Source organism: Schistocerca cancellata, chromosome 12 (assembly GCF_023864275.1).
Source record: "Schistocerca cancellata isolate TAMUIC-IGC-003103 chromosome 12, iqSchCanc2.1, whole genome shotgun sequence".
NCBI classification, from domain to species: Eukaryota; Metazoa; Arthropoda; class Insecta; order Orthoptera; family Acrididae; genus Schistocerca; species Schistocerca cancellata.
In genome coordinates, this window is record NC_064637.1 from 129,832,882 (window position 1) to 130,121,239 (window position 288,358).

At 40.3% G+C, this 288,358-nt stretch overlaps 1 protein-coding gene across 1 annotated transcript; it reads right to left on the minus strand.

Annotated features, from left to right (window-relative positions):
- Positions 1–24,456: 24,456 nt before the first annotated feature.
- Positions 24,457–201,102, minus strand: LOC126109866 (pre-mRNA-processing factor 40 homolog B). Its single transcript, XM_049914932.1, has 17 exons — positions 200,964–201,102; positions 155,018–155,333; positions 130,603–130,666; positions 124,376–124,517; positions 119,091–119,239; positions 116,165–116,502; positions 107,502–107,632; positions 106,056–106,316; positions 97,308–97,536; positions 95,926–96,174; positions 89,329–89,441; positions 86,581–86,688; positions 81,783–81,977; positions 63,798–63,908; positions 54,934–55,107; positions 34,149–34,538; positions 24,457–25,508 (listed from the first exon to the last, which is right to left on the minus strand). The coding sequence occupies exons 1-16, from the start codon at positions 200,964–200,966 to the stop codon at positions 34,167–34,169; spliced, it is 2,955 nt and encodes a 984-aa protein (XP_049770889.1). The 5' UTR covers positions 200,967–201,102; the 3' UTR covers positions 24,457–25,508; positions 34,149–34,166.
- Between the last annotated feature and the right edge of the window lie 87,256 nt (positions 201,103–288,358).

A 288,358-nucleotide genomic window follows, 5' to 3' on the forward strand; every position in this document is an offset into this window, starting at 1 on the left:
GCCAAACGAATGGAAGTCGGAAGGAGCGAGATCCGGGCTGTAGGGTGGATGAGGAAGAACAGTCCAATGACGTTTTGTGAGCTCCTCTCAGGTGTGCAGACTTGCGAGAGATCTCGTGTTGTACAAGAGAAAGAGAAATTCGATTGCATTCCTGTGGTGACAAACATGTTGGAGTTGTTTCTTCAATTTCCTGAGGGTAGCACAATAAGAGTTCAGAGTTGATCGTTGTGCCACGGAGGAGGACATCAAATAGAATGACCCCTTCGGAGGTGCCACTGCACGAATTGCCATTCTGTTTTCAGTTCGAAGTGATGAACCCACCACATTCCATTGCCTGTGCCAGTGTTTGGCAAAAAATTATGGTGCTCAGCTTTGTAATGTACAAGCAATTCTGCTGTTTACAGTCTTCTGTTAGGCGGCAAGGAACCCAGTGGGCTCACACCTTTGAGGACCCAAATGTTGGATGGGTGTGTCCGCACTACCGACGGAGACGTCCAGTTGAGCAGCGAGGTGTTCGATTGTCATCTGTCGATCACTTCGGATGAGTGTCTGCTCATTTCGACATTGCAGGAGTCACGGCAGTGTGAGGCCGGCTGGCACACGGGAGATCGGACAGGTTTCCACGACCGTGTTGCGATGGTGGCACGTGCCTCACCCGACGACTCACTGTGCTTTTGTTCGCTGCCAGGTCTGCGTTGACATGCTGCGAGCGCTTTTGAATAACTACAGTGCTCTGGTTTTCCACCGAAAGAAAACTCGGTGACAGCTCTCTGCGTGAAATGCACCTCTGTTATAGACGCCATTTGGAAGGCTCCGAGTAGTGCCACCGTTTACTGGAACTTCGAGAAATGTAGGGGCTTCAGAAATATTTCACAATGTCTCACAACAAATTCCGTATTTTTTCAACGTAAATTGGCTGAGAAAAAAAGTGTATTACTTCTGAACACCTCTCATAGTACATACTTAGATGTAATAAATGCTAATCTAGTACAATGCATTACTCAGGTTTTTTCACGAGGTCTAGTTTAAAGGTTTCATGAGGCTGTGGAATACAGTAGCAGAGTATGAGCTGTCGAGCAGCAACGTAGTGCAGCTGGCTGAGGCAGTATGCTGGAAATCTACCTGGACTCACCCATTCACGTAATTTTCTCCCCCTAATCTTTCATCAAACACTTGTATCTCTTTTCTCCAGAAAGGAAAAATAACACATTGCACAACAACAAAAAAGTAAAACACCAGAAGTGGAAGAGGAAACAGAATGAAGCTTCACAGGTTGAGAGGGTATGTGGTGTTATTATACAGATGAAAATATCGAATCAAATTTACAAAGAATGTGGCGGTACGAGCTCATTTATCAGCGTGAATTTGCATACACTCTGGCCACTGTACCCTCTCCTGAAGCAATCTGGCCCACAAATACTATAACTGGTCCCCGATATCCCGGATACAGGCAATGTGGTGGAGTTGACGTCCGAGCTGGTCCCGCACGTGTTCTGTCGGGCACAGATCGGCGGAGCTAGCTGACCACGGAAGTAGGCAGGCAGCTCGTAAAGACACGTGACTTATAGGTGAGCATTGCCCTTTAGAAAAATGGCATCACAATACTATCCCATAGGAGAAGGCTGACCCAAATTCAAAGAGAAAAAAACTGGGACACTTATGTTTATTCTTTATACTTAATTTCATTACTACACTTATGCTTACATTTCTTGCCACTTACTGTGATATTTTGAAATTGGTAATAGGCCTATGAAAATGCAGCAGCTGAAATGCCCATAGCAAGAATGTATTTCTTCATCTTGTGAATTGTAATGCAACATGTAGATATAGTTTCTGCAATGTTTAGTCACTCACTAGGTACTTAGGAACAATTCATTAGTCTGAAAACTACGTAATATTGCTATCCAGTAATTAGATACAAATTATACATTTATTACTAATATTAAAGATTTAATTTGACTGCAGACTGTTAGGGTTGGTTGGTTTGGGTTATAAAGGGATCAAACTACAGTGTCATCAGTCCCTTACTGTCAGGGAAAGCGTGCATAGGTGACAAACACTATTCCATAAGCAATGCTAACACTCGGCACATCACTCACATTCTTCGCAAAATTAACTTATGTATGGTGGCAGGCCAGTTAGAAGAAATAGTTTAAGTGATGCACCTTTATATCTCCTTAGGTTTTAGTGTTACTTGTCTAAGGGCCATATAGTAGAAGATAAGCAAGTTAGAGGTGGGGGTAGGTAATGCCTACACTTTCTTTAGGCATAAGGTGAGTTAAACCAAATGCGATAGTCTTATACATATACAGGGTTATTACAAATGATTGAAGCGATTTCACAGCTCTACAATAACTTTATTATTTGAGATATTTTCACAAAGCTTTGCACACACATACAAAAACTCAAAAAGTTTTTTTAGGCATTCACAAATGTTCGATATGTGCCCCTTTAGTGATTCGGCAGACATCAAGCCGATAATTAAGTTCCTCCCACACTCGGCGCAGCATGTCCCCATCAATGAGTTCGAAAGCATTGTTGATGCGAGCTCGCAGTTCTGGCACATTTCTTGGTAGAGGAGGTTTAAACACTGAATCTTTCACATAACCCCACAGAAAGAAATCGCATGGGGTTAAGTCGGGAGAGCGTGGAGGCCATGACATGAATTGCTGATCATGATCTCCACCACGACCGATCCATCTGTTTTCCAATCTCCTGTTTAAGAAATGCCGAACATCATGATAGAAGTGCGGTGGAGCACCATCCTGTTGAAAGATGAAGTCGGCGCTGTCGGTCTCCAGTTGTGGCATGAGCCAGTTTTCCAGCATGTCCAGATACACGTGTCCTGGACTCGCATTCGGGAGGACGATGGTTCAATCCCGTCTCCGGCCATCCTGATTTAGGTTTTCCGTGATTTACCTAAATCGCTTCAGGCAAATGCCGGGATGGTTCCTTTGAAAGGGCACAGCCGATTTCCTTCCCCATCCTTCCCTCACCCGAGCTTGCGCTCCGTCTCTAATGACCTCGTTGTCGACGGGACGTTAAACACTAATATCATCCTCCTCCTCCTCCTCCTGTAACGTGTTTTTCGCAGAAGAAAAAGGGGCCGTAAACTTTAAACCGTTAACTTTTGGTGAATTGCGAATTTGCTGCACGAATGCGTGAGGATTCTCTACCGCCCAGATTTGCACATTGTGTCTGTTCACTTCACCATTAAGAAAAAATGTTGCTTCATCACTGAAAACAAGTTTCACACTGAACGCATCCTCTTCCATGAGCTGTTGCAACCGCGCCGAAAATTCAAAGCGTTTGACTTTATCATCAGGTGTCAGGGCTTGTAGCAATTGTAAATGGTAAGACTTCTGCTTTAGCCTTTTCCGTAAGATTTTCCAAACCGTCGGCTGTGGTACGTTTAGCTCCCTGCTTGCTTTATTCGTCGACTACCGCGGGCTACGCGTGAAACTTCCCCGCACGCGTTCAACCGTTTCTTCGCTCACTGCAGGCCGACCCGTTGATTTCCCCTTACAGAGGCATCCAGAAGCTTTAAATTGCGCATACCATCGCCAAATGGAGTTAGCAGTGGGTGGATCTTTGTTGAACTTCGTCTTGAAGTGTCATTGCACTGTTATGACTGACTGATGTGAGTGCATTTCAAGCACGACATACGCTTTCTCGGCTCCTGTCGCCATTTTGTCTCACTGCGCTCTCGAGCGCTCTGGCAGCAGAAACCTGACGTGCGGCTTCAGCCGAACAAAACTTTATGAGTTTTTCTACGTATCTGTAGTGTGTCGTGACCATATGTCAATGAATGGAGCTACAGTGAATTTATGAAATCGCTTCAATCATTTGTAATAGCCTGTATTTCTATAACATTCTATTTCTAGGAAACTTGTAATTCACAAATATTTAATTAAATGAGACATATTATTGCGCGCATTTTGTTTCTTGATTAAAAACTGGGACACTTATGTATCCCAAAAGATTTTCTCAGAACACCAGGAAATTTATGTGAAAACCTTCTATTGATGATTTTGAACCTAGAGTTTCCATTGTAATTGTAACTCTGTCATTTACGTACTTGCTGATGGTGTGTACATGTACAAAGTTACACTGACACCCAACCGTGTCTTCCGGGTGCTTTGCTTTCCTTCTCAGACAGTGTAGCAATGATAAATCATTATGGTTTATTTGTGGCTATGTATAACAAAGAATTGCGATGAAATAGTAATTTGCTCATTGTTACACTCATTAGTGTACATAAATACAGTGTATTTTATTCAAAGCAGTATGACTTTACCGTGAGATGTGCATATACAGTTTTCAGTATAATATTGATGAAATGGACATTTACTTACTGATACATTTTTGTATGTATCATAACTACAGTGTTTATTTTTTGAAGCAAGACTGCTTTAGCCTGTGCTCTCATACTGTATTCGACAGGCTCATATAAATTTGAACCTCAGTTTCTTGAAACTGTTTGAGAAGCCTTGAAACTGTTTGAGAAGCGCATTGTATGGAGCAACTTCTGTTAGTGTAAGTTGTCAGGTTTCAGACTTAATGGAAGGCTTTCTCTGCATTGATTTTATTTTGTGCGTATTGGTGTTTGATCTACATACCATGCACCCTGCATTATATTACATTGGTGGTGCATCTGCTATTGTGCAAGTATGCACAGAGTACATAGTAGATGATATCAGACCATAAAAACACAGTCTTTGTCGGTATAGAAAATAAAATTATGTATTTTTGTATAGTTCTCAACCCACTATTTAAAAATATGTTTTACAATCTAGAACTCCCTTTACTGAATACCCTGAGTAACTTTTCACATGAAATTGTTTGTGACTATTAAATGTTACAAGTAAGTCAAGTCAGTCTCTGTCATTCAGGATTTTGATGTGTACCAGTCACCCTAGTTGGAGGTGACTTTAACCTGCCAATTATAGACTGGGATGTCTATGGATTCATTGTGGGGGGTACAGACAGACAGTCATCGAAATACTTTTGAGCACGTTTCCTGAAAATTACCTTGAGCAGCTAGCTCGGCAGCCCACATTCAATGGGAATATCTTAGACCTAATAGCTACACTGTATTTATGTACACTAATGAGTGTAACAATGAGCAAATTACTGTTTCAACAATGTCAGTATACAAATGGGGATTAGCAATCATATTATAGCAACTATGATTGTGAAAATTAATAAATCAGTCAAGAAGGCTAAGAGAGTGTTTCTGCTAGACAGAGCAGATAACCAGTTATTAACATCTTTCTTAGACAGTGAAATGGCATCACTTGGTATCAGTAAGATGTAGAGGAATTATGGGCAAAGTTTATGCAGATTGTAAATCATCGTCTGGAGAGTTACAAGCCTAGTAAGTGGATAAAGGATGGAAAAAACCCACCATGGTTTAATAAGGAATTTGGTAAGGTGCTGAGGAAGCAGGGGCTTTTGCATTCCAGGCTCAAATGGGGACACACAAACGATGATGAGCGAAGCTTAGTGGCGATTTGTGCATGTGTGAAAAGATCTATATGCGAAGTATACAACTACCACCGTCACACCTTAGCAAAAGATATGGCAGAGAACACGAGAAAATTCTGGTCGTATGTAAAATCGTTTAGTGAGTCTAAGGCTACCATTCAGTCCCTTGTTGGCCAGTCTGGTGTGGTAGTTGAAGATAGCAAAACAAAAGCTGAAGTTTTAAATTTCATGTTTAAAAAATCGTTTACAAGAAGAACTGTACAAACATACCGTCGGAGGGACTCCCTTATGAACAACATAGAAATAAGCATTCTTGGCATAGAGAAGCAACGTAAAGATTTGGAAACAAATAAATCATGAGGTGCGGATGGAATCCTAGTTCAATTTGACAAAGAATACTCTATGACATTGGCTCCTTACCTGACTTGCATTTATCATGAATCCCTCACCCAGCACAAAGCTCTAAGTGACTGAAAGAAAGTGCAGATGACTCCATTATATAAGAATGGTAAAAGAACAGACCTGCAAAATTACAGACAAATATCCCTAACTTCTGTTGGAACACATTCTCAGTTCGAATATAACAAACTTTCGTAAGGATAACAACCTTATGTCAACAAATCATCACGATATTAGAAAGCATTGCTCTTATGAAACTTAGCTTTCCCTTTTCTCACATGATATACTGGGAACTGTGGAAGAAGGGCAGCACACAGATTCCACATTTCTAGATATCCAGAAAGCATTTGACACGGTGCCCAATTGCAGGCTGTTAACGAAGGTATGAGCGTACGGAATAAGTTCACAGATACGTGAGTGGCTCAAAGATTTCTTAAATAATAAAACCCAGTATGTTGTCCTTGATGGCGAGTGTTCATCAGAGACAAGGATATCGTCAGCAGTGCCCCAGAAAAGTGAGATAGGACCACTGTTGTTCTTTATATACATAAATTATTTGGCAGACAGGGTGGACAGCAGTCTGCAGTTGTTTACTGATGATGCCATGGTGTACGGTAAGGTGTCGAAGTTGAGTGACTGTCGGAAGATGTAAGACAAATTAGACAAAATTTCCAGTTGGTGTGATGAATGGCAGCTAGCCCTAAATGAGGAAAAATGTAAGTTAATGTGAATGAATTGGAAGAACAAGCCTGTAATGTTCAGATACAGTATTGCTAGTGTACAACTTGACACAGTCAAGTCATTTAAATAACTGGTTGTAATACTGCAAAGTGATACGAGGTGGAATGAGCATGTGAAAAGTGTGGTAGGGAAGGCAAATGGTTGAATTCGGTTTATTGGGAGCATTCCAGGAAAGAGTGGTTCACCTGTAATGGCGACTGCATATAGGACACTGGTGCGACCTATTCTTGAGTACAGCTCGAGTGTTTGGAATCCGTAGAAGGTCGGTTTGAAGGAAGACATTGAAGCAATTCAGAGGAGGGCTCCTAGACTTGTTACCAGTAGGTTCGAACAAAACTTAAGTGTTACAGAGATGCTTCGGGAACTCAAATTGGAATCCGTGGAGGGAAGACGGCGATCTCTTTGGGAAACACCATTGAGAAAATTTAGAGGACCAGTATTTGAAGCTGATTACTGAATGATTCTGCTCCCACCAACATACATCACAGGTAAGGACCGAGAAGATACGGTATGAGAAATTAGGGCTCATGCGGATGTGTACAGTCAGTCATTTTTCCCGCCCTCTGTTTGGGAGTGGAAACGACAAGTAGCGGTTCAGGGTACCATCCACCATCCACCATGCACCTTACGGTGGCTTGCGGAGTATCCGTGTAGATGTAGGTGGACAGTTAGTTGAACATAGAATGATATAGAAACCTTTAAATCCTAATTAGCGTGCATTAAAGTGTATAACACAGAAATTTACAGAAAAACTACTATTTTATTAATCTAGATCACTATATAAAGACAAGACGTTATTTAATGTTGTTTCCAAAAATCTCGAAATTTCTTGACCAATTTACTTCACATTTTTACATAATACTCTAATAAACATCCCAACAGGGATAGGTTATATATTGTTTTAAACAACAATGTACAGGTTTTTCTCTTATAACTGGAAGCGAGAAAGAAAATACTATCTCTGATTTACTGTGAAAATGTGTGCTTTCCTTTTCTTTCTTGCAGTAGTTGCTTCAACAACATTATTTCATATAGTTTCAGTCTGCAAATGGGTATCATTACAAAGTTTCAGACTATTCAAATTGTGTAGTATTGTTATAATCATATAAAGATAAGCTATAAATACAACCTTCCCATATATACAAGTTTTCTGTTAACCAGTGCGAGGAATAGGACAAAACAGCACATTGTTATGTATACAATTTTTGTCTAAAATTATATGTAAACAGTATAAAGGGTGGGGCAAATACAATTTGTCCAGACAAGTGGATATGATTGAATGTGAATGTATGCCCTGTAACCACATCCCGTGTATGCCCGCCGCATGATCCACATCAGTTCAGAGCATATTTGGGGCTGTGTCCCTGTGAGTGGAGCAATACAGAGGGGGTGATGGTACTCACAGTGGAGCAGCAGGTGTTCGTTATGGAAAGCTATGTGACGAAAGTCGTGGAAATGGTGTGGCCAGTTGTTTGCTGAGAAGTCTAATGCAGTCAAAGTGCCAACAAAGAGTGCATGCAATACTTCGTCCGAAAACAGCATCAGACAGGACCCATTTTTAACAAGTCAAAAAATATTCTGAAACACGCCCCCACAAGACAGTGTGGCTGTAGTTCACCAGAAAATGCTTCAGTGTCCTAACAAATCAACCTGACACCTGTCACAAGAGACCATCACATCACATCTATCGTGCAGACAAATTGTCCACCTGGACCTGCACTTGGATCCCTACCAAAGTCTGTTGTTCGTGCATTGAAATCAGATGCTCCTCAATGCCCCCAGTTTTGTGAGTGGCTGTTCACGGAGATAACAACAAACAGCTTGGACATGGATCTGTTCTTTATGTCTAATGAAGCCTGGTTTCACCTGAGTCTTTATGTCAACTCACAGTATAACATGTTCTGGAGAATCTGCTTAACTTCCACAAAACACCACTGCACCATCAGAAAGTTGGGATTTGGTGTGCAGTGCCTACATGCTGTGTTATTGGTCCTATCTTTTCTCATCAGATGCTGGCTTCGGCACATCACTTTGCCAACATTTTGAAATGATTTATGGCAGCATTAATGCAGAAGGAAAAGACCTACAGTTAGCTCCAGCAGCATGTAGCAACTGCCCATACAGCCAGCCGAACCTTGGAGCACATATACACAATCTTCATGCCTAACAGAGTTGTTAGCAGAGGTGAATCTGCTTGCAGCCCTAGCTGGCCACCCAGGTCACCTGATCTGTCGGTGTGCGACTACTTTGTGTGGGGAGCCCTCAAGTCTAAGGTGTATCACAACAATCCTCATAGTCTTCAAGAACGGCAGCAGAAAATTTTGGACAAGATTGCAGCAATTCCAGCAGTCCTGCTTCGATCTGCCTTCAGCAACTTGCTGACCAGGGCCCAAAAGTGTTGAGAGATGAATAGTCGCCAATTTTAATATGCGCTATAGTCAGGTTACTACTGTACTTCCTTTCCTTTGCTGTTTCTTTGTACCCTGGAACTCTGTTCTCCAGGCCACTTTTATTTGCCCCACCCTGTATATGGGAGAAATAATTTGGCTAACAGTTCAAATGACCAGCTATCATAGTTTAAATCTACTATGAGAAGAAAGTAAACTGCACATTTTCACAGCACAGCATTTTCTTTCTCTCTGTCGGTTTCAAAACAAAAACTATATATTATTGTTTATGAAAAAATATGTAGCTTACGTCTGTCTGAATGTTTTTTAGAATATCGTGTAAAAATTTGAAGTAAAACAGTGAACATCTTTTTGAGATATTTTTCACTCATTTCTGCATGATCTATTACAATTTTGAGTTCCATACCTTCAAATTGGATGAAGTCAAACAAGTACCCCAAATTTGCATCCTGGCACATTTACTCTATCCTGTGCAAGCTTCATCATCTCCAAGTAACTACTGCAGCCTACATCCTTTTGAATCTGCTTAGTGCATTCATCTCTTGGTCTCCCTCTACACTGCCCTCCAATACTAAAGTTGTGATCCCTTGATACCTCAGAACATGTCCCACCAACCGATCCCTTCTTGTTGTGCCATAAATTCATCTAATCTTCAGCATTTTTCTGTAACACCACATTCAAAAGCTTCTATTCTCTTCTTGTCTAAACTATTTATTGTCCATGTTTCACATCCATACATGGCTACACTCCATACATATACTTTGAGAAAAGACATCCTGACACTTAAATCTACACTTGATGTTAACACATTTATTTTCTTCAGAAACGCTTTTCTTGCCATTGCCAGTCTACATTTTATATCCTCCCTTCTTCGACCATCATCAGTTATTTTGCTCCCCAAATAGCAAACCTCATCTACTACTTTAAATGTCTAATTCCCTCAGCATCACCTGATTTAGTTAGTTTTGCTTTTGTTGATGTTCATCTTATATCCTCCTTTCAAGACACTGTCCATTCCGTTCAACTGCTCTTCCAGGTCCTTTGCTTTCTCTGACAGAATTACAATGTCATCGGCAAACCTCAAAGTTTTTATTTCCTCTCCCTGGATTTTAATTCCTACTCCAAATATTTCTTTTGTTTACTGCTTGCTTAATATACAGATTGAATAACAGCAGGGATAGGCTACAACCCTGTATCATTCCCTTTCCAAATACTGCTTCCTTTTCATGCCTCTTGATTCTTATAACTGTCATCTAGTTTCTGTACAAATTGTAAATAGCCTTTCACTCCCTGTATTTTACCTGTGCCACCTTCAAAATTTGAAAGAGAGTATTCCAGTCAATATTGTCAAAAACTTTGTCTAAGTCTACAAATGCTAGAAAGGTATGTTTGCCTTTCCATAATCTATCTTCTAAGATAATTTTTGGACTCGCATTCGGGAGGACGACGGTTCAATCCCATCTCCGACCATCCTGATTTAGGTTTTCCGTGATTTCCCTAAATTGCTTCAGGCAAATGCCGGGATGATTCCTTTGAAAGGGCACGGCCGATTTCCTTCCCCATCCTTCCCCCACCTGAGCTTGCGCTCCGTCTCTACTGACCTTGTTGTCGACGGGACATTAAACACTAATATCCTCCTCCTCTAAGATAATTTGTAGTGTCAGTATTGCCACAAGTGTTCCAACATTTCTACAGAATACAAACTGATCTTCTCCGAGGTTGGCTTCTACCAGTTTCTCCATTCATCTGTAAACAATTTATTAAACTGGCTAATGGAATGTTGTCTACTCACAGGGCCTTGTTTCAACTTAGGTCTTTCAGTGCTCCGTCAAACTCTTCATGCGTTATCATATCTCCCATTTCATCTTCATCCATGTCCTCTTCCATTTCCATAATATTGCCTTCAAGTACATCGCCCTTGTATAAACCCTCTATATACTCCTTCCACTTTTGTGCTTTCCCTTCTTTGCTTGGAACTGGTTTTCCATCTGAGCTCTTGATATTCATAAAATTGATTCTCTTTTCCCCAAAGGTCTCTTTAATTTTCCTGTAGGCAGTATCTATCTTACTCCTAGTGATATATGGCTCTACATCCTTACATTTGTCCTCTAGCCATTCCTGCTTAGCCAATTTGCATTTCCTGTCAATCTCATTTTTGAGATGTGTGCATTCCTTTTTGCCTGCTTCATTTACTGCATTTTTATATTTTCTCCTTTCATCAATTTAATTCAATATCTCTTCTGTTACCCAAAAACTTCTACTAGTCCTTGCCTTTTTACCTACTTGATCCTCTGCTGCCTTCACTATTTCATCTCTCAAAGCTATCCATTCTTCTTCTACTGTATTTCTTTCCACCATTCTGTCAATCGTTCCCTAATGCTCTGAAACTCTCTACAATCTCTGGTTCTTGAAATTTATCCAGGTCCCACCTCCTTAAATTCCCACCTTTTTACAGTTTCTTCAATTTTAATCTACAGTTCTGTGGTCAGAGTCCACATCTGCCCTGGAAATGTCTTACAATTTAAAACTTGGTTCCTAAATCTCTGTCTTACCATTATATAATCTACCTGAAATCTTCCATTGTCTCCAGGTCTCTTCCATATATACATCCTTCTTTCGTGATTCTTAAATTAAGTGTTAGCTGTGATTAAGTTATTCTCTGTGCAAAATTCTACCAGGTAGCGTCCTCTTTCATTCCATATTCACCTACTACATTTCCTTCCCTTCCTTTTCCAACTATTGAATTCCAGTCACCCATGACTATTAAATTTTCGTCTCCCTTCACTATCCGAATAATTTCTTTTATCTCATCATACATTTCTTCAATCTCTTGATCATCTGCAGAGCTAGTTGGCATATAAACTAGTACTACTGTGGTAGGTATGGGCTTCATGTCTATCTTGGCTGCAATAATGCATTCACTATGCTGTTTGTAGCAGCTTACCCGCACTCCTAATTTTTTTATTCATTATTAAACCTACTCTTGGATCACCCCTATCTGATTTTGTATTTATAACCCTATTATCACCTGACCAGAAGTCTTGTTCCTCCTGCCACTGAACTTCACTAATTCCCATTATATCTTTTAACATATCCATTTCCCTTTTTAAATTTTCTAACCTACCTACCCGATTAAGCAATCTGACATTCCACGATCTGATCCTTAGAAAGCCAGTTTTCTTACTCCTGATGATGACGTACTCCTGAGTAGTCCACGCCCAGAGACCCAAATGGGGGCTTATTTTACCTCTGGACTGTTTTACTCAAAAAGACACCATAATCATTTAACCATACAGTAAAGATGCATGCCCTCAGGATAAATTACGGCTGAACCATGGACCTTGCCATTGGTGGGGAGGCTTGCGTGCCTCAGCGATACAGATACCCGTACCGTAGTTGCAACCACATGTATATGGTGAGAGGCCGGATAAACAAGTGGTTCCTGAAGAGGGGCAGCTCATTTACAGCAGTTGCAGGGGCAACAGTCCGGACGATTGACTGATCTGGCCATGTAACATTAACCAAAACAGACTTGCTGTGTTGGTACTGCAAACAGCTGAAAGCAACGGGAAACTACAGCCGCAACACTGTATACGACTTTATTCCCCTTTATCTGTGATCACTTTTCCCCCTTTATCACATAAAACTTCAAGGCTAACAGGGCATGGTTGATGTATGAAACTTTCTCCTAATGTTTCATCCATAACTGCGGAAGACATCTTCAGAGAAAAAGTGCCAAACTGTGGCCACTTTACCTCTGAAGGTGTCTCCCACAGTCAGAGAGGAAACATTGGGAGAGATATTTACATACTGACCACAGCCTATTAGCCCGAAGTTTTAGGTGATGGCAGTACTGGCAGTGAAAGCTTTCATTCTATGATTTCCCTCTGTATGTTCCTTATTTAAAAAAAATAGAAAGTACTGTGTTTCAAATGCTGTTCTATTTTTGCAGCCAGTTACAAATTTGTTGATTGCAAACATTTCCACACATAGTTGTCAAGTTCGGTGTTGTTCTCCCATTTAAAACTGGATTTCTTTTCATAAATGGTGCTGCCTGGTATTACATTGGTAAATGGGGTTTTGTCTTTTTACTTTACTTATCATCTGCATTTCTTTTGTTACTGGAAGTTGCCCTTTTGCAGATGAGAAAAGCTGCTGGACTAGACTATTTTCTTCATCCTCAGTCAGCGTAGTGGAAGAACAGTATTACACAATTTGGGACTTCTGCTGCTTATTTTGTATTACGGTGTTACCCTGGGCACACCAACCTGTTTGGCTGCAGTAGCCATTGGGGTGTCTGCTTTGACAGCTTCTACAGCTTTTGTAATTTATTCAGGCTTGTAATCTCTCTTGGGGCCCTTACCTGGAACAAACTGCTGCAGATACTGACAGGAAGTTGTTCCAGTAAGACACTGTGTCTTAGATTGGTATTAGAATTAACCAAAATAAATTTCCATTAGAAGCATCCATAATGTGATTAATGTTTGTAACTAATATGTAAGGAACATGAAAAATGAAATGAATATAGATGTGAATTCTGTCTCAAAATGCAAAAACACAAAATTACCAAATAAATAATATTTTATAGCAAATTGTAACCATATGAACTATTTTAGCAGGGACAGTATGAAATAGCTTTATTGTCTGCATATAAATATTGAAAATGTAACATATTTTCAGGTACCAGTATTGCACATCATCTTTCAAAACCCAGTTTGGAAAGATAATGTGCCTAAGAATCTGTTTGTAAAACAAAAAGTGCATGGACGCAATGAAGTATCAGTGTGCACGATGCTGTAGTGCTGTGCCAATTGTGGGTGGTTGAGTTGTCTGTATAAGATGTATGTCCGTAATGCAGAATAGAACCCAGTTGCAGGACCTAATGTCTTACCACAAACACATACATTTGTCTGCTAGTTTAAGTTCAAAGGTCAGTTTAATGCACACTGTAATGTGGCAGTTTTAGGTCTAAGTGTTTTGAAATGTGGCTGTATCAAGTAGTGACAGAGATGGAAGCTGAACTACCTCACTTATGACGATGCCGACCTCAACAAGCCACTGTATGGTAGCAGTTACCGAATGCTTTGTACTGTGTATTGCTCACTAGGAAATTAGTGAAGAGACTAATTGTGGTCCATCACGGGTTTCGATTATGACCTTTGCAACATCAGTGGTCTCGAAGACCGTGTGTCATCTCAGCCTTGAAAAACAGAACATCAATGTAGGCTGGCAGTCTGACGAGAGGAAGGTGCAGCTCATTTCCCCACACCGCTCCCCACCCCTCTGCAATTTCTAATTTGTTTACACTTGTGGCCAACTGCCAGTGTGTACTGACCACACTCTGCAACTGTAGAGACCAGAAAACAAAATGTATTTTGACTCTGCCGCAAGTCTTCCTCTAATGTGCAAATAGAGTTAGCTTTGGTTCTACTTCTGTGCCGAATATCTTGTCGGTTCTATTTGTATTGCTATCAAGTATGGGGCAAACAGCTATTAACGCCTACAAAAGATCAAAATCAATATTCTCCAGAGTTTGTAATTATCAAATTGGGTGGGAAAAGTAAAATAATGGCAAGAAGCACCTTAGATCAGAGAGGCATTCTGTTCACTAGCAGGCAAATGCTACTGCTTCTCAACAATCATTTGTTGAAAGCTTAATGAAACAATGAAAAATCCGTGATGTAATGTAACAATATTATTAAAAGAATAGTTGCTACTCACCATACAGCAGAGATGCTGAGTTGCAGGTAAGCACAACAAAAAGACTGTCACAAAATAAGCTTTCGGCCACAAGGCCTTTGTCAGAAATAGTCACCCCCCTCTCCCCCCCACCTACACACACACCCTCTCTTCTCTCCTCCCTCTCTCCCCTCTCTCTTCTCTCTCTCTCTATCTCTCTTTCATGGCTGAAGCCAGAATAGCTGCCAGACTGAGGCCACGTGTGTGTGTGTGTGTGTGTGTGTGTGGTGTCTGTTTTTCACAAAGGCCTTGTGGCTGAAAGCTAACTTTGTGACAGCTTTCTGTTGTGCCCATCTGTGACTCAGCATCTCCGCTATGTGGTGAGTAGCAACTATTCTTTACATAATATTATCGAAAGCTTAAACAGAGCCAAAAGAAGAAAACGAGCAAAGACCATTTTAGGAAAAAACTGTTTAAGTTTTTGCAAAAGCAAACATTCCAGTCAAAAAGCTCCCCATTCACCTCTTTTTTAAACAATTTCAAAGCCCTAAGCCTCCATCTTCAGGCCTGTAGCATGACAACCTTTGAAATCTGTATTTCTAATCACACACACACACACACACACACACACACACAAAATTTAGATGCAAAATTTGTCAAAAATAGATGTGAATTTCATCAGAAAGAGATGCTAGATTTTCAGGTCCCTACCAATATGTTTTAAACTCAATGTAAAATTAAAACCATTATTCCAGGTGTTGACAGGAGGTGCCAAAATTTGGAACATCACAAAAAAATGATGTACCAGCCACATACACCTGTCCTTGGTCTTATTTTTAACAAGTTTCTTTACTTCCTACAGTATTGTGGATGAGTCTGGTATAATACTATTATTTTATTTAATTTGGAGATCTTACATATCATGTACAAAAGAAAAACCTTACTATAATGCTTGTGGTCACAAAAATAGTGAACATTGTTCTCAGAAGTCAACAATCACAAAATGGTTGTTCAGGATCTCCAAACCTACGGTGTTGTCATATAGTAAGACAAAAAATTTCCTGTATGCATTCCAAAGAGAATGATTTTACTACCTTTATTGTTCAACAAAAGTGAGATAGGTATGCAAGACTGGGGCACTGTCAAGGAATGGTGCCTCTACCTTAACGGCAGCAGACCATAAATGGAATTCTTTTAGATTATTGTAGGAAATAATTTAAAGAACTTTGCAAACACATCTTTCCCATGAAAGAAGCCCAGGAGGGGTCTGTGGGTTGCGCAACACGGCTACTGGCCGCCACCACCACATCCGTCATGCCCGACTCTCCGACACTTTTCTGCCAGTAGTCGGCTGCACACGCGCTTCCGCTTAGTTAAGAATAAACAACATTGCCATCTGATTAGCTTAAGCTTATCTTTACCTTTGTTTACAGTAGGTGCTCAAAATGATGCCCTTCTGTGATAAGAACAGCCTGACATCTCCTGAACACATTAGCAGACACCCAATGAATTTCAGCTGCTGAAGTTTGGGAAATGACTAGCCGAACCCTGTCTTCCAACTCTTAAGAGCTTGTGGGGATTGGTTGCATACACGTTGTCTTTAAACAGCCCTCAAAGATAAAAATCACAGAGCTAGAAAATGAGCAAGCCAGTTAACTATCCTATCATCAAAAACACTTCCTATTGCTGTCATAGAAGCATTGGCGATATGTGGCCTTGCATTGTCCTACATAACAGGACCATATACATCTTTTCATTATGTGTTAGCTCCCTTAAAAAAAAAAGGATTCAGTATATTGTTCACATACCTGTCATAACATATTGTTTTGTCGAAAAAGGTTGGTCCAGTAATTCGTCTTGCTCTAGTTGCACATCACACTTCCGTGTTCGTATCATGCAGACGTTGTTGCTGTAATTTATGAGGATTTTTGGAGATCCAGCATCGATTGTTCTGAAAATTTGTGTATCCTTACAAAAGCAGCCATGCTTAATCACAAGAAAAAAAAGCACCTCAGAATCAACTTGCCCATCATGCACAGACTGTAACAGCCAGTTGCAGTAAGGATGCCAAGCAAAAGTAAATGAGTTGCTCAATTGATGCACTACTATTATTTCGTATGGTTTCAATTTCAGTTTGTGCACAGCTCTGTGAACAGATGCTCTTGACACACCAGTCTGAAGTGCCAAACGACGTAGAGATTTTCTCGGACTTCTTTCCAAGACTTCCCCTATCTCGACTAATTTATTTTGGTTAAAGCACTAGGTTCTCTATTCCATCATTTGCGTAACACAGATACAGTGTCTTGAAATTTCTTCACTCATTTGCATATCTTTGAATCATTGGGAACATACACACTGGGAAATTTTCGTTTAAATTCAAGCAGGCATTCCACATACAATTCTGTTTTTGCACAGTGTCTGGGAACTACGCATAGCGACAACTGGCAGACACAGCAGCAACAGCCAGCAAATGTGCCACACGACCTGCGGATCCCTCCTGAGCATCTTTTGTGAGACAACCTGTACAGTAATTCATTCTGAAGAGATGTTACTACCGAATTTATTATACAATGGATTCCATAAGGTAAAGATTCATAAATTAGGTCTGGTAGTACCACCTAACAGACAGTCTGCAGTTTGCAGCGGAAACTATCTGTGGGAATATGCCACCAGTTACATATTCATTTTATCCCCTGGTAAATCCATGATTATTCTATAAATTGTTGCATTTTTTGATGTTACGAGAGTGGTGATATGAACAGAGTAGGTTGTTTGAAGCACCCCATGTTGAGTTGCATGGGTGTCTGTGAAGCTACCCTTTGGAGAAGACTAGGGATGTTCCTGTGATGGATGCATATCCTCAAGACGATTTCCTGGGAGCAGCAGGTTGCAGATAATAATAGTGGCAACCACTGTGCCATCGTGTTCGTTCCATGTACTGTACACCCTCATTAATTGAAGGCTCAAGCAAGTGACTAAGGAGTCTCGAATCCTTTGGGAGGAGGTCGACATACCTATTTTAGGATTTTGTTCATCTCAAGGGGACCGATGAATAGGAGTGTTAACGCAATGGCCACTGTGCATGCGGCAGACACTGATAGGTTCCAGAGGAGATAGTGTGACCGTTCTGCTCGGAAGTCAAGACAAAAGATGGAGCATCTTCATTTGATTTACGAGTTGTTTTAATCACACCTGACCACTGCATTTGCACGCTTGGCTCGGTCATTAGAACACCTGACTTGTACTAGGAGATAGCAGTATTTGAGTCCTCACTCCAATGTAAGCTATTGTTGGATTTCCTAATCCACACCAGGCATTTGGTGGGACAATTCTTAACACAAGTCTGTAGCAGATAACCCTCCTTGTTTGTGTTAGCTTTGTCAATGAAGTGTGGAACACCTTATGTCTTTCTCAACTCTGCAGTTTCTTTGGAGGGAAACGGACGCAGGAGGAGCTGGCCACTGTTCGCGAACAGCTGAGCGTGTTGATGGCCGCGGTCAGCCGTCTTCAGGCTGCTGCCTCGGAGTGTAGCGGCAGTGGGGAGTCTGGTGCGTCGCAAGGTACACCCCAGGTGTTACATGCTTCACCCACTGTCCCTGCTGTCGAGACATCATCGCGGGTACCGGGCGCGGTTGGGCCACCCTCTCCCCAAGGGGAGTGGCGGGTTCAGCGGCGTTCGCGGCGCACGAGGCGGAAGGTCAATGTGGAGGCTGGCCGTGTGGCATCGCCCGCTCTGCCTGTGAGGGGACATGTGGCTGCTCCTTCAGCAAGGTCCGAGCAGGCACACGGGGGGAGGGGTTTATTAGTTATTGGGAGCTCCAACGTTAGGCGGGTGATGGAGCCCCTTAGGGAAATAGCGAGAAGGTCGGGGAAGAAGGCCAGTGTTCACTCTGTCTGCTTGCCGGGGGGTCTCATCCGAGATGTGGAGGAGGCCCTACCGGCGGCGATAGAAAGCACTGGGTGCACCCGACTGCAAATTGTTGCTCATGTCGGCACCAATGACTCCTGCCGTCTGGGTTCAGAGGTCATCCTCAGTTCGTACAGGCGGTTGGCGGAATTGGTGAAGGCGGAAAGCCTCGCTCGCGGGGTGGAATCAGAGCTAACTATTTGTAGTATCGTTCCCAGAACCGATCGCGGTCCTCTGATTTGGAGCCGAGTGGAAGGCTTAAACCAGAGGCTCAGACGATTCTGCGGAGATCTGGGGTGCAAATTTCTCGACCTCCGCTATCGGGTGGAGAAATGTAGGGTCCCCCTGAATAGGTCAGGCGTGCACTACACGCCGGAAGCGGCTACAAGGGTAGCGGAGTACGTGTGGAGTGCACATGGGGGTTTTTTAGGTTAGAGAATCCCCTCCCTAGGCCCGACAAGACGCCTCCTGAGACGCGGCAAGATAGGAGTAGGCAAAATGCAACAGGGAATAACAATATTAATGTGCTAATAGTAAACTGCAGGAGCGTCTATAGAAAGGTCCCAGAACTGCTCTCATTAATAAACGATCACAACGCCCATATAGTACTAGGGACAGAAAGTTGGCTGAAACCAGACGTAAACAGTAACGAAATACTAAACTCAGATTGGAATGTATACCGCAGAGACAGGCTGAACAGGGAAGGGGGAGGCGTGTTTATAGCGATAAGAAGTGAAATGATTTGGGTGAAGGTCGCGGTTAAAGCAGGCTCAGACATGGTAATTGGATGTCTCTATAGGCCCCCTGGCTCAGCAGCTGTTGTGGCTGAGCACCTGAAGGATAATTTGGAAAATATTTCGAGTAGATTTCCCCACCATGTTATAGTTCTGGGTGGAGATTTTAATTTGCCGGATATAGACTGGGAGACTCAGACGTTCATAACGGGTGGCAGGGACAAAGAATCCAGTGAAATTTTTTTAAGTGCTTTATCTGAAAACTACCTTGAGCAGTTAAACAGAGAACCGACTCGTGGCGATAACATATTAGACCTTCTGGTGACAAACAGACCCGAAGTATTTGAAAAAGTTAACGCAGAACAGGGAATCAGCGATCATAAAGCGGTTACGGCATCGATGATTTCAGCCGTAAATAGGAATATTAAAAAGGGTAGGAAGATTTTTCTGTTTAGAAAAAGTGACAAAAAGCAGATTTCAGAGTACCTGTTGGCTCAACACAAAAGTTTTGTCTCAAGTACTGATAGTGTTGAGGATCAGTGGACAAAGTTCAAAACCATCGTACAATATGCGTTAGATGAGTATGTGCCAAGCAAGATCGTAAGAGATGGAAAAGAGCCACCGTGGTTCAACAACCGAGTTAGAAAACTGCTGCGGAAGCAAAGGGAACTTCACAGCAAACATAAACATAGCCAAAGCCTTGCGGACAAACAAAAATTACGCGAAGCGAAATGTAGTGTGAAGAGAGCTATGCGAGAGGCGTTCAATGAATTCGAAAGTAAAGTTCTATGTACTAACTTGGCAGAAAATCCTAAGAAATTTTGGTCTTATGTCAAAGCGGTAGGTGGATCAAAACAAAATGTCCAGACACTCTGTGACCAAAATGGTACTGAAACAGAGGATGACAGACTAAAGGCCGAAATACTAAATGTCTTTTTCCAAAGTTGTCTCACAGAGGAAGATTGCACTGTAGTTCCTTCTCTAGATTGTCGCACAGATGACAAAATGGTAGATATCGAAATAGACGACAGAGGGATAGAGAAACAATTAAAATCGCTCAAAAGAGGAAAGGCCTCTGGACCTGATGGGATACCAGTTCAATTTTACACAGAGTACGCGAAGGAACTTGCCCCCCTTCTTGCAGCGGTGTACCGTAGGTCTCTAGAAGAGCGTAGCGTTCCAAAGGATTGGAAAAGGGCACAGGTCATCCCCGTTTTCAAGAAGGGACGTCGAACAGATGTGCAGAACTATAGACCTATATCTCTAACGTCGATCAGTTGTAGAATTTTGGAACACGTATTGTGTTCGAGTATAATGACTTTTCTGGAGACTAGAAATCTACTCTGTAGGAATCAGCATGGGTTTCGAAAAAGACGGTCATGTGAAACCCAGCTCGCGCTATTCGTCCACGAGACTCAGAGGGCCATAGACACGGGTTCACAGGTAGATGCCGTGTTTCTTGACTTCCGCAAGGCGTTCGATACAGTTCCCCACAGTCGTTTATTGAACAAAGTAAGAGCATATGGACTATCAGACCAATTGTGTGATTGGATTGAGGAGTTCCTAGATAACAGGACGCAGCATGTTATTCTCAATGGAGAGAAGTCTTCCGAAGTAAGAGTAATTTCAGGTGTGCCGCAGGGGAGTGTCATAGGACCGTTGCTATTCACAATATACATAAATGACCTGGTGGATGACATCGGAAGTTCACTGAGGCTTTTTGCAGATGATGCTGTGGTGTATCGAGAGGTTGTAACAATGGAAAATTGTACTGAAATGCAGGAGGATCTGCAGCGAATTGACGCATGGTGCAGGGAATGGCAACTGAATCTCAATGTAGACAAGTGTAATGTGCTGCGAATACACAGAAAGATAGATCCTTTATCATTTAGCTACAAAATAGCAGGTCAGCAACTGGAAGCAGTTCATACCATAAGTTATCTGGGAGTACGCATTAGGAGTGATTTAAAATGGAATGATCATATAATGTTGATTGTCGGTAAAGCAGATGCCAGACTGAGGTTCATTGGAAGAATCCTAAGGAAATGCAATCTGAAAACAAAGGAAGTAGGTTACAGTACGCTTGTTCGCCCACTGCTTGAATACTGCTCAGCAGTGTGGGATCCGTACCAGATAGGGTTGATACAAGACATAGAGAAGATCCAACGGAGAGCAGCGCGCTTCGTTACAGGATCATTTAGTAATCGCGAAAGCGTTACGGAGATGATAGATAAACTCCAGTGGAAGACTCTGCAGGAGAGACGCTCAGTAGCTCGGTACGGGCTTTTGTCAAAGTTTCGAGAACATACCTTCACCGAAGAGTCAAGCAGTATATTGCTCCCTCGTACGTATATCTCGCGAAGAGACCATGAGGATAAAATCAGGGAGATTAGAGCCCACACAGAGGCATACCGACAATCCTTCTTTCCACGAACAATACGAGACTGGAATAGAAGGGAGAACCGATAGAGGTACTGAAGGTACCCTCCGCCACACACCGTCAGGTGGCTTGCGGAGTATGGATGTAGATGTAGATGTAGAGGGAGCTCTCTGTTTTAAGAATACATATCCTGAAAAGATGCTTTCTTATCTGTCATAAACCACCTGCAAAAAAGCAGTTGTTAGAAGTAAAACATACTCAGTTTGGAGCTGCATATATCTCTGGTAATATGATGATCACAGTCCAGGCAGCTTTCTCAGCCTCTGGATAGCATTATTTGCATACATATGCGAAACTGTGACACACAAACTTCCATTTGAAAGTGGCGCATAGGCGCACTTAAATACAAACAATTGCACTAGATTTTGAACTCTAGTACATGTAACCTACTAATAAAGATAGATGAACAGTGCAATTCTCTGTTTTTATAGTGGAATTTCCATTATAAAAACACAGTGCATTCATTTATACTCAACAACAAGAATTTTTTGAATTACTGTACATTTCACTGTGTTTTTGAGGCATAACAGAATAAAGCATTAAATACAGTAATATGAACTCCACCTGTCTCCACAAACATCCCACTGTGAGCTTTACATATCTATCAACTATGGAGGGATGACGTAACAAGAACCTATTGTAAGGAAGATAAAGTCACTGGAAATATAGCACTAGTCCTGATTGCACTGGGATAGGGAAGGAAATTAGCTCGTGTCATTTTCAGCAGAACGATTCCAGCATTTGCTTTAACACAATTACATCAAATACCAGGCTTTAGTAGCAGAGGAAAAAGAAGTCAAAGTGCAGGGCAGGGTAACAGTGAGTTGTTGCTCTACATCCAAAAACCACACTAGCTGATATGTATTAAAACTGATTTCACAGTCAGTAGGGTATATAAATACCGTGTTATTGGGTTAAGGAAATGAGGGGAGAGCCTAAATTTGTCTGGGTAGAAGGGAGCTTAAATAGCTGTCTCCCCCTCTCCACATGAGAGTACAGTGTCTCATCAGTGCACTATCATGTTCAATGAAAAATAGGATTCTGCTCTTTTTATCACTATGCAAATGTTACCCCCAAGAATAGCAGCTGCATAAAGAACATTCCAAGTCCAGGGAGGTGGAAAAGGGTAGCAAGGAAGCAACTGCAATTCAAATTTTAAAATACTCTGTATTTCTGGAGGTAATTGTGTTTTGTATGTACGAGGGTGGTTTGAAAAGTTCTCTAAACGGAATACTGAAACTTTTTTTAATTTTTCAATGTAGTCACCTTGTAGATTAATGCACTTGGTCACATGAATTCCAGTGGCTTGATCCCATCTTGAAAATGAGTTTCCTCCAGGCCTGCAAAATAGTTGTCAACTCTGGCTATCAATTCTTCATTTGAAGTGAATCTTCGTCCACCAAGAAAAATTTTCAGTTCTGGGAACAGGTGGAAGTCTGATGGAGCCATATCAGATGAATAAGGTAGGTGTGGCAAGAATTCATACCTTAGTTTGTATAATTTTGCCATGGCAACGGCACGTGTGCGGGCATGCATTGTCTTGATGGAAGATGACTTTCTTCCTTGCTAAACCTGGCCTTTTTTCGTGTATCTTATATTGCAGTTTGTCCAGGAGGTTAGCATAGTATTCTCCAGTAATTGTTTGCCCAGTGGGGAGACAATCTACAAACAAAATCCCCTCCCAGAACACTGATGCCATGACCTTTCCCGCCAAAGGAATTGTCTTTGCTTTCTTTGGTGGCAGAGAATCAGCATGTTTCCACTGCTTTGACTGTCTTTTTGTGGTCTGGGGTATACTAGCACACCTGAGTTTCATCTGTGGTCACAAACCGGCACAAAAAATCTTGTTGGTTTCTCTTAAAACGGGCCAAACATTGTTCTGATATGCCCATTCTCATGCGTTTTGGATCCAGCATCAAGAGTCAAGGTAAGCATCTTGCAGAAATTCTTTTCATTTCTAATTCTTCAGTTAAAATGTTATATACCCTTTCAGATGACATCTGGCAAGCATGAGCAATTTCATGCACTTTCAATCCGTTATCTTCCGTGAACATTTAGTGCACTTTTGCAGTGATTTCTAGTGTAGTGACACATCTTGGCTGACCACTGCATGGGCCTCTAAGCTCTCCCTACCATATGTAAATTCGTAAATTCATTTGTCCACTTGGAAACAGTTGAATATGAAGGAGCAGTCCCCCCCCCCCCCCCCTCCCCCCGCGGTGTATTCTGGAAATTGGCATGAACGTCTTTTGCTTTCATACCTTTCTTTACAAAGTACTTAATCACTGTTCAAATCTAGATTCCCCCCCCCCCCCCCCCCCCAAAATCTCTGCAAATCACTACGCGGGTACAACAACAGAGCTACATCACCGCCACAGCTCTCTTCCAAGAGCACTGACGTGGCACGTGTTTACAGGCAACAGTACACCGAATATCACATGAACAACTCGTTGCGCTAGTGCTGACCTCTCATGGTGATATCGAGAACTTTTCAAACCACCCTGGTATATACAGATGGATCACGATTCACCAAATACAGTTTCTGAGCAGCTAAAAGGCAGACAAAATGGAGGATAAAGTACTTAGCAACCACTCACTAATGTTTTTATTTAACATTGTAGTCTATAAGAATGAATGAATAAAATAGTCAAGTGCATCTCATCGTTTTCTTAGAAAAGTATTCATTTTATTTTACTGCTTCCGGTACATATTTTGACAGTATAAAAGTTACAGACGTCCACTGTGCTCGCTGAACATAATTACAAACATGTTCGAACAATACGCTACACCAAGTGTGGCATGATTAGAAACTGTAGAAGCACTTCAGTCAAGCAAACTAGATCACTACAATTCACTAACTGCACAAATGGTATTTATGAACTTGTTGGGCAAAAACCATTGAACATCAATTGCAGCATTACGTGATGAGCTTTTAACTCCTGTAGAAATGTCCAGTCACTGAATGTTTTCTTCTTGTGAGCCTGCTTGACGCTAACATAATTTAGATGTGAAACGGGAAACTTATTGAGTAAATGCATCAACACTGAAAACTGCGATATCCTTGTCCCAACACACATTAATTCTTAGATGGTAACAATTTCCAAAATGAGTTTTTAATTCTCATACAAAAACTAGACACAAGCAACACACACACTACCTGGTACTGCATTTTCATCTTATGGTGTGGGATGCTTCTCGTGTTTTAAATTTTAATTATATTCAACTCCAGTACCTTACATATATTAAGTCCTTTGTTGAACTTGCACAACTAGTAATTTTTCACTTCCCAATTTAAATAAACGTCTTCAAAATTAAAAAATTAAAATAAAAATGTAATTTTTGTCAAAGCCTAACTTCCTCCAGTTAGGACAACACACAATTATAACAATTTGTAAGCAATTGGTAGAACAAAGAGTAAATACTGATACTGAGAGTAAATATGCACTGAAATAATCAGTGTAGGTACAAGCTCATTATTCTGTATGCAGTCTCTTTACAATCAATGATTCTTCTGTCTAATAAAATGTCTGGCAGTAAGGGTATTGTGCAAACCATCATAGTTCTGTTCTCATGTAAAAGAGTTTCAGAGCATCTCTATTGGCACGTGTTCCTATTCCAGTGACTGTTTCACTTCAGGTGGCTGGAAAGTCCAACGGGTGTGGCTTTAGGCACGACTCGGATCAGAACTGTGGCCATTTCTGCAGTTGGTGATCCTGAAAGATGTAGAGAAAGCATTAAGATCATTTAAACTGAGCACAGAAGAGCTGCTTGTGTATGAGTAACGTAAACAGTTTTGTAACGAACGAGTTCACTTGTTATTACCTTTCTTTTATTTTATCAGTTTCTAAAACAATCTGAACATGGCTGACCAATCAACATGCAGTAGTGCAAAAGGCAAGAGAACAGAATAGGGAATGTGAGGAAAAGAAAAAGAAAGAAATGTTATGTAGAAGGAAGAGTCATTCACATTTTGTGGAACTAACTAGACAAAAAATGCACAAACATCAAATACTTCAAGCAACTTGTAACAAGAATGTGATGTAAACACAACTATTGCATTTAAATATTAGGAGTATAGACACTTTGCTGTATAGCTGATGCCTCGAGCAGTTCTGGCACAAATAAATGATTGAATTTGTAACTAGCTTTCAGAAACATTCCTCAGCTGAGTCGAACTTTGGCTAATAATGACACAGTGTTTTGAATCTCCATCCTCAATACAAATTCATAATACACATTGCCAAATGATTGTATCTGACTTATTATTAAAACACTATTTAGTATCCAACCAGAGAATACATTAAACTGAAATTGAGAAACAGCCTTACATTTTTTTATCTTTTATCAAATCTGCTCCTGAATATAGCATAGAATGCACTTCATCAAGTGGAATGTTGTTGTAATAAATATTATTGATTCAGGATTGATACAGGATTTGTTAATGGAACATAAGGACAAGGTACTAGATTAGTCAGTAAATATTTGTGCAGTTCGCAGTGATACTGCATTTTTGGGTGTACTGTAACTACGCAGCAACAATTAGGGAGGTGAGGAAGGCTGGCCTTAGTACCAGTTGATGCATTTTGTCATATCTCCTAAATAGCTTTCACATACGTGTATGTAGGTGGACAATTAAAGAAACAAGAGTTTAATGTGCAATCCAGAATGAGATTTTCACTCTGCAGTGGAGTGTGTGCTGATATGAAACTTCATGGCAGATTAAAACTATGTGCCAGACCAAGACTCTAACTCGGGTCCTTTGACTTTCGTGGGGAAGTGCCCTACTGACAGCTACCCGAGCATGACTCACGACATGTCCTCACAGCTTTACTTCCACCAGTACTTCATCTCCTACCTTCCAAACTTCACAGAAGCTCTCCTGTGAAGTTTGGAATGTAAGCAATCAGGTACTGGAAAAAGTAAGCCAGGACGTTTCAAAATGATCTTTTCTAAGTAAGTGGCCCTTTCATTCTATAACAGAACCACTTTTCCAATGTAAGTAAATGTAACACCCTGGTTGTACAATGTTCCAAATAATAATAAAAGAGAGACCAAGTGCACTTGCAAGAAAACACTACATGGTACTGACACAAGCTGTCAGGCATAGGGCAAAAGGAGGAACTACAAAAGAAATGGTTCAGTGATGTGTGCAACTCATTAAAGATATTTGTATTTGTATTGCTGAGGATAATCAAAATGAAAAACTTATACACTAAAAATTAAAGTTGATGGGAGTAGGAGACTACTGGACTAATAACTACATTGGGTCCCAGAGGAGATGAGTCATTGAGATCGCAGGTGGTGAGCCATATCACAGTCAGTTAATCTGTGACCAGCCACTTACATCGTTATCTGCCCAGAAAGTACTACACTACCTGGCACATAAGCAGCAGAAATTGCTACTCAGCAGTTCTCTCAGTGACAGTGGTTCGTACTGAGGATCGGACTGCTCAATGAATGTGAATCTATGCAGAGTGCCAGTGTTACAGGTGTGAACTGTCCTATACCCAGCAACCTATTCACTGTGACCTGCCTCTGGAATATTTGCAGTGCACTGTGACGGATTTACAAGGGCCCACTTGAATTCCTTCCCCATTTTTCCAGTTATGAGCTTGTGGCCACCTTGACATCAATACGACAATAAATCCCAATCTTCCTTTCTTCAACTGGGTCCCGTGCTATGTACTGCCGATTATTCCTATTATCACTTCTTTCTCTTATCTGCCTACATTTTCTTTGCAACTTCCACTATCAACTACTACTATTCTTTGTTACATTATTGAAGCAGTTCTTCTTGGTGTTTTCATACGTGATCCTAACACTTGACTGCCACATTTACCATAGATTCACTTCCTTTTTATTACACATCAGATGGCTTGCCTCCAACAAGTCACGAGTAATATAGATGCCAATTTCTGGCATTCCCAACTTCAGCAAACTCGAGAAAAAAGTTCAGACATTCCAAAAGCTTCAGATTTTCTTTTGGATATTTCTCGCATTCTGCCCACATTTATGTCTTGAGTAACTATTTTGTCTATTAATTTTGATATCAGAGATATTTACAGAAAATAAGAAAATAATCTTTACTATCAGACTTGGCCACACTCTTAAAGGTAACTTCTTGAGTATATACATGTAGACAGTGTTGTTTACTAACTGTTGAGCCTACTTGCTCCTCACATTTACTGGAGTACAACTACATGAATTACAGCACGATTACAATTCTTTATAACAAAGTACATTTTACAACAGACCGTACAGTGCTATGCTGACTCACACACAGTGTCATAAATACACATACCATGAAATATTTAGAAGTGAGATCCTACAAATAACACTCTTGATACTTACTGCATGTGACAGTACAGATAAATATTGCCATGCCTTTCCTTCTCTCTCAATTTCTGCTCTTTTCTTTCCCTCCAGTGCTCATTTGATATTTAAATTGTTTATACACACCAAGTTAAACCACTATTCACATTTACACCTTACAGTAAAAGTGGCACATTCTGAATTAACATATGGTCATCGGCAATCTGTGTAATGTAAATCACTTCCGATTTCTGTTTTTAAAAAATTCAGTTGTGAATAGCTGATTATCTGAAAGTAGTTATTCAGAGAAAGACTGTTTTCAACTCAGGTAGTGCTAAAAGCATTTTTCTCATTAACAAATAATTAGCAATTCGATGTCTTGATACTACTACATCTTCTTCTTCTCCTCCTCTCTTACATTAAAGGTATAAATAAGTTACATGGAACTAAGGCAAACAAGCTTATGGAAACAAATCAGTGACAGTAACATTTGTACGAGTGTCTTGCACATAATAACAATTTTGAGGCAATGTTTATAAGAACCAGGGTGCTCACCAACTATGAGGACCTTTAATTCATCAAAAGGTATGAGTCCTATAAGAACAGTTCTTGTGTGAATTGCTAGATTGTTTTGGCAGATGTGTGCAATATTTTGGCAACACATCTGAGTTGTTACTATCAGGCATGATGATAGATTGCTTTGAGGCAGAAGCACTCACTCTGTACATGAGGACCAAAGTTCCTCCTCCTCCTCCTCCTCCTCCTCCTCCTCCACACCCACCCCTGTCCTAAAGCTGACAGACATTGCACACTAAGCTCTCTTTTACCACAATTTTAACAATAATGGCCTCTTAATGGAATGATTTTCACTCTGCAGGTAGGAGTGCACAACAGACTCAAACTTAGAATCTTTGCCTTTAGCTGGCAACTGCTTTACTGTCTGAACCATCCGGATCCAACTCGAGGCCCACCCTCACAACTTTACTTCCCAGAAGTTCTCCTGCACATCTTCCGAGACTAGTACTCCTGGAAGGAAGAACACTGCGGAGAATTTTCTTAGATGCAGCCAAGGAAATTGTTTCTAAAAGGAATCTTTCACCCTGTGGCAGATTGTGTACTGGTTCAGGGCTCGAGTACCAAATCGGCACTAAGTTTTAATCAGCCAGAAAGTTTCATATCAGTGCGTACTCCACTGCCAAGTGGAAATTCATTTTGCAAACAATTCCATAGGCTATGGCTATGTCATTTCTCCACAATACCATTTCTTCCAGGAATTCTAGCCCAGCAAGGCATGCAGGAGAACTTCTGTGGAGTTTGGGAAAGCAGGAGAGGAGTACTCACAGAAATAAAGCTGCGAGGACAGATTGTAAGGCATGCCCCGATTCCTCAGATGGTAAGAAAACTGCCTGTGAAAAGGAGGATCCCGTGTTACAGTCCCAGCCTGGCACACAGTTTTAATCTGGCAGGAAACTCCATATATTTAATGACAGGAAATCTAATACTTTGAGCTGTGTCTATGTCCTGATATATGACAAGTTTACAATGCGTCCAGACAACAAAATGCTCTTTGGTGGCCCACTAGTGAGTCAAACACTTAAAACAAATGAGGAATTCCAGCTATTGTTCACTTGTCAAGTACGTAGGAAATTAGTGACAATTCAGGAGTATTACCTTTTCACAACAGATGTTTACTCGCAACCTAAGGTGGAAGAAATGTGGACGAATGTAAGCATACAGGAACAGCAGGCAGCATTCTCAGGTGGTGCATTTGTGGCACGTATGTGTTGTGCACAGGGGTATAGGGGTAGCTACAGAGAGATGGGTATGAATAAACAAGGGGCAAGAAAAGTATGAAGTTATTGGAAAGGGGAGTGATAAGAGCACAGGATAATTTTTAAGTGAAACCAAATTTTTAATCTGCCACATACAAAGTATAAAAATTTCTCCCACTCCCATGCAGATACATAACACTGTACAGATAGTCCTGAAAATTCATGACATGAATTTTTAATAGCTACAGAAATACCTGAAATATTTAAAAGGAATAGCATGAGGCATATTCAGCAGTGAAGTATTTGTGCATCAACTATGTATTGCATCCGTGACATGTTTTTCATTTTAAATCCTACAAGTATTAAAAATTCACATCACAAATTTTAATATCTATCTGAAGGGGGTTATGAATCTGCATGGGGCTAGGAGAAATTATTTTAGACTAAAAACTACAATTTAAAGCATGATACATAAAAATTAATTTTTATTTAAGTAATTATTTTCTGCTTTTTATAGTCTCATGTGTGTGAAATTTTTCTATCGATTTCAAACATTTTAATGAGATTAAAACACACATGTGTGGTAAATTTCAGGTTTATTACAGTTTCTCTCCACACGAGTCAACAAATATACTGCTTCCTTCTCCATATACCTCATGAAAAGACCATAAAGGTAAAAGTTAGATCAAAGCTCATACGGAGGTTTACCAGCAATTGTTCTTTCTGCTAACCACTCATAACTGGAGCAGGAAAAAGGGGAAATGGCAGTGGTACACAACACACCAGACAAGAAAGCAAGTTAATACTCCGTTGTCATCCAGTTCTGAGCTAGGTTTAAAATTTCAAGTCTCTAGCTCCCTGGGAAATTAGTTTAAAATCAGTTGCAAAATTTGTATCAAACAGACATACAGACAATAGAGTAACCTAATAAATATATGGTATAAATGAGCAGTACTAAAAGCACACAGAAGTGGGGTTCTGACTAGCAGAGGCCTTAGCAGCAGAAGTGGCCAGGTTGTTAGACAATGTTGGCCATTTGTTTCCAATGACTAGAGCCTTCCACAAAAGAGACTGTGCAATCTTAATAACTTAATTTCTCCGAAGGGTCAAAATATAATTTTCTCTCTGGAAACAAAATATCATCTGAATAAATCTTCTGTAATCATTAAAGCATTATGTACCTCTCCTTAGATGAGTAAAGCTGAACTCGAATTGTCCATATGGGAATACCCAGCTAATAAAAGTGCGGTGGACTATCGGTAAAAGAATGCCGTACTATGATGGAGAAGAAGAAAATTTAAAAGCGGAGGCTAGAAGTACACACCTGTACTTTAAGGCTACACCTTATCCCCACTGGTTTCTGCACAAAGTTTTTATAAATTATTGCAATACTCTCTGCGGTTTGAGTTATGAGTTTGTAAAACTGAGAATCTCCGTTATTTCTCCAACTACTGAAATTGCCAAAATATGGTTTTCCCTTGCTTACTATGTAGGCAAATTATCAAAAGAGAAATTTTACTGGAAACAACAGCAAGCACAGTGCCAGATAATTCTCTTGCTGAGTATTCTCAAATTTTATTACAAATGCAAATTATCTGAAAAGGAACCACAGTTGTGCAATAAAATATTTGTATGTGTCTCAATTTCTGACGAGCTCTAGAAGTATTTATTGTTTATAATGTTGGTGTTACAGCACGAATACAACATGATATCCAAGACAACAAAAAAAAAACATACAGGGAGAAATTAATATATGTAAGAGCAAGGTTGACTGGGAATATATGGAAAATCAAAAGTGGTAATACTAATGGACAAATTTAGAGTAAAATACGCTTCATACCAAGTTAGCACTCAAATTTGTGGCACTGACTGATACCAACTAACTAACTAGTTAAGTTAACAGAGGTTATTAAAGTGGTGGAATTGTCCTATCTAAGCAAGCAGATTACACAGAAATGTGCCAAAGTAAGGAAATAGATTGAGACAGACAAGAGAAGCTCTGCTCAATAAGAGGTTGGTACATATGTAACAGATTATGCAGGGGTTTATAATTTTAATAACAAAAAGTGAAATAGGTGAAAGCATATGATAACAGAAGCAAAATCATTCCAGTAAACATGGCTTCACAATCGAGCCATTTCACGAATTAGCTGCAAATGTATAGTTAAGAACCACTGACTTCTCTATGAGACATTAGTGTACTTAGGAAAAGGTTTTTGAAGTGTAAACTTTTTGATGAAGTCCATATAATTTGGGCTCAAATTTTACTCATTGTCTACTTTAACAACAAATACACTACTGTTTCAGCACACAACATGCTACAATCTACTGTACAATTGCAACTGTTCAAGGTGTTCCATATGTCAGCCTTGCATTTGGCAAGACAGTACAATCTGCTGCTCTAGTCTTCAATCGTGTTAACAGGAGAGCTGTAAATTTCACGATTTTGACTTCAAACAGAAAAGTTCAGATCTCAGAGGTTGAGGCAACAGGCCGTGCTCAACTTCCCCAGTTTTGGACCATTATCGGCATGTTATGTGCCAGTGACCCACCAATCATGTACCACATTCCTCAACTGTGTGCCACAGGTGAAATTTGTGCCCAATAAGATGGGGACTGAATCAAAAAGTGTACATTTCAAATACATTTGTGCTAACTGGGACAAAACTTCATAGTGAAGTCAGCAGCTGCTCATAACCACATACTCGTAGTCATCTTATAAAAAATTGTTTTCTTGCTTACTGGAATGTTTTTGCTCCTATTATGGTATACTTTCACCTGTATCAGGTTTTGCTACTGACCCTACAAACCAGTAGTTTCTGTGCTCGTACCCTGTCTAACATTGTAATGGTGGTTGGTTTATGCTGCTGGCTGGTAAAGGAATGCAATGTTACATTTACACTGCTCTAGTGCGGGAATTATCAGTCAAAAACAATTGAGATTTGCAGGAATTGTTAACAGTAGCTCTTTATTACGTTTAAAACACACACGATCACTTAGAATGAACTTTCAGAGTGGTACATTTTGAAGCTATCTTTGAAACAAAGTCCTGCACTGCAGTCTCTTTCTGCGAGTTTCCGATATTTCTATTATGGGACTGAGCCTGAAATTGTACGTGTATCTTCTTTTGCCTTTTCAATGACTTGACAAACAATAAACACACTGAGCACTGTGAAGTGTCTCTTAAATATTTCGTGTATCACTTGTCACAATGACAGTTTGTACAAGGGGTGTTCTGTAAGTAGTGCAACACATTTTTTTCTCAGCCAATTTCTGTTGAAAAATTGTGTAATTTGTTGTTAGACATCACGGAATAGTCATGTTTCAGCCCTTAATAGTTTCATGAACATTTGAGTGGCACCACTATACGTAGCCTTCAAAATGGCACCTATAATGGAGGTTCATTCCAAGCAGAGAACTGTGATTGGGTTTCTTTTGGGAAAACCAGAGCATACCAGATATTCATAGGCACTTGCAGAAAGTCTACAGAGAGTTGGCAGTGAAAAAATGCACAGTGATGTGTTGGACGAGTCATCTGTCGCCGTTGCAACAAGGTTGCACAAACCTGTCCACTCTACCAGGTGCCGTCTGGCTGCATACAGCTGTGACTTCTGCAATACTGGTACGTGCGGAAGCTCTCATTCGAGGTGATCAACATATCAAGAGTCAAACATCTCGCTGCACAACTGGATGTCTCTGTTCGTAGTGCTGACACTCCATCCACCAACTGGGATACTCCAAGGTGTGTACCCACTGGGTTCATCACCGCCTAACAGAATACTTCCATTTGTTTGGCCTAATAATGGATGCACTCTGTTGGATGCAGTTTGCACACAACGGTTACATTTTCAAAGCATTTAAGCGTTGGTTCTGATATCGACCAGTAAAGTGGTACCGTGCAGGCATACAGTCCCTCATATTGAATGGAGATTATATTGCAAAATACGGTTTCGTAGCCCCGAATAAAACCAAAATGCTTCTCTCCCACTTCCCGACAATTATCTCAACACTGCATCAGCACAGACATCCCTAAACTTATCTGGCAAAGTAATGTCGCTTGTCATCAATAGGAGGCAGAGGAACGTAGTCTTATTTGGGAAACTACAACTGGAGAGTTCACTAGTGAGCACCCTTGCATACATCGGCAGGGCAAGAGTGGGGTACGGTGTAGTAATTATGAAGGGTTGGAAATATTAGCACAGGATACAAAGAAATTGAGGAAAGAACCAAACGAACCATTGTCAAGGTTTTTTAACTGTCCACACTCACCCGGCCGCGCCCCCGTGGTCAGTTCTCCTGCTGCAGCTGCCTCAGCAGCACCAGCCGCCGCTGCTCCAGCTCGTCCTCACTCAGCTCCCCCTCCTCGTGGGGGGAGGCAGGTGGCGGCGGCTCCTCTCGCCGCGGCGCGCGCCCCTCCCCTGGCAACTCCTCCCCCTCCTCCCTGCCGCCGCTCCCGCTCTCGTCACCGTCCACCACTGCCCCCTCCTCCTCCGAAGACTCGGGTGGGTCCTCCGGCGGCGTGGTGGCACCCTTCTTCTCGGGGAAATGGTGGCGTCGTCGAGCTTCCTCGTCGGACACGTCATCTGGCCTGTGGTGGTGGTGATGGTGATGGTGGTGGTGGTGATGGTGGTGGTGGTTCTCGTCAGGTGACGCGGGTGGCTGAAAACCGGTACAGGTTGATCAAAATAATGAAGTGGAATGTATAACTGTGGTTAATGCACTGAGCATTAAAAATATTTACATTGGCTTTGTGAAGAATGAAATAAAATAAATTTCAAAATCGCTGTACTTCCTTCGCGCCAATATTGCCTACACAGCAGAGCGAACGGTTCATTCTGGAACCGATTGCATAGGCTGTAGTTGAACCTCAGCTATGTCCCTCCCTCCAGGAGTGTTTGTTCTGTAAGGTGTGCAGGACAGCTTTTGAGAGGTGCTGGTCACTAGTCAGGAGAGTGTGCAAGGCCGGCTCTGGGTTCCAAAACAGAGCACACACTCCACAACAGAGCAAAAAATTTGTACTAGGCAGTAATGTTTATTGAAATCAGACAGTCCATTATTTCGTTTTATTCGCATTGATTCAATAACAAGTCATTCTGAACTGTTTATTCAGAGAAGAACAGTCATATAGTAAAATGTACAAATCGGGAGGACATTCGTCATCATCATCATCATCATCATCATCATCTGCAGTATAAACTTTCGAAACCTCCTCCAGTTTTTACTTCAGCAGATAATGACACATCTCATCTGAATTTGTGAATTTTAGAATGTGACACAGCTGTTCTTAGCATAAATGCTTCCCATACTTGAAAATTACTCTAAAGAGGTTGTGTGAATAAACCAAGAACATAATTGGCAAATGGAGCAACCTATTCGAATGAACACGCACTCTGCAACTGTCTAAAAATTCTCCATCTTCAAGGAGTGACAACTAAACTACTCCTTTGCGAGTAAAAGGCTGGTAGTTGGCGATTTCAGCAGAATACCTATATTGTGTTTCACTTCTTTGTGAAAAGATGTTTCAGTCAGCAATTATGAAAGTCTAATGTGTTGTTCCTTAGATTCTTTAAGAGCATTTGTGGTGGCACACAGGGGTTAATGGAAAATCCTAGCATTTTATATGGTAAACTGCTTCACCTGTGCCCCCACATTGTTTGAAATATAATGGAACAGTATTTTGCATCTAGAAACTAAAATGAATGACAGAATTTCTCGCTCAGTACGAAAATATCTTCCGAGTAAAGAAAGTATTATCTACAGGAAACCATTACAGAAAAAAGGTAATTATGTTGTGGAGCATCAAAGATTTGAGGAACATACTTCACTTCCCATTTCTCTACAGTGTTTTTGACATTCAATTACAACCTTTTTTTTCTACTTGTTCTAAGAGGGCACAACTGCCTTGATAAATTTTAAGAAGAACAGGCTGAATTTTAAAATTGTGCCACAAGCAATCACTTCTAATTTCAAGGGTTGCTCATTCTCAAGTGCATCTGCACCATATGCAGATACAAGATGCTCACCAAAAAGAGATCACATGCCACGCGTAGCTGCGAGATGGTGCACTTTGTTTACTGTGTGGTGTACAGTTACATATAGCATGCAGTTTCTCTTTCATGAGGATGATGCACTCACATCTGTTGTAGGTGCACTCAAGAATGGGCAATGCTCAAAACAAGTAGTGCTTACTGAAGTATAATTTTAAAATATGGCCTGGTGAAACACTGTCTTTTTTTAACCTTATCATCATCTCATGTTACATAATCAAACTTAAAGGCAATAATAGTTGGGCTCCTTCCCCACAAGGGTTTCTAATCTGGACTTAATTTTACAAACTGAAAGTGAATTCTAGTTACATACCATCTGTTCTCGTAGACAAGTCAACCTCTGTACAGTCACTAAATTCCACTTTTTATATGCATGGTGTTCAATACTACACTAGAAACTGTACAACCAATGCTGCACTGTATTTCCTATATGGACATCCCACGCCTGCTGCTTCTTGCACTACCACCACAAAAGTGTTGATTATAAAGTTGGAGATAACCAAGTGGCTGAAGGACCGATGAATATGGAGGGATGATCACTGGAGAAAGAAACAAGAGATGACTTTTTTTTTTAATTTTTATGGTTACATCATTGAATGTCCATGCACTTGCTGACAGTTTTGTCTTTAGAGATTTTAGATAAGAAAAGGGTCGGGGGATAGGTGAGGTTGGGGAAGAGGGAGAAAAAAAATTAGAGCTCAATATCTTACTGGTGTTGAGATCAGGTTTAAATAGGGCACGGATAGAAAAGAAATAGGCTATGGGCTAGTTTAAAGAACAAATACTAATGTGGCTTTCAGGTAATTTAGACATGCCACCAAAAACTGAACTTAGGATGGCCGGGCAGGTATTCTATTCCTTCTCCAACCTATAAGAGTGGAGTATCTTAACAGCTGAGCTATCTTGTTGGGGAGTATTAGCGCAGTTTGGCAATGATGGGGGAAGAAATTCATCAGGGCCATAACATAAATCCTTTGCCTTAACCACTCCATCATTGATGTGAGGGAAGAAAGAATAAAAAGTGATATTAAACTTGGAAGCGAATACTGGGTTGTATGGATTGAAATTAAAGAAAATAATTAGTGTAAAAGACATATTCAAACGCTAATATCTCAAGCTATCACTATCAACTTCCTGTAGTGAAGGTGTTTTTGTGATGCTTCACACTCATTGTCATGTATAGAGCAGGGATTTTATTGATGAAGTAACCTCAAGAGTGTAAATTATTGAGGACATAGAACAGAAACACAGGCTGAGTAGGTGAAACAAAAAAAATACAACTAACATGGTAAAATGAAGCAGTTCACTGATAATATGAATGTGATTACAGTGCAGTTGACAGCAACAAGATGAGTAGCTAAAAGACATTTGCCTTGTTAGAGAGTGGTGAGATGAAAAGTTCAACAAACAAATGGCTATCTGACTAAAACTTTTGAAACTAAAAATCTCACAGGTTTTACATGCTTTGTTAGTGTCTCTGAAAAAAATAAATGAGCACACACGGAGTGTTGATTCACATCTACCTCACAGTATGTGACCCAGTCCCCCTATCGTCACCCACATTCACATGCAGTCCATTGTTAATGAAAATGGAATTAACTTTGCTGATTCTGTTATATTAACTTTTACAAATATTTTTGTTGTGTGTGTCCAGTTTTTTTTTCCCCATATTAAATATTTTGTCAAACTCAAGAACACACCATTTTCTGTAATTACCATTCTTTTGGTACAACTGCTGGCCCTTTTCTCTTATTTAAAGGATATTTAGTGACAAAGACATGGGACTCACTGTACTAAATGAACTCAACTATTTAGCTACTAGAAAGCAGAACTTCTGTTCTTAATTCCAGGCACAGTTTCACCATATCATAAAACACTAAATAAATATGTAAATAATGGGTGAAATTTAAAAATAAAATTAAGTACAAAATCAGTTTCCTAATTAGCTTCTTGTTAACATCACACATATACAGCTTATTTTGTAGTAAGTATTACGTTGATTAGATTTAAAAAGGGAACAGAAAATCCGCTTTATGTAGTCTTCTAACAGCTACACAATTTTTTTAGTACTCTATACTGCCCTCAAGCTCTTTTTATATACAGTATTCTAACTAACAGACCATTCCAGGATACAATCACAAAGCAACACTCCTGAACATTCTCTGTCACTATCCTTCTCTGCAGCCAATGCACACACACAGCGACTGACTAGAAACAGAAAAGAACCTCACTTTTCCTGGTTGGCTATGTTTGTCTCCAGTCAAGTTAACACTAGCTAAATTTCAGAATACTGCAGGAAATCACTACAACAACAGCTGCACGACTCGTTACAGATTTGTTTCTGCAGAACAACAGTGCTGCACAAATATAGAAACTACTACAATGGAGGGCTCTCTGGAAAAGACATGGTGCATCACATATTGTGTCTCAAAATTTGTTCGAAGACAAGGCAAGAAACATAGTACTTCTTACCACACACATTTTAGGTAATAGCTTTTGACAGTAAAACTGAATATTAAGGGTATATATAAAATTACACCAAATGATGTTCTTCTCATGCATTCCTTTCTATGGTACAAAAAGGAAGTAAAATGGTTCATTGGAGAAAAAAAAAATCTTCCAGGACTCTACATTTGCAAATAATAATGTTTGTTTCTCACATTATTGGCCATTATCAGCTATAGGGCCATTTTGAAGTAACTTGACTATATAAGATCATGAAGGCGAGTTATGCGACATCAAAACATCAGACAATTACCACTCTATCTAAACATCCACAACATCAAATTACGCAATATATTGCAGAATCCATAGGCATATTGTAAGCTTTAATACGATGAGAGATAAACGGTGTCCTTGTCCAAGCAGAGATTAGATTACATATTAGAAATACAGTAATAACATATTTCAGTCCAACACCAACCTCACCTTGGGAAATGATACTTTTAAATTAAGCAGAAAGGTTTCATTCAGGCACAGAACAGAAGCTGGTGCTGAATAATTCAGTTCTATAACCAATGGAGGAAGTCGCTTTACTTGAAGATATTGGACTCAATTTCAAAAAAATGTTACTGAACAAACAGCATGATATTATAGTTATTATTTTATCAAGGTTATTAATTTCTCATGCAAACTATCTACTATGTTTCATAGTAGCTAGTTTGCACATCTCACACTTACCATTAATATTTCTAAACTACATGTTAGGCCTTTCTCCTAGAAACCACTGTGGATCTTGGGAAACTGTAAAGCCCTTAGTAAACACTGTTAAGAGTTATTAGTTGCTCAGCCACAGACCTCTTCCTAACAGAGAAGTTGACTACCTCAGGACTTATTTATATTCATCTAAATGGTCAGTGTTCACAGGTCTTTGTGCATCCAAATTACAAAGTGAGACTTGAAGGAGCTTCAAGTGGGCACTTCCTGTCGCCCACTATCTGACAGTCCTACTAGAGCAACAGTGTAGCACAGTGTGACAAATCTTCCCTGTTGTCGAGAAACTTTTTACAGCTTTAGATCCTTCACTGAAACTGGTCACATTTGATGATAAATGCTTGCAAACTACTGATTTCTGGTAGTCCTTTCGGCCTTTTGTTCCTTAAACTTTGAATACTGTGCCTGCAGCTTATATGGTTTTTTCCCCTCTCCTTAATGATGCACATGTGGAGCAAAAAGCCTCGCTCTTTGTAAACTGCTAGAGATTCTCCAGTTCCAACTCTTAAATGTTAATGCGTCTCTTCCATGATATCACTCGCACAAAGTCGTATCGTGTAACTTTGTGCTGAAGTCCATGATTTAACTAGCTGGCTGGCATCCTACCAGCTATACTTACTGTTGTGATAAAGAGGCATACTCCATCCTTAATTCTACAGCACTCCAATACTTGTGTACATATCAAGTTGCTGTAATATTTCAGTGGGATCCAATATTCAAACTGCGCTCGCTCATCTTTCAGTGTTAATCCTTTCTATGATATTTGCAAGGTGCAAACATGTGGCAGATAAGTATTTTTGTTAATCGTGCAGTTTCAACAACGTGAGAAATTGATGAGCGCTAATATAAAAGTACAAACTGAGAAGATTTCCATCCTGCAACACTAGCTTTATGCAGTGGCACTTTTGGATAAATGCTCCTCAGTTTTATTGCTGCATCAGATATGTTTTTATTCTTTCCATGACTCCCTCCGCTGTCATCGTCAAGAGTTAACTGTCATTCAAATAGGCCATGTTGTACTTTCATATGTATTTGGCCGAATTATGTGGTGGTGCTGTCACAAAGTCACGGAACTTCCATAACCTCTGGCTTCGTAACTTGATCAACTACGTATGAAAATACTGTATAGTCTTTTAGTATGACTTAATTTCGGATGGCGACAGCAGAAGTAGTCATTGAAAGCTTAAGTATGCACACAAATCTGACACAGACACAGCTAGAAGACCAAGGAAAATTTATCCAAGAATTGCATTCAAATTGCAACATATAACTGGCTTCAGAATGTTGCATGGCAGTAATAATTTCTGCTATGTGCCCCTGCCTTTAGTTAAACATTGCTGTCTACTGGCAAAACAACATTGCTGTCTACTGGCAAAACAAAGGCAAATTCAGAAAAACTATGTTACACATGTTTGTCAAATCATTTTCTTTATAAGTCCACCTTTTCAGTACACAGTGTGAATGAACAATACAGCAAAAAATGCAACTATTCCTCCAATAAAGTGCATACCATAGGCTTATGAACCACATGTTATGCAGGCTTTTAACATGCTTTATTGTGTGCATTGTTATCACAATGAAATGTGTTTGTTTAATCAGAAGGGAATTTCTATTACCATTAACAAGGCTCAACAGTTTGTATTAGGGATTTAAAATTGCTAATTGTTTTTGATTGGGTAAAATGTGCCTAAAAGTAGTGTTAACTCTCAGTTAAATGATTTGAACGATATTATTTCCACTGGGACTGTATATTCAGTGAGAAAACAGTGCATTTATACAATTGTTGGCCAATTATTTCAGCTAAAGAGCCAATTTCAAGCAGACCTTCAAAAAGTAACAATGAACATACTGCCAGTATCTACAAAATGTGTAAAGCATCATACTCATTGGAAATTTAGAAGAAACTTACTTTGTACAAGATGAGAAAATGGAAAATCCAGCAAGGAATAATAACAATATTAAGAAAAGAGGCACAACAAAAAGACTTGTCAAACAAAGGTCTCAGCCAAACAGGCCTTCATCAGAAAAACACACACACACACACACACACACACACACACACACACACACACACACACACGAGAGAGAGAGACTGTTTTCATGTGTGTGTTAGTTGCTTTTGCGTGAGCATTTGTGTGTATGTCTATTCTGATGAAGGCCTATTTGACCGAAGGCTTTATTTGACGGTCTTCTTGTGTGCCTACCTGTGACTCAGCATCTCCGCTACATGGTAAGTAGCAACTATCCTTTTCATAATTTTGTACAAGATGAGCAAGACAAGCAATATCACAGCAAAACAGCAAGCAATACCATCTTAACAGAAAACAGGCAGGGATAAGTAAAGTTCAATTAAATTGTGGGTAGGATGCAAGGTGCATTCTAATACATACCTGTCTACATATCTAATGTCATAGACATTTTGAGCCCTATAACTCCGGACATCATTTTTGTAGCTCACCCAAATAGTAATGTGATGTCTTTTGTTAGTTAGGTCAATTATTTGAATACAATACACCAACTGCAGCCTCCAAAATATTAGTAACAAAACATGAAACTGTGAGATGATTACTGTTCCTGTATGATGAGACTGGTTCTAAACATATAACGGTCAGAAGTTAATGCTGAATTCAGGCCATTGTTATAAAATCAAGCCAGGGCAAGCATTTACTGTGTACTTTATTCTCCTCTGTTATATTGATGAAGAAACAAATTTACACAGTGCAGTTTTGGTTCTAGGACAGAACTTTTTAACATCTTTCATCTGCAAGGGAGCATGGATTATATGTGAAATTTGTGTATTGATGGTTACTTTTGTCACCAGTAACGCTGACAAAACAGTAAAATCTGCACTAGAAAACAGGATGTTTAACATATACTTCTCGTTATATTTCTGAAATGTCCCGTGTGGAATACAAATAATGGAAGATGTGCCGGTAATCACTCACCATACTGTTGAAGCACTGAGTGGTCAACAGGCATATAAATATGGCTGAAATCATCACTCTGCTTTCAGACAATGTCTTCACTTGGGCCAGCTTGACTATGTAGCCAGATAGGATAATGTAGCTGTGGGTGTTTGTTTCTTGGTTAGTCTAGTCTAGGTCTAGTGTCTGTCACAGAATATTGTGTACTGGTTTGTCTCGACAGTACTTATACTAGTCACATCACATCAGTGTTTTACCAAATTTAACTATCTGTCTAATAACAGGCACAATATCTCCTTCCCATCTGTGATGAGAAAAATCACTCATTAGAGAACTCAAAAAGATCGAGAACAAGCCTTTGCTGCAAATCCACTGAGATGTCACCAACAGTGAGGACCAGACTGTGCTGTAGGCATCGAAAAAACAAATGCCTTCTGCCTTTCATAATATGCATTCCCTTGCTACCACCATTCCAACTAGATTTGACAAGCATCGCAAAATCTGGTCTACCCAAACAGAATATGACCAAACTATGATAGATATAGGTGGGGAAAAACAGCTTCTTTCAAGTGTGACTGTGGAGCTTTTAGGCGAACCGTAAAACATATAGTTGAAGGTTGCCCATGACAGCCTTCACTGGTGACTGCGCCGAATTCTGCATGCTACTGAAAAGGCTGTAGAATGTTTCAGCAATTATATATTTTATGTATATTTATATCCATTATTTTTCCCTTTTATATGGGCCCTTATTGTAGATTATTTATATGTAGCTAATTCTGATTTACTTCCGAGGACAACATTGTTTGAAACGTTAAGTGACTCAATGTGCCTGCCGACCGCTCAGTCATCAACTTTATGGTGAGTGATTTCTTATACTACTTCCATTCTCTCTTATATAAATTCACCGTATAGCAAAAGTAATTTCAAAAGAATGAATCGTATCTATCAAGGAAATGAAATAATATCCACCACCTCCCCATCTACTACTGAACTCAAACTACAGCTTCTTACTACCAGTTCAGAATGGTCTTTTTGCACGTCAGTATGAACATAAATACTAACAATAATGACTGTAGCTCAAATAACACAAATGTCAAGTGTGTTTTACACTGTCAGGTGTGAGACAGACCTACAACTCTGTACACATCATACCCACTCTCGCTTTTTGTTTTTGTTTAGCACTACTTTGATGTCATACTAGGAAAACAATAACAGAGGTGAGAATACAGTATGAGGGAACCATTGTACCATGTCATGCTTCCAATGACAGTACATTTAAGAGACTGATTGCAAGCTCATACAGAACAAAGATGGGAGGTGTCAATTGGCTATGTCCATTTTAAAAGGAACCATCTGAACATTTTCGTTAAGCACTTTACCAGAAATCACAGGCTACCTGAATCTGGACCTGACTCCTTCCAAATCCAAGTCCAGTGCTGAATTACTACGCCACTTCACATGTTCCGAGAAAGTATATTTATATATGCTTACACAGAGAATGGAAAAATGGAACATTAAATTCAATTTTTCCTGTTCAAACTGTATGTGTACTTATGAATATGAAGTTGCGGGCACTTTGTCACATTATGACCTAGACACACATTTTTAGTCACACCTTAAAAGTCACCACTTTAGCAAAACTAGCAATGCCTCAAGAAATATCAGATATGAAAGAAACACTAGCAACAAAGTGTTAATGTCAAAGAAGTGCATCACAGATTTATTGCAAAATACCTCTGTCCAATTACACCAATTAAAAACTGCATCAAGACTGTAACATTTTGTAGTTTGCACAATGAAATTAAGCATGCTACAAACATTGAACAAATGTTAGTGAAAAGAGCAGCAGATAGCTATTACTACAATACCACTTTATTGGTAGTCTGCTAATTTTATTCACCCTTTATTACCACATGGGACAGTGCACTGATAACTCTGATTTGCAAGTATTCAATAGTGAACTGTAAAAAGTTAGAAGCAATGAGAGTTCCTAGTCGCACCTTGTTTGAACACGCTATGTCAGGTCTTATCAGCTGCATCTGCATTCTGCGATACTATTATAGTTTTAAGGTGAAAACTACAAATATCATTACCATGCAGTATGCATAATTCAAAATTAAGGCGCATTATCTAAATGAACCCATCCAACTTTACTTCATTGAATATGGAATATCAACTGCATAAAAATCATTCTAAGACGACTTTTTACAATGTCGGGAACAAACGGGATTGTATAATCTTCAATGCCAGGGGCAATACTACAGTGAAGAAAATGCCTTGTGACTAGAAGATGTAATTTGATATGGGTGGCTGCCTGTTTGATTGTTTCTCCATTTGTATCCAGCAGCTTCCACACTGAGTACCCAACAACTACTGTAAAATAAATATCTTTCACTGCTTACCATTTTGAAAGGTGAATTACTTTTAATGAGTATGTGCACATTTTAATAAGCAAATCGCATGTTACAACCTACTTGTGTTCTTTTTATGAAAGTACACAGAAATTGTGTGCGCACATTTTTGGAAAGGACGCCTAAGGCAACAAAACAATATATGTAATAAAGAGCAGTACAATTTCTCACTTGTGGTTGTTTGGGCCATGTGTCAGTTTCAAGAAGAATTACAAGTTGTAACATAGATCAGTATTTAATCTAATAATTTAGTGTGAATTATTCTCCTTTCAAGCTTTTTTATAATTTTTTGTAACACATCAGGTCTGAATAGAGAACTTTCTATTTTCTGATCTGTAAAAATGTTTTACTTGAGATGTACAGTTTCTTAAAAATGAAGTAATTTCATATTGCATTTATAAGTAGTCATCTGGAAAGCCTGAGATTTAATGTCACAAGTCCTCACAGCAGGTTACCGAGCGAGGTGGTGCAGTGGTTAGCACACTGGACTCACATTCGGGAGGACGATGGTTCAATCCCACATCCGGCCATCCTGATTTAGGTTTTCTGTGATTTCCCCAAATCGCTTCAGGCAAATGCTGGGATGGTTCCTTTGGAAGGGCACAGCTGACTTCCTTCCCCATCCTTCCCTAATCCGATGAGACCGATGACCTCGCAGTTTGGTCTCTTCCCCCAAATCAACCCAATTCACTGCAGTTGGTTGATTAAGTTTCAAGTAAACTGTACTTTTTCTTGTAGGTAATTCATATATTATCTCTTCATTGAGGTATAATACCTCTTTGTTGAGAACATTCCACACACTTTTTATTTTCTTTTTTATTCATTCTATAGAGAGAACTATACTGATGATTATCTCAACCCCCCCCCCCCCCCCTCCCTTGGCAATCTAATCATACCTTTTATACTGTATGTAGTGTAACAAGCTTTGCTGAATTCGGTCTAAAGGTTTTGCTTTAAACATGGTACACACAATGTCACCTACTCAAATTTCTTGCTGGAACCATCTACCTTATAATAAGATAAGGGGAAGAAAGGGGGAAGGGGTGGGGACGGGGACGTGTTTGAAAACCATGGTAATTGAGACTTCCCATTTGGTTTTCAGGCACACCAAGTGTCATTAATTTACATTTATGAGTAGTCTTGGATGTCTGAAGAACCAAAACTTCCATCTATCTTGTGAAACAGTTACAATAGAATTGTGACATAACTGTTTCCTGCAAAAACATTACTTTTAAATCTCTATTTCACAAAAACCTATTTGTACATCCATTAAAAACTTACTTCAATTATTTTAAATGTTAAGTAATGACTACATCAAACACAGATTTCTCTGTTGATAAAGGAGACTTTTCTTATTGCTTCACTAAAATTAAAGCAGTAGATTGTAGTTTTATCCCAATTCCCTTTTTGGTTTGCTTTCAGACGATCATACATGGATTCCCCAAAAATGTTTGGAGCGGTAATGTATTCAGAAGTGGCAGTTCAAAATTTTTCTGAAGAATGTGCACTTAAAGACAAGACAGAACTTGTGCCTCAAATGAAGTGTACCTAAAAAGTATACGCTCTATAAGCAATCTCTCTAAATACTGAATTATGGCAAAATGAACTACTTTCTTTCACTGCTGTTAACTGAACTGATGCATAAGAACACAAACTTCAGTGCACGAACATTTGAGAAGCATAAAAAGTAGTTAATGCCTTTGATCAAAAAACTTAGTCCAAAATGGTTCAATCTATTAAAATGTTGTACTAACCTGCATTGCAGTTACAGGGCAAAAACTGTCGCTTGTGATTATTATATCAATGCAAAAAAAAATTCTATGACATTATGTGGGAGTGAACAAAACTTTAACATCCACCAGCAAAGTGCAAATAAATGTGTGCAAGGCCAGCAATGTAAAATTTAAGTTACATACAGTTTAATACTGAAAGGAAACACAAAGAGCCTCACCCTAATTTTAGACACAACACAAGTAGAATGGAAACTGATAAACTATATGCAATCTATAAATCCCACATACTCCAATCAAATGAGATGTACAAAAAACGGTTGGATACACAAATATCTGGTTAGCATCTATTAATTCCATGTGCCTTCATTTCTGCAAATGCCATTGATGAAAATTTCAACTCAATATTTCAGCCAAACAAAATGAAATGTAACAGAAGAAGGAAGATTGTCAGTAGCACAAACCTTGAAATCTATCTCTACAGGTAATGGACATTTGCAAGCCCTAAACACCCTGAGTGTTTTTGCAGTGACCTACTGGTAAGTAATTCAGTAGTGCACACTGCTACCAAAACATTTGCTCTCATAAAATTATCAGAAAATAAAAACACAACATATGATTTCAATAAGAAATGTAAAGAGTTGGACAAACAAATGGAAAATAATTAAGATGTATACTATTTAGAAAGATTCAATACTAGTACTTGATTTCTGATTTTACAATTTAGATACTTTATTTCCAAAATGTAAACTTTACATAGACACGTGTATATATTTACAAAAGTTCATTCTGAGTAGGCACTAAAATATTTACAAAGGAAATTTTGTGTTTAACAGTATCACATAATACATTAATTATTTCTGGACACTACTTTATCTGTACAAGGTACCCCAAACACACGGACTGGCACTTTATTGAAACGTCTCCATTGTGTGCAAAAGACATGTTTCTACCAATTCATTCCCAGTAAGCAGCAGATGAACATATTCCTTAATGAAAAGGTTCTGAGTACTGACCAATCAAGACTTTTCAGTGATATCGGGTTTTTTCCTATAAAATTCACAATGTACATAAAAAAAAATTCATAGTCACTTCTCACCAAAGTAAACATTTAAGTTAAAAGGCATTATTTACAATAAAATTTCTAATACATATCAGAATAGTGCATTTTATTAACTACACAAAAATGCGACTTAGTTGAAATTGCACCGATATTTTCAATTCCTCCCGGCACATGTGCACTCACTCTCTCTCTCTCTCTCTCTCTCTCTCTCTCTCTCACACACACACACACACACAGTTTCTTTCATTTTTCCAACAAACATGGCTTTGTCAACTAACTGAGTTGTGTAGAGTTTATGCTGCAAATATATTCATGAGTTAAAAGTTGTAAAAATGTTGCACAGCAGAATAAATCTGATTTCTACAAAGTACAAAACAAATAGCATCTAGGAATGGTTTACACACAGCAAACAAAAAAATGTGACAAGCCATTTTGCAAATGTTTACATTTTGCATAAATCATAGAGTTAATACAGTGCAACATAATTCCATTCCCCTAGTATAGTTGATTCATGTTAGACAGGAATTATTTAGAGATTTACATGATTTACCAGGAAGGTTTATTTTCAGTTGCAGCTGTAGAATAATGGCTGACAATACAAGAGAAAAATAGTTTAGCTAAAATTGGTATGTCCAGTTCTCACGGCCCTGTTATCTACAGAAAACCTGTCTTTCCAAGTAGCACTAAAGCCATTACAATTTTGTCATGCCCACATGGAAGACAGTCTAATAATTTAGAATGGATGCCACACCTGTAGATCCAATTGTACAAGTCACACCAGCAAAGCTAATAACTGCAGTCAATCATTCCTCCCTTGGTGGAACTAATCTCTGATGAGACAATAATTATACTGAGAAACTAATATCACAGAAGAAATCTGTGCATTTGAATTAGAAGCACAAAGGAACTTGAAAGAAAACAAGGTGAACAATTTCAAACTAAAAGAGATGAAAACAATAAAATAATAAAATTTCCCTCGGCTTTGTTTATTTGTGTAAAAATATTATTTGTGATTGATTTCAAAGCTATCAGCTTTCATCAACGGGCACCTGTTCTCAATTAAATTTAGCATCACACTCCCACAAAGTGCCAGACAATTAAGCATACTTTCTTCACAATCAATCGTAAATAATACTTCTACATCAATAAACAAAGCTGAAGGGATAGTAACTAATTTTTACCTATCACTAGGAGCTGAAGGGATAGTAACTTATTTTTACCTATCACTAGGAGCTGAAGGGATAGTAACTAATTTTTACCTATCACGAGGAGCTAAGTTTTCTACATCCTCCACTGCCATGGGATGAAGAAAATCAAAGTAACAAAAGCGCTGAAGGACAAGAAATATAAGAAAAAATTTTTAATTTAGGACATTTCCAATTTAGAGCAGTATTACAAATAATTTGTTACAAAAACTGGCTGATTTAAAACCATATGTGCATATATGAAGCACGGTAGTTATTTCTCACAGTAGTGTATGTTGCTTATTTGCTAGTTCACGTCTTTGTAGTTCGGAGTGGGGAGTGGTGGGTAGGAAAGTGTGTTACACGAAACTATGAAACATACCTTCCAGTTAACTATGAACTTACCTAACCAAACAAACTTTTCAGCCCAGGATATCAAATGTATAATCGTGTGCTCTAGACATACTTACTAGCGGTAAATTGTGCACTGTTAACCAAATACAGTCAACCCAAAAAGTTATCACTGCAGCCTCTGTGTAGTACATCAACAAATGGTACACTGGTAGTTGTTCGCACAACTTTGAACCAAAAAAAGTTAATTAAATTTCAAACAAACCACGGACAAATATAGTTAGATACGAGGCACTTTTAGAAGAACTGAGGTTCAGGAGAGCTGTGGGGAAGAGTGTCACAGTAAAAATGAATTTTTTCTCGGAACTGTATTTTAAGAAATCTAAAATGCAAGAAATTTTTTAAATGCAAGACCTGTTTATTCATACTTGTCACAAAACAATGAAGACGCTATTGACAGGGACAATAGAAAGAAAATACAGAATGTGGGGGTATCAGGAAGTGTCAATACTGACTCAGACTGCTATCTGTTACTTATCAAAGTGCATTTCACTCCATTGTGCAGAAATTAAAACGGCTATACTCAAAAGTTCTGACACTCCACCCCATTCATAAGATAACACTGAGGATAAAAAGAGATTGATCTCATCTACGGAAGGCTACGATAGTTACTGTGAGAACAACATGCAACAAGGTGATTAAAGAGAGAAGGCAAGCACAGCTCAAATGGAAAGATACCATCATTATGGGCACCAAAATAGATTTACCAAGCTATCAAATTAGAGGTAACTCACTGTTCACTGTTCAGCCCAAACACGTACCCTCCCAGTGACCAAATGGGGAACAATCAGAGCCACACATCAGCACTAGCAAAATATTTAAATAAACTCCAACTCAAAGGAATCTACAGAGAAACTGCACTTTGAATCTGTAACGAACCCAGACAGTCTCCCACCGACTAAGAGGAGAGACGCACGATAGTTTCAAACTCTAATCCAACATAGCAGAAGAGAAGGGCAGAATTATTGCAGAGCTGTGGAAACAGGCAGGTGAGGGGTCAATCCAAGGAATTTTATAATAGAATTGGGCTAGTCGATAAGACATTGAACCTTGTGTAAGCTACATTTATCAATATGATCCGTAGGGTATAATTCAGAGAGCTATCAGCGAAATTCTAGATCAGAACTGACAATAGATGAAGAGACTGTCTATACCCAATTTTCTTTACATGCCTGCTGAAGAAAGTTATTCATGAATGAATGGAGAACCTACTGTGAAGAACAGACTAGATTGAGAATTGATTACAGAAAGTTAACACTCATCTGACAATTTGCAGATATCACACTTTTTAATGCCCAGTGTAGAGCAAAGTCTTCTTCAATGACTTAGCAGTTGAGATGAAGACTGCCAGCAACAAGCACCAGAGATGCACCTGGTGCCATCCAATCAATACAGAAGACTTAACACTTGCAAATACCTTAGAGAATGGACAATCCCAAAAATAATAATGATTTGGCCATGAACAATAGGTGCACTGAACTGGGGACAGCCTGCCACCTCTGTAAGAACATTTGCAGATACAAATCCTTTCCATAATGTCGTCGTGAGAATTTCGATACTGTTTAACTTAGAATGAATGAACACAGTAGGAAAATGACAACTTAGGAAACTACGATAGAAAGAGTCTGAGAAAAATCATAAGGTCTGTTAAAGAACATTGTGCATACAGAATCAGACACAAGGAACACTTGCACCATAGTAATAATTGCACATGGCTCAAAAACCAATTACAATCTTTCAACTGGACACCAATTCGATGTAATCCTACCAGAAATGGAGCTACATTGTGGAATCTGAATCACATGTTGCTCCTGGCAAAGCTTCACATTACTGTGAGATGAATGACCAGTATTCGACCCTGCAAACTTTCAGTTTTCAGGCACACACTTTGTCAACATAACTTGTGTCAATAGAAGGCTAATCTAAGTGGTCGTGCGGTCCACATAGACAACAGAAGACTTGTGCTAAGGATCTTCAGCACTGTTGAGGGAAAGCAACCATCACAAAATGAATGCGACTAGTTAAGAAAGGCCTCGAAATTGACCTAAATGACATTCACAATGGAGATCAGTATGCAACAGTTATCAGAAGGCCTCTCCAGTCACTGACATCAGTAAAAATGTTACTGTGAAAATAAATGCAGTTCATTTGGATATATAAAAAAAAATGTATAGCACCAGGACAAGAGAGAGTAGTGTGTTAAGAGGAAAGTTTGACAGAATTCTGAACTGTGTAGTCCAATGTAGATCTAAATGGAATGACACAAACATTGAACTTTTGTTCAATATTTCTTTCACACGAGTAATTATAATAAAATGTTGGATTCCTACACTAAGCATTTAAAATCCTGATAGTAACTAAAGGGCTTGAATTAAGAGTTCAGGAAACAAAATATAAAGTGTATCTTTAGAGGTTTCCATGGTGACTTCCGTGATAACATCTCTCACTACAGTTCTGAGGAATTCTGTAGCTTTTGACAGCTGCCACCACCACAAAGGAATGAAAATCAAGAACTCACATTTCTATGACGTCCTTACAGAGTGGCAAAAGAATATCGTGAGCTCCCTCCAAAGACGCCAAATGATCACATATATATGGAAGTCACCATAATAAGAATGAAACAACAATGCAATTCCCAATCAGGCCAATAACTAGAGTAGTGTTTATTGCTCTTTGGTACTACCCCTACACATACAACACTAGTAAGAGATGAAAGGGGGAAGGATATGGGACAAGAATTGTGGCACCCACTATATTGCACTGTAATCTCCATCTTCACATGTGTATTCTAGTTCTCTCATGGCAAGATAGTTAAATCAGAATTCTTTGAATGCTTGTATATTCACTAAAAGCTTACAGAATACCAATGAGAGCATTTTATTAGCAGTTCTCTGAATCCAGACACAAGATAAATGAATGTATTATAGTAAGTAAATAACTGAAATTGTCTTCACGTCAAAGGAAATAAGGTCATCACTAATTTCTACTCAAGGATAAAGGTAAAGCTGTCATCTTCCTAAAAGTTCATTTCCACACTGTTGGAGGCAGTATGCCATTGCCTTCCTCAGATATTGAACTGACTTATCCAGCCAGTTATAGCCCAACATAACTAAACCATTGTATGTCTAGGTATTTCTCACACCAACAAACATTGTCATCTTCCTAAAAGTTCATTTCCACACTGTTGGAGGCAGTATGCCATTGCCTTCCTCAGATATTGAACTGACTTATCCAGCCAGTTATAGCCCAACATAACTAAACCATTGTATGTCTAGGTATTTCTCACACCAACAAACATTGCAACAGGTGAAAGAGGCGATAAGTGACAAACAGAAATCTCAGCACTGACTGGGGATGAAACCTGAGACCTATGGATTTGCAGTCTGGTATTCTTCCACTGAGTCACTAACATGAAACTAAATAGATGTTTACACAACTGTAAAAATGTGTGTGGAGAAACACTTAACAAATTATGGCAGAAATTAATTTGTTGCTGTCAAATTGCTCTCTGTCTCAAAAACTTGTTGACATACATCATTTTTATTTATTCTTGGTTGGTTAAATAGTGAAAAGTTGTCAGTACTAGAAAAAATCTTACTTTGTGCACCCCCTGAGCAATCTGACCTAGTCAAACATTTTCACTCTGAACAAGACTCTGTCATGGAATATCAGTATTTCCTGAGAATAATCTTATTTCCTGTGGACTGAGAAATACATTAATACTTATTTGGATTAATACTTATTCATATGCATTGACAGACTTTTGTAAATAGTGAAAGTGAATATATTACTGATAACTAGTCTTTGTTATGTGTGTCTGTTGTGTTTTTTAAACTTATGAAAAAATGCTACCAACCTATGTACCTAGCAGCACAATGGTTTACACCAGCTGGACTGTTCTCGCATAGAAACAATGCGAAACAGCCACTGCTGATCAAAACTGGTGCGACCTATGTACTGAGTATTAATAAGTTTGCAAAGAACATTTTTGAAAAGGGAAATGGAGATCTTTGTTGGTGTTACTAGATTTTTTTCCTACTTCATAATTAGAAATACAACTCACTACACAAGACCAGAAGAGGAGGAGAGCACACTTTAATTACTAAGTAAGTAGTCATTGCGAAAAATAAAATAAAGGTCACACAGTACAACAGTTAACAATACAGGAAAGGGCACAGTTGAAGTTGAAAACAGGACAGAGCACAGAAGATGTTTTCCAGAAACTGTGTTCATTAACTTCTGTTCCTTCCAATACTTAACAAATGAGCACCCATATTATTTCAGCCTCAAAGATGGTTGTTTTTGTCATTACATATGGCAGGAATATAAAATTACAGAAAAATGCAATGGCTGGCCTGTACCAACTTGGGGTACCATTGATAAGATACAATATAACTGAATAAAATTGCCCCTCACTTTTGGAACCATTAGTTTCTGTCCCAATTTCAAAAACAGAAAAGGGCTTATCTCTTTATGTGTATGTGTATCAGCAGTACTGGAATTTTGCTACTGGTAAGCCATTCAGTCTCTCTGTAATTTGGCAGTTTCCTCAAGTGAATTTTTTTACACATAGCTCTTTGGGAACTAGAACGTGACTGATGTGATGGCAATACAGGCTTTTAGAATTAGATGGCAATACAGGCTTTTAGAATTATGCTTTTTTCTCATGTGATGTACTACTGGAAAGAAATTAAGATTCAAATACACAATGATGGTCTGAGACACAAGTTTCATCACAACACCAACATGTTTATACAAAGTGCAAGGCTGTGAGCATGTGAATCTATCCAACACAGGTTCTCGATTAGTAAATGTGCTTTTATGTGGAGAAGACACAAAGTTTTGATGACTTACTTTCTGCTTCAATTATATGGCAGAAATGTTTGTCCATCTGCAGTTAATACAAGGATCATTTTTAACTAAGTACATAAATGACTCCTTAGCTATTAGCTCCGTTGCAAGGTATAGCTGAATGGTTGATTTTGTAGTGTTCAATAACTGAGACCTAAGAGTTGTCTTTACAACAAACATTACTCCCCAAATACTTTGACAATTCATTGTAAGATACCATTAAAATCAAAACTGACAAATAATTCTCTTGGCAAGAGCACAGTAAAAGCAACGCAATATGGACTATGCGCATTTGTACTAATGTAGTACAGATAGTTTCTATTGACACTGTAACATACTTGACGCCATATATGACATTGTAGATAACCGCAATACATTTTACAATAAATACTTGGCACAAAAATGAACACTACATATTGTATCAAACATGCGACCATCACTACCACACAGAATTAGCTATTACCAATAAGAAATAAAATACAGCATCTGAGAAACTACAGCAGTGACAGAATTCAGCTGTAATTTATAATGATCACAGGAATGAACCATATAAAACACTGTCAAAATACAGCATCGTTTCAGGGAGACTAGTACCTGAGGGTGACAAAAGACTTCTGGCAACAGTGACAGGTGACTGCAATGAAATGGCAATAGGAAGTTAAGCTTTTATGGTGGAACAATAAATTCCTCTGATGAAACACAAAGCAAAACGTAATGAGGACAATAGGTAACACTCCAAAAGAAGGGACTATTTGACGTGCACTCTGAATATTGAAATACTGTAACTGACTGATCACCGTTATAAACTAGCAACTACAGGTTCTTTTTATACTACAGAACATAAACAGTGCTGAACTTTGTACAAACTCCATTTCTTCTCAGCTTCCAGACACATTCTACACGATGAGAAAATGCTGCTTTAGTCTCCAATTTTTATATTTCACTTGTTCAGATGCTAAGTACTACCAATACTTCACATATGTAATGAGAAATACAGAGAGTCAATTTGCTCTATCTGCCAACCGCCTGCCGAGGAGAACTGCGGGGCACCGCAGGAAGAGCACCACCCATAAAAGAACCCGGTACCTTACCCGAGAGAGCGACTAAAGCTAAAAGCCTCGATTCCCAAAGTCGCGGAAACACCCAGAGTGAGGACGGCCTGAACCGCCGCCCGTTAGTAACGTGCACACGAGTGGTGCCATAGCCTGAGCTCAACTCACAGAGGCGGACCGGACGCGCTTCTTTCGGCTCTTCTTGTGGTGCGCGCGGCGGGTCGAGGCGCCCGCAGTGTCGGAGCTGCTGCCCGACCGGCTGTGGCCGTGCCTCTGGCGCCGGCTGCCGCGACTTCGGCTGCTCGGGTGCTGGCCCTCCTCTGGGCCCGAATCACTTTGTTGCTGTGGATCAAATGTCATTTGTATTATCACATTCTGATACACCCCGATACAGTATCAAGCAACGAATTAAAATTTGGGAGAAATTGCAATTAATGCACCAAAATGTGCATTTAATTAAGACACAAAGAATTAAAGACATTAGCTGCCAGTGGGCATTGATTTATATGAATAGGTTAAGTTGAAAATTTGTGGCCGGATTGGGATTTGTACATAGGTCTCCTGCTTACTAGGTAGATGCGCTGACCACTGTGCCATCTGGACACATTAGTCACCACAACCCCACGGACTACCCTAGCCTTACGAGAATCGACAGGATGCCACAGCAATGAGGCTAACGAACAGGGGCACTACACCAGTAGTGTGCGGAGTAAGTTGAGAATCTGAGTCTGAAAGGTGGTGTGCTAGGGTAGACCGTACAGCTGTGGCGACCACTGTGTCTGGGTGACGTAGGGATCAGCACATCTGCCTAATAAGCAGGAGACCTGGGTTCGAATCCTAGTCCGGCCACAAATTTTCAACTTGCCCCATTGATATAAATCAATGTCCACTAGCAGCTAATGTCTGTAACTCCTTTGTGTTTTGATTCATAGTGGCCAGAGGACCAAAATGGTGTCTGTTCTTTCAGACATGTCAATAAGAACAGACACCACATATGTGCTCTTAATTTATTGTTAAGCTATACAATATCACTGGCTTACATGATACACAATCATTTTGTAATGTATCAAAGCTACTCTGATAGCATGTGGTAACAGTGGAGAACAAGTATCTGGAGAAGGCAGTGGTGAGGGTATAATACAGGAAAATAGAAAGAATGGCAAAGAAATACATGACTATACAAGGAAAGCTGACAGTTTTGTGAGAAGGGAGAGAGTATCATGGAAGAAAGGAGAAATGAAGATGTGAGAACGTGAAATGAAATTTTTGGGAAGTCAGTCAGGTTTAACAAAAATTTAAAAGATAGAAATGAAGATTTTAAGGAGATAAAACATGAGGAACCCCCTACAAGAGAAGTCTGAGGGGGAAAAGATTAAAGTGGTACGGACTTTGGAAGAGGATGGACAAGATGAGGATGCCTAGAAAGATGCATGAGAAGATGGAAACCAGGAAACCAAGAAAATGCCAAAGGACAATGTTCTATAAGGGCCTGGAAGATAGCACTCCGAAGAGAGGAGATATACTGGAGAAGATAGGAAGTCTTGTGTTCCAAGCAGACCCTTATTGTGAGGGATAACTACTCTAGACGATGACAATGACTCGTCTCTTCCGCAACTGATATTTGTAGTGTATCAAGTATCTTGACCGTACTTGCAAGCAATGAAACTGGCAGTTGGAAAGGTGCATAGGGAAAAAATCTCTTCCACCACTCTGTAGACTTTAAATGCACTACCTGACAAAGTGAAGTACTCTGACAACGCAGTCAAATATCAATGTAACTTCCTACACATACGCACCATCGCTGAGTATGTAAAGGATCAGAGCTGCAATTCTCTGTGACAGGTAGGATAGCCACCAGAGTGTGTTAGTGCTGTTTATGTTTAGTATTGTATCCAGGCCTGGTAGGTTATATAAAGGGCACGAATAGTATCGAATGTTAAGTAAGGACACAGGGATGCCACATACTCATGTGAGACAACATTATCATTATCAGCACCTGCCAGTCTGAAAGGAGCCTAATTGTGCTTGTCCACTTGGCTGGCTGGCAGAAATGTGCAATATGCAGGTTTGTGACGCATACAGATGTGGCCTGATGTCCGACTACACAGGAATGTGAGGGCGAGCATACTAGATGTCAAGCTTCCAGTCAACTACACGTGACCACCACAAGCAAGGATCACTGCACTGTGCACCAAGTTCATCGTAACGCTACCACACCTGCAGCTGCACCTGCCATCTAAGAAAAAGTAACGGATTCCCTGCAGAATTCTATGTCAACACACACCATTGCTTGGAGACTTACATCAGGTGGACTAGCTAATTACCGTCTCGTGTGTACACTGCCTTCATCACCACAACACAAACGGCTGTGTTTGGAGTGGTCCCGTGATCAGGAAGCGCAGAGTGCTGATGAAGTGCATCACACTGTGTTCGAAAAATTGTGGTTCTGCATCATCCCAGGTACCACCGTCAGTGAACAGGTAGGCGGCCTAGAGAGAGATATCCCATTCTTCTGATGTTTTTGAGTGGTATGGTATGAGAAGCCATCAGGTATGGCTTCAGGTCGTGGCCAGTGGTGATTGCAGGAACTTTAAGAGCACAACTGAAATAATATCACATACCCTCTCAACAAGTGATGTTTCATTTTGTTTCCTCCTCCCATTCTGGGGCTTAATGCTTTTTTTTTTTTTTTTTGTCAGGCATGTAATGTAAACTTCATAAGACCTGGGAGTTATCTATACCCGAGCCGCTGAAACATTGCACTTGACGTCTGCGTATGAAGTTGGCGGCGTAACAGAGTAACAAGTGAAGAACGACAGGCGCTAGGCGTTCAGCGTGGGGCGCCAGCCAATCACAGCGCAGTGAGCACTGCTGTTACTCACGTGCTGTGACGTCAAAGTTCCCACGTTGCCGGCTTTGTTTAGTGAATGTGTATACAACGTGAATTGTATGTTGTTTACCGCGTGTTTTCGTTGTACTGTGTGCTATATCGTTGTGACTTTTGTTACGTTGTGAGTGTACATACTTCGAAAATGCCACCGAAAACACTTCGTTCACCTAGTGACAATCCTTTGCGTCGAGGGGTGCCGCTAAATAGCCAGGCACTGGAGTTACTACGCAGAACTCGTGAGTTTTACGAGCAGGAGAAAAACTACATAAGCATTCATGGACAGCCATCAATTCCTGCCGATCAAGTGGTGGAACGTACGCCGAAAACTCTTGGAATTAGTGCAAAAACCGTAGTAAGGGAGTATTACTAGAAAACTTGGAAGATACTGAGATGACCCGTAATGATTCTGAGCTGTCTGGATCAAATAATACATTTTTAACAACCCCGGGAAAGAAGAAAAAGCAGCCTAGTCCTATCACAGATTTAGATTCTTTCCAGACTGATGCAATTCGTAGGCATGTTTATGCTTACTACAGCAGAAAAGAGTATCCGACTGTAGCTAAGTTATTAGTCTCTTTAAAAGAAAGTGAACTCTTCAGGGGTAGTAAACATCACCAAAAATTGTGCTAAAAAATACGGGTTTCCGTTACAAAACACTAGACGGATGCAAAGTACTGTTAGAGAGGGCACATATTGTTACCGCTCGTAGCATTTTCTCACACAAAATTGTGGGCAGAGACATTCATTCCATAATTTGGCTAGACAAAACGTGAGTTAATGCCGGTGAAGCTGTCAGTAAATGCTGCATGGATAACACACCCAGCAGTAGCGGCCATCAGCCAACGGAAAGAGGAGCTAGATTAATTGTGGTCCATGCAGGCTCCTCCAGTGTTTTTGTCCCTGATGCACTTTTAGTTTTTAGATCAATAAACACTGGTGATTATCATGAAGATATGGATCACACACGATTTGTTGAGTGGTTCAGGAACCTTTTAAAACAATTTCCTGTCCCTACAACAATTGTAATGGACAATGCTCCATATCATTCGGTGATACAGAACAAAGCCCCAACCACAAATGATCGGAAAGACGTTATGGTGCAGTGGTCACAGGCTCGAAATATGCAGCGGATGCGAGTATGACAAAGGTTCTGTTATATTCTCTTGTTAAAGAAAATAAGCCTACGACATCTACATATGTAGTAGACGAAATTGCCAAGGTGCAGGGTCATACTGTAATAAGGCTGCCACCATATCACTGCCACTTCAACCCTATTGAGTTAATATGGAGTGATGTAAAAATGTATGTAAGGAACAACAACAAGTCCTTTACAATAACAGAGGTGGAAAAGCTGTTGCGTGAAGCTCTTGTGACTGTGGATGCAGCCTCATGGAGAAAAAAGTAGAGCACGTCCAGAAGCTTATATGAGCAGCACAGACAATAGAAGGCATTATCAGTGGCCATGAACAATTATTGATTTGTCTTGCTGATGATGACGATGCAGACGGTTTTGGCGATGAATCAGACAACAGTGACGATGGCGAGCTGGATGGAATTGCGCCATTATCGCTGTAAATTGGTGAGTGAAAATTACTAATATTGGTTATTTATTGCAATCTCGGTTATTATTTATTTTGTAAACTACTTACATTATTGATTTTAAAGTACCAGTCATCAGATGCTTGTTTTTTGTATTTCTTTGCTCCGTTATCAAAAGGGTGCACATTGTTATGCTTTTACATGCATTATTATACGGTTGTTTACTTCCTGTCATTGTAGTACAACTAAAAACGAGTTTTTATATACACTGTAATTGCTCAATCACTTGCATTTACGAGACGGGACGGAAAACTGTATCGTCTGCCGTGTGTATAGAGGCTGCTGTTGCAACATCGCTATTACAGTATAGCCAATCTAACTAGACAAAAAGCGAACTGTCAAGTGCAATGTTTCGCCGGCGGGGGTATAGTGGACTTCCAACAAATATTCAAATACACAGACATTTCAAGTGCTAAACTTTGTAATTATTTTTACTTAACAATAAATGGTAGGAAAACATGAATTTTACATTAGGTTAGATTAGACAGACAATACTCTAGATAAGGAAATAGGCAAATTCTAGAGAAGGTAACATTCTGCTGCAGGGATTGTGGCAGTGAGCGAGGTTGCCTGGTCAAAGTAAATGAAAATAAAAGGAATATCAAAATGATGGATTTGAGTTAATACCTTTCTCTTTTGTTCTCTATCACCACTTACAAAGTGCAAGATCTAGATTTTTTCGTCTGTTACACTTTTCAGCCACACACAACTTCTGTATGTTTTGTAATGTCACCTACATACTGACCTTTACGTCACTGTTTCAGTCTTTTCTTCTCTCTTAGAAACCAGCTACTCCACTGCCTGGCTACATGTTCCACCCAGGTAAATTTCATTTTCATCACAGTGTTTACTTTGCTTTCACTTTCTTCTCTCTGCCAGACATCCATTTCATTTGTTATTTTATTAATGAACTTGGTAACTGAATATCATTCATTGCCTTATTTATATCTCTATCCAGATTACACTCTGCTCTTATAGCTTCTGCCCCACTGACTTTTATTGATGTTTCATTCTAAGTACTTCAAACTAACTTCACTGGTACGTATGTTCCCTGATGGATTTGTTCATTTTCCTGTCTCTCCCTGTAATTCTCAACACGCGTCTCTCCATTTCTCACTGAATAGTTGTGGTCGTCAGTCCAGAGACTGATTTGATGCAACTCTCCATGCTACTCTATCCTGTGCAAGCTTCTTTATTTCCAAGTAACTACTGCAGCCTACATCCTTCTGAATCTGCTTAGTGTATTCATCTCTCTGTCTCCCTCTACGATTTTTACCCTCCACGCTGCCATCCAATACTAAATTGGTGATCCCTTGATGCCTCAGAACATGTCCTACCAACTGATCCCTTCTTCTATACAAGTTGTGTCAATTTTATTCAGTACCACCTCATTGGTTGCATGATCTACCCATCTAACCTTCAACGTTCTTCTGTAGAATCACATTTCAAAAGCTTCTATTCTCTCCTTGTCTAAACTATTTATTGTCTACGTTTCACATCCATACATAGCAACACTCCATACAAATACTTTGAGAAATCACAGGTTTAGGTTGATTATGGGATTGAAAATTCACTCTCACAACAATTAATCAAAACTGATAATATACTTTCTGGCTTCCTGAAAGCACTCCACATTATTATTCTTCTATTTATTTCTTTAGACATCCATCCCTTGTAAAACTCATTAACTGTTTCTACTTCATTGTTAATGCATACTGTTTTCTGTTCAATGCATTGGTTTCACATTATTTTTGTCTTATGTAATTCCTTACCACGCCTACCTTCAAACATCTTGATTAATTTCTTCCTTTTAGTGTTCATTTGGGTTTGCAGCAAAGGCAAAAAGAACAAGGTGCTCAACAGAATGCTGATGATTCGGATATGTTCCATTAAAAATGATTTCTTCCTCCAACCCCCCCCCCCCCCCTCTCCCACCATTTGGAGAAACTTCCACTAAACAGCTCACAGTAACTTTGAAAATACAGAATCTCGTTGATTCCTATTTAAATTTTTAATTTCTCACTATCCTGAAGATGTCTATACAGGGATTGGACAAAAATACGGAAACACCACAAGCAATGCATGCTAGATCATGTAAGTCTACAGGTTGTGCTGTCATATTTGACCACAAACGGCATCTGTGCAAAGTCCTTAGTATGTTGCAAGTGGCAGCTGTGATCACAACAATGTTCTGTATAGTCATGAGCACACTGTGTCAGAGCTAAGTGAATTCGAATGTGGGACAATAGTTGGTGCTCATATAGTAGGTACTTCGTAACAAAGGCAGCCAAACTATTTGGTGTTTCAGTAGGTACCATATCAAAGATCTACAGTGCATAAAGAGAAAGTGGAAAAACCTCATTTGCTAAGTAACAACAAGGACAAAAATGTGTGTCGACTGATCATGATGGAAGGGCATTGAAGAAAACTGTGACAAAAATAAGAGGCCAACAGCTGCAAAAGACACTGCAAAACTGAATGACCAACTCACAAATCCTGTCAGCATCAAAACAACACGAAGGGAGATCCACACGCAGGGAATAGCAGGATGATGTGGTGTCAAAGCCATAAAGTCTACAGAGTAATGCAAGCAAGTCATTTCATTAGATGAGTCTTGTTGCACTCTTTTTTCAACTTCTATCCAAATGAAGCACGGTGGGGCTTTGGGGACGATTTGGGCAGCTATATTATGGTATTCCATTGGCCACATGATTACTCTGCAAGGCTGCATTAATGTGAAGGATTGTGAAAATTCTGACAGATCAGTTCCACCCAATGGTATAATGTTTGTTTCCTGGTGGTGATGCTGCACTGCAATATGGCAGGACCCTATTTACACAGATCACATCACCCAGGACTGGTTCTGTGAGCAGGAGGATGAACTGTCGCACCTCTCACTGACACTACAGTCTCTAGATCTCAATGTTATACAGCCTCTGAGGTCTACTTTGGAGAGAACGGTGTGTGGATGCTATCCACCTCCATCATCATTATCTGAACTTGCCATTATTTTGCAGGAAGAATGGCATAAGACTCCCTTGAAAACCATACAGGACCTGTATTTATCCATTCCGAAACAACTGGAAGTTGTTTTGAATACCAACAGGTTTTCTATACCATATTAGGCATGGTAATGTGTTGTGTTTTCAGTGTTTCTATATTTTTTCCAACTCCTGTACATGTTCTTGAGTATACTAACATGTTCAATAAAAGCTTTATTACCCACTGGTTGTTAGTATGCATTTCATTGCAATATATTCACAAGTTTCCCAAAATCTATGAATGCCTGACAAAACCATAACTCATACTCATACGGCTTCACCGTTCAAATGATGTTGCTTAAGAGTCTGGGGACATTACCAAATAGGACAAATAGCATGGGATGGAGCGGAGGGGAGGGGGGGGGGGGGGGGGAAGAAGAAGAAGAAGAATGCATTTGGTTGGTGCCACAGCATTAGAGAGATGCTCAACAAACTCTGTGGTAGGTGTTTCAAGAGAGAGATTGCACATCATGGCAAAGGTTGCTGTTGAAACTCTGAGAGCACATGTTCCCACAAGACTCAGACATCAAACTGCCTGTGATTAGAAAACCAGAGCTCACTAGGAGGTCCACCGACAATCAGTCTATCTTTGCACCATTTGCGAATGGAACAGGAAAGGAGGGAAAATAGTGATACCCAAGATACTCTCCACTACACACCATGACATGGATTCCAGAGTACAGATGTAGATAATTTTGTTCACTGCTTTCATGTGTTCCATTGTGCTGTATCCACTTTTAAACACAGCTTGTCCCTTGCTTTATTAAAATCCAAGAATTTCTCTATGTGATTAGTGATAATTGTAGTAAATGTCTCTTACACTAAAGAGAAGATGATAATTTTTAATGCATTATCTGCTCTTGTTAAAAGATCAGTTAAAGCATTGTTCCAGTTTTGGGAAACTACCTTCCTTTGCTGTCATTTCTTTCTTTATAATCTTTCTTCCATTGTGTCCACCTTTTGTCCTTCTTCTTCTTCTTCTTCTTCTTCTCCTCCTCCTCCGTGTCATCCTCCTCCTCCTCCTCCTCCTCCTATCAGACATCTGATTTACTTGTTATTTTATTAATTAAACTGGAAACTGAATACCATAGCTTGTACCCCATATACTTTTACTGGTAAAATTCACTCTAAGTACTTCAAATTAGTGTCACTGGTACATTATAACTGTGGCACCTAGCTTGAACATTCTACCTCTGTGAAACACACCAACATTGCAGGCATGCTTCTTTGAACAAGAAGACTATTTTTTTTTCAAAAAGTAACACATTAATGGTCTAAAAATCAGTCATACTGACATTTTATTTTCTATATCTATGGAAATGCAAGAATATAAGAATACAATCAGCAAACTGTCATATACTGGCAACTCCAGAAGGTAGCACTTGCCTTGGTTCAGTCCATAGTGACAAATCGAGCACACATGAGAAGTAACAAGCGAAAAGTAATCTGTGATAGGGTTACAAGATAAGACTAAAAGGCAGGTGCAACAATTTAACACTTACACTGTATGTTCGAGACCGTGAATGAGATCGTCTACGGTTCTTCTTTTTCTTAGACTTCTTTGACCTTGAGTGGTGATGGCTACAAGCTTCTTCATTTTCATGTTGATATTCCTGCAAAAAAAGCAAATAAATAAGATTGGATACAGTTACTCCAAGAAAATTACAATGCTGGGACCTCTCCTGTGGAACTACAACTTTGATTATGGAAAATCAAAGTACAGTAAAGTAACTTTTATTTAAAGTTTGATTTTAAAAAAAAATAAAAGGGTATGCTTCACACCACCAAATTATAAAAAAGACAGATTTTTAATTATACAACTACACATAAATTGAGGATCCCAACTGGGCTGCATGTGCTGAAGACAGAAATGTGTTAAGCAAATCAGGTCTCCTACAGTCCAATTAAAATGGCTCGATAGTTGATGTCTGTCACTTGTCACTACGGAGTTGTCACACCCGCTGCCGGCTACTGCTCAGTTATGGGCGACACAATGACATGGCGGGTCACTTCACAAATGCTGTTAATGTGTAACGTGGAGCAAATGCTGTTAATGTGTAACATGGAGCAACACTTAAAAGGCCGTCACCAATCAAGAAAACGGTGATCAACACTCTGCGGCAGAACTAAAATCATGACACTTTGTACACAGCGTTTAAGTCTAACCTCTATGAGCAAACTCAAGACAGAAAAATTTCATAATATGTTTGTTTGCATAGCCATTTTCCACAGCAAAGTTTCAGTTTCAGCAGTAAAAGGAAACTAATTTCTAACTGTCATTGGTTACCTGAAACTATCCTCACACTGGCTACATAGGATGCCACACTGCCAACTGATGAGTAGTCCTGCCTGCACTTCGTTGCAGATTATAGGCAACACAAGCAGATTTCAAATGAAGAAAGAATGATAGGAAGAAAAATAAGATCAAAAAAGTCAATATGACAACGAAAATGAAGTGAATTTAGAAAAATAAAAAATGTATCTGCATTTGACAAGATTCAAACCTTCGACATTGTACACATCACATTAGCTTTATACGCTACCCATCATACTACGTCATTACACTGCAAAATACTGTTTTATTTATGACTCTGGTGTTACAGTTGCAACAATTAATTGCAGCCTTCACGCAGTGACATGTAAAGTACATCTAATGTAAGCCAATCTTTGTGATTATAATGACTGTATAAAATGATGCTGAATCGCGTCCTGTGCGGAAGGATCCAGTAGTTTTTGATCAGTGCTACATCTACATATATACTCCACTAGCCACCGAGCGGTGTGTGGCAGAGCGCACTATTTGCGGCTTGGGGTACACCTGATGTTACGCTTGTTGCTTTCTCAGCAACTTCCTAATATGTTTGTTGAACTAAGGTGGATCCTTTCCCTCCCCTATATTTCTGCAAGGCACATATTTCTCTCGCATGTGGTGGACAATACCTTTAAATTCCAACCAAAGATGCTCAATATCTTTGTGTCCCGTGGTGAATGCTTGGAGCTGACTATGAGGATATTCATTAATGACACTTTTATTTCCTTTCCCAAACAAGGGAACTCTTCAATACCCCCCCCCCCCCCCACCTTCTTTTTTTTTTTTTTTTTTTTTTTTTGCAAATTCTGCTGACATAGAAGCCACAATGACATTATGGTTGCTAATACCTTCTTCTAGATTAACTTCCTCAAAAAGATCAAGTCTGTCTGTCACCAAGATATGTAACATGTTCTCATCTTGAGTTGGTTTTCTAACCAGTTGCTCAAGGTTGTATGTTGAGATTGCTCCTAGAATAACTTCACAGGAGTCTTTGCTTCTGCCCCCCTGTGATAAACATGTAATTTTCCCAGTCAATGGATGCCAGATTAAAGCCTCCACCTATAACTAATGGATAGTTTGGATATTTATTTCCTATGTACTCAAGACTTTCCCTGAAACATTCTGCAACATTTGTTGCCAATGCTGGTGGACCATAAAAACAACAGTCCGACCAAGTATTGATCTCAACTGCATTTAAACAGCTTTTAACTGCAATGAAGACACCACCTCCCATAGCATCAGTCCTATCCTTCCTAAATATTGTCCAATCCGAGTTCAAAATTTCACTGCTATTGATGTCTGTTTTCAACCAGCTTTCGGTACTTAATACAATATTGGCATTACTATTGTTTATTTCAAAGAGTAACTTGGGGATCTTGCTACAGACACTTCGACAATTTACTAACATGAGATTTAGCATATTTAAATCCTTTGGAATGACCTTTTTTATGTGACTAACAATTTTTACAGTTGGCACACTCACATCAGTGTCATGAACTAGTAATTTTTCAGGCCAATGGTTTGTTTCCTGTGAGGAGGAAACAAATCTAGAAAACCCCCACGTGCACGCCACAAGTACTGTGCTACCCATGTAGCTGCTTTCTGTGAGCAGTGCACCCCTGATCTATCGAAGGGCATCCTACAACCTTCCGCCCCATAGCGTAGCTCGAGGAATCTACAACCATCTTCGTCACACAGTCGACGTAGCCTCTGATTTAGATTCTCCACTTGACTCCAAACCATAGGACCCCAGTCCACTCTGGGTACGATGCTGCAAATCGTCAGCTTGGCTTCCATTCCTCGAGAGATGGAGGCCGTCTTCACCACTTTAGCCAGCCGTCGAAAGGATCCAAGGATTTCCTTGGAACGTAAATGTGTGTATTTTGTTAGCAGCACTGTGTGTGTGTGTGTGTGTGTGTGTGTGTGTGTGTGTGTGTGTGTGTGTGTGTGTGCATGGGTAGGCAACAGCGGACGGTTCGGGAGTGACGCTTGGCACTCTGACTGGAGGAACCAGTTACAAAGTGTGAAGAGTCAACTATCAAATAATTTTAATCTGACTATAGTCAGTATCCGCAATCTTGCAACTGCTACATCACTACTTAAGTGGCATCATCATGCTGAACAAATAAATGAAACAAGTAATTTTAGCAAAACTGCCTAGAATATAGTAAACAAAAAATATGAAAATAGAGAGTACCCAGGTAGCAGTAAAAGGAGAAAATGGAATGCTGACAGTACGTCAGACCTTCATACGAGGGTTGCCCATAAAGTAATGCACCGCATTTTTTACCTCAGCCAAAAACAATGCTACGAAAGCAAAACATGACATATGTTGTTATTTGAAATCTCCTCAGCGAGCGCACCAAGTTTCTGTCACTTCCGACAGATAGCATAGCTGCAGGACAGACTCAAAATGGCATCTGCAGATGATGTAAGTTACAACCAACGTGCCGTCATTGAATTTCTCACTGCAGAGAAAGAAACTGCGGGGAATATTCACAAATGCTTGTGCAAAGTCTATAGAGCATCTGCTGTCGACAGAAGTACAGTTAGTCACTGGGCACAGAGGTCATCAGAAGGCGGTTCGGTGGAGCTCTGCAATTTGCAGTGGTCAGGGAGACCATACACAGCTGTCACACCTGACATGTTGCTGTGGCAGGGTGTATACGTGGACAAGGAAAAAAAATTCCCGGATTTTTCCCGGATTTCCCGGTTAAAAATACACTTTCTCCCAGATGAAAACACACTTTTTCCGTGTTATTAAATGACAGTATATATTTCCCTCGGAACTGTAAAACTTATTAATCCTTTGAATGGTTATGTTTTTATACACGGGCATAGAATTTCCCAGCACTTTAGAAAACGAAACTTAGGGAAGAAAATTCCTTTTGGAAAGATTTGTGATGTGCAACAACATGTACGTTGCATATTTTCATACTACGAAAGTATAAATTCGAATTCCACTAAACACCGCATGTTAATTTCCGAACCATTGTAATCGAGATTGTGATGCGCTTTTGTAAGCCAGTCATAGCTCTTGTCACGTGATCCTGCCAGCCGATGACAGCAGATATTTAGAGCATAGGACATGTGATGTAGTCAGCTAATAGTAACATCACTGTTAAGTAGCACGGATACACAAACAGGAAAAATTAATGTTTTAAATTAATATACATAGCATTGCTACAAGAAAAGCAAAGCTTTCACATATAATGTTGATATTTTTTGCGCGAGTTACGCTTTAAGATATATTACACAAATGTGATATTTAGCCGAGTCCAGTGATTTGTCCTCAAAGTTATCCACAAATAAATTAGCTAGCGCAGAGGAAAGAAAGCTTCCCGTAGCACTACCATCAATTTGCTCATAATAACAACATGAATGTCAGATCTTCTGGGCTCGAAATACTTCTACTAAATGGCTCGTCATCAAACGCTCTGTGGTTTAAGAAATTCATCGTACATTCTCGCACATAGTTCAACTTGTGTGAAAGGAAATTTACTTTGAAAGTAACGCTTTTCAAACCACCATTCGCAACATTTTCCCGCAACCTGTTAGAAATAGGTTCGTTTCAGTAGTCATCGGAGAGTGCCAGATAACGCGCCACTGCGCTTTGGCAGCTGCTATGACGCAGGAAGCCCATATGTGTCTTACATGTAAAACATTACAAGATCTTACATTATGTCATAAAAGAAGAAATCAGAGGATACTCCAAGAGCATCAGAATTTCGTGAACCATACTATAATGGCACATTTAAAGTGCATACTTAAAGAGTACATTCGTATGTCCAGATTCCCAATGAAGTAGGCCTCGACCTGATATTAAGGTTTTCAGTGTGGGTTTCGGGATGTAAATTTTCTTGGGGTACCAGTACTGTATTAACTCATTTTTGATTCTTTATTATGGCATAATGCCATATGTGCTAGAAGTGCAGCGAGCAGTTGAAATTAGCCAATAGTGTGGAACTAAACACTTTGTTTCAAACACATTGACTGCATCAGCATAAAAGATTAATAAAACCCAAATTTCTTTAGCAAACCGACAAAAATAACTTAATTGTTCTACAAGGCGATTAATGCATGCCTGTCAGAAAAGTGGAAATAAAATAAAATCTGAAACTAATAATGTATATTAGCCTTCCATAATTATGTGAATGTATTTTAATTCACTTGATAGCTCCCGGCCACAGAAATCCATTTTGTTTTCATTTGAAGTGAGAGCAGTATGCGAAGAGGAAACAGCAAATTCACTAAATGTAAACACAGGTCACGTGGGACTACACACTTCCCCACTATAACTCAGACTGCTCTGCGCATGAGCCTTGGATCTACAATATTTCCGAACTGGGGCAATACTAAGATAGTGGCGCCCCCCCCGCAACCCGCTTCCCCTCCCGCCCCCCCTCCCTCGAGCGTTTGATATACGATGTCAAAAAATTTAAAAAATCGAATTTTCAAAAATATGTTCATTTTGTAGCGCACATCTTTCTGAAGAATCTGATACATAAAACAAATACGTTCTAGGAAATGTAATGCACGTTATTTGCTCTTAAGTGTGCCGGAGTGCAGTGCCACCCTCTTCACACAGCATTCTTCTATCGCACGTCACTGTATTTCGCTCCATGGAATTGAAACGTGTATATTTTGTACTGTATGCCATCAAACTATATTCAGGACAGTGGAAATTAAAATGTCCTGTGGTGCCTCTCCTGCTCCCAGTCGTCCAGTTTGACACCCTGCCCCTAGTTATTTTTTTTTTTCTTAAAAAAAAAAAAAACACCTCGCAATTAATACTGGATGGGATTATTTGTAATCGGGAGGACAAGAACTCAACAGAAAATTTACACTCTTTATTGCCTGTTAGGTAATAACTTTCTGTTTTGGGTGACGTAATATTAAATATAGGATACATAAAACCAGTAAAGACAAGAGACAAGCACTACACTACACATTTCTTCAATCCTTAGCTCCTAGCACTGTTTTCTCTCTAATCTTGCTACAGCTTTACATGGTGTGCTTTCCTTTCTGTGACAGAACCTATTACCTCAAAGTTCGTCAAACATTTTCCTACATGAAAAATCGAAATAACGTAGTCTGCTGTTAATACAAATAGTACCCAATACTGATTACGTCTATTTTGCCACTGTCTGCTAGATAAAACAAAATAGGCATTTCTAACACGGCAGAAATTGTAACACACACCAAATAAACGGGACTGTTTTGGCACAATGGTCATTTTTATAACACGACAGAATGTAATTCACGAAGACCAACATAAAATGCCTATTAGACATGCTACAAGGAAAAAGCTTTATGTTACAAAATAGTTTCACATTTGACTCATACGCTCCGGTTTCTCGAGCATGAGATCAAAAAGTAGCAGTACGAGATTTTAATATAAATTTGGAATCGTCATATTCTTCCCTAATTTGTGTGATGTCCCCATTTCTTCTTCTGCCTCATTCTAACAAGCAATCTTGTCATGACTAATTCTGGAACTATTCCTGCCTTTGTCAAAACTTATTCGCCGGTTAACTTCACTAACCCTGCCAGAAGCGCGGCTTTAGTTATCCCTGATTATTCTCCGGTTAGGCGTTTTTATGTTCGTACAAACAATTTTCTGCGCTACTTCCAGAACAGAACTTAAAGAGGCTGCTAGACGGGGACTGTACAACTGACTTGATTAGTGTAGCGATCTGGCCAAAAATTTTCTGACAAAATTTCATTTTCCTGGATACACCGAGAAGATAATACGTTATCTATCTTACCTGTTATTCCTGTTAGTCATTTATTTCCACTCTGGTAGCCTGAATCTATGGATTTCCCTAATAATTATAACAACGCTGATCATTCACAAATCCAAACAACAACATAATCAGACAGCGATCAGCGTTCACTCGTTCGGCTTTACTCCACTCAGCTTGTATAGCCCAGTCCCCTTATGCCTGCAGGAAAGTTTATTTCTAGATGCGACGAGGACTCCCCTGACAGAGACATCACGTACACTATGCACGCGTTCAAAACTTATGATTTTTTTTTTTTTCCCATGGGACCAAACTGCTGATGTCATCGGTCCCTAGGCTTACACACAAATTAATGAACCTTACACTAACTTACGCTAAAGACAACACACTCACCCATGCCCAAGGGAGGATTCGAACCTCCGACGGGGGAGCCACGCGTGACAAGTTGCCTCACACCGCACGGCTACCCCGCGCGGCTTATGATTCATCCAGAAATCAACTTACAGAGTGTGTTCAAAAACCAACAGGGATGCACATCAAAATCATATGGGTAATCGATAGACCAACTTGCGCTGGATGCTAGGTGCTTTGTGAAACAACGTTTTTCTCTTAAAGAATATGAATTTAGTGCCCCACCCCCTACCCCCACCCTCATAGATCAGGGCCCGCTGCACATGAATGAATCTGGCAGCTTGGGTGTGTCAGTAAAATTTTTTCCGGTTGCATCTAGCCGCATGCTGCGACTGCTCACACAGCCAACAGCCCTGTTTCTGTAGCCAGAAATGGGAGAAGGTACTACTCATATGCCACTCAACTGCGCGTGCGCATGAGCCCGCTCGTAACTGCTAAAACGAATCTAATGTAAACAGTTGTGACGTCACGCTCATCGGAGACAATTTGTTGTTATGAAGCACTGCATAGTCTTCCTAAAGCCTTTGACACATTTTGCTGTTGGCAAATGCTTATATGAGCACTGTGTTTTGTTGTTGTATATGGCACATTTCCCTTGCAATTTATGTTTTATTTTCGTTTTTTTTCCTCGTTCACGTTTTATTGTTGCAGTATTATTCTGCAGTAGCAGGATTCAGCAATATCCTTTATCAGAGTATCGATTCTTACCAGTAAAAATTACAAAAATTTAACTGAAAACTAAAACAATGAAAAATTCCCGGAATTCTAAAAAATTCCCGGGCTTTTCCCGGTTTTCTCCCGGATGAAAAAATTCCCAGGTTTGTCCCGGGTCGTATACATTCTTTGCGAGCTGATGTCATTCGCAAAGACAACACATTACGACTCAGCAGTTGGAGCTGCATCTGTGAATCTGCAAAGAAAGTGTGGATGCAATTATCCACTCTCTTGGAAATTCAAAAGAGTGTGCAAGATGGGTCCCGCGGTGTCTAATGGTGGATTACAAATCACCCAGAAAAAAGCATTTGTCTTGATTTGTTGCAACGTTTTGAAGCTGAGGGGGAGGCCTTCTTGTCCCAGATTGTGACAGGTGATGAAACCTGGGCCTGAAACAAAACCACAGTTGATGGAATGGTGGCATTCCCACTCCCCAGAGAAGAAAAAACTTGAAGCAACTACTTACGCCGATGAGGTAATGGTCTCCTTGTTTTGGGACTCTGAAGGTGTGATTCTCTTTGACAGGATGCCAAGAGGTGGTACCATTAATTCAGAAGCATGTGTCAGCACATTAACAAAATTCAAGACGCGTTCCTGTGACTTTGGCACCACAGAAACCCAGGAGATGTTTTATTGCAACACGATAACACTTGGCCCCACACAAGTCTGACGACTGCTGAACACATCCCAAAACAGGGGTAGACAGTGTTACCCCATCCACCCTACAGCCCTGACCTAGGCCCCTCAGACTTCCACTTGTTTGGGCCATTAAACGATGCCATTCATGGAAGACATTTTGAGGACAATGAGGAGATGATTCAACACACACAGCACTGGCTCCACCATCAGGACAAGGATTATTACTGACAGGGCATAAACGCCTTCGTTTCGCGTTGGAGAAAGGCCCTAGAACAGGATAGAGATTACGTGGAAAAATAGGGCATGTAGATAAAACACCATTCTTTCGTGTGTGTAATTCTCATTATGTTCAATAAAGAATTGTTGAAGAAAAAAATGTGGTGCATTACTTTTGGGGCAACCCTCGCAGAACATTTCAGTAATGCGTGTGTAGACAAGAAACTGATGAATGAGCACTACAATTAACAAACTCAGTTAAAATGAGTAATTCATTTGTGTTAAGGAGAGTAACAGAATGCAAGGCAATGAAAATAATCTCAAAACTCAAAAACATCTAGTTTCTGGAATGACACACCTACCTTACTTAAAGAATGCAGAAATGAATTAGTAAACCCACCAACACATTTACTAAAGAGTTCAACTGACCAGGGGAACTTTTCCGAAATTTTGACAGTTGCAGAGATAAGACTAGTGTATAGAAAGGGAGTGACCGTTGACATAAATATTAAGTTGGTGCTTAACTTCATAGCATTTTTGTTTTGCATGTTGGTATTCTGGTTGTTATGGGTTAATTTATTAATTGTCATTTCTTATTTGTAGTTCGTTGTTGCTATCTGAGTTTACATATTTTCATTTTGTCTCAGAGGTGTGACAGCAGCAGAGACAGCCAGAAACACTTGCGCTGTATATGGGGCTAATGCCACTGGACAGGACACGGCAAGGATCGCTTTGGCATTAGTGCCTCTCTGCGTTCAGGAAAATCTTCGGGTTTGATGAAGGTCATTGAAATCCACAATGATCCACATTAATGTACTCGAGAATTGGCAAATGTGACGAATTTTGACCATTCCACCATTGTGCGACATTTGCACGCAATGGGAAAGGTTCAAGAATAGGGATATGGGTACTGCATGCTCTAAAACAAAATCATAAAAGTCTGCAGGTGGCCGTATGTGCACGTTGCTTGATCATCATCAATTGACTCGTGATCAACACCGAGCATTCCTATCCAGTTCTGTTACTGGTGACGAGAAATGTTTTTACGCTAACATCAGGAAAGGAAAGGAATGGTTGAGACCAAACAAAGCAGCAACTTCTCTTACAAAATCTGTGCACATCCACTAAAGATAATGTTATGTATCTGGTGAAAGAGTGACGGTGTCATGTACTAGATGTCTTTCAGACACAATCCAAGAACAACAACCAGGAAAACTGCGTGAAGTGATGCTACTCCACGATAAGGTGTGCATTCTCCTTGAATGACAAAAACACTATACAGCAGTTGGGTTGGGAAGTCATTCTGCACCCACCTTTATCACATTATCTTGTGCTCTTGTTTTCATCTTTTCCACTCTCTTGTCAAACTACCTTCAAGGAACTTCCTTTCCGGATGAAAATTCACTCCAAACATGGCTCGATGAATTCTTTGCGTCAATACAACGTGATTTATGCAGCAGCAGAATCAAAAAATTACCCCAATGTTGGTACATTTTAGATAGTGAAGGAGAATATACTATTACTGACTAACGTCTCTGTTATGTATATTAGATGTGCTTACTAAACTTGTAGAAAAATGCTACAAAATTGTGCATCTACCCAATAATTACAGACCAATTTCATTTACTTAAACACTTGACAAGTTACTTTATAGAGTAATTCTACACCAAATGGAGTATTTCTTCTGTAAACCTTCCAAACAACTCATAATACTAGGCAAGCAACTTTCAAGTACATCGTCAGACCTATACGGGAACATACATAATGGACATACGAATAAAGGTTGCAGGTGCATGGTTGGCACCATATGGAAGTTTGGGTCTGGCCACGAGTTGTGCATGGATAGCCAAATGGTAAGGCGACTGCTTGCGATAAGCAGGAAATCCAGGTTTGAGTCCCGGTCCGTCACAAAGTTTCATTGTCGTCATTCCATTCTACAGCTGACGGTTGCCCTCATTTGCAATTGTGAATTCATTTAAAGTAATGCATAACAATGGCTCAGAAAAGGGCGATCCACACTACAACAGCAGTAGTTACATTTTTCCAGGAACTGCTAAACAGACTGGACAAAGGAAACAAAAGTCAGTGGGACTTCTCTATATTTGCCTAAGACATTAATTCTGTGAATCATAGAGGCTTTTATCCAAATTAGAAACTTAGTAGAACTACTTTTTTTTAAATTCATATTTCAAAATATATAAGACAATGTGCTAAACTACACTATAAGAATGAAGGCAAGAAGCTAACAGTGAACTCAACATGCTCTCACTCTCAACTGTGGAGCTCCATATGGAAGTATTCCTGGGCCATTTCTGTTTCTTTATCTGCATTAATGACATAACACAGCCACAAAACTAAGTGCTAGTTAACTATGCTGATGGTACATCATTTATTACCTCTGACTAAGTTTTTGTTAAATTACAATCAATCTGAAGGCCAGGGTGATACTGTGTGTGTAATGGAATGGTGGTTGGTTGCTGGTTAACAAGATCACTGCTGCCAGAGGAGGAGATGGCACAAAAGGATAGGTTATTGTCCATCTATAAAGGATCTGGTATGTTACTGGTATATTTCGACAACTTCTGCTTTCCACTGCATATGTGGCATCCAAGAGTGGTGAGACTGTATGGAAGAGACTTTAGACATGGAAAGAGTGACAGCTATACAAGTTGGAGTACTGTTGGAGGTTGGTGCACTTGATATGAAGAGATGTATTCATGGAGCCCTCTGAGAGGTGGAGGTCAACATATAGGCAGGTGTCTCGTTAAGTTGAGGAGGACCACATGAGCCAGATTTGAGAATAGGTGTTAAGATTATGGAGGAAAGAGTAAAGGTTGTCCTTGCTGTGAATCCACATCATGAAAATTCACCAGTGAATCTCAAGCAGAAGCAGACAGAGTTTTCGTGGTTGAGTGGAAAGGAAGGATTCCTGCAGATGGCCCATAAATTAGTAGGCACAGGAAGGTGCCATGGCAGTACCACAGATTTGTTTACAAATTTGAATGTGAAATGTGGGTATTGTATTAGGAGGGTATTGGGAAAGGTAGTGTTCCATGCCTATAAGGTCATGGGCATGGGCATGGGCACAGGAGATGGTGGTGTATAAGGATATTACATCCACAGTGACCAACAAAAAGTGTCTGGTGGTAATGGCATAGGAACTGTGGAAAGGTGGCAAAGGATCTCTACATCTACATCTACATCCATACTCCGCAAGCCGCCTGACAGTGTGTGGAGGAGGGTACCTTGAGTACCTCTATCGGTTCTCTCTTCTATTCCAGTCTCTTATTGTTCGTGGAAAGAAAGATTGTCAGTATGCCTCTGTGTGGGCTCTAATCTCTCTGATTTTATCTTCATGGTCTCTTCGCGATATATACTTCGGAGGGAGCAATATACTGCTTGACTCCTAGCTGAAGGTATGTTCTCGAAACCTCAACAATGTTCTCGAAACTTCAACAAAAGCCCGTACCGAGCTATTGAGCGTCTCTCTTGCAGAGACTTCCACTGGAGTTTATCTATCATCTCTGTAACGCTTTCGCGATCACTAAATGATCCTGTAAGAAGTGCGCTGCTCTCTGTCGGATTTTCTCTATCTCTTCTATCAACCCTATCTGGTACGGATATCACACCAGTGAGCAGTATTCAAGCAGTAGGCGAACAAGTGTACTATACCCTACTTCCTTTGTTTTCAGATTGCATTTCCTTAAGATTCTTCCCATGAATCTCAGTCTGGCATCTGCTTTACGAATGATTAATTTTATATGGTCATTCCATTTTAAATCACTCCTAATGCCTATTCTCAGATAATTTATGGAATTAACTGCTTCCAGTTGCTGAACTGCTATGTTGTAGCTAAATGATAAAGGATCTTTCTTTCTATGTATTCGCAGCACATTACACTTGTCTACAGTGAGATTCAATTGCCATTCACTGCACCATGCATCACTTCGCTGCAGATCCTCCTGCATTTCAGTACAAGTTTCCATTGTTACAACCTCTCGATATACCACAGCATCATCCGCAAAAAGCCTCAGTGAACTACCGATGTTACCCACAAGGACGTTTATATATATTGTGAATAGCAATGGTCCTACGACACTCCCCTGCAGCACACCTGTAATCACTCTTACTTCGGAAGACTTCTCTCCATTTAGAATGACATGCTGCGTTCTGTTATCTAGGAACTCTTCAATCCAATCCCACAATTGGTCTGATAGTCCATATGCTCTTACTTTGTTCATTAAACAACTGTGGGGAACTGTATCAAATGCCTTGCGGAAGTCAAGAAACACAGCATCTACCTGGGAACCCATGTCTACGGCCCTCTGAGTCTCGTGGACGAATAGCGCGAGCTGGGTTTCACACGATCGGCTTTTTCAAAACCCATGCTGATTCCTACAGGGTAGATTTCTAGTCTCCAAAAAAGTCATTATACTCGAACATGATACGTGTTCCAAAATTCTACAACTGATCAACATTAGAGATATAGGATGTGAGCAGTGTCTTGACTATAGGGTGGGAGGTTAATGACAATAGTTTGGTGGTTTGTTCAGTGGAAGAATTATACCCAGACACAATGGGACAACCAATAGGGAGACCTACGGGATTAGGTTTATGACATTTGGGGAGTAGGTAAAAGGAAACGGGGCTTTACTGGCATTGGGTGGGGGGTGGGGGGGGTGGTAGCGAGAGAGTGGGGGGGGGGGGGGGGGGGGGATGTGGGTTAAGCTGTCGGTGTCGGCACACGGACCGTGCATCCGAACGTTGAGCGTTGAGCGTGCCGAGTTTATGATGTCATGGTGTGGAATAGCACGTTCGGGAGTCTTTACGAACGTGCAGAGCAGTATCTGGCATGTCAGATATTCTGAGCGTGCGTCTGAGCGTTTACCAATGAGATGGCGCAATGGTACCTACGTCACACACACGCCGTCATCCTTTAGTACAGAGTTGTGAGGCGCCATATTGGCATTCATTTCAAGCCTATATGTATATATACCATTCCGAGCACCAGAAAATTGAGAATCACTGCAAAACCCGTTGTTAAGTGTGTGATTCGTTCCAATAAAATAATGAAAAACATCATATTCGTGGCAAAAGAATTATTGTAACTTGCTTATAATGACAATAGGCTATTTGAAGGCGGCAACACACTGAAGATCCACCCAAAACGCATTGTTCTTGGTACAATTTGTTATAAGTAAATGTCAGTTAGTAACATATCTACGATTAAGGATTTTAGCAAGTGGTAAGACACTATAATTTGCACCAAAAAGACGCGACATCAGTTCAGCGTAATGAATAGCATCACTGTCTTGTATAAAGTTTATTTGTTGGGGCGGTGGTTCGCGTCCTGACATAACCAATTTTTTTTTCTTCACAATCGCGTTTTTATTAGGATCTGATACTTTATTATTAGTTTAATATAAGTATAGACTATAATATTTGATGTTATGTAAATACAATTTCACCTTTTTTTGAGGGGTGACTTTGTTCGATTGGCTTGATCTACTGGACACCTTGTGCTACTTGTGTAAAGCTATTTTGCTCCTTTTTCTTTTACACTTCGTAATTCACGCATTGCAAAGATTCTGCTACTGGGTAGGAACAGAGATCGAGTGAGACTGACCTTGGGGTTGTACTAAAATGTGGGAATGATGAAATAATGTTTATTTTATGCGGAGTAGTATTCCAAATTTGTACCGCACTGTTTGTAATGGAACTATTATATGTCTCTGTCCTTACTGATTGGACGTGGTACTTTCCTTTTCGTGGACGATGGAGGAAATGTGCGTTTTAATAAAGCTAATGTGGGAATTTTACGCGCGCCCGTTGAGTAAACAGTGTGGTTTACGAACTAGAAACATCCCTCAACTGCCGCTGGAGTGCGTTACGATCGCGTATACCAAGTTGGGGCCCAAGTACCGTAGGGACAAGTCACATCATTCTTGAGCGTTCAGCAGTACGTTGAACTTGGCACGCTCAACGTTAATGTTTGACAGCACGGTCCGTGTGCCGATGGCTTTAGAGAGAGAGAAAGAGAGAGGGAGAGAGAGAGATATTTTCATGTGTCAGGTTTTGGGATGGATCTAAGGCCTTGAAGTGCTGCTGGAGGTCTTGTTGGACTTCTGGGATAGGAACACGGACATAAGGTTTGTATGCACAGTTGTCAGAAAGCTGGCGGAGCCCCTGGCCACACAGTCACTGTAGTTCATAACCAAATGGTTCAAATGGCTCTGAGCACTATGGGACTGAACGTTTGAGGACATCTGTCCCCTAGAACTTAGAACTACTTAAACCTAACTAACCTAAGGACATCACACACATCCATGCCCGAGGCAGGATTCGAACCTGCGACCGTAGCGGTCGCACGGTTCCAGACTGATGCACCTAGAACCGCTCAACCACAGCGGCTGGCAATTCATAACCACTGTGGTGGAGCTTTTGTCTGTAGAAGGCTAAGGATAAGGTCTAGATTAACTGTCAGATTACAGATAGCTGTGTGTTTGCGGCTCCCTCCATATCATTAACCTCTATTCCCAAAATTCGCTTCATCTGGTCCTTCTCAACTCAACGAGCCTACTTCATAGAAGTTGATCTCCACCTCTCAAATGGCTCCATACATACATCTTTTCATATCGAGCACACCAACCACCAAAGGTATTTCCACTTTGCCAGCTGTCACCCTTTCCATGTCAAAAAGCCACCTACTGACATCACATCTGCCACGGAAAATAGTTGTTGAAATATGCTGATAACATTACCAGAGCCTTTACTGACAAACAATAACCTGTAAGCTCACAAATAAATAGATTACCTGTGTCATCTCTCCTCTGACACCAGTACCCCTGTTAACCAGCCACTGATTAGCACTCTTCTTAATCACCCAGTATCACCATGGTTTTGAGAAGCTCAACCACATTCTTCACTGGAGCTTTAACCCCTTCTCATGGTGCCTTGAGACAAGGGATATCCTACCCAAAATCCTGCTCACATCAACAAAAGTAGTATTCCAATGCCTGCACAACCTACAGAATATCCTTGTTCATCCCAACTTCAATCCTGCTCCCAATCCTGCACCCCATGGGCCATTCCCTTGTGGTTGACCCAAGTGCAAGACATGTCCCATACACCCACCCACCCATCCCCGCATGAACAGCCACCGCCAAACTCTGGCAAACAACGAACATGACCATCCAGTACCTGAACATGCAGCCACTATGACACAAATGACTTTAACAGTTGCATCACTACACACACCATTTGGATACTTCATTCCATCACAAGTTTACCTGTACCACACAGGTGGGAACTGTCACTCTCACAATCACCTGGGCTAAACTTTTGCTAACCTGTTCTCATTGTCTCATCTTACCTTTACCCTTCTCTTCACATCACTCCTTCCCCATCCGTATCATGTATGCCTTCAGCCACCACTCTTCTGCCTCCCTCTCCTCCTTTTTCACACCCCTCTCCCTTATTGCCCCCCCCCCTTTCACCGCCAGCTTCTGACCCCCCCCCTCCCCAATCCATCCCTTGCATGCTCTACTCTTTCATCCTGCTGTTCATCCTCCGCATCATCTGGCGAAAGACCTGCCTCAAACTAACCTGCTACTTCTTCTTGCTTCAGGAGTCCTTTCCTGCCTCCTCCCCATCTCCATGAAACCCAGCCAACTACTTTCGATAATCAATATTCAACAATCAATATCGCTGCCACCACAAACACATACATTTGGGTGTCTGTGTGGTTGTATGGGAATAAGTGTACACGTACTAGAAAAGGAGCAAGAGCTCGAAGCGAAAGTTAACTTTTCTATTACATGTTTCTGTGTGTCATACAGGATTTACATATTTGTTTACGTATTTTTCCATCAATTTTCATTATTGTTATGTACAGCCGGTCTCAAGTGGTAAGTTCATTAGTTCATTAGTAATGAATCACAGCCTACTGCAGAAACACCTCATAAACTTAAATTTTCAGATGTCGTGATTGAGGAATGTCTTTAAAAAGAGTAGTTACAAAATTTCCTTATTTAAATGTTTGATAAATATAACAACTCCTCTTGTCCTTCAACAAATATACTATGGATTTATCGACTTGTGTTTGCATTTGGCACTGAAATTTAGGGAGAGGAACCAGTAGTCTACAAGGATAGGATTTTCGTGCTTCAGAAAAGATCTATTAAAATAATTGTTAATATAGGCAAACATCTGTCCCGTAGCGACTACTATGTCAAGTACAATGTACTGATAATTACTCTTTGTATTTCTAAGTTGAAACAGTTGTTACCCTTTCACTGCTGGTGGCATGTATACACCTCATGCTACACTGTTCCTAAGATATCGTGGGTGTGTATATGCATGTAACTTGGATTTTAAGTTTTCCTGCAGTGCTACGGATGTCTGAATGTGTCCAGAGCTGCCGATGTCTCACTACTGTGGGTGAGTTACTTCCATACCTTAGTGAATAAAAAACTGAGTATTTATCATAAAACATGTGTGCCTCAATGAATGCAAAGAAGAAGAAGAAGAAGAAGAAGAAGAAGAAGAAGGAGGAGGAGAAGAAGAAAGAGAGAGATATCATTTCGAAATCTTTAATTGTTTGTGAGATTTGACACTGTTCTGACTACACGATTCGCAATGCATGTGGACGTTAATGGGAGCATTGCGTGTGACTGTTCTTCACACACAAAACCCAATAACACGAGAACAAAATGAGATATCCTTCTGCCCTCAATTTTACATACAATTTTAATATCTTATCTACATTTCATTCACTGTAATGTATGAGCTAAAGTCAACCAGATGCAAAGTTTACGCAATGCAACTCCTTAAAAGGTCACACAATATCTATTTTAATTAATAAAGCGCAGTAGTAGGACTGATAACGAAAATAAATTCAGTTGAAGATACTAGACTGTAAGAGGTGCAAAAATCAGAATATCGAATGATATGCATTTCATATTAGCCGGAACTTTGTCTCTCAACACAGGCACCAGCATTTTGCAAGCAGTACAGCCATAACAAAAGCTGCCTCAGCACGGAATGCAAAGAACTGTCTGTAGCAGTGAAAGGGTTAATTCAAAGAAGTTTACACTCAAAGATTTCGGAACTTCATTATTGATAGCACCATTGCAGTATGTTAGTGGTGGTAACTGTTTATAGTACCAATGTACTGCTAGTTGTATATATTCATTATATTCATGGCATGATATCAGTTTTTTCACGTTACAAAAATGATTATGTCCAAGCCTGTAGAGTTATTGTAGGCACCCAAAGATTAATATGATGATGATGATGATGATTATTATTATTATTAATAGTCTTTACCACACCCCACACACACACACACACACACACACACACACACACACACACACAGTAGGAGAGGGAGGGAGGGAGGGAGACGGATGGAGGGGAGAGAGAGAGAGAGAGAGAGAGAGAATGTACCTCACCTTAAAGATGCGGACTCTTTCCGATTCCAAGCCAACTGCCTCAAATTCGGGCAAACCTTCCATTTTGGAGCGGATCTCATCCCATGGCAGTGTGTGGTCCACATTGCAGGTACTCAGCAAGTTTTTAAAGCTGGCTGCCAGCTTCTTAAGGCGGCGTGTCTCCTCCTTCAGCCGCTCCTTTTCCCGAGCCTCAGCCTGTAAAAAGGGAAGTTTGCTTATGTATAAATCTACCATTAGTTTCAGATGCCGGCCTATGTTCCCTAGCATTTATTCCGACATGTGAGATCTACTGTTTTCATGATCTGGCAAGTTTATTTTAATTTGGAAAGGTGAGGAATGCTCTTCCTGTTGTCACAATCATCAGTTTAAATAAGGAAAGGAAGTCTTAAATTGTCTCATCTGCCTGAAACATGTTAACTATGTTCTATGTTATCTTATTTTAATTGTATCATATTTTCTGAGGTAGAGGTTTGGAACAAGCCCACAATGACCACGGAAACCCACCTAAAAACCACAGTCTGACTTGCCAGTGTAACAAACTAATGATCGTTAAGTATCGTGTGAATCTGATCTGGGTATCAACCATCTCACGTCATTAAGAAATGTGTCCTCCAAAAAGATCCATATCATCTCAGTTTCTACATCAGCATGATCAATTTCTTAAAAAAAAAAATTATTATTCCTGTGCCTGATACAATTTCTGTGTTTACATCAGGCACAACTTTCAAAAGAGGAAAACTGTTTTTAGTTCTTGTGTTTATATGCTGAGGCCTGAAGCAGTTTTGTTAGACCAGTCAAATACTGATTCTCCCACCATTAGCTGTTTCATACAAATGGCCTTGAAGTCAGCTGTTCTGGTTTCTGATTTCAGCAGTACAATAACTCTTTCTCTTCAATTAATTATCGGAGGTAGACAACTTAATGCTCAGGCTAAGTCTCATTCATTGCACAGAAAGTCATTCCATACAGACAGAACAAAAAAAGGAGGTGGGGGGTACCTAACCTGGACAACACAAGCACATTTCACATTTCAAAAATGGTTGTGTGTTTACATAGGAGCAAAAATTGATTGTGGAGGGGGAAATCCAGCAGCTAGAACCTAATTTCCAGAATTGGTATTGCAGTGTTCACATTACCACCCAGACACAATATTGAGGAAGTGATTTACAAAATCTGGTTTTGGGAGAATCATGTAAATGTAGCGAATGAACTGTCCACATCTCATAATAGCAGGCCAACTGAAGCATGTAAATAGCCACAAATGGAAATCTAACAATATGAAGGCTACAATATTTAGGGACAGGAGCTGCAATCTGTATAATAAGAACTAGAATGGACAAGAGAAACCTTCTTGGTTATGCTTATTTGTGATTCAAAACGTGTAAATAACAGGTCTGCATTTATTATGCTAATGAGGATAAATGTATTTTTTGTCTATGGAAGCCTGTGGCAACTGTAGATGCAATGAGCTAGCTAGTAGTTAGTTAGATAGCTTCATGTTCCACGGATCATTTTGCAAGACAAATCATAATGATGTGGAACAAATCGTAGAAAGAATGACTTTGTTGACAGAGGCATAATCTCATCTCTGCTAGCACTGCCAAAGTAAAGACCTCGAAAGTATTATTTAAGGTCTGGAAGCAGACCGAAATCTGATGGGACCAAGTCAGGTCAGTACGGAAGGAAGATGCTCAATGAAAGGAAATCAAGTTCTTCGAGTTTTGCAAATGTTGCAGAACTCGTGCATGATTTGGCACTGTCATTCTGAAGGAGGTTGCTCCATGCATGGATAAACTCTTCAAATTCCTTTTTTGAGTGCCACATCACGTGGATAAGAGGCCGCCCAACTGCAGTTCAGTTCTTGCACAGCTGTTGCCCAGTTGTCGAGTAGCTCCACTTAGCAGCAGTTGAGGATTGTCATAGGGCAGATGCAACTTTCTCTACAAAAGTAATGTCAGAACTGGCCTCAAAACTTTTATTTATTTCTGTATCGAGAACAGTTGAAGTGTTCCACTTATACTGGCTTTGCCAGGTACTTGAACTTGGATTTTCACAAGGAAATTCTTACCAAAGTTGAGTATGATACAACATTTCTCTTAGAGATTGTGTTCTCTCACTTCTTTGATTTCTGCTTCATAACCTACACTCCCTCCTGACAGGGCAAGAGTACTTTTGGCAATGAGATTTTACTGAGTCACTTCAGCAGTATAATGAAAATGGGAAAATCTGGACCTTTTTTAATTAAAAAAGTGTGCAATTTGATCACAGAGAGGATAAAGACAAAGAGGGATGAATAGCATCTTTTCAGTTAGATACCTAAGGTCTACGCTACATATTAGCCATTATGGGACAGGCTACTCATTTGTTGCATTTGGCATGTTTACCAACAAAAGGAGTTTTAAGTTATGATTGACAGGGAATTAACAAAAGTAGGTTGAATCTTTTAGTCTCACATATTTTCAAGATGTCTGGTGTAAAGTGTCTTGCACTTTCACACAGTGTTTCACTGTCTTGGAACTGCCTTTGACAGTAAATAATTTTTCCTATTATAAAATAACATCTGAAATGGTTACTTCAGCTGCTACCAGAGGTTTTGATATCTTCCCAGTATGCACATATTAATGTCAGGTACGGGTGGGGCGGGGGGCACCCAAAAAAAGTCTTAATTATTTTTTAAAAATCTATATATTTTCAAATTGTTTGTGAAACAACTTTATCCTCTTCAAAATACTCTCTATTACAGCTAATTAATACATTTGTCCCACTGGTGCTTTGATTGTTCAAAACATTTTTTGTAGTTATCTTTAGAAATGGCTGACAGCTCTTCCCTCATTATTTTCTTGACTTCTTCAAAGGTGTCAAATTGGTGTCCTTTTGTGCCCCTTTCGACATGTGGAAATAAGAAATAGTTGCACGGAGCCAGATTAGATGAGTAAGATGCATGGGACAACAGAACCATGCCATTTTTAGCAAAAAAACTGTCTAACAGAGATGGCTGTGTGTGCAGGTGCATTGTCATATGGAAGAACCAGTCTCCTGTCTGCCACAAATCAGGCCTTTTTTGATTAGCACTGTAGCTCAATCTTGTTAAAACTTCTCAATAAAAGGTTTTGACTGACAGTCTGATCTGGGAGGAACAAGCCCTGAATGAACTATGCCCCTGGCATCAGAAAAGCAAATCAGTATTGTTTTGATGTTCGATTTGACTTGACAACATTATCTTAGAAGGGGTGGTGAGACATCTTCCACTGGCTTGTCTGCTGCTTTGTTTCTGGGTTGTAACCATAGCACCATGACCCATCACCAGTAATGACCATTGACAGAAAATTTGGATCAGTTTCAAACTGTTGTTCCAAAGCACAACTTGTTTCAAATTGATGTTCCTTTTGATTGTCAGTCAGAAACTGAGAAGGAACAAACTTTTTCACTGCCAAATCTATTAAAATTCACTGAACTGAGTTCCAAGATAAGCCACTAATCTCTCATAATAGATCAATTGTCTATCGAGGCTGTGTGAGCACAAGCTTTCAAACTTCTTCAATATTTTTGTCAATTCGGGCAGTTGACGGGATGTCCAGGGCGTGGTTTGTCAACAGTTGACATGTCGCCATTTTTAAATCAACGTTTTTCCCATAACGTCATTTTGTTAAGCTGTTTTCAACATTAAAACAGTTTCAGCAGCACTTTTACTTAAGAAGAAAACAAAATTTCACAGCTGCATGTTATCCACTTAAACTTGCCATCATAAAAAACTAGACAAGAACAAAACAGTACTAGCAAAAATGATCACTGTAGATGAACAGAACAAGCCAGGCTGACTACACAGGTTGCACTGAACTGGCAATGAGTTGCACTACACATGCCTAGTGACAGAATCCCCTCGTATCTACTGTCTGTCGAGAAGCTACTTGTGCTTCCCTTCAATAGCTGTAGCAGAATCATTTATTGACATTAAAACTTAAGTGAATTACTGGGAAAGAAAGTACCTCATATGGGTATAAAGAAATCTGTTCAATTATGACTATCTTCGTACGATATATCTGAGGCTTCAAGTCCTACTACAGGTCACGAGGTTCAGTCATATGGAGACATTCATTGCCTCAACTGAACTTTGAAAATATAAATAAATATAAGGTGTTTATATGAAGTACTCTTTTATAGTGCCCAGGACACTAACAGTATTTTTGTGCTTATATCTTGTACTCTACATTGAGAAACACACTACTACTGTGATGCCTGCAGTATATTATATACCACAATAACGGGGGTATGACAATCTTTAACATCTCAAAGCACGAACTGGGAACACTTCACAAACTGAGAATCTTTACAAATGATAACTCGCTGAAAGCACATGCAATTTGAAAATTTTCAAAAATCACCGCAAAACTTGCTGTTGGACAATTCCATTGCACAATGTAAAAACAATTCTGTTATGTGCACAATATTGACATTGGTTTTAAAGAGTGTAACTGTGCTAATTGACTTTCCTATACTATATGTGGATATGATTAAGCCAGTGTCATTATACAGATTCTCGATTATAAAACAGCCATATTTCATCCAGTGACATTTACATCTCTTCTTTGGCAAGGGTCTAACTTCACAAGTGGCACATGACAGTGAGAAGTAACCAGTTTTATCTCAATTAGTTTTGAAAGCTCTGATAATGTTTTCTGTCCACCTTCTCTCAACCTAATGAATAATCTGCCAGACAACAGCAGTATCTGCATCTGACTGTTTATGAGATGTGAAATATGTCACCTACAGCAAATAACTAGTGGATATAGTACTATACCTTTTCGAGGAATGCATTGAAGGTGAGTTTGACATTTCCTGCATCCAGATTGGCTGACCTCCGGTCTTCACAAACCACTGTTGCAAAGTCTTCAAATGATGTGTTCACCTGAAACAGACAGGTTTCATACACACCACCCTTCAGTTCGAACAATGTAAGATGAAATACTGCAGTTTAGGAAACACCTGTTGAAACTGGAATAGCAGGTAATTAAGTAAGTAAATAAATAAGTAAGTGTTAAGTGCTTTGTGCCAGGAAATTCTTTGTGAGCGAGACTTAACAAGAATAAGGAACAGGCATCAAATGATTATTCTAATGCCTTGAGTAAATAATAAGCACTCGCTGCATTGAGGAAATGTTGGCTATCACACAGGCACAAAGACAAGTATTTAAACATTCTAACTCAGCTTTTGTTGGTCAAATCCATGACATTGTCTTTCCTCACATCAATAAAGTTCTTTCATGGAAGAAATCCGAAATGATGGTGCCATGACAGCCCAAGACTTGTAGTGATGCAGATCTGCCAGGTGTCCCATACTGGAGTGAAGTTTATCATGGCAAATTCGAAGCCAGAGGTTTTGGCAATGATCTGTATCATAGTGACATATTTCCTGCAGTCAATTGTAATAATGACATAATGAAACACCATTACCATTGGCCATTATCTTGTGGTGTCCTATACTGAAATAACATGTTCTTAAACACACTTTCTGATGATTCAATTACAATTTGATGAACAAAATTAAGAAATATAAACTTACACGGAGGGATATTTTGTTTCAATTTTTAGTATTGCACACATGATGCAGCAGTTATTATACTAGTCTGCTCCATAAGTTCACACACCATTTATAATAAAAACTATATTACCCACGGCTGCGCTTGCGTATCAGTAATCAGTAGTACTGTCACAGCCACTCCATTACCCCAATGCAAGATGTGGTGGCACGTGCAGTACCACTGCCGAGCAATGCGCATGGAGGGTGTAGGCAGGAGCGCCCATCTAAGCATTCTGCTAGTGAAGTCACTAATGTAAACATTATGCAACAAATCTCTCTCTCTCTCTCTCTCTCTCTCTCTCTCTCTCTCTGTGTCCCCCCCCCCTCTCCCCCACCCCCAGCCCCCCAAAGTAGCCCATACTCTTCCTCAGGGTCCACACTACCTCCAAATTTCATCCAAATTGGTTCGGCAGTTTCGTTGTGACAACGTTCGTGTGTTACTTTCGCATTTAATAATATTAGTAGGAAATACGGATTGTATAAGCATTGTATTCATCATGTTGAATCATATTATGCAGAACATACCAATCAATATAAGGATTTTCATAAATATGACACAGTTCAAATATCAACAGTTTTTACAAAGAGTAAATGTATTTCTGTGTGTCTCATTATAGATAAAATTTTAAATCACTTTTTTTATCCAATTCTCATGAAATAAAGCCTATGTGTCATCCCAAGCTATGCTTGACTTACCCATGTAGTAGTTTTGGAGATTAGAGTGTTCAAATAAACAGACTGATATGACAGCTTTACAGTTTTATTATTAGTATAGATTAATGGTAATGCTTGCTGATTATCTGCAGCACCATTTTAAGCTGGCAGTGCTGAGCTAAGAGTTGTGTAATTTTTAGTTTTGTAAAGACTATCTTTCAGAAGGAAATTTTCTTCAGTAATGGTGTATGCCAAAATAGTCTACCTCCTTCATCGGGACTATCGTAAATACGCAATAACATGTCTTACAGAAGAGAGCACTTCTACAGAAATAGCCAATTTTCTTGAAATTCTATTTTTTCTTTTCCTTATCATAAACTGATTTCATACAATGTAAATGACACCAATAAATAAAAATCTCCTACATATTCCTGTTATTTAATAGCTTTCACATAAAGATAGTACCACTTGTCTGTCTTGGCCTTTTCTCAACTTTGTGTTTGTTATCACTGGGGGCAACAATAAGTGGTTGTTGTTTCATGGACAAAACATTTCCCATGGCAGACAAATAGAATATCCATTCTATAAATATGCTGTTGGATATGGCACAGTTCATCTACAATTTCTGATGCTGCATGGTGCACCTTCGCTATGTAAAACGTATTTGCTCTACAGTGGGAACACACGATTCTGCTTTTAGCTTTAAAAATAGCTGATATAAGCTAGCAATCTTTTGTACACAGAAATTCATAATCTCAAGTACTGCAAAAGTAATATACCCAGTGATTATACTTTTTAATGCAAAGTTTGCAAATTAAGTGTCGTGGTTACTTTATCTCAAAGCATCAACTATGTGGAGTAACCAGAAGACAAGTTCACTTTGAAATATCAATGTATGTGATGTAATTAGTTTTTTAGACATCGTTTCCTCAAAATCATTTGAGAAAGAATTAATTCCTCCGCAGACATAATGAATACATATACCGCCAGACGTAATTCTGTGATAGCAGTTTGGAAATCATGGCTACCAACAACGAGTACTAGAGTGATGGAGACAGATGGGAGGCCAAAGATGCCACAGACTACGTAAGGAGCCATCCCAGCATTTACCTGACTTAATTTACAAGGGCCAGATGGGAATTTGAACACTACCCTTCCCCAAAAGGAGGCCACAGTCATTTAGAACCACAATGAACTAAAAATGCAAAATTTGTATCTCAAACAACATTAATAAAATTAACTATGCGCATAACTAACAAATTTAAGAATTTAATAAACAATTCACTGACATCTGAAGACCATTACATTTACTTACCTGCACTTCAAAGCCTTTTTCCTTCAATATTTCCTTTATTATCTTCTTCTCATCATGGAACCTTGATTTGAGGTCCTCAACATAAAACTTGAAGAGATCAAGGGGTGTGGAACCTACAGAAAACATGTAACACTTTAGTGTATATACATATAAACAAAAAAGTGTGTGTGTTTGGGGGGGAGGGAGGGGGGCAATTTAAACTAAATTTAAGGAAAAAAAATCTTGTGGATTATTAATTTGCACTTGGTGCCATAACAAGAAATATTGTAGATATTCAAGTCTGATGTTAATATTAAAATTGATTTGCGCAAGACTGCAATCTATAGTTATACTTACACAATATAAACAAATTAAATATCTTGGGACAATCTTTTATAAAAATGAGGACCATGTCCCAATTTTTATAAACTTACTATGTGATGCAGTTAGGTCTTTGAAATCTTATAAAGTGTTGAAAAGGCTGACAACTTGTTCTAAATGTCAAGAAATGAAAACTGTGCACTTCACAAAGGAACAAAAGTAATATTCTACGATTACAACATCTGTGAGTCACAGATGAGGCAGTCCCTTCGTACAAATACTTGCATATAACAATGTAATAGTTCATATGGATATGAAATGAGATGATCACACATGCTCAGTTGTAGGTACAGCAAGTGGCTGACTTTCGTTCCTTAGCAGGGATACTGGGAAAATGCAATCAGTCTACAAGGGAGACCACCTAATTGTTCCAGTGTGAAAGATCCATACCAAATTGGATTAACAAGGGACAGTGAATGAAAAATAAAGAAGAGTGGCACAAGTGATCACAGGTTTGTTTGACTTATGAAGAAGCATCATGGATATATTGAAAAACCTGAATTGGCAGAAGTTTTTAAGGTAGATGCCAATTATGTTGAGAAAACTTACAAATTTTTGAGATCCAGTATTAAGCGAAGAATATAGAGATCTTCATTCTACTATGTATCACTCCTGCAGGAACCATGAAGACAAGATTAGACTACATCACACACGGGAATGTAAGCAATCATTCTTCTGACACTCTGTACGGGAGAAACTGCAACGTGTGGGGGAAAACACTAACATGTGGTACCATGCTAAGTACTGTCTGCCATGCACTTAACAGTGGTTTACAGAGCATGTATATAGATGTCAATAAAAGCATTCCAGTACACCACCCGATACTCCATAAAATGTCTTATAAAAGATCTTTGAGAAAGTTATTTTACTTATTATACTTCTGGAAGCACACCATTAATCAATCACACCAAGAAAACCTGAGATCACATTATTTTATTGCATAATACTGCCCTAATATAAGACTGGGTAATGCCAGATGATCAGCTAGTAAGGATACACTCTTCACTTACAAATGTACAAGACTGAGCTTCAGCAAATATGCTAGTTTCCATTTTTACATTAACAGAACTATCCGAGTTTAAGAAAATTTTGTTCAGAATATTACAGATGTAAATGTTAAACAGAACCAAATACTAGCTGTAAATCTTGAAATTCCTTTGGTCTCCTCAAAACTACACAGGCACTAGAATACACCTCTTAGACATGTTTCCCTTACATTCATAAGTCAACTTACGCTGATGATCCAAAACACTGGACCACTGCCCACTGTGAGATTGAATGGTGTCTGGTGGGGTTGCAGGCACGACACAGTAAGAGATGTCTGCAAGTGGAGCAGAGACAAATGGAGAATCATTCTAGCAACAAGTATGGGTAGCAAATGGGAAAACCCACTGACGTACGCAACTCTGAAAATGGGCAGATTGTTATGGTTCAGAGCCTCAGAATGAGGAACTTGGAAACAGCAAAGGTGGTCATCAGTTCACATTCTACTGTTGTGAACGTCTGTGGTAGTTGATGAAACTGTTAAAGAAGTCTGGGATATAAGGCACATCCATTTTGTAAAGACCGAGAGGCATCATCAGTCTAGGCAGATCTGGTGAAAGTACATTTCCGGCACAAGTTTAAGTGTTCTGGAGCACACCGTTCAGCGCACAATGCTCAAGATGAAGCTATGTAGACACAAAAACAACAACAATTACAGTCGCAGTGTCCGTGGTATCTCTGAGATGACTGTGGATCACCTAGTCAGATGACTCTTGTTCCTCGCTACACCAGGTTGATTGATGGTGTTGTCCACATGTGCTGTCATCCTGCAGAGCTGCTGCTACAAACATGCATTGCACCACAGATGAGATCTTACGATAGTGGGACAGTATTATGCTACGGGGGACATTTACTTGTTTCCACAGGACCTGTGGTAGTAATGTAAGGCACCATGACAGCTGTGGACCATGTGAACATAACTACGGATCATCTGCATCCCTTCATGCTTTAAGTCGTGCTCAATGGAAATACCGAGTGGATCTAATTAAGTGTAGCTACTCACGATGATCCATTACGATCTATAATTATCATATGGCAGTGAAACTTGGTATATACACTAATGTGTTAATGCAGAACCAATTTACACTGAAAAATGTCCAACTGTGGTCACCAGGTGGAAACCTAGTGCTGTACACTGTTCACATGATGGTATGACATCCACCACAGGGTCCAGCAAATACACTGAACTGCTGACTTTGGCGTGCTGTTGAAGTGGTGTTGTGCACAAAGAAGCCATTCCATTCCATTCACTTTACATGGCTCCATGGTGTGGATTCACAAGAGCCTTTATTCTCGGTCCGCAGTTCTTCGAAGAAAATCCATCCAGAAGGCTTGTCAAGTATACTGTGACGTCTGCACATTATCAAGACATCCTCGTACAGCATGTGATTCCTGCTTTGGAAGAATGAACTGTGTGGAAACCACTGTTTTCACACAAGATGGGCCAACACCTCATGTCACTCGTCCAGTCAATGGTCTGCTAAATGCAACCTTCCACGAAGGTGTTATCTCCAGAGGTTTTCCACATGCACGGTCTGCAAGACTACCGGATCTGAATCCGTGTGACTTTTGGCTCTGGGGTTATCTAAAGGAATGCGTTTACTAGGAACACTTTCGGTCCATACCTGATCTAAACACCAGTATACAGGAACGGCTTGCTCAGATTCCACTGGAACTGCTGCAAGCAACTGTTGATTACATCATTTTACACATGCAGTATCTTGTCAATCAATAATAAAATCTACATTATGCCTTTTTCACTTGCTTCACTTTTTCTGCCTGCAGCCTGTTCTTAACACATATGGAAACACTTCTGTACGTCTTTTTTGCATTCACAGAACCAGATTTGCACCTGGTGGTTATTATGCCTTTTTCACTTTTTCTGCCTGCAGCCTGTTCCTAACACATATGGAAACACTTCTGTAAGTTTTTTTTGCATTCACAGAACGAGATTTGCACCTGGTGGCCAAAATTGGAACTAATTTTTTTCCCAGCATAAATCAATTCTATTTTTTCACTGCCATACAATAATTACAGGCCACATTGGACCTCTGTGAGTAGTGCACTTTAATTATAACCACACAGCAGCATCTTCCAACAAGAGGAATCTCGATATCACAAGGCCAGAATCATGTTATAGTGGTTTAAACAGCACGATAGTGAACTCACATTGACGTCTTGGGCATCAAGTTTGCCTGATATGAACCTGATGATATATATGTGTGGTGCTATTGAGCACCAACTCTGCACCCAGAAACCACTGGCCCATAATTTAGAGTACTGCATGACCTGCACTTAGACATGCAATGCCACATACATCCAGAGATATGTCAAGAACTTGCTGACTGTAACACTAAGAATCGGTGCTGTATTGCATTCCAAAGATGGACTACTGCAGTATTAAGCAGCTGGTTATAATACTATGGCTAATCAGTGTAAGTTACACACACACACACACACACACACACACACACAAAGGACATAAGATTTTTTTCATAACTAATTCTGACGTGACACCATCAGGTTTGTTTCCACTCGTCTCAAAGCACAGGAGCTCAATTTATGAGAATATTTTGTATTCAACAGTTTGGCATTTCGTCAACCAAAGTTATACAAGTTTTAGTGTCATCCTCTTTGTTAGTTCCTACTTTTAAAAAAATTGAAAACAGATATTGCATTCCCATACATCAGGGCCACGTACTGGGACGATCAGCCTTGCTGAATGTTTCCCCCAGTACCACAGCACTCCGTCTCATCACTTGGAGGGGAGAGGGGGAAACTGCGAAAGTGATGCATTTAAAAGGCAATGCAGTCACACTGCTTACGACTTGGTTTCATATTTCGCATTGCTCAACAACATACATCACAAACAAGACACACTTTCAGTGTTATTCAATTATTTTTTGGCGCACTGAAGACATAATATAATTTTTATATGGTACAAACTGCCCGCATATGTACACACAGACAGTTTCAGATTTTCACACTGATGCTGCCATGAAATCGTGACTGATTTAGTTTCACAATTGGAAAAAGGCATTCATGCAAATATGTTGATTGAAATATTGTAACACTTTTACAATCTCATAATGAAGATGTGGAAATGCTATCTGAGGAAAGCAATGTAGACATTCTGCACAGTTTTAATGTAAAAGGATTTGTCTTTAAAATGGGAATTATCCTTCAGATTAATCAGTTACATCTCCACATGAAAAGGGGTGCTTCCAACTCAAACGGAAAATGGTCTCAAAAACAGATGTAAGACTGATGGTGTTCCCAAAATGTTTAGGAAACAATTCTTTCAAGACCGCAATGAATTCTTCAAGCTTCCCGTTTTCTTCAACAGCAGTGAGCTTGGGGGACTGCACTGTGTTTGTCCAAATGTGTTCCTGCTATAATGAGATTTTCTTTTAAAATGCATCCCCATCAAATAAGAAAGAAGTTTTTTCTCACCTTGCAATATTTTACTGTATGGAGTGTGCAGTCAAGTCCATTTAAAATGCTAGATCTGCAATCCATTCTGGATGTTCTAATTTTTGTTCCTGCACTCCTTTTTCCTTCATAAATTCAACAATAGTGAGTTTTAAATCGAAACATCATTCCATGCATGCCGTTTGACTTAACCAATGTACTCTCCACACACTCTGTTCATTCCATCAAAAAATGTTGCAACTGACAGTGAAATAAGTGAAATAATGCATGTAAATTCAGAAATGTTACTATTCACACCACCAATTTCTTCTCGGGCTGCATACCTATATTTAGCACAGAGTGCTTGTCGACATACTGAACGGTGGATCCTGTCTGCTGACTGTTGTAATTTTTCTCTCTTTTATTATCAATTAAATCTTTAAATTCTTTCTGCACGGTATTGCACTTGCAATGTCATTTCATAGCAAATTTGCAGCAACTGTCAATTATGTAACTGCATAATAGATCATGAGAATTCTCACACCTCTGTTTCTGTATTATGGAACCTGAAGCATATAATATGTCACAGCAGGGCATTATGTAGAGAATTAATAGACCGTATGCTGCTTGATTCTTTAAAATTTTTTTAGAAGCTTCTTTCAGCTTTATTGCCCTGAACAGCACATCTGCAAAGTATTGCATGTATTCATATTTTACATAATATAAAATTTATAGAGGTTTTTCTTTTTTTTACCTTGGATATTGTACTCACATCCTAATGGTTTAAATGGACATATGTCAACTTTTATTAAATCATTGCTGCTGTCCATAGTTGTAATATTTTTTCAGTAACATTTTAAAGTTGTCTGATGATTTGATATTGCATGTATATTATAACTCATTTTTATTATTTACACAGTTGTGGAAATTCAGGTTTGACAGTCAATTGTTTACTCAAAGATATATCTTTCTGTAGATTGTATATCTATGGAACTGTTGTTGGTGTGTTTTGGTTATCCGTTATCCCTATACAAAATTTCAATGAGTTATTTAAAAAACTGTGTGCATTTGAAATTGGTTTGTTCATTTGGTATAGCATGGGGATAAGCCTTAGTGTGTATGTATATTTCAAATTCCTGCAAAATATTTACAATTGGACTTTTCATATTTTGTGCTGGGTGTAGTGCATTTTCAGTGATGTCAACTTTGTGTTTTTCTTTCTGAGAACACACAAAAGAAACAAATAACAACCAATACAACTTCTTTACACACCTCAAAAATGACAAAAATGAAGCTGAAACGTTGAAAGCACATTGCAAACCCTGCAAAAAATCCCAAAAAGTCCAATCAAAAATATTTTGGAGGAATCTGAAATATAAACACACACAAGGGTTATCCTCACGATATACTAAATGGTCAAACCAATTCCAACCCCACACAGTTAAAAAAAAATAGTGAAATTTTATATAGGGATAATGGGTAACCAAAATGCCAGAGATTACAAACACATCAATATATTTGAGCAAAGACACATACATCCGTTTACGTCAGAATTTGACTACAACATTCAGTTTAAAAAATCTTTATAAATTATATATTATGTAAAATATAAATAAATGCAATTGTTTCCTGATGTACTGATGAAGACAGTAAGGCTGAAATAAGCTTATGGAAAAAATAGAATGTCAAGCATCATACTCGCTGCTAATTCTCTGCATAAAGACATTACGCACGGAAGGCGATACAATCACTCGTTGGAAAAGAGCTACACAATTTACTGACCAGGCTGGCCGAGCATGGCGGAGAAGCGCAGGTCGGCACTGATGGTGGGGTACAGCTCTACCCAGAGCGACATTGACGTCAGCTTGCCCTGCTCGTGCAGCTCGTCCAGCAGCGTCACAAACGCGTCACGGTTCTTCCGCTGCTGCCGCTTTGAGCGCTTCTTTTCCCGTTCCTTGTCTGCCTCCTCTTCCTTCTCCAGCTGCCGTATGTGCTCTTCGAATACAATCAAGGCATCTTCCTTGTCCATACCTGAAAAAAAGGCAGGATTGTTAGATAACGAAAATATGTTCTCTCTACAGTATTATCGTACTCTCAGCTTGTGTAATATCTGTGTGGATTGCATTAACATAAATGTTTCTCGGGCAAAATACTAAATCATATTGTAACATAACTGTCACTGACATTACAACCACAGTTGCAGTGGTCTTCCTCTGGATCTACTATGTAGTCATGGGTTGATCTGACTGTCTACTGTGCACAATGTTACATTCCATTCCTAAAAAAATTGCTGGTATCATTGGTATATTAGAACCAAAGGCATGGGGATCTCCTGTAATCTACTGCACCATTCAGTAGGAAATTTTGTGTATTTCGTTCATTACTCTGTACTGTAACAGCCATGTTTCTAATAAAACTGTGCACATGTTTAATTTCTAACACATGTTATTAAGGTCTGAGGCATAGGGTAAATTTTAAAGTCTTTTCATCTCAGACTGTTTAGTACTCTCACGGAACAATTTACAATAGGTGTGAATATTTACTGACGGTTACTGTCAGATAGTTCCTTGCAACTACTTCCTGTAAGTATCTGTAAATTATTCAAGAGCAGATGTTGGAAGTGTTAACACACATTGGGTGGGAGTGTCTGTGAGAGGTGAGAGATCATGTTCCAAAAGATTTTTCTGGCATTGTTCAGAGCATGAAGGAAGAAAGGCAGACTGCTTCTGACACTAACATTTCTAGCATATGCTACATTTATTCTCGAGGTATGAATTAAAAAAACAGCTTCAGTCTATCTAAGCTTTTCAAAATATTGTGTTACACTGATTTGTCTGTATTACTATCATCATCATCATCATCATCATCATCATCATCACTACTACTACTACTACTACTACTACTACTAATGAACATTGATTGGCGACTCCATGGAGTGCTGTGTGCACAACGACCATATATGTTAAATTAAAAGGAAGGTACAAATTAAACTCAGACACTGGAATCAAGTTATCAATAACTGGATACCAGTGTCGGGAGTTTAATTTCTACAGAACTGAAGATGATCACTATGTGATCGAAAATCGATTCTGCTATCAATAAAACATCAATATTACGGCCAACGCTGACCTTCCTTTTAATTTATGAACATGTAATGAACTGACCCAGCAGGTTGGCATCATCTGCAAACTCATGGTTGTCCAGAAGCATCTGCTGCGCCTCCTGCCACGTCGTGGAGTACTGGATGTTCATCATCGAGTCCAGTACCTCGGCCAGGCGCTTCATGTTCCGCTTCTTCATTATTTTCGCTTCTTCCTTCTCTTTCTTGGCCAAATTGAAGATAACATCTTCATAGATATCGCGACGGTCCGATTCGGAGACATTCTTCCACACCTAGAAACAAAAATGTTCTGTAATTTACTACAAAATCTATAGGGTTCCCGGAGTTTCAAACTAAACTGTATGCAATGTGCAGAGGCCACATAAAAAAATTAGAAATCCAAAAGACACTGGTGCCGCAGAGCTTCACGAATGGGCTAGAGAAACATCATACTAGTACTCAATACTTTTTGCCTTTAAATATGTCTGCTTGTGTCTGTATATGTGTGGATGGAAATGTGTGTGTGTGTGTGTGTGTGTGTGTGCGCGCGCGCGAGTGCATACCTGTCCTTTTTTCCCCCTAAGGTAAGTCTTTCCACTCCCGGCTTTGGAATGACTCCTTACCCTCTCCCTTAAAACCCACATCCTTTCGTCTTTCCCTCTCCTTCCCTCTTTTCTGACAAAGCAACCGTTGGTTGCGAAAGCTTGAAACTTTGTGTGTGTGTTTGTGTGTTTTTTCTATTGTGTCTATCTACCAGCGCTTTCCCGTTTGGTAAGTCATGGAATCTTCGTTTTTAATATATTTTTCCCATGTGGAATGTTTCTTTCTTGCTCTGTTCTTCAGGAATATTTTCTTTCCCTACAAAATCTAACTTTAACTATACTCACTTAAACAGAAGAGTGTTTGTAGTTGTCTCTGTGTCAGTGGAGCAGATTTTCAAGAGCTGAGACAACATTTGGTCAATGCTCTAGGTTCATTAGAACACTGTGTTTTTCTTCCAGACTGTCACGGCCCAACACAAGCAGATACCAGCCTATAGAGTCTGCACAGAATGCTGCGGCTGGTAGATATGCGCATGGCAGGTCACACATGTGGTGTGGTGTGCGGTAGTGGTGAGGGTCAGAGGCAGGCAGTGTGGGAGAAATGCGAAGTGGTGGAGGGAAAGTGTTGTTTTGAACTGAAGCCTAAGATCACATTTTCTGTAAAAATTAAGTGTAGCATCTCCATTCCCATACTTGCATGGTGGCCATTTTAAGAAAATCTGTCATCTCTTCTTTGGTTAGTATGTAAAAAGAATTCCACCAAAAATGCGGTGATATATTTTCGCCTGGCTTGTTAAATATCTGTTAACTTTCAGAGAATCGTCACAAGTGGCAAATTTGGAGTAAAACATACACATTTCTCATGCAGTAATGTTAAAATTTGCTTCTTTTGCCAAAAGCGGTGGAGTTTACAAGGTCTCACATCACTAACACGTTGTGTAGACTCAATTGAGAGAGAATTTTGAAATAGTGGATTATTAAGTTTATTAAGTAAGGAACTGATGAAAAGTAAAGTAGCTTATGAAAAGTAAAGTAGCTTATGAAAAAGCACATCCTTGGTAGAAAATAAACGTGTAATGTCTTCACTTTTGTTCTGAAACCCGCAGCATCTCATTTCACCAGCTATCGACGGTCCTTAAAAATTACATGCTTTCATCGAAAAGTCTATAGTTAGTGAAATAACATGGTAAATAATGAAGTTTTGCATAATAACCATATGGTAGAATACTCTCCTCTTTCCGTACTATCATTTGCCAAAATCCCATTTCAATACCTTAAACAGTTTATGAAATATAAAGCTGGCTTTATCACTGACACAGCACAATAGACAGACACATCCAACCAAGTCTAAAGAAAAATTCAGCATATTAGCTAAATTTCATTCACGGCAACATATTATGTAATAAGCACCCAACACATCATCATAGTGACCTCTGTTTTTCATTAATGAAATGATGGGCACATCACCATGGACCTGATATATAAAGCTATAAGTAAAGTAAAAATGGTTCTGTTATTGCTGACAAGCCGAAAGGCGGCAAACACTGTCAGCCTCTCCTTCTGAGCAAATGAACGAACTTGCTCAGCACTTTTGACGGAAACTGTTCACTGTGCATCGACCACTGTATCCTGCACAGACTCTACAGGTGGATTTTTTTATAACAATCAAAAAACTGATTTAAGCTGAAACTACCTGTGCAACTCTAAGGTGGTCTTAATAAAAACAGACTAAGTGGAAAAATTCCATCTATGTTCTTAAGATTGTTTTATTTCTCCTTTCTGACCCTGTAATTTCCTGTATTGCTTGCTCAATATACAGACAATTGAACAACAGGTGAGATAGGTTACAGTACTCTCTCTCCCCCTTCTCAACCACTGCTTTCCTTTCATGTCCTCCAACTCCTACAGCTGCAGCCTTGTTTGTGTACAAGTTGTAGATAAGATTTTGCTCTATATTTTATGTCTACTACTTCCAGCATTTCAAAAAGTGTAGTCTGGCCAGTGTTGTAAAAGTTTTCTATAAATCTACAATTGCTGTAAATGTAGATTTGCCTTTCTCAAATCTATTCTGTAAGTGCACTGATTGACTGTTCTGTAATTTCTTGGTAGAATATTTTATACATTATGCGTGAAAACACACATAACATTGATGTAATATTCTACAATATTTGTTACTTATTTCAGAAACTGGTTTTCAGCTGTTATGCCATCATCAGATACAAAGGTAACTGTAGTGAAGTGAAATTTTATTGGATCGAAGATTTTAAACTAGTGCATTTACAGCATATCTCCACAGCCAGATGTTTAAAATGTTAATGTTGATTTAGCAATAAAACAAAAGGGATTATTTAACTAAGATAAAATATGTGACAGATTAACCAATGGACTATATATAAACTACAACAGTTGTTCACAGAACAAAGTAAACTGGGCAATAAACTTTGGTGACATGTTTCAACAGTGTGACTTTGTAAATCACAGCTGCTTCACTTATTAGTATATCTTACCTGTTTCTAATTCAGGATCTATTAAAGACAAGTTCAGTTTGTCCAGCCACACCTTTGGAACCTGTCACCAAAGTTTATTATTCAATTTATTTTCTTCTTTGAGCAACTGTTTTAATTTGTATAAAGTCCATTAGTTAATGCGTAATATATTTTACCTCAGTACAATAATTTTAAATCACACTTACTCTGAAATAATCTCTCTTGTTTTATTCCTAAATCTAACATTTTACATCTCTCATTACAGACAGAGCAAGCTTGGAATGTTTTAAGGATAGAGAAGGAAAATGATCATGCCCATCCAAAGCGCCCGGGATGATTAAGGGAATTCACAGAAAACCTAAAACAGGAAGGCCGAACATGGGTTTGAACCATCATCCTCCTGAATGCAAGTCCAATGTGCTAACCACAGTGCCACCTCGCTGCGTCTCAGAAGGGAAGGAGAGGGAGGGGAGGGGGGAGGGGGGGAGGGAGGGGGGGGTCTGTCCCCACACATTGTTTAAATCTGTATATTGAGCAAGCCATGCAGGAAACTGAGGAGAAATTCTGAAACTGAATTGCAGCTCAGATAAGACAAAGAAATTAACAGTGTGCTTCCTGGTGTTCTGTCGAGTTGTCACCTCCATTTTATGCACAATATTTTGATGACCAACGCTGCCACCTTCTTCAGGTTCTGCGAGTTTTGCCGTTATGTGTACTCGCTGCCTTGACACCAACAAACTGTAAACTACTGTAAGTCTCATGCTGCTACTTATAGCTAAGGTTGATTCCCGGCACCCACTAAGCCCTTTTGTGCTCTTTTGTTTTTCAGAGCTGGCACTGGTATTCTCTTCAACACAAATTCTGCTGGCTTTTTCCAATTCTGAAGGATGTGATGGCTGATGAGATTTTAATACATTGAGTGCCAGACCCTAAACGTTATTGAAACTGAAACCACTGTACCTGTTTTTTACATTTTCTGATGCCTTTATCTGGACAGACTCCTTAATTATGCTGTCCCAGAAGTATGACATTTGCATCACCATACTGCCATCATATTATTGCATGTCACTGTATGCCATGTTTCCCTGCGAGTCTGCTGATCTTTCCAGATATTGAGCCATCATAAGGCAGATAAGTGTCTTTTGGCTTCTCTTCCTCGACCACAGTCTAAACTGCTTTCTCAGGTGTTCTTGATTTTGCCTGCATCGCCTGTTCAATTTGAAGATCTGACTACTCATCCATCTGGAATACTTTTCATAAGCATTTTATTTCTCCGGCAAAGCTCTCCTTGCCTGAAAGTGTACAAGCTCTATGGATCAGAGTCCTTAGCACCAAATTCCTTTGTGACAGATGGTGATGGCTTGAGGTGCGGAGATAGAAGTCAATGTGTGTAGTTTTTCTGTATATACTATATCACCGATGTTATATTATTATGGATGGAGTTTAAATGGTCCAGGGACTCTTGAAGCTTTTCCAGTCCATGTGGCCACACACAAATGTGTTGTCCACGTACTGACAGGAACATGTTGGTTTCAGCTCGGAGGATTCTAATGCCTTTGCTTCAAAGTGTATAATGTATAGTTTTGCAACAACAGGTGATCAATGACTACCCATCACCATACAAGCGGTCTCTACACAGTACTGTCCATTGAACAGCACATAATTAGATGTTAGAATGTGTCTAATAAGTTCTGTGAAACAGACCATCAAAACATTCAATGATATATGCAAGAAACATCAGCAGCATATCCAACTACAATGACACAGCAAATCCAGCAACCGCCAAGCACTGCCTCGAATTTAAATGGTGAAATGAAATGCAACAAGATCAGTACGGTGGTGCAAACATCAAGTATCTGGAACAGCATAATTAAGAGTCTATCAAAATAAAGAAATCAGAAAACCCAATAAACAGAGATGGTGGTTTCAATTTAAATAAAGCTTGGGGTCTGGTACTCTATCTATTAAAATCTCATTGACCATCACATCCACTAGAGTTGGTAAATGCTGAGAGAATGTGTGTTTCACAGAATATCACTGCCAGCTCTGAAAAACAAAGAGACATTGATGGCCATAGTGGGCATTGGGAATCGAGCCTGGCCATAAATAGTAGCAGAGACCAAAAATGCTTCACTGTCTGGTTGGAGTTCAAGCAACAAATACCAGTAACAGCAAAACTCACAGCACCTGAAAAAAGATGGCAGAGTTGGTTGTCAAAATATTGTGAAGAGAAACGGAAAAAACTCGGCAGAGCACCGGAAGCACATTATTAATTAATTTCACCAAGAAAACCTGAGAAATCACAGGTGAAATAAAAGTTTCAAAACTGACAATAGCATTTTCCCCACTTAGGCTGCAGTTATTAAGGCCTCTTCTTAGTTGCACAACTATTTTCAGCCTAAAAGAATTTTTGAGTGTTTGTAGACAACAAGGTGCCACACACATCAAGATGGCAGTGAATTTGGACAATGTGGTACCATTGTGATGGTTTGTAAATTATACAGTTCGCAATTGTTTGACTCTGAGCATTTCAGTCGGAGCAAACTAGTAGAATAAACCAGTTTTTATTGCTTTTTAAATCACCCACTGCTGTAGTAATCCAGAATGTAAAAATGAAGTTCAACTTAAGTGCTTCATTAAATTCAGGGTGCAATTTTTCGAAATCTTTACTTGTGACTTGGTTGAACTCCCACAAAGTGAAAGCAGCTCATATTATTAAGTAACAGCCTTTCTTGTTTAACATACAACACTTTTGATGCATTTAATTTTTATTCTGAGGCATATGGCACCATGTTCCTTATAAACACTTGAAAATACCTTTAAGACAAAACTAATTGTGTGACTAACAAGAGGTCTTAATAACTACAGCTTAAGTGGAAAAGTCTATCATTGTTGAAGCTTTTATTGCTCCTGTAATCTCTCAGCTTTCCCCGGCGCAACTGGTTACTAGTGTAGTCCCGAATGTTCTGCCAAGCTGTAGTTTCCATTTTATGCAGAATATTTCGATGACCGACCTAACTGTTTTCTTCAAGGTGCTGCGAGTCGTGCTGTTATGTGTACTCACTGCCTGGAATCCAACCATACTAAACTATCGTTTGTCTAACAACAGGACCACACAGCAATCACATTTTTGTAATTTTTTTATATTTAAGGTATTTGAAGCTCAAAACTGAAAGATTAATGTTCCAAAATAGTGCAATGCAACGCCCAAAAATTCTTGAGAAAATCAACTTTGAAGTTTTCCAACTGTCTTTAATATGCTAAAGAAAGGTCAATTTTTCTCAACAGGAGAATGTTTGCCTGTCACGTAGGTGCTTTGGGTTTGATTCCTGGCTGAAGTAAATTTTTAAACAGAGGTGCCTGTTCTACTATCAATTCCGTGAAGTTGAAATACATAAAGACGGAAAAAAATCAATAGTGCTTGATACTGGTAAGTGCTGGTTTGAGTCTAATTTTGGTCATTAAGTTGGGTTTCCCTCCTCCACCCCTCGTTCAGTTCAAATACTTACGTCATTTAAATACAGGGTGTATCAAAAGAATCACCTGATTTAAACTACTATGTTATTAGAGATATGTGCGTGAAAAACATGCTGTTGGAAAGAGCAAACTCTCGAGATTTACATGGTTCCCATTAGGTAATAGCAGAGTGCACCCACTTCAGTCGGGACAACATAAAGCGCTGTATGTTGTACGTTCTGTGCAGTGTGGGTCAGTAATAACTGTTCAGTGTGGATTTCATACTAGGTATGGTGTGGACCCTCATACACCACAGAGCATTAGACGATGGCATGAACAATTCCGAGAAACAGGTTGTTTATGTAAAGGCAAATCGCCGGGCCATCCCTGAGTGTCTGACAGGACATCGAATGCATCTGCCGTAGTTTCACCAGGAGTCCTCAGAAATCTGTTCACTATGCAGCTCAACATGCCCCTGATACCCGTCTGGCATGTGTTGCATCAACGTTTACACATGGAACCATACAAAATTCAGCTACTGCAAGCTCTTCATGAAGGTGACAAACAAAAACGTGTGGAATTCTGTAATTTCGTTCTTGGCAAGATGGAGGCTGACAGTTTTCTTCCATGTTTAGTGTTTTGTGACGAGGAAACATTCCATTTAAATGGCAAAGTGAACCATCATAATGTGAAAATGCGGGGTACAGAACAACCACATGAAGCTGTACGTCATGAGAGGCACTCTAGAAAATTTAATGTGTTTTGTGCAGATTCACAGAAAAAGTTGTACGGTCCATTTTTCTTCAGTGAGAACACTTATTACAGGAAGCACAAATCTCGATATGCTTGAGAACTGACTTTTGCCACAGTTGGAGACTAATTTAAACGACTCCATTTACCAACAGGATGGGGAACCACCACACTGGCATCTGGAAGTGCGGGAATGTTTAAATCAAAGGATTACTAAACAGTGGATTGGTCACATTGGACCATATGATTCAGCCTTACATTACTAGCCACCAAGGTCACTGGACCTGATTGTATGTGATCATTTCTTGTGAGGGTTTATAAAAGAGTCTGTTTATATGCCTCCATTACCAACAACAATGAAGGAACTGAACCATCGCATACCAGCAGCTGTGGAAGCTGTAACTAAAGACATGCTCGCTGCAATGTGTGAACAATTTGAATACTGCATTGACATATGCTGTGCACCTCAAGAGGGGTACATATTGAACACCTATGAGAAGGTATTTGGGGGGGGGGATTGAGTTTCCCATTCATCAAAAAACAAAATTCATTGTATATGTTTATTAGTTTCTGAAATATAGATGTGTCAAACTGGATGTTTCTTTTTGATACACACTGAATAAAATTCATAAAATATATACTAACAGATCTCTCATTGCTATTTTCAAAAAAAAATGCATGCCTTTCCATCCTAATTACATATTACACACAAAAATTCCATTTTCATTGCAAATACACATTTTTAATTATTGATCTTTAAAAAAGATTTTTAAATTAAAAGAATTACAAATTGAATTTTTTTCATCCATATGTATTTTAAGTTTCATGGAAATGTTCATGGAACATGCACCTTCGTTTAAAAATTCTGGCAGGGGTGGGTATCGAACCTGTGCGACACACATTGTATGTGAGCATTCTATGACACAGCCAGACAGCAGGTTGAGAAAAACTGAACTGGCTTTAGCAAATTAAAGATGGTCAGACCACTTCAAAATATATTTTTCTGAGGATTTTTGAGAGGCACATCAAACTGATTTTGCTGACGTATTTTATTTCTGGTTTCCACATACCATAAATACAACAAAGTACAAAAATCTGATTACTATGTGGTCCTTCTGTCAGTCACTATTTATGGCAGAGTTCAATGCCAGATTTTTTTTAAATTTTTATTTTTTAGCTCGCACTGATATTCCATGATACACAAATTCTCTCAGGGTCTTCAATGCTGGAGTCTCTTTCTCATTTTGTGCAAAACATGGCCAACTGAAGTTCATCTGCATGCCTGCCAACCCAGCCAACGAAGATCATATGACAACAAACTTCAGGATGTCATGCAGATGTTTCTCTTGCTTTTTAACAACACCATTTGTTACCTTTTTTCATTTTAAACACACACACACACACACACACACACACACACAGTGGATATCATCAGGCAATAAAACAAGTCAAAATAATTTTTTTCTGAGTATGCTGCAGTTTTATAAAACTGCCATAAAAATGTAGAGTCCACATCACCTTAGAGGTAAAGTACAAATTACCTGACACAGAATTACTAAGTATTATGTTTGCACTTACATCCATGTGGCCAAACATGTCCTCACAGCGGTAATACTTTGTCGTGGACGAGACACGCTCATTGTTAGTGAGGAACGCCTCAAAGTCCTCGCGAGCTTTCTTCGTCCGCTGCCTCTGGAGCTCCCTCTCTTCCTTCAGGCGCTGAGTTTTGTACGAGTTGAATGCCTGCTTCTTCTCATTAAGTTTCTTCAGCACGGGGTACCGTGGATCATTGGCAATCAGCTTCACTGCTGCTTCCCACGAAGCATTGCTAGGAACGTCCTGGTCCAAAGATCACCATTATTAATACCGTTCAGCAAACCAATAGCAATTACATTTAGAAACATACTTTTCGATTGGTACAGGGTAATAGGGCAGCAAGTACACAATGGAGGCAAGTAAGTTGAACAGTGTATGGACAACCAATGTGCACCCCACCAACAAATGTTAAGTTACTTGTGTAGAAAGAAACTCAAGTGTTATGGCCAGTCACTCCCTTGTACATCAGCAGCAAAAGTTGTAAAATAGTTTTTACAGTACGATCCAGAGTAGCTGACAAACATGATGTCATATTTTACAAAGCAATTGTCAGGAATTTGTCATGGCATATCAGTATGATGCTGCAACTGAATAACAAATAACAAAAGAACTAGTACTGTGGAGTACACTGAATCCCAAAAGTGGTAGTCAGCAGGTATGAGACTGGGGCTGTACAGCAAGTGACTGAACTACTCCTAATCAAACTGCTGAACATGGTTTGAAGTCATGCCAGGAGAATGGGGACATTGATTGTCATGAAGCAACACAATGTCTTGACTGTGCATTCCACACTTTTTGTTTTGAAATGTGTGCTGACATTTTCTCAACATTTCACAGTGTCATATCGCACTGACGGTTTCACCTCTGGGAAGGAACACATCGTGCAAAAAATAATACCAAAAACTGTATTCAACAGTGGCTGTCTTCACAGGTGGCATCTTTCTATGATGAGTGCAAAGAGAAGTTGGTTTCCTGCTACGACAAATGTCTGAATAATGGTGGCAACTATGTAGAAAAATAAAATTATGGTTTGAAAAAAATGTTTTTATGGTTCTTTTTCCAAAATGGTACTTACCTTCTTGACATGCCTCATACTTTGCGTTTCATGCTGTGAAATGTGTATCTCTCCAAGTCCTATTCTTGCACACCCCCAAGAAATATATGTTTTTCAAATATTAAAAATATTTGTACTAATGTGACATACAACTTGATATTTTTACAGGAATATTATCAAATACCTATGTGCATGAGAATCACAGAATCTGTGTTAGAGCGAACTGCAAAACAGGCAGAGAAATTAAAGAATGGTAGCAACACAAATTTCTGTCTACATTCAAAATATTGTAAACTGTTTAGGAATTCAAGTAGCTAGCAATTTCTTTCACAATGACTAGTAACCACAAAAGAAATTGCAGTTAATGCTCTCACCTTATCCTTGAGCAGCTCTTTGAAAGCCTCTATGGCCTCCTTTTTGTCCTTGAAGACCATCTTTGGCTCCGGTGTACTCGTTCTGCTCCCTGACTCAGAGTCCTTAGGTGTCGACACACTGTTCTCTTCCTCTGAAAAAGACCGTCAAGATTGTACATTTCCTTTGATTGGAGTGCTGATAGGATCTATGACTACAACAAGCATCCACTGCAACTGAGAAAACAGGAGGAGAATGAACAGGCACATTGGACCTCTACTTTTTTAGAGGTCATATATGTCTGCTCACAGAGAAAAATGGAAAACGTAAGGGTATAATGGTCTCTACATATTCCCTTGCTTCTTTTTCCCCCAACATGCTAAAAGTAGTAACATTTGTAACATGTTGGATAAATCGTACTAATGCTTTGTTTTAAATTTCCCCAGTGTTACCTTTCAACTCAACATATTTCCAATGAGAAACCAAGGATGTGATCAGAACATCCGACACTGAGCAACTGAAATGAAATTATGAATGACCATGGTTCTAGGTTCAGATAAATTATTTAATCAAGAGAAACTGAGGTTTTCAAATTTCACCTTGTAATATTACCAATCCAAGCACAATTACACCAAAGTGTACACCATCTTACTTTGATCTCCATGGAAAGCCTGAGGGCACAAAGAAGTTACTTTAATATTCTTTGGAGCTATTGAAAAAGTGGCACTTGAGAGTTGCTGTCAGTTATATTTCTTGGATGCTGTGTGTTAAACTTGAGTTTTTCAATAAATCCAATCATGCATTCTGCACGGAAAGAATATCGATAATACAACTCAAACTCCCACTAAAATTGATAGCGATTTTCGAGAATACACGTGAATCTACATAAAACTGCAATTGAATGTACTACGAATTATCTCACGCAAGTTATAGTGTAACACATCACTTTCTTAAAGTGATGTGTCGCACACAATATTTAGAACAAATGAATGATGATTATTGACTACTGAAGCACATATATTTAACACAGTTTGGAAAGTGAGACACGCAAACTGAGCTTTGTGTTTTTGTGTATGCGCACGATGATTGAATAGTTTGGCAGATTGCATTGCTACTGGACAGAGTGACACCAGTGGCAGCTAGCATTTGGCCACGCACTTGCTGCTCTTAATGTTTTCTCCATGCAGCGGGTCCCCTCCGCAGAGCTGCATCGACCTTCACAGAAGAAGATGCCCATGACAACACATAGAACACAGAATCAATTGGACAGCATGGCTGCCATAAACTGTAACTCGGCTCGCTGCAAGTTTTTTCGAAATATACTTGTCGAGCAGACAGAGAACTGTCTGAAGTCTTTCTTATATGTGAAAAGCTGTTGTAATATATGTGGTTTATTAAAGGAGAAAATTCTGTCACCTGGTAGAGTGTAGTGTGTTGTCAAGTTTTCAGGATGCCATTTTAGCAGCATGCCAAAATGGAGAAGTAGTCAGTGATACAAACCATACATGGAAGGGGAGGGGTAACTGCACTCCACTTTCCGGAGAACTTGTAAATACCTTTTTGTTCTCTTTAATTCCTCTGTGACAACTTCAACTTCAGAATTTCAAAGTATGTTTCCCAATCAACAGTGTCAAAAATGTTTTATAAATGAGCAAATTCTACAAACATAGGTTTTTTCTTCCCCAGTCTACCTACTAAGGTAAACGGTAGAAGCCATATTGTATCGTGCATTTCTAAGCTTCTATGGAGTGCAAATTCGTACTGCCTATGTTGGTTTCTGCCAATTATTCCATTTTCCTGTAATTAATAAGGTATGTTGGTATTTCACAACTGTGAATTATTTGACATAGTTCAGTAATAATGTGAAAGTGTAATACACAGTATCATATTATTGAGGTTTAAAACAGAAGTGCCAGATTACAGATGTTGTGTGTTTCAATGGTAGCAGCACTACACTGTTAAAATTTCAGATCTGAATGAGAGGTTGTGGCAATCATTCTAAGCTCACTGGCCAAAAAATTAGTCAGACTCCCTGCCCCCAATAAAACTAATATCGTGCACCTCTTGGCTTGATACAACAGCCCCAGGTCAGCAAGGAAGAGTGTCTACACATATATGTTTGAACAACTTATTCTACTGAAACCCCTCACTAATGATAAGAGCTCATCATGCTCCTATAAGACGCAATCAAAAAGTTTCAATTTGAGGGTGTCGGTGCAGCATATCAGCAACAACTTGGGCGGGGGGGGGGGGGGGGGGGGGGGGGGTCGTCAATAAGCACCGATATGTGGGCATCTCTCTCGTGCGATTATCACGTCTTTGGTCCCTTAACAAAGTCCTCAAAACATCAATGATTCCTTTTGGGTGAGGATGTGCAGCAGGCAGTTACAGACTCCATGCAGCATTAAACAGTGTTTTACAAAATGGGTATCTTCAACCTGGTGCCTCGGTGGTATGATTGCCTCAATGGTCACTGTTTTGCCCAATTGGTATACCAATGCTGGACTGCACAGTCTTCAAATGGTAACTTTTTGGTCGCTACTTATAAACTGTGAGGATGATGACTGCTGCACTTCTCTCATCTTCAAAACAGCCCTGTATCTGTGCCAGCGAAACGTTGCACTTGACAGTTCACATTACATCAAGTTAGATTGGCCACGTTGCCTTTTGCAATAGTTTCACGCAACAGCCTTTCGACCTCTGTTACCGTAATGGATTCGTTAGTGTCCCTTACGTATGTCTTCACATTACTCGTTACAAACTAAATGGGCTGGAATGACAATGATACGGTAGCAGCTTTATTACAGTATGATGCTTCTCCTCGGCAATTTCACCTGCTACATATGTATGCATCTTAGGCTATTTTCTTCAACAAGGGAATATAACAGCAGCATCTGTAACAGGGTGTCTACATGGACAAGGAAAAAAAATTCCCGGATTTTTCCCGGATTTCCCGGTTAAAAACACACTTTCTCCCGGATGACAGCATATTGTCCCCTATCACTCCTTTGAATGGTTATGGTTTTGTACACGGGCGTACAATTTCCCGGCACTTTAGAAAACGAAACTCAGAAAAAGACACGTTTTGGAAATATCTTTGATGTGCAGCAACATGTACGCTGCGTATTTTCGTATTACGAAAACATACATTAGAAAATCCACCAAAGACCGCATGTTACTTTCCGAACCATTGACACCGAGATTTCGATGCGCTTTTGTAAGCCGTTCGTAACTCATGTGACGTGATCTCGCCAGCCGATGACAGAGGATATTCAGAGCATAGGACACGTGATGTAGTCAGCCAATAGCAACATCAATGTTAAGTAGCGCGCCAAACAGGGAAAGTTAATAGTTTAAATTAATATACATAGTGTTGTTACAAGAAAAGCAAAGCTTTCACATAAAATTTTGGTCTCAAGCTGCAAGAGAAGCTAAGTTTTCGCATATACTGTTGATCTTTTTTGCGCGCGTTACACTTTAAGAGAGATCATACAAATGCACCTGTAAAATTTTTAATAATGACATAAATATCTGATCTTCACGGTTCGAAGGTTCGAAATGCTTCTAAATGGCTCGTCATCTGACACCTGATTTTTAACTGAGAGTCAAACGCTTTGTGATTTAATAAATTCACGGTCCATCCTTGTACGTAGTTCAACTTACGTAAAAGGATATTTACTTTGAAAGTAACGCTTTTCAAACCACCAATCGTAACATTTTCCCGCGACCTGTTACAAATAGGTTCATTTCAGCAGTTGCCAGAGAGCTCAGGTAACAGGCGACACCGCGCTTGGGTAGATATCATGACGTAGGAAGCCCGTATGTACGTACGTGTAAAAGATCATCAATGAAAGATGATACTGCAAGAGCATCGGAATTTCGTGAACCATATTAAAATGTGCACATTTAAAGTGCATACTTAAAAGCACACTCGTATGTCCAGATTCCCAAAGAAGTACCGTAGACCCCGACCGGATATTAAGCTTTTAAGTGTGGTTTTCAGGATGTAAATTTTCTTGGAGCACCAGTACTGTATTATATCATGTTTGGTTCTTTATTATGGCATAATGCCATACGTGCTAGAAAATGAAAACGTGCACTTGAAATGCAGCGAACAGTTGAAACTACCCAGTACTGTGGAATTAAACATTTCGTTTCAGATACATTGACTGCCTCTGCGGAAAAGATTAGCAAAAGTCAAATTTCTTTAGCAAACAGACAAAAATAACTTCATTGTTCCGCAAGGCGATTAATGCTTGACTGTCAGAAAGGTGGAAATAAAATAAAATCTGAGACTAATGACATATTTCAGCCTTTAGTAATTATGTGAATGTGTTTTAATTCACTTGATAGCTCCCGGCCACGGATATCCGTTTTGTTTTCATTTGACGTGAGAGTAAACGAAGGGGAAATAGCAAAATCACTGAACGTAAACACGGCTCACGTGGAGACTACCCACTATAGCTCAGATTGCTCTGCGCATCAGCCCCGGATCTACGACATTTGCGAACCGGGTCAATACTAAAAAAAATCGAATTTTCAAAATATGTTCATCTTGTAGCGCACATCTTTCTGAAAAGTCTGAAACATAAAACGTATGTATTCAAGGAAATGTAAGACATATAATTTGGTCTTAAGTATGCCCAAGTGCAGTTCCATGCCTCTTCATAAAGCATTTTTCTACTGCACGTCCAAACTATATTCAGGAGAGTGGAAATTGAAATGTCCTGTGGTGCCTCTCCTGCTCCCAGTCGGCCGGTTTGGCAGCCTCTCAAAAAATAATCTCGCAATTAATAGCGGATGGGATTATTTGTAATCGAGAGAACAAGAACTCTTCGGAAAATCTGAATTCTTCATTGCCCATTAGTTAATAACTTGCTGTTTTGTGTGTCATAAAATTAAATATAGGATGTATAAAATCAGTACTGACAAGAGATAAGCAAGAAATTACACATTTCTTCAAACCTTAGCTCCTAGCATTTTTTTTCTCTCTAATCTTGCTACAGCTTTACATGGCGTGTTTTCCTTTATGTGAAAGAATCTTTTACCTCATCAAAGTTTGTCAAACGTTTTGCTACATGGAAAATCGAAATGTAGTTATCTAATACTGAATAAGCTGTTAATACAAATTACACCCAAGACTGGTGTGGTTTCTCGATCTGATTACGTCTATTTTGTCACTGTCTGCTAGATAAAACAAAATAGGCCTTTCTAATACGGCAGCAATTTTATAACACACCAAATAAACGAGACTGTTTTGGCACAAATGGTCATTTTTATAACACGACAGAATATAATCCAATAAATTTCAATATCAAATACCTATTAGGCCTACTACAAGCAAAAAGCTTTATGTTAGGAAATAGTTTCACGTTTCATTCATATGCACCAGCTTCTCTAGTATTACGAAATTTTTATATAAATTTGGAATCTTCTTATTCTTCTATAATTTGTGTGATGTCCTCGTTTCTTCTCCGTCCTCGTTCTAACAAACAATCCTGTCATCACCAATTCTGTAGCTATTGCTGCCACTGTCAAAATTTGTTCGCCGATTAACTTCACTAACCCTACCAGAATCACTGGTTTAGTTCTCCCGCAATTATTCTCCGGTTCTTCGTTGTTACGTGTTCGTACAACACGTTTTCCGCGTTACTTCCATAATAGAACTTAAGCGGCTGGTAGCCGGGGGCTGTACTACTGGTCCTTACTTGTGTAGCGATCTAGCCAAACATTTTCTGTCAAAACTTCATTTTCTTGGACACACCGAGAAGATAATACATAATCTTTCTCACCTGTTATTCCTGTCAGTCGTTTATTTCCATTCTGATAGTATGAATCTATGGATTTCGCTAGTAACGCTGATCAGTCCCACACCCAATCAGCCACATAATCAGACAGCGATTGCCATTCATCCATTCGGCTTTACTCCACTCAGCTCGTATAGCCCCGTCCCCTTTTGTCTGTGGTAAGTTTATTTCTAGATCCGACGAGGATTCTCCTGACAGAGACATCACGTACACTATGCATGCATTCAAAAGTCAGCTTATGATTCATTCAGAAATCAACTTAAAATGTGTTCAAATACCAACAGAGAAGCGTTTCAAAATCATATGACTAATTGATAGACAAATGTGCACTGGATGCTAGGTGCTTTGTGAAACAAGTTTTTTTTCCCCTCAAGAATATGAATTAGGCGCCCCCTTTTCCCGGAAGTATCTAGCTGCTTGCTGCGACTGCTTGCACAGCCAACAGCAACATTCCTGTTGACAGAAGCGGGAGAATCTACTACTCAAACGTGACTCTACTGCGCATGCACACATCGAATGTAAACAGTTGCGACTTCACGCTCATTGGAGGCAATTTGTTGTTATGAAGCACTGCATAGTCTTCCTAAAGCCTCTGACACATTTTCAATCGGCAGACGCTTGCATGATCACTTGTGTCGTCGTTGTATATGGCGCATTTCCTTTGCATTTTATTTTCGTTTCTTTCTCTCGTTTATGTTTTATTGTTGAAGTATTATTCTGCAGTAGCGGGATACAGTAATATCCCTTGTTAGTGTGTCGGTTCTTACTAGTCAAAATTACAAAAATTTAACTGAAAACTAAAACAATTAAAAATTCCCGGAATTCTAAAAATATCCCGGGTTTTTCCCGGTTCTCTCCCGGATGGAAAAAATCCCGGGTTTTTCCCGGATCTCCCGGTTGTCCCGGGTCGTAGACACCATGTGTAACCACTGCACAATAATTTCCCTGCAATAGTTTGCGGTTGGGGCTTTCTTCAGTATTACTGAATGATATGAAGCATTGTCCACTGCAAACTGCTGTAGGGACAGGAAACTGTTTTCAAAGGTTCCACAAAAACTCAACAAATCATATGTGATCCACATCTTTGTGGTAATCACCTGTCTTTTTGGACCAAAAAACGAAAAGTGCATCAGGAACAAAATCACTGGAAGAGTCTGCATGGACCACATTTACCCCATCTCCTCTTCCTGACAGCTGATGACTGCTACTGCTTGGTCCATGCAGCATTTACTAATAGTTTGCATAATTTTCAGTGACTTTTCCACCCTTGAAGTATTCACTTTCTTTTAACAACACTAGTAACTTTGCTATGGTAGACTACTCTTTCTTGGTGTAGCAAGCATAAAGATGCCTACCAATTGCATCATTCTGGAAAGAATCTAAGTCAGTGATAGAGTGAGGCTGCTTTCCCTTCTTTCCAGGGATCACTATAACTATATTATCTGATCCAGACGGCTCAGAATTGTTACAGCTATATCTTTCAACTTTTGCAATGAGCAATGAAATTCTCTTACTTACAACTGTTCTTGCACTAATTCCAAGAGTGTTTTAAGTTCCTTCAGCAATTTTATCAGCAGGAATTGATGCCTGTCTACAAATACTTAAGTATTCTTTCTCTTGCTCGTAAAACACACGAGTTCTCCGTAGTAACTCCAGTGCCTGGCTGTTTAGTGGCACCCTTCGACACTAACGATTGTCACTAGACAAACAAAGTCTTTTTGGTGCCATTTTACAGTACCACAGTGAAACAAAGCACAGTACAATATAAGCCGGCAGCAGAAACCATATACAATGCACACCGTTTATGTTTACATTCCACACCCCGCGTCTCTTGTTCTTCACTTGTTAAACTGTTACGCTGCCAACCAGAAACAAGTATGTTGAATGGAAAGTTTCAGTGGCCTGGGTATAGGCATTTTCTTTGGAATTAAGATCAAGTGACTTAGTGGGGTACCATATGCACACAACTTCTGTGAACGTGGCTGTTATCGTTAAAGACAAACGTGTCCGCAGCATACAAACTGTGAAGTGTACAAGAACGAGCAACTCTCACCCTGAGAATGTTCACACCAACCTGCCTGAATAAATGGGCTCAAATCTGTATAAAAATAGACAACTCCACCCACCTCCCCACCCTTCATCCCCAAAACACCACAGTACCACCTACAGCCTGACAAACTCTCTCCACGCACTGTGGTTTAAACCTCTCATTGGGCTGTCAGTGCACTCGACGTATCGCATCAGGTAAAAAGGCACAAGACTGCAGCTCATCATGCCACACTACACACCCCCAGTCATCTTCTACACTGTTTTTGGACTGTTTGGCCCCACAAGAAAATTTACAGCTCTATGTGCTGCTGTGAGAAATGGCCTTCTGCCAGGCACCTGACATCAAATGTCCATTGCATGCAGTTTTCTTCACAATGTTGCTTCGGATCTGGTGGATATAGACATACATTTAGTGACAGCACCAATACCTGTCAGGTCTTAAGCTGGTTATCAACAGCAAGGCGTGATATATATGTCGAATCTGCCAGCTTTCTCCTATGACCAACATTCTTATGCTGTTACGCAGCCACAAGCGGTACACTGTTACTTACAGATCATCAACAAAATGGCCACTTCATTCACGGCATAGTTTCGGGCACGGCCAAAGGAGACAGATTTTTTTCTGCCGTTCTGTTACATCTCCTCACTGATCCATCTTATTGTGCTGTTCCCTTACAAACAACTGGCTCAGATACATCACCTCACTGACATAACTTACATCAGAGCTGGAGGTCACATAACAATACAGTAGCAGTTTCACCCCACCTAAAGTGCTCCAAAAAGGGAATATTAGCATTTTTTTCCTGTGAAGTTACAATGAGACACAGTACCTGCAGTGTCAGGCGTCGGCGTCTTCGTGGGTGTGCTGTTGATGGCCGCAAGTGTGGCAGCCATAGCCTGGTCGAGGGCAGATGAGCCGGTGGCACCAGCTGCTGCCGCGTCGGCAGTAGCCGCAGCAGCCGGGGGAGGCGTCCCGCTCGCACCGACAGCTGCTGCAGGTGTCACTGCGGCGATCGTGGCTGGGGGAGTGTGCACCGCAGGGGGTACGGTGCCAGGAGGAGGCAGGACTGCCACGGGCGGGATGGCAGGTGGAAGCGCGATCCCGGGACTCATAGCAGCAGTTGCAACTATGGGCGGGACCAGAGGTGGGCGAGAGACGGTTGCCAACCTGTACAGGATGGGTGGTGTCGTGTTGTTAGGTCATTGCAACACACTACACAGATGCCAATACAGTAATGTGGCTAACCTCTTAACAATAATGGGGTTTCGATTGAGACAGAAGCGTATACAAGTGAGCCATTTCTCCACAATATCGTTTCTTCCCGGTCCGCCCACGCATACAGAATTCCTGTGAAGTCTGGAAAGTAGGAAGCAGGTACTGGTAGAAGTAAACTTGTGAGAGTGGGTCATGCGCCATGCCAGGATAGCTAAGACAGTAAACACATTGCCAGTGAAAGGCAAGTTCCCAGGTCCAAGTCCCAGTCAGGCACACTGTTGTAACCTGCCAGGCAGTTTTAAAACAGACCACCCTACATCTACATCTACATGATTACTCTGCAATTCACATTTAAGTGGTTGGCAGAGGGTTCATCGAACCACAATCATACTATCTCTCTACCATTCCACTCCCGAACAGCGCGCGGGAAAAACGAACACCTAAACCTTTCTGTTCGAGCTCTGGTTTCTCTTATTTTATTTTGATGATCATTCCTTCCTATGTAGGTTGGGCTCAACAAAATATTTTCGCATTCGGAAGAGAAAGTTGGTGACTGAAATTTCGTAAATACATCTCGCCACGATGAAAAACGTCTTTGCTTTAATGACTTCCATCCCAACTCGTGTACCATGTCTGCCACACTCTCTCCCCTGTTACGTGATAATACAAAAGGTGATGCCCTTTTTTGCACCCTTTCGATGTTCTCCGTCAATCCCACCTGGTAAGGATCCCACACTGCGCAGCAATATTCTAACAGAGGACAAACGAGTGTAGTGTAAGCTGTCTCTTTAGTGGACTTGTTGCATCTTCTAAGTGTCCTGCCAATGAAACGCAACCTTTGGCTCGCCTTCCCTACAATATTATCTATGTGGTCTTTCCAACTGAAGTTGTTCGTAATTTTAACACCCAGGTACTTAGTTGAATTGACAGCCTTGAGAATTGTACTATTTATCGAGTAATCAAATTCCAACGGATTTCTTTTGGAATTCATGTGGATCGCCTCACACTTTTCGTTATTTAGCGTCAACTGCCACCTGCCACACCATACAGCAATCTTTTCTAAATCGCTTTGCAACTGATACTGGTCTTTGGATGACCTTACTAGACGGTAAATTACAGCATCATCTGCGAACAACCTAAGAGAAGTGCTCAGATTGTCAACCAGGTCATTTACATAGATCAGGAACAGCAGAGGTCCCAGGATGCTTCCCTGGGGAACACCTGATATCACTTCAGTTTTACTCGATGATTTGCCGTCTATTACTACGAACTGCGACCTTCCTGACAGGAAATCACGAATCCAGTCGCACTACTGAGACGATACCCCATAGCTTGATTAGAAGTCGCTTGTGAGGAACGGTGTCAAAAGCTTTCCAGAAATCTGGAAATACGGAATCAACTTGAGATCCCCTGTCGATAGCGGCCATTACTTCGTGCGAATAAAGAGCTAGCTGCGTTACACAAGAACGATGTTTTCTGAAACCCTCTGCTGAAGAGTGAAAGATTCATTTTGTGATTTAAATAATTGATTTTTGAGATGGAAAGGAAAGATAAACTAAGACACACAGCCAAGACAAATACCAAAGTACTAATAATTAGCTACCAATTATTGATAGTAAAATACGGAAACTTAAGGTAGAAAGAAACCATAGGTAGTAATAAAAAATGAAAGTGGCATTAAAAAATTACAAAAAAGATACAGAGGAAGAGGTCAGGGGAACAACAGAGTAGAATGGAGGGAAGAGGCATACGAAAATACTGACAGCAGCGAGGAAGAGGAGGAGGAGGAGGAGGAGGAGGAGGAGGAGGAGCAGGAGCAGGAGGAGGTTACGAAGAAAAGCAGGAGATGAATAAAAAAAAGGAAGGAACGATGAAAGCAATGTAAACATAAGCCAGAGTTCAGTAGTAGTGGCTTGGATACACTTCTATTTCTGATCTCGTGTGTGTGTGTGTGTGTGTGTGTGTGTGTGTGGGGGGGGGGGGGGGGGGGGGGGGGGGGGGAGCAAACATGCACTCTGGAGGGGAAAGGGAGCAGGGGGGGAGGGGGGTTGTGATGCCAACAATGCCATGAAAAGCACACACACACACACACACACACACACACACACACACACACACACACACGCTGATATTTATCGTCCTCTCTCGTGTGTGTGTGTGTGGGGGGGGGGGGGGCGGCGAGCAAACATGCACTCTGGGTGGGGAAGGGGAGCAGGGGGGGAGGGGGGTTGTGATGCCAACAATGCCATGAAAAGCGCGCGCACACACACACACACACACACACACACACACACACACACACACGCTGATATTTATCGTCCTCCTGATACACTACCACATAACAGACAAGCACACGTTCATACTTTGATGACATCACACAAGGAATTAGATGCACAATTACATAATATACTTGGTTGAGTTTTAAAAATAGTTTTTTCACAAGTAAACCTTGCTAAACAAGTCCACTGTTCGCCTACGGCACCCTCTGGCTCAGTGTTCACAAACTTATGTGTTACAAGTATTTCAGATCAGTTACGTACTTTGCCGCTTCCTCTGCAGCAATCATAGCCTTTATCTCTTCCAGCTCCTTAGGCATAGTCCAGTGCGACTCTTTGGTGTCAACATTGTGGTAATACGTCTTGCCACTTTCGGACTTGTATTCCTTCCATGGGCATTTTGATAGCAGGAGCTATGAAAAAAATAATACAGTAATTGAATATGTTAAAATCAAAATAACTATTAAAAATGTTAAATGCTATTCTAATGACTCATGTAATTTAACAAAAATACAATTTTCAGTCAAATTTTACTGTAAAAGGAACACACATATTCATAAGGTGTAAGTGATATTATCTATGTTTTTCATTGATGCATTCAGAAAATTCTCAATGCCCGACACAAAGTGGAAAGCAGAAGTACTACTAAAAAACCTAACTGCAGTCACCTGAAAATAAAGCTTTGGCAACAAAAGGTGTTGGAAATTCTAGTGGAAAAAATAAGCACGAAGGTGGTTTGTTTAGGGCAAACAGGCTCAAAAATAGATTTTTAGATTTTTGCATATTTGGATAGCCCACTATTCCGTGCGTAAAACAGTTTTTGTTTCATATAAATGCCACAATTTGTTAGTGAGTCAAGTTTTCCAGATACTCTGTGCTATCTGCCATTTAAATGCCAAATCATCTTTTTTGCATTGTGCAGAGAAAATTGTACCGAATCTGATATTCCTTATAAACCAATTGCTTCTCATATTGTTTTATCATGTCAGGATTTCCTACTCTGTATCTACTATCGATATCCTTAGGTCCAATCACATTTCTTATTGTTTTTGAGTCTATTGTTTGTACTTAGTGAAGTTTGTGAAGTAAGTGTTGATTTAAATTTTCTTTGGTTTCACACATTTTTATAAAAATGTTGTGAATAAAGAAATTGTTGCCTAAAGTAAAATTCAGAGGAAATACATATATAAAGGAGAATGAGCTTAGTGGACCAAAGGAACCTAGAACGTCAGATGTAAAGAAAATCAGTACCCCAAGAAAAAAAAACTGCAGTGCCTTCAAGGCATTCCTTCGCAGTAAGCTTGTGGAAATGACCACTCATTTGGAAATATTGTGAACTTCAGCATGCTCTGTGGTTTATTTCCAAAAATTCTGTGTATGGAATATGTGGTGGTGACCTATCTTTTGGAATGAATCAGTGTCTTCGCAAAGTAATTGTGTCAAAACTGACATTGAATTGTGCAAAGTGTGACACAGTTGCTACAACAATGACATCGCAAATGGCAAATAAAGATCCGTATGAGAATAACATAAGGCTAATTTATGGTCTCAGATCAATTGGTAAAGAGAAAGAAGCAGCAAATTCTTTTGTGCAATGCTCGACATTCCAAATCCACAATGCTCAACATTCCAAATCCACTGGCAAAATTTATGACTCATATTGAAATTAATGAAACTTCTGCTGCTGATGTCCGTAACCTCTCAATGAAGGAAGCAGCTGAAGCAGCACTCCAAAAAGTGATGACAGTGAAAGTGGCAATATTTGTGTGTGTTTTGATGGCAGCTGGCAGAAATGTGGCCAAAATTCATTAAATGGTGTTGCTATGGCTACATCATTTGATACCAGCAAGGTAAATGATGTAGAGATCCTAAGCAAACATTGTGTGTGTGTGTGTGTGTGTGTGTGTGGTTTCTTTTTTTTTTTGGGGGGGGGGGGGGGGGGTCTAATTTCGATGACAGTCTTTTTGGCCAAAAGCTTAACTGCTTGGCAGTCTTTTTATTGTGCCTATCTGCGACTCAACATCTCCACTACATGGAGAGTGGTACACTGTTGTTGTTGTGGTATTCAGTCCCGAGACTGGTTTGATGCAGCTCTCCACGCTACTCTCCCTGTGCAAGCTTCATCATCTCCCAGTACCTACTGCAACCTACATCCTTTCGAATCTGCTTAGATCCTTTACATAATATTGTCATTATTCCATCCTGGACTTTCCATTGTTTAATATTTATTATTTCCTAGTTAGTGATCCATCAAACTTTTACAATCCTAGAAAGCTTCAGATTTCTTTGCACAGGAAAATCTTGAGACAATAATCATACTCCGAAGACAATGAAGCCAACATATAAAACCGGTGAGTACTACATACAAAAACTATTTGACATGAGCGTGTCCACTTTTAAAATTCCTCATTTGACATACATTTTAAGCAAAAAAGTGGCCTGTTACCCACACCATATAAGATAATATTATGTCCTCCCTACCAAGAAATCGTCAATCCATTCACAAATTTGGCTTGATTCCCCATGGGATCATGCTTTTGATAAGAAGAGTAGGTGTGGTCCCAAGTCAAATGCTTTTTAGAAATTGAGAAATACTGCATCTATCTCAATGCCTCGATCCATGGCTTTCACAATGTCTTGTAAGGAAAGCCCAAGTAAGGTTTCACATAATCAATGCTTTCAGAATCCATGCTGGTTAGCATGGAGAAGGTCACTCTTTTCGTACCTTATTATATTTAAGTTCACAATATTTTCTAAGATTCTGCAACAAATGAATGGTAAGGATATTGAACAATATTTTTGTGTATCAGTTCTGCAGCTTTTCTTTTAATGGGTGTTGCTTGCATTTCCATCCTACAACTGGGCACAGTTTTTAAATTCAGGTTAAAAGAGGTACCAACTCCGCCACAAATTTAGTATAAAAAACGATAGAGATTCCACTGAACCCTGTAACTTTGTTCAATGTCAGTTATTTCATCTGTTTCGCGACACCACTACTGATACAATCTCTATCTCACTCATCTTTCCAATGATGTGAAAATTATGCTGAAGCAAAAACCCTGTATTTTTCTCTGTAATAACGCACATCAATGCTATAAAGAAACAGAATTCTGCTCTTCTTTAGAGCGAAGTAACAGTTACTCATGCGTGGAAATTTTTCTTATCTTCTCTTATAAAAAAAGTACCAAAGGTGATTTTATTTTGAATAAGGTCTTGGCCAGGCCATCCCTCAAAGGCACCATTTTTTAGTCCCCCTTAAACACCCCAACAACAACCAACAACAAAGGCACCATTTGATTAGTTGTGACACCTCAGTTACCAAGTTACACTATGTGATCCAAAGTATTTGGACCGGACACCTGGCTGAAAATAAGTTACAAATTCATGGCACCCTCCGACGGTAGTGCTGGAATCCCCAGTGTTGGCCCCACCCTTAGCCTTGATGACAGCTTCCACTCTTGCAGCCATACGTTCAGTCAGGTGCTGGAAGGTTTACTGGGGAATGGCAGGCCATTCTTCACAGAGTGCTGCACTGAGGAGAGGTATCGATGTCGGGTGGTGAGGCCTGGCACGAAGTCGGCGTTCCAAAACATCCCAAAGGTGTTCATAGGAATCAGGTCAGGATCTGTGCAGGCCAAGCCATTACAGGGATTTTATTGTCATGTAACCACTCTGCCACAGGCCATGCATTATGAACAGATGCTCGATCGTTTTGAAAGATGCAATCGCCATCCCCGAATTGTTCTTCAATGGTGGGAAGCAAGAAGGTGCTTAAAACATTAGTGTAGGCCTGTGCTGTGATAGTTGCATGCAAAACAAGGGGTGCAAGAACCCTCCATCAAAAACATACCACAACATAACACCACCGCCTCTGAATTTTACTATTGGCCTACACATGCTGGCAGATGACATTCACTGGGCATTCACCATACCCACACCCTGCCATCTGATTGCCATTGTGTATTGCGATTCGTCACTCCGCACAATGTTTTTCCACTGTTCAATCGTCCAATGTTTAAGCTCCTTACAGCAAGCGAGGCATCGTTTGGTATTTATCAGCGATTTTGTGTGGCTTATGAGCAGCCGCTCGACCATGAAATCCAAGTTTTCTCACCTCCTGCCTAACTGTCATTGTACTCGCAGTGGATCCTAATGCAGTTTGGAATTCCTGTGTGATAGTCTGGATAGATGTCTGCCTATTACACATTATGACCCTCTGCAATCGTCAGTGGTCTCTGTCAGTCGACAGACGAAGTCGGCCTGTATGCTTTTGTGCTGTACATGTCCCTTCATGTTTCCACTTCACTATCACATCAGAAACAGTGGACCTAGAAATGTTTAGGAGTGTGGTTATCTTGCATACAGACATATGACACAAGTGATACCCAATTACCTGATCACGTTCGAAGTCTGTGAGTTCCGCAGAGCATCCCATTCTGCTCTCACACGATGTCTAATCACTACTGAGGTCATTGATATGGAGTACCTGGTAGTAGGTGGCAGCACAATGCACTTAATATGAAAAACGTATGTTTTTGGGGGTGTCCGGATACTTTTGATCACATAGTGTATGTAGAGGGTAGTTATAATTGAACTTCCACTACATGAGCCAATGTCAATGGAAAACAACTTACCATATGGGTAAACAGGACTGATGTTCAGACTGTGTGTTGCAGAATTTGTGTTGTTATTAGTGTTAGTGTCACTACTTGCTGTTAGGCACCACTAGAGGTACTGCGACACTGGGTTGGAGCACAGGCATCCGTTGCATTACAGTTGTAGACAGTCAACACGGGTCTCGAGAATGTGAGCAGGGCTTTACTCGTAAAATTGTTCTATCAAAATAAAAGCAATTGTACTGCTGCTCTTCACAAGTATTGATGCATTAAAGGAATACAAAGTCTCTCATTCCACACCAGGGTTGGAGAACATGAATCAGAAGTTCAGATTAAATGGTGATTTGTGAATTGCTCCTGGGAGAGGCCAACAGCCAATTCTGCCACAAATTGTTGAACAAGTTAGTGTTGCCACGGCTGAGGAGCGCAGTACACAATGTGCAATCTTCAAGCAGTGCACTAGCTGTGTCACAACAGCTGAACATGGTCGTCACATTGAGCTATGTTTGTAACCTGGTACATAAACATGGTATGCAATTAACAAATGTTACCCTCTCAAGTGGAGATTAAAATGTGTTTCTTTCAAAGATTGGTTTACTTGTTATTTTTCTTCCGCATGTCCTTACAAATATTCCCACAAATTTTTATTGTCCTATGGTCAATTGTTTTTCATGGGGGCCCACCCAAGTAGGAAAAGTTTAATTATAATGACCCTACAGATAATGCTAGCAACTGTCAGGTCAGTGGATAAGATGTGGTGGTGATTACCATGGAATAAAATATTAAAACCTTTTCGAGGCTAACAACTGTTACCGTCAAATGTAAAAGTCTGCAATAATGAACCAGTTGGAGAGATGTAACAGAGCCAGGTTAACTGTAGAAAATGAGCTTTCTCATTATTAAAAAAATTTAACTACTAGCACAAAGACTTACCTCTGCCGGTGTTTTCAGATCATCAGGCTTCTCCCACACACTCTGGCGAGTGGTGCTGTTGTAGTAGTATGTGCGGCCATCCGGAGCCTTGTGCTCCGTCCAGTCAGTCTTCTTTTTTTCGGGTTCTGACACCGCGGCTTCACTGTAGTAAAACAACAGTTCATAAATCTGTCAATAAACAAAGATTAGTCAATGTTTCAATTATCACCTAGAAAAAATAAACATATGTAATTAATTTTGTGTTTATTTGCAAGTGTGTCAGCACTAACTGTACACAACAAAACCCCCTTCCAGAGTACCATAGCCCACCACTAGAAGAACCACAGCAAAATGACAGCTCATTTCTGCTTTATTGATGGACTGTGCTATTTTGTTTTCAATCCTTTAGTAGTATGATAGATACTATGACAGGAAGGTGGAAGGGGGATGGGGGGGGAGGGGGTTTCTCGTGCATAACTACTAACAACACATATCTGCAAATAAACACAAAATTAACTATGTAGCTTTGCTATTATTATGGTGATAATTTAAATGCTACAAGTGCTCCTCTTACCTGATGATAAAACGTCAACTGCTTCAATAACAAGTTTCAGGCTCTGAAGACATATTTACAATAGATCTGTTTGAATTACAGAAAGTAATGGTGGAATAAAATATTGGTATCTCACAAAGTGAAAGTTCAGCGATTTTTGTACCCACTGCAAGTGGACTGTTGATAATTAAACCACTGAACAAAATGAAAAGTTTACTTTCCTCAGTTCCATCATTTCACTAAATAAGGAAACAATATTAAATACAATTGAGAAATTTAGTAGAATTTGTTGGCAATATGTGTAACACATTAGCTTTACAAGTAGATATAGAACAGTGGATTGTTTGCAACTTGTGAACTAAGTCACTGAGCAATGCATTGAAGATGAATTATCAATATGTCAAGTAGTCATACATTTTGAGAAAACTTTAGATCATTTCAACAAAATCTACATTACCAAGGTAGGAATTCAATCTAAGTGAGTATACTTCAGAAGGTATACATCCACACTACAGGTGCCACCACACTTCATCAAGATATTGGGAAATAGATCTTCATAGGGGAGACAAACAAGGAATTTCCATTTAACCATGGTTAATCCTCAGCTGTCCTAGAGGAAGTTCTCAGGTTCTTGAACAGTGAAAACAAAGAATGTGTGTCAACAGAACATATTTGAGACAGCATCATTTTACTACTCACATTGTACTGTTTGGCTACAGTGCAGAAGAAAGTCAACTTCAGATGGAAGAACCTAACAGAGCAAATTTGAAAGCAGGCACGAAAATAAATTATAATACAACAAAAGTAATGCGTAAAGGACAGATCAAAAATAAAACCAGTGTCTACAAATTAAGAATGAAGCCATAGAAACACCTGACAAGCTTTTATATTCAGCACAGAATTAGGAAATTACAAAACTGACAGCAAAAAAAATAAACAGGAGAATAAAAATAGATGATTTCAGTAACTAAGTAGCATTCTCAATACAAAACTTCTGACATGCCTAAAAAGTAAAGTTCACAACTTGTGTGCATTATAAATTTTGACTTACGATACAAACACGAACTATTTCTGTGAAAACAACTCCATATTTGAGGGGAGGGCTGTGTGGTGTGCCATAAACAGATGCATGTTGGGAACTGCAGAGAGAGGCAAGAAAAACAACTGAATCAGGGAACTGGCTACAGAATGAAAGACATCCCTCATTCTTCTTTCATCAGAAATGTGTAACTTTAACTTCCATACTTTAATGGGAGACACTAGTACACTTCAGTCTCTGTAAGTTGTATATATTTATATAGGCAGGAGGGGGAACTTACTGGTTAAAGTATACCCTTATCCTTCTTATGAATAACACACACACACACTACTTCACTGAGGTGGCTGGAATATACAGCCAGGGGAATGCACAATAGATGAACAAAATAAGTGCTTGCCTGGAATTTTGGATTGAGAAAACATGGAGATGATGACCTAATGGTGTGTGGTAACATGGCATAATAAAATGTGCAGATACAACACAGATGTGTGTTGTTGAAGATTATAACGCATGGAAGTCTAGAGGAAGTCTTTATCTAGTAGATGACAAATAGCTGCTAATGATGATTCAGGATCCCTGTCATTGCTCTCACACCCTCTTACTTCCATGTGATTACAGAGGGTGAAGGGTTGACACTTAATGGAGGTACAAATTGCTCACTTGAACTTGAAGTGCCACTCTAGAATGTTTCTGCTTGCTGCCAATCTTAGCTATTTAATAGTACTTGCACCATGGCAACAAGCAGCCACTGTGAATCTAGTATTGATTCAAGAGCAGTGTTATGCTTAGCAATTGTTAATGCTATTTACAAATATGAGCGAGGACGCTGTACCTAGTCCTTCTAGCTACTTGCCATCAGCTTTCGTCTAACTTCAACAGGGCAATAACCAATTACATGTTCATTTCTTTTATAAACTAAAGTTGGCTGTTCTGGGAAAAGGAGAAAGGGAGGGGGGGGGGGGCCTTGTATCAGCAGCCAATTTGCAATGAGCTGATCGCAAGCTTTCACTATCAGCATCCTCTGCTCATGGACAGTTAAAAGTGTGCAATCCATAAATATATGTGTGTTTACAAATTTTTCCATAGTGAACTTATTACTGACAGCTTGCAGATGAAATCAGCTGCCACTGCTGGAAAGTATTGTAGTATCTGATACGTAGGTTAAAGGAAACACCCAATACAGGTATAGTTTTCATTTGAGTGGGTGTTTCTGCCTTTGTCACATTGTTTGGAGTAGGCAGCTGACACTTTTGGGTGCTAATTACAAGATTTTGTTTCATTTTCTAATTAGATTTCATAATGTTAATAATGTTAGATTAAAATGAACTAGTTCATTGTTTGTATTATATTAGTTGTAAATAATCCACTACAGTTCAAAAGGAACAATGATTTACATAATTATAATACCAGAAAAAAATGATGTTTATTACTCCACATTAAAGTTTTCTTTACAACAAAAGGAGATACACATTGCTGCAACAAAATTTTTTGATAACTTACCCAGTGATCTAAAATGTCTGACAGACAGCAAAGTAAAATTTGAAAACAAACTGAAAAAGTCTCTCCTTAACAACTATTCCTATTCTGTAGAAGAATTTCTATTATTGCAGTGCATAAAAGGTGGTGGGTAGTAATTACTAACTCACATTCATATATTTAAAAACAAAATCAAGTAGAAACAAACTGATAAATATTTAGCATGTAGCTTCAAGGTCTCTTCAAAAAATTCCAGAACATTCGTGCTTTTGTGCCAATGGTGCACTGGAGTGAAATGCTGTTGGCATCTCTGCAATGGCATCTCTGCACACACCTGTTTTTAATGTGTAATTGCTGGAAATTTGAGTGTTGTATATCTCTTAGTTATTGCTCAGTGCTGTATTCAGCAGAATATTGTGTCACACACTTTGCGAATTTTGAGATGGCACAGTTAGAGGAGCAATGCATCTGCATTAAAGTTTGCATGAAATTCAAGGAAACCTTTACAGAGACACACCAAATGAAGCAGAAAGCCTACGGTGATGGGCACTTGGTGTTTCGAATGGTTCACAGGGTTTAAACATGGGCGGACAGAATTTAAAGACGACCCTCGTTCAGGATGTCCTTCAACGTCCACTGACGACGCTCATGTCAGGAACATTGACGAAACTGTGCATGCCAATTGAAGAGTGAATGTCCGAGAGATTGCAAAAGAATGTAAATTTTTCAGTTGGATCACATCATGAAATCCTGACACAGCATCTTGGAATGCACCGTGTTGCTGCCAAGTTCGTCCCACAGCTCACGAGTCAAGGCCAGAAAGACATTTGCCTCCCAATGTGTGAAGAGCTTTTGGCTCATGCAAATGAGAAAGATATGTTCCTTAAGAGAATCATAACTGGTTATGAGACGTGGATATAAGGTTATGATGCTGAGACCATGGTTCAATCATCACAATGGGTCAGGTAAGGTTCTCCAAGACCAAAAAAAGCTTGTCAGGTCATGTCAAATGTCAAAGCCATGCTGATAGTTTTCTTTAACTTTGAAGGATTAGTTCATCATGAATTCGTACCACAGTGACAAACTGTTAATTGATGGTACTATCAGGACGTGATGAGACACCTGTGAGAAAATGTGAGAAGGAAACAGCCTTAAATATGGAGGGACAATTCATGACTCTTGCATCACAATAACACACCCACACATTCATCCCTGTTGGTGCATGACTACTGCACAAAAAAAAAACAAAAATCACTGTGCTGTCTTATCCTCTCTACTCTCTAGACCTGCCCCCGCAAGCTTTTTTTTTTTTTCTTCCTGCCGAAGTTGAATGACCTGCTGAAAGGACGAAGATTTGCAATGATAGACAAGATAAAAGAAAATTCACAGACAGTGCTTCACGTGATCCAACATGAGGTGTACCAAGGTTGCTTCCGGAAGTGGAAACAGTATTGGAAGCTGTGTATTAATTGTGAGAGAGAGTGTTTTGAAGGAGACCATGCACATTAAGTACAAGGTAAGTGTAGAAAAATTTTATGGACAAAGTACTGGACTTTTTTTTAACAGACCACGTATATTTACAAATTAATTAGAGATGAGAATGTGAAATGACTCATTCCACATCATTACGATTTATCATGGAACATAAAACTAAATAAATAACTGTTGGTCATTTGCAACTTGAATAAAATGCTGCTCTTCATCTAAACTGAGATTCTAAAATAATGGTAAGAAACAAAATGAGATTGTGCCAGAAGCGCATTCACACCTGGCTACAAGGTCAAGAACTGGCTTTGTATTGCTGCAGGTCATTTACATGTCACTAAGAGCCAAGCTTTTTTATACTAGTCGTTTTTTTCTTCACAACACACAAAGGTGATTCAAATGAAAACTTGAATTATTTATTACTATGCAAATCAGGTAATGCAGAAAAATAACAGAGACATCATTTTTCGGCAAAGTCCCCATGACGTGTAATGCATGGATTCCACCATTTCAACAGTGAATGGATACCTCCTGAGAAGAATTCTTTTGGTCCTGAAGGCAGCTTCTTGAGCACAGCAGTTCTCAAGTTCTCCACTATTTCTGAAATGCTTGCCTCCATCGCTTCTGTGAGCCATCGGAACACTCAGTGTGAGGTCTGACTAGTTAAGTGGGTGTTCGACAATTAAATTTCACATCCCTTATCGCTGTTACAGTTGAACAGGCAGTAAGGAGATGAGCATTATTGAGTTGCAACAGAACACGATTGCTCAAAACTCATCATCATTTACTCCTGATTGCAGGGGAGATGTGATTTGCAACAGGTTTGAGTATGACTTACTGGTGACTGTTAATCCTCTTTCTACATCAGTCTCTTTGATACCCCAAAAGGGAGCGAGTATGACTTTTCTTGTGGAAGGTTGAGTGTAATTCTTTTTCTTTTTCTAATGTAGAGTTACAGAACAATTCCTTGCTTGATCTTTTCGTTTCAGTTTGATAACTGTATAGCCAGTAACAATCCTATTTCAAAATCTGTTACCTTCGACCTGCACACGACGCATAAGTTCTTCATAGACACTGAAACATGGATGTCTCAATTCAGTAGTCAACTGAACTCACACTCATCTTGTGGACATTTCGCTGAATTGCAGCACATAATGGACCATACTGAGTGCTGAAACACTACTAATATCCTAGATAGTGGCTACTTTGTTTACACTAATACACATGTTTTCTTTCACAAGCTTCTCCACTGCGCCTATCTTCTCATTCGTCACTATTCATAGTGCCTGGCCAGGGTGCGGAGCATCTTCCACAGGAGTTACACATCTTAAACTTTCTGCGCTACTCTTACACTTGCTGCAGGGACATACATGAAACACTGTACTATTCTATCATCCTGGGACACATTACCAAATGTTTAACATTTTTCCTACTAAAAGAAAAATGGATCACATAGTGTTGTTCCCACACTGGGGCAGCCACCTTCGCACTGACAGCTTTCTTTTCTGCGGCAGACTGTCAATTGCTGATCATTGGTTGAAAGACACAGATAACTCCTGCCGACAAGCAAACTGACAACACAACGTTTAGGAATTTTGTTGCACTTTTAATGTTTTCATTTCAATCACCTTATAGCTTGATGATATATTACAAAATATAAAACAAGGAAAGACAACTTTGAAAACACTGACTTACGTAGTTGGCACAGCGAGAGGACCATCTCGAGCACCATTTATTTGAAGTAGTTTATTGGGTTCCGCTGTAACACACAAAAGGGAGAAAAAATAAGTTAAGACCATAGCTCACAACATTCAATATTACATTAATAATGAGTCTTGAATCTTCTTTAATGCCAGATATCCAAACTCATTATCTACACTGTACCTGAGAGTTACATGACCACAATGTCACATGAATACTTCTCCTGATTGCAGGGGAGATGCGATTTGCAACAGGTTTGAGTATGACTTACTGGTGATTGTTAATCCTCTTTCTACATCAGTCTCCAAAATTACCCCTTTGATACCCCAAAAGGGGAGATTGTCCGTATGCCTCTGTGTGGGCTCTAATCTCTCTGATTTTATCCTCATGGTCTCTTTGCGATATATACTTTGGAGGGAGCAATATACCGCTCGACTCCTCGGTGAAGGTATGTTCTCGAAACTTCAACGAAAGCCCGTACCGAGTTACTGAGCGTCTCTCCTGCAAAGTCTTCCACTGGAGTTTATCTATCATCTCTGTAACACTTTCGCGATTACCAAATGAGCCAGTAATGAAGCGCGATGCTCTCCATTGGATCTTCTCTATCTCCTCTATCAACCCTACCTGGTACGGATGATGTTGATGTTTTGGTTTGTGGGGCGCTCAACTGCGTGGTTATCAGCGCCCGTACAATTATCCAATCTTTGCTCAGTCCAATTTCGCCACTTTCCTGGATGATGATGAAATGATGAGGACAACACAAACACCCAGTCATCTCGAGGCAGGTGAAAATCCCTGACCCCGCCGGGAATCGAACCCGGGACCCCGTGCTCGAGAAGCGAGAACGCTACCGCGAGACCACGAGCGGCGGACAATACTTGGTACGGATCCCACACTGGTGAGCAATATTCAAGCAGTGGGCAAACAAGTGTACTGTAACCCACTTCCTTTGTTTTCGGATTGCATTTCCTTAGGACTCTTCCAATGAATCTCCGTCTGGCATCTGCTTTACCGATGATCAACTTTATATGATCATTCCATTTTAAATCACTCCTACTGCCTACTCCCAGATAATTTATGGAATGAACTGCTTCCAGTTGCTGACTTGTTATATTGTAGCTAAATGATAAAGGATCTTTCTTTGTATGTATTCTTGTGCAATTTCCCACCCTTGGGAGGTTCTGCTTGGAATACGAGTGTTCACCTTCTCTGGTCTGACAGAGCTGATGGGAAGACTGGAGAAGCATACAGCATAACTGTGCTTAATTTTTCATATGAAAGCAGATGTTTAAAGCTATCAAGCTCATGCTGAGTGGCCACCATCCTGACTGAGAAATAGATGATAGAAGATTAAAACAAATACATGAGAAGAGTGTTTTATGTTAATATTTTAATATTGAATATTTGTTAATACTGTTCTTGGGAATGAATTGTGACAGTGAGTACAACAGACGAGTGTACGTTATGCTATAGTAACGTCACAGCTTATACACCCTGAAGAAAATGTACGAGACTATTTTTGGAAAGGAGACTCAACTGTATTATTGGCAGAAATACTGTATTTTATTATAAATAACTACCAAACAATCAGAAATAACATCACTGACATAAGAAACATTAATTTGCTTTTATTTTCTCCAGCTTCCCTTATGAACATGTATATCACCATGTTAATAAATTTAGTTTATCGTGTGGATTCTGAAAAAAAAGAAAACACTCACATCAAGTAACACCTGATGGATTAAAATTTTGGTAGCTTTAAAACAAAGCCATCAGAGAGAGATTTGAATCTTGTTACTGAAAAGTTTAACTGTTTAATTGATGCTATACTGGAAAAAGCGAAAAGGAAGGAATATTACGGTTTAATGTCACTACAGACAGAGCACGACTGGGGAGGAAATTGGATGTCCTTAAACAATTTAGGGAAGCCGTGGAAAACCTCCTGAGTTCAAGTCCAGGATGTTAACCACTGCATGACCTGGTTTGGTACTAGGTCAAGTCCAATCCAACATTACTCAAGAACTTGGCATTGAGAAGGCACAGAATTTGATGGAACTGAATTTTGGGAAATTTTCCATATGCATTAAATATGCAGAAGTATAAGAAACTATAGGTGAAGTTTAAACACACTGTAAACTGTATTCTATAGAAGTATGTGCTGAGTACACGGATTAGGAACGAAAAGACCACTGTGGTTTAATACCAAAATTCAGAAAATGCTGAGGAAGCAAAGAGCATTGCACTCTCGGTTAAAAGAGAATGCACAAATGATTACAGCCATAATTTAGCAGAGATTTGTGTGTCTGTGAAAATATCGATGAGTGAAGCATACACTGAGGTGATAAAAGTCACGAGATAGAAGATGACAGAAGTATCGCATACACAAGGTGTAAAAGGGCAGTGCATTGGCAGACCCATAATTTGTACTCAGGTGATCTATGTGAAAAGATATCCAATGAGATTATGGCCGCTCTACTGGAGTTAACAGACTCTGAACACAGAATGGTAGTTGTAGCTAGATGAATGGCATATTCTGTTTCAGAAATTGTCAGGGAATTCAATATTCCGAGATCCACAGTGTCAAGAGTGTGTCGAGTATGCCAAATTTCAGGCATTACCTCTCACAGCGGATGCTCTTCATCTAACGACCTACAGCAACAGTGTTAGCTTAGAGTTGTCAGTGGTAACAGACAAGCAACACAGCACGAAATAAAAGCAGACATCAATGTGGGATGTACGACAAACGTGTCAACTAGGGCAGTGCATTGAAATTTGATGTAAATAGGCTATGAAAGCAGACAACCAAAGCTAGTGCCTTTGCTAACAGCACAACATTGCCGCAGCACCTCTCCTGGGCTCATGGCAAATATAAGCTGGATCCTAGATGATTGGAAAATAGTAGACTGGTCAGATGAGTCCCAATTTCAGTTGATAATAGCTGATGGTAGGATTTCAATATGGCACACACACCACGAATCCATGGACACAGGCTGCCAACAAGTCACTGTGCAAGCTGACAGTGGCTCGATAATGGTGTGGCCTGTCTTTAGAGGGAATGGTCCGGGTCACTGAGTGGAAATGTTTGGCTGCTTGGAGTCTATTTGCAGCCATTCATGGACTTCATATACCCAAACAATGATGGAATTTTTTCAGATGGCAGTGTGCGCCATGCCACCAGGCCACAATTGTCCAAGGCTGGTTTGAGAAACATTCTGGCCAGCCAGATCACCTGACACAAATCCCAACAAACATTTGTTACACATAATCAAGAGGTCAGTTCGTGGAAAAAACCCTACACTGGCAACATTTTTTGCAATTATGGCTATAGAGACAAGGTGACTCCATATTTCTGCTCAGGACATCCAATGACCTGTTGAGCGTATGCCACATTGAGCTGCTGCCAGCCAAGAGAAGGTCCTACACGAAATTAGAAGAAATCCCACAGTTTTTGTTGTCACTTCAGTACGCAGCTACCACCATCGTACCTTAGCAAAAAATCTTGCCAAGAAGCTGAGGAAATTCTGGTACTATGTATAACAGCGAAGCAGGTCGAAGGCTTCTGTCCACTCACTCATTGACCATTCTGGAGTGGCAACAGGGATAGGAAAAGAAATCGTTCACACAGGAGAATCATCCAAATGTACCACTGTTCCACCATTACATTGACTCCGGTATGGAGGAATAGTAACAAGCATCCATGGAGTAGAGTAACAACTGTAACATTTTAAAACAAATAAGTTGCCAGGTCTGGATGGAATCCCAGTTCAGTTTGACAAAGAGTACTCTCTGGCAGTGGTTCCTTTCGTAGTTGCCCAACACACAATCCCAAGCAGCTGGAAAAAAAGTGCAGGTGGTTCCTGTATATAAGAAGGGTAAAATAACAGACCCGCAAAATTACACACCGATGTCCTTAGTATTTGTTTGCTGCAGTTTTCTTGAACATACTCTCAGTTTGAATATAATAAATGTTCTTGAGACAGAAAAGCTTTTGATCACAAATCAGAGTGGATTTGGAAAGTATCACCCGTGTGAAACTGAGCTTGCCCTTTTCTCACAGGTAGGTTCCATATTTCTAGATTTTTGAAGAGCATTTAATACAGTGCTCCACTGCACACTGTTAACGAAGGTACAAGCATATGGAACAGGTTTCCAGATACGGGGGTAGCTCGAAGACTGCTCAAATAATAGAACCCAGCATGCTGCCCTCAATGGCCAGTGTTCATCAGAGACAGGGCATCGTCAGGGACGAGTGATAGGGTCGCTATTATTTTCTATATACATAAATGATCTGTAGTACAGGGTGGGCAACAACCGGTGGTTGTTTGCTCACGATGCTGTGGTGTAAGGGAGGTGTCGCCGTTGAATGAATGTAGGAAGTCACATGACGACTTGGACAAAATTTCTAGATGGTGCGATGAATGGCTGCTAGTACTAAAAGTAGAAAATTTTAAGTTAATGCAGATTAAACGGGGAAGAAACCGTAATGTTTGGATACAGCATTAGTAGTGCACTACTTGATACAAATAAATTGAACATCTAGGTGAAGCATTGCAAAGTGATATGAAATGGAACGAGCTTGGAAGGATTGTAGTAGGGAAGGCAAATGGTAGACTTCAGTTTATTTGGAACGTGTTAGGAAAGCATCTGTAAAATAAACCGCATGTAAAATATCAGTGCAGTCCATTCTTGAGTACTGCTCAAGTGTTTGGGATCCCATCAGGTTGGATTAAAGGAAGGCACTGAAGCAATTCAGAGGTGGGCTGCTAGGTTTGTTACAAGCAAATTTGAACAACACACAAGTATTAAGAAGGTGCTTTGGAAACTCAAATGGGAATCCTCAGGAGCGGGGGTTGGGAAGGTGATGTTCTTTTTGCAGAACACTATTGAGAAAATTTAGAGTCCGACATTTGAAGATTCTTCTGCCGCAAACATAGATTTTGCTTAGAGACCACACACATAAGGTAAGAGAAATTAACACTTGTGCAGAGGCATATAGACAGCCGTTTCTCCCTCGCTCTATTTACAAGTGGAACAGGAAGGGAAATGACTTGTATGGAACAATGTCCCCTCTATCAATGACTGTATAGCGACTTGCCGAGTACGTACACAATGTAGATGTGACCAAGTGTGTGGTAAGATAACTTTACTGCCTAAATCAGTATCAACAGACACTGGCAAAAATGTGCAAGTAGCCCACGAAATATTTTCGTGAGGTAGTAAGAACTTATACACTTAGAAAATTCATGTTAGGCAATTACTTTTTGTTTATCTGCAGGTAAATGTTTACATCCTCTGTACACACTAAAATTTCTTCACCGACAAAGAACAGAGTGGCAGACCATCTCATAGAGAAGAACTGGGAATCACAGGATAATTGGAGGCCCTGTTGCTCGAAGACTGGTGCATCACATTGAAACTGAAGTGGGAAAAGTGAAAATCAGTCACAAATCTGTTTCCAGTACCTCAAACAACATTTTGAACACAACAAATGTTATTTTTTGCCAGCCTGCACAACTGTTCACACCCTCCAACCTCTACCAAACTGTCGGTGCAGCAGATATACTGCAGCTGTGTTCAGCCAATTCAGGTGACTTCTGTAGCTGCCTAATCACTGCAGACAAGTGCTGGGCATATCACTATGATCCCAAAACAAAGGAGCAAAGTGGGGGGGGGGGGGGGGTTGGCTGCCAGAGCATGATAAACTGCCACATGATCAGACTCCCAAAGTCTTCTGACAAGTTTATGTGAAGCTGACAAGGTGATGTGTAGTGCGAAGATGTCTGAGGTAGTGTTTTTGCTCCATGACAATACCCCACTTATGTTTGTACAGGACAATCACACATGCTGAATCATTAGGCTATCAACTTATAAAAATTTCAAATTACACCTCTGGTGTCAGCAATGCCTTTCAGAACAACACAAAAGCAATTCAAATCGATCACACGCAGTCTGCTCGCATCGCCTACACACATCAGACCACTGCGGGACAGCTCCGAGTGCTGCAAGAGCTGGGCTACACGACTCAGCTGAAAGGCATTGAGGCACTGTTTACTGCGTAATCAGTGGAGGAGGACAGCTGGTCAGTCAGAAGTGGACAGAGGGGCCACGTGGTTAAATCTCCCCCCCCCTCCCTCCCCCCAGTTCTTCATACAAGGTTTACACACTTTTTAACTGCACAATCACCATCGACAACATTTAGGCCACACACATCAAGAGTTACAAAACACACACACACACACAAAGAACGAAGTTTTGCTATTAGACGCTGCAGCTTCATTCTGACAAATGTCACTGGCTGCTTATGCCTTATGAAGTTCTACATCTACATTCTTACTCTACAAAGTGCTCATATATGGTGTCACGACAACATACACAGACTTTGGAGGTGAAAATCATCTGCTAAACACAAATGCAGAAGAAAAATCAAGCTTATCGTCAGGAGTAAGACAAATAACACACTTTGAAAATGGGGAAGGAATATATAGCGGAGTTAATCAAGAAAAGAAACACCAAGACAATACCATTAAACGGGAACAGGAAGTGTAAGAAAATGAGCTGAGTTATGCAGTACCATGAGAAGAAGCTGACTCAACACAGAAAGAGGTAAGCTGAAACATGCCATCTCGAGGAAAGCTAAATCATTACTCTGCAATTCACACTTGAATGGTTGGCAGAAAGTTCATACAACAACTTTCAGAATGAAACTTCCTGGCAGATTAAAACTGTGTGCCCGACCGAGACTCGAACTCGGGACCTTTGCCTTTCGCGAGCAAGTGCTCTACCATCTGAGCTACCGAAGCACGACTCACGCCCGGTCCTCACAGCCTTACTTCTGCCAGTATCTCGTCTCCTACCTTCCAAATTTTACAGAAGCTCTCCTGCGAACCTTGCAGAACTAGCACTCCTGAAAGAAAGGATACTGTGGAGACATGGCTTAGCCACAGCCTGGGGGATGTTTCCAGAATGAGATTTTCACTCTGCAGCGGAGTGTGCGCTGATATGAAACTTCCCGGCAGATTAAAACTGTGTGCTAGTTCTGCAAGGTTCGCAGGAGAGCTTCTGTAAAGTTTGGAAGGTAGGAGACGAGATACTGGCAGAAGTAAGGCTGTGAGGACCGGGCGTGAGTCGTGCTTCGGTAGCTCAGATGGTAGAGCACTTGCCCGCGAAAGGCAAAGGTCCCGAGTTCGAGTTGGTCGGGCACACAGTTTTAATCTGCCAGGAAGTTTCATATCAGCGCACACTCCGCTGCAGAGTGAAAATCTCATTCTGGGAACTTTCAGAATATTTCTCAATGGTTCTATTCTTGAATAGCTCATGGGAAAAATGAACACCCAGATGTTTCCATGTGGGCTCTGCTTTCTCTTATTTTACAAGCATGGTCATTTCTCCTTAAATACTAGGCAGAAATCAACAATACACACTCCAAGGAAGAAAAGGCATTTATCGATATAGTAGATGGATGTACTCCTGAGGGGGTATCATGTCAAATTCTGTCCAATTGGTGCATTAGATCATCAAACGCTTGCTGGTCAAGGTCGGGTTTGACTTGAATGAAAACAAACAGTAGAAACTCTCAACATGTGCAAACAGGCATTATCTTGCTGAACTATAAATCCATGACTTGCCATGACGAACATTAGGCATAGAATATTGCCCACGTACTGAACAGTAAAAGTGCTGTGGATGACAATTAAAGGGGTCTTGCTATGAAAAGACCTGGTACCCCAGACCACCGCCCCTGATTGTTGGGCTGTATGACGGGTGACAGTTGATATTCCACTGCTGTCTGGGACACCTTCAGAGACGTTCTCAGCCTGGAATATCCATGACTGGAATAAAATTGTCTTCAGTGATGAGTCTCACTTTGAATTGACCCCAATGACCAGCAAAGGCACGTCTGGAGTCACACCGGATAGAGCCAGGACTCGAATCTGACTGTTGCACACCATATGGACCAACAATCAGAGTGACAATCTGGGGTGCCATTTCTTTTCATAGCAGGATCCCTTTGGTTGTTGTCTGTGGCACCTTTACCGCACAGCAGTACATGACCATATTCTACACCCAGTTTTCTTGCCCTTTGCAGCCAGCCATCTCAGGCCTATATATCAACAAGAAAATGCCCACTTGCACACCATGGGAGTTTCTAATGCAAGTCTTTGTGCTTGCCAAACCTTACACTGGCTAGCAAGGGTGCTGGATCTCTCCCTGACTGAGAACTGTTGGAGCATCATGGGCAGGGCCCTCCACAAGCTTGGGATTCTGATGATCTAAGGTGCTAATTGGACAGAATTTGGCACGATATTCCTCAGGAGGACATCCAACAACTCTATCCATCAATGTCAAGCCAAATAACTGCTCACATTAGCGGTACAGGTGGACCAATGGGTTGCTGAATCGCTCAATTTGTGAAGCTCCCTCCTGAATACAACATCCAGTTTTTATGAAACTGTAACCATTTGTTTGTATGTACATATACATCATATGAGCTGATTTCCTACCCATTAGGATGATTCCTTCATGGTGCACTGCCTTTTTTTTAAAATTGTATTTTGGCATTCTGAAGAGAAAGATGGGGACTGAAATTTCATGAAAAGATCCTGCCATGCCAATTCATTTATGATATTTGTGACTCTCTCCCTTCTCTCTCCCCCATTTCGCAATAAAACAAAATGAGCTGCTTTTCTTTGAATTTTTTTCTTTATCCTCCTTTAATTCCACCCGGTAAGGGTCCCAAACCACAAAAAATGGACATTGTATCAAGTGAGGATGCAAAGTGGAGGGAGGGAGCAGTGGCATGGGTGCCAATGCCCTGACCCCTCCCCCCCCCCCCCCCCCCTCCTTCACACACACACACACACACACACACACACACATTTCAGTAAAATCTTTTTATACTTTTGCAAACATTAATCTCTAAATTTTTCAGCTGAGCTATGGAAAATAAAGTAGCACAAAATGTAAGTTCCAAAAATAGCAATAAATTTCACAAAATTTCAAGCTTCATTTTACTGCTTTCCAGTGCCTGCCCACTTAAGCAGATTTGCTGCCTGATCAGATGCAGGAAACATTGCACCTAGGAAAAAGACAACCGTTCACAGGATGACTCTTTTGTAAGGACACAGGTAGAGCCGGTACACAACGGAAAGTTGAGTACAGTGAAAAGAGTGGGAAATACCTTCCACTAACAAAAAAATAATGCAAATGCTGACTTTAATGAACTTAGGTGGAAAAGTCTAAAATAAACAGCATATCCAACTGACATAGTCCTATCCCACTGACACAGTCATAGTCCACAGACTGTGCTCATAATCTTCATACTAATTGAAATATTATATGCATTCTCACTAAATTATCCAGATCCTGGGGCGGGGGTGAGAGGGGGGGCTACAACAACTACAAAACTATTCTAATGGTATACGTGATCTAAGAGACATGTTAAATACCCTCATACTTCAAGAAGAGTGTAATAATTCCTATGGGAAAGAAGGTACGTTCTCACAGGTGTGACTTATTACAAAATAAGTTTAATGACTCATAGCTCCAAAATGTTAACACAAGTTATTCATAGGAGAATGGAGTGACTGATAGAAATTGCCTTAGACAAAGACTGATGTGCAAGACAATACTAACTTGTCTTTGAAGACCATCACTCACTTATAGTGTTTGTGGATTTTGACAAAACACTTTTGACACACATTGAATTTCTGTGGTTATCACAGAAAAAATACTGGGAGTGAATCATTATTTACATTACACAGAAAATAGACTACAATTCTAAGAATCATGGATACGAAATTCATCATGTCCTGTGGATCCTATCAAGAATGAGAACCTTCAGGGATGTGTCACGAGTTAAGCTATCTGTATTACTACGTACCTATCCTGGGAATGTGGTAACAGTTACAAGCTGCCTCTCTAATTTCATATTCAGTATTTTGTATGATTATTGACCAAATTAAAAAATTTAAAATTCTATCATAATCTATTCATTAAGAGCTATAATCTTATGTTAAAAGCTTAACACAATGAGAGAAAAATGAAAACCCAGCCAGAGTTGCTAACCTCAATTTTTTTTTATTCACCCGATGACTAGTTTCGGGCCAGGATCCAGTTTCATATAATCTTAAAATAATCATAAATGTTACGTTGATTTGAAAATCAACCCCCGGCCTGAAACTAGTCAACAAGTGAATAAAAAAAAAGTGAAATTTACAACTTTGGCTGTTTTTTCATTGTATTGATTAACAGAAGCTGCTGAGCTTCAATTATTACGGCATGCTGGAAGTGTTTTGGCAATAAGATAAGTATATCAATTAGAAACTGTATGTACATATATCTTGAGGCAGATTAACTGATGGCACACAAAGATCCAGACAGTATTAATCCAGCATCTGACAATGAGAGCAGCCGGCAACTTCCAACAATCTTTATGCATAATTTCAAACCTTTAGTAGACTTTCTTGCTGACATGCTACAAAATAACGAAAGAAAAAAAGCTGATCACTTACTATATTTTCACTGTTCGTGCCACTTGGGGACTGGAAAAAAGCACAGATGACTCCTGTAAATAAAAAGGGTAAACAAACGGACCCACAGAATTACAGACCAATATCCTTAATGTTGGTTTGCTGTGAAACTTGAACATATTCTGAGTTCGAATATGATAAATGTCCTAGAGACCAAAGAACTTACATCCACTCGTCAGCAAGGTTTTGAAAGCATAAACTGTGCGAAACTCAGCGCGCCCTTTTCTCATATGATATACTGTGGTCTATGGATTAGAGGTGACAGGCAGATTCCATATTTTGATACTTCCAAAAAGCATTTGACACAGTGCCACACAAGCAAACTGTTATAAAAAGTACGAGCATAAGGAACAGGTTCCCAGATATGATAGTGACTCGAAGATTTCTTAAGTAAGAGAACCCAGTATATTGTCCTCTATGGAGAGTGTTAACGGTATCGCCCAGAGTGCCCCAGGGAAGTGTGATAGGACTGCAGTTATTCTCTATATACATAAATGATATGGTGGACAGGATGGGCAGCAGTCTGTGTTTATTTGCTGATGATGCTGTGGAGTACACAAAGATGCAGGACTATACATGATAATTTAATACAAAATTTCTAGTCAGTGTGATGAATGGCAACCAGAGCTGAATGTAGAAAAGTTTAAGTTAATATGGAAGAGTTGGAAAAACAAACCCGTAATGTTTATATACAGCACTGATAGTGTCCTGCTAGATACAGTCACATCATTTGAATATTTGGGTGTAACATTGCAAAGTGATATGAAATGAAACGAGCATGTGAGGATTGTGGTAGGGAAGGTGAATGGTGAACTTTGCCTTATTGGGAGAATTACAAGAAAGTGTGGTTCATCTGTAAAGGAGACCACTTATAATATACTAGTGCAACCTGTTCTTGAGTACTGCTAGCGTGTTTGGGATCTGCACCAGGTCAGATAAAAGCAATTCAGTGGCAGACTGTTACATTTGATACCAGTAGGTTCGAACAACAGTCAAAGTATTATGGAGATACTTAAGGAACTCAAAGGGGAGTCCCTGGAGGGAAGGCAATGTTCTTTTCAAAGAACACTATCAAGAAAATTTAAAGTAGTAACATTCGAAACTGACTTCAGGACCATTCTACTGCACCAATATACAATTCGCATAAGGACCACAAAGATAAGATATGAGAAATTAGGGCTCATACAGAGGCCTATAGACAGTCATTTTTCCCTCACTCTATTTGCGAGACCAAGTCCTCTCCACTATGCATTGTATGATGGCATGTGGGGTACATATGTAGATGTAGCAATGAATGAAAAACTTTTGCTTAAAATTGGGTGCAAATTATCCAGACTATATTCATCCAGTGCTTACATGGGGTCTTGATTGTTTACACAATTATGGGTTTACTAGTACACTAATGAATGACAAGCAAACTGTAGAAACTTAATCCATATACTGTATTAACATTAAACTACTACTATACTGCATATTGCTAACAGTATTCACAATTGTGCCAACACAATTTAATCAGGTTCATTAGAAAGAAAGATGATACTCTGGAAACAGCTGCCGACTCTTCAGCAACACTAGATAGTTACCTCATATTGCTACTTAATATTACTTAATTACACAGGTATTTACCAAAGAAAAGTTACTTGTATTACTAAACACTGAGCCCTGGTCACAATCCATTACTATTTGTAATGCAGCTTTAAAACCAAGACTGACACTTGAGATACAGCTACCAGAACATCAATCCTCAAATTTAGGTATTCAAAGGATTTGTAGGAAGAGTGGGTAAAGAGGTATATTTCTAATTTTCTTTTGAATTAACTGTGATTCTCAATTTTTTGCTTTATGTTAAATACCTTTGCACCAGAGTACATTAATTTGCACGCTAAACAAGGAAGGAAGAAAGCTTTGGGTATATGTCACATTGGCAACAAGGTCATTAGAGATGGAGCACAAGCTCAGGATGTTTCTAGGGCAGAGAAGGAAATTGTCCCTTTCAAAGGAACCATCCTGGCATTTGCCTGAAGTGATTTAGAGAAATTACAGGATGATTGCATGCGGAGATTTGAACTGTCATTATCCTGAATGAGAGTCCACTGCACTAACCAGTGTCACCTCATTTGGTCCTAGACAAGAAAGTAAAGTCTGCATGAAAACTAATTTTTTCCTCAGTATTTGATAATGGAGTGAAACAAGATTCCAGTCTATTCCCCATGTTGTTAGACCCGCACACAGAGCAAGCAGTAAAGATAAGTAAGGAAAAATAATTGATGTTCATGAGAAGAAATAGAGACATTAAGAATGAATGTTCACTCAGTAATGTAGTGTGCACCAATTTGAAAGCTCCTGGCAGATAACAATAGTGCGCCAGACTGGGACTCAAATCTGGTACTTTTTCCTTTTGTGGGCAAGTGCTCTACCGAATGAGGTATCCGGGCATTGAGAGAGGTACTGGTGGAAATAAAGCATCAAGGGTGGGGTGTGACTCAGGCTCGTATAGCTCAGAAGGTGGAGCACTTGCCCGCAAAAGGCAAAGTTACCAGGTTTGTGTGCCAGTCCAGCACAGTTTTAAGACTTGGAAGATCAGTTTAAGGCAATCGGTAGTGTCTTACCCCTTCAACTGCTGTGGACACATTAATTCTTCATGCTCTGAAGCTTCCCAGGTGCTGTGGATGCATTTAAACATGGTCCTTGGTTTTACTACAGCAAATGGAATTCAAATTTTATTGTTATTGTATCATATTATTGCTTTTTGTGACAATGAAGATAGATTTCAAAAGAAATTGTTATATGCATGTGGTGTCTGTTCTTTTGGGAGAATTATGGCTCAATACACAAAGAAATTAATGACATGCAGCTGCTAGTTGACAATGATTTACATCAATGGGGAAAGTTGAAAATTTGTGCCAGACCGGGATTCAAAGCCAGGCTTCTCCCTCAATAGGCAGATGTTCTGATCGCTAAGCCATATGGACACAGTGGTCATCATAACTGCACAGATGTCCTCTAGCACGCCCCCGTCAGACACAAATTCTAAACTTAGCCAGGCACTATTGATGCAGTGCTCCTTGCCCATTATCCTGATTACTTACAGCATCTTGCCAGTTGCCATAAGAGTTCAAGCCTTGTATGCATCTACACGGAAAACATCCTGGCCATCTTCACGTTAAAATTAATATATTCCAGGTATTTGTGCACCACCAGTTACGCAGCTTATAGATAATCATACGATTTCAAACTGTTATATCAAACTGTTATACTTGTCTTATTGTGTTAAGTTTTAAACAGAGGTTTATACTTCTTAATGGTTAGAGTGTGATAGCATTTTAAATTTTTAAATTCAATTAATAACTACACTAAATACTGAAAGTAAAATTTGTTTCCCCAGGAAGCCGTTAGAAATGCAACCTGCAACTGTTACCAGGTTCCGGCAACAGTCAATCAGTAGTACAGATAGCTTAGCTCTTAACACATTCCCAAAGGTTTTCGTTCTTAACGGGATCTGCAGAATATGATGGTGATGAATTTTGTATCCTTGATTCTTAGAACTCTTATTTTCTGCACAATTTGGAAACAACATTTTGGTACCAGTATTTTATCCCTGATAATTTCAGAAATCCTAAGAGTGTCAAATATTTTTTGTCTAAATCTACAAATGATGTATTGACATGTTTATGCGTTCCGTTCTGCTGTTCCTCTCATTGCTGTGACAATTTTAAGTACACTGAGCCACAGGTACTTGCATGCTCTAGACATATTGACATGCAACGCCGAATTCCCACACAATTCTTCCAGAGATTTTCAGAGTTTCCACTGCACGGTTCAAGTGTGCATCTACATTTGGTGCTGTGGATCCTCACTGCAGATTTTGACTTTGCTATGCATATTTCTGTCGGTATTAACTTTGCATTCTTCTGTTCTACTTGAGAGCCTGGAGGTATTCACTAGGAGCCATAGTGAATATGGGGTCTCTGACGTCGGTAGCACTGACGAGTCTTCAACTGAATTCTTAAATAACAGTCCACAGACCTGCACATCATCTGGTGCAGCTCACTAGTTTGATGTTTCTACAAGAGGTGCAGTCAGCAGATATTCAGAATCTGAAGAGTCAGAAAGTGACAGCGAACTACTACAGAATAAAGCACACTTCATTGACATCTTCGGTTCGAAGCAAACCAATTTTCAGCAATAAAAATATGTTTTGGATAAGTTAGCTTTAGGGCACAAATGTCAACTGGTTAATCACTCAAGCATTCTATCATTTTTCATGATATTCCTGCCAGACATTTTACAGGGAACAAAACTAACAATTTTCAGCATACACCAAGGCATGTACTCCAGAATCTCAGCATTTTCGACACTCAAAGTGGAAAGGTACTGAATTTGAAAAATATTATTGTTTTGTTGCTGTTGGTCTTCTCAAGGTTCAAGTTAAAAAGTTGAAAATAAGTGATTATTGATCCAGAGATATACTTTTAAAAACTCCAGTTTTCAGCAAAATTATGTCCCACGATCATTTTACTTTACTGTTGAGAATACTGCACTTTAACAAATTTGTGAGCACTGGAAGCAACAGTTTGTTTAAAATTGGGAATATTTGTGAAATGGTTCATATGGTGTTTTACAGTGCATATAGTCCACATCAGAAACTTTTCAATGACAGAAGTATCTTGTTGTTCAAAGATTGACTGTCTTTTAAACAATTTATTTCATCCAAGCAAAGTAGATTCAGAATAGAAGACTTGCTGTATCACAATCGTACTGGGTACATTTTAAATTTCACTGTATACAGAAGTGCAACTACAGAAATTGGGTTCCTCTATTAAAGGAAAAGTTGCAACACTTACGAGACCATATTTGGAACAGGGACATTATCTGTTTATTCATAACCGGTATTCCAGACCAGGTGTTTCTCTTTGGCTTCACAAACACGCAACAACAGCATGTGGCACTTTTCGTAGGAATATGCACAACATGCCAATACTGCAGACGAAATTGAAACAAGGAGAAACTAAGTTTAAGGCAACTGACAACATACTTGCTATCAAGTCCTGCAATAAATGAGATGTGTGGATGTTTCCACAGGTAACCCAACACAAACTGTTGAAACAGAGAACACCAAAAGAAATATTGCCGAAAAAATTACGAAACCCCAATGTACTGTCGATTACAATTCAAGTATGGGTGCAGTTGACCATTGTGATATGCTACTTAGCTCAGTAGGATCAAAGCGTAAGATTGTTAAATGGTGCAAGAAATATTTTTTTCACAGTCCGGATTTATGAATTTTAGATGTTCATGCTCTACGCACAAAAAATGGCACCTGCAGAGATTTACATGTCTCTAACCAGGGAAATTGTTAAAAATTATGCAACAGACCAGAGAAATGCAGGCAGAGGAATGCACTCTGGAAAAAATCCTCTCTGACTTACAGGGAGGCATTCTCCAAATGTTACTGTGAGTCAAAATTCAAAGAAAAGTATGTGAAAGTGGAGATGCATGGTTTACACAAAACAGAAAGCACACTGAGAAATCAGTTACCAATGGTATGTCAGTAAGGCAAAATCACTATAAACACTGAAGCAGTCATCCCATCCCCCAATCAGTTTGAAGATACTCATTTGATAAAGCACCGTGTCCTGCTTCTTCATGAACAAGTCTCTTACCGCCTGTGGCATGTCCTAATCCATGCTGGCCCCTTCAAGGCGTTTTTTAAGGGACCAAATGTCCCTTGGGGAGAGATCACGACTTTTGGGCAGGTATTCGAGTGTCTCCCACTTGAGATGGAATTACTTCTGTGTTACGAGATTTCCAATATGGGAACATGCATCATCATGAAGCAGCACCACACCACAGTGCAGTTTTCCTTAGATATTTCACTTTAATTCAGGACTGGCCAAATGCCACACACTGCGCAAACGTGTGGGAGTGCGGCACAAGTGCTCACATCTCAGTAAGCGGACAAAGCAGAACAGCAACATCTGTGACTAGACATGTATACTAAATGAGTGGTAATGGTGCCGCCTCCTCGTTTATGTGGCACCAGGACAATTGAAGACACCCAGTCTCGCTTTCCTCTGGCAACTGCAGTCTTACGTTGGACGCACTAAGAAATGGCGAGTATTGCAAAAAGCAAAGAACGGGAGAACTGTATTCTCAGCCATTTAAACATGACTGGGAACTGCAATTCTTCTTTACGGAAGTAGATAAAAACACTCAGTTTTTCCTGTGTCGCCGAATAGTAGGCAGCCACTTCAAGTTCATGACTGAAAGACATTACAACTCATTTCATAAAGATAAGTGTAATGTACTGAACAGTGAAGAACGACAAGCAAAATTAAGTGTGCTTAAGAAAATGAATGAGGCACGTCGACAGGTTTTTAATGTAAGTCATAATAATTGATACCCCCTTGTACTCTTCATTTCTTGAAACTTCCTGGTACATTAAAACTGTGTGCCGGACCGAGACTGAAACTCAGGACCTTTGTCTTTCGCAGGCAAGTGCTCTACCATATCAGCGCTGTGGAGTGAAAAATCTCATTCTGGAAACATCCCCCAGGCTCTGGTTAAGCCATGTCTCCGCAATATCCTTTCTTCCAGGAGTGCTAGTTCTGCAAAGTTTGCAGAAGAGCTTCTGTGAAGTTTGGAAGATAGGAGACGAGATACTGGCAGAATTGAGGCTGTGAGGGCGGTTCTTGAGTTGTGCTTGGGTAGCTCAGATGGTAGAGAGCACTTGCCTGCGAAAGGCAAAAGTCCCGAGTTTGAGTCTCGGTCCGGCACACAGCTTAATCTGCCAGGAAGTTTCATATCAATGCACATTCCGCTGTGGAGTGATATCTCATTCTTCATTTCTTGCGTTACATTCATATCTATTTTATTGTACAATGTACTGTTTTCAATTTTCCAGAACAACAATTGCAGTACATGTGCAATGCGAACAAATTTCAAAATTGCATTGCATTTAGAATAGCAAGATCCAGAAGCCCGTTATGTGAAGAGGAGTTTGTAGAAGACTATCTAACTGATGCTACAGAACTTTTATGTCACACAAATGTTAGCACGTTTCAAGAAATCGGCCTCTCCAAACAAACAGTGACACGACATATAAGTGTTATGGCTGGCGTTGGATGGAGCAACAGATCTTACAGATACAGGTCAGATAGTGATATAAATATGGAGTGTCGATAACACTCTGTGTGTAACAGAAGACGTTTCGGACTTAGTGACTTTGAAAGGTGCTACAACAGGTGTAGACTTACTCCAAGCTGCCGAGAAAGCGATTGATGGTGTCGGCATGGATCGGAATCTGCTAATGTCAGTGACCATGGATTGAGCACCTGCAATGTGAGGCCATCAGATAGGACTCGTAGCACTGATGAATAAAAAGTTAAGACCCACAAAAGATATGCTGTGTCAAATTCACCGCATTCTTCAGTGAAAGGTGCTTTGTGCAAAATCAGTAGTATTAGAAAATGTTATGCAAATTGTTGTTCGTGCTGTAAACTATCTGAAAACAAGTAGGCTTACGCATCGCCAGTTTCGGCAGTTCTTGGAGGAATTAGGATAGGAGTACGACGACATAACTTACTGTTCCAAAATATGTTGGCTCTCTCATAGTAAAACACTGAAAAGATTTTTTTATTTACATTTTACGTGAGAGGGGAAAGAGTAAACCAAAATTAGAAGCCCATTGCTGGATATCAGATCTCGCATTTCTCATGGATATTACGTCTCACATGAACAGCCTGAATGTCAGTTTAAAAAGTGAAAATAATTTAATTTCTGGCACAATGGAAAAAATAAATGCTTTTGGAAGGAAGCTTGGTCTTTGGGAGAGCCAACTATTGTCTGAAAACTGTGCACATTTCCCTACCCTTGGTCTGGTCCACCAAAGTGCTAGATTTCAAGAATACTTGTCAATAATTGTAAAAATTAAAGAGCAATCTGGAGAAAATTTTTTAGATGCTACGAGTATGTCTCCTATCATTCATTGTTTTGCATAGCCGTTTTTAGCATAAGATGGAGATGCTCCGAATCATCTACAGATGGAACTGATCGACCTGCAGTGCAAAACATGACTGAAGGGCAAGTTCTTTGCACTGAAGGCCAAGTTCTTTGCAGTACAAAGTACAAAAGAACTCGACAAAAACTTTCCACAGCAATAATTTCCATGCCAACATCATGAAACTGCGAGAGTCACATCCATGTTCGAATCTACTTATGCGTGTGAAGATTTTTCTCCATAGCAAATATGAATAAACCAAGGTTTCAATTGAGTATTAGTGACGAAAATCATCACAACGGCTTGTGTTCATCAATGGGTCATGCTTTTGTGCTCAACATTAATTTTATCATTTCTCATCACCAATTATAAAGATGTTTTGGAGTTCTTTCTTTTTCTAATTTAAAATTGTTATTTACTAACTGTGCCTCATCCTCCTCCATGTTACATGGAGGCACAGTTGTTATCTAAAAAATGCGGTATGGAATTGGTTGTTCAATATACCTACATGCTTAAAAATTATCCTCTAATTATTGAGTGACATGATTGATAGCCTTGCCACAAAGGGTATTTAGGTACCTAACATAGCTGTAAAACCGAGCCGGCATATTTACACACCATTTGTTTGTATGTTTTAGAACCTTGACGTTTGTTGATAGGATGATGGAATTACACTATACCTTCCCATGACTGCACTGCACACTGTGAAAAGAGCACAAGAGTGCCCCACCTACAGCACATCCCAGCTAGTGGGTAAAGGGTAAAGCAAAGCGGCGACATCTGTGCTTGGAGACATACATTAAATGAGCGGTGACGGCTTCGTTTACCTCGTTTACACGTCTGGTGAGTGTCCACGCACTGTGACCAGAAAATTGCACATGTGCAGCAACTCCGCAAGCATGCAGAATATCTGGCCACCACTGCCTTAATTGCACACCGTAATCAAAGAATAGGCACCGTCTTTCCAGCAGATGGCTGGCTTGAACTTCTTGGGACGAGGGGATGATGGATGACTCTACTGTGTTGTAGGCAGTTTCGATGCCAGTTCTCAGTGGTGGCACCAGCTTTTGTCACCAGCAAAATGTTGCCTCATACATATTCTTCATTCCCAGATGGAATGTCTACTGATGTTTGACCTTCAGCAGCCAAGAAAAGAGTAACAGCACATTGGTCCTGTTTGGACACATATGGTAATAACATCACCATAGTTCACATTTCCACATTAACTGCACACATGTCAGAAAGGCATGGGTGGCACACTAATCCCTCATCTACATGTCAGTGCTTATATACCTGCATCGAATTGTACTACGTAGCATCTATGCTGCAGCAACACCATCATATGGAAACTTTCTGAATGCCCCTTACACAATGGGGGTAAAAAGTATTCAAACAGTTCCAGGCTCGACCTGTTCAGATGAAGTAGTTTGCTGGGAAACAAACAAATCTGGTGTTTCAAAAGATACTGTATCTATACTATACATGATGTATAGTGCAGATAGGCACAACAAAAAGACTGTTAAGCGAGTAGATAATATTGTCATTACTACATCCTGGATTTTCCATTGTCTGACTATACATAATGTAATTGCACAGAATACACTGTGCCAGTAAAACAATAACTATATATCTTTGCCCACTCACAACGGAACTGCAATTATTGCCATGTAATGCAGACAATTATATTCAGACATCCTAATTCTTCAAAATGAAATTTACCTAGGGGCATAAAGCAGAACTGAAAATACATGCTGTGTGTCAAAACAAGTATTCAAATGCTTAAAGTTCTAGAGTTTGAAGCACCGTTCCACATGATGAAACACGCTGGCATCACACAGTAATGGTGTTCTACAACAGCTTTACTGTGTGTGCTGTATGAGTAAACAGCATTCATTTTGCTAGTTAAAGAAAAACTGTAAATATTCATCACTTTTCAATGTAACAAAATTATTCCAAAACGGCACAATTATGTTCAGGAATCTTTATTTCTGAACTGTGAAAATTGACAAAGGATGAAACAAGAATTGAAAATACATATTGAGTACTGTAAAAAGTATTCAGACAATTAAATTTCTTCACTCTGGATTGTCTCACCAAATGAAGTACACTGGCAAGAAACGGACTTGCAGTTTCAGATGATTCTGTATCTATTTTGTGCACACTGTAATTACACAGCATATGTTGTGCAGTTAAAACAAAATTTGTACAAATTCCTTGTCTTCTTACGATACGCCAAAATTATTCCCACTTAATACAGACAATTTTATTTGTGTATCACGATTTTTGGATGTAAATATTGCCTAGGGATGTGAAGGGGATTGAAAATGCATACTGCACTTTCTAAAAACTATTCACAATATGCTAAAAGATTCCGAAACTGAAGCACCTCTCCATATGAAGTAGTATGCTGGCAACAAATGGACTCAATACTTCATTTGCAGTAATACGCAGCCTATGTCACATAAGTTAATAAAAAATTATACATATTCATCTCTTTATGGTGTGATCCAATTATTTCAATGTAAGGAAAAAATTTTGTATTCGAAAACAACGATTCCTGACTTTGAAGTCTGTCTCAAAACAAGTAATTTTATTTATGTACTCTTGAGGTATTCGGATGCATCAAAAGTATGTTCCAGCACACATATCATTTTCCTCATGAATTGTTTGTGAATGACTTAATATTCAGCAAAACAAAACAATGGGAACATGTTAAGTTGCAGAGAGGCACAATTAAAAGACACTTATACAAGGCTTTTGCCACAGCCTTCATCAACAAAAAGAGACACACACACACACACACACACACACACACACGTGACTGGCACCTCCTGCAGCTTGGCCACAATGGATTCTGGCCGGAGTTGGTGGTCATGTGTGCATAAGGTGTGCTTGCTTGTTTGTATGAATGGTGTGTGTTTCTCTTTTGCTGATGAAGACTGCGGCTGAAATCTTTGTGTAAGTGTCGTAACTGTGCTGTCTGCAACTTAATATGTTTTCTTTATGATAAGTAGCAATCTATCTCTTCCTGTTTATAAGTTAGAATGCACCAAGAGCACTCAGCTCAAAAGTTATGGGCGGAAGAAGATTGGTAACAGCAAGAAAGGACAGAAATAACAGTTGTCAATTGTGTTGTAAGCATGTCGGATTACAAAAACTAAAACTAAATATGCTCTGGACGTATACTATATTAATTACGAAATGTTACACCTTTGAAATCAATAGCACATAAACAACAGTCAATAAACACAACTGCTCGGAGATAAAACTACATAAAAAATGTAAATATTCATTTGTTCAAAATGGTATATCTCCAAAAGTCCTTCACCAACTGCTTTGAAATTTTGACATAATGCTGCGTTTGAATACAGGCATGTTTTTATATGCCTCTTCGTGGGGGTTATTAAATAAATATGCAGTGTACATAATGCATATATCTACATACTATCTGGCACTCCCATAGATATGTAAGTGCCCAAGCGTATTTGAATGCCACAAATTTAAATGTATATTTGTTCAGAATCTTAAATCTCCAAAAGTTTTTCCATCAACTAATTTCAGTTTTTACACATTTCATTCGAATACATGTGCGTTTGTGTACCTATTTTTTTAATATACGAGGTCAGTCTAAAAAGTATCCAATCTTTGATTTTCACGGGCAAAATAGAGACTCAGTACACAGTAAAGGAAGAGGCCTTTAAGCGCATGCCTGAATTTTGTCCCTGCCTTCCAGTGCGTCAGTCGCTGCCTGTCGGTTGCTGAGTGAGGTGCTACACAACGTGTTCATCGGATTACAATTCTCTCAAGATGACTGAATGTGTTGACCAAAGATACTGCATTAAATTTTGTCAAAAACTTTTGTGATTCTCGAAGCCAAACAATTTGCAAGATTCAGCAGGCGTTTGGAGAAGATGCGATGGGTGTAACACAAATTAAGGAGTGGTTCAACAGATTCAAAAATGGCCGCACATCAGCAGAGAGTGACCAGCGTTGTGGCAGGCCCCAAACTGCTCGGGGTGTAGCTGTTGTTGAGAGGGTGCAAAATTTGGTGATGGCAGATCATCATTTGACCGTGTGGGAGATTGCCCAAGAGGTTGGAGTGAATAAAGATTCTTAACATGCAATTCTGCATGATGATTTGAACATGCAACGAGTGGTTGCGAAATTTGTGCCCAACTTCTTGTCGCCGGAACAAAAAGACCTCCGTTTTGATGCTGCACAGGACCTTCTGGACACCACCTACACTGATCCTGGGTTTCTGAACACTGTGATAACTGGAGATGAGTCTTGGGTGTACTGGTATGACCCAGAAACAAAAGACAGTCATTGCAATGGAAGCATCCCGAGTCTCCAAGGCCGAAGAAAGTTCAGCAGGTGCAAAGCAAAATCAAGGTCTGTCTTCTTTGAGATCCGTGGAACTGTGCATCACGAAAACACACCAGAAGGACAAACAGTGACAAAGGAGTACTATCAAGATGTTCTCCAGCAACTCCGTGACACAGTTCAGCGCAAAAGACCAGACATGTGGACAGTGAAAAACTGGCAACTGCATCACGACAATGCCCCTGCACATTCATCCCACTCGATCCAAAATTTCTTGCCCAAACATAGAATTACAGCCATTTGCAAACCTCCCTACACTCCAGACATGACTCCTTGTGACTTCCGGTTGCTTCTAAAATTGAAGATGCCGCTGAAAGGATCCCGTTTTGAGAGTAGAGAAGAGAGAATGTGGAACACGATGATGGAGATGAACACCATTCCAAAAGAAGACTTCCAGAGGTGTTCCCAGCAGTGGAAGAATCGGTGGGCTAAAAGTGTGCAAGCACAAGGGGCCTACTTTGAAGGGGATTGGGTCCCAACCCCGTCAGGTATTCGAAATTTTTATTTTCTGGCTAAAGGTTGGGTACTTTTTAGACAAGTCTCATATACGGGCGAAATATTGTTATGAAAAATCCCAATTTTTACATGTTAACTGAAATAAAAGTTTGGAGAGATATATTTCATTAGCAAACAGGAAAGTTGTACTACTTATGGCTTATCAGCTTACGATTAAAATACTGCTACAGTAACAATTTTCAATAACATTAAATAAGGCTCGAGGTCAGATGGAGGGTGGAAGAGGAGACAGGAGGAGAGAGAGACGACAGGGGGAGAAAATGGACAGAGAAAGGAGGATGAGGTGATGAGCAGAGAGAGAGAGAGAGAGAGAGAGAGAGAGAGAGAGAGATGTGCTTTCTCTTTTCTTTCTTTCCCATTTAAGCAGACTCAGCCACAGAAACGGGTGGCTGGGAGCAGCTAGTAGCAGAATAAGTAGTTTTTGTCTCCTGTTCGTCAAACTTCCTTCATCCAAGTTGTGTGAAGCAGACAGTAGCACAAAGTAAGGGACTGTCTTTATGGGTGATGTACAAAATGAACTCCACCTGCGACGAGGCAGCAACAGTGGCTGAGAAGGCCCTATAGAAATCCAAAAAGTGACGGTTAATGGTGCTCCGGTGAAGAACTCGATGACAGCAACACTAGAGAAAACCTTCTTCAGAACAGTGAAACTGTCCGCACAGAGGTGGCTTAGCCCATGCAGTGCCCGAAACACTACCGGGGACACCTTATCTACTGGCAGTCCTCACAATAAAGCCTCAGATAACATGAACAGAAGCAAAGGGTTAACATGCAAACACCTAACATCTGAAGAAATGAGAAGAAAAAGTTTTTACCTTCTACAATAATGTAACAACAGAGTTTTCTTTATGATACATTGCAACCTGTCATGCAGCTTTACAATGAACACTGCTAACTACCTTACAGTTACCATGAATTTTCAGAGTGCCTGTAACCTCCTCAAACACAAAAAATTTTAATAAGTAATTATCAACTGACTTACTTCCGGGAACTGCAGGCACCGGCAAGGAGGGAAGGACGGGCGGCACGCTGACCGGCGGTACCACAGTCGACGCCATCGTGGAGGGCGTAACCGGTGGCACTGCCCACAGTGGGGGCTGTCCCCCGTATACGGGCGGCATGGCCGGAGGTACAGAAGGCGGGGGTGGCAGCCTGACGTCGCCGTGGCCGGTCGCCGGAACCCCGGCCGCAGCTGCCAGCGGAGGCGGGAACGGACCTCGTGGCGCCATAGGCGGTCCAGTATAGCCCGGCGGTGGAGGTGGCGGATAGCCGGGAGGGAGGCCACCACTGTTCACGGCCTGCAAGAAAAAGTTGGAACGACCTCCTACACTGGCATCAAACATACAGACCTCCTCCTCCTCCTGTATCCAGATTGAGTGAGGTGGTGCAGTGGTTAACACATTGGACTCGCATTCGGGAGGACGACGGTTCAAACCCGCATCCAGCCATACTAAATTAGATTTTCCGTGATTTACCTAAATCACTTCAGGCAAATGCCAGGATGGTGCCTTTGAAAGCACAGGACCGACTTCCTTCCCCATCTTTTGCTATTCCGATGGGACCGATGACCAAGCTGTCTGGCACCTTCTCCCAAATCAACCAACCAACCAAATAGTCCCTGTATGCAGACATTCTGCCACAGAAGATGAATCTTGCCATGAAGCAGCAACAGAGTTAAAAAAACTTCCTTTAAATGCAATTGTTGACCATGACTAACGCGAATATCATTTGAGACTACAAATTATTGTAATCACTTGCTTATTATACCTTACACTATGCATTTCAAAGGAATATACTTCCATCATAAGGTGGATTAATGTCAATAAGGCACAGATGCATTGTATATGCAACTTTTGAATAGCATGGGACACTGAAAGACAAAATTTATTTTATTACAGAGCTCAATGTTAAGTGGCTAGTTTCATTTAATAGGTAGACAGTAATATAAACGAAAATAATATCAATGAGTGGTCACAGGCTGCTTTCTCAGTTTACTTGCATCAAATACACACTCATGTTCAGAAAAAAAGAACACCTTGAATGACTAAAGATATGATGTTAATTTTCACAGGGTATGTACATCAGTACGTTCTGCAGAAATGATTAGCAATTGAACCATGTCGGCCTGCAAGTTCAAGGTCAGCACTGATTTCAAGGTGCAACACCACCTATTGGTAAAATGTGCATGCAGTGCTGACCACCACAAATGATCTCTGGAACCAGATGAATGCAGCATGGATGGCTATACTACAAGACGCCATTTGCGGCTTATATGCTTCGATGCAACCACGAATGGAATAAGTTATCAGCACCCACGGCGGACCCTGTGCCTACTAGGCAACAGAACACATGCCGAACCAAGATGATTGAAATGCTAATCATTTCTGCAGAACAAAGTTATGTGCATGTCCTGTGAATATGAACATACTATCTCTAGTTGTTCAAGATGTTCCAATATTAGAGAAAGAAAGTTGTTACTCAGCATATAGCAGAGATGCTGAGTCACGACAGGCACAACAAGAAGATTCACACAATTATAGCTTTCGGCCATTAAGGCCTTCGTCACGCAAACGCAACTTTCACACACGTCTGCAGTCTCAGACAACTGAAACCACAATGCGAGCAGCAGCACCAGTGCCTGATGCGAGTGGCAACCAGGGGGGGAGGGGGGGTTAAGGGGGAGGCTGAGGTGGTGAGGGGGAGGGATAGTATGGTGGGGGTGGCAGACAGTGAAGTGCTGCAGGTTCTGTTTTTTTTTCTGACAATCAGCGTACTTTTTATAAATCGTGCTAAATCAGGATGAGATATGAAAAACTAACAAGTGCAAAGAATGTATTTTCAACAGTAATAATGCAGTCAACAGTGACATACTTTACACATATTTAGTAGCTTAGCACCCACTGCTTCACTTGTGTAGACTGTATGGTCTGCAGAGATGTGTCTTTTGTTGTTTTTCTTTAACCAAATTTTTGTGTTCACAAATTGCAACATTGTCTAAACTTTTAATGCTAATTAAGGCCATAGAAGAATGGTCTTTTCCAAGTGTACTTCTTACCAAAAAGCAATTCTGGTAGTTGGAATCTGAGATCTTTGTTAAGCCTGCCTTTTTAGTTCTTGTGGTGATATTTGCATAAAAACTTTCATCTCCAACACAATTCTTTAGAAGTCAAACACCAATTTTCATAGAAACGTTTCGTGGTACTTTTATCCACTATTTTACCCCCTTAGTGTAAAATGTCTAGAAATGTTGATACAAGTAATTTTTTTATTTCTGACCAAGAAACCAAATACCAATTTTTCAGGATCCGCCTTCAAAATTGCCTTAATAGGGACATACTTCCAGAAAACCTTTTATCCCCTACTTCATTCCCTTAGAAGTGGAATATCGAACAATCCCTTACTAAATGATGCCTGCAGTGCAAGACCAATACCCTCTCCATATTTCAAACTTCTGTTCCTAGTGTTTTGGGATGGGCAATGACGAGTCATTTAATCAACCAGCCTGATTTCACCCCCATGGGGGAAGGATTTCCAAAAACACAAACATGTAATTCTTTACATCTAATCGAGAAGCCAAATATAAATTTTCAGAGATTTAACTTCAAAAATGCTTTCATAATGAAATATTTTCATAAAATAGATGGACAGATTGAAAACTCTGGCAACCAGTTGCAAATATTTTTGCAATTGGTTGGCTGATTTTTCAATCTATTCATCTATTCTGAATTACACTGTTGCTGTTTCGCAGTCATGTTTAAGATTTTCATAAGAACTTTCATTCCCTGTTTCACCCCCTCAGGGGTTGAATTTTCCAAAAATACTGACCACATTTTTTTAAATTTCTAACCAACGCTAAAACATGAATGTCTTTATTGCTGACCAGGAAAACAAATACCAATTTCTGTAGTTCTTGCTTCAAAACTGCATTAATAGTGGCACTTTTTTTTAAAAAAAATCTTTGAGCCCATAAGGATCCCTTTAGGGTGGAATTTAAAAAATTCCTTCTTAAATGATGCCTACAGGATAAGATCAACACCCTCTCCAAATTTTAAGTTCTTATCCTTACTCGTTTGGACTTGGAGCTGTGAGTTAGTACGGACACTGCTTTTCATATATTAAAATATAGACTATTATTATTATCATATTCAACACTGGAAAATCCAGGATGGAATAATGATAAAATTATCAAAAGGGCAGATTGCTACTCACCATATAGCGGAGATGTTGAGTCACAGACAGGCCTGTGTGCCTATAACAATGAGGTCATCAGAGAACGCACCACTTACAGTTTGATCACAACAGAGCAGTGGGTTGTTAACTGTAGGATACAAAGTGTCTTTTTTATTGTAGCTTGGGTCTGTACTAAGAGAAGGAGACTGTAAAAGGCACGTAAATTTTACTGAATGTTGCAGAGGTACATGACACTGTTTTTCAACATAGTCACCAAGTCTCTCATAAACAGCAACTGGAATGTTCTATCAATCATCCTATCCCTCGATGAGATAGAAATCCGCTCCTTGGTCACTGAGTCACTTGTGAACCACTGTGTGAATGTCAATGATGTTGGAAAATCTTTTCCCCCAAATGCTCTTCAACTGCCTGTGCATCAGACTCTGTAGTCAATGCCGACTTACTTTCTTCCTGATCAGTGTCACCCATGCGAGTGTGGCCTCTGTACAATTGTTGGTGCCATTTCGCTACAGTTGGACATGGCACTGCATTTGGTCCATATACAGCCACAATTTTACAGTGAAACTGTGTGCAATTTACAAGTTTAACCTGAAAGAATTATACACTCCTGGAAATGGAAAAAAGAAGACATTGACACCGGTGTGTCAGACCCACCATACTTGCTCCGGACACTGCGAGAGGGCTGTACAAGCAATGATCACACACACGGCACAGCGGACACACCAGGAACCGCGGTGTTGGCCGTCGAATGGCGCTAGCTGCGCAGCATTTGTGCACCGCCGCCGTCAGTGTCAGCCAGTTTGCCATGGCATACGGAGCTCCATCGCAGTCTTTAACACTGGTAGCATGCCGTGACAGCGTGGACGTGAACCGTATGTGCAGTTGACGGACTTTGAGCGAGGGCATATAGTGGGCATGCGGGAGGCCGGGTGGACGTACCGCCGAATTGCTCAACACGTGGGGCGTGAGGTCTCCACAGTACATCAATGTTGTCGCCAGTGGTCGGTGGAAGGTACACGTGCCCGTCGACCTGGGACCGGACCGCAGCGACGCACGGATGCACGCCAAGATCGTAGGATCCTACGCAGTGCCGTAGGGGACGGCACCGCCACTTCCCAGCAAATTAGGGACACTGTTGCTCCTGGGGTATCGGCGAGGACCATTCGCAACCGTCTCCATGAAGCTGGGCTACGGTCCCGCACAACGAAAGGCCGTCTTCCGCTCACGCCCCAACATCGTGCAGCCCGCCTCCAGTGGTGTCGCGACAGGCGTGAATGGAGGGACAAATGGAGACGTGTCGTCTTCAGCGATGAGAGTCGCTTCTGCCTTGGTGCCAATGATGGTCGTATGCGTGTTTGGCGCCGTGCAGGTGAGCGCCACAATCAGGACTGCATACGACCGAGGCACACAGGGCCAACACCCGGCATCATGGTGTGGGGAGCGATCTCCTACACTGGCCGTACACCACTGGTGATCGTCGAGGGGACACTGAATAGTGCACGGTACATCCAAACCGTCATCGAACCCATCGTTCTACCATTCCTAGACCGGCAAGGGAACTTGCTGTTCCAACAGGACAATGCACGTCCGCATGTATCCCGTGCCACCCAACGTGCTCTAGAAGGTGTAAGTCAACTACCCTGGCCACCAAGATCTCCGGATCTGTCCCCCATTGAGCATGTTTGGGACTGGATGAAGCGTCGTCTCACGCGGTCTGCACGTCCAGCACGAACGCTGGTCCAACTGAGGCGCCAGGTGGAAATGGCATGGCAAGCCGTTCCACAGGACTACATCCAGCATCTCTACGATCGTCTCCATGGGAGAATAGCAGCCTGCATTGCTGCGAAAGGTGGATATACACTGTACTAGTGCCGACATTGTGCATGCTCTGTTGCCTGTGTCTATGTGCCTGTGGTTCTGTCAGTGTGATCATGTGATGTATCTGACCCCAGGAATGTGTCAATAAAGTTTCCCCTTCCTGGGACAATGAATTCACGGTGTTCTTATTTCAATTTCCAGGAGTGTACATCCTGCTTACTCAACTTTGGAGTATGTTTCCAGTTTTCGCACTATTTCACTCACTCACTGTGATGCACCAGTTTATCGACACCACAGCAGAACTGTCTCTGCAAGAAACCCAGAACAGGAATTCTCTTTTGACAATGTGCCACTCTTGTTTCCCAGTGCTCTTAGCGTGGGGCGATATGTGTAACTTACTTTTTGAAGCCCTCTTGTACAATCCCCCAAAACAAATAGTGAAAATATAATAAGCATTTCCCCTCAAAATGTAAGCAGCTCAACATTTTCAACAAGGATGTTCCTTAGAGGTTCAACTATTCCAAGCTTTTATTTATTTGCACCTACTGGGCATATTTTCATTCTGAAATCTGTTGTTTCTAAAATTAATACAGGAGTGCACGAAACAATAATCATACACTATTTTTTATTTGTCAAATACATTACAACGTGTTTCACAGCCTACACTCAATCCTTAGCTGATATACAAGTAGTGCAATTCTGGAGTTTATCCGTTTCATGCATCTGGACAACATCTGGAGATAAAATGTCTGAGGAAGGCTGCATTAAGCAGATATTTCACTGGGCAAGTGATGTGAGATGTTGCCTCATATTGCACGAAAACAGTGGTTTCCACACAGCTGCACTCTTCCAGAGCAGGAATCACATGCTTTAAAAGGAGGTCTCAATAATGTGGAGAAAGGACCAAAAATAAAGATGTTTGTGAATTAACACCATAATCACATATGTCAAGTGCAGTAACTCTTTGTGCACAACGTGCAGTTTCACAGTACCTCAAATTTGGCCATTCTATGTATTCACTGCACACTGTAGTGTAAAATGTGTGCAAAATAGTGCCTGGTCACGTCATCAACTTTGATCCACACCAGAAACTGACGAGCAAACTCAGAATGTTGCTGTGGACATGAGGTTTCAGTTGCAGCAGCATCTGGATCTTGTACATGTACCACTATAAAATTTCCCTGCTGTTGACCGTGGGATGGACAATTCTCATGATGCTGCACGACCACTTCACTAACATTACCCAGGGCACGAGCTGCATGGTCTGTTACAGCAACAGCGACCTCGTCAATAACTTCCACCAGGATAGGATGCCTTCCTCTTCCAGGCACCACATCAAGCTCACATACATTTTCAAATTTCATTAGCATCATCTTTAAACCACTTAATGACATCGGACCTCTCCTCAGACACTTCCGTCAATGATACTCTCTCAATGCAGCACTGTAAGTGCTGCTGCTCACATAAAACAATTTCACTAACAGTGCAAGGTTTCTATTCTTGATAGCCGGATTGTTGAGGCTTGTCAGGTCACACTGGAAGGATGTCATACTGCTATTCAGATAGTGTGCAGTGCCAGTTCTGCACCTGGTGGCCTAAATTGGAACTAATTTTTCCAGCATAAATCGATTCTACATTAACACATTAGAATATCTACCAAGTTTCACTGCCATGCGATAATTACAACCGATACTGGACCTTCATGAGTAGCTGCACTTAAATTACAACCACCTGGTACGTGTACTATCTTCCCAGAACTACAACTGATGGCCCCATGTGAATAACAGCAAAACTCTAAAGTTGCAGTATACTTAAGACAGGAAAAAAATGAACTGTGATGTACTATTTTCATAAGTGAAATAGGGAGGGGGGTGAGGGTTGTGGGTATCTGTGCTGTGGAGACCCTACACATATTTATCACCTATATCTATACTCTTCAAACAATTGTAAAGTTCATGGCTGAGGGTACTTCCCATTGTACCAGTTATTAGGCTCCCTCCCATTCCATTCACATGTGAATCACACAATCAATGACTGATTGAAGTCTCTGTATGTGCTGTAATTAATCTTATCTTATCCTCAGGTTCCCTACAGGAGCAAATATGCAGGGGATGTATCAATTGTTCATACCATAGTCTTTAACAAAACTGAACAAAATTATCAAACAATGGGAAGAAAAAGTTAAAGGGATTCACTTAGGAAGAAAATTTGCAAAAAAGACAATCATAAATGCCAGGCATTTGCAGATGACTTGGCAATATTTAGCAACCGTAGCAAGAAGCACAAGAAGCTCTGGAATACTTACACTAAGTCTCTGCCAAAACAGGTCTAAAGATATATGAGAAAAACAATACATGGGAAGAAATAACAATACCACACAAGCCATGCACACAAAATACAGAAATGTTAATAGAGAGGAAAAAATCAAATATCTTGGGAAATATACATAAATAAGAGGATCAAACAAGGCATCCAACATAAAATGAACAGAAATAGAGAAGATCCAAAGAAGAGCAACACATTTCATCACAGGCTGGTTTAGTAACCACAAAAGTATCACGCAGATGCTCGTCCAGCTATAGTGGTAAATGCTGTAGGAGAGGTGGTGTGCATTATGATGTGATTTACTGTTAAAATTCAATGAGTGTGTGTTCCTGGAAGAGTCGACCAATATATGAATTCTGCAAGGCATGAGCTAATGTTATCCACTACAATATTTGCAAAATAATTTACATTACATTTTCCATTCTTTCCTGAAAGTAGTCACCCCCTGTATTACCCATTAATTCCTACTAAATTTGAAAGTAATCACCCCCATTTAAAGTGCCGTATTTTGTGCTGGAGTTTTGTTGTAATGACAGAGCAGAGTAATCTTAAACATAAGATTTCAACTGTTTATTTCAGTGCGATCATGTTCCTTGTGGCCGTATCATAACAATAAAATTCCTGACATTTTAACACCCGTAGTTTCCCCTGCCAGCCAATGGCCTTGCCACATTGGTACCACCAGTTCTTGCCAGACCACCGAAGTTAAGCGCTATCGAGCTGGGCTAGCACTTGGATAGGTGACCATTCGGTCCGCCGGGCGCTGCTGGCAAGCGGGGTGCACTCAGCCCTTGTGAGGCAAACTGAGGAGCTAATCGATTGAGAAGCAGCGGCTCCTGTCACTCACATAAACTGACATACGGCCAGGAGAGCAATGTTCTGACCACATGTCCCTCCATATTCGCATCCAGTGACACCTGTGGCCCAAGGATGACACAGCGGCCGGTCGGTACCGTTGGGCCTTCATAGCCTGCTCCAGTGGAGTTTAGTTTTAGTTTCTCCTGTCAAGCAGGCAGGGATTTTTGGACTGGAAATAATACAGCAAAATCTTTATGCTCGCAACACTTTCTCATAATGAGCTGTGACATTTGTGAGTTTTAGTATTTCTATGAACGGGGCTGTAGCCTATTTCAAATGTTATTCAATTTGTACATTTAGCAAGCAGTAAAGGAAACAAAAGAAAAATTTGGAGTAGGAATTACAGTTTAGGGTAAGAAATAAAAAACTTTGAGGTTTGTCAATGACATTTTAATTCAGTCAGTAACATCAGAGGACTTGGAAGAGCAGTTGAATGGAGTGGACTGTGCCTTGAAAAGAGGATATAAGATGAACTTCAACAAAAGCGAATCAAGGATAATAGAATGTAGCCCTATTAAATCAGGTGATGCTGAGGAAATTTGATTAGGAAATGAGAAACTAAAAGTGGTAGATGAGTTTTGTTATTTGGGCAGCAAGAAACTGATGATGGCTGAAGTAGAGAGGATATAAAATGTACACAGGCAATAGCAACAAAAGTGTTTTTGAAGAGAAATTTGTTATCATCGAATAGAGATTTAAGTGTTGGGAAGTCTTTTCTGAAGGTATTTGTCTAGAGTGTAGCCATATATGTAAGTGAAACATGGAAGATAAACAGTTTAGACAAGAAGAGAACAGAAGCTTTCAAAAAGTGGTTCTACAGAAGATTGGTGTAAATTAGATGGGTATATCGCATCACTAATGAAGATGCACTGAACAGAATTGGGAGGCACGAAATTTGAGGCACAACTTGAGTAAAATAAGGAATCGGTTGATAAGACACATTCACAAACATCAAGAGATCACTAATTTATTATTGGAGGGAAGCATGGGGAAGGGGGTAAAAACAGTAGAGGGAGGCAAAGAGATGAATACAGAAAGCAGATTCAGAAGGGTAGTTATTCGCAGATGAAAAGGCTTGCATAGAGTAGAGTAGTATCGAGAGCTACGTTAAATCAGTATTCGGACTGGAGAAGACGACGATGCACATCTTAATGCAAGATGTTTAGGGACCTTTCCTAGTCATACTGTATGTTAATGAGCTTGCAGACAATACTAATTTTATCCTTAATGAAGTAATTTCCAAAAAAATCTGCATAAATATTCAGTCAGATCTTGATAAGGTTTCAGAATAATCCAAGAGTGTGGTGATTCCACTGACACAGTCATAGTCCACAGACTGTGCTCATAATCTTCATACTAATTGAAATATTATATGCATTCTCACTAAATTATCCAGATCCTGGGGCGGGGGTGAGAGGGGGGGCTACAACAACTACAAAACTATTCTAATGGTATACGTGATCTAAGAGACATGTTAAATACCCTCATACTTCAAGAAGAGTGTAATAATTCCTATGGGAAAGAAGGTACGTTCTCACAGGTGTGACTTATTACAAAATAAGTTTAATGACTCATAGCTCCAAAATGTTAACACAAGTTATTCATAGGAGAATGGAGTGACTGATAGAAATTGCCTTAGACAAAGACTGATGTGCAAGACAATACTAACTTGTCTTTGAAGACCATCACTCACTTATAGTGTTTGTGGATTTTGACAAAACACTTTTGACACACATTGAATTTCTGTGGTTATCACAGAAAAAATACTGGGAGTGAATCATTATTTACATTACACAGAAAATAGACTACAATTCTAAGAATCATGGATACGAAATTCATCATGTCCTGTGGATCCTATCAAGAATGAGAACCTTCAGGGATGTGTCACGAGTTAAGCTATCTGTATTACTACGTACCTATCCTGGGAATGTGGTAACAGTTACAAGCTGCCTCTCTAATTTCATATTCAGTATTTTGTATGATTATTGACCAAATTAAAAAATTTAAAATTCTATCATAATCTATTCATTAAGAGCTATAATCTTATGTTAAAAGCTTAACACAATGAGAGAAAAATGAAAACCCAGCCAGAGTTGCTAACCTCAATTTTTTTTTATTCACCCGATGACTAGTTTCGGGCCAGGATCCAGTTTCATATAATCTTAAAATAATCATAAATGTTACGTTGATTTGAAAATCAACCCCCGGCCTGAAACTAGTCAACAAGTGAATAAAAAAAAAGTGAAATTTACAACTTTGGCTGTTTTTTCATTGTATTGATTAACAGAAGCTGCTGAGCTTCAATTATTACGGCATGCTGGAAGTGTTTTGGCAATAAGATAAGTATATCAATTAGAAACTGTATGTACATATATCTTGAGGCAGATTAACTGATGGCACACAAAGATCCAGACAGTATTAATCCAGCATCTGACAATGAGAGCAGCCGGCAACTTCCAACAATCTTTATGCATAATTTCAAACCTTTAGTAGACTTTCTTGCTGACATGCTACAAAATAACGAAAGAAAAAAAGCTGATCACTTACTATATTTTCACTGTTCGTGCCACTTGGGGACTGGAAAAAAGCACAGATGACTCCTGTAAATAAAAAGGGTAAACAAACGGACCCACAGAATTACAGACCAATATCCTTAATGTTGGTTTGCTGTGAAACTTGAACATATTCTGAGTTCGAATATGATAAATGTCCTAGAGACCAAAGAACTTACATCCACTCGTCAGCAAGGTTTTGAAAGCATAAACTGTGCGAAACTCAGCGCGCCCTTTTCTCATATGATATACTGTGGTCTATGGATTAGAGGTGACAGGCAGATTCCATATTTTGATACTTCCAAAAAGCATTTGACACAGTGCCACACAAGCAAACTGTTATAAAAAGTACGAGCATAAGGAACAGGTTCCCAGATATGATAGTGACTCGAAGATTTCTTAAGTAAGAGAACCCAGTATATTGTCCTCTATGGAGAGTGTTAACGGTATCGCCCAGAGTGCCCCAGGGAAGTGTGATAGGACTGCAGTTATTCTCTATATACATAAATGATATGGTGGACAGGATGGGCAGCAGTCTGTGTTTATTTGCTGATGATGCTGTGGAGTACACAAAGATGCAGGACTATACATGATAATTTAATACAAAATTTCTAGTCAGTGTGATGAATGGCAACCAGAGCTGAATGTAGAAAAGTTTAAGTTAATATGGAAGAGTTGGAAAAACAAACCCGTAATGTTTATATACAGCACTGATAGTGTCCTGCTAGATACAGTCACATCATTTGAATATTTGGGTGTAACATTGCAAAGTGATATGAAATGAAACGAGCATGTGAGGATTGTGGTAGGGAAGGTGAATGGTGAACTTTGCCTTATTGGGAGAATTACAAGAAAGTGTGGTTCATCTGTAAAGGAGACCACTTATAATATACTAGTGCAACCTGTTCTTGAGTACTGCTAGCGTGTTTGGGATCTGCACCAGGTCAGATAAAAGCAATTCAGTGGCAGACTGTTACATTTGATACATCACTACTGAAGATGCACTGAACAGAATTGGGAGGCACGAAATTTGAGGCACAACTTGAGTAAAATAAGGAATCGGTTGATAAGACACATTCACAAACATCAAGAGATCACTAATTTATTATTGGAGGGAAGCATGGGGAAGGGGGTAAAAACAGTAGAGGGAGGCAAAGAGATGAATACAGAAAGCAGATTCAGAAGGGTAGTTATTCGCAGATGAAAAGGCTTGCATAGAGTAGAGTAGTATCGAGAGCTACGTTAAATCAGTATTCGGACTGGAGAAGACGACGATGCACATCTTAATGCAAGATGTTTAGGGACCTTTCCTAGTCATACTGTATGTTAATGAGCTTGCAGACAATACTAATTTTATCCTTAATGAAGTAATTTCCAAAAAAATCTGCATAAATATTCAGTCAGATCTTGATAAGGTTTCAGAATAATCCAAGAGTGTGGTGATTCTTCTGAAAACCTGGAATTCTCAAGGAATACATTTTACCTGTAAAAATTGGAGAATTCTCAGAGAATTTTAGGAATTTCATAAAATCTCTGGGAATTCTGTTTTTAACTTAGCACTATAATGTAATTTTATTGAGTTTTATAAATCACAAATCTTAAAATACTTTATATTTCAAAGTGGTTTAATTATATGAATATTATTCTATACGAATTATCTATGTTTGAAAACTGTGGTTAAACTACTGTTCATGGTTAGTATATCTCAGCTGAGAGGAAAGTAACCCACTGTTAATACTATATGATCTGTCACGACCATCTTATGACACCACCTTCCTCTCCATACCCAGAATCCACGGGGATTTTTTTCACATCTGAATAGCCATCACGTGCACAGATCGGCAACTTGTTTCAAGTGTTCATAAATGTAAAATTCTGTCTCCACAAAACAAAAAAAACAATAGTATCCTATGACTGCAGTATCAACAATTCAGTATTGGAATCAGTCAACTAGTGCAAATGCCTATCTTTGTAAGGATATGAAAAAGAGTTACCACACAACCTCAGTCATATGTAAAGTAGGTGGCAGACTTTGGTACATTGGTAGAATACTGGGCAACTGCTGTCTGTCTACAAAGTAGATTGCTTACAAATCACTCATGTGACCCATCCTAAACTACTGCCCAAGTATGTGGGACAGGCATGATTAACTAGAGATACTGAATATATACAGCCAAGGGCAGCACAAATGGTCACAGATTTATTTGACCCAGGGAAGTGTTACAGAGATATTGAAGAAACATATATGAATACAGTGTTGTTTGTCTATCTGACCTTTAAGAGTATTTGCAGGTTCCAAATTTATTCACTACAGGATCTCCCATTTCTGAAGCTGCTTGATACTTGTACTATCTTTATAGTAGATTGTGATTCTAGTTTGTTGAGTAATGCCTTGGAGAGAATTTTGCAGGTGATCAGTAATAATGAGATATCTCTGTAGTTATTAGGGTCTTTCCTGTAATTCTTTTTGTGGAGTGGCTGAATCAAAACACATTTCCATTTCCATGGAATCTTCTCTGTATTATACACAAATACTTATTGTTAACAGTAATTTTTTATAAAACTACAAAGTTACTTTTACTTATGAAGATTTCTCTCCATAATGGATGACACTAAGTTTGTATGATATTCTGTACGCAGAGGTTTTGTTTATTAGGTGACAGTGTGGAACCTTCCAGAATTCAAGGAATATGGCATCAACCTGGGTGCCTAAACCTACTGCTTTTGGATTCTTGTGTGCAAAAAAAGCAATATGAGTTTCACACGATTGTTGTTTGCAGAATCCACAACGATTATCACAGAAAGAGACAAGAAAGATCACAATACATGAGCATAAAATGTATTCCACAATTCTACAACAGATTCCAGTTAGTGATACAAGCCTATAATGATGAACATCTGCTCACAGACCTTTTCTCAAGACCTGAATGAACGACACATTTTTCCCATCACTAAGAACACTGTCCCTCCAGCAACTCACTAGAGACTGCTGATGTAGAGGAGCAAGATCTTTCACATTCTTTATCTAGAACTGTAGAGATATCCCTTTAGGTCCATCTGCCTTTCTTCTGTTAAGCAATTTTAGGATATTTTCTATTCCAGAATCATTTAGTTTGATGACTGTCATTTTGTTGTTCGTGCAATGAGCGACAATAAGAAGAGCAGTACAATCATCCTCAGTGAAACAATTTGACAGAATGGAATTCTGAATTTCAATTTCTTCTCTGTCATCCTCTATTTTGTTACCGGTATGGCCACCAAGTGACTGGACTCTTTTGGAAGAACAATTCAAGATCTTGGTAGAAACTGATATAAGAATAATCCTACTGTATTTGTTGCTGAAAAGCAAAAGCTTGTTTACTTCTGATACTTCCAATCTGTTATATTCTACAGTAACATATTTTGGTGGAACTCTATGCAGTCACAAAGAGTATTCTCGGCCCAAAATAGGTAGTCAGAACAATCTGCCTTATCTATTTGCATACTTTGTGCTGGCCACTGTTCAGAATTATGACTGGCATCTCTGTAAATATGGGTAAACTATACAGAAAGATGGGTAATATACAATATGTACAAGACGCAAGAGGGAACAATGAAAGTGGAAGATGTAGTGGTTGGGGAGAGAGAGAACGTGAACTGGCCAGATCTGCAGTAATTATTGTTAAGTCACATCAAAAATTGTCTGTTCAGAAACGTGTGCAGGCATAGATGCACGTGTGTTAAGAACTTTGTGGTAGAGTTCTAGAACATTGGATGAATGTTAATCTCTTTTAGTTTTGGTGTACAGCTTGGTAATTTATCTTTTCTCCCCAATAATGTACAACAATGCCGATACGGCTGTGGTGGCTATTCTCTCTTGGTGTTTACTTCATCTCAGAAGAGCTCCATATAAAAATGGAAAGCCTCGCTGCGTCGGGAGAAGGAAAAGAGGATGCAGCTCAGCAGTAAAATGAAAACTTGCAACTTCCACGTATTACAACCTTCCTACGATCTCTTTGGCGCATGGGGACGGTGTGAATATTTATTTATATGTGTGGCCCATTTAAAGAATCTACAAAAGGACCAAGAATCAAGTACGCGGATTAAAAACGGTGTAAGACAGGGACGTAGTCTTTCACCCTTCCTGTTCAGAAGAAAGAATGACGGAAATTGAAGAAAGGTTCAAGAGTGGGATTAAAATGCAGAGTGAAAGGATATCAATATTAAGATTAGCTATAGTCAGTGAAAGTGTAGAAGAATTGAATGGAATGAACAGTCTAATGAGTACAGAATATGGATTAATAGTAAATCTAAGAAAGATGAAAGAAATGAACAGTCGCAAAAATGAGAACAGCAAGAGACATGACATAAGAATTGGTGATCACAAAGTAAATGAAGTTAAGGAATTGTGCTACCTAGGCCGAAAATAACCCTTGATGGACAGAGCAAGGAGGAAATAAAAAGCAATCTAGTCCCAGCAAAGAGAGCATTCCTGGCCACGAGAAGTCTACTAATATCAAACACAGGCCTTAATTCAAGGAATACATTTCTGAGAACGTACGTCTGGAGCACAGTATTGTATGGCAGTGAGACGGACTGTGGGAAAACTGGAATAGAAGAGAACTGAAGCATCTGAAATGTGGTGCTACGAAAGAATGTTGAGAATTAGGTGGACTAGTAGGATACGAAATGTGGAGATATTCCACAGAATCAGCAAGGAAAGGAATATGTGGAAAACACTGTGAAGAAGAAGGGACAGGATGGTAGAACATCTGTTAAGACATCATGAAATGACTTCCACGGTACTAGATGGAGGTGTTAAGCGCAAAAGCTGTAGAGACAGACCGAGATTGGAATACATCCAGCAAATAATCAACGACATAGATTGCAAGTGCTACACTAAGATGTAAAGGTTGCCACTGGAGAGAAATTTGTGACAGACTGCATAAAATCAGTCAGAAGACTCAGGACAACCCCCCCCCCCCCCCAAAAAAAAAAAAAAAAAAAAAAAAAAAAAAAAAAAAAAAAAAAAACTGTGCACACAATCCCTTTATGGGCTTATGGTTAAGAATACAGGCTCATTTGGAAGGAACTCTAACATTCACTCAGAAAACACTAAACAGAAAACATTTTGCACTCGGGCAAACTTCTCTAAGCATTTTAAGGAAGGTGTGCACAACTCTGCAGGTTCCATTCTCAATATACTTCTGACAGGATGGAGAAATTTGAGAGATAACACCCAGATTTTAAAATCGAACAATTGTAAGGCTTTGTGACAGGCACCTCTAGTTCTGTACAGTTGTTCCTCACGGTATTCTTGCACTGTAACTTACTTTACCGTACTTGGCACAGCCCCGTTGGAGATGCTTTCCCCTGACCTTTGAAATGACTTGTCTAGCAAATTACAGGGGGACTAACAGCCTACAGACTGCGAAGACGTGGAGTAAAGGGGCATCTTACCAACAACAACTCACTGTCAGAGGTGAACAGGTGCTAGGTGACAAAAAGGTCCTGGGATGAACTGGAGACTGAACCACAGACCTTTAGACCTGCACTCTAGAGAATGAATAAAATTTTAAAAAACTACACCTAAAGTTGGATGTGATTTTATACTGTTGTTGACAGTATAATTGTCTGCCGCAACCAATATACATCAAGAGACTGGAAACAGAACATAAAAAGCTTCAGAAGTTTACTGCACGGTATACCAGGTACTCTGGACTGGAGTATTTCGATAAACACATACAATTAGACTGTAAAATCTGTACCTCATACTTATACTGACATATGGACCATAAGCAGCGACAATTAATGGGATTTATATGAGCTGGCCTTAGGCTACAGAAATGAAATTGCTCTGTTGTAGCCTACAGGCAGCCTCACAGATCTCACACTTCAGAGGGCCAGTTGGCATCAGATAAATGAACAACTGCTGAGGAAGGACAAGAAAGTTGGAAGCAACTTAGTTATAGCCACACTTGGCTTAGCAGTGAGATGATGATGATTATGAGGGACAGAGAAAGCTACTGGCAACCACAGACAAAATTAATCAATGGTTGAAATTATAATATGGAGTCTTCCACCATAAATGACAGGTCAGCACAGCTGGCCGCCAAGCAGGTGGCCCGGGTTTCATTCCCAGCTGGGCTGGAGATTTTATCTCCTCAGGGACTGAGTGTTGTGTTATCGCCGCCGCCGCCTCCACCACCACCACCAGAAATGCGCAAGTCATTGAAGTGGCATCAAATAAAAAGACAAAAAGATTTACACTATGTGGCCAGACAACCCAAGATGAGTTCTGCAAGCCAATAATGCTATACAATCACTTCATTTCACTTTAACAGGTAGAGACAAAAAAAAATCTACTCAATGAGTGACAGTAGGACAAAATGCGCAAAAGATATTGAAATGTGTGAACTTATGAGCCAGTGGCTCCTCCTCCTGGTAGAAGGATTGAAGGGAAACAAAGAGGTGTGAAGGAAAAGGGCTGGTAAGGCTTTCTTCAACCCTCTTCCTTTCCCTTCAATCCTCCTGCCAGAAGGAGGAACCACTGCCTCGTAAGCTCACGCATTTCAACATCTTTTGTGCATTTTGTCCTGCTGTTACTCAGTGAGTAGATTTTTTTAATCTATACATATTTTCACAGATGTTAAAAAGAAATATTTAACTTTGTATGGGATCGCAAGCCCTAATGAAGCTTCCTGATATTTTAAAAACCACATGCTGGACAAACACTAGCCTCGAGTCAGACACCCCACTGTTGGGCTCACTGCTCTAGCTCTCTCCTACTCACTAAATCCCACGGACAATCTCCTGCATATTGCTGGACTAGCACCTCTATGGGATGGCTTAACCATAGCCACTTGTCATTCCCATTAGTGTTGTGGTCTGTTGTCTACTAAAACTTCCTGAGAGATCCAAATCTAGTAGGGGAAAGTGTCACTCAGTGCTTCAGGGCTAAGCTGCCAGACAAAGGATCCAAAGGTCTGGAGTTCGATTCACAGTCACTCATATGACCTTTATCTTTCATCTCACTTCTTTCACTCCTGACAATGTTGTTCACATGTGAATGATGCCGAGCTGCTCTGTGGTCCAGAGTCCGTGTTCGACTATAGGTCCTTGTATAACTGGCTGGGTAAGCCAGCGTAGAGGTTACAGCAAGGCATACCATCACTGGTTGGGAATCCAAGAAGGAATCACAGGGGGAGAGGAAGGGGGATCATGGTGTCATGACTAGCTCCTGCCCCCATACACAATAACATTTAACATACGTTTTTATATTTATACTCATAACAGGCCAAAAATGGTAGGAATTTATAGAAAACTAACAGGATACTTTTGAGTTGCTTGTGTGAGTGCCTGTCCAAATAGATGGGCTTGTGAACTGAGCAGCAGCAGAAAGCATTTCAGCCTGACAGAGGTGCCCTATCACACACACAGGCCATACCTCTTGTCAACAATTCAGACAAGATTACAAGGTCCACAGGTACAACCAGCAAGCCACAGCAAGTTGAGTAAGGCAAGACAGAAAGAAAAAGGCTCTTCAATAAACAAAAATAACACAAACATTGACTTCCCTGACTGGAGGTGGAAACAACAATTTAAAGACACAACTTTCCCCTCATTTTTATGTTTGCATAGACAATCTGCAGACCTAGGTTCACAATCATAGTGCTAAGTAAAATACGGATAATCGTGAAAATATTTTTTGTACATTAGACTAAAATGATGTAGTAAGTATTAATGAAAGCAAGTTATTATAACATGTTACTCATGTTGATAGTCTCGCCAGGTTTACTGCCTGATGCTTAATTCAACACAACTCGATATTTCAGCAATCCCCTGTCTGCCATCTTCAGGAAGGATATTGCTGCTACTTAGTCCTGCTGGAGAATGACACTGAAACTGGAAACAATGATCCCGTATAGGCTCCTGTACCATACACAGTGCATGTGCTGCCACGAAGACAAGGTTTGTGCCACCGCCTCTAGTAGACTGCCAGTGCCAACAATAAGTCAGACCCTAAGATTTTCCTCAAACATTTTGACTGGCTATACCAAAGAACATCATGTCCTTATGTAAGTAGAACAGACTACATTGTCCTTCTAAGACGAAAACCGTTGATTATATTAATCAAACTGTATGCCAATCTAATTTCAGTTGCTTCCTTATAAGCACCATTCCAAAAACCGGACACTGCAGCTATAGGGATCTCTTGTACATCCTTTAAACAGTGTTCCACTAGCACCAATTTTTCACACTGTTGTAGCTTCATGTGACAGCCACGTTTTATGCATCTGCCTGAACTGTGCAGCCTTTTCACTTTAACACAGAATTTGTTTTTTATGCCATGCTTCCTCAGTCCCGAATCATCCTTGACAAGAGCCAAGTAGTGCCCTAATCCTGGCAGGAGGACAGAAAACACTCTTGGTGTCAATCTCCTTAAAATTCTTCCAATCTTAAAGGATATGACCCCAGCATAAGGAGTTAAGGGCACAAATCTAGGTCTTCTTCATGTCCATCCAGGGATGTCCAACCTCCATACCCCTATGAATTTGCTTCTCCAAGTATACATTTTCCTTAAACACAGAGGCCAAGTGTGTAGGTTCCTGTGTTAGACTATCTGTGTTCGAAACTGCTTACACTCTGCTTACTGAGAACTAAGGACACCACCGCATCAGTATGACAGGTAACAACTCTTTGCATGCAGATGTCAATCAGTATGCGTCAGTTTCTGGTGAATTCAATGACCCAGAGTAGCATGTTTGGTGCGTTTTTTTATAACCCTTTATATCCAAAAATGAAAGCTTCACTTTCAACCTCCGTGGCAAATTGAATGCCGGGAATAAAGAGAGTTTAAATAGTTCAAAATATAATTAATTAATTAATTGTTGAAAATATAATTAATTACATTGGGCCAGACAATAAAGGTACTGTCAATATATCTCCAGAAGCATGTCGGTTGCAAAGCTGAAGTCCTCAGTGTCTTACCTTCCAAGCTGGTGATAGTGGAGTGTTGTTCAAATGAGCGACTTGGAATGAAATTTGATGAGACCCTGATAATTGCCATCACACTCAATTTTCATAACAGTGCTTACAAGGTCACTAAAATCCGACTGGCAGTCTATTTCATTAATAAAGACAAAGGTTTTTCTCTATGGCTGACATTGTACCTTCCACTATCTCACATAAAAATACAATATTCTTTGGTGCAGCTAGCCCAAGAGTGCGATATATTTTTGGCAGCAGCAACTTCTTTCCTGAAGGTGGCAGACAGGTTGCTAGCCAAAATATCAATTTTTGTTGAGTTCAATGTCTGGCAGCAAACCCAAGAAGACTACCAAGGAATAATCAGGCTGCGAAAAACTACACAGTCACATGTTATATACGGTGTGTCAAAGGAGGGATAGTCAATACTCAGTGGCATGACAGAAGTGATAATTTGACATATGCCTTGTCCCAAATGGTTTCCAAATAGAACACATTTAATGTCATTCTGTACTTTTTTTTAATAACTCTAAATTCTCGAAACACTACAGTGCATGTGCTATGGGTTAAGTAGTTTTGTAGACAAATTTGAGGTAGTTTCCCGATTTGATAGAACACAAGTATTCTATATCAAATTCTTCTTCTTAAGTTAACCTACACTCCTGTTGTACACTGTAGACAATAATGGTAAACTGAATAATACAGTAAATAAATAACAAATTGCATTAAATTTACTCTATTCCGGAGACCCTTCAGAACAGGGAATATGTCTATATGAAGTTTTTTGCTTCATATTATCATTCCCTCCCATCATTCAATATTGACAATTTTTTATGAGACATCCCATATGTTACTATACTATTATTACTATTATTATTATTATTATTATTATTTATTATTATTATTAAATGCTAGGCAAGTGTGGTACATTAAAGTGAGCGTGTATGCAAACTACATTTGGGAGAGATGGCGGCAGGAAGAAATGAGAAACAGACATTCCCCCCCCACCCCACCCCCATTCCCCCCCCTCCCAAAAAATAAATAAATAAATAAATAAATAAATAAAATTAAAAATAAAAAAATAAAAGAAACTGGACTCGTGGTTGAACACTTTCAACAGGACGAAGCCAAGTGTAAGGCACTGTGGTGTGTAAACCAGTCTTCTGGCCAATTACAGCTTTACCTTTTTTTGTCACCAGGTTTCAAACACAGACCCCTCCATTTCATGAGCAATGCTTATGACTGATTTATCAAGGCACACCCTGTGGCCCAATTCACAGCTGCCCTCTACATAAAAAGATCCAAAACAAAGTTATGGAATGGTTCTGCTACAGAGGATTACGCAACAAGTTACACTATGGTAGCTCAGCCAAGAAGAACTTTTCTGCGAAAGGTGACAGCCTGGATTTGAGTCCCAGTTTTGCAGACCTGTCTAGCTTTGCAATTGCTTTCATTCACAACTTCCTAGCAGACAGAGAGTAACGCGTCATTCTCTACAGGACGAAATCATGGGTTGTGTAAGTAATTTCAGGAGTACAGCACTGAATTACAGGGGCATTATTGTTCACAATTTGGTGAGAAGTGTCAGAAGATCCATGAGGCAGTTAAATAGGAAAGGCACAATGCTACAAAATAGTAATGAAATCCAGGGATACCTGCAGGTTCAGAGACTTGCAGCTGACCCTCAACATAAACAAATGTTGTGGTCTTCAGTCCGAAGACTGGTTGGATGCAGCAAGCCTCTTCATCTCTGCATAACTACTGCACTCTACATGTAACATATTGTACATTAATAGGCATAAGCAGCCAGTCTTGTTTAATCTTATTGGCGATACAGTACATCTCTGGAAGCAATAACAATGGTAAAATACATGAAAATAACTTAGTGGAGTGAGAATTTGGAATGACCACATAACCCCAACTGTAGAAAAATCAGATACTATGCCAAGATATTCTAATAGTCATAACCACATAAACCCAACTGTAGGGAAATCAGATATTATGCCAAGATATTATAAGTCATAACAAAACAATAAAATAAAATAAAAATCATCTATAATATTGGTAGCTCAACAAAACCCTCATTTGATCAATTCTTTGAGCACTTCTCTCTGTGTGTGTGGACCCTTCATGGATAAAATTAATAGAGAAGATCCAAAGAAGAGTGGTGTATTTACTCACAGTTCCTTTTAGCAGTCTGACAGCATCATGAAGATGTTTGCCTAATTCCAGCGGCGAGACTATAAGTGTGGTGTTGAACATTATGGAATGGTTTACTGTTAAAATCCTTAGATATTTTTTAAGAAGAGTCACATGTCATATACAATTCACAAAATAGTCTCGAAGAGGGAAATCGGGAATTCAGACTTGCTGGCAGTCAATCGCTCTGTGCACCATTCACAAACAGGACAGGATACAGTTAATACCAGAAGTACCTACTGCCACACACAAAAATATGGCTTGCAGGGATTAGTTCACTTGTTGTGACATTTGTAAGAATATTCACTCTGTGATCGAGTGAGAGATTCATTCTTGATGCCACACGAAACAGAGCTGCTAGTCAAAGTATGCAAGAAGACCACTGTGGAGTTTCAAAGTAGGAGAGACTTACTGCCCGACTGAGGCCCCACTAAAGGTCAGGAGGCATGCCTTCTTTCCTAGCACATGTCGCTTACTGATGCAGAGTCCGTATGCTCAGTCGTTTTCCAACACAACTTAATGTTGAGTGCATGCTCAAGTAAACCCATCACTCAGCTCTGTCTGAACATCAGTTCTCAGGGCAACCACAGGGTCAACGTCCTCCCAGGTTATAATATGTAAAGTGGCTTTTGCCAAGGAGTTGTCACATATAGTGATGTGCCCATACCACTTAAGGCAAGTGTGTCTCAACTGTTGATGACTGCTGTCACTCCCATCCACTCCCTTCCATGTACGTTTCATGTGGACCAGCCTTGTGCTTGGGCCTGCATAATGCTTTCATTTTTGCTTCGCACAGTGCTTGCTCTTGTTTTATTGTCACTGCACAACATTCTGAGATGTAAAGAGCCACTACGTGGATGACAGATCTATAAACTTTCCACTTACGATGGATGGCTACTTTATCATCATACTGCACTCTATTAACTTGGCGTCCTTTCTGCTATGCAGCATTACACATTGACCTTTTAGTTTATGACAACTTTGGTATCACAGTATGCCTAACACTGTTGTGGACTGTCGACGATTGTACTCGTTGATTGATGGAAAATACACAACATAATTGATGCACCTTTATGTGACAAATTCTACAACTATACCCAGATCAGAATAACAAAGTGACTGACAGTTATTTGTTTACAGGACAGCTACCACAGCAACAGTAATCTGCAAATGATCTGTCACGCCTTCTATTCTGTTAACTTTTGTCATAGCACTCTGTTTCCTTACGTGCCAGTTGCCATAGTTTGTTGCAGGCAACATTTGCACTTGGAAATGTAACAATTGTGATTCATTTTCATTGTCTGCACAGTTTCTCTGCGCAGCATGTTCATTTTATGTGATAGAATGCCCTAATCTATCTGTGAAAGGTGCAGGAAAGTGCTAAAACTGTTAACATTCTGTTTTGCAAATTGAATACTACATGTTAAGGGACAGTGAGTGTTCCATATCCAGAACAGAAATCCACATCTGCTGCTGATGCAGCTTCACTGAGTGCCAACAAATGTAAACCCAAAATGTCACCCACTCCTGGGCTCAACTGTCAATCACTTTGTTAGTTTGACTGAGGTATAAAACAACGAAGTATTTCACACACAGAATCTTCCTTAAACTTGATGTAGTGTTAGCCTGTGACAAAGATGGTTGCTTAACCAAAACTTATTTGTCTGTAAACAAATATTCATTACAACAGCTTTTGGTAGTTTGATGATTCCATTCATCAAAGATCTAATATATGACGGGTATATGAGATTTAAAAAAAGTGCAACAGTAACATGTCTTTGAGAAGCTTAAGACCATAACATGTGGAAAGGTCTAGAGGGGGGCACACTGCCCAGGAGTCGTCGTTGTCAAAATGTCACACCACACCACACTACGCTACACTAAAGAACTGCCTTGGGGTTTGTACAGAATCACTGCGGCAGCCGTAATTTTGGACTAGCTCAACAATATTTTTCTTATTTACAAAACCAACAGAATTTTTCTTAATTACAGTTATACAACATCCCTTAAGCTGGTGTAAACTCCAGACAGATATCTACCGATACATTTGAATCAATTTGCAGAGCACTGCCAAGTGAAAGAGGTATAAGGTCCTTTTAACCAGTTAGCTTCATTTTATTAATTAGCACAAGTAGCTGCTCTTCAGCTGCAATGCTGGCATTACATTAGTTCAAAGGTTAGATCAAACACCACAATGCATAATTAGGCACGGTCCTATCAGGGATGTGGTATACTGTCGCCTTTCCTTGGCATTTGAACTTACCCAGCCGGTTACAGGAGCAACTCTAGTTTAATGAGGACTGAACTGTCCTGCAATATGAAACTTCCAAATTAACAAAACACTGTAAGGGATAAAAGAGGCAATAAAGAGACACATAAAAAAAACCTTTGGACTAAACAGTGATCCATACCGAGACCTCCAATCTGTAGTCTGGCCTGTCCATTGACATACTGAGCAACATTTCACAGCCAAGTTTCAAATTCCAGAGCAGACAATGAGATGCAGCTCATAAACAGAATGAAACGAGAGATGAAACTGGAAACAGAAGCATGGCATGAAGACAAAAAGAAATTAACAAAGGCTACAACTGGAGTACATTACCAGTAGTAAAAGTAAGAATATGTTGAGGTAAATGAAAATTTGCCACAGCCTGGATGTCCTGCTTTCGACGAGCAGCTATCTGTGCACATCTTCAAGTGTGATATTCATTTCTACAACTTCCGAACACTACTGTCAGAGAATTTTGCCCGGTGGATGTGGGAACAGCAACCACAGGGGAACAAATTTGGTTGAAGACTACAGCTTATCCTGTCACATGGCTATATATTTCATTTGAATTAGATTCACTAAACTGAACAGAAATATGAGGTGTGTGGTGAAAAACTATGGTGAATGAACCTTTCAGCAGCAACTGCTGGCACTACAATCATTTGATTAATTTTTCTGACAGCCTGATATACTGAGACAGGCAGCATCAAGTTGGAACACATTTTGACTTGCCAGTCAGTGTCCAGAGATTCTTGCATGAGGTTATGCCTGTCGTGCATTTTGAACAATGCGTGAACATTAAGTTCTGTTCCAAGTTGCAAAACAGTGCCAAAGAAGCTCATGGAACACTGAAATTGGTGTATGGCAAAAATGCTGTAACTCTGAAGACTGCTTACAATTGGTATGAGCGATTTAAAAGCGGAAATGAGTCAGTATGAGATGAGCAACATTCAGGACATCCATTAATATCAAAAACAGAACAAAACATGCATCAAATGGCAAAATAGTTCGTTCAAACAGGCAAATGACTATTGGAGAGTTAACTGAAGAACTTAGGATCTCATTCGGGTCCATGCAAAGCATTTTAGCCAATAATCTGCAAGTGAGATGAGCAAAATTTGTTCCCAGACCTACGAGTGACGGACAGAAGGAAAATCGTGTATATGTGGATGGAGTTTAAGGATCATCTTCATTCAGATCTGGAGTTCATGTCCAGAACTGTAATGAGAGATGAAACTCTGGTCTATGGGTATGACCCAGAGACCAAAAAATCAGAATTCCCAGTGAAAACCCAGTGAATTTCCTCAGCCTAAAAATGCAAAATTGAATATCAAAGTCATGCTAAATTTTTTTTCTGTTGTTGTTGTTGTTGTTGTTGTGGTCTTCAGTCCTGAGACTGGTTTGATGCAGCTCTCCATGCTACTCTATCCTGTGCAAGCTCCTTCATCTCCCAGTACTTACGGCAACCTACATTCTTCTGAATCTGCTTAGTGCATTCATCTCTTGGTCTCCCGCTACGATTTTTACCCTCCACGCTGACCTCCAATGCTAAATTTGTGATCCCTTGATGCCTCAGAACATGTCCCACCAACCGGTCCCTTCTTGTCAAGTTGTGCCACAAACTCCTCTTCTCCCCAATTTTATTCAATACCTCCTCATTAGTTATGTGATCTACCCATCTAATCTTCAGCATTCTTCTTCTGTAGCACCACATTTCGAAAGCTTCTATTCTCTTCTTGTCCAAACTATTTATCGTCCATGTTTCACTTCCATACATGGCCACACTCCATACAAATACTTTCAGAAATGACTTCCTGACACTTAAATCTATACTCGATATTAACAAATTTCTCTTCTTCATAAACACTTTCCTTGCCATTGCCAGTCTACATTTTATATCCTCTCTACTCCGACCATCGTCAGTTATTTTGCTCCCCAAATAGCAAAACTCCTTTACTACTTTAAGTGTCTCATTTCCTAATCTAATTCCCTCAGCATCACCCAACTTAATTCGACTACATTCCATTATGCTTTTGTTGATGTGCATCTTATATCCTCCTTTCAAAACACTGTCCATTCCGTTCTACTGCTCTTCCAAATCCTTTGCTGTCTCTGACAGAATTGCAATGTCATCAGCGAACCTCAAAGTTTTTATTTCTTCTACATGGATTTTAATACATACTCCGAATTTTTCTTTTGTTTCCTTTACTGCTTGCTCAATATACAGATTGAATAACCATACAGTAAAGCTGCATGCCCTCGGGAAAAATGACGGCTGTAGTTTCCCCTTGCTTTCAGCCGTTCGCAGTACCAGCACAGCAAGGCCGTGTTGGTTAGTGTTATAAGGTCAGATCAGTCAATCATCCAGACTGTTGCCCCTGCAACAACTGAAAAGGCTGCTGCCCCTCTTCAGAAGCCACACGTTTGTCTGGCCTCTCAACAGATACCCCTCCATTGTGGTTGCACCTACGGTACGGCCATCTGTATCACTGAGGTACGCAAGCCTCCCCACCAACAGCGAGGTCCATGGTTCATGTTTTTTTTTTCTGATATTGAGGGCATAATGTGATCAGAGTTTGTTTCAAGGGGAACAACTGCAAACACCGAATTTTACAGGGGTGTACCGCGATGTTTGTGAAAGCATATATGAAAAACAGACCAGAAAAATGGCTCAATTGCTTCCTTCTCCATCTTGACAACATGCCATGCCACAGCTCAATTTTCATTCATGACTTTTTGGCTGGAAAAAGTACTCCTGTCTGTCCACATCTGCCTTACTCATCAGATTTAGCACCATATGACTTCTGACTCTTTCCAACAATTAAAACTGGATACCATTCCTGACATTTAAAGGGGGACAAGAGAGCAGCTGAACATCCTTCCAGAAGAAGCTAACAGTCATGGATTCAATGTTGGGATAAGTGTGTTGCTAGCCAAGAACAGTATTTTGACAGAGATTGAAAGAAATTCCATGTATGCTTGTTACCTCGTTCATACTTAATAATTAAATTATTCACATATTCTGATCACCTCTCAATTTGAAAAAATAAGGATGAATTCAGTGGAATGCAACAACAGAAAATATTATTTGCCATGACTTTAAATACAATGCAGATTCAGCATTTCTGAATAAACTTCAATTATAGCATTTTGTGTCTATATCCACCCCAATATTGAGAGAGCCACCTTATGATGTGTAGTAGAGGGTACCACTACCTATTCAAATTGCCCTTTCCCTTTCCAGGATGGTGCACAGGAAGAACGATTTTCGGTAACTCTCCACATTAGCTCTAATTTCTCAGATTTTTCCGTTATGGGCACTTTGTGAGATGTATTTGGGAGGAAGTTTTGTGTTACCTCACTGTTCCCAGAATGTCCTCTCACGGAATTTCAGTAGCAAACCTCTCTGAGGCCCACAACATTTCTGTTACAGCGTCTGCCATTATAGTTTATTGAGCATCCCCAAAATGCTCGTGTCAACTAAATGATCTTGTGATAAACACACTAGTCTTCATTGGGTTCTGTATATTTTATCTACTAATTCATTATGGCAATCTGCTGGGCAATACTTGAGAATAGGTCAAACAAGTGGTTTGCAATCAATTACACTTCCTCAAGACTATTTCTATGAACCTTAACCTAGCACTCGGTTTTTCTACTGTTTGTTTTGTGGTAATTCCACTATACATTACACCTATGTATTTTACAGTGGTTACCATTTCCAGAGTTTTGTCATGAATAGTGTAATCATACAACAGTGGTTTTCTGTACACAGTTTTTGTGTCATCACATCTTTGTTGATCTTCTCTGTTTTCATTTAATTTAATATAATTAGGAAAAGGATGACATAACAATAAGGAGATACACGAGTAATTGTTTCGAAAGAAAAATTTGCTCGAGAAAATTAAAAAGCGAGACAGGTCACTTGCTCCAGAATGAAAGGGATCCACCTCCGGTGAGAGCGAGCAGAGTGGGTGGGGCAAAGGGGGAATGGTCGCTCCCTCATCCTGTCTCTTCGTAATTTATAGCTCGCAACATAACAAAAAGCAAGCGGTGGAAGAAAAATAGGATGAGGACAACTGCAGTGCACAAAATAAGACCTACAGTTCCACCAGTGTTGTCAGAGACACTATTTTATCAGTTTAGACAGGAAGTATCACTGGAGATCTGCAACTATCTATATCACTCATCTCAAGAAGAGGACCTCAGTGGTGGGATCAATTTTTTGAAACCCTCTATACCGTGGTATAGGTTAAAATCCCAAGTAGCACAACTTGCAGCCATTCACTCTGGTGGACCCTCATATGTGAGTAATCAACGAAACTAAATTTTGAAAATTTCCAAGATGTTCTACAGCTTTAAAAAAATAACATTATACAGAATGGCTGTATAGCTTAATGGTTACGATACAGTCCTCTCTCACAAAAGCACTTGCTCATCCACACTACTGTGAAACCCATGTCTTTTACTGAACAAGTTTTTATATCTCTTAAGGTATGCATTTTAGAACCCATGTTTACCTCAGGTTTTTTTTCTTCGAACAATTGGTCCTGAATACTGATCATTCCTCCTGGGACACACTATACATTACTGCATTTATGGTCTGCTATTAGCGTACATATGAACTATCATATGTATACAATACTCGATAATGACCATGCTGTAGAAGTTCACAAATACTGACAAATTTTATTCAATGTGGCAGACACTTAGGAACAATGACATTTTAAATCATTTCAGTGAGTTAAAATTGCAACATCGCAATCAAACATTCCTAAAGTACTAACACCTAAACAACAATGTCTCTGTACTAGCTGCCACAGCAAATCGTTTACCTGGCCAGGTTGGCAACACTGTCATGTTTAGACCCAAGAGACAGTGAGGGAGGGGAGGGAGGGGATTGGGGGGGGGGGGGGCAGCAACAGTGTTCACTCTGGTATCCTCAACAGAGGAGCACTGCCACAAACTACTCATCTGTCTGTCATGCCCTGCATAGCACAACCAATAAATGTAGACTGAAATATTATGTAGTATGAAAACTATGAAGATAGTACTTCATACCATGTTCCTCAGGCAACAGTGTAGAACTGAAGCAAATGCTTTCCAGAAGTCGAAGAACACAACATCGACCTTTGCGCTGCACGGACTAGTACTGCGGACCACATTTTACAAGACCTCCATCGATTTCTCAAGAGGAGATTTTTGTTTTTCAAAAAGTTCTTAACAGATGACCATGAAGTATACTCCACAAATTCAGAGAGACTGTATTTGTGTGCATCTTTCCACCATTCCCTTGTTTAAAACTGTGAATGAGCTGCATCTTTATCAAACCTACAACTACACACATACTCCACAGGCCACAATACGGTGGTGCTGAGGATATCACTACTATAGTAGGCAGTACGAACGTGTGGGCTGGATGGGTTAAGCATAGAAGGTAGGAACTCTCTCCACCTTTTCTGCATGCTTCCTCCTACTCGCACTCTCACTACACACCTTGGCGGCTGCCATAAGTTGGAAGCCTCTGACCCACGCATATTGAGCCGATCCCGTCAAACTATGCCATCACACAATGCTGTCTGTATGCTCCTCATTTGAAAATATGATACCCAAAATTGGCAAATAGCACACTGTAATAATTATTTTAGAATAGGCAGGGGACATTGACTTATTTCAGGCAGTCTGTTATGGCATCAAAACCATACACCGAGAAAATACTTTGTAAATACTTTCGTGAAACTGTAGCCACTCAACCTTCCAAACTGATGTATTCTCATGTTTTTAGAAGTATATTACAGCTAACTAAAGCTAAATACATCATTATAGCTCACCTCTTAAATTACAAAGCTACTTCGGTTTTAACAAAGTAAAGATTTAAGCATCTCTCAACTCTCACATTAGTTTTAACCTCAGTACAAAGCAGAAGACATGGGTCTGCTACTCTGCACAAGCAAAACTGGTAAACATACCAGCAATGTTAGGCATTCTACTAGGTATACATTTTTAGAATGGGTGGGGGAGGGGAGAGGAGGTTGGAAAGGAAAGACAACAGCAAAAGAGAACTGAGAGAGACGACAGCATTCACAGCTTTGCGAAGAGAATGGAACAGAAAGCACAACATTTAATGCAATTTACTGCTCTTTAACTGCCCTGTTCTGAAGACCCACGGTCTGACAAGTCATCAGAAGCAATTACAGTGTTTTCAACTAACTCTTCTCAAATGTCTTCCTTCAGAAAGGAGTTTTCTTGCAGAATTTCAGAGTGGTGTATGCACTTAACCCAGTCTTGCATTGTGACATCATCAATTGCTTCCCCAAATTAATTTCTGCACTTCTTTAATTCTGAATGTGCAGTTTCTGGATGCAACCTTACTTTTCAGTAGGGCCAACACAGTTTCTATAGTGTTGTATTAGCAGTGATGATGAGCCAGACAAACAACCTGTGGTCCATTTCTGTTGCTAAACCGTTAATTTCATTTTTATTATAAAGATGCTTGTGGCACATGAATTCTTCCAACATCAACACTTTTGTATGATGATCTGAAATCTTTTCTCTTTACCCACTGTGCATTCCCTTCCTTCCCTGTACTTGAATTAGGAACTTCCTCCTTTTTTCTCAATTGATAACAGGCATTTTCCATGACTATTACACAACCCTCTTCTAAACCACATAATAAAAAATAAAAATAAAACCAAGTGTTTAAATACGTCACTACTCATTGCTTCATGATAATCACAGGATTTCAGTACACAAATATTAGCTTTGCACTTCTGAAAAAGCCATATTCAGACAGTCCTGCAGTTTCTTTTGATTTGTGCCACTTTCAACCCACTGCTGCATTTCGAGTCCTGCCAGACGTGCTTTTTGGCGTGATTCTGATTGAGCCAGGTCTCATCAAGATAAAAATTAGGTGACACGATTTCCTTTCCTGATGATACACATTATTGCATAAAAGTAGCCCAAGCTGCTTCAATATTGGCTTTCTTAATTAGAACACATCTTTCATTGTTGCATTTTTTTGTTCCTATAACCCAATAACATCAGAATTCACCCACTCAAACAGTGGCCCCCTGTGCAAGCTACCTTGTTGTTCAAAACGTCTCCTACCTTTTGCCTCGTACGATACTCACTAGTGTTATATAATTACGGCAGTACAATGAACAATGTCTTCCTTAAAAACCTAACTCGTGACTGTTCTTCTACCACTAATATCTTTTCACAGAGATTGAAACTTCATTTCTTGAGCACAGATTTCCATTGCCTGTGTTTCAGCAATTATTCTCTGCACGGTTTGTAGTTGAACACCACAGGCCTTTGCTCTTGCAGTCAGTGATCCCAATAATATTTCATGTATTCTAGCATTGTCTTTGTCATGAAGAAATTCATGTTTCTTTTTTGGTTCTGTGTATATTGAAACTCAGTCATCTTCATTCGCAGATGCAGCACAACCCCATGAAAACCACTGCCCTCTTTGCAAACATACACTTCTGTGCATTACGGACATACATGAATACCTGAGGTGCAAGACCTGCACCAGCATGAGTAAAGTGCAGTAGTAGTAGTAGTAGTAGTAGTAGTAGTAGTACTAGTAGTAGCCATCATCATCGTCGTCGTCTCCAGTCTGGTGCGACGCAAGTCACCATGCTACTCTGTCCTGTGCAAGCCTCTTCATTTCCAAATAACTATTGCAAGCTACATCCTTCTGTATTTGTTTACTGTTGTCATCTCTTGATCTCCCTCCACAATTTTTACCCTGCGCACTTCCCTCCAATACCAAATTGATCCCTTGATGTCTCAGAATGTGTCCTATCAACTGATCCCTTATTTTAGTCAGACTGTGCCATGAATTTCTTCTCTCTTCAATTCTATTCAGTACCTCCTCAATAGTTACACAATCCATCCATCTAATATTCAGCACTCTTCTGTAGTGGCGCATTTCAAAGCCCCTATTCACTTCTCGTCTAAAATATTTATCAAGCATGTTTCAGTACCATACTTGATGCACCTGTTGTTGTTCATACTCCATACCGGGCAGTTATAATTAAAATGAAACTACTCACAGACGCCCAGTGTAAGCTGCAATTATTGGATGGCACCAAAACTTGGTAGATATTCTAATGTGTTAGTGCGGAACTGATTTACACTGGAAAAAAATTAGTTCCAATTTTGGCTACTGGGTGCAAATCTGGCACTGTGAATGCAAGGAAGACGTACAGAAATGTTTCCTTATGTAATGAGTTAGGAACAGGATGTGAGCAGAACAGGGCACACAAGTGAGAAAGGCACAATGTTGATATTATTAACCGCCGCTTACACCATTTCTTCAACATGAGCACCAGAGATGATGACCTGATGGTCAAAATTGGAACAATTTTTTTTCCAGCATAAATCAGTTCCACATAAGAATAGCTACCAAGTTTTGCTGCCATACGATAATTATAGCCCACTCTGGATCTCTGTGAGTAGCTGCATTTTAATAACAATCTCCCGATACATTCAGAAAATACTTCCTAATGCTTACATCTAAGTTTGAGATCAACAAATTTCTCTTCTTCAGAAACAAGTTTCTTACCAATGCCAGTCTACATTTAATATCCTCTTTAATTTGGGTATCATCAGTTATTTTGCTACTCAAACAGAAAACTCTACAACTTTTTGTGGCTAATTTCCTCAGCACCACTTGATTTAATTCTACTACATTCACTATTCCTTGTTTTGCTTTTATTAACCCTCCGGTGGGCGCGCCTGCGGCAGTTAGCCCCAAGATTTAGTTTTCTGTTAGTATCACAGATAGCGTTACAGTTGCGTCCAAGTCCAGATTCGTATTTGTTATTCTCACATATGTCACCACTTATTACATTTGCGCGATTCATGCTTTCAGCAGTTTGGTTGCAATTGTTGTTTGCCACATAAGGTTGCGTTTGCGAGGTGTTTGCTGCTACGTGCCTTGTGATGTAAGTATTTTCTATACTTGTGTTTTTCTTTTGCCTCAAGGCAATCTTTCTTTTATATTAGTATATAATAGACATTCAAATAAAATCAAAGTTCCCATATGCAATTTTCATTACTTTTTAAAATCTCGGATATTGATTTGCTACAATGTATTACTTTTATAAAAACATGAATTTCATTAGGTCTCATAAAAGCATGGAAATGGAGAAAAAGAAGGGACTTGACATTCACCGTCTAATTGTATGTCCTGAAGACTACGAGAAAGTATTGCGAGAATTGTCAGAAGAAGAATTACAAGAATTATCAGATTCATGTGAATCTGAGTCAGAAGGGTAAGTTATTGAAGAAGAAAACCATAGCGGTGACTCTGAACAATCAACAGAGAAAACAGGTGACCATCTGGTTGAAGAGGAGAGAAAACAAACAGATGATTACTGATTTTAGTAGGAAAAGATAAAGAAACTATCTGGAAACGTGAAACGCTTCCTTCTTCTTCTAAAACCAAGGCCGAGGGCAGGCCACGTCCAAAAGCAAGTGCTGAAATTATGGAAAAAGAAACTGATGCATTTTACCTATTTATTACTGATGGGATGATTGACAACTTTGTGGAAAATACAAACCGATACATCCATAATAGTAAAAGAGCTGAAGTTCAGTATTCAAGAGAATAAGACTGCAGAGACACCACAAAACCACAGATAAAGACTCTTTTAGGTGCATTATATCTAATACGTGTAAAGAAGGAGGACACACGAATTGCTGTAAACTGTGGGATGCAGTTGGTACAGGAATGATTATTTTACAAGCTCTCTTCAACTATAATCACTTTCGCTTTCTGCTTCGAACTCTTAGGTTTGATGACCTGGGTACTCAGAATGAAAGGAAACAAAGTGACAAACTAGCACGTATTCAGGACTTCCATCAAGAGTTTGTCAACAACTGCCTTGCTCACTACAATGCCAGCAAGTTTGTCATTATTGACAAAATGTTGCATCCTTCCAGATGACGCTGCGGATTTGTACAGTATATCCCTAATAAGCCTGCAAAGTATGGGATCAAGATTTACGCTTTGTGTGATTTTACACCCCGCACTTTGAAATTTACTGTGGCAAGCAGATGCCAGGACCCCTACCTGAAGTCTAACAAGCTGATGACATTGTGCAAAGTTTTGCGACACTAACTGAGAAAACAAACAGAAATCTCACAACTGACAATTACTACAGTAGCTACCCACTGGCTGAAAATCTCCTCGGCAAAGGTTTGACTTTCTTGGGAACCATGGGGAAAAAAAGGGAAGGAACTACCTCAAGAATTCCAAGCAAATAAAACTCGAGAAGTCCAGTCATGTCTCTTCGGTTTTCATGACGATTTTTGTATGGTCGCGACTATTCCTAAAAAGAACAAAGCTGTGATTTTTTTATCGACAATGCACAGCACAAATGAAATAGATCAAGAGATTAAAAAAGCGAGAGAGAATTTGGACTACAATGTTACCAAAGGAGTAGTACGCGCTGTAGATCATATGTGCTCATCCTACAGTACTTCCAGAATAACCCGACGATGGCCACTTGCACTTTTCTACAGACATCTAGATATTGCTGGGATAAATGCAAATATTATTTCCTAATTCAACAATCCTGATAATAAAGAAAGAAGACGAATTTTTTTGAAACATCTTGCTCTGGACCTAATGGAAGAACATTTTAATCAACGAGCGTTACTTGAGACACTTCCCAACCATATTCGCGCCTTCTTCACCAAGTATAGGCACAAAGAAGAGAAGACCAAGAAGCCAACAAAACCTTGAATTTGTTACGTATGTGGCAGGCGTAAAAACAACACAACCACAACAGTATGTATGAAATGCAAGAAAAATGTATGCAATAAGCATAGTGTCATAGATACCAAATGTGTGCGATGTGAAAGTGAGCTGCAGATGGAAGTTGACTAATTTATTCACAATCATAAACAGGAGTGGGAGTTTATGAATGCTCCATTTCATAATGTGTTTCCTTGTTACTTTCTTTTCATGTGATTCAGTGCAGTTATGTGATATAATTAAAAGAACCATGAAGGCAATAAAGGATATAGACTTGTTACAAATTACAATGCCAATAATAGACAATTGTGAAGGCAACAAATAAATAAAAGATTATTTTTATAGAGCCATGTAATGTTACATTATGTTTTCTCCAATAAAATGCAACTGGCAATTATATAAAGATTTTTTTCCCTCAGGTTAAAAATGTGATACTAATTGCAGTGTAAAAGCCGCAATGCGCCCACTCATAAAACTATGAAAGGCGCACCTACCAAAGGGTTAATGTTAATTCTAAATCTTCCTTTCTAGAGAGTGACCATTCCATTCAACTGCTCTTCTAAGTCCTTTACCAACTTGACAGAATTACAATGCTATTGGCAAACCTCAAAGTTTTTATTTCTTCTTCCTGAACTTTAAATCCTACTTGAAGTTTTTCTGTTCTTCAGTTTCCTTTACTACTCCCTCAATGTACAAACTGAACAACATCGTGGATACGCTACACCTCTATCTCACTTTCTTTTCAGTCACTGCTTCACTTTCAAGCCTCTCGACTCATAACAGCTGTCTGGTTTCTGTACAAATGGAGTACTGCCACATAAACCCTGTTAACGGCACTACCTGGATGGCACCCATGGTGGCAATGGCACTGTAGCAGTACTGTGAGCTTAGAGTCACAGACTAAGCCGGACTACACCAAAGGCTTCTCACTGGCACTTAGAAATGGATGGAAGACGAGGAGTGGGAAAACTGACCTATCCCTCTCAAGCTGTCGCTTTCGATGCTCTTTAGCATTGTCATTTACTTTCTCGTTCCACTTGCACACAGAATAAGGGAAAAATGACTGCCTGTAAGCCTCCACATGAGCCCAAATTTCTCTTATCCTGTCGTCATGGTTCTTACATCAGTGACAGTAGAATCGTTCTAGTCACACTTAAATGGCAGTTGTCTAATGTTCTCAATGTTCAGCATTTAATGGAATGAAAGTCTTCTTTCCTCACTGGATTCCCATTTGAGTCCACAAAACATCTAAGTAATACTTATGTGCTGATCGAAGCTACCAGTAATAAATCTAGCCCATTAATTGCTTCTACGTCATCCTTGAATCCAACCTGTTGGGGCTCCCTAACAGTATTCAAGAAAGGGTCGCACTAGTGTTCTATAGCAGTCTGTTCCACAGATTAATTATACTTTCCTTCAAAATGGTTCAAATGGCTCTGAGCACTATGGGATTTAACTTCTGAGGTCATCAGTCCCCTAGATCTTAGAACTACATAAACCTAACTAACCTAAGGACATCACACACATCCATGCCCGAGGCAGGATTCGAACCTGCGACCGTAGCAGTCGCACAGTTCCAGGCTGTAGCGCCTAGAACCGCTCGGCCACTTCGGCCGGCATACTTTCCTTCAATTCTCCTAAAAAACTGAGAAGCTGACAGTTCATCTTCCCTATTACTAACATTATTTGGATGTCTGATATACCTTTGCAACATTATGTGTAGGCATTTAATCAACGTGACTGTGTCAAGCAATATACCACCAACACTGTAGTCGAACATTACAGGATTGTTTTCCTACGCATCTCCATTAACTTACATTCTTCTGCATTTATACAGCAAGCTGCAATTCACCATGCCACACCGAAATCCAAGCCATTCTTCATCCTCCTACAGTCACTCAATGGTGACACCTTACTGTACATCACAGCATCGTCAACAAACAGTTGCCGATTACTGCTCAGCCTATCCGTCAGATCACTTACGTACATGGGCAATCAGAGTAGTCCTATGAATCTTCCCTGGGCTCTTCTGACAACATACTTGTCTCTAATAAACACGCCCCATCCAGAACAACATACTCGGTTATATTACTCAAAAAGCATTTGAGCCACTCACATATCTATCCCATATTATTGGACCTTCATTAACAGTCTGTAGTGAGGCAGAGTGTCAAACACACTCTGGAAATCTATGGATATGAAATGAGTCTAATGCTCTTCATCCATGATTCACAGGATATCATGTGAGAAAAGGGCGAGCTGAGTTTCATATCAGCAATGCTTTCTAATCCTTGCCCTTTTGTGGAAAGAAGCTTTTCTGTCAGAAGGAAATTTATTATGTTCAACCTTAGAATATCCTCACGACATCTACTGGAAACCAACATCAAGGCTACAGGTGTGTAATTCTTTTTCTATTCTTATGTAATAGAAGTTGCCTGTACCTTTTTCCATTCGCTTGGGGGGTTTGCACTGGGCAACAGACTGATGATAATTCACTTAGTATCCTTCGTTGCTCCAGAAATCTATGATAAACTGCTGTCAAAAGCAGAGCAAGTACTTTTGCATAGTCTATTTGTAACTGTACAAGTATTTAAACAGGCCTAGTTGCCATTCCTCTGTTGAACAAATTTATTTTATTTTCTATGCTGTAATCACTTATCTTAGTACCTGTTATCTCGGCACTAAACGAGCAGTTTGGTGGAACCACTGGAAATCATTTCTAGAAGTGTATGAGAATTGTGTAATCTGTACTCCAGACTGGGATAGGACGGGCAAAGTGTCCCCTCCCTTACAGGTAACTATCAGTGTTGAATGCTCACTGTCTCTGACCCTTCTGTTGACCATGTAAAAGCAAAACTTCAAACATTTTCTTGTCAGATTGGTAACCAGAATTTTACTTTCATTGAATGAGTGACTTAACATACTGATACCGGACATCAAATTTGACCAGCAACTTTAATAAAATGGCAGGTGAAATCAAATGTATACAAACATACATGGAATGTAAAAAAGAAAAGCTAGAATGAAAACTGCTGAAAGGGATCATAATGCCATTGCCTACAGAGGAAGGTGTGATCCCTATAAGAGTACTGAGGTCACAAATACAGCTTTAGTGGGACATTAGTGCACAGCTATGTGATGACAAGAGTGAGCACACGCACACATTGACTGTCGAGTGCATTTCATAATGCTGAAAACAGAGAACTGGACATTTGAAAAGAAGAGCTAAGGGGTATAGCATATTTCTTGATAGAGGAATGAATGTAGGGAATGGACATTCATCAATGACTGGCACAAGTGCTTTTTACAGTCACTAGGTACACTTCGTAACTCCAGCGAACTACAATAAACTGCAGCTAGAAGCAGAGCAAGCTCTCTTGCATAAACTTTATAGAATCACGGTATACTGATAATTTTTACTTATGGACCGTCTGACAGCAATTGAATAAAACACTATTTTAGTGCCATACGCGTTTCGCCTTTATTTTCTGCAAGGCATCATCAGTGGCAGGTTGCGTGGACAACTTCTTACATATTACGCTCCTGTTGAATTTTTGGTGTTGTTCTTCTTCTTATGAATGCCCATTTCGGTTTTTTCCCCCACATTCCACAGCACTATGAACTGAACGCTTGTTTCAATGCAATGTTTTTTATAGAATCCTACAGGTATCTCAACTGGTACTGAAGCCTTTCCACTACTAAGCAATTTTAGTTGCTTTCCTATTCCGGTACCAACTCTCTCTCTCTATCTCTCATTTCAACATTTGTACGATGATTGAAATGAGGGATCATACTATGATGTTTCACGATAAAACAATTTTGGAAGGCCGAAGTCAGTATTTTTGCCTTCTCTCTGTTACCTTCCATTTTGGTGCCTCTATGGTCACTCAGTGACTGAACAGATGGTTTCAAACCACTTACCGATTTTACATAAGATCAAAATTTCTTAGTGTTTTTAGTCGAATAGGTTGACAAAATTTTTCTTTCAAAGACACTGAACACTTCTCTCCTTATGCTCATTTTTGCTTCAGTCAGCTTTTGTTTGTATGCTAGATTTTTACCTCTCTTGAATCTGTGCTGAATCTCTCTTTGTTTATGTAGCAGTTTTCTGACACAGCTATTAAACAATGGTGGATCTTTCCCATCCTTTGAGGCTTTACTTGGAACATACTGGTTTAAGCCCTATTAACGACACTCGAATTTTTTCCATTTGTGCTCCACATATTCTTCCTCAGTACTGAATACTTGGTGTTGATTACTCCATTACTCTGCAATTTGTGTCCTGTCACTTTTGGCAAGCAAAAATATTTTCCAACCTTTCTTAACATTCCTTGTAACATCTATAGTCATAGTTGCTATAGCAGCCTTATGATCACTGATATATTACTGACAAGCACGAATCATGGTGTACCGTATAAGCATAGTGTGTGTCCTGTCTATGCACACTAGAACTGGCAGTATCTGCCGTAAGTTAGTATCTATGTGGATTTCAAATACTCATTGCATCATGTGGTATATTTGCACCCCATGGTGTAATGATTCTCCAGTGTAGATTTTGTAAGAACATCAATTAATGATTCTCCAGTGCATTTCTGTAGGACTGATAAGTATCGATATGTGTACACATGCGCCACCTGTTGATCGTTCATTTAGTAACTCACTCTGCTGTCGGTTGCTTGCCTCCTCAGTTTTTCCTGTGATGTTCTTGGGCCATGACTGCGCTTTCTATACATTCACCTCCACTGCTGAGCATGCAGCTGATATTTTTAATGTCCATTTTTACATGTCTGACAAGCCAACATGGTATTGCTTCCTATGAGTGGAAATTGTTCTCATTGTATTGGCTGAATGTGTGCATGTTAATAAGAAATTATCTTTGTAATGGTTTTACTTTTGGTACATTGTAGATCTGATGATGATAGGAAGATTCTATTGAGACTTTTCATTGTGAAAAAAAAAAAATTTAAAATACCAAGCAATCTTGGCTGCAGAAGATTTTCCTATTCAGGAAAGTATTAATTTGATCTTCTACAACTTTTCTCTGAAGGGCTCTACCACAACAGCTCCTGAACCAGATAGTCTATAAAACCATCCAATTACAATTTTTGACTCACCTTGATGGTTAACTTTACCCTTCAAATTCTTATTTGGAATCCAAGGTAACCTTGCTAGATAGTATCAAAGTGTTTATTCAATGTCTGACTGGATACACCGTAAGAACAAATTTTACTAATTAACTTACAAGTCTTGAGCCTGTATCAAAATTAATAAAGTGTTAATCTGTCTTTTCTGTCTCCTCCTTTACAACAGGTCATTCAATATATTCTGGGTAACCCAATACATTAGAACTTGGCCATGATTCTCCAATGTAGAAGAAAATACACATTTTCTTCGTTATAATCAGGTAAGAGTATCTTTCAAGAAAACTGACATTATTCCCTTGAAACCCTTATAAGTGAAGCCTTCATAAGCAGTTACAAAATCAACATACCTCTACAGTTTAAACTTCTTTGAGAAATCATAAAGCAGAACTTGAGACATAACATGAGGTAGAAATGTAGATAAACAGAACCAACAGAATGAGAGAAGCTCAATTTCTAACATGATGACTGTACCACAAGAAGTGCTTGTCAAAAGACACTATGATCCAAATTTATAAAACAGTACCTCTCCTGGAAGCCACTTATGCTTGCTAACACTGTCCCAAATTAAAAATGAAAGTACTGATCAGCACCTCCAAACTGAAAGGAGGAGTATCAGAACTTGCATAAATAAAAATACCAGGTTGAAGGAGTTGGAGAATGCTCCCCAATGTAACTGACGGTTGACAGATTGATCCTGTCACCAGCATAATGGAGAAGGAAAGACTTATTTCTATCACATTTTACAAACGCAAGGAAATGGTATTTTACAACAACTTGTGACGAGAATTTTTTAGAAAGAAAGCAGGAGGTCAATGCACCTGAAAAACTGACCTAGATCTTGAAGCAGCTGAATTCCAGAGAGCAAAAATAATATAAATACTCTTCCTAAGAACCACAGATTATTAACACAAATGACACAGACGAGTTATGGAGATTCCAGAGACGTCTAGTAAATTATGACTGGAAAAAATAAAACAGTATTGGTCGGATCACAAGAAGTGAAAAGTACAACCTTCAAAGAAAAATTGAATGTGGAACAACTTAAGTGGTCCAATGTGGTCAATAATAATAATAATAATAATAATAATAATAATAATAATAACAATAACAGGGTAAGCTACAAAATTTGTTCTGGTTGTTATTACACCACATAACCCACTTTTTAATTTGTGTATCCTTTCTAGTAATCATAGTGGTTTCTTGTTTGTTAGTTTTGTGGATCATTTTTGTGATAAACCATAATCATGTGGAATAAGTGATTTTACATTCACAATGCAAATTAATTTGCACATACGGTTACCATTTATAACTCCTATTTTTAATTTTATTAAAGAAAAAGATATACAGGTGTGAATTAGTAGTTCCTACCCACCAACACATTGCAAAAATAGAAATTCTTCTAGGGAGTAGTAGTTGTCAAGGACACACTTTTTTAGTTTGTTTTCAAACTTTACTTTGCTGCTTGTCATAAATTTTGTCACTGGGTAAGTGATGAAACATTTTTGTTGCAACATTGTGAATCCTTTTTTGTGCTAAAGATAAGCCTAATTTGTAGTAATGAAATTTTAAGAAAAGAACAGTATATTCAATCCTCTACAGTAAATGACAAAACATCATTGATAAATACACACTTTAAATAGATGTATAGATGTTTGTTGCCAAAGCAGAATATTTGAAATTTCTGGGTGCATGCATTGATGAGAAATTGCACTGGAAGAAACACATTCATGATATGCTGAAACTGTTAGGTTCAGCTACTTATGCTATTAGGGTTATTACAAATTTTGGTGACAAAAATATCAGTAAATTACTATGCCTTTTTTCATTTGTAACTGCTTTCATAAGGCATCATATTTTGGGGCAATTCATTGTTAAAAGAAAAAGTATTCATTGTACAAAAGCATGTAATCAGAATAATAGGTGGAGCCCACCTAAGATCACCTTGTGGACATTTATTTAAGGAACTCGGGACATTCACAGTACCTTTGAAATACATATATAACTTATAAAATTTGTTATTAATAAACCATCCCAGTTCAAAAATAATAACGAAGTACACACTACATTAGAAGAAAGGATTATCTTCACTATTCTGGATTAAATCTGACTTTGGCACAGAAAGGGATGCATTATGCTGCCACAAAAATCTTTAGTCATTTGCCCAATACCATGGCAGATAGCCAACCAACATATATAATATAATGACTGTCATTTTTCCTTCTGGTGTTGTAATTATGTACATCATTGTTCCTTTGCAATTGTAGTGAGATATTTACAACAAAATTCATGAGGGAATAAATATACTGTAAAGCAGTAGTCAGAATGCCTAACTCCTTAAACAGATATCTATAAGATGATCATGAGTTAGCACAATATATTGTTCTTATAGAATGTTTTTGAGCAATGAAGACTTACTTTCTTAATGAAGAGAAGAACATTATTCCATACGACATCATTGAAAGAAAATATGCAAAATATGTTAACTTAATGTGTTTTCTCTCCCCAAGATTCTCAATGATTCTGAGAGTAAATGTGGCTGAACTAAGTTGTTTAAATGTTACAAGATATTCTTTTCCCAGTTTTAAATTCTCATTAATATGGACACCTAACAATTTTGAAGCATCCTTACGATGCACTACACTTACCATTGACCTAGATGCGCAGAACTGAATGTGTTGTGTGTTTTACAAATGAAGGGTGGGACCATTCGCAGGAAACCAGTCAACAATACTTCTAAAACCTTTATTTACCATTTCTTCTGTTTCTGAATGTATGCCTCTATTGGATACAATACTAGTGTCATCTGGAAAAAGAACTAATTCTGCTTTCTGTATACCGGATGAAAGATCATTTACGTATGAGAGGGACTCTTGTGGACCTAACACTGAGCCTGAGAAACCCCACACGATTTCTTCCCAGTCAGAATCACGTCGCCGGACTATATTGAGTGAATTACTAAGTACAGCTTTCTGCATTCCTTTGGTCATATATGACATTACGCATTGGTTGGCTACAACATAAATCCTATAAAATTTCAATTCATCTAGATGAATACTGTAATTCACACAACAAGTGCATTAGAGAGGTTGCAGAAAATACCAAATGGCACTATTTCTGCTTCAGTCACCATTTAACGATAGTGAGAGCTAAAAGATTATATAAACATTGAACACTGACCCTCCTCACAAATTACGTATGAAAAGAAAGCTATTCTCAGTCCCAACAATGAACTACCACCACACTGCTTTACTATATAAAAGGTCCTAATGGGGAGATGACAGGCTATATGATCAACTATTCTTTGAACTGGCTTATCCAGTCAGCTAACAGGGACATTTCATAATCCCATTCATTGGCTTTACCAACTTGCAACCAAACTGTCCCCATTAAGACTAACTAAACCTTGGATAAAAAAAAAAACTCACCAAGCAGCACCAGAGCACACATGAATGATTATAACCAGGCAAGCTTTCAGAAAGGCTTCTCATCATGTTCGGTAAGTCTCGCCTGACTCGTGGTTCTGGGTGACTTTCCCAAAATCTACCACTTTTCCTAGATCTCTTTAGTCCTTTTCCTTCACCCTTCTTCCTTCCCCTTTAATCCTTCAGCCTGAAGAAGGAGCCATTGGCTCTGAACACATGCCTAATTATAATCTTTTATGTGTGGATTCTGCCACTGTTTGGTGAGTAAATTTTTGTGTCTATCCAGTTACCTTATTTTGTCAAAAATTTATTTACAGCTAGACCCTGGGTTGCATAACGGATCAACCTACCACCACAATCCGCACTCCAAGAACGCTATATTTCAGTCTATCTCTACAATATATATTCCAAAAATTAAATAAACTCTTTATGTTTGTGGGTGTGAGACATCACATGCAACATCATCATTCCAACACGGGATGGAGCAGACATCCAGTATCAGTAGATTAAGAGGCAATAAGTGAGAAGAAATTGCAAGATTTGATGGTGACTGAATGCTGGAATTTTAGATTTTTTACTCTAGCTCTGACCCAGTGAACCATTGTCAGATAACTCAATACCAATATGTTCCTTATTTATTTAGTAATGTTTCCACTTGAATACAGTGGTAGGACCTCTATAGCTTTCAGACTTTATATGAGTCATGTATCGCACTTCACTGAAACTGCATACACTGTAGAACAACATTATTTTCCATTATATTTACATACTGGGAACCAATATTACAGCTGAGAATGTTGTCACCCCAGCCCCACCTGTGTCAAGATCTCTGTCAATATAATCTTCATTTAAAATTAAACTCGTTTTTATGGCGTGTTTGTTCACTTTTCCATTTCACAACACCGCTACAATCTCCAAACACCTTTGGCTATGCTACACATCAGTCTGTCACCATGATCTACATTTCAGAAATTAGTGCTGGCACTAATGTCCCTAGTCAAAGCATAATAGCTGTATCCAAAACTTCATTCTCAGTCTGTACCACTTAACTACTCCAAGATTCCAACCAGGCAAAGATTAGGTTAGAGCAATATGAAAAATCTTGCTAGATAAGAAATCATGACTTCAAAAATCACTGTCCCCAACATCATTTCTGAATTCGAGAGCCTTTATTATAATAATTTGTCCATTGGCATTATCTGAGCAATGCACAGTGCTCAAAAATTCCAACCACAACATGTTTGACAATTTTCCATAAACTCAACAACTTCAGAAAGTAGTGCAGAAAATTTTCATGTCTCTCTCAAAAATGCACCAATAAGCCAGAAGCCCACAATACCACGGATTTCTCTTTCATCATATATGGAAATCATTAGCAAAATGTTGTTAGGGGAAGTATCAAAAGCGCATAACCACTCTGATTGTAACTATCTTTAAGTAGCTGCTTAACATCAACATTGCCGTAATTTACCTTTGTCTTTGGTAAACATTCTGCACTCATCAAATCAAGCATTCAGGAGCAATAACTGAGTTTCAATGTAAATCATTTAAATTTTATGCAAGGTTTACCAAATAGGTAACATGCCACATGTACAGCACTAACTGATGCAATTCCAATTGAAACATTCAAAGTAACTGTCAATTAAGAATCACAAACATACCGTACTTGGTTTGATGTTCAGAAAAGTCTAAAACATATTGTACAGGAAATAAAGATTAGCACGTAAGTACAAGCCATACACTTTAAATGACAATGCGAAAGTTATGATTTTGAAGGTTAATTCCAAGGTAGCTTTTACTTCTCAATTTAACTATACCAGAATCATAGAGTAGTCAATTTGAAAGGTTTCCCAATTCAGGAAAGCCTAAGCCCACTGCCACCAGTTTACACCGAGTGCAGCATTCCATTAATCTTCCTACAAGTACCATATCTTGCATTCACAAATATTTATTTCCCAGTGTAAACAAACAACTGTAGAACAAAATGACACACCCCCACCATAATGCAACAGTGGATCATTCAAGCATTTCTCCATCATCATATACACAGGAAAGTCATCAAGATGGAAAATTAATTCGATTCTCGAGTTCAGTGTCGGCGCTTGGCACTCAACATGTCATAAATTTGTAGCTTCCCCACAAACTACAAACTATCTTAGTCTGAGACACAATAATACTCAACATACTAGAAAACAAACTAAGAATCTGTGTGTCACAAAGTGCTCCTCTGTGAACATTACTGGAATTTTTCTGTCATAATATGGACTGGAAGCACAAATATTTATTTACATAACACACGATTGATTTCTTGAGTTTACAAATCTATGACATCCGGGGCACACATAAACAAAATAAAGGGAAGTAAATAATGGCAGGTAAGAGCTAACCAGATTACTCATAAAAATTACTCACCATTTATGTATTAATTACGACGGTATTCGTCAGCAACTCTTCAAAATAACCTTCATTTCACTAAAGCACATTTTACCACCATACGAGACGCAAACACAAAGATACTATTAAGACCGCCGCTTGTAAGTTCAGAGATGCCTTAAACTCATAGAGTGTAATGCTATAATGTACCGATATTGTTTTGTTAACTGGCGGCAGAGATTTCAAATAAATCATCCGTTGCATATCGCTGTTCTCCTGAGTTTCTCAATGCGAGTAAAATTATTCAGAGCCACGAGCCACTATGATGTTCACACTCAAAGAAAGAAATAGGTGTAAGTAAAACTAAAGTCGCCTGAAACTTCCAATGTTTAGCGCACAACCTTACAGCACAAAGAGGACGACTGGAACTGTTTACGACAAAAGGACAGGGAGTTAATGAAGGAACAATATGCATTTACCAGCACCAAATGGTAGAACAAAAAAATGTCGGCTCAAATGTGCATTGAATTAACACGAATCATGCCAGCATTGCCATATGGCAACGCAACGCAAGCATCGTCGTTCCCGCGAATCGGCGCTACACGCTTGTTGCATCATAGATAATAGCATAGTTGGAAACTCGAGCAGGTGTCTGGTACAAGCTTGGGTCGGTTGTTGCTTTAGCATCAGCTAGAGAAGACTTGGAAAGTCAGCACGATGTCGACTTTTGAGTTATTTACTTATTCAGTGCAGTAATGATACCTATTGGAGATTCTTGTTGAAATATGTATCTTTATTTTAGTACAGTCTTTTTCCAAAAAAAATCTATTTTAAAAGTAGTTTCATGGGAGAGTGCATTGTTGTTGCCATATGGCAACGCTAGGTCATACAGCGCTTTTCCCTATTGTTGACATTTTTGGTACACTATTACATATTTTATGGTGTTTTGAATAGTTTTATTTAGAACTGAAGCTTGGTTACAATAGATGGATAACTTTCTCTCTGTTTTCACGTTATTTTAGGCCCATTTCACTGAAATAAGCCCTTGATTACATAGAGGAAAGTATGGATGAAGGTGAAGCATTGTGTTTACAATCCCCTGAAACTGAGGATGGAGCTGTTAGCGGAGAAGATGACGAGGAAGATGAAGAAGGGGGGTTACCGGATAATGTGTGCCATTGGACAGTTAAAAGGTAATTGTGAAATAGTTATGAAAAGTGGCAGCCATATTGAGACTATTGAACAAATGAAATCTCAACAAAACGTAGTAGCAGAAACTGGAATAGATGACAAACTGTGAGTACTAAAAATGAAGATATTATGAACAAACACCCATGCAAGCCTTCAGTGAAGTTAAAATGTGTTCAGTCAACAAGGTCTACATGTACAATTCCATCATTCAACAAGAACACAGACTTCAAATGTGCGGAAGACGAATCTGAACCAATTACTGCAGTATTTCCTCCAGCTAATTACGAGAATTGTTTTGGAATGCCACCCAATGAACAACTTGAGAAATTTTTGGATGACGCTCTATTACAAAATATTTGTGATGAGTCTGGAAAGTATGCTATATTTCTTGGGAAGCCTAATTTATTTATTTATTTATTTATTTACCTTGGAAAAGCTGAAAGTCTTTATTGGCATTTTACTTGTAAATGGATACAACTATCACCCACATGCTTTATCATTTTGGAGCAATGATGGTGATCTAAAGACTGAAATGGTCTCAGATGCTATGCGAAGAAACCGCTTTCAACAGATTCTGCACTTTCTTCACTTTGAGGACAGTCAGAAAAAAGGAAGTGAGGCGGATAAAACGTGGAGATTACATCCCGTTACAGGCCATCTGAAAGCAAGTATGCTAAAACATTTCCATCCCGAGCAGAATCTTTCATATGATGAAAGTATGTTAGCGTACTTCAGACATCATGGCTGTAAGCAGTTTATAAAGGGAAAACCACTGGGATTTGGATACAAGCTTTGGTCTTTATGCACACAAGCAGTTTACCTAATAAATCCACGAACAGTTCAAGACTATGAAGAAGGATTTGTAAAATCGGCAGCTCCACTTGTGACTATGATTGATGAGTTTGAAACAGATGTCCAGCAGCTCCCTTTCTCATTTGATTTTGATAATTTATTTACTTGATTTCGATTGTTAGCGGAACTGAAATCTTGTGGGTTCTCTGGAACAGGAACTATATGTGAGAACAAAATTCCAAAAAACTGCCCACTTGAAAGCAAAGCAGTTCTAAAGAAAAGGCCAAGAGGATATGTTACGTCTATCAAAATGGAGGATACTGGTGTAATTGTCACCAAATGGTTAAATAATGCTGTTGTAAATGTTGCATCGACATCATATGGGAAGAATCCCATTTCATTGGTGCAGTGTTATTCCAGAGAACACAAAAACGTAATCAGTGTTAGCCGGTCCTGTGTTATCAAAGAATACAACAGATCAATGGGAGGCATGGACTGCATGGACCTGAATGTTAACCTTTACCGAATCGGGAATTGTGGTAAAAAATGGTGGAGTTGCATCTTTAAATGGTTGGTTGATGTGCGCATGCATAATGCATGGCGGCTACATAGAATTGCCATATCTCACTTAGAATTTTACTGTCACATTGCCATCTACTACTGCAATCACAATGAAGAAAAATCCAAAGGCCCAGGACGCAAGTGTGCATTATGAGATACACCTTATGAACATCAACGTCATGATGGACTTAACCATTGGTCAGTTCCAATTGAGAAGAAAAGGAGATGTGCTGGCGAAAGCTGCTCCACAATCAATTGAACTGCATGCTCGAAGTGTGAAACTAGACTACGCATAAAATGTTTTCAAAATTACCATTTATAAAAGGTACTAAACACATGTAAAATATTATTGTATGTTCATATTTCATGCAAATAATGAAACTTCTCATGTCTGTATGCAATAAAAGCTAGAATGGAATGAAAAATGCTTTGGAGTATTATTTTCCTCTGTATAATCCAGCATTGCCATGTGCAAATGCATTGTTGGGAGAAAGTGAGAAGTGTGAAAAGAAAAGAATTGATAGTTTTTAGTTACAGGCATCTCTCTAGTTATGGTTATGAACATTTTTCATATATTTTTTTAAATTAATTCGGGACATAATGGGTCAATAAACAAGTACGTCAGCATTTCAGATAACATTAAGTTAAAATTGCCATTTTGATTTTTATTGTTTGAGTTTACCTTTGCCAGTCTAGAAAGGAAAAAAAAAAAAAAAAACAGATTCAAAGTGCTGAAATCTGAATCTGCATTCTCAATCTAGCACCAAAGTTTATTATAATTGAACTGTTAACACTGCAGCACTATGTCTCAGATGTGTCCACCAACACATTTTTCTGTTCAACTTGATGCATGCACTTACATTTCCAATGACGCAAGCATGCATACGTATTTTTGGACACTTGGTTTCTTGAACAAAGGGTGTACGTCATAGTGCATTGCTTCAAAGGCTAGGGCATGTCCATAGTGAACCTGCTCTGCCATGCAATGCAGGTGAGGCAAAACCTATGAGGTGCATTCAAGTTCTAAGGCCTCCGATTTTTTTTCTCCGGACTGGAAAGAGATAGAAACATGTGCATTGTTTTAAAATGAGGCCGCGTTCATTGTCAATACGTCCCAGAGATGGCAGCACCGTATGGCAGATGGAATTTTACCGCCAGCGGCGAGAATGAGAACTGTTTTAAATACTTAAAATGGCGACGTTTTCCTTACTTGAACAGTGTGCAATCATTCGTTTTCTGAATTTGCGTGGTGCGAAACCAATTGAAATTCATCGACAGTTGAAGGAGACATGTGGTGATGGAGTTATGGATGTGTCAAAAGTGCGTTCGTGGGTGTGACAGTTTAATGAAGGCAGAACATCTTGTGACAACAAACTGAAACAACCTCGGGCTCGCACATGCCGGTCTGACGACACGATCGAGAAAGTGGAGAGAATTCTTTTGGGGGATCGCCGAATGACTGTTGAACAGATCGCCTCCAGAGTTGGCATTTCTGTGGGTTCTGTGCACACAATCCTGCATGACGACCTGAAAATGCGAAAAGTGTCATCCAGGTGGGTGCCACGAATGCTGACGGACGACCACATGGCTGCCCGTGTGGCATGTTGCCAAGCAATGTTGACGTGCAATGACAGCATGAATGGGACTTTCTTTTCATCGGTTGTGACAATGGATGAGACGTGGATGCCATTTTTCAATAGAGAAACAAAGCGCCAGTCAGCTCAATGGAAGCACACGGATTCACCGCCACCAAAAAAATTTCGGGTAACCACTAGTGCTGAAAAAATGATGGTGTCCATGTTCTGGGACAGCGAGGGCGTAATCCTTACCCATTGCGTTCCAAAGGGCACTACGGTAACAGGTGCATCATACGAAAATGTTTTGAAGAACAAATTCCTCCCTGCACTGCAATAAAAACGTCCGGGAAGGGCTGCGCATGTGCTGTTTCACCAAGACAACGCACCCGCACATCGAGCTAACGTTACGCAACAGTTTCTTCGTGATAACAACTTTGAAGTGATTCCTCATGTTCCCTACTCACCTGACCTGGCTCCTAGTGACTGTAGGCTTTTTCCAACAATGAAAGACACTCTCCGTGGCCGCACATTCACCAGCCGTGCTGCTATTGCCTCAGCGATTTTCCAGTGGTCAAAACGGACTCCTAAAGAGGCCTTCGCCGCTGCCATGGAATCATGGCGTCAGCGTTGTGAAAAATGTGTACGTCTGCAGGGCGATTACGTCGAGAAGTAACGCCAGTTTCATCGATTTCGGGTGAGTAGTTAATTAGAAAAAAAATCGGAGGCCTTAGAACTTGAATGCACCCTGTGAAAATCTCCTGGGGTGGTCATAGTGTATCTGCATGCCTGTCTTTACCTGGTGAGGCTGCTTTCACCTGCTTATGCCGAAACAATTGTCGTTTCTTTTACCCACTTGAACGTTTACAGCTCACTCATTTCTGTGTTACCGACACTGTGCGTCATTTATAAAATGGAAGTGGATAGAGATATATTCATATCAAAAGCATTTTTGATAAGTATGACTTGGGACAAAAGACTGCAGGGCCATGCAAACTGCAAGCTTATGGACAAAGCTTGATTGGAAATTGCTGCTGAAAAGGGAGTTCAGGACGGTAAGGAAAAACAAACTTCTCATTATTATTCATTAATCTGGCACAGCTCTGTATGGCAATCATACATTGTTCTTCCTGACGTCTACTTAAAGTTGTTAGGATTTTCAAAGGCCTGCGTTTGTCTCACGTTGTGAAACTTTACTGGGGAGCACAAGTGTATGGTAATCCAAAACATCGCAGACAACTGTTGATCGGCTAGCGGTCTTATTTATGTTTTTCTGTAGTATTATTTGTCAAAGCCATCATACAAAAACATTTAAATAAGGAATTTCCTCTTTCATATTCATCTACTCACAGTAGTAGTAAATCTCGGAATGAAAAAAAAACGTTGCAATTGTTTAAATAACCCACCCACTGCAATCGATTTTCTGACAAATCATTTAAATAAACTATATTCCATACACCACCTTGTATCTCGTAAATTGTTTAAATAAACAGTATTCCATACACTGCAGTCAATTTCCTAGCAAATTCTGCCTTGTATCCCATAAACTGTTTAAATAAACAATACTCCGTACACTATAATCGATCTCCCGCCGAATGGTCAATCAACTGAGTTCTTTTGCCGCTAATTTCCAGGTGCAGGGGGAGGGGAGGGTTTGGGGGATTTCCCAGATGGGAGGGGTTAATTAATTGATCGATTTAATTAGTCAGACAAATTTATATCAAAAGTGTGCTTGTGTCCGAGTTCCCAGGGGGGGGGGGGGGAGGGTGAGGGCTCGAAGAAGAGGGGGAGGGGTGACATGGATTGCCCCTGATGTAGGAAACCCACACTGTGTGTTGATGCCGCACTTATTCTACTACTACTACTCATCCCCCCATTCTGTCTGCATCCGGAACTGGAGAGAATAACGATTGTTTAAGTTGCAGGCCAGCTGTACTACCATATGGGAACGGATTTTGGCGACCAACTGGCCCACTGAATTAGCCGTGAAGCTCCACTGTATTGAATGCACCACAACTGTGGTGGGGCGGGTCTGAAACTTGGTTCTGTACAAGTGCAGGGAGCATGGGTGGTCAGCCTCCACTCAGTGGATGACATCACCTGATGGATTGCAGGCTCCCACATGCAAGGGTGGAGTCAGGTCACAATCTCATGACCTCCTGGGTCCAAGGCTGTCTTCAAGTCACCAACCGAGCTGCTGGGCAGATGACAGCTACTGGTTGTTTCTCTTTGGCACTCTGCACGGTGATCACAAGTGGCCCTCGAAGGAATAGCCGGTCGTGCTCCAGAGCGCAGGTGTGGGGAATGCGTTTCTGCTGATGCACGCTGCCAATCGTGCTGCCGAGCAAGGACAGGAACCGTACCGTCTGCAAAGACAGAGTGGCCAGATGCTGGAGCAGCAGATTTCAGTGCCAGTATTTGCGCTAACACACTTACAGTCACCACGCTGCCATCACCTGTATCAGCAGAGGCTCTGCGTGGTCTTTGGCAGAAGAAAGTCAGTAAGTCAGTGGTAAACTTGACTGTGTCTTGTGTATCCTCTGGTGTGATTCACCTCTCTGTCCCAAACCAAATTTTTCAGTCATCTTGGTACATTATTACCTCTGAGGTCAGGGGGTCTTAATAATGGGCTTATTTTAAATCACAGATGTTCTTAGTGGGCATCATCAAACCAAGAGAATCAAGGAGTAATTTAATATGTAATGAAACCCCAGTTCATTAGGACAAGGAGAAGAGTAAAAATAATAACACACCCCGCTAACAGTGTAAAAGATACAGTTACAGAGGACAGAAAAGTGGAAACTTGATCTTCTCACACTCAAAATACATTGCAAAAAAATGAGCTCGATATGATGATAACTTCATCAAGAAAAGAGGAAGCAGTGTGACCTGAATTCTAAATGTAACCAGTAGATTATGTCAGTTGTGAGAAAAAAAAGAACAGGTCAGCCAAGAATCTACATCTACATCTACATCCTCTGCAAGCCACCTGACGGTGTGTGGTGGAGGGAGACTGGATGACAGTGGTGATGCTCTGTTTTTGTGAAGCCTTTCATCTAATGTGGCCAAAATACCAGATGAAGCTACGGTTTAAAAATAGGGTTCACCATGTAGTTGATGAGTTCATTTATATATGTACTGAAGATATTCCTTTCACCTTTAGCTGTAATTCTGCTAACATGCAATCATATTGAAATGAACAGACCATTCAGATCGCTCTATATTAAAAGGTATAAATGCATTACAGATGTTGCATACCATCTCAGATGGCACTCCTTGGTGAAATTTTTATTTATATTAACAACATTTGTAAAAGTTAATATTTTCCTTTATATATCCTGTGTATTGCTAGATTAATAAAATGACAATAAAAACGGTTTTTATTATTACAGTTCCTACATATATTTATTGTTGTAGAAATTGTCAAAACTGTTATTGGAAAGTTCTGTCCAAAATCAATGCATCATCTTATTTCTTTGTACAAATAAAAGAATCAAAAATAACCATTCAAAGTGGCTTACCATAGAGCGACCATGAGACACTGTTCAGGAATAATTTTCAATTCATGAAAGTTACATCATCCTTTTTGTAGCCAGAGTTCTATTTTGTTCAAGATGTAGTTGTCTGTATGCATATCTGTTACGAAATATTAATGAAATTTGTCAGCATGAAGTTTAAGTTCATGTAACAATGTATAGGGGCGTTCAAAAATAAATGTACCGGAGGCATAATTACAGAAACTGTTACCTATATGTTAGGAGTACTACCCTGACTGTTGAGACACTTGTCCCACTGTGACACAAGGTGGTGAATAGCTGCCTCTGCGAAATTAACCAGTTCCGCATGTGCAGCTGGACATCATTGTCAGAGGTGAATCGTTTGCCCTCAGAGCCCTTTTAAGTGGACCAAACATGGCGTAATCACAGGGAGAGAGGTCTGGACTGTAAGGAGGGTGGCCAAGAACCTCCCATTTTAATTTCTGCAGGAGTGCTGTGACTGTGTTAGCCATATGAGGCTTTGCGTTGTTGCGGAGCAGAATGACCCAAGGGTGAGACTACCTGTTCGATTTGATCTCTTGACGGAGGGTGGTCAAGGTTTGCAAGTACCGGCAATGCTGGGCATTCACTTTTGTCCTGTGCTACAGGAAATGAATCAGAAGGGGCCATCTTGGTCAAAGAAGAACATCAGCATAACCTTTCCTGTACTTGTGTGGATTTCCTCGGCTTTTTTTGGTGGTGGTGACCCTGGTTGCTTCCACTGGAGACTTTGTTGTTTTTATTCTGGTTCGAAGTGATGACACCATGACTCATCTCCAGCTGCCACTCATGCCAGGAACACATTCCGTTCCCGAGCATAGTGCTGCAGATGAGCAAAAAGGTGGCTATGGCTTTCACAATCACTCGGCGGTCCTGGGTAATGAGTGCATCCACCAGTTGGACGATGTCATCGGTAATGCAGTGTGGTGCTCCAGACCGCTCATCATCTGCTAACAACACCCGTCCTTCCCTGAAGTGCTTGTGCCACGTCTTGACACGTGCATGGGACATGCAGTGTTCACCGTACACTTGTGACATTCGTCGATGAATGTCCATTCCTCCTACTGCGTCCGCTGTCAGAAAATGAACGACACCTCTTTCCTCTTCTTTTGATGCCTCCATGTCACTGTTTGCAGTGCAACTGGGAGCGTTGGATGATTGATGCACACTGGTGCTAGCTCCATATAGTCACGTGACGTGCACACATGCCCTCTAGCGATGGGCTGTGAACTCCCACGCTCTGCTCGGAATCACACCTTATTACACACGTCACGATATTATCCTCCAGTCACTGGTTTGTGCATTCCAGACTCTGGCTCATTCCTTTTTGAACGCCCCTAATATGATACTCACCTGCTTCAAGATAAGTTCTGTTAATTTCATTCACATTTGTCTGTCTGTCTGTCTGTCTGTCTCTCTCTCTCTCTCTCTCTCTCTCTCTCTCTCTCTCTCTCTCTCTCTCCATTTTATAGTATGTGCAATCTGCTGTGAATAAAGCACTCTTTAGCAGATGAGAAGCAGCTCAGATCTATTGTGTACTATTTCATACACAATGATAAGGAGAGGTGGGCTACAGAGTGGTGCAGCGTCTGCCATTGTAGAGAAGTTGGACAGGAGCAGAAATGATTAGAGATGACATAAAAACAGTAAACATAAGTTTTACCTATAGGTTTCTCCAAGTGCTGCAAAGAAACTTTACAACAGAACAAACAGCAATAAAGTCCAGCTATTACAAGAAATAAACTAAAGACCATTGTGTAGTGTGAGGCTCCTGCTACTAATGCACAAACAAACTGTTGACGGCTGACCGAAACTGAAGACTGCGACTGTGACTGGGGCCATGTAGCTGCTACCGACTGTCCTATATTGCGACAGCAGAGGGCGCTCGTAGTCAGAGCTGCTGAAAGCATAGTATAGTGGGTGTGCATTATTGGATCCACCAGGTCCCAGAGGGTGGTATCAATCTACGATACCACAGCACCCACGTATGTCCCTGTGAGGGTGGTATCAATCTACGATACCACAGCACCCACGTATGTTTCACTGTGCAGTGTGCTAAGTGTATGCTTTAAGGCGATTTGTATGCAATAATGTCCGTTGACACTACAAAGATTACATGCTGAATTTATAAACTATTGCAGACAAAGAGAAGTCATATAGAATGTGACTTCTAAAGATTATTTGAATAAAAATTTGAGATGTTATGCCCTAATCATCAACTTATGTCTCCATTCATATTACTGTACAGAATATCACTTTTCAGCATTGTGAGAAGCACAAAATTTGGTCAATGATTGAGAATACATGTATTATTCTTTATCTGACTAGATGGGTTTGCTTTATGTTCACTCTTACAAATACTTCTAGTTTTGAACCGCCCTCTGTTGACTGTTAGTTGTCAAGTGAGAATCTAACTAATTAACAGAATAAATCTTGTTAACCTGAGTTCACGAGAGTATCTGTGTAGGCTGTAGCATGTTATGGTGTCTCAATAGCACAATTGAAGAGCCTGACATCTTAATAAAAGATAGGCTTGATGGAGCTCCCCAACAACTACCAGAAACTAAACCACAGTTCTTGGGGGAGCAGACAGGGTGTGCCTGCTCCACTTTTATGGGTCTTTTGATCATTCACAGCTAGACTATGGCTTCACTGTGTACAGGTCTGTGAGGACATCTCATCTGAAAATTATTGATGCTATCCACCGTCATGGTATTAGGCTAGCCACAGGTGCTTATAGGACGTGCCCCAAATCCAGTCTCTGTGCTGAGATTGAGAAACTGCCATCCACCATCTGGCAGCATTCCTTCACGGTGCATCAGGGATAGGGGTGGGTCTAAGCAGGGGTTGTTTTCGCAAATTGTGTCCTCTGTCTGACTGCCTCAAGACTTTACTGTCTTGGATGCAGAAATATATGCAATCTCACTGGCACTGGGGCGAATGAGAACTTCTTCCAGTGCTAAATTTCTGTGTGCCCTTCACTCTCTACAACGTTTGTAACCAGCAGGTAAACTACCCCAGAATACCCAGGTTGCCCTCCTCCAATTAAGACAAGTTGGGGAAGGAGATGTCTTTCTGCTAGATATCAGGGCACATAGGTATTGCTGGGTACAAAAGGACATTCCAGCAGTGAAGGAGCCATATCGTGATCCTCAGTTACTTCAGTGTGCCATTCCACTGTATGGTATAGCCTTAAACCCACAATGCGGCCATGTCGTGCCTCCTTCCAACCACATCAATGGGACAAGGTCCTCCTTACTCATCTTTGCATATGCCACAACCCTGTGACACATGGCTTCCTGCTCCAGTGAGAGGACCCTCCAATGTGCGGTGCTTGTGGCGTACAGATCAATGTGCAGCACATTTTATTAGACTCTGTTTCATTTTATGACCAGCAGGTCATGGCAGAATTGCCAATTCAGATGAACGTGGTTTGAGTTTTAAAGTTTTGTGGATTGTCTAACATTTTTCCCAAGATTTAAGGGAAATGATTTTAATGTGTTAGCAGTGTGACTGCCTCACCCTTGTCTTTTATAAGTGGTCAGCCAGTAACATTTCCTTGTGCTATTTTTGTAGCTCCTTTTGTCTTTTTACTTGTGTTTTAATTTTGTGTCTAGCTACTTTTACTCCTTCTCCATTGTTTTAGTGCATGTGAGATAGAGTGCATGAATGTGTAACAGTTTTAAAGATTTTATTCACATTTGTTTATTTTAATGAGAGTAAGGGTGCTAATAACTTCACTGTTGAGTGTCCATTAATTCCAAACACACATGCCAGAAGGTGAAACGAAGGACACTGGTGACCCAAAACACCACAATGGAAATCACAACCTCTGTTGTATTAATTTTTGGGGTCTATGACATCCCCTAATTTGTCAAGTCTGAGGATATTAGATTTTTTATTGAAGTTGTATAAACAACTTTATATAAAATAAGATACAAATTACTCATTAAAAGTCAATTAACCAACATGTAATGATTAATAATCCCCTTAAGCATTTCTCAATTGGGGAATAATCACCGAAATGCTTTGTTTTTAAATATGAAATAAATAGCTCAAATAAGTTACAGGTTGCCAGCTAATTTAATAGTATTGCCTGACTGTGGGTAAAACAGTATCTGAATAACAGAGGTACAGTACGAGGAACAGAAAGTGGTAGCAGCATTTTCTTTGCAAATTTCAGGAGGACGTCAAATGAATTTTAGATTTTCTGCAGAGAAACTGAAGCAATAAGTATTTTCTTTTTCTGTCGCCTTTCATCACAATAAACCCAGCATAAATTGCTGAGGAAAGAAATGAATGCATTACAGGCTGCTTGACAAAATAGGCAACATGTGGATGTGACAGTGTGATTGTGTATAGTTTGTTCAATCCACTATTAGTTTTTCATGTGCGTTTTTGGTGCCCATGTGTCTGTACTAATGCAACAAAAAAGAGGCATTGTGTAGACATACCTAAAGTTCATTGCTCACATGTGTGTCCTCATATTTGTGAGGTTCCTTTTATGGTATTACCCCAACTGCAAGTGAAGAAACGGTATCTGATAATGTATAACCACAATTCATTCAGAAAATATACTTTATATCTCAAAACAAGGATGATGTAACTTGTAAAGGCCTTTACATATGTCTGCTTGTGTCTGTATATGTGTAGATGGATGCAAGTGTGTGCAAGTGTATATCTGTCCTTTTCTCCCCCTAAGGTAAGTCTTTCTGCTCCCGGGACTGGAATGACTCCTTACCCTCTCCCTTAAAACCCACATCCTTTCGTCTTTCCCTCTCCTTCCCTCTTTCCTGATGAAGCAACCTTAGGTTGCGAAAGCTCAAATTTTGTGTGTGTGTTTGTGTGTCTATCAACATACCAACGCTTTCGTTTGGTAAGTTACATCATCCTTGTTTTTAGATATATTTTTTCCACGTGGAAAGTTTCCCTCTATTATATTCATATCAGAAAATATACTTTGAGAGAGAAACTAGTAACATAAGCACATTGCAAACACATAAGACACCAGCACAGTGGATCTTATGGTCCTCTTTTTACACAGACTTTGGTACTTTGCAATATCATTACTATAAAATACTTCACCTTTTACACAGACAGAATTTATACCTTCTATTGTTTCTTCATAATAATTCTTTTGTCTTAGCTAATAGAAAATTCCATTGACAAGGAAGCTTCAATACATCAGCACTTGACCTGGAGGCAGGGGACTTTCATATGTTGATGTTTCCCTTATGTATCACAAGGTGTAAAAGTAAATTTTTCACTTCACCTCTCTGAACAATATACATGTTACACTACCCAATAATGAGAAAATGCAGGCATTCAGGAAACAGATTGCTTTTGCAGCTATTATAGTAAGAAGTCCACAAATACAGAAATTACTGCAAAATATTGCTGTTGCCAATGTACAAATGAAATAATGACTTCAAAGAATACACAGTATCTACATCTACATCTATACTATTCAAACTACTGTAAGGTGCATGGCAGAGGTACATCCCATTGTGCCAGTTGGTAGGGTTTCTTTCTGTTCCATTCACATGTGGAGCGTGGGAACAACGATTGTTTCAATGCCTCTGGGCATGCAGTAATTATTCTGGTCTTATCCTCACATCCACTTTGTGACCAATACATAGAGAGTTGTAGCATATTTCTGGAGTAGTCATTTAAAGCAGGTTCTTGAAATTTTGTTAACAGACTTTCTCAGGATAGTTTACATCTGTCTTGAAGAGTTTCCCAGTTCAGTTCTTTCAGTATCTATGTGATACTCCCCCCACAGTTTAAACAAACCTGTGACCATTCATGCTGCCCTTCTCTGTATGCATTCAGTATCCTCTGTTGTCCTATCTGGGATGAGTCCCCAGTATGCTACCAATAAAATGAAGTCTACCACCTGCTTCACCCAAGACCGAACTTATGTGATCATTCCATTTCGTATCCCTACAAAGTGTTACACCCCCGATTAATCAACACACAGATATTTGTATGAATTGGCCGATTCCAACAATGATTAATTGATATAGTCATAGAACACTACATTTTGTTCGTTTTGTGAAGTGCAAAATTTTACATTTCTGAACATTTAAAGCAAGCTGCCAATCTCTGCATTACTTCGAAATCCTATCAAGATCTGACTGAATATTTGTGCAATTTCTTTCAGATAGTACTACATTACAGATAACTGCATCATTTGCAAAAAGCCTGATTTTACTATTAACATTGTCTGCAAGGTTGTCAATATACAACATGACCAGCAAGGCTCCAAACACAGTTCCCTGGGGCTCACCCAAAGTTACTTCTACATCTGTCAGTGACTCTTCACCCACAAACACACTGCATCCTCCCAACCAAAAAGTACTCAGTCCAGTCACAAATTTCACTCGATACCCCTTATGATCGTACTTTTGACAATAAGCATAGGTATAGTACTGAATCAAATGCTTTTCGTAGATCAAGAAATACAGCATAAGGAATTATTTAGCCCACTGAAGTAGTCACATTGTTGTGTAATCTAACAAAGCAAGATTCCAGACAAAAATGGTATGACATGAAGATCGTTACTCATTCCTTGACATGGCTGGATATGAATCTACTGTCTGTAGGATTTGGTTCATTCTGTTGCATGGCCAAGAATTCAGTGCCTTGCACCACTTTGCTATCTTATCAAGAGCTGACTGAATATTTGTGTAGCTTCTTTCAAATAGTACTTCATTACAGATAAGTGTATCATCTGCGAAAAGCCTGATTTTACTATTAATATTGTCTGCAAGTTCATTAATATACAACATGAATAGCAAGGGTCCAAGCACAGTTCCCTGACCAATTTTGAAGCAGGTTCTTGTGTCACTTGGTAGTGATATACTTGTATTTTAAACCGATAACTTAAACTAATTTTCATAAATTTCATGACTTGGCTGATTTTGATACTAGACACCTCATTTGTCGAGTTACTGATCAAGCTGACATGACCTGATAATATGATCATTTGCAGATTCAGGAGGTGAAACTTATACATACTAAGTTATGTGAGATATGTGTATGTGTTTAAGCTTGAGCTGCCAAATTACACCTTCCCTACTACATTGTGGCTCTCAACAATAACAACGGTGATTATCACTGAAACAACTGGTTTTCGGGTACATTGGTTGTTTTCCACAGCAGTTTAACCAGACTGTTAAAACAAATCAAAATAACTGGTTTCCTAAATAACCAATTTTTGGTTTTTCATTCCCATTATTATCCAGTAATAAATACAGAAATTGAAATTGAGTCCCTCAGTTTCAAGATACAGATTCAAAATACTAAATTAAATAGGCAAGTAGAAGAAAACTTAATCCATTTTCCATTCACTGCTTTTCTCAAAAAGTGATAAGTAGTTGTATACTACAAAATAAAACACCGGTATTCTCCTACTGAATCTAATTTTTCAAAACTCTGCTAAAAAGTAATGTTGTAATTGGGGAACATACCACTATTTGGGCGTTATGAATAGTCAGTGTTAAAGAACGAACATTGTGATTGAAGAACTCTGTTTTTCATGTTAATTTGTCTATTTTCAAGTGCTGCATGCAGCAGATCAGCTACTTTCTGTTTCAATTGTATAGTATGAATGAACTGTTGTTAACTTTATAATGTATTGTTGGTAATGTAACTTCCTACCTCTTCTATTATTTTATATAAATGGTAGACAAATCCTCAGTCTTTTAAAGCAAATGACACATTATACTTCATTGCTGTTTCACTTCAAAAAATATTTCCAGACTAGGGCTGGTGCCATTCTGCAGTACAATTGATATGCAGCGACGACAGTGTGGAACTACCATATAGTGTACACACATACCCTTAAAGCCGTGACACATGCCAACAGGGACATTACTGTCTCAGCAATGCAGTATCAGCTCCTATGCCATGTGTTTATTGCTCATTTCTGTCAGCATTGTTATTAAAATAGCACCTATCACCTTTCCCATTTTCTGTGATAATGCAGTATTTCAATCAATGTAAAATTTATGGATGAAAATTACTTGTTTTTAAAAAAGATTTATTTACAAATGAAAAATTTAACACTGTTGCTATGGCTAACTGATATTTCATTTTTTTACTTAATTATTAGTAAAAAATAAGAAAAACATCTGTCATAACCAAGATCAAATTCCAAAATATACTTGTTTTGAGAACTAACATACTAATCAGTTTTAACCTGTCATCTTTTCCCATCCTTACAGGACAAGTTATTTTGTGCATAGCCTAATGTCATCTATATTCTGTATATAATGATTATATAGCAGATTTCTCATTCAGTATATATTTTGAATAGCGGTTGTTTTAAGAAGGTCATGTTAAGCCTTGTGTAAGAAAGAGAAACATCTACCAGCAGTTGCTGGGATTTGACAGTGGCAGGATTCTGGCCTATCGGATCTGTGGCTTATCATCCTGTGATATTACTGTTTGTGTTGGCTGAGATTCCATCAGTGTCACGCAAATATTGAATTGGTTGGCTTAGGAAAATGGCTCTGAGCACTATGGGACTGAACATCTGAGGTCATCAGTCCCCTAGAACTACTTAAACCTAACTAACCTACGGACATCACACACATCTGTGCCCGAGGCAGGATTCGAACCTGTGACCATAGCAGTCGCGTGGTTCCGGACCAAAGTGCCTAGAACCGCTCGGCCACCATGGCCGGTGGTTGGTTTAGGAGGGCCATACCCCGCACTGTACAAGATTTCAAATGGCCCCATGTGACTCGGTCCGAGAGGTTGTGCAGGATCATACACCAATGCCATGCACCTTGTTTACAGCAAGACAAGTACCCACACAGACAATGCAAAGACATCTGTGGTGCAATGTACTGTCAACACAGCAACTATTTGAGATGTGGAAGGTTGGAGTCTAATCCAAGTACCCTCAGCTCCCAAGAATAACTAATTCTTTTGCTTTTTCATTCTATATCTACTGCAGTGCTCACATAATATACCATATGCACAGGAATATGTAAAATTGTTATTTATGCAAAGAACCCATTATACTTACAGCTCAGTTATTTATACTTATGTTCATGAGTATAATGATGCAGTTGGTTTTACTGGTAGTCCAAGTAATTAAAAGTGAGAACTTATTAAATTTACAACAATGTCATGCTATAGGAAAAATGTTGTGAGCAAATAAGTACCAGAGGAGGTATTATCATCAGTGATTTGAAAGCAGGCACTCCCAACTTGCTTAGAGTGTCTTTAATATTATCTGAAATGAATCAGTTTATGAAATAACTGACATTAAAAGTTGGTTCCTCAAAATTTCAATCACCTATTTTGCTTTAATGAGTGCAAGATTTTGAACTTTGACAATATATGTTGTTGCTGTATTTTTCTCTAAAACAGACAACACCACTCACTAATTAATTCCCTCAATAACTGAGAAATACTCCTGTTTAAGATGGGGCATGAGTGCAAAACCTCACAGGCTACATATGTGGTGGCCATGAGGATGACACTCTTCCAACATCCTGCCCAGCCACAAAAAATTGTACTCACAATATGTTATGCACCTTTTGTGTTGATGCTTTTTTGTAGTGAACAAGGTACATGGCATGGCTGTATGATTCTGCACAACCAGGTGAGCAATGCCAGCCACCTCAGTGCTAGCAACATGGGGCTGTTAAGATTCTGTATACTGTTGCATACCATGCCTACTCATAACTGTCCATGTCATTGTAGCTCGCATCCCTGTTCTCCAGAAATTTTACAATTCTTACAGTTTCTGCAGTGTCACTCACTACATGTCACTTTTTTGCTATGGATAGCACAGCTCCAATGAATCTCTTATAGTTTGTGCTTTTTGAGGAGAGCCATCCAACACATTTGTCTGGATTTTCAGAAAAAGTGGACCATTTGGCTCTTGTACAGTTGCATCTCGGTCTCGAAAATTATCTTATGACAAGTATGCTTATACCTATTTCAAAAAGCATTGGACTGTGGCAGAATACTGCCCTGCAATGTGGATCAATAGCACATACACCAGATTCATCAATATGCAGCTCAACCAGACTATACACATAATCACAGGAAATGTCAGAAACACTGCAACTTTTCTGCTTGCTGATTCTCAGTTACTTAGCTACCTCATTACTGTGGTGAGAATCTGGTCTTAAATGGGAGTTCACAAAAATACATGGTGATCCTTGCCTCCCTGTATATGAAATGCCTACACCCAATAAAAGCAGACTTCACTCCCATCATCCAGCTCGACAAGGCACAAAATGTTTGGTGGGCAGCGGAGCAACAACAACAGACTGATGAATGGAAATATGGCAGAACACTGCTACCACAGAACAGCTGAAGATTCACTACATCTAAACCAGACCACCAGATTCTGAAGAGTGTTGCAAGATCTCGTCTGCACTCAACAGAACAAGGACAAACAGTGGAAGATGTGCTGACTCAATGTACATGTGGGGATAACAACATTGTCCAGCTATTCCCACAGTGTGGAATGACAGACTGTTAAGCATATCATATGTTCATGCCTGAAACAATTCTTTTCTGGCAATCTGGAGGAGTTTCTATTGGCAACAGAGACACCAATTGTATATATTCAGCAGTTGGATAAATGTCTGTGACATGCTGTATTTTATATTGTTAAATAAAAAATGTTTTCCAGTGTGATGTGATGCTATCCATAACCTAATTAAATATGTATCCATCTTGCATCTTCTACATGCAACTTCCATCAGTTAATCAAATTCTTCCACTCTTCAAGTTTTATCAATATCTTCATGAATTCCTTACCTCCCATAAAAACAAAGGCCACTTGCATGATCTAATGGTCAGAAATTTTATTCTCCCACTCCCCTCAATTACGACATGACACAGTCTTCAGGTAGAAACCCATTATAATGTCTCTATCTTGTAATAATTATGGTTTTTCAACTTGAGATTGATTATTGTGGTTGCTTGTTTGTTCTCTGTGTCACTGTATGACTCCAGAGACAATATATTTGCTACAACATAAGTTACTCATCACAAGGTTAACTTCTGTGGTGACTGCTAATATGAGTGAACATAACAACTTCTGAGAACAAGAAAGTAATATTTCACATTTTGTCATAATGAAAAAGAGAATTGTTTGTATAAGTTAAGTTATAGAGGTAAAAACTGATGAGGATATGTAAAACGGTGCTGGGTACTGAAGTCAAGAACCCTAGTTCAATCTCTATTGACCAACTCTGACCTATCTATTGCAACAAGGTCTGGAACTAAGACTGCTCTGTCTCATTAGTCCCAATATGAAGCTGCTTGATACAAATAAGCAGCAAAATAGCCAAGCAATTTATAAAACTGGAAATATTCCTGAGAAGCATGGGAAACATATTTTAAAATAAGCTCACAAACTACACTCATGCTCATAAATTAAGGATAATTGCAGAATGTGGTGCCACACAATGTGGCACTCCACAAAACTGGCGCTAATAGCATAGGCACATAGGGAACACACACAACACAGATCTGTAAGTCCACAGTATTGGTGATAAGTTGAGAAAACCATCCCGAAACACAAGTGCTACAATACGCCACTGTTTCCTGTGCATGTACCCCGACATCAATATGGGATATGATAACCATGCACACGTACACAGGCCTCACAATGGGTTGGCATACTCTGGATCAGGTGGTCAAGTAGCTGCTGGAGTATAGCCTCCCATTCTTGCACCATTGCCTGTCAGAGCTCCTGAAGTGTTGTAGGGGTTTGAAGACGTGCAGTGATACGTCGACCAAGAGCATCCCAGACGTGCTTGATGGGATTTAGGTCTGGAGAACAAGCAGGCCACTCCATTCGCCTGGTATCTTCTGTTTCAAGGTACTCCTCCACGATGGCAGCTCAGTGGGGCTGTGCGTTATCACCCATCAGGAGGAAGGTGGGACAGACAGCACCCCTAAAAAGGCGGACATACTGGTGCAAAATGACATCCGGATACACCTCACCTGTTACAGTTCCACTGTCAAAGACATGCAAGGGTGTACGTGCACCAATCATAATCCCACCCCACACCATCAAACCACGACCTCCATACACGTCCCTTTCAAGAGCATTAACGAGTTGGTATCTGGTTCCTGGTTCATGCTAGATGAAAACCCGACGAGAATCACTGTTCAGACTGTACCTGGACTTGTCCGTGAAAGTAATCTGGGACCACTGTTCCAATGACCATTTACTGTGTTCTTCTTGACACAGGCTTTATGGGCTCTCCTGTGACCTGGGGTCAGTGGAATGCACCTTGCAGGTGTCCAGGCAAATAAACCATGTCTGTTCAGTCGTCTGTAGACTGCGTCTGCTGGAATCTTTGCCATAATCTTGATATCACACTCTGTGGCACACAGAGGGCCATGCTACGACCTGCTGTGTTTGACCAGCTTCTAGTCACTCTAGTATTCTACCCCTCATAACGTCATCAATATGCGTTCTTTGAGCCATTTTCAACACACAGTCACCATTAGCACGTCTGAAAACATCTGCACACTTACTCGCTGCACCATACTCTGACATGCACCAACACTCCTTTGCATATGTGGACTGCTGCCAGCACCACTGTGCGACAACTGCATGTCAAATGCACTGCACGGTCATACCCTGAGGTGATTTAAACCTGCAAACGACCCACCAGAGTGTTGTTTCACCGTGTATCAGCATTATCCTTAATTTATGAGCATGAGTGTAAAACCCTATAGACCTGTTCTGTTCCAGTCTTAGGTCACTGCCTCATCTGCACTGAACTATCCCTCTGCCAACCTTAAACTCTTTCTCTGACTTCAATTCACCCCACCCCATCCCATCATTCCCTATCCGATCCCACCATGCTTCTCTCAACACATCGCCAATATTCCTTTCACAGTGTTATGCTATCTACCTTTTCCCTATCTGATCCCACCAAACTTCTCTCCACACACCTCAATATTCCTTTCCCAATGCTACCCTATCTACCTTACACCACACCACACTGACCCCCAGGCATCCCAATCCATGTCACCTCATCTGCTCCACCCATATCCTCCTCATCTGTCCCCACACCACCTCATTCCAACTCATCCCACACTATGCGGCACTATACTACAACCTATCCTAAACTATCATATCCCATCCAGTCCTGTCTCTGCCTGTCCTGTCCAAATCTATTCAGTCCCATGCCATCCCATTCAATACCAATCCAATCCCTTCCCATACAGTCCCATCCCAATCTAACCCAAACAAATCCAGCCCAATCCAATCCAGTCAAATCAAATTTCTTCACAGTCCCATCCCAATACAATCCCAATACAGTCCAATCTCATCATAATACAGTCTGCTCCAAACCAATCCAGTATCATCAAATCATAACCTCATTTAAATCCCATCGCAGTCTAATTCCATCCCAAACCTACCCCATTATATCCTATTATATACTATCCCATCCTATTCTGTTCTATCATATTCTATCCTACTTCATTGTATCCTATTCCACTGTATCCTTTGCTATCCAAAAGTAACTTTGTAACATTCCTTTTTTCTCAGCTCAAAACTCTGTCCTATGACACATAATTACAGTTGCTGTCCTTGAGGGATTAACATTACATCAAGCCTTTTAAAACCACATCTCTCTCATGATCCTCACACACTTAAATCTAATCCCATCTCATTCTATCCCAACCCATCCTATGTTAATCCAATTCCAATCCAATTAAATCTCAGCCCAGTCCCGTTCAGATCCCATCCTACCACATCACATCATAACCCAGTCCAATTCCATCACACCCGTTGTTAACTTAGATGGAGTCATAAAGTGCTAGCAGCTTTTCCCAGTTCAGTACGAGTGTCATATGCATTAAAAAACCACTGATTTCCTGCTCACCAATTGCGAATTGGACAGAAAATGTGATGCTGTCACATATCATCTGTTAGCAAACAAGCCTAAATGCAATGTATAGAGGCCTAGAGGCCACCAAATGACAAGCAGAGCAGAGTTCCAGCCATTAGTGACGTTCAATGCTGATTTTCATCGAAACCAGCATCTCCAATTATCACAAGCTGACTGCAGGAAATACATGAGTGAGAATTATACTCAGTAAAGCTTGTAAACTGTAGGATGCACTCAAAACCAATGTCTCAAATTTTTTTAAATTCTGTTTTCCATACCAGTTGAGGTATCATATGTCATGCATAGTAGTCAGTAAACTTTCCCACTTCTGTTCTAGGCCCTCTGATCTTCTTAGTTTTTATTAATGATTTTCCTAACTATCTAACAAGAGCAGAATCAGTACTTTTCACAGATGATATGAGCCTTTTTATTAAAGGAGTTAGTGAAGTTGACCTACAAGAAAAATAGCTTCAACAATGAATGAGACAGCTGAATGGTTCAAGGACAATTACTTAATTATAAATGACAAAAAACCACTTGGATGAACTTTAGGCACATAAGGAACAAAGTAAAAAATAACGTAAGAGTAGAGATTGTGAAATGTCTGATAGAACAAACTTCTTTTACAAAATTTTTAAGTGTATGGCTGGACAATAACTTGAGGTGGGAAAAACATGTTGAACTATTGAATAAAAAACTTAGTAAATACTGTTATATATTAAGAAAACTTAAAGAACACTGCAATTCTGAAATAGTACTATGTGCGCACTACTCTTACATTCATAGTAATCTAAGATATGGTATTATATTTTGGGGGAATACAGGTTTCGCAAAAAGTTGTTTTAAGCTCTAAAAGAGAGCTATTTGTATTCTGAAGGGTGTTGCCTACAGAGATCCATGTAGAGGACTCTTTAAGGAGTTGAAAATTTTGACCCTCCCTAGTTTATTCATCTATGAATCAGTATGTTTCTTAAAGTCATATCAAGAATTCTCTACTCTAAGCAGTGAAGTACATGACTATCAGACCAGAAACAGGCACAATTTCCATAGAAACATACATTCAAAATCCCTGTACCAAAATAGTGTGATGTATCTACCCAAAATAATGTTCAATGCCTTACCAAAAGAAATAAAAAGCATACAAAACTTATATATATTTAAAAAAGAATTAAAGAGGCTACTATTAGGTCAGAGTTTCTATAACGTTGATGAATTTCTTTGCTATCTAAACAGATAGTGCTCATCTTTTGATTTTTCTGCATAATCCTTCATTTTTTTCCAACTTGCATGTAAATAGAAGACAAAATATGTGAAGTTTAATTAAGAAAAATATTAAAGTGTAATTAAGAAAATGTTATTCCCCTTAATGGATTTTTCTTTGTATAAACCTTGTAAATTTTTTTTCTCATGTTTCATGTAAAAAGAAGACAAAATATGTAAAGTGTAACTAACAAAATATTATTTCCCTTAATTGTTAAAAATATAAATCATGCTCTCTCTCTCTCTCTCTCTCTCTCTCTCTCTCTTTCTTTCTTTCTATATGACAATTCCTATATCATGTATATGATAAAATGGATGATAATAAATTGAATTGAATTGAACTGACACAAATTGCAATCCCCTGCCAATGGAGGGCGGCAAATTGTAGCATGTAACATGATAGTGTGTAACTATGTTGATGTGAGAGAAACAGCATGCTATAACCAGAAAACTGAAAGCAAAAACTTGAAGGGTTCCTCTACACATTGAGCATATTCTCCTTCAGCATTACAATGCCAAACCACACACAAGTGCTGCAACATGTGCAACAATTCGATGTCCTGGATTCACAGTCATCGATCATCCTCCATACAGTCCTGACTTGGCCTCATCTGATTCTCATCTGTTTCCAAAACTTAAACACCAGCTTCAAGGACTTCACTTTGACTGTGATGAAGGGGTGAAAGCAGAGATGAGGTTGTGGCTCCATCTACAAAGTCAAACATTCTACAGTGACAGTATCAACAAACTTGTCTCTCAGTGGGAGAAATGCATTCATCACCAAGCTGACTGTGTTGAGGAATAAATATGTAGACGTGAAGAATAAAATTTGTTTTATTTAAAAAGATTTAAGAATCTTCCAATAAAAAGGCAGAGGCATTATTTTTAGCACTCCCTCATAAAAATATTTGTAAGACATGCCTGTATGTACCTCTGGACTGTGCTTTGTAGTTTCCTCTGTACATTTGCCTGTATGTACTTATATCTGTTTGTTACTTCCATTGTGATGTTTAACTGTACATAAGTATTTCATTAGAGTAATAGAAACTGGCTCTTTTCATGATTTTTGAAATACCATACATGACTTTGTGTACTCTATTCCTAATAGTTTATGGGTTCAGTGTGGCTGTTTTCTAATAATTGGTTGAAGCACCTTCCTCAAATCGCACATCAGCTACAATCCAATTGTGAGATTCTGACTAGTTTGTTGCAACCAATATTGCCTATCCTATCCTATTTCATTGGGCCCAGTTATATCCCACTCCATCGAAAGGTAGCTTTATAATATTCCCCATTTTGCAGAACAAAACTTTGCACTTGCAGATTTATAGTTCCTGTAGTCAAGGGTTTAACATCACACCAGACCTTCTATTACCACAGCTCTCACATAATGCACAAACACTACCCAATGTTCAACAACCTTCCTTGCCCTTATGTCACCCCTGTGTCGCACATCACAGCACTTCACCATCTAGTCATCAAATGTCTTTCACCTTCTCACCAGAAGCAGCATATTACAAGGAAACATCACCAACATCATTGTAACCAAGATCATCATTGGTACCCCTTCTTCAGCTGTTAGTGTAATTTACATTACACTGTTTTTGACTGTGAAAGTTGAAATGTAACCTATTAATATCACATGCTGAAAATTTAATAAGAATTTGTTCATTTGTGACACCATGTAAGGCAGTGTAATCTTATACTGAAACAAACTAAACTCACCTTTACAGTATTGTGTCATACATATGTATGTTAATAGAGAGCTGAAAAGAATTTTATTAATCGCCGACTTGAGTCCGAAGTGAACTGCTATCTCAAAGATGCAGGTTTGTCACCAATCTCTTCAGCATCTCTCACACACTGTATCGATTTAGAAATCCTGAAACTGATTCTTACTATTATTAATACCATTCATGAATAATGTTCAAGATTGAGTGTCACCTAAATTCTCCTTCGGTGAACACCCTTTTTTTTTTTTTTCTTTCGAATAACCCATTTGGAGGGTACGATGAATCAACTTTGGCTACTCTTCATTGTATTAGATTTCTTCAGTTTCCAAATTTCCTTCATCCTTTTAGAGTGTTGTTCCCTTTCTTCTTGAGTCCACTTTCATCTAGTTATTTTCTTTCTCTCCTGAAATTCTGCCTTTTGAACTGCCTTTCTGAAATGTGTTCTGTTTTCTATTGTGTCTATTGTAACTCCAGCATTTTCAATGTCCTTTTCTGTCTCTATGATCCATGCTGGCTTGGATTTGTAGCTATTGAGTAATGTGAATATCTGCTTGGTTAGTCTGTTGTTATCCATTCTGAATATATGTCCAAAAAACTGTAGTCTCCTCTTCCTCATTACATCAGTTAGTTTCTCCGTTTTCAGATATAGCTCTCTGTTTGGTCTTAACCTGTATTCAGCATTATCGTTTCTTTTAGCTCCCAGTATTTTCCTTAAAATTCTTCTTTTGACCTTCTCTAGTTTCTCAAGATCTCCATTTCTTGTTAGTTTAAGTGTTTCTGCCGCATAGAGAGCTTCAGGTCTGGCCACTGTTTGGTAGTGTCTTAATTTCGTGTTCCAGGACAAGGATTTTTTATTATAAACGTTTTTGGTCATATGAAACACTCTTTCCATTTTGTGCACTCTAGTTTCTATAGCTATCTTTTCTTTGGCATTGTATGTAATCCACTCTCCTAGGTATTTAAAGGAATCTGTTTTGTGTATTGTGTTGTTGTCAACTGCAATATTTTGAGGAGCATCACAGATGTTTGTCATAAACTTTGTTTTTTCATAGGATATTTGTAGTCCTACTTTGGCTGCTTGTTTTTGTAGTTCTCTTATTTGTTCTTGGGCATTGTCTAGTGAATCTGTAATCAATGCCATGTCATCTGCGAAGGCTAAACAGTCGACAGTGATCTTGTTTGGATTTCTCCCTAGTTGAATCCCTTTAGTATTGATGGCCTTCCTCCATTCTCGAACTACCTTCTCCAAGACACAATTGAAAAGCAGAGGTGACAGACCATCTCCCCGTCGAACACCAGACTTTATTTCAAACGATTTTGAGAGCTCTCCCCTAAATTTTACCCTTTATTTTTCTTCTGTATTATACAATACTTTTAGGGTCCAAATAGCTATTACAGAAGAAAAAAATTATTGAACACCTTTAACTTCCATCTCCACAACAACATAAAGATAAAATTTTGTCCATGTTCATTTCTCTTAGCACTGTCACTTAGCAATGTCTTTGGTTTTCCACATACAAATCCACAAAGAAAATGTTATATTTTAAAGTCTGTTTTTATGCTTTACATGATGTTGGAGGGAGGGTCAGCAATGTGACTGGCATTGTCTCTCTTGTGGATAATCAAAGTTTCAACAAGGGAAATAAAAAGAGAAAGGAAAAATAAAGAGTAAACAGTTAAATTGATTTGTAAGGTATTGTGCATTTATTATAACTGATTGGGGTAGTGAACTTGGTCACCTTGAACTGTAAAAAGAATATACAAAATGTACGGTTCATCTCAATTTTCCATTATTTACATTCTGATACTTGTCGCACAGATGCTATTGTAAACACAAAAAGATTTTTAAAATCTTATCATTAGACCCAGACAAATGGAAACATGATGGAACTGTTATTTGTCTCCTGAGGCTTTAATGTACAAATCTGTAGACATGTAGAGTGAAGTTTGGTGGGAGCGGCAGCATGTCAGCTACTTCCTGTGAGGTAGGCTACTTGAGCCTCGGCGGAGTGCCGCAGGTTGCGGGGCGACGCGGCTTGAGGCGGTACAGCAGGTAGTACGTTGCCCGCAGCTCACCAGGCAGCAGGCCGGAGAACAATACAGGCTCCGTCGAGCAGCACTCGTCCACCTGTACATACAGCAGCTACTGGCTCACCAACAACTAGGGGATGCTTGAAATGCAGTTTGTTCCTCCATGATGCTGTCCTTCCACATTCCATCATATATTAACATATGATTATCAACATCTCATGGACATAAAAAGGTGCTTATAACTCTACCAATTAATATCAAACCAAATAACTTCTTGCACAATAGGCAGAGGTGGACCGATGTGTTATTGGCTTGCTCAATTTGTGAAACTCTTTCTCTTGAATAAATCATCCAGTTTTTCTGAAATTGTATTCATTTGTTTGTCTGCACAAGTACATCAGAATACTATAAAATACAAGGGCTGTTCAATAAAGAGTGATCATATTTATTTATTTATTTATTTATTTTTTGCCAACATCTCTTTACTCATCCTTCTCAAAGTAGTCTCCCATGAATGTGATGCACTTGTCCCAGCATTTGTCAGCCAGTCTTCAAAGGCATGCTGGAAACCATTTTTTGAGAGGTCCTTCACCACTGCTTCTGATGATTGATAGTACCTCCCATGAAGGCGTTTCTTCATGTTAGGGAATAGAAAAAAGTCACATGCTGACTTACAAAATCAATAATCAGATCACTAATTTCCAGTCCAAATATGAGACAGTCAGACTGAAATGAGATCCATCCTTCATGAAATCCTCTCCACTCCACCTAGAGTGTCTTTCCGCCGTCCACCTAACCTTCGCAACCTCTTAGTTCATCCCTATGAAATCCCCAGACCACCTTCCCTACCCTCTGGCTCCTACCCCTGTAACCGCCCCCGGTGTAAAACCTGTCCCATGCACCCTCCCACCACCACCTATTCCAGTCCTGTAACCCGGAAGGTGTACACGATCAAAGGCAGAGCCACGTGTGAAAGCACCCACGTGATTTACCAACTGACCTGCCTACACTGTGAAGCGTTCTATGTGGGAATGACCAGCAACAAACTGTCCATTCATATGAATGGACACAGGCAGACAGTGTTTGTTGGTAATGAGGATCACCCTGTGGCTAAACATGCCTTGGTGCACGGCCAGCACATCTTGGCACAGTGTTACACCGTACGGGTTATCTGGATACTTCCCACTAACACCAACCTGTCAGAACTCCGGAGATGGGAACTTGCCCTTCAGCATATCCTCTCTTCTCGCTATCCGCCAGGCCTCAATCTCCGCTAATTTCTAATTTCAATTTGCCGCCGCTCGTACCTCACCTGTCTTTCAACATCATCTTTGCCTTTGTACATCCGCCCCGACTGACATCCCTGCCCAAACTCTTTGCCTTTACAAATGTCGGCTTGTGCCTGTATATGTGTGGATGGATATGTGTGTGTGTGCGAGTGTATACCTGTCCTTTTTTCCCCCTAAGGTAAGTCTTTCCGCTCCCGGGATTGGAATGACTCCTTACCCTCTCCCTTAAAACCCAAATCCTTTCGTCTTTCCCTCTCCTTCCCTCTTTCCCCTGACGAGGCAACCGTTGGTTGTGAAAGCTACAATTTTGTGTGTATGTTGTGTTTGTTTGTGTGTCTATCGACCTGCCAGCGCTTTTGTTTGGTAAGTCTCATCATCTTTCTTTTTAAATATAAAAACAAAGATGATGTGACTTACCAAATGAAAGTGCTGGCAGGTCGACAGACACACAAACGAACACAAACATACACACAAAATTCAAGCTTTCGCAACAAACTGTTGCCTCATCAGGAAAGAGGGAAGGAGAGGGAAAGACGAAAGGATGTGGGTTTTAAGGGAGAGGGTAAGGAGTCATTCCAGTCCCGGGAGCGGAAAGACTTACCTTAGGGGAAAAAAAGGACGGGTATACACTCGCACACACACACACATATCCATCCACACATATACAGACACAAGCAGACATATATATATATATATATATATATATATATATATATATATATATATGTGTGTGTGTGTGTGTGTGTGTGTGTGTGTGTGTGTGTGTGTGTGTGTATATATATACACACACACACACAATAATTTATTTTAGTTTAATATTAATATTCACTTAAAGAGTATAAACACTTGTCAATCAAGAAATGTTTCAGTTTCACTTTGAATAAGTTCCCTTTGTGGCACCTTATAGAGCTCAGTAATCTGTTGTACCATATTTGACCACTAATGCATTGACTATGGTCTGTTGTTTTTAATTTCGTTCTTTGTCTGTAGTAGCAGTCTTTATTTCTTGTATTATAGGCATGCATATCAGAGCACTTTGTTTCTTTGTTTTGATGTGTCACAAAAAATATAATTAATGATATGAATATAATAGAGGGAAACATTCCACGTGGGAAAAATATATCTAAAAAGAAAGATGATGAGACTTACCAAACAAAAGCGCTGGCAGGTCGATAGACACACAAACAAACACAACATACACACAAAATTGTAGCTTTCACAACCAACGGTTGCCTCGTCAGGAAAGAGGGAAGGAGAGGGAAAGACGAAAGGATTTGGGTTTTAAGGGAGAGGGTAAGGAGTCATTCCAATCCCGGGAGCGGAAAGACTTACCTTAGGGGGAAAAAAGGACAGGTATACACTCGCACACACACACATATCCATCCACACATATACAGGCACAAGCCGACATTTGTAAAGGCAAAGAGTTTGGGCAGGGATGTCAGTCGAGGCGGAAGTACAGAGGCAAAGATGTTGTTGAAAGACAGGTGAGGTATGAGCAGCGGCAAATTGAAATTAGAAATTAGCGGAGATTGAGGCCTGGCGGATAGCGAGAAGAGAGGATATGCTGAAGGGCAAGTTCCCATCTCCGGAGTTCTGACAGGTTGGTGTTAGTGGGAAGTATCCAGATAACCCGGATGGTGTAACACTGTGCCAAGATATGCTGGCCGTGCACCAAGGCATGTTTAGCCACAGGGTGATCCTCATTACCAACAAACACTGTCTGCCTGTGTCCATTCATGCGAATGGACAGTTCGTTGCTGGTCATTCCCACATAGAAGGCTTCACAGTGTAGGCAGGTCAGTTGGTAAATCACGTGGGTGCTTTCACACGTGGCTCTGCCTTTGATCGTGTACACCTTCCGGGTTACAGGACTGGAGTAGGTGGTGGTGGGAGGGTGCATGGGACAGGTTTTACACCGGGGGCAGTTACAAGGGTAGGAGCCAGAGGGTAGGGAAGGTGGTTTGGGGATTTCATAGGGATGAACTAAGAGGTTACAAAGGTTAGGTGGACGGCAGAAAGACACTCTAGGTGGAGTGGAGAGGATTTCATGAAGGATGGATCTCATTTCAGTCTGACTGTCTCATATTTGGACTGGAAATTAGTGATCTGATTATTGATTTTGTAAGTCAGCTTTGTGCACTGCATGTGGTTAAATAAATATGTAGCCAGCAATTGCATGGATGCAGCATTTACATTGTATGACTCAAGTTTACTTAAAAGTAACTCACGGTTTACCGAGTCAAAGGCTTTAGTAAGGTCTAGAAATATGCCAGCTGTTTGCATTCCTTGATCAAGGGCACCATACGTTTTGTGAAGAAATTCCATAATTGCTGTGATAGTACTATGATCTTTTCGGAATCCATGTTGTGTCTCTGTTAGGAACTTATTTTTCAAGAAATAGTCACTAAGTTGTGTCAGCAGCACAATTTCAAATACTTTGCTGAAGACAGGTATTAATGATATGGGCCTGAAATTTGAAACCTCTTCCTTGGATCCTTTTTTATGCACTGGTTTAACTGTGCTCCATTTCAATACATTTGGAAATGTATGTTCTCTGATACTGCAGTTTACCAGGTGGGTGATTATTTTAACTAATTCCTTATTACATTTTTTAATCACGATACTACTCAAACCATCCCATCCAGATGAGAACTTATTCTTTAGGTTATTTATTATCCTGCCTATTTCTTTTTCACTTACTTGTTTGAATTCAAAAGGTGGCTCTTCAAAGGGGCAGAGCTTTACCTCACTACTCACAACTGTGTTATTAATTGGACTAACAGCTGCAGATATAAAGTATTTATTGAAAACATTGCAGACTTTATTAGGATCTTTAATTGTGTTTCCTTCATGTCTTATAATTAAAATTTCAGTTTCTGGCTTTGGTGTGGCTTTGCGAAGTTGATTTACAATTCTCCATGAGGTCTTGGCTATATTGTCTGATTGAGTTATTTCACTGCTGTATATCTGTTTTCTTAGATTTGAAAGCTCTTTCTTAAAGATTTTCTTGGCGTCATTGTACTTGGCCTTAAAAACCTGCAGGTTTGTTGAGTTGTGTAACACATCCAGGTCCTGGATGTTTTGCCTGAGTTTTATCATATTTGCTGGAAGTATCAGTCTGTTGGTTTTTGCACTTTGGTTATGGGTGAACACTCTTTGTATTTTCTTAACAGGGCAGCATCTGTCAAAGTGTCTTAGCATAGTATCATAGAATTTGGCCCATTTGTTTTCAGATCCTTCAGTCTGGTAAACCAGATCCCAGTCCTCTATAGCTAATTTATTTCTTAGGGCAAGGATGTAACCCTCTTTTAGGATTCTTTTATTTTTGATAACTTTTGTCATTTTTGGGATGCTTGTGTTTACATACTCTACAAGCTGGCATTTGTGGTCAGAGTAGTGAAAATCCATATTCCAGCACCTAACACTGTCTTTAATATGTTTACATAGTATAACGTAATCAATTCTGCTAGATATGGACTTCGTTACCCTGGTATCACTATTTACTACATTTATGAGATTATATGAGTTAAGAGTATCTATTAACCTCATATTACACAAACTGGAAGATTTTGCCTCAATATTCAGATCACCAAGTATAGTTAGGTCACTTCATCGATCCTCTCTCACAATGACAGCAACAGTGTTGATGTTTTCTTCTGTAAGAGCAGTAACTGAAGCACCGGGTCCACCTTCCTTTGAAATTGATTGTCTCCCCTCTTTAAACATTTTAAACCACCTTCAAGCTGTGCTGTAGGGAAGAATAGACTCTCCACAGGCATCCTGTGACATTGTATAAGCCTCAGTTGAAGATTTGTTGAGACGAAAGCAAATTTCAAAGCCGCATATTGTTCCTCGCGTGTTACCTCCATTACAGTGGTAGGCAATACTGAACGTGCCTGGCCTTGCCTCTCACCAGTGGGAATGAGGAGTTCCAACAATGAAACTACTACAGTGTGTTTGTTGCACATTAAGCTAACAGAATATCATAAGATTAAATTTTAGCACGAGAAATTATGACCATAAAAAATTATGATCATTCTTTATTGAACAGCCCTCATACATCTACTGATTTCTGTCCCAGTTCGATAATTCCTTCATGGTGCCTCCTTTTTTGTTTTGTTTTAGAGTGTATAATGAAAGAAATCTAAGCAGGTAGAGTTGATACATAAAATTTAAAGAAATGGTGCGACCTGCTGATTTATGTATAGTACTGTGACTTAGCAACGTCTGAATGGAATGTTCTGACAGTATACTCACTCTCTTGCCCTGCAGGAGGTCCTCCATGAGCGCCTCTGGTGGGACCTCATAGAACGCATGCAGGCCGTAGTTGTCCTTGGCTATGAAGAACTGCCCACCCACCGCTGCCATACACAGCACTGCACACACACACACCTGTCGGCTGCTGTTTGTGAAGTTCAAGCAATAAATAAGAAAATACTTCCTAATCACTGGCCCAGGTTTTGGGGACGTTTCCTTTGGTAGTAAGGGAAGTGATGAAAATGGAAATTCCCTCACAAATATTCACATTTCTGCCTCACTGGGACCTACAATAGGCCTTGTCCCAAATAGACCAAGTACCATTTGGTGTAGAGGACATGGGCATCCACAGAAATTTATTCAACAAGCAGCAAGATTCCAAAAGTTCAATTTTTGATACTACTGGCTACTTGAGTCTGAGAATGTGATGTGCTGCACAAAATAAATTTGACAGGAGGTAAACAATGCTGACTGTATCTTAAACGTTTGGTGGTTACCCAGTCAATATTTCTTTTAAGGCAAGTTACTGCTATACTTCAAAGGGAAGCATATTTCATATAGGTATATCTGAGGTACATGTTTTTATATTATCAACCAGCTGTATCCAGTCATGCATTGCAGTGCCCAGTCTGGTTAAATGGAAAAATAGAAAGCATATCCTAATTTCCTCCTCCTCTTCCTCCTTTCTTTGTCTATCTCATCTTCCTTCCCTCTCTCTCTCTGTCCATCACAACCTCCCCTCTATCCATCTCCTCTGCCACCTCCCTCTGTCTCCTCCTTTCCACTCTCTATGACAATTTCCTTCCACCTCTCTGTCCATCTCCTCTTCCCCTCTCTCTGAACTTCAGCCTTGTTTATTTTTACTGCAAATTTAGATTCTGCAGTAACACAGTATTGTTTAACAGTTGAAGTAAATTGGTCAAGAACTTTTCAACATTTTTGCTAACAATTTTTCCCTCTATATATTACATATACAGTAATATATTACACAAGGTTTGGTATGTAGGACATCCGCAACTGAGAGGCATGATAATTAATTTACAGAGATCTTTTTCAGTAGTACAACAGAATCGGATCTCTCTAATTTAGTTATACATTAGATATGACACTCCAGTACATGTATAAAAACACACACATACTCCAATGCAACATTGTGTCAGAACTTCAAGTTACTCATCTAACTAATTTTCGGGTTTTGTGAGCACAAACATATGCAGCCTGAATTTTTATTTAAAAAGATGATGTACATGGATGTAGGAAACCTTCAAAAACAGCCTTAAAATTGGTACATAGGAGCAACTCTTCATAGCCTAACACTCAACCCAAATGGTCTTTGTCTTCCTGATTTGCCAAGTTATTGTGTAGACATGATAGTTTGAGCTCATAGCTCACAACACTATGGCTGAATATCATGCAGTGTTGCTTCCCATATAGTTTAAGAAGATCCAGTTACATTTGACCTTGATAGTTCATCCTTTTTTCCTTTAATAAAGCACAGAAATTTGTATTTTGTTCTGCATTTTGGACCACAGATGAAATTACATGAATACACCTACACTGTGTGTCATACAGTACAGAAAGACCATCTTCCTCACTCTATACTACAATTTCTCTAATGCATAAAACTGAATAAAGTCACAGCAAGCCATGACAGATGATATGTAAGCATAGTATAGAAATTAAGACGTGGACAAGCAAAGGGGCTGTTCTCATGGGAATAGGGGATTGGTGTCAGACAGGTACATTACAGCCATGTTTATGCTGTGCTAGGTGTTGGAAGTGTCCTTTTCTGTAACTTGTTAAGGGCTGTACAAGGAAACAGTAGAGAAAAGAAAAGGTAGGGCATTCTGTTATGGCAATATTCTGGAAAGGTTCACATCCTCCAAGGTCACAAAACAACTTCGAAATCACAGGCATGACAATAAAACTGTACAATCTTCCATGAACAACCTGGCAACTAAACAATTTAGTATTTACTAAAGCAACTGTGTTAACCCTTGCATGTGGCTGAGTAGGATCCGGAAAGATGTGAGAATTTTGAAATTAATAAAAAGTCTACCAGAGATTCTAGGAGGGTGCTCATGCCTCCTCCCCTCCGCCCTCATCAGTTGAGGATAGGCCAAGAATCGATAGTCAAATGCTGAGAGCGCCCAGCCAATGATATTGTTATCAGTGAGATGTAACTGAGTCAGTGAGTGACATGATGCAATGGTGTAGTGGGAGGAGTAATATTGTACTGGCTGAGTGTGTGTCCCCATTGCCATAGGTTGGCCCCCAACAAACATAAGAAACATACTGAACAGTGACAAAGTATGTTTACCGAAAGGCGATTATTAATATGCAGTGCTGACAGTACGTGTTGTTTCTACCGCACCAGCCAATGGACCGCAGAAAGTGTAATGTGTGCAGATTATTATGGCAGTGTGTGATGATATTTGAATGTATTTGAACTGTGCTGAGATTAGCTGTGAGAAGATGAGTATGTCAATAGTAGTAACTGTTTCCTGTTGTGTTTAATGAGGATATATTGCTTGACATAGTGCATATTTTTGCGCCTTTAATTACTGTTAAGTCCTCTCTCCTTGAAATGGTATTATTGAGCAGCCAAAATCCAATTTAAACAACTTCCGCAGCTGTTAAAACCAATTAGCACTTGTTCATTAGGTCACTGCCATCAAAATAAAGGTTTGGCTGCTATATTATTAAATTGCTGAAAATGGTAAATTTAATGAGGCAGTTTCAACAAACAAACATTATTTACTATTTTAGAAGAGATTGGAATTGATAGAAAGCCAATGTTAATTGTAAAACTGACATCACTAATTACAAAGTCGCTTTTATTATGTACAAATACAATGTATCAAATAATGTTTCCAAAGAAAAATAAACATTTCCAGTCTGTTTATGGATTTTTTTACTGTTGCCCACTTTGCTCAGGGTGCCCCACGATGATGCGGGTAGAGGGGACATTTCCACATCACTTTGCTGTCAGTTATTCTGTTTGTAGTTTTAATCAGAACAAAATGGGTAAATTAATGTAGATACTATATGGCATTGGCATTCTACATGACATGAAATTAACCCACTATTCTATATTTAAAAAAAAAAAAAAAAAAAAAAAAAAAAAAAAAAAAAAAAAAAAAAAAACACCTTGGGCAATTTGGACTACTCTGACTTGCAGCAGAATGCCCCACAGAAGATGTGCAAATATTGTCCACAAGTAAGAAAAGTCTTCATCACCATTTTGTGACTGTGGCACTGAATGCCGATAGTTGCTCATACTGAATCAACATGACCTGCAAGTGCCTATCAGGATCCTTTCAAAGATTTCCTGATAGTGAACAGTTGAATAAGGCGCCGATCATTCATTTTTAACTACTGTCATTTATATTATACTAGTAAACCCCTGATTCTTTAAAAAAGTGAACTACCACATATAAAATATCTTCAATGTCTGATTACTTTACAAATGAGTTAATGTGTTAGATACTTGTCTATAAGCATGTAAGTGAGAAAAACTTTAGAAAATGTTTGAGTTATGCTTAAAGTTTGTTCGAAGTCATTAAGTGCTCTCATTCTCAAATACTAGATGAATAAAGTTTGGAGTATTTGTGCACTGTCAGATAAGCTTCTTCCAGACAAACACCCTGTTTCTAAGTGTAATACTTGTCTTATTGTGTTAAATATTTAATATAATATTATGCCTCTTAATGAGTATTTTAAATGTTTAAATTCAGCCAATAATTACATGAAATATTGAAAATCGAATTTTTGTTTCCCCCACATTGCAGCTGGTACCAAGTTCCAGGAAAGCATTTTAGAAATAATGCTACAGATTACAGTGTTAAAAAAATAAATTAAAAAAAAATGTGGTGCCCCTCCACATCCACACTGACATGATGGCCAACACAAAGGAAGGTCTACAGCCATCTCTCCACATAGTGTAGTTTTCTCTAAGTGAGCTGGTCGCTGTGGTCGTGTGGTTCTAGGCCCTTCAGTCCGGAACTGTGCTACTGCTACGGTGTCAGGTTCAAATCCTGCCTCGGGCATGGATGTGTGTGTTGTCCTTAGGTTAGTTAGGTTTAAGTAGTTTTAAGTCTAGGAGACTGATAATCTCAAATGCTAAGTCCCATAGTGCTTAGAGCCATTTGAACCATCTCTAAGTGAGGTCTTGAAGGATGTGGGTACTGCAATGTTTTGTGTACATCTGGTTACGATTAAAGATTAATATGCACTAATCTGGAGACAGATTTGGTCAAAAGTTGAATGAAGGGTAGACATTCAAAGGGCAGAGGAAAAAGTATCAAGGCAAAAGCCAAGGAATCCAGTGTCCAATGTATTGGACGCACCCTTTTTACATATTCTATACCAGCAAATGACGTCATTCACCTTAGAGACCTGGGACCTCTTTAGTGGACATCGGTCCTCTTGCGTTTCATACTTTTTGCTACCCTCTGTCATTGGAATCATGCACTACATCAGAAAACAGTCCAGATAGTAGGCCTACTGCAAAGTGCTTCAAGTGAGTCATATTTATGTATTAATTACTAGGAGATAGTATTGTACGTAGAAGATAGTGTATTAGGAACACACAATGCTTTTTTGGTCAGTACTTTAGTCTAGAGATATAATTTAGAAGCATCCACTGTCAATAATTTACACCATTTTCTACAGGTTTGGCTGTTGTTAGATGTGAGGTTCTGTTTTGTGCAGCATATTTTGAGTGCTGTATAATAACTTTTTGCTATTTGGAATATATTACTAATTCTTCAGTTACATTGTTAGCAGAAATCAAAATTCTATACTTTTTTAAATTAGTCATATAATGTGTGAACAGTAAAGCTATATCTTGTCAGTCGTGCACCATCTTATACCTAGAAATAGAAGAATGGGTTTTATCATGCAACAAGTGACACTTGCAAATGAACTGAGTTTCATTAACGTCTTAACAATTTTACCTGTCTTGAAAATGGAAATTTGTGTTAGTTTCCACAAGCTTCAACTTCAAAATGTTGTTAACTTGTAACTTGTTTTCATAATACTAAGGGTTAATTTGATTTCACTTACTGATCATTGGTGTGTTGTAGAGTAATAATGTAACACATAAGAAACTAAATACAGTACAGACAAGATTTTCTCAATTTCAGTGCTTTTAAATTCCAACAGAATATTTGTTACAAGGAACATGATCATGATGTACTCCTGAACATGTTTTTTCATCTTGAAAAGCCTTAATTTTCTGGAGTAATTTTTGCAATTTCGAAAGGAACTGCAGTGCATGAAAAGTGAACACCGTAATTTAAAAATGGAATAAGGAATTATGTTAAACTTCTATTACAAAGCTGACTAAAGGCAAAACTCTGTTAAGTTCTATGAGATACAATATTACCCCTACAATATGAACATTTTGTGTCACTAAAAAAAGATAATAATAATAATTACAAAGTAAAGAGCAGTCAAATGAAACAGAGGGAGATGTAAAAAAGTAAGCTAAGTGTCTGAAGTAGTAATCGCCATGATTGTTAATACATTTATCCCATTGTGAGACAAGACTCTAAATGCCTTAATGGAAAAATATTTGTGGTTGCCTGGGTTGTGCCCAGGCATGGACCTCTTGATCCAAAGCAAATTGACAGCCACAAATGTCTTTCTTCAAGGCTGCTGAGGTTGTTTTAAGTACTCTGCAGAAGTTTTGCAGGGTAGCCCTTACACATCCTCCATACAACACAGATCTCTCTCCATGTGATTTCCATGTTTTTGAAGACCTGAAGAAAGGCATTCGTGGCCATCAATTTGCTTCAGATGAAGATGTATATACCTGGGTACAATCATGATTCCGTAGGCAACCACAAATCATTTTGCACAACTCATCTCACAGCGGAATAAATGTATTAATAGTTACGGCAATTATTTGAGAAATAATGATCATTCCACTTGCTTTTTTTCTGTTTGTGTCATTTTCATTTGACTGTCAATAATATAACAAGAAAATGCTTACTGTGTAGATTAGTTTAAATTAAGAGGCACAAAACTATGAAGATACTCAAGTTGTTATGTTATTGTCAAAAATTCCTCACATCAGGACTCAATGGGAATATTTTTTATCAAGCAAAGTGTAGTGGAGGCGCTGATAGAATGTCTGTTTGTGACCTATTACTTTCTAACAAATTTCACATGAGCAATGACTCATTCCTCTTTTGCTTCATAACATACAATATAAGACAATGAAATTTTTTTGGGTACATTGTCCTGTAATTTGTGTTGCATTTTGAGGTTTTTATCAGTAAGACATGCGGAAGTTGGCTTATATTTAAATTATAGATAACAGAAAGCTGTTAGATTTAACCAAAGCAGACATCCTGGACTTGCTAGAATAAGGAGATGTGTTTGATATTAGTATCAGTATGTCAGAAATGATGGACATGGGTGGAATGATTTGGTTGATCAGTTGACTGTACTGCACAGAGTCTGTATTAGATCCAGAATATGGACTCTAAGAATACGTATGTTTTTGGATAGGGTCCGCCTTTAGCAAAACACAATTTTTGTTTTTTAACCCAAACATGTTTCATTGCAGTTGCAGCATCTTCAATGGGCTTTTATTTTCATCTGTTAAAGACGAAGAATACTATTTACTGTTTATATACATGTAACTATTAGTTTTTAAATTGTAATTACAGATATTTGGAAAAACACATAAATTATGAATTCATACCTTTTTACCACATGGTGTGATTTTTCTGATGTGTTGTGTTTCTACAGTGACTGTTTTGTTCCACAGTTTGTCATCTGCAACCACGTACACCATAAAGTAGATAAATTATTTAAGCCAAAATTATGATTCAAAAATTGTTATTGCTATGCCTGAAATTAATTAATTCTGTGTGTGTGTGTGTGTGTGTGTGTGTGTGTGTGTGTGTGTGTGTGTCTATTTACATAATGTTTCACTTAACACAAATACCCACCCACCCACACACACACACACACACACACACTGACACGCACACACATAAAATTAATTAATTTCAGGCACAGAAATAACAATTTTCAAATCGTAATTTTGACTTAAACAGTTTATCTACTTTAAGGTGTAAGTGGTTGCAGATGACAAACTGTGGAATAAAACAGTCACTGTAGAAACACAACACATCAGAAATACCACACCAAGTGGTAAAAAGGTATGAATTCATAATTTATGTGTTTTTTCAAATATCTGTAATTACGATCACATGTATACAAACAGTAAAGAACATTCTTTATCTTTAACAGGTGAAAAATAAAAGCCCACTGCAGATGCTGAAACTGCAGTGAAACATGTTTGGGTTAAAAAACAAAAATTGTGTTTTGCTAAAGGTGGACCCTATCCAAAAGCAAACATATTGTTAAAGCAAACACGGAACAAAAGAGCTTCAACCCCAAGATGACGCTAAGAATGTTGATGCATCCTACTGACTTTGCTTTAATAGACAGCTGGTTTTCACAAAATCAAATTCAAGCTAACAAATTAACTAGATATACTGCATTTTTGATCATGTATAGCAGAAAGTCATGTGAGACTAGGGACAAATAAAAGAGGAAAGAGAGGAAAGGAGTTGTACCTAGCAATCAAGAACCTGAAGATACCTTTGACTGAACCCAGAGCAGAAAAACTACCTGCATTAAATATACAATGCTATGGTGTTAATCACCTCCCAAAAGTACATCGTTGCAAAGATGGATGTATATGCTAAAACACTTTCTGCAAGATAAATAAAAAAATGCTGTATTCAAAATCCAATGCTCACTCTTGCCTAAGAAAGAATGTATACTGCTTTGTGGCTTTTCACATGAAGTGAATGTGCAAAAAAAGTTTGTATCTGTAGGTTGTAGTTACTAATTGTTATCTATATGCTAATACAAGTATAAACAAAGGGTGTTTATAAATTAGTCACACAAAAGCAACATTTAATTGTGAAAAAGGTAAGTAACAAATAACTTATAGGAATGTTAGACACATTGCTAAATGCAGTCTATCTTCAACTTTTTTTTATAAATGACCAATGTGGTTACCTTTTGTAACATAACAAATGACTCAATCTGTAATCAGTTTCCTGCCTAGTCCTATAAAACAAACCTTGATGTATGGTGGCAGCTGTTTGTGTTATTCATTGCCACAGCTGTCGATGTTTCCCAGAAGCGGAGGAATTTATTGTCTCTGAACTCTAGTAGCAGATCTGGATTCATTGAAATCATAAGCAACACTGCACATGGCCTGGAGTGTTATACCATTCCATGATAACTGTCAGAATAACTCATTCATGTATGCAACATAGGGGAAATGTCAGGAGCTAACAATGTTAAGTGGGAATAAAACTTGAAAATATACTGCATTCAGTGCTGTATCAAACACTGCTGTAAGTTATTTACCCTTTCCCTAATTAAAGATTATTTCTGTGTAACTAATTTATAAACATCTTATATATTGTCTACAGATTTTTATGGAACTAAAAGTGTACTATTATGTGTGTATTCAAGTAGTTTGTAAAAAATTCATTTTTGAAAACACTTCCTACAATAAAAGATCCTGTAAAATGTCTAACTACTGCAGCATATTTCTAATCCTTAACTACCCTCCAGACCTAATGCCAATATAATGGACACCTTTTTATTTTTTATATCAAGTACATCAAATTTAAATTTTGCTTGTATATATCATTAACTTGTCCCGAAGAACATGATAAAATGCAAAAATATTTTTTCTATTCTCAAAATAACTCAAGACCAGAATATTTATGTGATAAATTTATTTCATATATAAATTAAAATATTTCGGTAAATAATAAAATGTAGTAAATCATTACTAGGCTCATTCGATATGATACCTACTATAAAGTACTCATATGACTTAAAGTATCAATTGAAAAGTATAGAGTAAAGAAATGTCAGTATCTGGATGAAAGTAGTAGTACAAATAATACCATTACTTTTACCATGTCCTTAGGCCCATCCACCTTGTCTTAATTTCCATTACTGTCTTCATTGTGTCTCTTGCTTCAATCTGTCTCTTGATCCTTCCCCCCACCCTGCATCCCCCCCCCCCCCCCCCCTGCTCTATCTGGGTCACTCTCAGCAGTTTGCATCTTAGACCTCCCCACTGCTCGCTAGATAATGTATAGTTTTTGAATGGTTCTCAATTAAAAGCCCACATCTCTGAGTAATGCTGCAAATGCCACAGAATCCGACTAGTTATGAAAAACATGCACCAAAGTCAGTTTCTTAACTTCTGCAGTTGATGTTCCCCTTCTAATTGAGATTTGGGAAGAAGTGAAAGAAGAGATTGTTGAACTACAAAAATAAGCAGATAAAGTAGATCTCAACATTTCCTTCAAAAAGACCAAAATAAGGAAAAACACAAAAAAACACTGAAACTTTTTGAAGTAGGAAAAAGAATAGACATAGTCAAAGAATTCGGATATCTTGGAGAATGGGCCTGTAGCAATGTCCTCAAGAAGAAGACAATGCAATCCAGAAGTAATGAAGCTGAACTGGGCTTCCGATTCACCAAACACATGTAAGAAAAGGTCCTCTCATTGAATGCCATATACGGATGCTATAACATGGGTCCCAAAACAGAAGCCCTGTATGCACGTTGAACACTGGGCACCACCAATCATAGCCCAATTGAAAGGCTTGAGAGGAATGAAAGGAAGGTATGAGGAATAAGTCTAGGTCCGGGTTCCATAAAACAAAGTAGTCCACATCACAAATAAACACGTTAACCAAATAACTGAAAAGTCTCAGGCACATTGAGGAAAAGAAGATTTCATTTTTATCGACACATCCTCAGAGTGGATCGGGGTCCTTTGGTTTGGAGCCAAGCGGAGGGTCTCAACCAGAGGCTTCATCGACTCTGTGATGGTCTTGGCTGCAGATTTCTAGACTTGCACTATTGGGTGGGGAATTGTAGGATGCCCCTAGATAGGTCAGGGGTGCACTACACAAAGGAAGTGGCTACTGGGGTAGCAGAGTACTTGTGGCGTGCACATGGGGGTTTATTAGGCAAGGCAGGAGTGCGAGGTGTCCTGATGAACAGTCACCAGTCGACGTGCAGGCAGGGAAATCAGGACGTGCTCAGTGTAAAGACGCTTCAGCTATCAAGATAATAGCAGTAAATTTTCAGAGTGTTCGGAATAAAGTTCCTGAATTTACTGCCCTCCAGGAAGCATGTGGCGTGCAAATTATTCTCAGGACTGAGACATGGCTGAACCCTGAGATAGGAAGTTCTGAAATATTTAGTGAGCATTGGAACATGTATCGCAAAGACAGATTAGACACCGTAGGAGGTGGTGTCTTCATTGCAGTTGACAAAAATATTGTGTCTACTGAGGTCGAAGTAGAGTGTGATTGTGAAGTTATCTGGACACGTTTAACAGGGCTAGGGGAAATAAAGTTAATTGTGGGGTGTTATTACCGGCCACCAGGTTCCACTGTGACAGTTCTAGAATCATTCAGAGGGAGTCTACATTCTGTATCGCAAAAGTACCCGGATCATGCTGTATTAGTCGGAGGCGATTTCAACCTACCTAGTATAGACTGGGGTGTCTATGGATTCATTACAGGTGGTACAGACAAGCCATCATGTGAATTACTTTTGAACACATTATTCGAACACTGTCTTAAGCAGCTGAATCGACAGCCAACATATAATGGAAATATTTTAGATCTGGTAGCCACGAACAGACCAGACCTCATCGACAGTGTCAGTGTTGAGACAGGGATTAGTCATCATGATGTTGTCATTACGACTATGATTACGAAAGTTAAAAAGTCGGTCAAGAAGGCTAGGAGAGTATTCTTACTAGAAAGAGCAGATAAGCAGTTGTTAGCAACCCACTTAGTAAATGAATCGACTTCATTTACTTCCGGTGCGATGGACATGGAAGAATTATGGGCAAATTTTAAACACATTGTAAATCACGCATTGGACAAGTATGTGCCCGAAAAAGTGGGTTACGGACAGAAAAGACCCACCATTGTTTAACAGTGCAATTCGGAGAATGCTCATGAAGCAAAGGCAGTTGCACTCGCGGTACAAGAAAGATCAGGAGAATGAGGACAGGCAGAAGTTAGTAACAATTCGTGCTGCTGTAAAAAGAGCGATGCGTGAAGCATTCAACCACTACCACCATCATACCTTAGCAAAAGATCTTGCTGAAAACCCAAGGAAATTCTGGTCTTATGCAAAATCGGTAAGCGGGTTGAAGGCTTCCATCCAGTCACTCACTGATCAGTCTGGCCTGGCAACGGAAGACAGCAAAACGAAAGCTGAAATTTTAAATTTAGCATTAGGACATAGTGATAGACATCCCTGGGGTTGTGAAGCAGCTGAATGGGTTGAAAATAAATAAATCGCCAGGTCCTGATGGGATTCCAATTCGGTTTTACAGAGAGTACTCTACTGCATTGGCTCCTTACTTAAGTTGCATTTATCGTGAAACTCTTGCCCAACGTAAAGTACCGAGTGACTGGAAAAAAGTGCAAGTGACGCCTGTATATAAGAAGGGTAGAAGGACAGATCCTCAAAATTACAGACCAATATCCTTAACATTGGTTTGTTGCAGGATTGTCGAACATATTCTCAGTTTGAATATAATGAATTTACTTGAGACAGAGAAGTTGCTGTCCATGCAACAGCACGGCTTTAGAAAGCATTGCTCCTGTGAAATGCAACTCGCCCTTTTTTCACATGATATCTTGCGAACCATGGATGAAGGGTATCAGACGAATGCCATATTCCTTGACTTCTGGAAAGCATTTGACTCGGTGCCACACCGCAGACTCCTAACTAAGGTACGAGCATATGGGATTGGTTCCCAAGTATGTGAGTCGCTCGGAGACTTCTTAAGTAATAGAACCCAGTACGTTGTCCTCAATGGTGAGCATTCATCGGAGGTGAGGGTATCATCTGGAGTACCCCAGGGAAGTGTGGTTGGTCCGCTGTAGTTTTCTATCTACATAAATGATTTTTTGGATAGGGTCGATAGCAATGTGCGGCTGTTTGCTGATGTTGCTGTGGTGTACGGGAAGGTGTCGTCGTTGAGTGACTGTAGCAGATACAAAATGACTTGGACAGGATTTGTGATTGGTGTAAAGAATGGCAGCTAACTCTAAATATAGATAAATGTAAATTATCCTCAATCTCCGCTAATTTCTAATTTCAATTTGCCGCCGCTCATACCTCACCTGTCTTTCAACAACATCTTTGCCTCTGTACTTCCGCCTCGACTGACATCTCTGCCCAAACTCTTTGCCTTTACAAATGTCTGCTTGTGTCTGTGTATATGCAGATGGATATGTGTGTGTGTGTGTGTGTGTGTGTGTGTGCGAGTGTATACCCGTCCTTTTTTTCCCCCTAAGGTAAGTCTTTCCGCTCCCGGGATTGGAATGACTCCTTACCCTCTCCCTTAAAACCCACATCCTTTCGTCTTTCCCTCTCCTTCCCTCTTTCCTGACGAAGCAGCCGTTGGTTGCGAAAGCTAGAATTTTGTGTGTATGTTTGTGTTTGTTTGTGTGTCTATCGACCTGCCAGCACTTTTGTTTGGTAAGTCTCATCATCTTTCTTTCTTTTTAGATATAAATGTAAATTAATGAAGATGAATAGGAAAAAGAATCCTGTAATGTTTGAATACTCCATTAGTAGTGTAGCACTTGACACAGTCAGGTCGATTAAATATTCAGGCGTAACATTGCAGAGTGATATGAAATGGGACAAGCACGTAATGGCAGTTGTGGGGAAAGTGGATAGTCATCCTCAGTTCATTGGTAGAATTTTGGGAAGATGTGGTTCATCTGTAAAGGAGACCGCTTATAAAACACTAATACGACCTATTCTTGAGTACTGCTCGAGCGTTTGGGATCCCTATCAGGTCGGATTGAGGGAGGACATACAAGCAATTCAGAGGCGGGCTGCTAGATTTGTTACTGGTAGGTTTGATCATCACGCGAGTGTTACGGAAATGCTTCAGGAACTCGGGTGGGAGTCTCTAGCAGAAAGGAGGCGTTCTTTTTTTTTTGTGAATCACTACTGAGGAAATTTAGAGAACCAGCATTTGAAGCTGACTGCAGTACAATTTTACTGCCACCAACTTACATTTCGCGGAAAGACCACAAAGATAAGATAAGAGAGATTAGGGCTCATACAGAGGCATATAGGCAGTCATTTTTCCCTCATTCTGTTTGGGAGTGGAACAGGGAGAGAAGATGCTAGTTGTGGTACAAGGTACCCTCCGTCATGCACCGTATGGTGGATTGCGGAGTATGTATGTAGATGTAGATGTAGATGAACACAATTAGGTTGACCAAAACAAATTTTTTACTGCTTCTGCAAGGAAAAAACTACCACACTGGTTTTAGGAAGAATTTAAAAGAATCCAGATCACATAAAAGATCCTCACTGATAAAGTGGCACAAAAAGGGAAAAACAAAGACAATGAAAAGTGGTTCAAAGTGAAAAATCAAAACCAAACAAATTATATCTCTCAGGAAGAAATGAAAAGAACTCCAGAAAGAATTAAACAATACTGGGATAAAAGAAAGGAAAGACCATTAAAAAGTGATTGGTTTAACTTACTCCAAAGTCTCGTGAAACAAAAGAAGAATGCCAATCCACGTCACACTGCCCAAATCAGAATTGGTAACACACATTGATTGTAATATTTCCTGTTTATAAACATCTGAAGCTTGCTTCAAGAACTATTTAGTTTCCCAAACAAAAGTACTCCAGACCAGTTTGAGTCTTTTATATATTTGTTCTGCTATCCATCCTGTCATTGTATTCAACTCTCTAAATGCAAAACTTACTCTCTTGCTCTATGACTCAACTGTTAATTTATACTTCCACAGTGTTTAATAAAACATTATTTTATCCTTACTGTAATTGATTTTGAAACCTAATATCAAATTTACTCAATTAAGTTCTTCCAGTACCCATCTACGGCTGCCCAAATCTGTACATTCAACTCAAAGTGTTTTCTAGCCACAAATTTTTAGATTTTGGAACTGGTGGAAGTCTGAAGGTCACAAATATGCTGACTATTCCAACAATTCATGCTTCAGCCTCCTCAGAGAAGAAAACATTTAAAGGCAGGTGCATGATCTTACAGGAAGATGATTATTTTTCCATTTTATCCCAGATCCATTCTAATTTAGCTGACCCTGATGACTTTAATATTGCAGTACAGCACCTCTAGTAAAGTCGTCAATAAAAAGAATTTCTTTCAACTTCCTGAAAACATCTGGAAGCTTCATGAACTCCAGAATCTCATATCAGTTGTTTAGTATATGACCCATAAAGCAAAAGCTTTTACAAACTTCTCTGTCAGTGGTGTCCACCACTGGGACAACATACGAGGGGGGAGCCAAAAGTAACCAGAATTGTAATACTGCACATCGTGTACTTGCAGTAGCAGGTTGTGCCGCCAGAGGGTTGTAGTAGGAGCTCTGCTGAGTCATTCTGCCACATGGTGTCACCCAACTCTGAGAAGTGTGGTTTCTTTGGCAGTTCTTTGAGCGTGCATACACTGCAGACGTGACACGAGGAAATGGCTAGTTCTTACGAACAACGTGCGGCAGTGAAGTTTTGTTTCTTGCTCGGCAAGAACGCAGCAGAAACTGTTGGGATGATTCAGACAGCCTACAAAGACTGTGCTCTTAGCAAAACACAAGTGTATGAATGGTTTTCTTGGTTTAAAAAGGTAGAAATGGTGGTTGAAGATCAGCCCCGTTCCGGTCAACCTTCGACTGCTTGAAGCGAAGACATCAAAAAAATCCGTGATCTCATCAGTGAAGATCGACACAGGACAGTCAACCGACTCAAGAACTTGTCCGGGTTGCCCTGGAGCTCAATTCGGTGCATCTTGACCGTCGATTTGGGGACGCGAAGTGTGGCAGCAAAATTCATGCCGAAGCTTCTTACCGGAGATCAAAGGGATTGTCGCATTTGAGCCTGTCTTGAAATGGACACGTTCAAAGATAACCCACATTTTTTTCAACAAAATCTTTACAGGTGATGAGTCATGGTGCTATGGGTACAATCCATAAAGTAAACAACAGTCATCACAATGGAAGTCACCTGGCTCACCTCGACCAAAAAAAGCTTGACAACTGAAATCGAACATGAAAACTATGTTGATCTGTTTTTTTGACATCAAAGGGATTGTACACTCTGAATTTGTCCCTGAAAACGAGACAGTAAACCAACAATTCTATTTGGAGGTTATGAAACGGCTTTGCAGAAGTTTGTTGCGAAAACGTCCGGCTTTCTGGGATTCTGACATGTGATACCTACATCACAACAACACTCTCGTGCACACAACTACCTTGACCCACATGCCCTATTCGCCAGATTTAGCACCCTTGGACTTCTTCCTATTCCTGAGGACGAAAAGAGACTTGAGAGGGAAGCGTTTTGCAAAGGTGGAAGACGTAAAACGCAGTTTCATGAAAGTGCGAGCAGGTATCAAAGAGGACGAATTTAAAAGGTGCTTCAAACACTGGAACGAACATTTGGACAAGTGTATTAATGCTAATGGAGAGTACTTTAAAGGAGATTAAGGTTGTATTTGAAAACAATAAAGTATATGCTTTCTAGAAAGAAATTCTGGTTATTTTTGGGTCCCCCCTTGTATATGTGCTTTGTGCACAGTTCAATATCTTGTTGCTTTACAGAAAAAGCTGATCCACCTAGGTAGCCATACAGCCATGCACATTAGCACATCGCTTCTGAGAATTGGGGAGATGTGTGAGCCCCATATGGATCCACCCATTGGATTAATGATGAGGTTCAGTTTGCCATCCAGCCTGGATGTTATATTTGGGCGATTACCTACATCTGATTAGTCAAATACCATGCTGGTACCCACATGCTGCTTCAATTATAAGATTCACAAACATATTCTACATTTCACATTTAATAGAATGTGGCAGATAGTAGAAGTAATTCGCTGTCTTAAGCAGCTCTCGAGAGTAAGATGGCAGAGAGTAGCAACCTGATTTCCACGAAGATAATGGTGATGAGTTGAGCGTACAGTGCAACAGTGAACTGGGAGAAGTATGTGAGCCCTGTGAGTGAATCTTACTTGCCAGTCAATACATAGGGAAACCACACGCGTTATGGCATGAAACTCAGAATTTTCTTCAGTAAATATTAGTTAATAAAGTCTACATTTGACATACCAAATACTAGGAGGGGCTTCTGGGTCTTCAGGGTTTTAATACCAAAATATTGCTATGCAGTGAACCAGTTGGTTCAGTCGATAGACAAATCAATATTGTTAAATGATTGAAATTGTATGAAATGCTACGAAGTTTCACGATGTAAGTGAGAGATTTTGGCCAATATCAACAGTCAGCATTAATATATGCTCTTTCTTATTTTTATTACTGACATTTCCCTTTGCTTGAAAGTTTCTAGCAAATTTACCCTGATAAATCACTTTTAGCTGAAAAAACATCTGATAATGACATTACAGCATCTACCAACTTTGTGTTCCATGATCTCCAAGGAAGTTCAGGTGCAATGGCCTGACTTAAAAAACAGTACATTCATTTCCATGGATCTCAGAAAATTCAAGAAGACTTAAGCCTAAGCTGTGATGATCAAGATACACAGCAAGTTTATTCTTGAAAGCTTTTAGGCCTCCATATCGCCAATTGGTCTTGCCATATTTTGGACGTGAGAAAAAGACTTAGTTCAGCATTTTACAGCAACAGCTGCTAATACTGACGCTGATAAGGCTGCTTATTTTGGCTGTTTTCATTCATCCTTGTGCTATGGCCTAGTATTTTGGGATAACTAACCAATGGCAATAAAGTATTTGTCATTCGAAAAAGAGCAAAATGAATTGTGAGTTAACAGAAATCATTCACGAAGAAATCTTTTTAAATTATGCAAGATATTAACAATGACCTCACAAAACATTGTATCCCTTATGTACTTTTTAATTGAGAATGAATGGTGCCTTTCATGACTATGACACAAGGTCAATACATGACTTGCACGGTGATAGAAAAATTTGAGTTGAGTACACAGTAAAGGATACACTACTCAAGCATAAAGGTGGTTCATGCACTCCCATCAAACATAAATTATCTTACCATTGTAATGCCACAGTTTAAAAGTAAATTAAAGGATTATCTTTTGGAAAACTCTTTCCATTCTCTTAATGAATTCTGTAATGTAAACTTTTTTTTTTACATTGTAACTTAGATATGACACATTGTATTTGTAGTATGTGCTATTACCAATCTGTAATGGAAACTTTCTCTCAGGCTTATGATGTACTTCAATTTATCAAGCTGTAACTTGTAAATGTCGAATAATTGTAATTTATTATTTCAATGTTTTATACATTTCTTCAGTATAAGAAATGCCTATGATTGTAATTACTAGCATATTTTGTTCCTATATACAATTTGTATCTATTAGCATCTATAAGTACTGTCCTCATGCATAATTACGATTCATTCCATATCCATGCAATTTGCTTGTGTACTGGATCAGTGGAACACAAATTAATAAATAAAAAGATTTTCTCGGAACCTGTTCTTGTGTAATAGTTGGTCTTACCATGCATTAGAATTTCATTAACTTTTTGAGAGGAATCAGTTCAAAATATTAAGCTGTTACTGTGATTCTTCAATTTTTCCAGGCGTATTTTATGACAAAATAAACCTCGGGTGAACAGCCTGGTATGAGTGTGCAAACTCATACTAGGCTGTTCACTTGAGATTTATTTCGTCAAGCTGTTGCTGTTTTACGATGTTTGTTAATAAATACATCGTAACACCATCCCGAGACATATTTCAAGTAAATTAGCTGTCTGCTCACCCACTTATAATCACAGGTAGCGTACTTGCCTCTTCTGAAGAGTCCAGTGAGCCACAAGAGCTGCTTTGAGGACCAACATCTGTGAGAGATTCACAGGAAAAGGTAGGGAGAAATCCTACATTCTGATTCATTAAGATAATCCATGAAAGGCTTAGCTTAACTAAAGCAGTCTCAGGTGGAAAGGCATATCCAGTTATACTCTAGACCTTCTACACCACTTTCTATGGAACTGCAGCTAAACTATGAACTAATTATGTAGGTTTACAACAGCGAGAGGATTTTACAGTTTCAAAAATGGTCTCACACTTTCACATGATGTAGACAGATGGAGGAGGAGGACACAAATTCCATCCCAGAGAAAGGAGAAAGGCATCAGGCCCACCTCTTCCATTAACATTTTCCAAATCCAGATCAACATACCAACACTGGTGGCATGAGATAAGGTGAGGAAAAGCAGGAGACTATCAGAGGAAGAGCTGATCGGCTTCCTTCTGTCAACCCTATAACTTTTCCCTCAAAGATAAGACTTATGGCCAGTTTCCTGTCTTTTATACAGTATGGCAAGTGATCTCACCTCCTCACAGTTACTTTTTCTCTATATTCATTTTTCAACCAGTTACTTCACTATTCATCAATATTTGTGTTCTGTCACATTTCTCTCTCCCTCCCTCTCCCATCCTTTCTCTCTAAATCTACTAGCTTGTGACTTATATCCAGCATTCTATTTTTCACAAATATACAGTGTGTAGTCTTCTGCTATAGGTACATTGTGGAAAAAAAGTACCAATTTTCAAAACAATGTAATTGTCTCCTGCAGCGATGCATAAGTTCGAGTTTTGGCTCAGAGGTGCCTACAACGTTCCTCTGTAATGGTGCAAAAGCATGGTGCCCTGTGTCATCACCCTCAGACTCGGCAATGCTTTGAACAAGGCGTCGACACATGCGGAGAAAAGGCCAGAGTCCAGAAGTTCTTGCGAATATTCGGTGGTATGAGGTTTGTTAATGATGTCACGTTGGAACCACATTTCATGACAATTCTGACCACTGCTCAGTGGAGGTGTCAAATCATGGGTGTATTGTCACAGTCCCTCTTACCCATATCTCACCCTTCTTTTGACGCCTCTGCGATGGAGGTCAGAACCGCAACATCCGATGTCGAAATTACATGGTTTTCTTACGGGTGACTGAGGAAAACATTTCAGATACACTACCACTCAGAATCAACATGAAAAGCTCTGAGAAGGTGGCATAAAGGACATAATTGAAATCACCCCTTCCCTTAGCGCATCGATTCCCACACATTTCGCAGCCAAAAATGGTAGCCCACAGTACGATGACAAACACGACAATGGTCTTGACAATGTTCGGCACTACTGACACACCCCAGATGATTCAGTCCTTCTCGAAGGACATTGTGGAGCTTCACCCCATCCCTCTGTAGTGCACTGGGACTACAAATTTTGCTCTGGTGTATGGGTGGTATCACTAGGAACTGTTTAAAATCATTCAATGGAATTTGAACATGATCCAAAGAAACAAAGAGTGTTTATGCTTTTTCAGCCCTCCTATTTCGCTCCCTCTTGTGGCATGACCATGAGGGGCTGGAACATTAACATGTGCATGAATAAAAAGTGAAAGGGTCCCTGTGAGACACATTAGTCCAGTAACACCTTAAGTGTCACCTATGCACCTTTGTTAAGCATGTTAAAAAATACCTGTCAGAAACCTAGACACCAATTCAGCCTTGCAGCTGCTCTGAAAATAGGCCAACGCCACTTCAGGGGTGTCAAAGAGGTTGTCTGCCCTAAGGCAATAGAGCTGCCGCAAGCCGTCACTCAGCTGAATGGGTGCCAAAGTCTCTGACAGGTGCTTTTTTAACGTGCTCAGAAAAGGTGTTTGGGTGGCTCTAAAGGTGTTACTGAACTTGGTATCTTAGATGGAACCTTTGCCTTTTATATGTACACATGTCAACGTTGCAAACCCCCACGATCACGTCACAGGAGGGAGCGAAACAGGAAGGCTGAAAAAGCACAAACACATTTTGTTGCTTCACATCACATTCAAATTAAATTGAATGGCTTTGAACTCTCCCTACTGGTTCCATCCTGTATACCAGAGAAAAAATTGCGATCGCAATACACTGTAAAGTGGTGAGGACTCATTCAGTGGAGTTGCAGTCCTACGATGTCTTTAGAGTAGTATTGAAACGCACATGTGGTGCCAGTAGCATCGAACATTGTGAAGACCATCATCCAGTTGCTCGTTGCAATGTGAACTGTCGTTTTCGACCATGAAATGTGCGGGAATCAAGGTCCCAAGTCCACCCCTGGTAGCTGAGTCGTCAGCGCGACAGCATGTCGTGCCTAACAGCCCTGGTTCGATTCCTGGCTGGGTCGGAGATTTTCTCCGCTCAGGGACTGGGTGTTGTGTTGTCCTTATCATCATCATTTCATCCCCATCTACACGCAAGTCAACTCAAAAGACTTGCACCGGGCGAACGGTCTACCCGAAGGGAGGCCCTAGCCACACGGCTTTTCCATTTCCGAGGTCTAAGAGTAGGGATGGTTTCATTGACACCCTTTATTCCATTTCCTCAGGGCTTTTCATGTCGATTCTGAGTGGCAGTGCATCTGAAACGTTTACATCAGCCACCCATAAAAAACCATGTGATCACAACACTAGATGTCGCAGTGACTTCCATCACAAAGGTGTCAAGTGAAAATGCCGAAATGGGAGTAGCTGATGACCTTTCCATTGTGCGACACATCCAAGGTGGTGATGGACAGAATTGTGTTGAAATTTGGTGCCTATGTGACATCTTTAACCCACCCACACCTCTCATGAAGCTATGAGCTGTGAACTTTTTTTTTACTTGTGTCGACACCCTGCTGTTTGAATCGTCACCAAGCTGAAGGGTGACGTCGCAGAGCACCACGCTTTTTCACCATGACAGGGGGAAGGTTGTAGGCATGTTTGAGCCAAATTTCAAACTTATGTGTCGCAATGGAAGACAAATACGACGTCTCAAAAAAATTGATACTTTTCTTGCACAATGCATTACTGTTTCCAGTATTTATTTTATGACTACACTTCCCAAAAAAAAAGTGAAGCACCCAAAAGACATGGCCGAATATCAATATGACTTTGTGCATGTGCACACCATTGATGTCAAAGTATAAAAATATACAAAATATATAAAATATATTATACATTATATATTATTATACATTATATATAAATATACAAAATAAATAAAAAATATACTTTGATACAAAGTATAAAACAGCATTGGCAGAGCTGTCATTTTGACTCAGATGATTCATCTGAAAACGTTTTTGACGTGATTATGGCCAGAATGGTAGTTGGAGCTAGACGCATGGAACATTCCATTTCAAAAGTCGTTAGGGAATTCAGTATTCTGAGGTCCACAGTGTCAAGAATGTGCTGAGAATGCCAAATTTCAGGTATTAAGAGGGTGGTTTGAAGAGTTGTCAGAATCACCACCAGAGGTCAGCACTAGCACGAGTTGTTCACATGATAGTCATTGGACTGTTGCCTGTAAACATGTGCTATGTCAGTGCCCTTGGAAGACAGCTGTGGTGGTGACGTGGCTCTGTTGTTCCCGCGTAGTGATTTGCAAAGATGGAAAAACATCGAGATTCTAGCAGTGATTAAGTACTTCATAAATAAAGGTATAAAAGGAAAGCACATTCATGCCGACTTCCAGATCACACTGGGGTACTGACATGTGTAAGTCTGTTGCGTCTCAAACACAAGAAGGTTCACAACTCACATAGCCAAGAACGTAATACAGGGTGTCCGAAAAGTCTTTCCCTGATTACATAAATTGATAACTCAGGCTAGAACTAAGATACAAATATGAAACTTGTGTCGAATTGTTTACAACTATCGAAGTTTTTTTTCTGTTTTAGGTTCGCAGTACGTAAGTAGTGGATGAGGTGCAGTGCCCAAGAAGCCATGTTAACCAATCAGGAGAAGGCACAGTGTGTCCTGTGGTACCATGAGACACCATCACCAACCACAGTGCAGAGACACTTCCAGACAACATTTGGAAGGAATCCACCTGATGTCAAGAGCATTAAAGCCTGGTATGAGAAGTTCAAGAACACAGGATCGGTTGCTGACCTTCCGAGGTCTGGTCGAACACGAACCTCAGCAGACAGGGTGGAAGCTGTAAGGCAGTCTTTTCTGCAAAGTTTGTGCTACCAAGGGTGCTCATGTGGAAGTTTACTGATGTTTGAAAAAAACTTTGATAGTTTGTAAGCAATTAGACACCAGTTTCATATTTGTATCTTAATTCTAGCCTGAGTTATCAATTTACGTAATCAGGGAAAGACTTTTCGGACACCCTGTAGATTTCTCAGCAATTTAACTTCTGTTGTGCGTCGCATTTGTGGTGTTACAATTTTGATGGGCAACAGTGTACTATGATTAAAATTCACTATGACGTACGCCAATCCAGCATTGCATTTCTGGAAGAACAGTTTTTTTCTCATTTCTTTAAAGTGTTGCATGCCAGCAGAATTGAGGTGCTTAGTGAACGTTTCACGTACCTAGTCCTTCGTCCTCTTCAGTGGTGCTGTGGCACAGAGTATGATTGGGGCCTGCGGTGACCAGCTTGCTCGCAGCCTCACGACTGATGACGTACCCGGCGCTGGCGGTCTTCTTGTAGTCCCCTAGCAGGGCGCCAGTGAAGAGAGCTCTGTACGGCGCTCTTGTCGTCAACAGCCGGCGCAGGTTCTCCATAACAACAAACCTGGCGGGGCATTCATCGATAAAATATGAGGCTTTCACCAGTCACTTCACAAAACCTTGTCTTCACCAACAAAATTACACAACAAAGTACTCACCACTTGCGTAAGTGCAAACATGTGTGGCGCTCAATTAAAACTAAAAAACTGCCTTTACTGTGAAATACACTGAAGCGCCAAAGAAACTAGTATAGGCATGCGTATTCAAATACAGAGATACGTAAATAGGCAGAAAACAGCGATGTGGTCGGCAACGCCTATATAAGTCATCACGTGTCTGGCGCAGTTGTTAGATGGGTTATTGGTGCTACAGTAGCAGGTTATCAAGATTTAAGTGAGTTTGAACATGGTGTTATAGTCGGCGGACGAGCGATGGGATAGCATCTCCGAGGTAGTGATGAAGTGGGGATTTTCCCGTACAGCGTTTCTACGAGTATTCCGTGATTATCAGGACTCCGGTACAATATCAAATATCCGACATCGCTGCGTCCGGAAAAAGATCCTGCAAGAATGGGATCAAAGATGACTAAAGAGAATTGTTCAATTTGACAGAAGTGCAAAACTTCCGCAAATTGCTCAAGCAACCAATCAAAAAGAGGTATTACACCTCACGTGGAGGATTTAACCTTCCAGACAGCAGACGGCACTGACATCACAAGCCCGGAACTGATGAACTTCACCACTGCTATTGACACTGTCACCGTCCAGTCTGCCATCTACTGCTGCTCTTCAACTAAGATGATGTGCCCCCAGGAATCAGACTCTGTCAGATCAGCTGGGCTGGACTTCGTCATTGTTTTCCTGATTGTAGCTATGGTGCATTTAACATTAATTGCGACAGTTGTAGAGATGGGGGATCTGCTCCTGAACTGATTCATAGAGTTGAGTCTTTCAAAGGAGTGAACAATCAGTGATTCAGAGAAAAAGAACGGTAGCTCCAAACGTTTCCCACAGCAGAGAGAGAGAGAGAGAGAGAGAGAGAGAGAGAGAGAGACGGAGCATATCAGCGGGGCCTCTGCTGGTCAGAGCACACTGCATGCCACACAACACAGCCAGCGCCGGCCTCTGCCCAGCTTCTGCCTTGGCTGCCTGCATTGTGCAGTGCCCCATTGGATTTTGTGTTTCACGTATGCCGTGCCATCTCTGTGCTTCCTCTGCCGCGTGCAGTGTCTGGAGCAGCTTAACTTAGCATCGCACTCCGTCGGCGATCATTTCAGTCGCACGTCCTGCCCTCTGGGCGGTTGATGCGAGCAACAGGACAGACAGCCTCCTAGCGGAGAACGTAAGAACTACTTGCAACAACCTGCTCGCAAGAGAACGGACGATTTGTCTCGGATCGGGTGACTGGTGGCCGTTCACCGCTCCCCCCACCCTTGGAACTCGCCCGCTCAACGCTCACCCCACCGTTCTCGACTCTAGCCAGGGCGTTGAGCAAAGCAATTCAGGTGTCACTCTGGTCTCTGCGGTCTTAGCTCACGCAGTAATACAGCTCGCGGCTCGACCTGCTTGACTCAGCGCCTCTGCATCGGAGTTCGTCTCTACTGGATATTGTTCTTAGTAGTAATACCGCTATGTATATTACATTATTATGTTATGTATACATCATTTGTTTTTATTTTATTTTTATTTGTTTAAACTGTTCAGATTAGGTTCCTGACGGCTGCTCTTACTATAGGATTTTTATTACGGACACTCGAATTTACGCTTTAATTACGAGCGAACCGATAAACTTATCGCAAAATGTGATACACCAATATTTTCCTTGTTTTATTCTGCGTAAGGCTATATGCAGCACTTTACTCTTACAGTCAAATTTATATATTTTTTTTCTTATTCTGGTACGGATTTTGCGATTTTAGGCGTCTTCTGGAAGGAAACGTTCACTTTAAAAATATATGGCTTGCGATGTATTTGTACGAGATTAACGAAATTTTAATACATTATAGCCAAATATATTGTTAATTTAAATCTCAAGTTACAACATTTTCCGATCACCCAAAAAACCACAATAGTGCAAAATAAATCAATAATCAAAAACTTTGTCATATCATGGAAATTTCAATAAACAATACAAAATTCTCACTCATTATCTGTGTTATTTCAAAATAGGATCAAATAAGATCAAAATACAGGTATAGTACTGGAATAAACCAAGTTTAAAGGGCAATGTGCCTTCCATTTATTTTCTATTGTGAATGAGTGGTGAGTCATGAAAAAGAGCTAGTTCATTTCAGGGAGTGAACAGTTCTGATCCGATCTCTGAAAAGAACAGTTTTGCCCATCTCTAGACGGTTGACATTTGGCTCACCAGAGGGAGACATGACGCCATTGCTCAGGGAACGCCAATAGTGTGCTGAGTTTCCCTACCACGCTGCCAATGGCTCATCTGGTAAAGCGCTCCTGTTGCCAAAACTGACAACATGAATAAACAGTATCATGTGGCGGCACGCATTAGATGCGTCAAAGGCCGTCAGCTTTCGTTATAAAGTCGAATTTGTGGCGTTGAAATATTCTGTGGTCGTCAGGTACTGTGAAGAAGTGTTTTGTGTTTGCATTGCATTAATAACAACAGCGCACTACATCTGAATAAGAGATTTACAATAAAAGGTCGTCCTGGATCACCGTTCACTGGCCGGGAATATAACGTTGTGCTGCGAAACATTCCTCGAAAATCGCCAGTAATAATGGACAAAACACCATACCAATCTGTTCTAATTCATATATCTCCAACAATGCAGTGGAGGAAAGCGGGTATTTTGCTCTGGGTATGAAGAAATGTTCCATGAGATAAAGTTGAACCTAGCAATTTATAAGGCGAAGTTAAGGGGAGGTTTACTATCTTTGGCCCGAAAAAAGCATATTCTTTGAAAATTTTTTTCTCGTGATGTGTTATAGATATCAATGTGAATTTATTCAAAATGTTTATTGATATTTCCTGTACAAACTTGAATTTTTTTCGATCAGATGTGTCGAAGAGCAAAGGCGGAATTGCCGTCGGAACGAAACAAAATTTCGATGTAGACCTGCACGCGTGGTATATCACAGGTCAGCCGGCTCATCTGAAATCAAAACTGAGTTGACGTTAGCGAAGTATATAAGACTCTTTAGGAGTTTTACCTCGCTTAAGTTATTTGGACCAAAGGAAACAAAATGGCGGCCATTTGACAAAAAGTGATTTTTCATCGATTTTTCGAATTCGTCGGCCAAGTAAAAATATTTATAGTTGATGGATAGGAATAAAAGTGGTACAACTCCTAGATAATTTAGTTAGCTTTGTCGGAAACAAAGAATCATGTGGATCGGCTCAGTAGATTTGAAGACACCATGCCGAGCGATAAGAAAAAAGTCATTTCGAGAAAAACGCGTTTGAAGATTTGACTACATATAAATGCAATATTATGCAAGTTACGTTCAATCTGCTTTTCCGGGTCCATAAACCAGTCCTTCCTCTTCCTCATAGAGGGCGTTCTACTCATTGTGGGCCATCCTGCGCTGCTCCAAAGCCGCTCGTACGGCCGGTGACAAGCGGTTTTCGGCCGCTTGAATCCGGTGGTAGTCCGAATACTTGGCGAACTGTGTCGAATAGAGTCCATGGTCGTCATGGTCTTCAGAATTGTTGAATACCCTTCGTTGAAGCTGCTCACTGACAGGAAAGTCGCAATCTCCACAGTCTTCGCACCAAAATGCAAATGCTTGGAGGCAAACTTCCAAACACACGCGTTCAAACTTTCATTTGAATTTTGTGTTTCCTCCCAAGCACCGGTAATATAGCTCGTCCTCCGAAAGAAAAAAACTGATGCGTGAAAAAGGCCGATTTCAGGCAGGTGCATTGTTTTGTTCAATCGAGAATAACGAACATTTCCGTTCCGTATTCGGTAAAACCGTTTCAGGGGTGGAATCTAAACACTTTTATGGATCCAAAAATGCAATTTTAAAAAATCGATTTTTTGAACCAGAAGATAGTAAACCTCCCCTTAATGGAACTTGTAGTGCTGTATAAGCCAAAACTCCATGCTACCAGGTCGACGAACCGTAAGGGGTATAGTTGAATCAGGCCTCCTCCTTACCATGCTCATTTAAATCCAACAGAGTACATGGGCCCAGGTGAAAAGTAATTTGGCAAAACGCAGCAAGAAGTTCACGCTCACTGAGATGGAAATGCTGACAAAAGAAGCCACTACAAATGTTACACGACAGGACTGGTATTAAGTTGTCAGCCATACCAAGAAGGTAGTTGAAGAGACATTGATTCATGAAGAAGGACTGTGTTGAGTTTTGAGGAATACGTAACTTATCTTGATGCAATGTTAAAATCTGCTTCTTTTGTCAAAACACAGTAGAGTTTGGAAATATTCAACTCCCAAACTTTCGAAAGTCAGGTCGATCCTTTATGAACAGCCCATTCTCAGTGTAAAAATAAACGTGGAACTTCTTCACCTATACTATTGCGAAACCCACAGCGATTCTCGTTTCACCAGCTATCGACTATTTCATTGAAAAATCTGTAGTCTCTTGAATATCGCGGTAGACATGGAAGTTTCCCATATTAATCATATGGCAAAACACTCTCGTCTTTGTGCGCCGTCATTCGCCAAATCTTGTTTCGATATTTCAAACCATTTATGAGATACGAGGAATTTATGAATATTTCATTCTTGTTTTTTGACCGATCACGAGTTCATGACCGAGCGCTTTACATACATTCCATTTACTCGATATTGGAAGCAGATAGCGATCCTTCCAAGTTTAAAGAATAATTCTATATACTGTCTGTACGTGATATGCAGCAACATACAACATTACACGCACAAAACACAAATTCATAGCGACACCTATTTTTCCATCCAGACTACAGATTTCTTGCAATAGTTTACCTATTATCGAAATATCGCAATAACTACACTCTTGCTCATAAATTAAGGATAATTGCAGAATGTGGTGCCACACAACGTGGCACTACACAAAACTGGCGCTAATAGCATCGGCACATAGGGAACACACACGACACAGATCTGTAAGTCCACGGTATTGATGATAAGTATCTGTAAGTCCACGGTATTGGTGATAAGTTGAGAAAACCGTCCCGAAACACATGTGCCACAATACGCCACTGTTTCTTGCGCATGTACCCCGACATGAATATGGGATATGATCACTCATGCACACATTCACAGGCCGCACAACGGGTTGGCATACTCTGGATCAGGTGGTCGAGCAGCTGCTGCGGTATAGCCTCCCATTCTTGCACTAGTGCTTTTCGGAGCTCCTGAAGTGTCCTAGGGGTTTGAAGACGTGCAACGATACGTCAACTGCGAACATTCCAGACGTGCTCGATGGGGTTTAGGTCTGGAGAATAGGCAGGCCACTCCATTCGCTTGATATCTTCTGTTTCAAGGTACTCCTCCACGATGGCAGCTCGGCGGCACCGTGCGTTATCATCCATCAGGAGGAAGGTGGGACGCACTGCACCCCTGAAAAGGCGGACATAATGGTGCAAAATGACGTCCCGATACAACTGCCCTGTTACAGTTCCTCTGTCAGAGACATGCAGGGGTGCACGTGCACCAATCATAATCCCACCACAGACCATCAAACCACGACCTCCATACAGGTCCCTTTCAAAGACATTAAAGGGTTGGTATCTGGTTCCTGGTTCACGCCAGATGAAAACCCGGTGAGAATCACTGTTCAGGCTATACCTGGACTTGCCCGTGAACATAACCTGGGACCCCTGTTCCAATGACCATGAACTGTGTTCTTGACACCAGGCTTTGCGCGCTCTCCTGTGACCAGGGATCAGTGGAATGCACCTTGCAGGTCTTCGGGCGAATAAACCAGGTCTGTTCAGTCGTTTGTAGACTGTGTGTCTGGAGACAACTGTTCCACTGGCTGCGGTAAGGTCCCGAGCAAGACTACATGCAGTACTCAGTGGCCGTCTGCGGGCACTGATGGTGAGATATCGGTCTTCTTATGGTGTTGTACATTTGAAATCACACTTTGTGGCACACGGAGGGCCCGAGGTACGACCTGCTGTGTTTGACCAGCCTCCAGTCGCCCTAGTAGTCTGCCCCTCATAACATCAATATATGTTCTTTGAGCCATTTTCAACACACAGTCACCATTAACACGTCTGAAAACGTCGTCACACTTACTCGCTGCACTGGACTCTGACATGCACCAACACACCTCTGCATATGTGGACTGCTGCCAGCGCCACCGTGCCACGACCGCAGGTGAAATGCACTGCATGGTCATACCCTGAGGTGATTTAAACTCACAAACCGCCCACCAGAGCGTTGTTTCACTATCACCATTATCTTTAATTTACGAGCATGAGTGTACTACCATCAACGAAATGATAGGCAGTTCGTAATGAAGCTAACGAATGATGTGCGTGAATCAGAGTTTATTACCGAGAACTTTCTTTAAAATCGTTTGAGAAAGGTCGCAGTTCGCCCGACTTGCTACTCACGCAGTCAGCGAGCCCGCCAGGTTCCGAGCGCGAGTAGGCCTGACTATCCATTATACTGTGCTTACCTACTGATGTGCCCAGCACACGCTGGCAACAGCGCTTCCCTCCACTCGCTCCGTACTGAACTGTCAAAAGTCGCAACTTATTTTAAACGCACTATGGGTACACTAACTTTTCCATTACTCGTGCTCAGCACTGACAGTATTCACGACGACTGTGTTCCACAGTAGCTTGTTAGAAATTCAACTTTTGTTATACCTGTTGTATCACAAGGGACTTGATTATTTGTCTTCCAGTTAGCGACGTTTTGTAAGACTGTCTTGTTTACTATAGTGTTCAAGAATGGCTTTTCTTGACACTGTAAATTTTCTGAAGAGTATTTAATTCTATGGTGATAATTGCTTAGTATTCGAAGACACTTCAAGAGGCATTTGTTGCGTCCCTGTTACTATTTGCTAAAGGCTCAGACTGTGGGCACTATAAACGCTTTCTGATTGGGTCATAACAGAATGTGACTAAACTTATCAACGAATTTTTTGTTCTGAATATCTGTTTACTCATTAAGAAGTGTATCAGGTTGACTATCTAATTTCTTCTATGATATTCATTTGCTTCCCTTTCTTAGGGTAATGTAAAATTTGGAGCTTTTCGTTAACTTTTTGGATGTATCTTCGTTGTTTAGGAGACGTGCAAAAGCACTTGTATTGTTATCGTTAGATTTTATGTGCTCTTTAAAATGTATCTGCAAGTTTCTACCAGTTTGCCCAACGCATACAATCATTATACCCAATTTTGTAGGTCGCTGACTTATTACATGGCCCTGTTACAGAGATAAAGATAAATATTATTTCCGCTCTTTTTATTGTTCACGAAAACCACACACTGCATGTTGTCCCACCATACAGCGAGACCTTCAGAGATGGTGGTCCAGATTGCTGTACCCACCAGTACCTCTAATACCCAGTAACACGTCGTCTTGCATTGATGCATGCCTACATTCGTCGTGGCATACTATCCACAAGTTCATCAAGGCACTGTTGGTCCAAATTGTCCCACTCCTCAAAGGCGATTCGTCGGAGATGCCTCAGAGTGGTTGGTGGATCACGTCGTCCATAAACAGCCCTTTTCAATCTATCCCAAGCATGTTTGATAGGGTTCCAGACTGGAGAACATGCTGACCACTCTAGTTGAGCGAAGTCGTTATCCTGAAGGGAGTCATTCACAAGATGTGCACGATGGGAGCGCAAATTGTCGTCCACGAAGACGAATGCCTCGCCAATATGCTGCTGATATGGTTGCACTATCGGTCGGAGGATGGCATTCACATATCATACAGCCATTATGGCGCCTCCCATGACCACCAGCGGCGTACGTCGGCCCCACATAACGCCACCCCAATAAATCAGGGAACATCCACCTTGTTGCACTCGTGATGTTTTGGTTTGTGTTTTGGTTTGTGGGGCGCTCAACTGCGTGGTTGTCAGCGCCCGTACAATTACCCAATCTTTGCGCAGTCCAATTTCGCCACTTGCCTGGATGATGATGAAATGATGAGGACAACACAAACACCCAGTCATCTCGAGGCAGGTGAAAATCCCTGACCCCGCCGGGAATCGAACCCGGGACCCCGTGCTCGGGAAGCGAGAACGCTACCGCGAGACCACGAGCGGCGGACTTGTTGCACTCGCTGGTCAGTGTGTCTAAGGCGTTCAGCCTGATCAGGTTGCCTCCAAACACGTCTCCGACGATTGTCTGGTTCAAGGAATATGCGACACTCGTCATTGAAGAGAATGTAATGCCAATCCTGAGCGGTCCATTCGGCACGCTGTTGGGCCCATCTGTAATTCGCTGCATGATTTCGTTGTTGTAAAGATTGATCTCCCCATGGACGTCGGGAGTGAAGTTGCACATCATGCAGCCTATTGCGCACAGTTTGAGTCATAACACTTCGTCCTGTGGCTGCATGAAAAGCATAATCCAACATGGTGGCGTTGCTGACAGGGTTCCTCTGAGCCATAATCCACTGCAGCAGTAGCCCTTGGGCGGCCTGAGCGAGGCATGTCATCGACAGTTCCTGTCTTTCTGTATCTCGTCCATGTCCGAACTACATCGCTATGGTTCACTCTGAGGCGCCTGCAACTTCACTTGTTTAGAGCCTTTCCTGGCACAAAATGACAATGTGGACGCGATCGAACAGCGGTACTGAGTATCTAGGCATGGTTGAACTACAGACAACACGAGCTGTATACCTACTTCCTCGTGGAATGACTGGAACTGATTGGCTGTCAGATCCCCTCCATCTAATAGGCGCTGGTCATGCCTGGTTGTTTACAATTTTGTGCGGGTTTAGTGACATCTCTGAACAGTCGAAGGGACTGTGTTATGATACAATACCCACAGTCAACGTCTACCGTCAGGAGTTCTGGGAATCGGGTGTGATGCAATCCTTTTTCTGATATGTGTATATACAGGGTGAGTCACCTAACGTTACCGTTGGATATATTTCGTAAACCACATAAAATACTGACGAACCGATTCCACAGACCGAACGTGAGGAGAGGGGCTAGTGTAATTGGTTAATACAAACCATACAAAAATGAACGGAAGTATGTTTTTTAACACAAACCTATGTTTTTTTTAAATGGAACCCCGTTAGTTTTGTTAGCACATCTGAACATATAAACAAATACGTAATCAGTGCCGTTTGTTGCATTGTAAAATGTTAATTACATCCGGAGATATTGTAACCTAAAGTTGACGCTTGACTACCACTCCTCCGCTGTTCGATCGTGTGTATCGGAGAGCACCGAATTACGTAGGGATCCAAAGGGAACGGTGATGGACCGTAGGTACAGAAGAGACTGGAACAGCACATTACGCCCACATGCTAACACCTTTTTATTGGTCTTTTTCACTGATGCAAATGTACATTACCATGATGGGTGAGGTACACGTACACACGTGGTTTCCGTTTTCAATTACGGAGTGGAATAGAGTGTGTCCCGACATAGGCCAATAGATGTTCAATGTGGTGGCCATCATTTGCTGCAAACAATTGCAATCTCTGGCGTAATGAATGTCGTACACGCCGCAGTACATCTGGTGTAATGTCGCCGCAGGCTGCCACAATACGTTGTTTCATATCCTCTGGGGTTGTAGGCACATCACGGTACACATTCTCCTTTAACGTACCCCACAGAAAGAAGTCCAGAGGTGTAAGATCAGGCGAACAGGCTGGCCAATTTATGCGTCCTCCACGTCCTATGAAACGCCCGTCGAACATCCTGTCAAGGGTCAGCCTAATTGCGGAATGTACAGGTGCACCATCATGCTGATACCACATACGTCGACGCGTTTCCAGTGGGACATTTTCGATCAACGTTGGCAGATCATTCTGTAGAAACGCGATGTATGTTGCAGTGCTCTCCGATACACACGATCGACCAGCGGCGGAGTGGCACTCAAGCGTCAAATTTAGGTTACAACATCTCCGGATGTAATTAAGATTTCACAATGCAACAAACGGCACTGACTACGTATTTGTTTATATGTTTAGATGTGCTAACAAAACTAACGTGGTTCCATTTAAAAAAACGTAGGTTTGTGTTAAAAAACATACTTCCGTGCATTTTTGTATGGTTTGTATTAACCAATTACACTAGCCCCTCTCCTCACGTACGTTCTGTGGAATCGGTTCGTCAGTATTTGATGTGGTTTACGAAATATATCCAGCGGTAACGTTAGGTGACTCACCATGTATACACTCTAATGAGCCAAATATCATGACCATATGTTTCATAACTTTTTTGTCGGTCTTTGGAACGAAATGCATCACTGATTTTGCATATTAGGGATCTGATGTTTTGATGGTAGGTTTGTGGAGGTATGCGTCATTAGATGTCTATGCACAGGTTATGTAATAGGCGTAAATTACGGGCTGCTGACTTGCTACGCGGTGATGGCACTCGATAGCGACCCACATAGTTTCCATGAGAGTTACGTCAGGCTAATTTGGTCTCTCAGACATCGTCAGTTCACTAGAATGATCCTAAACCACTAGAGCACGGTTTGGGCTCCGAAATATGGACAATTATAATGCTGAAAGATGACATCGCCGTCGAGGAAGACTTCAAGTATGGAGGGATGCAGATGGTTTGCAACTGTCAGCGTGTCTTCGATTACTACCACAGGTCCCATGCATGCAATGTAGAATATCTCCCATAGCATAATGCTACTCCCACCAACCAGTATCTGTGGCGTGCTGCACGTTTTGAGCTGCCTTTCACCTCGATGATGCCGTTTGTGGAGACAACCATCGACCTAGGGAAGCAAGAATGTGATTCATGCGAAGAGCCAACACGTTTCCATTGATCGACGGTCGAATCCTGATGGTCCCGTGCCACTGCAATCATAATTGACAGTGTTGTTGGGTCAACATGTGAAGACGTAGGGGTGGTCTGATGCGGAACTCAATGTTCGACAATGTGGTGGAACGGTGCGCTCCAAAACACTTGTGCATCCACCGGCATCGCGCTCTTTCGGAGCGGTGCCACGGATCACCATATATCCTACTTTACAGGGTAGTTCACGTTCTGTGAAGAGTCGCGGACGTCCAACCATTTAGCGCCTAGTGCTGGTTTCACTGTCCTTCTACCTCTTTCCGTAGATGCTCATGACAGCTGCACGTAACATTCGAACAGCTTTGCCATTTTCAGATACTCCTTCACAGGTTCTGAGTAACAATAATGTGGTCTTTGTCAGAGTAGTTATCTCAATGTATTTTCCCATTTGCACCCCATATATTCGCTAGGGCGATCCCCCTCTGTGTCTTCTCCACTAATGTACTGCCTGCAACATGCCTGCAATGTGCCTGCAATGTCACTGTACACCATCCTACATCAGGGTGGGTAGTGGTCATAATATTTTGGCTCTCACACACGCACACCCACCCATATATACACTCCTGGAAATTGAAATAAGAACACCGTGAATTCATTGTCCCAGGAAGGGGAAACTTTATTGACACATTCCTGGGGTCAGATACATCACATGATCACACTGACAGAACCACAGGCACATAGACACAGGCAACAGAGCATGCACAATGTCGGCACTAGTACAGTGTATATCCACCTTTCGCAGCAATGCAGGCTGCTATTCTCCCATGGAGATGATCGTAGAAATGCTGGATGTAGTCCTGTGGAACGGCTTGCCATGCCATTTCCAACTGGCGCCTCAGTTGGACCAGCGTTCGTGCTGGACGTGCAGACCGCGTGAGACGACGCTTCATCCAGTCCCAAACATGCTCAATGGGGGACAGATCCGGAGATCTTGCTGGCCAGGGTAGTTGACTTACACCTTCTAGAGCACGTTGGGTGGCACGGGATACATGCGGACGTGCATTGTCCTGTTGGAACAGCAAGTTCCCTTGCCGCTCTAGGAATGGTAGAATGATGGGTTCGATGACGGTTTGGATGTACCGTGCACTATTCAGTGTCCCCTCGACGATCACCAGTGGTGTACGGCCAGTGTAGGAGATCGCTCCCCACACCATGATGCCGGGTGTTGGCCCTGTGTGCCTCGGTCGTATGCAGTCCTGATTGTGGCGCTCACCTGCACGGCGCCAAACACGCATACGACCATCATTGGCACCAAGGCAGAAGCGACTGTCATCGCTGAAGACGACACGTCTCCATTCGTCCCTCCATTCACGCCTGTCGCGACACCACTGGAGGCGGGCTGCACGATGTTGGGGCATGAGCGGAAGACGGCCTAACGGTGTGCGGGACCGTAGCCCAGCTTCGTGGAGACGGTTGCGAATGGTCCTCGCCGATACCCCAGGAGCAACAGTGTCCCTAATTTGCTGGGAAGTGGCGGTGCGGTCCCCTACGGCACTGCGTAGGATCCTACGGTCTTGGCGTGCATCCGTGCGTCGCTGCGGTCCGGTCCCAGGTCGACGGGCACGTGCACCTTCCGCCGACCTCTGGCGACAACATCGATGTACTGTGGAGACCTCACGCCCCACGTGTTGAGCAATTCGGCGGTACGTCCACCCGGCCTCCCGCATGCCCACTATACGCCCTCGCTCAAAGTCCGTCAACTGCACATACGGTTCACATCCATGCTGTCGCGGCATGCTACCAGTGTTAAAGACTGCGATGGAGCTCCGTATGCCACGGCAAACTGGCTGACACTGACGGCGGCAGTGCACAAATGCTGCGCAGCTAGCGCCATTCGACGGCCAACACCGCGGTTCCTGGTGTGTCCGCTGTGCCGTGCGTGTGATCATTGCTTGTACAGCCCTCTCGCAGTGTCCAGAGCAAGTATGGTGGGTCTGACACACCGGTGTCAATGTGTTCTTTTTTCCATTTCCAGGAGTGTATATAATGAGAAAGAAAGGTGCTACTGACCATATAGTAGTGTTTCTGTCGCAGATAGGCACAACAAAAAAACTCCACAATAAAAGATTTCGGCCATTAAGGCCTTCGTCAACAATAGAAACACACACACACACACACACACACACACACACAAATTCAACTCACACACACGACTGCAGTTTCAGGCAACTGGAACCACACTTGAGCGTGCCTGCAGTTCTGTGTGAGAGTTGTGTGTGTGTGTGTGTGTGTGTGTGTGTGTGTGTGTGTGTGTGTATTGGTGACAAGTGTGTTTCAGTTGCCTGAGACTGCAGTTGTGTGTGTGAGTTGCGTGTGTGTGTGTGTGTGTGTGTGTGTGTGTGTGTGTGTGTGTGTGTGTCTATTGTTGACGAAGGCCTTAATGGCCGAAAGCCTTAATTGTGAGAGTCTTTTTGTTGTGCTTATCTGTGACTCAGCATCTCCGCTATATAGTGAGTAGCAACTTTCATTCCCATTGTTACATTCCATCCTGGATTTTCCATTGTTATGGACAAATAGTATGTCTCCATCTGCAATGTCACCATACACCTTGCTTGCAGATGGAGACATACTATTTGTCCGTAGACTTCAAGTTAACAGTTTACGAGCAGGGAAGTGCCAGTAAGCCGTATCTACAGTACTTACGCCTTGTCATCGACCTTGAGTATCCAGTCGAAGTGCCATTCAGTCTTGTTGACGACGAACTCGAAGGCTGTTCTCATCTGCGACCATGGAGTCTTCGAGGCGTCCATCACTACTGTCGGGACAACAGGATCTAAAACACAACAGCAGAGCACGTCTCTATCAGCACAGGGTCTTTATCTCACATGGACTGTATGTAAAAAGGAAAGGTCAGTATTCAGAATGTGATTCAAACAGTAATTAGAAGCAAAAGGGTTCCACATACATAGAATGTATACTTTCACGGTAGGAAATGTCACAATTAATAAAATATTTCAGGCTAGTATGCCGTGGAAGATGGAAAGAATAAGTTGGATGGACAGAGTAAAAAATGAAGAAGTACTGAGAAGAGTGGGAGAGAAAAGACAGTTACTAGATGTAATAAAGAGAAGAAAAAGAAATTGGATTGGGCATATATTAAGAAAGAATGACGGACTGATAAAAACAGTTTTAGAAGGTTATGTAGAAGGGAAAAGGAAGCGAGGAAGGAAGAGATTCCAGATACTGGATGACATGATGGACGGTACAACATACAGCAGCCTTCAAAAGGAAGCAATGGATCGCAGACAATGGAGAGGCAAAGGACCTGCTAATATAGCAGATAACTGATGATGATGATGATGAGTATGCCGTGGATGATCGGATTTCACTTTTAAATCCAATCTTCAAAGCGTTCAGGAATCGTCACCTTAGTGTGCGCAATTAATAAGTGGATGGGCAAATATCTATTAGGAACATTACATACGTAGATTGTGGACAGTTAGGAATGTGGGTCTCACGGGAAGCGTGCAAGGGATAAGTCCCTGCAGTCGCGCTATTCATTTGTGTCCTCAGTGGCTCTGATGGCTAGAGCGTCTGCCATGTAAGCAGGAGACCGCGGGTTCGAGTCCCGGTCGGGACACACATTTTCAGCTCTCCGAAGCACCTGTCGGCAACTGAGGGTTTCAATTAATTATCATTTATTCTAAAGAAGCTGCAAGGTCATCAATGGTATCTGTTCTTTCGAGAACAGTTACTATCTTCATATATACTTTCTTAGACCCTTACGCCTGTGTGCAATCAGACATTAGCTAGTTCACCCCCCCTCCCCCCTTGCCACTTGTTGCCTCCTCTCCCCCACATTATCACTAACTTTTGCAACTAACTAAACTGTAGAGTCAAAGACTTTTCCTGGCACATTTTTATTTTTAAAATGACGAAAGATGAATGATATTTAGTTTGTGTGTGTGGGGGGGGGGGGGGGGGGGAGGGGGAGGGGGGTTAGAATGAATGGCGAAGGAACTGAAGGAGTTCGCGTTGAATCGCAATTGCTACCCAGAACTCCTTCTCAGATAAGAAAGCTAACTATCCACAGCGAGGGTAGGCACTTCTTACGAAACATACTGCCCCTGCATTGCGTCTCTTTATTGCGGCACTTGCTAGACCTGCTCACTGCAACCCCATTTAAAGTCAGCAAATCAAAATGTGTGCACTACACTTACTGTTTGTGAATCACTTGATTGCTGCACTCCTTACTTCTGAACTGTAACAAATTGGACGACTGCGGGATGATAATGCTTTGTGTCTAACCAGTCTAATTATAGTAGTACTAACAATAATAATAATAATAACACGATCACAATGCCACAAATATAGAATACATCACATACATTCAGCAACATAAAGATTCACATTAAGCAGAAAGGAAGGAGGCAGGGGATTTATCGACATAAAAAACGTACATTATGGACAGGTAGACAATTTAAGAAAATTCTTTCTAGAACGAGCAGAAACTAGCAAAATACACAAAGCAAACACTCATATAAATACATCGGCTACACCATTGCAATTTCATAACCACTTCTACAACCCTTTAGATCACATAACATCAACAGATACGACGAAAGAAAATTGGAAAAAGAAAACACTACATGGCAAGCACCCATCTCATCTAATACAGCCACACACAAGACGCATCCTACACATGTCTAAGAAAAGGCAATATATACAGTGAGACGGAAGGATTCATGATTGAAATACAGGATCAAACAATAAACACCAGCTATTACAGCAAGCATATTATTTAAGATCCCAATACCACAACAGATAAATGCAGATTTTGCAAACAACGAATAGAAACAGTAGATCACATCACAAGCGGATGTACAGTACTAACAAATACAGAATACACCAGAAGGCATGTCAATGTAGCAAAAATAATACATCAACAACTTGCCATACAACATAAACTAATAAAACAACACGTTCCCACATACAAGTATGCACCACAAAATGTACTGGAGAATGATAAATACAAATTATACTGGAACAGAACCATATAACAGATAAAACAACACTATATAACAAACATGACATCATACTCACCAATAAAAAGAAGAAATTGACACAACTAATCGAAATATCCATACCCAATACAACAAATATACAGAAGATAACAGGAGAAAAAATTGAAAAATACATCCAACTGGCTGAGGAAGTCAAGGACATGTGGCATCAGGATAAAGTTGACATTATACCAATTATACTATCAACTACAGGAGTAATACCACACAATATCCACCAGTACATCAACGCAATAGAGCTACATCCTAACGTATATATACAACTACAGAAATCTGTAATTATCGATACATGTTCAATTACCCGAAAGTTCCTAAATGCAATGTAACATATACCGTACAGTTAAAAGGAAGTCACGCTTGATTAAGGTCCGCGTCACTTTCCATTTTTAACCAGACATAGCGTATGAGAAAGGAAAGAAATAATAATAATAATGCATACAGTCTTGCATAGTTACTGCTGTGTCGTGCTGTGAATTAATTCATTTATCTGTTTCGAAGAGAGTATTAAAGCAATTTCCGGACGATTGTAGGTTGTTGTTGTTGTTGTGGTCTTCAGTCCTGAGACTGGTTTGATGCAGCTCTCCATGCTACTCTATCCTGTGCAAGCTTCTTCATCTCCCAGTACCTACTGCAACCTACATCCTTCTGAATCTGCTTAGTGTATTCATCTCTTGGTCTCCCTCTACGATTTTTACCCTCCACGCTGCCCTCCAATGCTAAATTGGTGATCCCTTGATGCCTCAAAACATGTCCTACCAACCGATCCCTTCTTCTAGTCAAGTTGTGCCACAAACTTCTCTTCTCCCCAATCCTCTTCAGTACCTCCTCATTAGTTACGTGATCTACCCACCTTATCTTCAGCATTCTTCTGTAGCACCACATTTCGAAAGCTTCTATTCTCTTCTTGTCCATACTAGTTATCGTCCATGTTTCACTTCCATACATGGCTACACTCCATACAAATACTTTGAGAAACGACTTCCTGACACTTAAATCTATACTCGATGTTAACAAATTTCTTTTCTTCAGAAACGATTTCCTTGCCATTGCCAGTCTACATTTTATATCCTCTCTACTTCGACCATCATCAGTTATTTTACTCCCTAAATAGCAAAACTCCTTTAATACTTTAAGTGTCTCATTTCCTAATCTAATTCCCTCAGCATCACCCGACTTAATTCGACTACATTCCATTATCCTTGTTTTACTTTTGTTGATGTTCATCTTATATCCTCCTTTCAAGACACTGTCCATTCCGTTCAACTGTTCTTCCAAGTCCTTAGCTGTCTCTGACAGAATTACAATGTCATCGGCGAACCTCAAAGTTTTTACTTCTTCTCCATGAATTTTAATACCTACTCCGAATTTTTCTTTTGTTTCCTTTACTGCTTGCTTAATATACAGATTGAATAACATCGGGGATAGGCTACAACCCTGTCTCACTCCCTTCCCAACCACTGCTTCCCTTTCCTGCCCCTCGACTCTTATAACTGCCATCTGGTTTCTGTACAAATTGTAAATAGCCTTTCGCTCCCTGTATTTTACCCTTGCCACCTTTAGAATTTTGAAGAGAGTATTCCAGTCAACATTGTCAAAAGCTTTCTCTAAGTCTACAAATGCTAGAAACGTAGGTTTGCCTTTTCTTAATCTTTCTTCTAAGATAAGTCGTAAGGTTAGTATTGCCTCACGTGTTCCAACATTTCTACGGAATCCAAACTGATCTTCCCCGAGGTCCGCTTCTACCAGTTTTTCCATTCGTCTGTAAAGAATTCGCGTTAGTATTTTGCAGCTGTGACTTATTAAACTGATAGTTCGGTAATTTTCACATCTGTCAACACCAGCTTTCTTTGGGATTGGAATTATTATATTCTTCTTAAAGTCTGAGGGTATTTCACCTGTCTCGTACATCTTGCTCACCAGATGGTAGAGTTTTGTCAGGACTGGCTCTCCCAAGGCCGTCAGTAGTTCTAGATTGTAGGTATTATCTACAAACTGGAGAAGACATTTCTTGAAATATGTAGAATCTGGTACGCATATGTCTCACTTTTATCATCAGCAACGCACGGGACGAAGCAAAAGACACGTGTGTAGTGAGTGGACTATGTGAGGAACCTGAAACCGCCACCGCATTAACGCTACTAACTGAGAAAAATCAGTATTAGAGTGCTACAAAATTATGATAATAGTAATGATCTCTAGACGAGGCTTTATGAATAACAGGCACGCACGCGGCCGGGAGCTGAGGAAGAGCAGGTGGTCGCAACGTGCCCACCACGTGCCCCGCACAGCGCCGGCGCTCGGGTTGTGTGGTTGGAGCTGCTCCGACGAAATGTCTGCACTGGGTCCCCACTGGTTAGCCTGCGTAGCCACCATGCACAGTATGCGCACTCGCTGCTGCGCCCATTCAGACAGCGTGTAGTTGCACGGGCCTGCAAACAAACCAGAGTCACGAAAATATCCCTCTAATAATTCTGTTGAGGATGAGATCATTAGAGATAAATGAAATTACCAAATTTCAGAGACTCTTCTGGTGTCACACAGGTATGATTTTGTTGAAGCTTAGCCGCGCAGGATTAGCAGAGCGGCCTAAGGCGTTGCAGTCATGGACTGTGCGGCTGGTCCCGGCGGAGGTTCGAGTCCTCCCTTGGGCATGGGTTTGTGTGTTTGTCCTTAGGATTATTTAGGTTAAGTAGTGTGTAAGCTTAGGGTTGATGACCTTAGCAGTTAAGTCCCATAATATTACACGCACACTTGAACTCTTCTTTTTTTAATCGAAGCTTAGTGGCTAACGCATCTGCCTTGTAAGCAGGCGATCCGGGTTCGATTCCCCGCCATGACACAAATTTTCACTCGCCGCTTTAGTCTTTATGCATAAAATCATTAGCGATAGTTTGGGAGCATATACAGGGTGGTCCAATGATCGTGACCGGGCCAAATATCTTACGAAACAAGCGGCAAACGAAAAAACTAAAAGAACAAAACTTGTGTAGCTTGAAGGGGGAAACCAGATGGCGCTATGGTTGGACCGCTAGATGGCGCTGCCATAGGTCAAACGGATATCAACTGCGTTTTTTAAAAATAGGAACCCCCATTTGTTATTACATATTCGCGTAGTACGTAAAGAAATATGAATGTTTTAGTTGGACCACTTTTTTCGCTTTGTGGCAGATGGCGCTGTGATAGTCACAAACGTATAAGTACGTGGTATCACGTAACATTCCGCCAGTGCGGACGGTATTTACTCCGTGATACATTACCCCTGTTAAAATGGACCGTTTACCAATTGTGGAAAAGGTCGATATCGTGTTGATGTACACCTATTGTGATCAAAATGCCCAACGGGGGTGTGCTATGTATACTGCTCGGTATCCTGGACGACATCATCCAAGTGTCCGGACCGTTCGTCGGATAGTTACGTTATTTAAGGGAACAGGAAGTGTTCAGCCACCTGTGAAACGTCAACCATGACCTGCAACAAATGATGATGCCCAAGTAGGTGTTTTAGCTGCTGTCGCGGCTAATCCGTACATCAGTAGCAGACAAATTGCGCGAGAATCGGTATTCTCAAAAACGTCGGTGTTGAGAATGCTACATCAACATCGCTTGCACCCGTGCCATATTTCTATGCACCAGGAATTGCATGGCGACGACTTTGAACGTCGTGTACAGTTCTGCCACTGGGCACAAGAGAAATTACGGGACGATGATAGATTTTTTACACGCGTTCTATTTAGCGACGAAGCGTAATTCACCAACAGCGGTAACGTAAACCGGCATAATATGCACTATTGCGCAACGGAAAATCCACGATGGCTCCGACAAGTGGAACATCAGCGACCTTGGCGGGTTAATGTATGGTGCAGCATTATGGGAGGAAGGATAATTGGCTCCCATTTTATCGATGGCAATCTAAATGGTGCAATGTATGCTGATTTCCTACGTAATGTCCTACCGATGTTACTACAAGTGCATGACAGAATGGCGATGTACTTCCAACATGATGGATGTCTGGCACATTGCTCGCGTGCGGCTGAAGCAGTATTGAATAGCATATTTCATGACAGATGGATTGGTCGTCGAAGCACCATACCATGGCCCGCACGTTCACCGGATCTGACGTCCCCGGATTTCTTTCTGTGGGGAAAGTTGAAGGATATTTGCTATCGTGACCCACCGACAACGCCTGACAACATGCGCCAGGGCATTGTCAATGCATGTTAGAACATTACCGAAGGCGAACTACTCGCTGTTGAGAGGAATGTCGTTCCATGTATTGCCAAATGCATTGAGGTTGATGCACATCATTTTGAGCATTTATTGCGTTAATGTGTTATTTACAGGTAAGCACGCTGTAACAGCATGCGTTCTCAGAAATAATAAGTTCACAACGGTACATGTATCACATTGGAACAACCGAAATAAAATATTCAAACGTACCTACGTTCTGTATTTCAAATTAAAAAACCTACCTGTTACCAACTGTTCGTCTAAAATTGTGAGCCATATGTTTGTAACTATTACATCGCCATCTATCACAAAGCGAAGAAAGTGGTCCAACTAAAACATTCATATTTCTTTACGTAATACGCGAATATGTAATAACTAATGGGGGTTCCTATTTTTAAAAAACGCAGTTGATATCCGTTTGACATATGGCAGCGCCATCTGGTGGGCCAACCGTTGCGCCATCTGGTTTCCCCCTTCAAGCTAGACGAGTTTCGTTCTTTGTAGTTTTTTCGTTTGACGCTTATTTCGTGAGATATTTGGCCCGGTCACGATCAATGCACCACCCTGTATAGTTTTGAAAAATGAAAAAGTAAAGCAACTATCAATTTGCAGGTCGGAAGGTGTTGTTGTGGGTTTTATAAATCTATGCGGCAAATAGCGATTTTGCAGTCTGTCTTGAGGTTGATTCACGCTGAGTGTCGATTAAGTGGAACAGAAGGCAATTACGCAGTCAAATAGCGGTGTGTTGTACACTGGAGAGAAAGTCGACACATAATCATTTCATTTTGCCCAGTACCGGACGCTGAAAGTGAGGTAGTCATATATCATTAATAATTAAAAAAATGTCGGAATTGCTGTCCATTGGTGTAGAAAATTTAAGGACGAAATTAACAATTGCATAATGTGTCACTGCCAAGGAATGTAACACGGTGAACACATATAAAGAACTGCTATAGTATACACAGCAGGTAATCCTCGTAAGGCGAGAGATGGAAATATATTATGGACGTAGAAACGTCGTAGAACATGATCATTTTGGAATATGAATATCTGCACCATCATCTATACGATTTTTTGTTTATTCTCTACCGGTTTCGACTATTACATCACCTTCGAGGAGAAAAACATTGTACATAATTGGATCAACCATACATTTCATATATGAAGCAAACAAATGTAGAACATATGTAATTATCGTAACAGTCTGTCTTAACACAGTCCATATAACCATGTGCCTTAGCATAACTACAGTAGTGCACATTTAGTGATAACTCCATACTTAATAATTAAGGCTTCTCGGGTCTGTAGAGTGTCTTAGTAGATGTTTTGATAGGCAACCAACGACTGTAAATGTGCCGTTGGATATAAAATAACTTTGAAGACCAGTTCACTATCAAATCTCCCACTTCAGAGTTCGCACACAAGTTGGGAAGAGGTTGCCCTGTTGTAATTATGACGCATCACCTCTGTCCAACTACAAAAATGGCTATGAGAAATTAGTACATCCGAAACGAAGAGGGTTGTCTGTGGTTCTCCACAAAAGACTGCACACTCTACTCTGGAGAGGATGTCCTTCGTCATGCAGGAGAGAACCTGAGGACAAGTACTCGAAACATTGCCCTTGCCATGTGCTCATACAGCAGACACGTCAAACCTCAGTGTCTCTGCTGTGTGCGCACCGTGAAGTGGGAGAATGAAAGTGATCTGATCTTCAAATACCCAAACAGTACATTTCCAGAATGGGTTCCCTATCAAAACTTCATCTACTAAGTCCCCCCTGCATCTCCTATAATCCTGTAGTAGCAATTTTGAGTCATGCAGTAAGAACCTGAAATTAGTTCACCTTGAAGTGGCAACGACAATGCCAAGTCAATCAGAATATAGAGAGTAAACCTGAAGCTGATGTTACATCACAACATGAAACCAGCAACATAAAATGTAAAGTGTATTATAGCCCATTTCACTTCATGCACAAAAGAGAAGACCCTTTGATTTTGGATCCAGTGAATTATGATTTGGGAACAGTGACTCCAGTTTTTGGCTCCCAATATTATGTCCAATAAATTGTAAAACGTGTACAATTGCTTTGCTTACAGTTCCATGATATGGTGTCCAATAAATCATAACATGTGAACGGTTGGCCCAGTGTTGGCCTCCCAGTATTGGATCCTATACATTGCAGCTCATGTACATTTCATCTGCTGTCTGTTTCCCAGTATGAGGTCCAATAAATTGTAACAGGAGACCATTCCGCCCTTTGTTAAGTAGATTGATTAAAACTTTATTGTGGGCACAGCTAGTCTTCTGGTAGTCTCCTGAAATTGGCCCAATAAATCGTAACGTGAAAACAGTTGGCTCGATGTTGGACTCCCATATTGGGTACAATAAATGGTGTATACTGTTAGAACACTGACACTTCTCCAGTACAGGGTCCAAGAAACTGTTACATGTCAACAGTCAGCCCAGTAATGGACCCTCAATATTATCTGCAATAAATTGTAACATGTGCTAGGTAGTGCACTGGGAGCCTCTCAATACTGGGTCCAATAATTCATAACATGCCATCAGTCAGCACAACATTGTACACCAAGAATGACATACGATAAATTATAATACGTGTATTATTGGGCCACTCTTACCTCCTCGATACGGGTCCAATAAATCGTAATGTGTGAACAGTCAACACAATGTTGGACTCAATATTTTGTCCAACTATAATTTGTAACATGTGAACAGTCACTCCAGTGAAACTTCCTGGCGGCTTAAAACTGTGTGCCGGAACGAGACTCGAACTCGGGACCTTTGCCTTTCGCGGGCAAGTGCTCTACCAACTTAGCTACCCAAGCACGACTCACGCCCCGTCCTCACAGCCATACTTCCGCCAGTACCTCCTCTCCTACCTTCCTAACTTTACAGAAGCTCCCCTGCGAACCTTGCAGAACTAGCACTCCTGAAAGAAAGGATATTGCGGTGACATGGCTCCGGGGGATGTTTCCAGTCTGAGATTTTCACTGGCGGAAGTAAAGCTGTGAGAACGGGGCGTGAGTAGTGCTTGGGTAGCTCAGTTGGTAGAGCACTTGCCCGTGAAAGGTAAAGGTCCCGAGTTCGAGTCTCGGTCCGCCACACAGTTTTAAGCCGCCAGGAAGTTTCATATCAGGGCACACTCCGCTGCAGAGTGAACATCTCATTCTGGAAACATCCCCCAGGCTGTGGCTAAGCTATGTCTCCGCAATATCCTTTCTTTCAGGAGTGCTAGTTCTGCAAGGTTCTCAGGAGAGCTTCTGTAAAGTTGGAAAGGTAGAAGACGAGGTACTGCCGCCCGCGAAAGGCAAAGGTCCCGAGATCGAGTCTTGGTCCGGCACACAGTTTTAATCTGCCAGGAAGTTTTATATCAGCACACACTCCGCTGCAGAGTGAAACTCTCATTCCAGTCACTCCAATGTCGGACTCCCAATATTTCGTCTAATGAATTGTAACATTTGTGTAGTAGATATGTTATCAATCCCTTCCCCTACTAATCCCCTTCCAAAAAAAAATGGTTCAAATGGCTCTAAGCACTATGGAATTTAACATCTGAGGTCATCAGTCCCCTAGACTTAGAACTACTTAAACTTAACTAACCTAAGGACATCACACACATCCATGCCCGAGACAGGATTCGAACCTGCGACCGCAGCAGCAGTGCGGTTCCGGACTGAAGCGCCTAGAACTTCTCGGCCACAGCGGACGGCAATCCCCCTCAGAATCAGATTCAATAAATCATAGGTGTGAACAACAGACCCACTGTTGGATTTCCAACATTGTCTGATAAATTTAAGAGTGTGAACAATTGGTTCGCTGTTGGGCCATCATATCAAGTGCAACATGTGGTGCCGTCTTTAAGGGCCCTAAGGTAATTGAGCCCAGATATTGACGAAAGTGGGGTGTGGGATGGACTCACCTCGATGCCCGGAGATTGCCAGCCGCAGCCGCCGCCCTGGCCAGGAAACACCCAGCAGCCATCCCAGCATGAGGCCCGATACCAACACCGTGGAGGCACCCGGCAGCAAGTGACACCCACATCTGTTGACTCATGGAAATGGTGTCCGCTTTCATGAGCTGGCATGACGCACTCTTCCAGAAGATCCTATTTCCTACAATTAGTACATTTCATGGGAGTGGAAAATTTTTGCAGAGGTGTCATGTGAATTTATAGTGCTCACGAGAGTACACTACTGGCCATTAAAATTGCTACACCAAGAAGTAATGCAGATGATAAACAGGGTTTCATTGGACAAATATATTATACTAGAACTGACATGTGATTACATTTTCACGCAATTTGGGTGCATAGATCCTGAGAAATCAGTACCCAGAACAACCACCTCTGGCCGTAATAACGGTCTTGATACGCCTGGGCATTGAGTCAAACACAGCTTGGATGGCGTGTATAGGTACAGCTGCCCATACAGCTTCGACACGATACCACAGTTCATCAAGAGTAGAGACTGGCGTATTGTGACGAGCCAGTTGCTCGGCCACCATTGACCAGACGTTTTCATTTGGTGAGAGGTCTTGAGAATGTGCTGGCCAGGGCAGCAGTCGAACATTTTCTGTATCCAGAAAGAGCCATACAGGACCTGCAACATGCGGTCGTGCATTATCCTGCTGAAATGTAGGGTTTCGTAGGGATCGAATGAAGGGTAGCGCCACGAGTCGTAACACATCTGAAATGTAACGTCCACTGTTCAAAGTGCCGTCAATGCGAACAAGAGGTGACCGAGACGTGTAACCAATGGCACCCCATAACATCACACCAGGTGATATGCCAGTTTGGCGATGACGAATACACGCTTCCAATGTGCGTTCACCGCGATGTCGCCAAACACGGATGCGACTATCATGATGCTGTAAACAGAACCTGGATTCATCCGAAAAACTGACGTTTTGCCATTCGTGCACCCAGGTTCGTCGTTGAGTACACCATCGCAGGCGCTCCTGTCTGTCATGCAGAGTCAAGGGTAACCAGAGCCATGGTCTCCGAGCTGATAGTCCATGCTGCTGCAAGCGTCGTCGGTTGTTGTCTTACAAACGTCCCCATCTGTTGACTCAGGGATCGAGACGTGGCTGCACGATCAGTTACAGCCATGCGGATAAGATGCCTGTCATCTCGACTGCTAGTGATACGAGGCCGTTGGGACCCAGCACGGCGTTCCGTATTACCCTCCTGAACCCACCGATTCCATATTCTGCTAACAGCCATTGGATCTCGACCAACGCGAACAGCAATGTGGGGATACGATAAACAGCAATCGCGATAGGCTACAATCCGACCTTTATCAAAGTCGGAAACATGATGGTATGCATTTCTCCTCCTTACACGAGGCATCACAACAACGTTGCACCAAGCAACGCCGGTCAACTGCTGTTTGTGTATGAGAAAAAATCGGTCGGAAACTTTCCTCATGTCAGCACGTTGTAGGTGTCGCCACTGGCGCCAACCTTGTGTGAATGCTCTGAAAAGCTAATCATCTGCATATTACAGCATCTTGTTTCGCGTCTGTAGCACGTCATCTTCGTGGTGTAGCAATTTTAATGGCCAGTACTGTATTTAATTTCCATTTTTGTAATTATTATTCTTGTATGCTTGTTATAGTCCAAATGAATTATTTTGTGATCGACAAATGTCAGTGGCGAAGACCGGTGCTGCCAGATAATATGCAGCCAGATAGTACTCATATCCAGCATGCTGCCTGCTCACTTGATATACAGCGTGAGTCACTTACTATTGCCAACAAGAATAACTCCAAAAGTGTGATTGGAACTGAAAAGTTTGTGGGACAAAAGTTGCATGGGACAACGAGGGCCATTATATGACGTTGGTATCTTGTTGCTAGGTGGGGTCGCTTCAGAGATATGAAGGTCAACTTTTTTTTTAATGGGATGCTATAGTTTGGTACTTATTTTCTGATAGCGGCTATCGAGACGATTCCAATGATGTGTAACAGTAAGGTCAACGAAGGTCAAAAAGGTGGCATGAACGTCCATTTACAGAAGGTGTTCGAAGTGATGACCTTTGGTATCAACGCAGTGCTGCAATCCTCTTATCATGGATTGAGTGGTATTCCTTATCACACCGGCATTTATCGAAGTACATGCTCTGACAATTCTCTCTCGCATATTTTCAGGTGTAGTTGGAATGTCTTTATATACAATGTCTTACGAATCCTTAAAGAAAAAATCCAGAGGCGTCATGTCTGGCTAACGAGCCGGCCACGACACATCTCCTCCGCGTCCAATCCAACGATCTGGGAATTGTCTCTGCAACTCATTTCTAGCCATCAGCGAAAAATGTGCCGGACACCCATCGTTTTCATACCACATTCTGTTCCCTGTTCCTAAAGATATTTCTTCCAATAACAGACCTAATGTTTCTTGCAGGAATGTGATGTACTTCCTTCCATTAAGATTTCCTTCGATGAAATACGGGCCTATAATTCTGTCCTCCAGAATCCCACATCATACACTCACCGACAACGGTTTTTGGTGTGCAACTTGCCGCAGCCAACATGAATGTTCAGTTTCCCAATAATACATGGTATGCAAATTAACATTTCCACGGTTCGTGAATGCAGCCTCGTCAGTAAATAAAATCAAATTAATAAGTGTGTCCTCCCTCTGAATCTGAAGTTGAGCCCATCGGCAGAAATCAATGCAACGCATACAATCCATACCAGTTAATTCTTGCTGGAGACTGATGTAGTAAGGATGATATATATGACGATGAAGAACACGGACAACGCTACTCTGGCTCATGCCAGATTCCCTTGCGATTTGACGTGAACTAAACAAGGATCTCGAACCACGGTGGCAAAGGTACCAATTTCCGTTTCCTCGTTAGTAACGTTCCCTTGCCGAATATGTTTCCGGTGCGTGAAAGATCCAGTTGTTCTCAATTTATCGTACACATATTTAAATGTATGACGAACAGGGTGAGTACGTTGAGGATATCTTTCAGCGTATAAGTCTCTAACTCTCACTGAATTTCGTTGGCATTCTCCGTAAATGAGAAGCATATCGACTTGATCTTCGAAGGTATACACCATTTACGTTCGCTTGATTCGACGATACTAGTCTTACCGTTCCTATTAGTGTTGTATTGCGAAACCGTTGAATGGTGTTTACATGTCAGTGGCACGTTAGATGGATACGCCGTATTCGGCGTATATTTACTATTTGCACGATATACGAGAGAGAACTGTCAGAGCATGTGCTTCGATAAGTGCCGAAGTGATAAGGAATACCACTCAGTCCATGATAAGAAGATCGCAACACTGCACTGATAGCAATGGTCATCACTTCGAACACTTCCTGTAAATGGACGTTCATGCCACCTTTTTGACCTTTGTTGACCTTCAAAGGTTTTACTGTTACACATCAATGGATTCGTCTCGATAGCCGCTATCAGAAAATAAGTACCAAACTATAGCATCACATTAAAAAAAAAGCAAAGTTGACCTTCATATCTCTGACGCGACCCCACCTAGCAACAAAAAAACAACGTCATACACTCCTGGAAATGGAAAACAGAACACATTGACACCGGTGTGTCAGACCCACCATACTTGCTCCGGACACTGCGAGAGGGCTGTACAAGCAATGATCACACGCACGGCACAGCGGACACACCAGGAACCGCGGTGTTGGCCGTTGAATTGCGCTAGCTGCGCAGCATTTGTGCACCGCCGCCGTCAGTGTCAGCCAGTTTGCCGTGGCATACGGAGCTCCATCGCAGTCTTTAACACTGGTAGCATGCCGCGACAGCGTGGACGTGAACCGTATGTGCAGTTGACGGACTTTGAGCGAGGGCGTATAGTGGGCATGCGGGAGGCCGGGTGGACGTACCGCCGAATTGCTCAACACGTGGGGCGTGAGGTCTCCACAGTACATCGATGTTGTCGCCAGTGGTCGGCGGAAGGTGCACGTGCCCGTCGACCTGGGACCGGACCGCAGCGACGCACGGATGCACGCCAAGACCGTAGGATCCTACGCAGTGCCGTAGGGGACCGCACCGCCACTTCCCAGCAAATTAGGGACACTGTTGCTCCTGGGGTATCGGCGAGGACCATTCGCAACCGTCTCCATGAAGCTGGGCTACGGTCCCGCACACCGTTAGGCCGTCTTCCGCTCACGCCCCAATATCGTGCAGCCCGCCTCCAGTGGTGTCGCGACAGGCGTGAATGGAGGGACGAATGGAGACGTGTCGTCTTCAGCGATGAGAGTCGCTTCTGCCTTGGTGCCAATGATGGTCGTATGCGTGTTTGGCGCCGTGCAGGTGAGCGCCACAATCAGGACTGCATACGACCGAGGCACACAGGGCCAACACCCGGCGTCATGGTGTGGGGAGCGATCTCCTACACTGGCCGTCCACCACTGGTGATCGTCGAGGGGACACTGAATAGTGCACGGTACATCCAAACCGTCATCGAACCCATCGTTCTACCATTCCTAGACCGGCAAGGGCACTTGCTGTTCCAACAGGACAATGCACGTCCGCATGTATCCCGTGCCACCCAACGTGCTCTAGAAGGTGTAAGTCAACTACTCTGGCCAGCAAGATCTCCGGATCTGTCCCCCATTGAGCATGTTTGGGACTGGATGAAGCGTCGTCTCACGCGGTCTGCACGTCCAGCACGAACGCTGGTCCAACTGAGGCGCCAGGTGGAAATGGCATGGCAAGCCGTTCCACAGGACTACATCCAGCATCTCTACGATCGTCTCTATGGGAGAATAGCAGCCTGCATTGCTGCGAAAGGTGGATATACACTGTACTAGTGCCGACATTGTGCATGCTCTGTTGCCTGTGTCTATGTGCCTGTGGTTCTGTCAGTGTGATCATGTGATGTATCTGACCCCAGGAATGTGTCAATAAAGTTTCCCCTTCCTGGAACAATGAATTCACGGTGTTCTTATTTCAATTTCCAGGAGTGTATAATGGCCTTCGTTGTCCCATGCAATTTTTGTCCCTCAAACTTTTCAGCTACTATCATACGTTCGGAGTTATACTAGGTGGCAAAAGTTATTGACTCACTCCGTATATAAATCCTTAATAACTTTCAGATGTCTTGATCATATTTCTTATTATTTCTAAAATCGCTTAATGCATTTCGTCATTTCATCATTTTCAAAGACTTTAAAATACGGCTCAAACTAGTGTCTAAAGATATGAAAATATGTTACATTTTATTATTAACTTTCAATATGTCGAAATTAATCTTGTTTACCCCTTCACCCCCCCCCCCCCCCACCCTTTCATTGGTTCATGGCATTTTACAATGCTTGTTATATACAGATCTTAGTACAATATTTTATGTGTGCCATTTCTTAACCTATTCCCTTCCCATCCCCTTATGATCTTTATAATTTTAACTTTTACAAATTTTTTATCAATTGTCGTGCATAGAATCACAGCTTATGGTTTGTCATGTAGCTATACGTATCTCTTTGAGAATCATCTTTGATTCCTGGAAAAAATGGTGTCACATAATACACTGAGGTGAGAAAAGCCATGAGATCCCTCCTAAGATCGTGTCGGACCTCCTCCTGAACAAGTCGTTGGAAGCTCCCTGCATAAATATTGAGCCATGCTGCTTCTATAGCGGTTGCTGGTGCAGGAGTCTGTGCACAAACTGATCTCTCAATTATGTTACGTAAATATTTAACAGGATTCACGCCGGGCGATTTAGGTAGCCAAATCATTCACTTGAATTGTCCAGAATGTTCTTCGAACCAGTTGTGAACAATTGTGGCCTGGGGACACAGGGCACTGTCATCTATAAATATTCCATCATTGTCTGGGAGCATGAAGTACATGAACGACTGCAAATGGTCTCCAAGTAGCTGAACATAACCATTTCCAGTCAATGATCGGTTCAGTTGGACCAGAGGACCCAGTCACTTCCGTGTAAACACATACCTACACCACAATGGAGCCACCACCAGCTTGCACAGCGTCTTGTTGCCAACTTGGGTCCGTGGCTTCATGGGGTCTGCGCCACACTCAAACCCTACCGTCAGCTCTTACCAACTGAAATCGGGAGTCTTCCACCAGCCCAAGGTATTCGAGTCGTATACAGTATGACCAGTGAGGTCACGAGCCCAGGAGAGGCACTTAGCAAAGGCACACCACGACAGTCGTCTGCTGCCACAGCCCATTAACGCCAAATTTCGGTGCACTGTCCTAACAGATGTGCTCGTTGTACATTCCACATTGATTTCTGTGGTTATTTCACGCAGTGTTGCTTGTCTGCTAGCACTGACGACTCTATGCAAAGACCGCTGCTGTCGGTCGTTAAGTGAACGCCGTCGGCTACTGCTTTGTCCGTAGTGAGAAGTAATGCCTGAAATTTGGTATTCTTGACACACTCTTAACACTGTGGATCTCGGAATACTGAATTCCCTAACGATTTCCGAAATGTAATGTCCCACGCCTCTAGCTCCAACTACCAATCCACTTCCCGTCGTGCGGCCATAAACACGTCGGAAACATCTTTACATGATTCACCTGAGCACGTGCAAATGACAGCACTGCCGGTGCACTGCCCTTTTATACCCTGTGTACGCGATATTACTGCCATCTGTCTGTGTGCGTATCAGTATCCCATGACTTGCCACCTGAGTGTAAATAATCGGCAAAGTGATCCATTCATTAAAGTCATTCGCTTGCCGTTTCCTCACAAAAGAGAACGTTCAAGGATATGATGTGGATCGACGTATTATCACAGAGAATCAGCATTTAGTAAATACACTACTGGCCATTAAAACTGCGACTCCACGAAGATGACGTGCAACGGGCGCGAAATTTAACCAACGGGAAGAAGATGCTGTGATATGCAAATGATTAGCTTTTCAGAGCATTCACACAAGGTTGGCGCCGGTGGCGACACCTACAATATGCTGACATGAGGAAAGTTTCCAACCGATTCCTCATACACAAACAGCAGTTGACCGGCGTTGCCTGATGAAACGTTGTTGTGATGCCTCGTGTAAGGAGGAGAAATGCGTACCATCACGTTTCCGACATTTGATAAAGGTCGGATTGCAGCCTATCGCTAATGCAGTTTATCGTATCGCGACATTGCTGCCCGCGTTGGTCGAGATCCAATGACTGTTAGCAAATGTGGAATCGGTGGGATCAGGAGGGTAATACGGTACGCCGTGCTGGATCCCAACGGCCTCGTATCACTAGCAGTCGAGATGACAGGCATCTTACCCGCATGGCTGTAGCGAATCGTGCAGCCACGTCTCGATCCCTGAGTCAACAGATGGGGACGTTTGTAAGACAACAACCATCTGCACGAACAGTTCGACGACGTTTGCAGCAGCATGGACTATCAGCTCGGAGACCGTGGCTGCGGTTACCCTTGACGCTGCATGACAGACAGGTGCGCCTGCGATGGTGTACTCAACGACGAACCTGGGTGCACGAATGGCAAAACGTCAGTTTTTCGGATGAATCCAGGTTCCGTTTACAGCATCATGATGGTCTCATCCGTGTTTGGCGACATCGCGGTGAACGCACATTGGAAGCGAGTATTCGTCATCACCATACTGGCGTATCACCCGGCGTGATGGTATGGGGTGCCGTATGTTACACGTCTCGGTCAACTCTTGTTCGCATTGACGGCACTTTGAACAGTGGACGTTACATTTCAGATGTGTTACGACCCGTGGCTCTACCCTTCATTCGATCCCTACGAAACCCTACATTTCAGCCCTGGCCAGCACATTCTCCAGACCTCTCACCAATTGAAAACGTCTGTCAATGGTGGTCGAGCAACTGGCTCGTCACGATACGCCAGTCACTACTCTTGATAAACTGTGGTATCGTGTTGAAGCTGCATGGCAGCTGTACCTGTACACGCCATCCAAGCTGTGTTTGACTCAATGCCCAGGCGTATCAAGGCCGTTATTACGGCCAGAGGTGGTTGTTCTGGGTACTGATTTCTCAGGATCTATGCACCCAAATTGCGTGAAAATGTAATCACATGTCAGTTCTAGTATAATATACACTCCTGGAAATGGAAAAAAGAACACATTGACACCGGTGTGTCAGACCCACCATACTTGCTCCGGACACTGCGAGAGGGCTGTACAAGCAATGATCACACGCACGGCACAGCGGACACACCAGGAACCGGGGTGTTGGCCGTCGAATGGCGCTAGCTGCGCAGCATTTGTGCACCGCCGCCGTCAGTGTCAGCCAGTTTGCCGTGGCATACGGAGCTCCATCGCAGTCTTTAACACTGGTAGCATGCCGCGACAGCGTGGACGTGAACCGTATGTGCAGTTGACGGACTTTGAGCGAGGGCGCGTAGTGGGCATGCGGGAGGCCGGGTGGACGTACCGCCAAATTGCTCAACACGTGGGGCGTGAGGTCTCCACAGTACATCGATGTTGTCGCCAGTGGTCGGCGGAAGGTGCACGTGCCCGTCGACCTGGGACCGGACCGCAGCGACGCACGGATGCACGCCGAGACCGTAGGATCCTACGCAGTGCCGTAGGGGACCGCACCGCCA

What these genes read in the sequence shown, in the direction of transcription:
- LOC126109866 (XM_049914932.1), bottom strand. An exon ending in GCCGACGCCTGACACTGCAG is followed by an intron (nt 107,633 to 116,164) that starts GTACTGTGTCTC and finishes GGTCTTTTTCAG; the next exon opens with AGGAAGAGAACAGTGTGTCG. An exon ending in AAGAGCTGCTCAAGGATAAG is followed by an intron (nt 106,317 to 107,501) that starts GTGAGAGCATTA and finishes TCTTTGGACCAG; the next exon opens with GACGTTCCTAGCAATGCTTC.